This window comes from Cinclus cinclus, chromosome 1 (assembly GCF_963662255.1).
Source record: "Cinclus cinclus chromosome 1, bCinCin1.1, whole genome shotgun sequence".
NCBI lineage: Eukaryota > Metazoa > Chordata > Aves > Passeriformes > Cinclidae > Cinclus > Cinclus cinclus.
In genome coordinates this window covers 99563447-99830163 of record NC_085046.1, presented here as the reverse complement: position 1 = coordinate 99830163, position 266717 = coordinate 99563447, and the positions used below count along the sequence as shown (strand labels likewise).

The window sequence follows — 266717 nt, the reverse complement described above, 5'->3', positions numbered from 1 at the left end:
TCAGCTGTCTCCATTTCATCATCCTGGAGTTCCTTTGGTTTCTGCTTGTCTGCTGCCTGTAACCGGGAGGGAAGACCAGAAAATTGCAGCAGGTATTCACAAATTTTATTGTAAGGCTTCTGCAAGGAGAGGAGTTGAGTGATGCTCTCAAAGTATTCTGAGGCAGCAGGCTCTAACACTCCTTTGTAGGCAGCTGACTTTTAGAAATTTTTCAACAAAAATTGAATTCTACACTGCTCTGAGCTGCTTGATCGTTTTCCAAAGAATAAAAATTTTTCATCAATTATGCAGGAAATGTGATCCTTGTATGGGGTTACTCTGGCTTGGATTGCATACCTCTATAAACTGGAGAAAATGCAATAGAGGTCCCTTTTTTCAAGCCCTTTGTAAGTGGCAGAGAATTGGCAGAATCAGAGCTGTCCATCCTGTGTGCTGTGGGTGAGCCTCCACAGATGTGGTGCTCATTTGTGGCTGGTGACCTCGGCACCATGACTTCTCTCCTCTTGACATATTGCTTGCACAAGAGGTGGGCTCATTGCAGGGCTGGTAAATGCTACATATGTGTTGTAGCTCCTTGGTGTGGGCCTGCAGAGGAGATGGATGAGAGGGCCAATGGCCACCACTTCATGGTGCAGGCACACACTTGGGTACTCCTGCCTCCAAAGTGGCTGGAGCCTCATGCTGGCCACCAGAGAGACAGACAGAGTTGAAGTTAAAAATTATCATGAGCAACTGGGTAAAGGATCAAAAGTGAAAAAAATATTAAATTTGAAGCTGGGGTGTGCAAAGGGTTGCACTCAAACCAGAGAGATCAAGTGCCAGAGCGCACAATGGAATCAGCTGATTGCAGAGCACATCCACAGGAGAGAGGTTTCATCTCCCCTTTTAATTTTCCAGCTCAGGTATGGTCTCACTGCCCTTCTGAGCAGTGGCACCGATTTAAATGGCTTCAAAAATCTCAATCTGCTATGGATTAAAACTGAATAGAAGTCAAGAGCATGGCATTGCTAAGAAGAAATTAAAATATTTTCTGTCAAAAGGAGGGCATTCCTTATCTATTTCACTATGTGAACTTCCAAACAGTAAAGACAATATGAAAGTAAGGAGGAGCAAATAAAATAAAAGGTATCAGCATAGCAGTTTTTTAGAATACACAACTGAGGGTGGCTGGAGTGTTTTGGATTTTGCTTTGGGCTGAAGAGGAGCACAAGGGCCTTGCTGGAGTTGCGCTTTTATGCTTCTGTCGTAAATCCTTCAAGACAACCACACAGGGCATTGAGAGGAGTAAAAAGATTAAGTGTGGTTAATATTTTGATATACAGTAATGAACTTTAGCAAGACATCAAACTGAGAAGTACTACCAGCCCTCACAAGCTCAGTAAATAGACACAACTGATGTTTTACAGCTCACAAAGCAGAAACATTAGTCCAGATACCTTCTATACTTAGGCAATAGTCAGCCATATCCATTACTTGTCAGAACAATTAGCACACTCTTAAATATGGTATTTTATACTACAAAAAACCAAAAGCTGAGATGGCATTTGTGAGTTTCTGGTTCCCTTTCCTATGCATAATGCAGCAGAACTGTTTTCTTTGGTCATCAAGTATTTCTCAATGGTTTTAAAATACTTTGATCAATGGAAATTTAGTTAAGTAATTAAAATGTATAAATTTTAGATGGAACTTGGAATATTGATCTTTTTGCTGCTGGGTTTTAATACCATAATTCTAAACAAACAAGTGGTGCTTAATTTTTGGGTTTTGTTTTTGGTTTTTTTTTTTATTTCAAATAATTTCTCATTTTCACTGCTGAAAAAATAAGTGATCTCCTTTTGCATCATGTCTCTTTATTTTTCTTTTTAATGAAGAAGTGGGGAAAAAAACAAAGCAGAAAGAAAATGGCAAAAATGGGGAAAAGCTTTCACTAAATATTTTCCCATATGTGCATTTGTACTTGGGTTTGTAACAGTAATACCCTGGAGAATCAGATAACAACATTTCCAGAAGAGTGTTCAGGTTAAAATCATTGGTTTCATATCAAGGGAAAGCTTCAGGTTTTTTTCTTGTTAAATATATGGCAAATGTTTGGGAACCAGAGTGTCGTCAGCATTTAAAGTTCCAAAAACCCACACAAAACCCCAAAAACCTATGTCTCTTTGTTGACAAAATGGAAACCAATTATGTTTGCCTTATTGCATATCTTTTAAAGTAAGAGAGCAGTGGGGTATTAGCCCTGTAAATAAAAAATTTAAAAAAAAATTAAAAAAAAATTAAATAAAAAAGAAGAAAGAAAAAGGGCTTTCCTTTAAAAATGCCTGAGCCTTGAGGCTTTTTCTTATATTGTGCGTACTTTAGGTAATTTTCTAAATAATGATGACTGCCATCATCCTTTTATTCCTTTAGTTGCATTCCTTAATCAATCCTTTTCTGAACTGTCAAGAGAGGTTTTCGTAGAGTGATTCAAAATGCCATGTTCCTGAAGAATACTCACTAGCTCAGAAGGATTTTTTGTTAAGAAATTAGAACATCCTCTGGTAGAATTGGGCCTACAGCTGTTTTTCAGGATTAGCTATATTTTTTTCAGAGGACATATTATCTATATTCAGCACAGGCTGAATGCGCAACAAATCTGATTTATGAACTTCTGTTTCAGATTATTAGGAAAGCTCTGACAGAAGAAAAACAAGTGTCCACAAAGACATCTGCAGCAGATCTTGTGACAGAAACTGATCATTTTGTGGAAAATTTAATTATTTCTGTTCTGAAAGAGAAGTTTCCCTCCCACAGGTGAGTGCCTATAGAAACCATCAACGACTTTTTTTTTTTGTCCTTTATGTGCTGCATATCTGACTGATATTTAAAGGGAATTTTAAGTCTGTGTATCTTTCTTATATATTAACATAATGCTGTTGGCCACTTTCATAGGACTCCTATTTTTTAAAAAGTACCATTTCCTTATACTTAATACTTTATATCTTCTATGTTTCTTGATATATGTATTTAATAGCAATGTTTCCCCTGTAGGGACATCATGGATGAAGGTTTCATGTGGATCTCCATGATGTTCAGAATACTGGTCTGTTGCCTACTGTATAAGTATTATGCTAAGGCTGTCTATAAAAATATAGCAGAAATATATTCTAGCAAAGGTCCCACCCTGCATACCTTTCCTGTTGCCATCACATATATGAGTTTGCCAGATCAGGAGAGGTACAAGTGTATTTAATGGCATTAACCTTGTGTTCTGTAGTGAGAAGATCAGTGAGAAGCAGGGTTGTTTGTCATCATCATCATTATTTGATGCCTACTCATAAACAGGCTGTGAATTACTTCATGGGATGCAAACCCAAGGTTTTAAAAGTAGATCAGGTTGTTGATTCCTCTTGAATTATTGTGGACAACTTAAAAATAGCAACTCAGCTCATGCATAGATTTGAGAGAGGGTTTGTATTAGTTGCCAGGTTTGGTTTGATGCCGAGACTGCCATTGATTTCTACATTTGACTTCAGTAGATTAAATTCATTTTCCTGCAGAGTCAGTGCAAGGCCTGTGTATCCCTTAAATAGTGTCTGACTCCCTTCTAACTGTGGTCACCTCTGATGGGGATGAGCCTTGCATTCTAGCACTGTGCAGAAATGAACAAAGGAAAATCTGAAGGGCCAGCTACTAGTCTGATTGTCAGTGATGCTGCTGGGCAAAAAAGCAACACCATAAGAAGGAGCAGAAAGCATATTTTATACTAAATATGGCTTTCTAAATACATGTTGTATGTGATAGCATATTGAAGCAGAACTGTACAGCACAGTGTGTGGTTCTTGGCTGCAATTCTCAAAGGAGTGCCAGGCTTTACAAGCCTATTATTTATGTAATATTCCTTCTACTATTGCTGGCTGTGCTCTTCTCTCATCTCCTCTCTTATGTTAGTTTTTTTTCTCTTGAGCAGTCTGGCAGAGAATATAAAACCTACACATTTCCCATAAAATGCAAATCACCAGACACACTCAAATTACTCAGAATGGGAACAAAAGTTGTAAGGTCGACATAGGAATGAAAAATCCCAGATTTTATGAACTCCATACAGTTAACTTCTGACTTTATAAGTAAATGAAGGAACTGCCATTTCTTCAAGACAATTTTATTTTGTTGATAGTGGTTGCTGGGTTTGCATAGAATTTGTTCATATAATGAATGCATTTAAATTAAACAATAGATTAAAACTAATTTTAACTAGATTAGATTAAAACATGTGCAATGAGGAGTCTCCAGTAGCAGACAGGGGTTAAATTAAAGTACAGTGAAAATATTAGAAGATAATTTATATTGTATTCAGTCTTTCTGCTATCCTGGTTGTTGAAAGCAGCACTGAAGATTTCTGTTATTTCTTTTTCTTCTAAATCATCTTGATTCTTATGTCCTCTGAATCAAAAATGGACTTTAGATGTTAGAAAAATTAAAAGGGATCTTATTAGAATCTGCCATTTGCACTGAGGTGCTTATGAGTCTTTAGATACTAGAAATGTACTCAGAAGTAAACAACTAGAAATGTACTCAGAAGTAAAGAGAAATACTAAGAAAATCTCTTCAAAAAGTAATTCTGTCCCATGTTTCTTTTTTCTTCTCTCTTCTTTGTTAAGTGATGTTTATCAGCTTCATTCACACTTCACTCAAGTTTTAATCTTTGCTCACTTTTTAGTACTCTGATTTGCCTCTAGTGAGTCTTTTCACAAGGATATTCTGTCAGATAGAGCCATGAGTTTTGGGTAGGCACAGACAGACTACCAGGGACTACTGGTTGCAAAAGGCTATCCCAACATTTTACCCTTGCTATTATTACACAAGCTGTCATCTTTTGTGTTCCTTGTGGCCTTTATTCTGTAGACATTAAAATTAGGACACAGGAGTTTAAGAGGCTGACATCCAACTCAAGTTTCCCATCATTCTGTCCTCAGATCCCCATATGGGACAGGTGAGGAGCAGCCCCAGACTGAGTTTCCTGCACTCAGCTGGATATCATTCCTGCTGCAGATTATGGTATGCTACAGCTTCCCTGCTGTTCCTGCAATGAATTTCAGAGTGGCATCATGGCATGAACAGATGCAGTCTAAGGCTTGGCTAAAATTACTAGACTCATTTTCAGTGGGAGTAAACTGTAATCCAGATTTGAACAGAGGTCAGTGGAGCTGGCGGGCTGGTATATTAAATTAACTATTTTATTGAGGTGGTGACCCCTCCCACTTCTCAAGCTGTTCCTAGAATTTACTCCAGTGCTTCACACTGAGTGTTTTGCTTAGTTTGCAGGTTTTTACAGGACACAGAGCAAGACATGTGAGGTGACCTTGCAGAACTTTCACATTTCCCAGTATTGTATAACATCAAGGGCAGGGGGGGGTTGTTACCCATTAGCCGGATTTCATCAAATGTGCACCTAGTTAGTTCTGCATTCATTTTGGAAAAATTGCTTTTGAGTATGAAGATTTTATCAGTGACACTGCTGTGCCCCAGCTCCAGGTTAGCATTTCTGAGCTCAGGGACTGCAGCATCACACCCCTGCTGTGAGGGAAAGGAAAGGGACTGGCCCACCATGCTTGAGGGCAAATCATCTAACACAGAAATACTCCTGTCTTTAATGAGGTTCACATTTCACCTGTCTTTGACTGGCAAGACAGCAGCTATAGTTCAAGCTCCAGCTGGGGGAGCTGGCAGAGGTTTGAAGCAGTGGTATAATTTATGTGGAATATGGATAATCTGAGGAAACGTGTAAGGTACTCCACCTACAAGAAGATGAATCTCCTCTGCATCCAGCAGCACAGACAAGGCATGGCTGAGTTTGGATGCTGATTACAGGATTTACAAAAGTGGAGTGATACAGCACCCACAAGATAAAATAATGGAATATTTAGAGCAAGGAGCCTGCGAGGTGTTATGTTAAACTGAGAATTTCAAACACTTGTTCAAGTCTTTCTCATTTCTCAGTTGTGCACTAGCACTTTGTCCTTCAGCTGTTTCCTTTAAAGGAGATGAAAATAGTAACAAACACTTCCTAATTCCATCTTGGTACCAGCTGAGGGTCTATAATGCCATCAAAATAGTCTGTCTCTATTTAGGTTGAGGTAGAGTAGCATTTGGAAAATTCAAGAAGTCTCTTCCTGTGCTGTCTGCAGAACATTTTAAACTCAAGCTTCAAGTGTTACCTGGAATAATGACGTACAGGTTGAAGACAAAATAAAATAGCTGCTACTCTAGTCCTAGAGAAGGGCTCTTTTTCAAAAAAAGAGCCTTTTATCTTTATTTTATCCTTCTTTTTTTCTCTTTGTGTCTTTGAGAGAAGCTTTTTTTCTTCAAGCATTTTCAGAAACTGAATACCACTGCCAGCTGTTCAAATGTGAAACCACCAGCAAGATTCAGTACTAACAGTTGGGTTCCACTCCTGCTGTACATATAGAATTTCATGAAAATCTGTGAGACTAGCACCTGCACATCTCTTACAGAAAGAGACCTTGGGCAGTTCATGGGAAAGCAGGGATAATTAAAGTTGACAGGAAATGTGCCAGAACTGGATGTTCGTTTCCCAGGGGAGAAGAAGAAGAAAACTACTAAAAGAAACTGGGACAGAACAACAGAAGAGAAGATGACCTCAGATTTCATTTTGTGCCTTGTGCATCCAAACAACAAACAAACAAAAAATAATTTGTTGATTTTTTTTCTGGGTCATGGGAAAAAGAAAGTCCAGCTTTGTAAACCTTTTAATTTCCTGAGTCAGATTACTGTAAAAAGTACAAATAGGAGCAAGATTGTGGATTTTCTAAGAGTGTTATTTCCTTCTGACTGAATTTGACTGCAGAAGAGAAGCAGGTGCAGTTTGCATGAAATTATATTCTGCATAAAATAATCTCCTCCTTGAGTTCCAGGGATGCCAGTTCAGATCCATTTCTACATTCATGTTCATGGCTTCCTTAATGGTATACTGAAGAAGTGTACATAAATAGAGTTCTTTTTTTTTGCCATGTAAAATATTATACTGTAGATGCAAGAACTCTCCCTCAAACTCGATGAAAGTTACCAATTCCTAAATTTAAAAATCAGTATATGTGTTGACATTTGTACGAGAATGTTTTATGGAGGGAGGGAGGGAGGGAGAAGTTCTCTCTTAAAAACCAGAAGATGGGGTTGTACTTTCCAAGTCGCATATAATGTTCTGGGATACTTGTTTTACCCTTGCACCAAATGCAGGTTTATTGCAGAAGAATCCACTGCTGCAGGTTCAAAATGTGTCCTCACTGACAGTCCGACCTGGATTATTGACCCTGTTGATGGAACGTGCAACTTTGTGCACAGGTAAATGGCCAACAGGCTGAGAAACACACCAAAACCCTAAACTTAGCTTCTCACAAGGCCTCCCTTCCTCCTGAAGGTGGTGGGTTTGTTCCTTTGACTCACACGTGGAAGTCATCCCTTTATATATCTTGGTACCTGGCGTGGGAGGCTGTGTTTGTGTGGTTCTCTGAGGGCGAGCTGGAGATTCTGCCAGCTGCCTCGTGGCTCTCAGCCTTTGGCACAGCCCTTGGCTCAGCCCCTGGCACAGCTTTGGCACAGCCCCTGGCTCAGCTTTGGCTCAACCCTTGGCACAGCCCCTGGCTCAGCTTTGGCTCAGCCCCTGGCACAGCCCTTGGCACAGCCCCTGGCACAGCCCCTGGCACAGCCCTTGGCTCAACCCCTGGCTCAGCCCCTGGCTCAGCTTTGGCTCAGCCCCTGGCACAGCCCCTGGCACAGCCCTTGGCTCAACCCCTGGCTCAGCCCCTGGCACAGCCCCTGGCTCAGCCCCTGGCACAGCCCCTGGCACAGCCCCTGGCTCAGCTTTGGCTCAACCCCTGGCACAGCTTTGGCTCAGCCCCTGGCCCAGCCTCTGGCTCAGCCCTTGGCACAGCTTTGGCTCAACCCCTGGCACAGCCCTTGGCACAGCCCCTGGCTCAGCTTTGGCTCAACCCCTGGCACAGCCCTTGGCACAGCCCCTGGCTCAGCTTTGGCTCAACCCCTGGCACAGCCCTTGGCACAGCCCCTGGCACAGCCCTTGGCTCAGCCCCTGGCACAGCCCCTGGCTCAGCTTTGGCTCAACCCCTGGCTCAGCCCCTGGCACAGCCCTTGGCTCCCTGACAGCCAGCACACGTTAGTGGGCAGGGATGCAGCGGGGCTGGAGGAACAAGGCTGTGCTGTGAGGATGCTTGGCCCAGCACTTCGTGTGGGTTCCATGCATTCCTTCTAGGAGGGCTGAACACTCCCCTTCAGACACAGGCGCTTCCTTCTTCCTGGGAAGTGCAACTGCTGCCTGTGTGTAGAGCAGCACTGAGAACTGAGCTGTACAGAGATACCGGTGTTAAATTTCTAAGGTAGCTCCACAAAATGAGATCTAGGGGACATTGCTGAAAAAAGGAAGACTTTTAATTCACCATTCGAATGTTAGGAGTTGTAAACTAAAGGCTATTCATATTTCTACTTAGAAATCCTGCCTTATAGTTAACAGCTTAATATAACTTTCATAAAGCAAAAAAAAAAACATTTTCCTTTACTTTTGGTGCAACTACACATAATTCCAAGGGAGGTGGGGGGTGTCATGTGGTGATATTTCATGCCATTAAGTGAAATTTCCTCTTTCTAGCAATATTTTCCAGACTTTCAAAGAACTTTTTGAAGTGTGTTTTTAAGAAATTAATTTATTTCATTCTTTAAAATGTAATAATTTTATAGCAGTCAAAAGGACCAAATTAAATATATGATCATCACTTTGAAAAAGGAGAGCATAGAGGAACTGGTTTCTTTTTATTTTGGTGTCAGCAGAAAGCTATCTCCATGTTTATTTGATATCTCATATGCATAGCTTGAACAAAATGAGCTCTTAAAAGCAATGACTTGTTAAAACAGTAGTTTTATACTGGATAATTCAATTACACTAAAGCAAAAACAGCCCCAAAATATACTGCAGGTTCAGTGTAAAATCTTTGATGTCTTCATGAATTTATTTCTTGCCTTCTCCAATATTAATTTACATCTTAAAAGGAATTGACAAAATTAAAGAGGGTGACAAAGGAGAAATAGTATAATGTCAAGTGCATTTTAACAAGTAAACTCACAGAGCCCCATGTGAAGTTTTGTTGCCTAAAGGGATTCGATAAGGAGTAAATTGAGAGATTTTTCATCAGTACTACTTCATTTCTTCTTTTTCACAGATTTCCAACAGTGGCAGTGAGCATTGGATTTGCTGTTAACAAAGAGGTATGAAGTATGTTCTTTAAGATGGGCACCTGAGAATTGGCCAGAAGTCTCAAAACCATGTGGGAACTTTAAATAATTTTTTTAAAAAAATTAAAAAAGATCAGTCACTACTCAGGTTTCCCTATTCTTTTTTAATGTATCTGATCATACTCCACTCATCTAAAATCATAGGCCTGCAAAACTTAATTATGCAAACTGGGGATTAAAAGAGAATTCTATGAATTATCATAAGTAATACGGGATTTATTGGGAGAAAAATGAAGTACTGGTGTAAGCAAGGTTCAGACAAAACCATAAGTTCAATTTAGTGCTGCCTCTTCATAATTTAAACACATATCCCAGTGTTCCTGTGTTATTCTTATTGCCTCTTTTCCTGCTAGCAGCATCTTTGAAAACTAACTCCTGCTGTGAGTCAATGTAGAACTGATTTTATGAAGAGTGAAAAATTACAGACCTAGTTTACTCAATCTGCATTTTTATTTTTCTTAGCATAGTAAAATAGTTGCATTTGCTACATGAGAGCTTGATGATGGTGTGGATGAGAAGGTACCTGGCCTTCCAATGTGCCATTTTGAGTTTCCTAGCTATACTTATTTGTACTAGTGCCTTTTCTCCAGATGTTGCTGGTTTACAATTTGATATATATCTATGAAATAACTAGTTACTCAAATTGCCAATGAATGTTCCTCTTTCAGCCTAATTCCACAATCTTAAATATATGTATAGCTTTAAGCAAAGCCAGCAAGAATTCTGTGCAGTAACAACCAAGTTTTCAGATGTTCTAATACCTCTTACTGCTTTAAAAAAAATAATGTTGTATACTTGTCTGGTTGGACTTTTCAAACATGGAAACTGCAGAGAAACACTTCCATGCTTTTCTGAAATTTATTCATTGCCAAAGGTCCTTTTGAATGCTACATTTTATTACCAGACAGCTTCCTCTAACATTTATGTTTTTTAGAACACCATCATGATTTTGATGCTGCATATTTTGGGTTATGTAAATTAAACAAAGCTGAAACAAAAGTAAAGAATGATGTTAAATCTCCCTCAGTTAAACAAATAGGACAAGCAGAAAAAAGAGTAAACTGTAAAGGAGCCAAAGTACACACAGGGGAACTGGCCTGATTATAAGCCTTGAAGAAATTCCTGCAGATGTCTTTAGGGAAAGGGTCTATTAATAGTGTGCTCCTCAAAAAAAAACCACCTTGGTTTAGATGGGACCTCAGGGTAGGGAGTCAGGACAATCTATTCCCTTAGAATTGTCTCTGATGAACACCAAGTACAGCAGGAAAATATTTGAAGTCGAGAACATCTGACATGTTTTCTTGACCTTGTGGCCAACTTCTGACACCTCAGGCAAGCCACTTATTTTTTGTGTACCCCTAAATTATATAATGCTAATATTACTGATTTGGGGGTAATTTTCAAAGCTGCCCCTTGAGGTTTGTAAAGTGCCTTAAAGTCTTTCAGTGGAGCCTATTAGAGTAATAGAAATTTTAAATATCAAGAGTCTAATTCTGACCCTCTTTTCATTGTTAAACAGAATCTCCCACAAAAATTCCAGTGTTACACATTCTTAAGCTTTCCTTGAGGGTATTTCTGTCCAAACTCCTTCTCTTGGAGTCCTGTGACTTCAAGAGATCCTCACAAAAGGATTTTGGAGAGAAAGATTTGAACAAGTGACTAGAGTGTACTGCTTTGATTGAAAAGGCAGGCAAATTCAATGCACCACGGAAGTTGAGGTGCCTACAAAAGCGTCCACTGTTAATAATGAGTGTGCCATGACTCCTGAGTTTGGATGCCTGACTGATCCCAGGGCCACAAATCTTTATGGTCCAGCTGAGATCAGTGGGGTAGCTTCAAGGAGTAACTGCTCACCAGTGAAAGCAAAGCATTCAGAGTCTTGCCTCAGAGGTCTTGTGTATTTTCAGTAAAAACATTTCAATTACACTTGTAAACAACTTAGTGTTTAATCTATTCTAATGTGAACAGAAGCAAACTGTGAGTAAGAATTTAGAGGATCAGGAACACATTGCATTAATTTCTCTTTATAAACTGAATTTTATATGACCTATTTCTCAATATCACAGTAACAGTAAAATTATTCCAGTTTTTTAGCATCAGTGTAATCTTTATTATGTGTACCAATTAAAATATTGCTGATCTTTTTGCCATTAGTAGTTGTTTATATTTATGATGAGTAATTTGAGTTGCATTCATTTCTTTCCTTTTCAAAATCTTAAAGCTTGAATTTGGTGTAATTTACCACTGCACTGAAGAACGATTATACACTGGTAGAAGAGGTCAAGGGGCATTTTGTAATGACAAAAGGCTTCAGGTATCAAAAGAGACAGGTTGGTCTAGATTTTGTTAGAACTGTAAAAGGAATATATTAATTTTGTTTCAGAGTTGTTGCAAATCATCATTAGGATAATGAACATCATTATCCTGATGGGAAGTATTTCACCTGCATGATAATTTTGTTGCTTTGTGTTTGTTTTTTTCTGAAAAATCACTTTCCTCCTTTTCTTTTTAAAATCTAAATATGAACTATTTAAATAATATAAATTATTTTGCTTCACAGCCATTGTTTAAAATAAGGAAGAGTGAGTAGATTCACCACTTTCATTCCAGCTGAGCACTGGCATAACTTTTTATAAGCAAGATGCAATGGGAATGGTGAATCAAATTCAGAATACTATTGTGGCTGCTATTCACTTCTTTTCCAATGGACTTGTATGTCACAGAGTGTCTGATGTCTGTAGGCAAATGTGCTAACAGTGAATTAAAGGGTGCATGCTTCATTAGGGGCTCTTTAGCAGCTTGCTCTGGCGTGTGAGGTATGTGTCAATGTACAAATAGCCAGCAACACTTTGCTAAGGCTTGAATGGAATTCTTTTATTGGTAAACCAAGTCATAGATCTGTCTGTTTACCTGATGATTATAGAAAACAATAATTCAGTTTTATTTAGAGAAGTTTCCTTTTAGTTAATCAGAATGCAGAGGAGAGCACAGCAGTCAGTTTTAAGTGGAAGCAGATAAATGCCAGAAATGTGCACCACTGTGCACATGAGGTGGCAAAAATTTCACCCCAAAGAGAGATTTAATGAGCTCAAAACACAGTAAATTGAAGTAATTTGACATACAGATCTCTTTAGTGCCTGAAACAGACCCTACATCAAAATTTCACCTGAAATTTGGGAAGTTTGGCTCTTCATCTCTTCAGCTGAGGTCTGCATATTTGGAGAGACAGATTATAAAGTCATTGTAAATCTTAAATCCTTAAGATTTTAATCACTGATTGTACATCACATTTTTTATCAGTGCTCAAGTATCTCATATTCCAAAAAAGCCCATCCTGGCAGAGACTACTAGGAAGACCTAGGGGTGCTCCCAGTTGGACTGCATGAACCACTGTGGAAATGGCCTCACATGCTTTTGCAGTCAGAGAGTTCTGGTTTCCAGCTGAGCAAAGAATAATTTTGGAACATGTCACTTCTGTCTTCCTTTCTCTAGACATCCAGTCTATGTGGGTGTCTAGAACATAGCAAGGGAAGCAGACCTTCTGCCCTTCCAAATGCTTTGAAATTTTCTTTTGTTTTGAGATATATCATTTTGTGGTGGGAAATTTTCACCAGTGAAGCTGGATCTGCTTTAATCTCACTTCTACTGATGTTATAAGTGTTTTAAATCACTTTTGCTCTGTAAGGGCTGTGGCTTCAGTGAAATAAACCTACCCTGGAAGAGAGACTTGTGTTTCCCTCTACCTGCCACTGGAACTGAAGTGGTCATGATATGTTTGAGATCTCAGCTGTCATGTCACTTGCTGCCATTTGTTTTTCAGGAAATGTGATTGTTGTATGATGTTGAACTACACTTATACATTAATTGCTCAGACTTAATAATCTGAAATCACAGCCCAGGCAAACACTGTTCTTTGTCAAAACCCAATTTTGTAGGTTTGGTATGGGAGTGAGCCCACACAGTTATGGTACACTTAAATGAAGGATCCATCTTCCATGTTATCTTGAGTGATACTTTCTTCTCATGTTTAGATTCATGTCAGGCCTTACATGTGCTAATACTGTAAATGTATTTTCTTTTTTTAATCTTGTGTGGTCAACAGAACTGATCTTTTCCTCATAAATTTATCCATATCACTGTTAAGTCTTTTCTACCAAGCCTGCCTTTTTTTCCCCCTCTATCAGAATGAGGAATAGTCAGTAAATTTTATCTCATGTCTTGGATTCCTGAAATCTCATAGTGTCTTGTGATCAGTCAGCTCTTTTTTCAAAACAGAGATCTCCCTCTTAGTTGCCTTAGTCTGTTCATCCAATTTCCAGCTGTAGCCTTGAAGAAAATTGAAGAGATCTGTCTATACATTAGAAATATTTTAACAACTCAAAAGAATAACTGTCTCAGTCACAACCTAGCTATCACTGGCGTAGTGTGAATGCTTGGTGCATTTCAGCAATGAAATGGGTATTAAATGTCCTCTGATTATAAATTGGTTCTGTTATGCAAAATAGCATGAGGCAGATTGCTTTCACCATCCAGAATTTTTACTAGTGGCTAAATAACAAATACCCTACACCATGCCTGGATTGGTGTTTTTCTGTTTCAATGGAAGCAATTTAAAAAGCAGCAGTTGTATCTATGTTCCTACAGTTAATATTTGTGACACCCAGTAACTTTTAATCTGTTTACATACCTGTTATTCACCAATCATTTTACCACACTGCTTGAATCCATAAGGTTCATCTGCAGTACTAAATTATTTGGTAGCCTGTTTAATTAAATGGTGTTTCACTCCAGTCTAATTTGCTTTAGAAAACCTTCTTGCTGCTTTGTGCAGAAAATTTTCAGCTTATGCAGGTTGCTGTGAGAACCAGGTAGAAGTTGCCTACCTGAATGAATGTCTCACCTTTAGCAGAGGGTAGGAGGTGACACCTGGCACTGGGCACAGCCCAGTCAGTGAGTTCTCAACCACTAAACCTTTGAGTTTTGTCATCCCTTTAATGCCTCTGAGTTCAGCTGGCACTGCAGGAGCAGGGATACTTGGCATTTGATCAACCACCTCCACGTACATTGGCATACGCTTGTTGTAGCCTGGCAGTATTCAGATCTCACATGAGGACTGCTTCAACACCTTTCAAGTCACTGTGAGTCTCTCCTTTGACTGTACACAAGGCTGGTATCTCCATCTGCTCTAGGACAGCATTGCCTTTGCTGATCGCAAGACAAATAGAACAGTCACAGATTATTATGATTAAAAATACTGCTTTAATTTGTCATAAGAAGGGTTTTTTTTTTCCAGTCACAAGGTGTCTTCAGTCTTTGAAATGCCAGAATGAGCTATTACTAGGTGACTAGTGATTTAGGGAGAAACATTTCTTTCCTGTTACTGGGTTCCCAAATGTTTATAATTGGTTAACAAATTACATTAAAGTTCCCTATTCATCCTGTTTTCAAAATATGAATGCATTAACATCATTAGCAGTTACTAGATTACTGGATTCTTTTTAGTTGACTAGTATTGGTGAATTTGCCAAAAGGTGACTTGTCAATGAAATAAAACAATATATGGAAGGAGAAGGAATGTCAGAATGCGTTCTTGGTTTTAATCCTCCTGTTTTGTTGTTTTAGTTTTTTTTTAAGTGTGTTTAGAACAGACCATTTGATAGGAGAAACCTAGTCTTGCTTGAATTTCTATGCAAACTTGTCACTTTATTAAAAAGTTTGGGGTAGAAAAGGGGACATGAAAATTATTTTTGTGTGAAAAAGGCCGTTAGTGTTTTATTTAAAACTAAATTTTTTGAACCTACCTGGAAGCTGTTGAATTAATGGAAACATCTCTCTACCATTGCAGATATCTCGAAGGCCTTAATTTTAACAGAAATTGGTCCAAAACGTGACCCTGCAACTTTGAAATTGTTCCTTGGTAACATTGAGAGATTGCTCAAGGCCCAAGCACACGGGTAAGATGTTTTACAGCATATGTCTCACATTCGTGACCAAAAAGTCATTTTAAAAAGTAATTAAAAAAAAAAAAAGACTGAAACAAGATTGAAGTCAAAAGCACTTTCTTTGCGTTGCTGTGGGGTGCAGGGTCCGTGTCATTGGGAGCTCGACGCTGGCCCTGTGCCACTTGGCATCTGGCGCTGCAGACGCCTATTACCAGTTTGGGCTGCACTGCTGGGACCTGGCAGCGGCCACTGTCATCATCAGAGAGGCAGGTGGCACTGTGATAGACACTTCAGGTGAGCAAAATGCCCTTGCTTTTCCACTGACTTTGGGGGGACTGAGTGAGTGGCTGCCTTGGGGCAGCTTGTGTCACCTCAAGTGCTGCCCCTGTGGCTCCACCTCATTTCTAGCAATATCCTGTAGAAAGGTGTGTACCCTCCACTAGGCTCAGGCTGGTTATTCAGAACACACTGATATAATTCCAGTATGGGGTTTCATCACATCAAAGGTCTTTTGAGTCAAACTGTATTTCCCTGACTTTGAGTAATTCCCTTAAAGCCTCATATTTACAGTAAGGAACCAGCCCAGGAGATTGGCAGGTACACTCAAATGTTTCCAATTACATTCCGAAGGAGACATCCTCCCAAGAAAGGAGGGCTGTGAGGTACCAATTTGATATATGGCTAGAAACTACTCAGAGGGAGTAAAGGGCAGCACAGTCTCCAGATTTTTACTTTATTAATTTAGATGGTACACATCTCAGAGTAATGGTTTACTGGTGAGCAGTACCCGGATACTGTGGAAAGATCTGGTGGATTAAGAAGGATATGCAGAATGAACTAATTTTTGTCCCATTACTAGAAGAGGGGAATATTGCATTTATTGTTGGCCTACTGAACAAATCTAGTCATTCACTGTTCCTCTTGCATACTTCGGCTCTGTATCTAGAATTTTATAAAATAATTTTTTGCTGGAGATTTCCATGTACGAGTTGTTGAATTATGTTGTCCTTCTCACCTCAAAAGGAGCGTATGAAGTTGTTTCTGTGTTTCTGACCCTATCTAATTACAGCATGGCTTATATTTAAGACACTTCTTGTTAATCCTCTTGTCCTCAGGGGGACCTCTGGATCTTATGTCCTGCCGAGTGATCGCTGCAGGCACAAGAGAGATGGCCATGTTCATAGCTCAGGAAATACAAACTATTCACTACCGACGGGACGACGAGAATTAAATACTCATTGTGTGGAGTTTGCCCTCCTGAACCATGTAACGTTTGCAAGATAAGTGTCTTGAAAGGGTACGTGATTTCAGCAGGATGATTTCTGTGGAGATTTTCTGTGTCAAATATTTTTTATAAATTTGTTACCACGTGGGAAGGCATAGGGAGATTTTTAGACCTCTAAGAATCGTGTTTCCTTTTTAATATGTATCTCTTCCAGCAGTATCTTTTTTATAAGATAGAATATTTTACTTGTAGCAAATTAGTCACAAAATTAGGTTGTAATTTCATATCTGTGGGGCTGATATTTAGTCTTTTGTAACACGCAGCTAAAAAAATGGAACTTTATTTTTACAGATGCAGATCTCAGGTAAATGAGCTTCAGGACTGTAGTAAAGGAGGAGTAGTTGAGATGTGTGCCTATAATAATACCCTTGTTCCACGATCCTTAAGAATGCAATAAAAATGGCATTGCTGTTTCCTAACAACATCATAGCTCTGTATCCATATATGTACATGTCTGTGTGTCTGTGTGTCTGTGTGTGTGTATATATACACCCATATGTGTCCGTGCATCTATACACACACATCCCCAGGGGTGTATGTGTATATATATGGATATCCTGGATGTTTACAGCAACTTAGAGAATGCATAGAGAGAAGAAAACTAATATTGGAAGCTGTTTTAGGGTAATGTATTTTTTTAGGTTATATAGGTGATTCCAGTCAGGGCTATCCAAATGGCGAATAGCAGAGCTGATCATGGAAAGTGTTTAATTGTTTTACAGACTGCCCAGCTGGTTTTGTTTCCCTTCATCCCTCTGCATGGGCATAAATCACACTGTCCTGTAGGCCTCTGTTAAGATACTCAAACCTGCAAACAATTACTACCATAGAGTACTTATAGTTAAAACCAGGAATATTGAATTCAAGCTGAGTTATTCACAGTATTAACCATGACACAGCAGTAGGAGGCCAGGAGAATAGAACAGTATCAAAGAGCTGTATATTTTCGAGAAACTTCGAGCAGAGCAGCAGGATTTGGTCCCTTATAGGCAAGTTATTAAAACTATGCACTTAAGATATGCTTGCAAAAAGCTGTAAATCACATGCCCTTCTTGCACAACGTTGTAATCACACTTTTTGATCAGAAAAGCCTGTAAAATCAGTTACATAGATTTCCTAAATATACAGTTGTTCTCTATCCCTGCATCTAGCTCATAATTTCTATTTAGATTGTGTTTTAAATCATGAGCACAGGGAAAACACAAGTGTATTGAGAAAAGCAGTTGATATGAAATCACTTCTATTTTTTCATTAAAAATTTAATTAAAAGAGTGCAAGTTGAATAAAGGAATGAGCCAAAAGAGTTGGTTAAAAATTTAACTTCTTTTGTACACTGCATGTGTAGACTTTTTAAACATGTTCAGATATCTGCTTAGAAGATACAAACTAAACAAGATTTTTAAAAATAACCTTGTGTGTGTTTCTTGCAATGAAAAATGTTTTTCACTGAATATAACATGAAGTTCTGTGTGATTTCTTGATTTTTTTTCACAAGAAATACAAGATTTTGACTGTGTGAGGAATATCTAAACCCAACTAAGCATTTAAAAGCAGAAGGTTCTTAGCAGAAAATCAACGCTTTCTGTCACAGTGGCCAACATTTTGTCACTGCTCCCTGTTACCCCCTCCATCTCTTTGAAGCCCTGTTTGGAAAAGGAGATTGTAAGCCCTCTGGGGCAGGGACAACAGTAGTTTGACTCTGGGTTTTTTCACAGCGCTAATAGGATGAGATTCTTGTCCACAACTAGGCACTGAGTTGCTATAATAATACAAATAATAAATGCTAATAGGCTCACTTGTCTCTGGTTCACTCCCCCTACTTCCCAAGCACAGAGGAGATCGAGTGACAGATGTGGGGCTTGGTGGCACTGCTCTGATTCCAGAGTGCTTAGCCCTGGCAGCCGTGGGAGCAGCTGGGGCTTTACTGGGCTTGGGCCGTGCCTGTAAGCCCTGGAAGGAAGCTTATGCTGGCAGGGAATCAAGTGTGCTGGAAGCTCAGCCCCACTTCATCCACTCCCCCCTCTCACCCCGTCTCCCCCACTGCATGTGTGAGGAGCTGCTCCATGGCTCTGCGAGGTTTCCCAGCAGCTCAGCTCACTTGTACAAAGAAAGTCTCTGACCTAGTTAGAGCTGGTGTGCCCTGGCATTCCCGGAGCTCGGCAAAGCAGGGAAATCAGTGCGTCCACTTCAATGGCTCACGCCAGTGATTTGCGAAGCTGGGAGCCAAGCAAGACAGGAAGGGAGAAGCACAGAAACCAAATCCCACCTTCTCATTTGTGCCCAGGATGCAGTTTGGGGTTTTATTTGGACTGTAGTCCAAGTATGTTAAACTGGCCGTGTGCGTGGGGAGCAAGAATCCTGTCTCCCCCACCTCCTCTGCTGCCTTTGTGCCAGGACAAACATTTCTGAACCCTTCCAGGGGACCAGATGAGTGAAGTGATCTGCCTGCAAAGTACCCCAGTGAACAACAAAAGCATTATTTTGGAGGCACACTGTTTTCCCGAGCCAATTCAGTCCCTGGCCACCATGAGCGGCTGACTTTAGGCACCAAAGGGCCAAGCAGGACAGCTCCCTTCACAGATGGTGTCACAGTATCCCAGTCCAGACTTGGCATCAAAATGCAGCCTTAAAGCTATTTGACTGCAACAAACTGTACTGGAGTTTGTTCTCTCTTCCTTATTTCTTGGTAGCCAAGTGAAATTTCACTCAGCGTGTGCCTAGCAGCTCATCCTGTGACTGCAAGCATTCATAGTGCAGCATATTAGCCAAAAATTTAAATCCCCCAAAATGCTCAAACATGTGGAGTCTTTTTCCTGCCAGCTGTTGTAAAATGCTTCAACTGTTTTCTGCTGCATCGATTATGGAGTACATACTGTATCCAAGTTGGGTGAAGATTTTCTCCTGAACACCAGCCCAACAAAGATGCCTGTGCTCTGAAAAGTAAGTTCTTCCTCTGTAAGCAAAGAGCCATTCCAGTTCACATCTGCATCCCTCACCAGCTCACTGGCAGAGAATAACCTCCAGTCTGCTGGTCTGGTCTCAAGGATGCTTTCTGGTAGAATAAAGAGTGGACATAGCTGTAAACTCCAGGGAAATTTTCAGTGGCTGATTCCTGTGCAGTGTGTCTTGTTGAGCTTGTCAGATTTTGCAGAACAAGTCCTGGCATGTTTCAGGTGTGCTGAAGGACTATTTTCCCCTTGATTATGCTAGTTAATCTCCCAGTTTTGAAGAAAATATGCATGTATTGGAGCACCTACCCAGGCACCCACATGCAGTATTCTCTATGTTTCATCTAGATTTTAGTTCCTGTTGGCCACGGCTTCAATTAAAGGAATGAAAGTATCACTAACCAGTAGCCATTCTGGTGTCAGAATTAGTTATGCTGTTCCCTCAGCAGGGTTGGATCTGTTCAATGTCTGCACAAAGATGTGCAAGGGGATCTCTGAATAATGAAATAAGGCTTAAGCCACTATATCAAATTAACACAGACCACACCTTTTTTTCTGGTACCTTCCCAGAGCTGCCAAGACTGTTTAAATTATTTTTTCCTTTATGCTAGTAGGGAAGTTGTGTATAAAAATGTGTTCTGCTTCAGGACTGTACTGCCAAGCCTGAAAACTTGAGAAATCAAAATTATTTTTCCTCCAGTGGTTTCCATTTTACAGCACGTCAAAGTCCTTCATAAAACATCTCCCCAACATTACAGAGTGCAACAAATCATTCACCAGCAGTAGAAGGAAGGATTTCTTTTTTCTTTTAATCCATCCACCAGGCATGAAAGTAGCACTATAGGATGCTGCATTTAATATGCATGCTGTGTTCACATAGCAGAAGAACTAATGCTATTCCAAAAAATATTGGCACTAACTCTGGATTTCTGTTGGTTTTGCTCCTGAAGTTTTAATCTTAAAAAGCATTACAATGGTGGGTTTGTATTTCTGTCCTTTTCATCCCATTATATGTGTACAGTGAATTTGAGAGTAAAATGGACATGTGACCTTTCTTGTCACAGAACAGGAAGGTGTATGTTTCACAACATGAAGAAGCTGAATTCTGTATCTCAGCTGACTGAGCTACTATTATTACTATGTTACTATTTCAATGACCAGAAAAAAAATAATGTACAATTTCCCTTGTGAACAGCTGTGAAGTCTGTGCATATTAACAAAGGTACCACAGTGCAGCCTGGTAACAAGGCAGCCAGAGAGACCCGCTTCATAAAGGCGGTGTGGGAATTGGTCAATGATCAGAAGTCACTTTCACTGCAGTCACTTTTATGCCATCACTGAAATTCATTATATCATACTGAATACTTCAGTATATACCTTATAAACAGCATTTATACTTTATCATCCTCTGCATCCTTTTGTGCACACTGCTACTTCATGCTCCCTAGTACACTATGCTTTTTCAGTTAGCTACTGACTTTTAGTTTTACTAAAAGTTAGTATTTCTTTTAGTGGATGCTCAGAGGTTTTATAATATAACCATTAAAACTATTGTTTTCCAATTCACTGAAACAAATGGATTCAAAATTGAGGTCTGAGTCTTCCTGGCAACACTTACAAGGATGAATTGGATAAATCAGTGGAATTATAGCTGTTTTCAGGAGAAGTATATAACCAACATTTTCTTATGCAGGAATATTTGTCTATCTGGTCATGGGGAGGGAAAACCTCCTTTCATTCAGCAATGCCTGGTTTGCAACATGGAACATTAATCAGCTCCAAACAGGAGTGTTTTCTTTCCCCAAGCACTAACTATGAAAATCAGTGCTAAAGGATATGTGACAATACAATTTGGAAAAAAATACTGTTCATATACTTCATAGAGACTTATATTTCAATATTTATTTAATGCTGGAACAATAGTATTTTATTTGTATATGCATATGTGTATATATAGAGAGATGATAGATAAAAATTGAGTCTGGAATAAATTTTATATACAAATTATTAATACAAAGGCTCACAAAAATTGTCCTAAAACTTCTCAGTGTTTGTGTCTTCAGCCACCTGTCACAATCAAATCCAGTGTTGATCTGTGGAAGGAAAAGTATTATTCAGCAATGTTTTCTAAGATAATTTTTTTTCATGAACATTCTCAACACAGAAGGATTATGTTAGGTATTAAAGAGGTCAGTAGGGAAGGGATAAACCTTATCACATTAAGCTGGAAACGTCTTAAAGTGTGAAAGGTCTGTGTCCTTTAGCAGTGCTTTTCTTTTAGCCAGAAATATGTGATGTGGTATTGAATTTAAAGCTATTTGAGAAAGCAAAACTCTATATGCAAATGCAGTGTTGCTGTATGAGTGATGCAGCAAGACTTGGAAATACTGTGACATTGGTGGTCACTTATAGAACCCTGAATTGGATATATTCATGGTGGAAATACTGGTTTCTTCTATTATTGAATGAATTCAAGCATTATTAACCAGGCTGCCAGACAACACAGAACTAAAATCAGAATGCCATCACTTTTGTTTGTGCATTGCAATAAACACCTCTTTGTTCTCCTGAGAAACACATGTATTCTCTCTTGCCAGGAGTTGTTTAATGCGGGTCATATTGAGCAGGACAACCAGATGATGCCAGTGAGCCCACTTCGAAGAAAATAGGGCCCAAAACCTCTACTGGCACAAGGGGGCCACAATCCCAGTGATGTTGTGAAGCTCAGGGCACAGCATGACTGTAACTCCTCAAAATAATCAATTGTCTTTGTGGTGGAACATCCACCAAGTCTTCGTGATACAAACACGCACATCCATCAGGGGACACGTAGCCAGGATTTCTGGAGACACCAAGTGATTCTAAAGTTTTGCTTCAGGTGGTCAGCATGGCTCAGGGCCACGCTTAACATTTGAGGCAACAAATATTTTAAGAACTCTTTTAATGTAAAATACAGTCATTATAAACACATATAGAATTTTAGAAATGTAATGTTGGTTTGTCCCTGACTTGCACCTGTTGTTTACTATTTGTAAAATGGACAAGACATGCAAAGTTACCAGAATATTAGTATTCTGCATTCACTTTTCCAACACAGAAATAAATATACAAGGACTCACCAGTTTTTAATATACCATTTCCAGATTTTAAGGGAAAGCCACTTACAGTTCACTGGAGATTTTTTTCAGGTGCACTATTCAATCTATACATAAAAGAGCAGTGGGAGGAAGAATTAGTCTTACAAGATGCAACTTGACTTCAAGAGAGATTAAGGCTACTTAATTTTACACCAGCATATCCCCTGCTGATTTGCTAAGTTTGTATTCAATCTGAACCTAAGTGCACATGTGGGAATGGACAACAAAACATAGAAGTCATTTTAATTCATGTAGACCTTCTAACAATTCATACAAAATTATTTTACCTAAGACATCCTTCTGCAATTATTATATTGGAAACTAAGAATAATTACATTTAAATGTTTGATACAGGCAAGGGAAAGATAGATTTTACAACTAATAACCTAAATCAAGAAATCAAAGACCTTATTAACTCATCATATAAGCATGTGCAATTTCAAAGAATGCTCTCCACCCACTGATATCAGCTGAATTTAGGCTCATCTCCATCATACAGAGATTTTTTCATGAAAGCATAATTTAAAAATGCAAAAATATCCATATTGCATTCTTGTTTATCTTTTGCAACGTTATGCTTTGTCCTTTGGAGACCAGCATTTTGTCTTGTACTTATACAAGTTAAAGAGTTCCTTGTTGTTTTTTAATGAATGCTACAAATCAGTGATCACAGAAATCATTAGACCAGAGTGCATGTTAGAAACATTCTCAAGTGAAGCTTTTATTTTTAGAAAGAAACATGCATTAGCAATATTACTGTAGTAGTAAAGAAAGAAAGAAAATCTGTGTTGTTATATGTGCAAATAACTTTCACACTGGACACCCCTCTCAGTCTAAACAAGTTCCGTGGGCACAAGAGTTTAAATGAAGCTATTTCTGCTCTGAGTCTGCCAGTTCCTGAAGGGACTGAGAAGGAGCAAATCCACTCAGGAGGCAGTGTAGTCAAACTTCACACCCAAAAAGGATGTTCAGATGATATAAACACAAAATGACTCATGCTAGCCATAGAAGAGTAAAATTTCATTAAAACCCGCAAACTGTGCACAGTTCCTCACTTCCCACTGACACAAGCACAAAACCCAGAGTTTCATTATGGTTATGCCTCCTCTGAATTCCACTTCCCCTTTATTCCTGTAGATCAGGCAGTTTATCCTAATAGCCACCCTCACAAACTCACTGTCAGGACTTCTGAGTACACTCCCAGGAGTTTAGCTGCCCACATCCAAGGCAAGGTGATTTGATCTGTTTTGAAGAAAAGTCTGGGAAAAGCTACAATGAGGCTTCTTCAAAGCTGAAGCTCTCCCTCTTGAATCAGACACGTACAGGTCCATGGAACCTGATCAGTGCACCTACAAGTGCAGAGGGAACTGACTGATGGCAGTCTGATGCCACTTTCGGTTGTCTTTGAAATGTTCTGGGGACGTTCTTAGGCATTGTGAAAAGGCAAATGTCACTCATCTCTTCAAGGAGGACAAGAAGACGGGTCCTGGGAACAGCAAGCCAGCCAACTTCACCTCAGTCCCTGGGAAGATGATAAATACTGCTGGAAACCATTTCAGGACATGTTAAGGACAAGGAGGTGGCTGGGAATAGTCAGCATGGATTTATGAAAGGAAAATCATGCTTGACTGGTCCTGTGATGTGATGTGATCTGTGCTTGGGATTACCCCAACCCACATGTGGGACCTTGCAGAGTAATAATTCACTGCCAAGCAGAATGTCACAGAACAGTATAGGTAAGACTGAAAGGACTGAATTTTGAAAAAGGATGTAATTTCTTTCTGAATCTCACGAAAACATTGAAACATCTTCAACATAAGTGCTGTAATTACATTTTATCTATCCACATAGGCTATGGGAATGGCCAGTATTACTGATCTGTGGCTAACATATTGTTCCTTTTTTTTGCCCCTTCCTTACACGCTGAAATCTCTCCACAGTGCACTCATCCAGTCCAAGCCAGTTTTCTTTCTCAAAACCTTATTCAAACTCACCATTCTGATAAAGGCTCTTAAATATACTTCCACACCAGATCCTCTCACCTGCTTATGACAGACAACTACTCCCCACCATTAAAACAAGAAGGCAACTGAAATACTGGGAAAGCACATTCCTCTTGTTCAAAGCACATTATATTGTTTATCTAATTAAACTATCATTTCAAATAAGGATATCTTTTTATATATTTATGAAGCTGCTGTTGTAGCATTTTCAGACACCATCTGATCTGCAGCCCTGCCAGAGAGGCACCGTGACAATCCCCAGCCTGATACCACAAGGCAATGAGGAGCCTACTGCCATAAAATATATAAGATCCTGTGTTCCAGTGCTTCCACTCAGTGACATCATACCTTGAAAATAGGAACTTTAAAAACAAAACAAAAATACAAACCCTCAAACAGAAATAAAATGCTTGATGCCATACCTGAAAACCTGCATATCTAGCAAAGCTGACATGGCTTCTATTGAAAAGGCCAGACATTTTCTCTAGCAGCAGAGAGTTATCATTGCTACCGTTTCCTTCAAACAAGAGTTTCTCACTTATTATCTCTCCTCTGACCAGTATCATTCCATCTGACAAATTATAGGCCTTTATTATCTTCCTGTTGGCTTGAAAAAAATGAAATAGTTTGTTTTAAACAGTTTCAGTTCTGCACATCCATCAAGAACAAGAGCTCACTCTCAACACAGGGCCACCTGCTGACAGCCAAGTATATTCACACATTAAATTTGAAGTATCTCTGTTTCTGGGGAAACAACAGTTCTTAGCAATTTTTTTTTCTCTTTATCTGTATCAAAGGGCTTTGAGGACAGAAGTTTAAAAGCAGGTAATTAAAACCAAACATAAGTATGCAGAGACCCTCTTGGATTTTTAAACATTTGTAAATCTCCGCAGATTTGAAAGGGATGTTTATTTCTGCTTGGAGCTGTATGAAGAAATGAGTGAGGTGCATACACAAGACAGTTCCATGTTTATTTCCTTCTCAGAAAGGGGAAAGCAGGAAAGCAGTCTGCCAAAACCTGATGCAATTATTGATCCTGCAGCATTTGATCCCTTTCTGTTCCTGTCATCCTGAAATGTCTCTGGTAGCTGCATCAGGCTCTCTTGCCTTCCCTCACCACCTTGCATTTCAGGGACTGTGGAGCTGTAACTTGCCCTAAACTGAGTCTTCCCCAGCCACAAAAAATACCCTTTCCCGGAGACTGATTCAGCCAGCCTGGCTTGCCAACAGAGGGCAGCTCTAGGTTGGGCTATGTTTCTGTTCCCAGCCACCCGGATGCACACAGCCACACTGAAGCTCCCCACCCATCCCAGCCAGCCGGCCAGAGAGAGAGACAGACAGACCCTGCACCTCTGGCATTGCTGATGTGCTGCAATACGGAAGCACAAGAGGAGCACTTTAAAGCCTTCCCCTGCATCTCTTCTCGAGCACTGAGAGAGCAATCACTTTTCGATGATGCATCTCTTTGGTTAGGGTTTGTCAAGCAGCACACGGTCACTGCACAGTTAATGCTTCTGCTCTTTTAAGAGAATGTGTGTCAGGAGGGAAAAACTAAACAGCATCTGAGACAGAGAAGGTTCACTAAAAGGGACCGTGGGTCTACACATACCCATTGTCAGAAGCAAAATGCACATTTGGCACTGATAGGGAAAGCAAGCATCACAGAAAGGCATGTGCCAATGCAGAAAAGCCAGTTAGATATGCATACAGTTAATGTGTGGCAACAGGGTATACTCAGTTATATTTGTGGAAATAACACGAAAATACAACCAGTCTCTACAAGGTTGTCCCAGGGACAGCAATGAGCTTTAGAACAAAATGTCAGATTGGCCTGATAAAGCGTTTCATGAAAGAGAAGCAAGTAGGCAGCATCTGGCAGATCTTAGCAGAAAGGGACAAAGTCTTCACAAGACACCTGCAGCCAGGAGCCTTTAGAATTCCCTCTGAGCAGATCCAAGATCCCATGTCTGTAATCAGCCTAAACACAGCTTGCTGCAAGGACCTCTTCCAAGGGATGCAGCTCAAAAGGTAGACAGAGCACATATTTCATCTGTACCCCTCACCTCTACACTTCCCCTAAAAATTGAACTTGACTGGCATAAAACTTAGAATTGAAACAGGCTGAACTTTTACCTTGGATATGTTTATAGCAGCGTATTGTGCATATAAAACCATAGCCTGATCTCTCCCCCACTAGTTCCCAAGAGTGACTACATCAGCATTACTTTCTTCTTTCTTTATAAACAAACAAGAAAAAAAAAAAGAAAAACAAAAAAAAAGTTCAAGAATGATGATTAGGCCAGAGTTTATCGGAGAAAACTGTTGAGACAGAGGCCTTGGCTGAGTGCCCACTAAAATCAATAGGAGTATTTTCATTTACTTAATAGGCTTTGACTGAGCTCTGAGTGAAGGGGGGTGGGAAGGTGGTGAAATCGGTGCTGATTACCCCCTAACAAAGATGTGTTTGGTATAATCTGCTGCCATCTGTCTTTGTTTTGCTAACCCACTCAGCTGGGCCTAAACAGAAAACCCATCAGCTGAATAGAGAATTAATTATTGAAAGAATGATCCCTTTGCATTTCTCACCTTCTGAAAGATCTATTGCCACAGACCATGTGGGAGATTTCCCTGCATGATTACACCAAACCACCATGGCACTGAGCCTACAGCTGTCACATACATGTGTTTGTCAGGCAAATTATAAAAATAAATAGATCTCTTCAATCTCAAAGAGTTGCTGAAACATTCCTGTTGTATCTGTTAGGAGGAATGGTTCAACTGTGACCACAAGATAAGGCTGGCAGCCCTGTTGCCTCCTCAACATGTTCCAAAGCCTCAACAGTTTAATTTCTCAGGAATCATCCAGACTCACTATCAGTGCTCTAACTTCACCATAAGTGAAAGGGTGTAGTAACTTTATGCTCCAAAGTGTTGTGACCTACACTAATGAGGTTGGTTGGACAGATCATCCCATGGCCAGAATCAAACCCAACAGAGCCACATCTCTGTGGGCTGGGGCCAGTGGGGAAGGCACAACCAGACCTGAGGGTGTGAGGTGACAAGGACTTTGGAGCTGAGGTGGCCCGGGGCAGGAAGCTGCAGTGGTAGGAATAAGGGGTGAAGAGTGAGACATGCAGATCCAGGAGCTATTGGGCTCACAGCTCAAACCCATTCTCCTCCTGCAGCCTGACCCACCTAAAGGCAGTGCAAAGACCTGCTAGAGTTAGGGATGACTGGATATTTTACAGGGATGGGTACAGAGGCAGGCCAGCTCCTGTCAGAGAGCATTTAGCTCCTAACTCAGGCTTAGATTCCAAATCAGGTCTGACAGGCACTTGACTTCAGGTTTGCTGCTTAGCAAGATCGTTTTTGTCTAGAAAGCAAAGTACCTGAGCAGAATGTAAAGTGGTAGCAATATTTTTCTCAGTCTGTTTCAATCTGTGATCCTTAAAAACTTTCTAGTGGAGCTGCTTTGGAAATTTCACACATACATAGATTACCACGTAGCATTTATGAATCTAGTTCCTGTTCTTGCATGCCTTGAAAATGACTGTTCAAGCTCACAGGTGAGCCCATAATAGGCAGAAACACATGGGTTCAAATGCAGCAGGACCCTCAGGAAAGTCACCCATTAACCTGATTATTATTGCCTTAGTCTTTGCTTTGGACAAGACCAAAGTACAATAGTTGTTATTGTTAAACTTTGAAAGAATGCCATGTAAGGCATAAAGATGCTCCTTGTCCAATAAGATTTTTTAAATCTGTTTTTTTGAGTGCAGCTACCAAGGAAACATGAGCTCACAGTTCAATCTGAAGCCCAGTAGTTCTGGAGTGTTGCCTGGAGTCTGAATCTCTTCAAGCCCTGGTATAAAAACCATTACATTGCTGTCCAGCTACAGGACAATTCCACAGCTATAGCTTCTCATTTTGGGATGAAAAGCCTCAAAAAAGAAAATTTCAATGCTTGTAAAATAAAAATTCATATGTCTTCTTGAATATTTTTTATTCCTGTGGGGAGTATCACTGAGCAATAATAAATTGTAAAGACATTAGAAATGAATTAACAAAAAAGTGACTTAGTTTTATTTAGAACTTATACATCTTTGGAGTTCCAACTTTTGAAATATGAAATAAAATATTTCAGATTATCATTGGCACGATCAGAATAAACAAATATTAAGTTTCCAGTTCATTATCTTCAATAATCTCCTGGGCAATATTTCTGTTTTCATTATTGCTGTCATACAGCATGATGTTCTCCATAAGTCAGCTTTCAGCTAAATGCTGCCCACAAATATGTGCAATTCATTCAGTGTTGCAAAGGGGGTAAAGGAGGGCAAAGCCTGACCTTGGGATTTTAATACCCCATCTGGCTATAACACATCCAAGTTTAAATTTGCTCGTCAAAGTATTTCACACCACTGAGACACTCTTGACAGGGTAATTTTTCCTAATCGCGCAGTATGTGCCCACCCATCAACACTCTCTTGATCTTATTGTTAAAATTATTGAAAACCAAAATAGAACCAAATAAAACAAAATATCCACCCATGAAATCTCAGAATAAAGAGCATTTTTTTCTGGTCCATACAATTCACTGCAGTGAAAAGTTACTTTTTAGTTCAAACAGAACTTTCACCATTGGAATCTTTGCTGGCCACAGAACCATTTCCATCAGATTTCAGAGGATTTTAACTGGCATCAAAAAATGTTCCCATCTTCTTCTTCTACACAGCTGTGCAGAGCAGCAAGATCACCTTTAGGAGGGGCCTCATCCCATCCCGTACAGTTAAAAAAACTCCGTGGCTCCTGAAAAGCTGTTAGAACTTTACATTACAAAACATGCTTTCACTAGCAAAGATTCTGAAAAAGATGGAAAACAACAAAAAGCAACCTCATTCCATAATATTTTCTCAAAATAATCTGCTGTATATTAACTTCTTGTGGTGGATGCTTGTCTGATTTGTTCTTTAAAACTTTAAAAGATGGTGCAGTATTGGTTAGCACAAATATTAAGAATGAGCAAGTAAATATTTAATATAAAATACAAATAAAAATAAAATAATATTTATTTTAATAATATTTATTTATTTAATAATATTTATTTAATAAATAATAAAATATTATTTATTATAAATAATAAAAAAACACAATTAGAGGCAGTGGAGATAGAAATCTGCTGAACAGTAAAAGCATTTTAGAAACAAGTATTTTTACTTTGATGACACAGTGAAGAACAGAAGGCTGGTTCTCTATGGAAGGGAGAACAACCAAATTTGCCTAGGGGTGATCACAAGAATGCTTCTAACAGGAATCAGGATCAGACTTAACTGAAAGCAGGAAAGGGCAGAAAGCTGAATAGAAGGTCAGCTTTTACAAATCTAAGCCAACCTTTCTAATCTTGCTACCTTTGTTGTTCACACTGCTGTAAATGCATCTGTTCACTTCTCTCACTCCCCTCCTGGGCCAAGGAAGGTGAGGTAGAGAGGCACTTACTCTGTATTAATCTAATTCATGTTATTTGTCAGAGCCTTGAAAAACAGAAGGGATACCCAAACTGATCCTTAGTATCTGGACTTGTCCTTTGTGTTATTTGACCACTGGCCCAAGAAAAGTCAGTGTCTAATTGACTTCATATCTTCAGTCAGCAATTGAACCCAGCACCTAACACACACCTCAGAGGTAAGATATTTCTTAATGGACAACCTAATTCTCCTTTCTTACTGGTTAAGTCCCTGTAGGCACAAAAAATAATGTTATTCCATTCCTCTTCAGAGAGTTTTCCAAAATTATTGAAGTCCATGATTGACATCCTCACCCACTCTTCCCAATTCCCAAACTACATAGCCCATATACAATGTTTTTCTGCATGTCAGATCATTCCCATGTTCCTCTGAGTTTGTTCCAGTCTGGCATTTTTTTTTTCTCAAAGGCCAATAAGGAAAACATGGCCTGATACTGCATGCTCATCAATGTGAAGTTGCACACAAAACTATTTCAAGTGCCTCTTCCTCCCTGTTAAACGTGCCAGATGCAAACATTTTCCTACAGCAATATGACCCTTGTGAGGAGTGACTTGAACTTGTTTGACTTGAATAGCAGTGGAAAAGTAACACCTGTGAAGGCAGTCACTGCACTCAGCAAGAGAGTAATTTGGCAAGAGGGATTAACACCCTTATTTAACACCACCTCTAGTATCCACTCCCTTCAGTACTTTGTCCCCTGCATGATTAATATTTTCAGTGATGACTGAAGCAAATGTTGCTAAGTTTTCTGGCCTCCTCACCTCAGCCTAGGGTTTGTTTTCTCTTCCTGTAAAAGAGTGGAACAATTCTGCCTCTTACAGCTATTGTCTTTATACTGGGTGTTGTCTTGTCACATCAGTTTCTAATGACATCTCATTTGATTGCCCTGGCCTGCTAGTCTTGGCACCTGCTACTGGTTTGTACTCTTCCTCAGTAGGTTCTGTGCAAATCCCATTTGTATCCTGTCTTGCTACTGTTTAAAGAGGCTTCCCCGCTCCTAGGTCAGTGATTTTACTGCTGCTTGCTCAGAAAAAAAAACACAAAAAAAAAACCAAAAAAGAGAATGGAGTATTTGTGCAGCTTGTAAAAATACAGATAATACCCTTCTCTACTTTTCAGATGAGGACAGTCTTTAAAAGGACATGTTTTTCCTGTTACTCTTGTATATCTTTGTTTGCATTAGTTAGGCATCTGTGTTTGTATTAGTTACAACAACTGCCATGCAAATTGAAGCACCAATGCTGCTGAAGGAGTATTTTGTCCTTGCAAAACACACAGACCCTGCCTCAGAGCTGTGGCAGGCCTTGCATGTCCCCTGGGGGGCTGCTGAGCAGTGGCTGCACTGGTTGGACATCTCTGCAGAGAACTCTGGGGAGAGAGCCACATGACTGGAGAAAAACTACACTTCTGCAAGACAAAAATTTCCACCTCCTCCAGACATTTCTATCTCAGACTGTTCAGAAAAATCTCAAAGTTACTGCAATTTCCATATGATTTCTAAGGAGTGCTCTCCCTTCCCTTCCACAGACAGAGGAAGAGACATCTGACAAAACTCCTTCTTCTGCCTTATTTTCTCCCTCCTCAGCAGGAAAAGCTGCAGTATACACAAGGGGGTTTTTTTGGCAATAGATAAACCCTTATCAAGAGCTCCTTAAAAATGCATCACTTTTCAGACTCAACATCAACTGTGCCCCACAATCAACCACAAGGTACAAATCCAGGTGGAAACTTGCTGTTCAGAGTCCAGTGCTCAGTAACTATTTACTGCCCCTTACCTCCTGCTCTCTGTGACATTGTTGTCAGGGACCAACTGCAGATGAGTAACAAAACTAAATGCCATAGGTAAGAGGGGGGAAAGGGGTTAACATATAAGGAGGATCCCTACACATCTGCAAGACCTAAGTAGCTTGAAGAGGAAGTGATAGAAGTCTGAAACTTCCCAGGGGCAGGTTTCTTGGTGTAGAGTGTGCTCTGAGGAAAGGAGCTATTTATTTTATTAGGCTGGAGAGAAGATACCATTCAAGAAAGCAATTCAACCAAAAAAGGTTGAATTCTTAATAGCTGGAAAAGGTCCCAAATGCTGAGGACCGAAGAAGACATCTAGCAGGTGTCAGACTGCCTGCTAAAACCTAGACAGTAGGAGGCATCTTGAGCGGTCCTTTCTGCCCTAAAGAAGAAAAGCAACTCATGTAACCAAGTAACTCACTATTCCTGACCCTGGGGGTAACCCTGAGTGCTGGTGACATTGATCTGGAGTCATTCCCTCGGTGGAATCAGCAGCGGCAAAGTTTCCTGATGCCGATCCTGGCTCTAGGTCAAGCTGTTGCCTGAGGCATGTTCTGATGCTCCTGGCTCTATTTTTCCTGTACAATAGTTGCTGGACAGCTGTAAGCAACAGAACCTGGTTCCAGAGCCCAAAAGAACGGCGAGGATTTGCGTCCATGTGAACAGGAAACACTGCCTTTGTTCTTGTGTAGTAAACAGAAGCCACTGCTGCCCTGCCCCTAGGAGTAACAGTAAATAAATACCTCCACTACTGTACACATTAATCCGAGCTGTAAGCTTATTCACAGGCCCTAAAATCAGGCGCTGAGACACTTAATCTGTTGATTTGCTCTAATGCCGGGCGGCCGCAAATGAGATTGGCTTCCTCGGTTCCTATATTAGCTGTAACCAGCTAACGCGGAGAGTGCATGTCCCGCACACGCCGAACAAAGCCTTTCCCCGCTCCTTTCCCAGGCAAACCATAAGGCACTTCCCTTCCTAAAGAAATATCCCTTCCCCAAAGCGCGCTGCCTGGCACCTACTGCCGCATCCCTGGCTCTGCCGACCAGCGCTCAGGCCCGGCGGGGCTGGACCGGCCGCGCTCCCTGACCCCGGGCACGGCCCCCGGGACAGGCGGGCAGGGAGGGGAGGGGAGGGGAGAGAAGCCAAGCCCCGCCCGCTGCACTTAAACACCATGACCGGCACTGCCCCGCGGCCGGGCGGGACATGGAGGTGGCACGGGATCGCGTGGGATCGCTGCTGCGGTGAGTGCGGACACACTCCCGCCCCTTCCTTCTCCATCCCCTTCTCCATGGCGGCCGGCGATGGTTCCCCGAGGCTGGGCAGCCCCGGGTGGGCTCCAGCGCTGCCGAGCAGAGGGCGCGGGGCGGGCGGGGCTGCGGGGGACTGACCCCGATGGCAATGCGTGGGAGAGGCGGGTCGGGATTCTGTGACCGGAGCTCTGCTGAGGGAAGCACAGGTAGGAGCCCCGCACCTGAGCTGCCTTTGAGGTGCGGTGACCTCTCGGCACCCGAGGCTGTGCCGGCTGCGGTGCTGAGCGCTGGCACGGCTGGGAGCGGAGCCCCGGGAGCCGCTGGGACTCGGGGACAATATGACCACAAGCCCGGTCGTGGGGTTACAGCTCTGTAGGCTGCTCGGAAATCAGCTCCCAGCTCCGCCTGTGGTGGCTTTACAGTTCATATTCGAGCAGGAGGACCACGCTGCCATCTGGTTGAAGCCTAAGTCTTCTGACTGATTTCCGACCTTTTCCTGCTCTGTTTTGTCGGGGTTTTTTTGTTGCGTCTTGTTTTGCCTCATTGTTACTGCCGCTGTCCTTTGCCAGCGAACCCTAACCTAAAAATCAATCCGTGCCGTATCCTGGAGCGTGTTGTGCAACGTTGATTTTCTGAGTGAGACTCCAGATCATTGCACCACATTCTTAGACAAACATATGGGGCATGTTGCAAACAAAGATAAAGAGTGAAATACGTGTACAGGGCTCAAGGCAAGCTTTTAACCCCCATGTCCTCCTAAGAACTTAATTCATCTCTCCCACCAGATTTGACACTAGAGTGAATGCTGGTGGCAGCATTTGTGAAGCCCTCTCTAACAGATTGTAGTTTTCCAAAGCAAACTGGATAAGATGCTAGAGTCTGAAGGTATTTGATCTTTCAATTATAAAATATTTTTGTATTTTCCACAGATGTGGGACTTCTTCCTTTAGAGAAGAGCTAGGACTTGATCCTTTTGGCTTTAAAGAATAATAGAACAATAGCGAGTTTGTATTTAACATGTCCCTCAACTTTCTGATGAAACCAACTGCACCTTCCTTTCCACCACTCATTTTGTGATTTAGCTTGATCAGTTTTTAATAGGAAATTATTTTTGGTAACTCCAAATTCCTCTAGTGGAGGAATTCCCTGTATCGGGAATTGGTTTGTCTATGTTTTGAGGATAGCTACAACAAGAATGGAGCTTTCTAAGAGCTGCGACTGCAGGCTGACCTGATTGAGCCTATGATCTAGGAAGGAGAGTGGTACACAAAGTTAATTCAGCAATAGGCCCAGGGATTGAAGGGCTCACTCTGTTTATCTGGCTGCTTTTCATCATCCTGCCTTTTGTCTCCTCATTAGCTGAAACCTCAGCCTGCCCTCACTTCTTCATAAGCAGGCTTAGTTTAAAGATGTTATTGACAGGTTTTATCAAAATGCAGATGATGAAATGTCACCACTGCTAAAGAACTACTTAAGATCTTTCCTGTTCACTGACTGTTTGGTGGTGATAATGTAAGCCCTGGTTTATTAATCTTTGGATAAACATCAGATAGAACCAGACAACAACGTGAGGTGATTGATCCTGACTCCTTGAGGAATTCTGCTCAGAGCTTCAAAGTGTGGCTTGTAGAGTTGGCTGAGGTGAACCCTGTTAGGTCAGGTCCTGCCCATGAGCTGTGTCCCTAACATTTCTCATTCTTTGTCAGCATGTATGTTTTGGCTGTTACTGTTATGCGAAGCTTGTCTTTTGTGAATGACAGCTTGGCTTAACTAATGAGAAAGAAAACTTTTCAATGGGGCTGATATTGACTGTCCTCACAAAAAAAAAAAAGACAGTACTCACATATATATCACTCATGTAACTATTCCACTTGCAATCTTTCAAATTTGTGAGAGGCAATGAGGTGTAATCAGCTGTGAAAGCTCTTGAAACCGCAGTGCTGCACTTTTTGACATCAGGGTGCCCTGTGAAGGGTGTCACCAGCCCTGAGGTAGATGAGCAAGCTTCCTTCCTGAGGGAGAGACTCTGATTCGGAATGTGAGCTGCCCACAATCAGTGGGGTGATTGGGGGCCCATTAACTTAGTCAGCAGAGAGATTGACAAACCTGTCCTAGCAGGCTTCCCTTCTGTGGAGCTTCCCTGCCTTTGTCAATGCTGTCTGCTTTTCCTCCTCCCCAGCCCTCACCCTCTTCCAGGAAGAATAGCCATTATTAGCTCTTTTGTATGAAACAGAGCTTGTTTCCTGGAAACCAAACTGGCTGCTTATCTCCACCAGCTCTGTCACAGGAAGAACAGAGGTTTTCATCAGCCATGTGTGTATAAAGCCAAATGTTGAAAGCCAGGGACCTACTGGAAAGCCAGGACTAGCAACAAAGTTAGAGCATGAGCTAGAACAAAGCTGCTGAACGTTCTCCTCCTTGAAAATAATGTCAAGGAGTTTTTGAGGAATGTAAACTTTTTCTTTAGAGCAAAGGTGATAGCCCAGAAGAGTAGTTCAGAATGAGAGCAGGAAATAATTTATTCACTGAAATCTGTCTAGGCACAAAAATTACATTTTGTACATTCCAAAAATATGCTTCTGGACTAGATAAGAGGTGTGGAAAAGATATTTATTCTCCACGGTTGGCGTGGGTTTACATAAAAGGTGTGACTGGGACATCATAAATTGAGTAACTTTATATCATCTCATTGTTGTTCTAGGAAGTCCTGTATTCACTCTGGCTGCAGATAAAGGCTGCCAGCTCACTCTACCCTCAGTGAAACTGTCTGAGAATAGATTTTCCTACATAAAGTTGACCTTTTACACCTGTGTGGGACAACAAAATGGGGATGCGTTGCTTCTCCACCCTTGAGAAATTCAGTATGAAGGAGCCAAAGGTATATATAGAGGGTAAAGTCCAGGAGTGTGGGAAAGAAAATATTGCCTCCCTTTAAAAGACTTAGGAATCAATCCATCCCAGGTGTTGGGCAGAGTGCCATTTTTGGCAAGCTAATTATTGGCTTAGCCATTATCATTTGGCAGAAAAAGGTGTCACTAGGTGTAGATGAGAGTAGGTCTGCACATTAGTGTGGGAGTAGGCTGTTACTGGTGTTACGTGCTTGGTTTACCAAAGCTAAATATGCAATTGCCCAGAAAAATCTAAAATCTCTTTCTAAAAGTGATTGAATTCTTCCAGCCTCGTTGGCAGCCTGCTCCAACACTGTGCATCTACATACTTGAATTTTAACTTTGACTGCATTTAACTCCTTCTGATACAAGCCCCTTATTTTGTGTTTTTCAAAACCAGATCACATTTCATAGACTGCAGATATAACTTACATACAAATACTTTGACTCTTCTGAAGTCAAGTGTAACTGTATTGCAAAGCTCTGCTCACATTCTGCTGCCAGGTGTTTTGAATATGGGAAATGTGCTCAGTCTTCCTAAAACAAACTCATGTCTTAACACACAAGATTGCTTTCAACTAATTTTGTATCTCACTGAGTGTTTATCTTGGAAATAAAGATAATTATCTAAGTAACTGAATGCAGTAACAGCTGCTGCCTTTTAAGTGCAGTTTTACAACCCATTGGCTTCACTGTGATTGTGACCTTGATGTCAACCAAGGTAGAGGTGTCCCACGTCTGCTTGAAATTGTATTAGTTTTAAGTCTTTCTAAATGTCATGGGCAAAAGAGAGTTAAGAGGTAACATATCTGTAGGGATGTGTAGTATTTAGTTTTGAAATTAAGCTCCAAGAGTCTAAATGTGATCTGTGAATTACTTGTATAATGTGATTATTTCAACAGTCTTCTTCCTTCTGGCAGTACTTGGCATGGCTGTTTTTGTAACAATGTTGATTTTTTTTTTATTTGTCTTAGATCTTTCATATCCATGGGAGCATCTGTAGGAGCAGTAACAAAACAGACCCTGTTCCCTCCTCTCATGCCTGCAGGACGCCCTTTCCGTGTGTCCAATGCCTCCCGAAGCAGCCGGAAAGGAATTGTTGCAAGCAGCCTGCAAGAGCTCCTCAGCAAGGTAGAGCCAACAGTCCTACTCTGAGTGAAACTTGCAGGGAAATGCAGTATCCCAGAAAGACAACCCACAGATTCTTGCTCTTCTGAAAAACCATTACTGGGGAAGTTCAGGAGAATATTTTGGATAAGCAAGTCTCAATATGAAAAGATGGGCTCTCTTTAGAATGCTAAAATCTCCTGTGGTTTGTGGTTTTTTTTGTTTGTTTGTTTGTTTTGTTTTTTTCAGACTTTAGATGCCTTTGTTATAACTGCTGGAATAGTTACTCTGGTTTTGGAGGAAGATGGCACAGTTGTGGACACAGAAGAGTTCTTCAAGTCTCTGGATGATAATACCCACTTCATGGTTCTAGAAAATGGGCAGAAATGGACACCAGTAAGTGTTGACTGCTTCCTTCTCATTTGAGTAGAAGTGGATAGAGGAATGTTTGTGGCTGTCAAAATTGCTGGAGAGAGGGGAGAAGAGGAAGAAAAGTTCCTCTGAAGAGGCAAGGTGTAAACTCCTTGTTGAGCCTTCCTGGATGAAAAATCAAGTTCGTATTTCTTATTGTCCCTCGTTTGGACATAGGTCTGTTGGCAAAATCCATCAGGAATTGAAATAAAGCATTACAGATGAACAGACTTGCAGGGAAAATACCCTGCTTTTGGAGAATCTCAGAAATATTTGTTCTTGAGCCTTTTTTTAACACAAAGATAATTAGGACTTTGACTCCATGAAGTTAAAAAAATACAGTGTCTTTAAAGATTAGACTGTAAAAATGCTCAAATAAAGTAATGTAAGGCAAGTTCTGACTTCTGAAGGCAATAATAGTTAATGGTAGTTAGAAAAATGCCTAGAAAATGGCCAGAAGTTAGCATTGGAACCTAATGTCAGTCTGCATGCTTCAAGATATTTAAGAACTATTAAAACTGGCTTGCTTTAGCCTTCTAATCATATAAATTCAACATTCAATTTTTTATGAGGAAATAGTCATTCATACATTAATAACATAGAGTGAAACTTGTGACTGTTTTTCCATGAGATGGTTATTGCTAAAATCCTGCCATCAGAATTTTTTCTACCAGGTGCAGAGCTGTGTAGCTGTGGGCAGGAACACCATTTCTGTGCCTTCACACACACAGCTTGATCCATGTGGCCCTGTTTTCTCAGTCTCCTGTTGCAGTGTGGGCAGCCTGTACATTTCCCCCCCAAAATATCTCACTGGTTTATCAGGCTCTGCATCTGGGGTATGAGCTCCAAGGGCAGAAAAGGAGTTGCTGCCAGGGTGTGACTCCACCTTGCTCCTTTCTCCTGTCTGGCATTGCAGCAGCACCAGTGTGGATGCAGCCCCTCTTCAGAATGTGCTGAGTGACAACAGAGGGATTGTCACAGCTTCACCCATCACCTGGAGTGTAGCACCAGCTCTGTCCTGCTCTATCCAAATATTCTGGCTGCTAATGGGGAGGGGTGCTTGGAGATGCTTCCAAGCACACCAACTGTTTGTACATGTCCAAAGCTGTTGTTGATAGGGGACCCTGTTGCTGGAGCTTGGAGGTTATCAAAGTAAAACAGCCATAAAGTTGCTGGCTAATGATATACTGCTGTGTTTAACTTTGTCTGACTTATCACGGTGCTGTCTGAGGGCTGGGGTGTCAAGTACAAAAAGGCCCGGTCTTACACAACTTTAATTGCTTCATTTAGCATGCAGAAAACAGCCTGGCAGCTGCCTGGTCATTAACCTTGAGTGGAACATGCTGAGCACAGGATTCCGTGTATCCACTAGATGTCTCTGTGAATATGGCTTCTCTTTACTGTTTTTTCTTTTTGTTTTTCCTTTCTTGAAGCACTCACCCTGCAGCAGACAAGGGCTGCTTTCAATAAAGGAGGGTGCATTTAAGGTGGAAGATGACTTTCTGTGCTCCCTCTCCTTTGCTTTTCCTCTTAAAATCTCATTATTAAGCCCTTGGCCTAATCAGCAGTGCCTGTCTCCCTGTGTTTCTTTTTAGTAGGAAGAAGGAGATGTTGTGAGCCAGGTTTTGAAATGAGTCCCTGACTTTTCACAGATGTCATCTTTCTAGCTGTCTCCAGGAGTGCTCATCAGTATTGTGCTCCTGACTAAGCAGAAGGACCTGATGTCCTCCTGGATATTCGGTGGCCTAACCTTTCTGCATCAGAGAGCAGCCAAAATGTACTAGGATAACTAAATGGCAGGAATACTGTCCAGTATTTCAGTGGCTTCAGTGTCCTCTGAAGAAGCTCTGCTATGGAAAATAAATATGCAGGAGGTGCTCTGTCACTCTAGAATTTTAGTGTCTGTTTAGAAAACTTAAGAAGTCTGTTCAGGACTTGCAAAACAATACATAAACTGCAGACCTCATTTTCTGTGTCCTAATGCTTTTAATTCTAGTTTAGAATTGACCAAGAACCAGCCCTAAGACTGGAATAAGCAAACCTGCTTCTGAAGAGCTGCATTGTTAATAATTGTCTTGCTGTAGTTTCCTGTGTCATGGTACAAACTGTCTCTCTCTCTTTTTAAATCAGACAAAAAATGGAGTTGTTGCTGTGAGAAAAAAAAAGAAAATGGGAGTAGCTAACATCACATTTGATCTGTACAAACTGAACCCCAAGGATTTTATTGGCTGCTTAAACATCAAGGCAACCTTCTATGAGATCTACTCTATCTCGTATGACATCAAATGCATGGGAGCAAAAAGTGTATTGCGGTGAGTGTTTCCACTGCTGGTCAGGTGTATGTGCTAATGTAAAAATCTGTGTTTGCTACTGGTTCTGTGAAGCAGGCATGTTTATAAATTTAGTATTTTTGTTATTTCTTACCTACTGGCCAATATGCTGAGTCTTTCTTCATAAGGTGGAAAAGGTACCAGTCATAAGGACTGGTAAAAAACTTCCTATAGCTTTGTATGATGAAATCTTAAGTTTCTGCCAAGTCAAAACTTCTGTCAGCTTGTGTTAACTGAAAGGATGTAAGTACAGTCTCTTTGTTCTGCTGAGAGAATTTCCTCACACTTCCTTGACTTGTTTGTCTGAAGAATGCAGGAGGCTAGGGAAAGAAGCTCTTTGAAGAGGAGAGTTCAAGGGGATGAAGTTAGAGGAATTTGAGACCTAATGTCAGGGGTCTAAAAGCTTACTCAGGCATTGCAGTTTTTGTTTGCCAGATTTACCACTAGAGCTACATGGAGGCAAAGGAAAAGGGAACAGAGATGACACTCTCCTCTCTTAATGTGGATCTGTCATCTCTAGCAAGAATCTGTGATATCACTGTTCCTAAGCCAGCTGGTGTGGTCTCTAGGCTAGCTAAGGGAAGGTGTCAAGGACCACTGTCTCCTGCAGGACTGGTCTGCTGTGGGCTGTGAGTTTGGTAGAACTGACTGTTTGGAAACTGTCTTAAAATAATACCTGTCCAGTCCACTGTTTTTAGCAATGAGTTGAGAGTTGGTGCCATGCCGTGATCCACTGTGCTCTGCCCTGGTTTAAGAAGACTCCTGAGTTCAGGGGTGCTGTACTTTGACAGCTGTTTAAGCTGCAACCCCAAGTTTCTCTACCTGACTTTTAGAATTCTGGTTGAGACACAATGGTGTGCTGCATTTTATTACTTGAGGATCAGATCTGACAGTGAAGTTTTGTCTTGTCCCGAATGACGATGTGGCCTTTAGATGAAGTCTTTAAGCAGTCTTTTCTCTCCTGATGCAGGTATGTTGATTAGCATTGCAATGCTGATCTTGTTCCCTGTCCTTCAGTCTCACTGACCTCTCCCACTCTGCTTGGGTGGTCCCATCCTTAATCTTCCAGGCTACAGCTGGTGTGGCTGTAGACAGGACTCTTCTCCCATCAGGATGAAGTGATTATGTAGCTACAGGCTACACCCACCTGTAATACTGACTCCATTAGGTTTACTTAAAGGCAGAGGTTTGCCCTTGGACAGCTGCACTCCTCCAGTTCTTATGTTTGTCTAACTCTCTCGAGCCAAAACAAACTCTGGTCTCTGACTGCCTGCTATGGAACTGAGTATCAGCGCTGGAACTTGTGCTGCTGAGGAGAGCTTCCAGTGACAATTCTACCTCCCTGCCAAGACAGGGCAGCTGGTGAGAAAGGAGCAGTGCTGGCGAACAGCTGAAGTAGCTGTGGAGTTCTTCTGGAAGTTCTGTTATGTTGCAGAGTTGAGTTGTAAGGGAAGTGTCACTGTCAGGGTGGGATGACAGTCTGCTAGCAAAGAACAGGGTGACAGAAGAGATAACCTTGGGTACCCTTGAACACAACACTGACATGGCCTGTCTCAGCGTGCTGTTGAAATCGGAGACAGATGTCAGGATCCTGGTGTAGTCTCTCTGCTAACGAGTTCCAGATTGCTAACTCTGATGCCCTCTCCCCCAGCCCACATGCAGAGTGTGGAGGGAAGGGACTGAAAAATGCTGCAGCTGTTCCTGATGGGAGGGGCTGGAAGCCTGCCAGGTCTGATTAGTGCATTTCCCCTTGTGGTGTTTCCCTGTAGTGTCCCACTGAAGGATCAAATGTCCAGTTCAACAAATAACTTGCTCTGTGGCTAAAGTGGCAACTGCTCTTGTGTGCAAGTGACACACTGCAGCTGCTCCAAAGCCCAGCACCAGGTGCAGCTTTCTTTGCAACTACAAAGCTCCTTGGCCTGTTCTGTGTGAAGGAAGAACATGCTGAAATGGCACGTGTGGGAAGCATGAATAAGGGTACACTGTTCTTTAAAGGCTTCACAGGCTCTAAGCACTGGGTATTCTACTGTGTTGAGGCATTGGACTTCCACTGCAAACCTTTCATGACAGTGGGGTTAAACACGAATTTGTAGGAAGAAGGCTTTTCCTTCTCTGCTTAAGCTCAAAGGACAGGTGAATAGAAGCAGAGGGTACACAGCTGCATGTTTTCTTAGGCAGGAATTCAGAAAATCTACCCACTTTTTTTTTGCAGAAGAGACTCATCTGGTTTCTGTATCTTCAGAAACTGATCCCATTCCAGCTTTTTTGTACTGCTTCCCAATGCTTCATAAGGGCCCTCCTAAATTCTGGATTACGAGACTCAAATGTAGCTCTCAGTACTTATGTCCCTGTTGCTTCTTGCAGATTGGAAGATGTTATAACTAAGTTGAATAAATGAGTATTCAAATATGACTCTCTTCCCCTGTGAAGATCCACAGTTTATATTGTCAACATCTGATGCTTATCTAATGTTGTCTATGGATCTGTACTGGTTCTTACACAGCACTATATATTTGAATGCTGATTTTATCAAATTTCTAGAAAATAAAACAGCTGTGAACTGAGAATTCTTAAAGCTTGCAGCTTGGCCAGCAGTAATTTTCCTGCTTCACCTGTTTTGCTGTTGAGTACCCACTGTACTGTGATTGTTCAGCTTCAGATCTAATCAGATTTCATCTGTGGCTTGAAGATACATACAGGGTTGTGTTAGTGAATGACAAAGGTGAGACATGAGGTGAGTTTATGCTGCAGGAATGCTGCTCCCAGGCAAAGTTGTTTTCTGTGGTACTGTGATGGTTCGAGTGGTGGCTTTGCAGAAGGCCTGTAAGGGTCTAGCAGGATGTCAGTCTGCTTTGATAAATGTGATTTCTGGTCCTGCCAACATGCCAGTAGTTTTCTGTCAATAAAGTATTTTTTCTAAAGAAGATACAAAAGTGAAAAGGAATGAGAGGGTTTTTAAAATATATTTAACTCATCATAATGTTATGGGTGGGAAGAGGCACTGTAACTTTGCTGGTGATTTTTTTCTTAAACAAATTGCTTTTCTTCCAGGAAAGTGCTGCAGCTAATGTCCCATGCAGCACAGATAACTGGGCAGTTTCTTCTCTACACTGGAACGTATATGTTGCAGTTGATGGGAGAATATGATGAAGATGACATGTGCACAAGATCCAGGCGGGAATATTGACCACAGCTGCAATTCTGATGTCGCATCCTTTTGCTTAAAGACATTCTCTTGCCCAGTTCTGATTGTAATAAAGTTACAGTAGGGGGATGTGCACTAATGTGAACTAACATTTTTCCTGTTTGGGAGTGCTTTTAGGCCTTAGTCGTGAAGTGTTGGATGTTCACAGGCTCTTAACACCACAAAGAGATGGGTGCCTGATGCCTGAGAATCTGGCAAAAGGAGAGAGGGAAGGTTTTTACCCCAGCAATTCAAAATGGAGAATAAGGATACTTGGAAATTTGCATGCTTTCCAACCAGTGGAACACTTTTTTTCACCAAACAAGACATTGTTTTGTTCTTTTGGGTTTTTTGGTGTTTGTTTCTCATGGCTACCTACTTGCATTCTGAGCAGACTGGGCTGTAAGATGAGAGCAAGAGGACTGTGGCGTTTGTTCATGTGTTTCAGTCCTTAACAGTGCTGGCATTAGTGTGAAACTGGCTTTGAGATGAAGTGTACCTATTTACTCCTGCTGATAAAAAACTACATAGTATAACTTCAGTCCTACTTCAGTGACTGACTCTTCTCATGAAGTCTAACTGGAGATTGTGCAACTAATAAGTAGAAGGTTAAGATTTAGCCTTACTTCCCTTAAAGCAAATTAAACTTTCATTATAGTTATTTATTTTTTTTTTTCAAATCTTCAGGACATTCAGGTTATTACAGCTCACACAGTTGAAGAGCCTGATGAATTTTTTTAATGAATCTGCTGTCCGGTGCTGCCTGAGCATTCAACCTGCCATGATTTCGTGAATATGACTTATAAGCAGCGTGCTGAAGATTTTTCTGGGGTTAAACCACCACTTCTGTAGCTTTTACTGTTACAAGATGACACTAGGTGTCAAGTTAGGCTTGAGGTACATGTAAGAGATACTGGGTATTCTGTTGCCCTGGATTTCAGGGGAGAGCAGCAGGACACTATCTAGTCTTGCATAATACACATGAAAGCTCTAAAGTTAATAATTGTAGTCTCCCAAGACATGCTGTATTAAAGGACAAAGTAATGTTTCCTGCAGTTTACTGAACTGTTGCTATGCCTAGCTTTCAGCCATGTGAAAAATTCCTCGACAGTGTGAAAAATTGGACAACAGGTAGCCTTAGGCATCTTGTGTCAAAATGCAAACTCACATTTGAAGGTGAAGGAAAAAAAGTCCAATTTTGGTTGTTCACAGGTGTAACTTTTGAGGAGGTTTTTGTTTGCTTGCACATGAAGAATTTTAGGAAGGCTGAAAGCTGCCAAGGGAACATCAGATGCAGAAAATGTTTCTTCTTCTAATAGGAGAAGTTCTGGTGCAGAGTGAACAAGGGGGGCAGGGGACGAAATCAATGGGAGCAATAGGGAAAAGACCACTATGGACCCCACAGTGCTTGCTGTGCCACTGAGACAGGAATCCATTAACTGTGTGCACCAACTGCACTGACCTGACCTGCTGCAAGAGAAGCAGAAAGGTGGGAAAGATGAAGTATTGTGGTTGGTGGTGTCTATTCTGTCCTCTTAGCTGGGTCTGTTCACTGATACATGGGGAAATTGCTCTTGCTTTTAGCTGCAAATCTCACCTTCATGTGCTTATTTTTGCCTTCCCATTATGAGTGTGGCTATGCCAGCTGGAGCTGCATCTCTCAAATCACTGTTGAGAGGAAAGGCAGCCTAAAACCAAGTGCTAAAGGGACTGATGGACACAAGTTTGGGTCGGTCTCTGCCCATCTCTTAAGTAATGGTATTACAAATAAATAGACAGCTAAGATAAACCTTGTTGTCTTCTCCTAATTCCTGTTTCCCATCTGCTTCTGAGTGTTTGCTGGAGGAGGTGGAGGGCATACTGCTCCGGATAAGGGGAGGACTTGTTCTTTCCTAACTTCTCACAGGGGAGAATGCCTGGGGCATGCAGCACTGTCAGGTGTCCTTCAGAAGAAAACAATAAACTGTTCTGGGAGTAATGAGAAAGCTTCCATTTTGATATAATCTCCGTATGTTTTATCTGTATTTTTCTTGACACCCCCTGCATAAATGGCTGCTACCATGTTAATCGTTGGCCAAAGTGTTTCTTTCCTTGTCAAGGAATTGCATAACTGACTTTACAAGGACGTGGTAATTTTTTCAGCCTCTAAGGACCACTTATTCTATTGAAAGGAGCACACCTCTTGAAAACAAATTCCCTAAAATCCTTCTATGAATATTTATGTTTCCTATGGTGGGAGCACCAGGATTAAAAAAAAGGTAAAACAACTAGAGTAGCTCATTATTGCCTTGAGTTACTTCTTCAACATCTGCAGTACAAAAGCTTTAGCATGTCTGAACTGTGCAGATCTCAAATTCCAGCCTTCTCTAGCCAGAGGCAATTGTTAGAGGACTAACACTCCATAGTTTACGGTGGCATTATCTGGAAATCTAGGAGTGATCTGAAAAACTAACCTGCTATGAATGTGCAATGTTTTTAAGCAGCTGCTCCTTCAACAGCTTAACACTTCGAACTTGAGCTGCTGAAGTTCCCGTGTGCAGCAGTCTCCATCTTGGAGCAATTCCCTCTGTTCAGCTGTTTGCATTTTGAATTAAAGTAGCTCAGCTTTGGTGTTTTCTTGAAGTTGTGTCTAAAACTGTTTAATTGCTTCTGAACCTGGATCTTTCACAGGCTTAGTATTTGGAGGTCATATTTGCTAGTGTATTTTCTTTCTGGTAATAAAGTTTTGGCTTTGAGTCAAACTGGAGGAGTTTGTCATTCTCTGGGTTGGAACCAGTTTTGTGGGGTTTTTTGGTTGTTTTTTTCTTTTTTTACTCACTGCTTAGGAAGTATATATATCATATGCAGCAAAGAAAAACTTTTGCATTATCTACCTTTCTACTTTTTAGAAAATGATACACAAGTGCTGTACAATATCTAGCAAGACAGAAGAAAACTAAAATCACAGGCTCTTAACTGCAGGAATGTGGAGAAGCAGCTAGATATTTTTTTTTTTCATTTTTAGCTTTAGTTTTATTTCCTATAAACTCAGTTAACCTGCACTTGTTGCTGTTGCAGACAAGGCTGGGAACAAAGACATGCAGAAGGTGTGAAACATGCTTGCTGCCTCCCTGTTTGCACAGACCCTTTTTCCCTGTTGCTTTGCATCACTTGCTAACAATGCACCAAGTCCTACTCTCTGGTTACCAAAAAAGGAATTTTCACTGAAGTAAGAGACCTTGTTGACTCAGGCACTGCTCATGTTCTGCAGACAGAGAAAAGTTGCTTTCTTCACTGCCAGAATGAAGACTCTAGTAGCTTTTGTGTGTGTGCAGTTTATCATTACTTCATTTCCTTCCTTTCATAAAACCATGAAAGTTTTCTTGCACCTTCCGATTCTTTCAGGAGAAGTGGGATTGCAAGCTCTTCTGTCCAGGGAGAGAAGAAAATGCAGGGTCTAAATCTCTTAGATCACTTGCAATATGCTGTAGGAAACATGAATCCCTTCCCTACAGAGGAGGGGAAGATAAAAGAAGGAACATTGGACTTTGAGCTGGAATTTTTTTCAGTGAAGTGTGCAGAGAGGTAGGTATACACAGTTTTGGAAATGTTGGTAATTCTGAGTTTAAACTGTGAAGATAACCTCATATGATAATATTTTACTGGCAGAAATATAATTCTAAATTATTTCAGGGTGCTTCCTCCTTGAAATAACACTTGAACTAAAGACACAAGCTAATTAATTAAAAGTTAGAAAAAATAAAACCAAAGTACAAAGCGTATTTTTGACCTGATGCCCCAAGGTTTATTAGAGGACTTAATGTGATTAACATCCCACTTCAGTTATGTATCAGCAAGTATCCTTGTGGGGCATGGGGTTTATCACTGCTTTCTCTACCTTACACTGTCATATATGTAGCTAAGATATTTTTAAGTGTAAGGATTGTTATTTTGCTAAGGGAAAATATAGTATTTTCCCACTTCACAATTTTTAATCTCAGTAGTTGAACTTGCTGTGAAAATTGAGATGGGTGAAAATTGTGTTCAGTGATAGCAATATTTTCTGCAGTGTGGTGCCAATTTTAAGGAGCATTGTTCATTAATAAATAAAATCAAGTAGTGGCTTTGGATGTTGTCTCTATTCATTTCCAGAATAACATGCAACCACCATGAAGCCACCCCAAGACACTGAAATAATTATGAATTTTAATGAATCTATGGTCTGGCACAAACTGTTTCCAAATGCTGGACTGTGGCAGTAAAGTAACTGTATATTATTTTGTGGCTCTGAACTCTTAACTCCCTACTGCTGACTCACTTTCTGGCCTCAGAGAAACTGTGCAAACTGTTTCATACAAACATTCTTACAAACTTTCACACAAAAGTTTTGTTTTCCTCCATCTTTTACAGAAGTTGCTAAAGACTACAAAATACTGAGTATAGGAGTTAAGAGGGGTCCAGGGATCTCTGGTGTTCACTAAACACTGTTAGGGTCAAGGACCTCTTTATTTTGCCTCACTAAACCTCTCTGCAGTCATTTACCTAAAGATAGAACAGTAGACATTTGACTGCAGGGAAAATGTTAATTTCGTTTAGTGAAATATCATATTTGTCTAGGTCAGGATTAACTTAAATATTAGCATGCTAGTGTGATTTCACTACTGCTCTTCTATCTAATAAGTACATCTTGTATTTAGTTTAAGGGACAGTTTTGAAGAGCTTGACTGATGGAGCAGTTCCCCTCTTGTGAGGGAATCATGGTCTGGTTTCTTGCAGTGGGCAAGCACAAAATAGAGCTGTACTTGGTTTAGTGGTGAGGCTTTGGCAGTGGGAATTAGAGGGATGCTGTGGGGGTGGCCTCTGTGTGGTGTAGAGCTCCTTCCATCTGGCTCTGAAATGAACCCACTATTGCCCAAAGCTGAGACCTTCAGACAAGCTGGTGGTGTCTCTGTGGAAACATATTTAAGAAAGGGTAAAAAATGCTGTGCAGCAGCTGTGAGAAAGAACAGAGGAAAAAAAACCAGAAAAAAAGTGTGGGAGATATAACCTGCAGACATCAAGGTCAGAAAAGAAGTGGGAGGAAGCACTACATGTGCCAGACAGAGCTTTCTTTGCAGCCTGTGGAGGAACGTGCTGGAGAAAACATCCACCCATGGACCCCTCTCCCACAGCAGGTGGACATGCCTTGGAGGAAGCTGCAGCCATGGGGAGCCCAGGATTGAACAATTTTTCTGGCCAGTGAGGGACCCACACTGGAGCAGTGCCTTCCACACGCTGTGGAAGGAAGGGAGCCACGCTGGAGCAGACTGTGGGGGATTGTGTCCTGTGGGAAGGGCCCATGGTGGAGCAGGGGAAAGGGGGAGAAGGAAGGAACAGCACTAAAGAATGGATGTGCAGCCATCACGGCCCCCATTCCTCTACACTGCCTGGGGACAGGGAGAGAGGAGGTAGAAGAGCTGGGAATGAAGGAGTGAAGTTCAGCTTCAGAAGAAAGCAGAGTTTGGGGAAGGTGTTTTTGTTTTGTCTTTGTTTCTCACCATCTTACAATATTTTTTGCTGAAGTTAATTTGATCTTCCCTGAGTTCTGTCTGTTTTGCTGGTGTCACTAATTGGTGAGTGATGCCCCTGTCTTTATCTTGACCCACAGACTATTTCATCTTATTTTCTCCCCATGTCTGTTGAGGGGATGAAGTGAGAGATCAGCTGGTGGGTGCCTGGCAGGCAGCAAAATTTAACATACCACAAGCACAAGAAGCACTGGAAGTAAAAATGATCAAAAACCCCAAGGTGTCTGTGCTAATGGTAAAGTAATGCTAATGCCAGTAAAACCAGAAACAAATCTTTTGGAGTGATTTCTGAATGGCTTTCCACAGCAATGTTTGGAGGGACAAAATCCAGCCATATGCCAGACAAAGTTAATATTTTCACTTCGCTAGGGCATGGTTTTTCCAAGGTCACCCATCAGTGTGAATGTTTTGTAGTAGGCCCCACTCCTAATGTGTTCTTGATTAGGAATATTTATTAATAAATAGCAATTATCACTGGAAAAAGAACTTTGAAATAGTAGTGTAAGTAGTTTCATAAAACAAAACAACTAATGAAATGTAATACTAGCAACAAAGCATGCCTTAATAGGCTCCAGAATCAGGATAATGCATTTTATGCAGTTGCAACATAAAAATACCGACCAACAGTTTTCCAAAAAGTCTGCTTTGATAATTAGCTTACATGATGTATAGATTAGGTGTAGGGGGTTAAGTAATGTAACTATTAGACCAGGTTGTTTGTGACTGTCATGCATTTTAAAAAAAAGGAAAACCTTAGATCCTCAGACAGCAACTCTATTTAGGAAAGCAGTAGCTTAATGATGTGTGTACTCAGTCTATTATAGACCCAGAGAAGTCTCAGACATCTAAGACGTCCTTTAAAGTCCTAAAGGTAATTTCTTATGACACATTTTTAATTACATCATTAAGTCCATAATCTCTAATGTTAAAAACACTTCTAATTACAAAGTGTCTTCCCTTGCATAGGTCCGTAGCTTGGTTTGCTGCTTCTCTTTCTAAGGAGTGTTTTTAAATACTTTTCTCCCATCTCAAAAATCAGGAATGAATGTACAAGAAAACTGTAAATAACCTAATTTAAGTAGAAGGACTGTTGATTTATTACTGAGCTAGACAAACTGAAATCAGTAAACTCCCTTTTATTCCTGAGAAGCTAAATTGCAAATGCCATCATTTTCAGTGATTCCTGTACAAAATGTGCTTAATGTAGGTGCTCTCCCAGCAACAGCTCTCTTGCTTTCTTGCTACTTAGGGAAGTTGCCTAGAAAAGCTGCCTTGAACAGTTGCAGAATATTGTTCTAATTTCCACCCAAGTGATCATGCTTTCCAAATAAAAGTCACTATCTTTCAGAATAACTGACATGTTTTCAGAGATGATTGATTATTCAAAAATAAATCCATTTTACCAGAAATCATAAAGTATTAGATAGCTGCTGTAAATATTCCAGTATCCCAGAAAAGCCATTTTGTCTTTGGATGGGAAGTTCAAGCTCTTTTCCCTCATTATTATAAGCACTTTCTGCATACTGCATTAGGATCAATATTTCCTCCTGATAAAAAATAAGTACTGTCTCTAATAGTTCCACCTTTGTGACCACTGAATTTGTTAGCAGTCCTCTCAATTCCTCCTAGTCTTAGCTGGCCCTGAACATGGTACCGTGTTCAGTTTTCACAAGAGCTGTGATCAGTGAAAACAAAGCAGGTTTTGTCACTTGCAGAATCAGCTATGACTAAAGGCTGCAGCAATGTAACAGAAAAAAGTTACTTCTCTTCCTCTAACATCTCTCTCTACAAAGCTTGGAGTCTGCAAGGCGGGGGGTGTCTAATTGGGGTGTGGGGAGGTTGGTTGGTTATGACATTTTGGGTTTTGGTTTTGGTTTTCTTTCACTGGAAAAATTCCAGCTGTTACTTTCCGTTCTTTTTCTCTGTGCCTGATGTCACAGGCTTCAAGCACTCAGTTCCTTCGGGTGTTTTTCTATACCTTGTCCTGATGACCCCTTTACATGTGACACCTGCTATGTTGTTTCCCTTGTGGCCTTCCATCACCTATTCCAGATCTCCTCTGGCCACATTCAAACTAAAAATACTTCATGACTGAGGGGAGAAGGGGATGGGGTCGGCATGAGGGGCTGGGCAGGTGTTTAAGCAAATATAAATTAAGAAAAAAAAGACATTTATATCTGTCTTGCTCTAGCTGCTCATGTTAAGTCTTTTCACACAGAAATTATCAGCCTCCTTGTTTCTGTAGCACTTTTAGCCTAACTGTCTTCCATACTAACCAAGTTGTTGTCCTAAGACACTTGTGATTACTTTGAGCTGTGCCCTATTCCTGACAGATCATACAAGACACACATAACATAAAGCCCCTGCTCATTAACAGAGTCAGGATACCACAATGAAATAAATTAACACAGCAAAGATGTATCTCTCTGCAAATCTTCCATGCACAGGCAACAGCTGTGTCTCCACACCCTTCCAACACAGCACTGGCATTCAGTTTGCAGCCAGTGTATATTGTAGCCCCATATCCTCCCCCATTCTGGTTCTCTGTTCAACAAACCAACCGTGAAGCACATTATTCACCGGGCCAGCAGTGGGCTGAGTCCTGGCCCTGGGCCAGACTGACCTCTTACATTCTTAGCATTCATACATTCATAAGCCTTTAGATCATGAATATGGTAATGCTGCTCATGGGCTGCAGTCCAAGGCAAGGGGTGAACACCCTCAGTACCACCGCTGCAGAGTGCTTTTCTGAGAAAAACCATGTCCAGTTCTCCCTGTGTCAATGCCAGCTTGCTCTCCTGATTCCCAGTAGGTAACTCATGGACTACCCTGCTCAGAGGGAGATGGTTCAGCTGCTTTTGTGCATTCAGTTTTAGAACATGTTCCTTCAGTGGCTGCACCCACCGAGCCCTGGCAGTGCTGAGGACTGTGCTGTTAAAAATAAGCCAGGCTTTGTCCAGTCATAGCTTGTGCTGTGCTGTTTGTCCTGGGGCTTGCGGACTTGTGAGGAATGGTGCTCTTCTCCTCCCAGATGAAATCTGAGAGAATCACTTGTGGAGCAGGCTAGGAGTGCTATGCTGCTCTGGGTTGGACATATGTGACAGATGAGTGGGATCTGTGCTGGTGGCAGCCAGGAACCACTCACCACCTGAGAAAACAGGCAAGGAGGAAAACTGTGACTCACCTGAGAAACCCAAGACCTGACTGGAGCAATTTATAGTCGGTTTTAGCTGTAAACCTGCTCTTATAGAAGGGTTTCCCACAATCAGATGAATCACTTTTACCTGGAGAGCTACACATTTCATCTCAAATACATGCTTGGTAAGTGTTAAATAACTGACAGTCTAAGCAGGATGCCAGCCTTCCATCTTAGAGGTCTATAGCTTTTTCTTTTTTTTTTTTCTTTCAGAGAATAAAACCACAAAAGGTTAGGTTTGTGTAATAAAACCTAAACCTATCTTTCCCCCTTCCCCTCCCACAGGCTGCAGTACAGCTCTATGCTGTAAGGTGTTATACTCAAGTGTGTTAAGGAGGCTGAGCTGAATGGGATAAGATGCTTTAGCAACAAAAGACAAGAAAGCTCTAGATTAAATCCATAGGTTGTGCTTGGACCTGATCTGCTCAATTCTAAATGATCTGGAGGAAAAAATGTACTGAACTGGTAAATCTCTGTGATTGTACAAAATTCTTCAGGACAGTTAATCAGGCAGACTGAGTTTCAGAAGTATTTCATTATACTAATTTAATAAACAATACCTGATGAAATTTAATATCCATAACTGCATTACACAGGAAAAACCACTCCTGTGTTTCCACTGATGAGAATTAATTTAGCTGTCACCACTGTCAAAAGAGGTCTTGGAGGTGCTGAGAACAGTTCAATGAAGGAAAAAGATCAGCAGCAACCAATAGGGCAGACACCAGGCATGTTAGAAAATAAAAACTGGAGCAGGAAGGATGCTATAACACTGCATAAAATGATGGCCATGATTTAAATACTGTTACTCCCATTTCACAGACACTGCAGTAGAGCTAGCAAGGGAGGCTGATAAGCAAGGACTATCATAGGAGTTCAGGGTCATACTCAAACATGGGGAGATTAATTAGTGGAATACTTTCAGCTCATAAAATTTTGGACAGATAGGCAAAATGAAGAACAAAAACACTAAAACCTTCACCTTGCACACAGCTACAATGATCATTAGAAACTGTCACTGTAGTGATACTGTAGTCCTGTTTCTCAAAACAGAAGAGTTATGGGGCACCAATTTCAGGTGTCAGCTTTACACAAGAAAGAGCTACTTCTGCACAGAATGGAATTCAGTTGTCCATGGAAGGCAATGCCATGGGAGACTTTGGAGACTGAAAGTGTAACTGTGTTAAAAAGCAATTATATAACTTCAAGGATACTTGAAATGAACTATTAAATATGGGGTCCAGATTCTTCCTGTGGTTCAACAAAGGCTTAAGCACTGACTGCCAGACGTAGAAGGGCATTTTTGGGGAAGCATTACCATATTCTCTCCCTACCATCCATCACTGACTGCTGTCAGAGATGGAATTCTAGATTAGACAGATCTTCCATCTATTCAAGACGAACTGCCATCAGTGCACTCTTCTGGTCAAAACATGCTTTTTTTTCTTGATAATCTTTAGCACGACTTCTGTTTAAGAGACCTTTTTGTCCTTGTTCTGATGTCTCCCACACTCAAAACACCAGGACTTCATTGATAAGCTCTGCAATGTATTGGCATCTATTCAGAGCTGACTAAACTCCAAAAGCAAGCTGTCAATATCTCATATTCATTTTCATCTTGCAGCAGTACCACTCACTCACCACATGATACAGATAATGGGTGGTATACATTCCAGCTAAACTGTGTTTTCATCTGTCCTCCAAACAGATTGTTTTCCCAAAATCTTTAATGTGTAGAAAGGGTGGTGACTTGAACATAGATAGATGCCTGCTTTAACTTTGTATTCCCATAGTTTTGGTTGTAGTTGTAAGGAAACACTAGCCTGGCTCCTTTCCTGACTCTGTTGAACACAGAGTGCAGCCCATTCTCATGCTCTGTTTGTTTGTGTAGCTAAGTGACCAATTAGAATGGAGGTTAAAAACACAGCCACACCAAATACACATTTCTGCCTGACAAAACAGGCAGGTACATGCTTCCCTCTGCTCCAGGTGCTACAGCTATTGCATAAAAATCACTATGACCAGCTGTGCAAAAAGTCCTGGATGAGTAATGGTTAGCATTGAGGCTAAGCATGGGGAGAAACAAAGGGCTGAAAGAAAATACTTACTTCCAAAGGACAGAAAATACCTTACAAATCAAAAGACATCAAGTGCTGGAAAGTGCAAAAGCGCCTGTACTCAAACACAGGAATATTCAGGGTTGGGATTAAAGTTTTCCATCCATTTTGTCAAAGGGTGATAAAAGTGTGTGAAAATGCAGCTAGAAACTCCTTTGGAAGAGATGGTAGAATTCCTTCAATGTCACTTCACAGTCTCTTAGACTTTGCATCTTAACATATTTTGCCCTGACTTGACTTAGTGACTTTTGCTTTAACATTACAAAGTTCAGGCTACATCTTGTGGGCTAAAACAAGCATCAGTCAGCAGTATCTCCACTGGCAGCTACAGATAGCAGCCAGATGAGAGGCATTAAAACAACCCCCTGAGTATTGGGTGTGAGCATAGGTGGCAATTCGTGAAACCACAGCAACAAGTTTAATGGATGGGAGAGGTGACAGAGCAAGAAACTGTTTGAGAACCTTATGAAATGTAATGGCTTTTCTGGGCAGAATACAAGCTCCAAAATACCTGAGCTAAATATGTGGCCTGGTGTTTGTCTTAACAGGCCACACTCTTCTGTGTGTGTGTGTGTCTTGCCACCTCACTTCCCCTTTTAAATGTTTTTGTTGGGTTCTTGAGCTGTTTCTAGACTCATCTGCAGCTGCAGTGCCTCTGTAACTCATGTGCCCCTTGTAGATTTTGCCACAAGAGGCTGATGGAAAAAGAGGTAGTGGTGGAGATACGTGGGTACATGTTTGAACAGAGCATGACTTCCCATGCTTGGGAAGCCAGGCCAAAAAAAACCCCAACAAAACAACAAAAACAAACAAACAAACAAAAACAACAAAAAAAAACCAAACCCAAAACTAAATTATTTTAAGATTTTTTTTCTTTTCTTAACTTGCATGAAATTCTTCAGACTAAAGAGGAAAGACAGGAACTAGACTGACCTTTGGACCTTCCTCCTAAAGGTCATCATGGACTTAGTTTCATTTACTAGCCTGCTACAAGCTGTCAGATTAAATCCACCATGTGGATTATATTTATTGCTTTGGTATTTAATATAAGTGCTAACAAGCTTTTTAACACTGGATAGACACTTGCTGATATTCTTAAATATCAAAACGCACAAATTTATCATGCTGAAAAAAGTAGCTAACTTCTAAAATGTTTTCTTACAGCATTAATTTCTCTCCAGCCCTTAAAAACTTCAGTAAATAGAAATAGTCTTAGCAGCAAACCTGATATAAACACAAATGTGTTTCCTGAAAAGCAGGAAGCAGCTTAACAATCATATCATATGACTAGCTAAATACAGAAGAACTTTGCTTTAGTGCCCTGGAAAAGAAACAGCTAATTTCCATGTGACTTTGTGGGATATGACTGTTGCTTGAGCTGCTATTACAGGAAAAACCCTTTTACTCTGCAGCATGGGCACTTTACACATTTTGTCCCACCTTGAGAAATCCATAATTTTGTAGGAATCCATTTCTCTTCAGCATAAGAAAAGAGAACATGAGAAAACCTGAAGACAGAACACTGAATGCTCTACAATCCCCCATGGATGGCCCCATCCTGTGAATGTGTGCAGCTGTTTCAAAGCAGCTGGATCTCGCATAAGATCAGTGTGAATATTTAATTTGCTGCTACTGTCTGATACCTTGTCAGCTCTGACCAAACAAACTGTTTTGGGATTTTACCAGCTAGAAATGCCTAATCCAGATATGGCCTGGCAGCCAGATCTTCCTTAATCCATATCCTCTCTCTCATAAATGGTCATGCCATTCCCTAAAATGCAAGTTTGGACCTCTTCTAGTAGTTAGTCTTTTTCTTTCACACTTGGGAGCAAGAGATACCTTGAGTAGGTAAACTGATTGTTCAAAAGGCTGCCTGGAGCATGAATCTGCAAACTTGAGCTAGTGGTTTGTAGCTATTGCAACATTTTATTCTTTTTTCAGGTTAAATATATGAATTAATTCTTTTTAACAGCAGAAATAAAGTTAAGATTGCAAAAGGAAATAAATAAAGAACAACAATGAAGGGAGTAAATCTGCAAAGGAAATCTTAAGAAAGTTCTTCTATTTTGTGCATGGTGGAAAAAAAGAGACATATTCTAAGTATTAAATTAACCTATGGAGTGAATAGGAAATAAAAAAAAGACTATGAGTTATGAAAGTTAGAGGTCAGTATATGTTATAGGTATGTGAGAAAGAGATATCTGAGAGAGCCAAATATAACAAGTGAGAATCCATTGTACAGAATTTACAGTGTGTTTCTATATTAATCTAAATATAGAATGAATCTCATGGCCTCAGTAAGATGAAGCACCCAGGGAGAAATTTAGGAGCCTTAAATTTCCAAGAGGCGTTTAGTGGGGTTTTGAAATACAGCCATAAGTAATCCATGACAGGTAAGTACATAGGAGTATTTTGAAACACGTAAGTACCCTTAAAATCCCAGACCAAGTCTGTGGAGACTCAAGAAGAATATGCAGGCTGCTATGGACACAGGTTATAATGGCACCTTCACTTCCTAAATAGTTCAGCTGAGCTATTAAGTAAACACAAGCACAGATGAAAAGGATTTGAAGGTACATCCACATTCAGTGACCAACAAAAGTGTCTCCTTTCATATTACCAGCAGTAAAACATGGAGAAGCTGCAAGTTGATTCAGTTCTGACTGAAAATTAGAAGTTATTTACATAACTATAAAATTTCTACATGCAAATTCATTGGGTAAGCTGTTGCTCACCTTCATCAGGCACTACAGCCTTATACATAACCTCATACATTCCTATGTGTGGGAAACTGGCTGAAATTTTGGCCTCTAAATCTTGTTTCACTGACTGCTGCTCACTAACAGTAGACAAACCTTTCAAAGACTACAGACATTGGCAGTGCAACCTATACAGCTCTTCAGAAAGCACATGGACTAAAGGCTGTCCTAAAAGACACTCTCATTGCTTCTAGCTTCCCCTACTGCCTACCTATGCCCACTTGTTGTTCCTTACTTTTATTCTTAAAATATAATTTGATTCAGATGGTCATATGGGTTTGACTTACTGCTGGGTTATGTGATTCAAGGCTTATCTCCACAAACGGAAAGGAGGACAAAGGAACAGAGGCAGGAGAAATCAAATAGCACAGCTGGAGGAAAGGAGCCTCTGACCTGGCACCTCTCAGTGAGGGTTCATCTTGGGGTCTTGGTGTGACACCCATCAGCACCAGTCAGTGGGAGAGGCTCCATGGATCACTGTGTAGAGAGGAGTTGGGAATCTCTGGGGAATGGAGGGGAGGAACATTGGGATTGTACAAGATAACTTTTGGGATGTTTAGAGGAGGAATCAAAGGTGGGAGTAAGAGGGGATAAAGATAGTTTGATATAGAAAAATAAAAGGATATGGGGCTAAAGTGACCTGATTGGGTGTTGGTGAGAATGCTTGTCTGGCTACATCTTGCACCTGACCATCTCAGTTTGTCTTGTCTTAGTCAACTGTATTTGAATTATTTTTGTGTGTGTGGGTGTGTGAGTGACATGTATATACTATGCGTATTATATGTGTATTGTGGCCTGAGTGCCACCAATTAGAGATAGGGGCCACAAGTCACAGGGGCCTGTGTGTCCTAGGTGCAGCAACTGGAGAGACAAGAGCACACACTGTATGAACATCCATGTGTGGTCACTAGCAAACAGCAAGCCAGGGCAGGTGGAAATCAAGTTTTGGAGCAGCCATGAGTCCAGGAAGGAAAGTGAAGAGGCCAGAGGATCTCTGAGCTGGCTGCTGGAGAGACAAGGCTCTCTCAGCCACGTGCTGAGGAGGCTGTGGTGGGGTCAGCTACTGGTAAGGCCACAACTCTGGACTAGCTACCAGAGGAACTTGTTTGTATCTCTGTGTGAGGCAAATGTGGATCCAGAGGTCAGCTACTGAACAGGCTGTGTCCTAAAGCCAGCAGTGGACAAGGGAGCCATAGCTCATAGCTGTAGATCTGACTACCAGCAACTAGAATGCAACTGAAGGCCTCTGGGATAACATTTGCACTTGCCAGCAACTGGAAAGAGCTGGAATTTAGGTGTTAACAACAGAATAAGATTAGTGTTTCAGACCAGCTATACAGGGATCCATATTGTATAGATGTATGCAAATACATATTTATTTTCCATTAATGGGCTTCTGTCCTGATCCACCAGAGAAGGGAACAGGATGAGGCCATTAATGATGTTTGTTTTTGTGTGAGTGCTGTGTTTTCTGCCTGGGTTAGTCAGTGTGGCCAGCCACGCCTATATCTGTGCCTGTGAGCCTACTGGGAACACACACCCAGCCTTACCACCACCTGGATCTGGGAACCTACTGAATTTTGAAAACTGGCATACCAGCAACAGGCGAGAGAATGGCAAGTATGAACAGCAAATGGAAGGATTTGCAAAGCGTGGGGAAAGCCAGGCCTGCAAGGCATAGTCAAAGGACATATAGATTCAGGCAATGTCCAAGACAACCCCACTAATCAGGCTGCTGAATAAGGACTTGTTCATGGACCTGTTCCAAAAATGCAGATCACACACAGAAGGACACTTATTTTGAGTCCTTCGGCAGAGAAAAAGGCACATAGTATCCAGTCCTCTTCTAATTGCTGCTTGCAAGGCAAACATGCTGATCCTGATCCTCCAGCTGCTTCCCTGAGGTCAGAAAGAGATTTGACTCAGCCTAGCATCATGCATGTGGGCTGCTCGGAGGTCATTTGCAAGATGCTGCAAGCCCTGCTGAAAAACATTTATGAAAAGGCAAGGCTGGAGCTGAGAGCACAGAGTCGACCTGGCATCGGTCATGTCACAGCAATGTAAGGGCAGACAGGCAGCAGGTGGCTTTCCAATACACATATTTTGGGTTACTTGGAGGTTATATATTGATTGGTGGGGGCTACCTTGACTGTAGAGAGCACACAAGATTGTTCACCAGAAGAGTTCACCCAGCCAGGCCACTTTTCAACAAGTGGATAAGGAGGTTCTGTAACTCTGGCCTCAGGGCTGCTCTTGCACAACAGCAGAGACTGGGTTGGGCAGCGCAGATGTGCACGGACAGATGAGTATCTCCCACCAGGACTACAGGCTGGAATGGGCTACACAGAGAATGGCATCCCATGGTAGAGTCATGCTGGCATGACAGCAGGCTTCCACTTGGGAAACTGTGCAGCAGTTATCCAGAGGGGTCATAAAGCAGATTCAGCAGCTGTGGGAAGTGACTTCCTCACTGGAGGGGAAAGGAAATCTCCTTTATCATTACAAATCAAGCCATTTCAAACCATGCATATCCCGGGGCATGCTCTGTATTGTGGTGACATGAGATCTCAGGAAAGTTGCTCCACAGACTGCTTGACAGCCAGTTACAATTTTCAGACAGAAGCTTGTTTTATTGGCAAAAGAAAACCCAAACAAACAAACAAGAACCAAACCAAACAAAAACATCAACCTACCAAAAAAACCCCAAACAAACAAACAAATAAACAAACCAAAAAACCCCACCACACACACACACACACACACACACACACACACACACAACTACTCCAAAAGAAACCAAAATAAACAAGCCCATCAGGAAGGAAGGAGTTGTGTGAAGAAGACGGCAAGGCACAGACAAGCGCTGCCCATTCTTTTGGATGCTGCCCCTTCGCAGGATCACAGAACCACAGGATCAGTTCTATAGGAAAAGATCTCTGAGATCATCGAATCTAACCCATGACTGAACAATACCGTCCTTCACCTAGACCGTGGCACTAAGTGCCACCTCCAGTCTTCCCTTAAACACCTCCAGGGACTCCACTGCTTCACTGGACGGCCTGTTCCAATGTCTCATCACCCTTTCCTTGAAAAAATTCTACCGAAGAAGAATTCTGCAGCAAACGCTGCCAGGTGCGCGCCCGTCGGGGCAGGGGGACACGGAACAGGAGACGGAGAAGGCGGCGATGTCCACACGGCGAGGGCTTCCGGGGGAATGAAGACGGCAGAGCCGAGTTTGCTGAACCGGTTTTGGAGCGATCAGCAGAGCACGGACGGGATCTGGCGCTGGGGCAGGAGGAGCCCCCAGGGACCCCCGCTGCCGCCGGGGACAATGCGAGGGCCGGTGTCGCAGAGCGGGCGGTGTCGCCCCCCGGGCCGAGGGCGGTGCCGGGCGAGCGGCGGGGGGAGCGGGAGCCCATAAAGCACCGCCCGGTGGGACGGCGCGGAGCACAGCCGGGCTGGGCGGCGGGACAGCGGGCGGACGGCGGGGAGAGCGGGGCGCAGCCATGAGGGAGATCGTGCACATCCAGGCGGGACAGTGTGGGAACCAGATCGGGACCAAGGTGAGCCTGAAGCGGAGCCGCCGATTTGCGGAGCCTCAGAGCGCCCGGGGGACGCTCCCGGTGGTTTCCCGGGGCTGTCGGAGGCCCCCCGGCAATGCTGCACGCCTGGGGCCGGGCTGTGCCGGCCGCCCCCGCTCCCCGAGGAGCCGCTGCCGGGCGCGCCCGGGGCACCGCGCATCGCTCCGCTCCCCGTGACCATAAAAGGCCGTGGGAAGTACCGAAACCAAAGGGGACAGGTTTATAAAAATTGTTTTAAAAGCTGTTTTTTTTGTTTTTTGTTTGTTTGTTTGTTTGAGCCGGCCAGGCTGCGGTTGAGAAGCGGGGGAGGGCGGCAGAGGCCGGGCAGCCCCTCCGGGAGCGGAGCCGCCGCAGCCCCGTCCGCTGGGTTTGAATCCCGGTGCCCGCCCGGCTCCCGCTCCTGCTCCCGCTGCCGCACGGGCAGGGAGGGGCGGCGGGCACGCCAGGAATCCGGCAGCTGCCGCGGGATCGCCGCCGCCCCCGGCCCGGGCGCTGGGCAGGGCCCCCGGTGCTCCGCAGGGAAGCTCCCAACCAGCCCACGTCTCGCTTTTCCTTCCTTAGTTTTGGGAAGTGATAAGCGATGAGCATGGCATTGACCCAGCCGGAGGCTATGTCGGTGACTCAGCGCTGCAGCTGGAAAGGATCAATGTCTACTATAATGAATCATCTTGTAAGTGTGGGACGGGGAGGGGTGCGGGACAGGGGACTCTGTGGGAAGGGGCACAGGAATCAGATAGAAGACGGGCTCATAAAGCCATATTGCACATCTGGGCGTGCATGCCACATCTGCTCCTCACGTGCCACCAGCTCCCCAGCTGTGCCCAGCTCAACAGAAAATATTATCTACTTTCTTACAAAGTATTAAGATGGCTGGGTACTATCTCCCCACGCACAGAGAAATGGCACAAGGAGCTGTCCTTAGGGTCTAGAGGTGGAGGTTTGTTTATTATTTAACATCACCATAGGCATGTGCTCTTCAAATGTGTGATTGCTTCACCAAATGCATTTCTTCAATTACTCCAAATTAAACTGTTGGTTATATGTAGTCTCTCTTTAATTTTCATGAATGGGAGGGTTGGGCCACAGGTAATAGAGAACTGTTTGATTAATAAGATGCCAAAAGGCATCCAAGTCCTCAGAGTCCTCTGCTGTTGAAAGGTGTGAACAGCGTAAAATAGGGATCTGGAGTCCTTTGGTCTGGGGTCCTGAACCTGTAAGTGTGAATATTTCATCTTTTGTCCAGCTGGGGTTAATTAATTTTATTTACCTGAGTTTCCTTGAACAAATTCAACTTGACACGGATTGTTTATTTTGTGCTTTGTGGTAGGTGTGATGACTGCTACTGTTTGCCATGTACACTAAATAGTTCTTTCAGTGGAGGAGAATCCTTCAAGCATAAAAGCTGGTGGAGATCTGTTAGGATAACTGGAACATATTCACAGAAAAGAGTACTGCTTTCTTAAAAAGAACAAGTAAACAATTTTTTTTCTAATCAGAAACTCCTAATATCTCTTGCTAATAAAGAGCTTACAAAATGTAAAATCTGTAGAGCCTAAATTATGTCAGGTCTGTCTTCCAAGCTAAATTGATTTATTCCTATGGAGGTGGGTTTTTCACCACCATGACTTTCTGTATAGGAAATACTTATATATGTATGAACTATATATTAGACTAACAATATGAGACATAATATATTTGTGTATTGAAAGCTGTAACTGTGTTAGCTTGTTTCTGAACATTAAGGGCGTGCTTACTTTTTATTGTAGCCCACAAATTTGTGCCAAGAGCGGTCTTACTGGACTTGGAGCCGGGAACCATGGATAGTGTGCGGTCTGGTCTTTTTGGTCAGCTCTTTCGGCCTGATAATTTTATCTTTGGTATGTGGATGTTTCATTTTAAAAAACCAGAGCTCTTCTACTGCTGTTTGATTACCAAGTGAATGGTCAAAAAAAGCATTCAATCTCCCTGTTCAGAAGTGACCCTACTGAGAAATCTTAATAGCTATCAATGTAATTGCAATTATCTGTAAGCCAGTGAAAACGTCCTGTTAGCTGAGAAAGGCATTCTGTTGATTATTCTTTTGGTTAGCAAACTGCTGGAAGTTTCCTATGGTATTCAGATAAAGTACATTTGCTTTCCACATACATGAACTCCAGAGAAATCCTGAGGCCAGTTCTTCACAACAAAATGCACAGAAATTATGCAGAAAATGGAGGGGGGAGGGAAAGCCTCAACCACAAACCAACCAGACTAGTCTTCACTTAAATGCACATTAAATGCTTGAGTACAGGATTGTTTTTAGGCTGTGTAATTAAAATTTTTCAGTAGATCCTTGCAGTATAGTAACAGTGGAAGAAGATCATCTGTTACATGGGAAATGCATATGCAGCCAGTTTCTGGGTTAGTTTCTAGCATAATGAGGAACAGCCTGAAAGAATGGAGACATTCTGGTTTTTGCAGTGTTCTTACAAGAGGGTTGTTTTTGCTTTTACTGCTTTACTCGGGACTTCTACAGTACTTTGCATCTAAGCTTAAAAAAAATGCACATTACCTTTCAGAGCATCTTTACAAAGTACAGGAACATTATCAGTCCCTTTGCACTAAAGGAGAAAAAGCATGTGGAAGTTAAGTGAGCCACTTGCTGGAACAGGAAGTCTGAATGAAAGCTACCATGAGAACTTTCTTGTCATTTTGGTTTCCAAGTCTGCACTAGCCGCAAACACATTTCTTCCTGACAGGACAAGCTTAGGTTGGAACTTAGTTGGTATGTTGTATTAACATAAGGAAGGAACAATGCCAGGGACAGACAGAGGAGAGATAAACATAAATTGGATGGTATAAAGCAAACTTTCTGGGTTGTTGGGTTGGAGAGGGGAGTGGAAAAGCCATACAGAGTTCCTTTAAGGCTTTGACTTAAAATTTCTATGCTCTCCATGTTGTTCTCCTGAAAACTCCATGGCGGTGGTGTTATGGGTCTCTTCCTAAGGAGCTGTAAGTTACAACATGTAACTTAAGGGGTAAGCTTAGGGAGAAAAGCCATAGACATAGGCACCTTTATGAAGTCTGTTTCTGTATTCAGGTTGTTCCTTTCATTCCCTTTCACCTGCACAAACCAGACTACCCCTGTGAAAGTGAATTCACCTGACCTATGGAAATACCCGAACTGGAGCTTTACAGTTTGGCACAGCACCAGTAAAACCAGAGCAAAATCAATTCAGAATGTCTCCAACAATAGTCCAGTTTGCTGCACTCCCTTCCTGCCAAGATAACAATGAACCAACAGCATGTGATTGACTTGTATCTGACAGAGGCCCCTGCCAGCATCAGGCACTGTCCTCCCAACCTGCTGAATAATGTAGAATGGCTGAGCGCTGAAGTAATGATCTTCTGTGTCAAAAGCCAACAAAGCATTTTGTTTTCTCTTTTAAAAGTCTGGCCTGGGCCCACAAAGGATTTTGTGGCAGAAGCTGGCAGTCCCACACTTGCTGTACCCCAGGCTGTATGGGCTCATTCTGATGGGGATGTTTTCCACCTCTGCTTGAATAAACCTGCCCACATCTCCACAGCAAGTAACCATGGACCACCAATCAGGATTTCATGCAGGTGTATTGAATAGATGGTCACACACTCCAGATACAGGAACTTTATATCAGACCAACAAGAGATTTGAGATGGACACAAAATAATCCTTATACCTTAACACCTGTGTTGACAAGGTAGTGATTTAAAAGGTGAAGAACTGTAGGTGGAATGATCTTGCTGTATGAGAGCAGCAGCCTGCTGGCCTTCTGACAGAACATAATTGCCCACCAAGAGCTGCTGTGAACTCCTCCTGTGAAGCAGTTTTCACTTGCACATTTTTGCATTTCTCATTAATTTCTTGTGTACATCCTTGCTAGATTTTCTGCAGAGATATTTTTATTCCATTGATCAAAATTCCATTAATTAAAATTCCATTTTAACTTGTACAAACTGATGGGGGCAACCACAAAATAGCTGTCTGGAAGTCAAAGGCAAGTTATGCAGCAGGGCTGTTCGCACCAGGCTTCCAAATGTTAATGTGCAAGCTACTGAGCTCTTTTACCAGGTTTATCTTATATTTTGAGCGTGAAAAAGAGGTGTGAAAGAAGATTGTAGGAAACAAGTGCCATTTTAGAGATTCAGAAATAAATTGACTATTAGACAAGTGGCTTCTCTGCATGTGCAACTCAACCTGAACAGTGTGATGACCCTACAGCGTGGTGAAAGGAGGAGTGATAAAAGCATCTGGAGGTGCCAGGAGTTCAGATGAGTTCTGGGATTGCTTCATGTAGGCTTCTTTAGACCCTGGCAGATGACAGATACAGGATGGTGGAGATGGGCTTTCAGGACTGGCAGAAGATTTGCCAGATCCTGAGTTTTATGGGCATAGGCCCATTGTCCACCTAGACAGTTTAGTCCTGGTGAAATTTGATTATTTCTATGTGTTTGCCTTAGATTTTCAGAGGTCAGGTGGGTAGGCATGTTTACATGTTCTGTGTTGTGGTAGTCTTACCATGCTGTAGAGCCACTGGTTCTGGAAGTATAAGATAACTGGGTGTAGAAGTAGGAAATCACCAATAAAAACACTGGAGACCCTAAGTACATGGCTAACTAGTGGATGGAGTGTAGCGTTGCTACAGGAGTAGCTGATAGTTGTCCTAAAATCAGAATTTACCTCCATGAAGAGATAAATGCCTTCTGCATTTTGGAGTGATGTCTGCTTGTTCCTATGCATCCTGATGTGCTGCCCTATCTGTAGTAGGGGATCCACTCACAAAGACTGCAGGTGCTTACAGACATGTTTCATTCTGGAAGGATATTACTTTGTGCTTTGCCCAGCTGGACAGGAAGTGCTGAGCTCCCTAGGCTCAAAGAAAGAAAACTACAGCAGCATACAGAACAATGCATTAACTAACCAAATACACCATGAGGAAACCAAACATTTATGCAGTGGAAAAAAAGTGCATAGGATTTCAGAAGTATGCCAGCCAGCAGATTCCCTGGTTCATATGCTTGGCACCAACATGGTGCTGTGGGAATTGAAATGAGACATGGTAATAGGAAGGGAGGGAAAGCTCTTGGGGAACAGCACAGGATTTGCCAGCTCTATACTTAATTCTGAAACTATTGCTCTGTCTGAATACCACTGCCAGGAGTACCCTAAGTGAGTTCAGTGGCAAAATGTATGTGTATAGTTGTCACTGTGAGGAACAGGAGTACTAAAAAACTGATTCCCTAATTTAATCCTCGTCATTATCTAACCAATAACAAAATAGTGACAATAGCAAATGATCCACACTGATTATCTTAATAAACTGAGTGGCACATAAAACAAGAAGGCAAGTCTTGGGAAGAAAGTAATTGACGCATCACTTTTCTGAAATATCAGTAATCCAGTTTTGCAAGTAATTTTGCATATCCTAAAGAATAGTGAGTTTGTAAGGAAATCTGTAAAACCTAAAAGGCACTTGACTTCCAAGTTTTGAAATAATGTCCCTGAAGCTTCTGTTGATCATTATTTTCATTCAGGCTAGGCAACCATGAATTTAAAAAGCTATAGTTCCTGATATAATGAATGAAATATGATTTTGAAGCCCAGCTATATTCTTGAATGACAATGTTTTCTCTTTGACTCATAAGAACAGTCCAAGAACCTCTCGTTTTCACTGAGATATATGTATCTATGATTTACTTTTGCATGCATCATGCTCCTTAAAGACAGAAAGCATTTAAATATGAAACAGTCGTGTTTACAGATTCATCAGGATTGGGAATGTCAAAGTTTTCAAAACAAGGAGTTAAGGCCATCTTTGCATGTATGGAAAGTAAAATGACAAAAAAGGAGAAAAAAAAATAACAAACACCCAAAGGCATTAATGAAAACTGCCAGACTATATAAAAAGTTTATGTTGATACTTCTAGTGATATTTGTTGGCAAAATTGAAGAGCACAGTTATCTACCTGACAGATTTATAGCAGCTTTTCTTACAGATGTGAGTCCATTTAGCATGCAAATATCCAACTTTGCCAATAATTTTGTATATTTTCTTTCCCTTTTGTATTGTATTGTAGGACAAACTGGTGCAGGGAACAACTGGGCTAAAGGACACTACACAGAAGGGGCAGAGCTGGTTGACTCTGTGCTTGATGTAGTAAGAAAAGAGAGTGAACACTGCGATTGCCTGCAAGGATTTCAGCTCACTCACTCCCTGGGAGGAGGGACAGGGTCTGGCATGGGAACCCTACTCATCAGCAAGATCCGAGAGGAATATCCGGACAGGATAATGAATACCTTTAGTGTCATGCCTTCTCCCAAGGTTTCTGACACAGTGGTGGAGCCGTATAACGCTACGCTTTCGGTCCACCAGCTGGTTGAAAACACGGATGAAACCTACTGCATCGACAATGAAGCTCTGTATGACATCTGCTTCCGCACCCTGAAGCTCACCACTCCCACTTACGGGGATTTAAACCACTTGGTCTCTGCCACCATGAGCGGGGTAACCACATCCCTGCGTTTTCCAGGCCAGCTCAATGCTGACCTCCGGAAGCTGGCAGTAAATATGGTCCCCTTCCCGCGCCTTCACTTCTTCATGCCGGGCTTTGCTCCTTTGACGGCGAGAGGCAGCCAACAATACCGAGCACTGACAGTCCCAGAGCTCACCCAGCAGATGTTTGATGCCAAAAACATGATGGCAGCCTGTGACCCCAGGCACGGCAGGTATTTGACGGTGGCCACGGTCTTCCGTGGCCCCATGTCCATGAAGGAGGTCGATGAGCAGATGCTGGCCATCCAGAACAAGAACAGCAGCTACTTCGTGGAGTGGATCCCCAACAATGTCAAGGTGGCAGTGTGTGACATACCTCCCCGTGGCCTTAAGATGGCCTCCACCTTCATTGGCAACAGCACTGCCATCCAGGAGCTCTTCAAAAGGATCTCGGAGCAGTTTTCTGCCATGTTCAGGAGAAAGGCCTTCCTCCACTGGTTCACAGGAGAGGGAATGGATGAAATGGAATTTACAGAAGCAGAAAGCAACATGAATGACCTGGTTTCAGAGTATCAGCAATACCAAGAAGCAACAGCAAATGATGGAGAGGAAGCATTTGAAGATGATGAGGAAGAGATGAATGAATAAAAAAAAAACAGGTGTGAGATTTTTTCCAGGCCAAATTCTCAAATCTGGATTTCTGATAATTAGGCTTGTTAACCCATACTTACATTTAAAAAATAATAAAAAAGGGAGCATGAGTTTCAGATGTCGAAGTGCTCTTTAGAGTCTGTCTGGATCACTGAAGACATTCAGCATTTCTGGAAATCAGGCCATTTCTAGTCATGAGACGAATGTGAGGCATTCAGTTAAGACTTTGGCCTGAGAGTCTGAATGTGGAGATTGCTAGTTTGGGATCTTTTCTTTAGGGTCATCATCCCTAAAGCTGTAGAAGAGAAGATGTAAAATAGGCATGAAAATCTACAAATTAGAGCTGCACTATTTTCATCCAATTGTGAGTAAGAAAATCTTAGAGCTTGGAGCATTCTGTACCAAATGTACAATACTGAACTGCCAGAAACAAAATTTATTCATAATAAAAGAAAAAGCTTTTAGTTATTCTGTACAGTAACTGTCAACAGTGATACTTGATTCCAGTCTTCTAAAAAGAAAATAAAAATTAATAGTACCCTCTCAAGCAGAAGTGTTCTGGGCAGTCAATGCTACATAAATACCCAGTGAGCTGCAGGCTAGAGGATGGATTTGTGTGATGTGACTTCATCACTTGCTGCTGCTGAATTACCACAGATGGTATATATGAAATCCCTCCATTTGTGAGGTATTTATCATGAATCCCTGGGGTTTAAAGTGCCACCCCAGTATCTTACTGGTCTTCCTAGCTATCACCAGCTGCTGATGCTAATACTCTATTTCACCCAGCCCATGTTGCTGAAATCCAGATATTCCACAGATCATGGTGGTACAGGGGATATAGGCTATGTGCAAACAGATCTCATGACCCGGGTTAGAAAGTTCACCACACCTACAGATGCTGTGCACGTCTTGCTACCAAGATAGGTTAAAACAACTGGACAGATAAAGGTTAAAGTACAAGAGCATTTATCCACGGTACTCAAAACAGTTGGCAAAATGAAAGATGAACAACAGGTTTATCTGCCCCCATTAAATCCGAGCCAGAAAAGTCTCTGCCTGAGCCAGCTGACAAAGTGACTGCTGGGCATTTGCTCTCCGTGCATGCTTTATGTTTCTGCTCATATCAATTAAACAGCCCTTCTCCATTGGAGAGCCTCTACCAGGGAACACTCTGTCTACTTGGAGTCTCTTATTTAGGCCAGTTCCTAGGCAACAAAGCAAGCAAACAAAGGAGAAAACCTCTGGAAATCCAAACTTTAAATGTTTCAAGAACACTTCTTGCTTTTTCTTCTTGCTTTCAGAAGCACTTTCCAAGCAAAAAATGTTGCTCAGTAATTAAAAAGGCACTTTACAAACATAGTGAAATTTCCAAAGGTCTGCTGCTCCTGACGAGATTGTACTTTGCTAGTTTGGTATTCAGGGAATGAGACAGTACTTTAGGAAGTATATAAACGACGCAACTGTTAAACACATAACCTGAAGCTGTCTGCCCAATTCTATTCCACACAGAAATGGAACTACACTAGCTTTAATCAAGTACAATTTTTTTTGCAGAATGTGACTTCAGAGGTTGAGACAGTTGCTGGAACATGCCAACCAGACTGGCTTTGGCACAGAGGCAGAGCTTGGGAGGGCCTGGCTGATTGTCTGTAGAAGGATCATAGAGGAGTCAGCAAATTCACAGGGGCCACGTTCTTTGCTATGTATAGTGATGCCTAAGGATTTATGAATATCCATAGAGCACCTTCAAACATGCATTTTATAAATGTGAGATGTGGGTATGTCTTAACTACATCATGAGATAAAGTTATAACACAATATACATTGAAGAGAAATTACTATGCAGGGCAATACAAAGCAAAATCCATTGTGAGTAAAGCCATTAAACTTCAAAGTGAAGTTGATTCTTTGTAAATGGTTGACTATTTGCTTTGAAAGGGAGGAGGATGCCTTACAGACTCAGAGCCTGCCATCACACAGCTGTGGCACAGGTTTTCCAATCAAGGCACTAGCATAGTTTCTGCTGAATGAAATAGAACTCACCGTCTTATTGTGTGCAAAACTGCATTTTGTTGTAAAACAGATTTCAGGTCCAAGTCAAATTCTGGTATTACTGTTAAAAAAAAAAAAAAGTCAGTACTTTAAAAATACCAGAAATCTTGGCATTGCTAAATAATGGAGTTATTAACTTGGGGAACCAGCCTGTTCCTTGCTGCATTTCATACACTTGACTCAAAATGCAGAATGCAGACTGAGGCTCTGGAATTCAGAGCTTACAATAGTACTGCTTTGACTCACCCATTCTGGCACGTGTGTTTACTTGCAACTGTTTGATGTGAATTTCTAGAATGTGTGGAGGTGGAAGAGGAAAACTAATGTTCTCCTTAGAAAAAAAGAGACACCTCTTCCATCTGATCCTAGGGAGAAAAAAACCCTGCCACCATAATGACCCCAGGATCATCAGAGGACCAGCCTGTACATAAGCAGTAACAGAGCCAAACAAAGCACACCAACTTCCAGGAAGCACAAACACTTCCTGTTTCTCTTCAGTCAACCACCACTAATCATCTTCCTTTCCTGAGATACAACTGAAAATTGTTTTAGTAGCAAGTTTAGTGAGCAATTCCTTCAGTTGCACTTCCTTTCAAATAACTCCCTGCCTTTTTCTTGGAAACCTCTCTCACTTTGCAATAATATTCTCCACGGAGTTCTACCTGGCTTTGTTACTCTTCTTTTCAAATTCCTCAACTGTGTGTTTTTCATTTCTCATCTAGTTATTCAGCCTAGTCACTGGCACGTTTTATTTCCATCCCTGGCCCACCATATTTTTCTTTTGTACCTGCTTTGCACCTGGCCACAGAGCAGGATCTAGCAGCAGGCTGCCAGGAGAAGCCAGACCCCAGGAGTCCCAGAAGTGCAGCTCCCACTGCTCAGACACAAACACATCTGTCAACGCTAGGCTGTGAAGAAAATAATGGCAGCCTGTACCACTGACACCACTTGGAAACTGGGAGCAGGCAAGACGTTTCCTGGGGAAGAGGGTGTGGCATCAGGACAGAAATTGTAATCTTAGCTCCATAGGTCAGCTCCTTTACAAAGCCACTCTGGTCAAAGCCAGCAAGGAAAGGGGCAGGCCCTCAGCTCACAGTCAGGAGAGTCCTTGCACATGCTGCCTTCACCAAACCACCTCAGGCTCTTGCTTTCTCTGCATCCCACGTTTACTGTTTACTGCTCGGATTACACTCTCCCTTCCTTCTCTTGCACTTGTATCCTTTAGGAAAATGTGGTCACCACTTGGGAACAGGGTCAGGTTGGGAAAGAGGGTCTAGACCTGCTTCTTCTCCCGGCCTTGGGAGGAGCAGGGAGCTCAGCAGTTCACTTGGTGCTGTACGAGCCCCTGGCTGAAGCAGCACTGCTTGCAACAAAAATTAATCTGGCATTATTGGCAGCCACAGAGCAGACTGAACTTGATTTTCTTGATTTACGTTCAACCACCTGACATCCTAAATTTGGGAGTTGAAGGAGGCTAGAAATCCTCTTCAAAGAAGCAGGTTGGGTAAACAGTAGTTTTTTTGTTGTTTTTTCTTATCTTTGATGCCAAAATCCCAACGCTGTCAAATTCTGCTGTTTTTGGCACAAAATATTAAGACCTGCTAATGCAAGGCTAAGCAAGCAAGTTAATGTTCTAAAACAGAGGTAAAGGAGAGGTAAACCCATTTTCATACACTTATTTATTGCATGCTGCAACTGAACAAAAGTGGAATTTATTAGTAGACACAAACAAGGACTAAGAGAAATCATCTGGAGATGATTCTTTCAAAGTCGGGTAGTTCCACTGTGAAGAGTCAGATTAAGTGTTTTGATGTTTGGGTGGTTGATTGCTGAGTTTTCTGCTGGTTTTATTCAGCAAGGAATGAAGAGATGCAGAACTCTGATCTTTACTGTATAAGCACAGCTAGTCCTCAGCGCTGGCTACAAACTGAATATCCCAGACAAGAAGTGTTCAGCTAAACTGGAGGATAACAAACAAGACATTAATGCAGAATACACGTTAAGATACAACACTAGAGCATAAGCACAGAAATCAGTCACTGCCTTGAGTTTTATAGAAGAATTTTGCTACAAATCATTCTAAACTTTGACTCCAGTAATTAAGGAAATGAAGTTTAGTGTTTTTCAAGCTTCTTTCCTATTTATCATTCATTCTTCAACAAACACAGTAGAGATAAATAGAAGTGTTTAACAACTAAAAATTCCCAGTAAATATGCCCACAGTAGCAATATTTTCTGTTTTCCCTCATTCTTCTTCACCTGTAAAGCCAGGTAACATCACAGATAGAAGTTTGATCATGAAGAAAAAGAAAATCCAAAAGAATCATTTCCATAAATAATTTAAATACATTTGGAACCAAGGATCTAAACTTTCAGATGAACTTTTTCCTTTGTCAGCCTACTGGTTTCCAGTATGTTGCAACATACAGATGGAATCACTCACTAGTTATCCTTTTAACCTACACTCTGACTCATTACCCTTAAAGGATATTTGGTCCAGCAGAGAAGATGGGTTTATTTTCCTTTCCCCCTTAACCACCACTCCACCCTCCAAACATGCTTCCTGCCTTCTGACAAACAGATAAACTGTCTTCTGCTGGGATGGGGAGACATGCCATTAATTTTTGAACAGCTGAATTCTTCAACTAATGAATTCTTAGCATGCAACAGACAACAAGAAGCAGATTATTTGGCTAAGCAGGGGAAAAACCCCATATCTTAAGATTAAGCAAACGAGTATGAAACTGACAATCTGATTTATCACCTTTGGTTTTGGTTGCTGCTTGTATTTGTAAGCACAACCCTGTTACCCTATTTTAACAGAGTTTTGCATTGTTTTGAATTCTATACCCAGAAACCAGGAAAAAAAAAAGACAAAAAAAAGACAAGCTTTGTTCAGAAAAGTACTGTTTTTATTGACTCAAACTGTATTTACACAACACATTCATATGTTCAATATTTTACAGAACACTGTAAAAAACTGACTGGTAAAACTGCAGGAGCCAAACAGTTTCAGACTTAATTTTAGACACTGAACCATGAGTACATTTTAATATATTTAAGCAAGTGTCCAGTTTCACTGTCAACTTACAGGGCAGCTCTCTGTAGTCAAACTCTAAAATCAAAATGAGTTGAAGGGGAAAGGGTCAGATGAAAGAGCTGATAGCTTTGCAAAGCTAGTAGTTTGTACAACCAGACTTTCACATTTGATGATGTTTTTTATGATTTTCTTTTTGGAAACAGGTCACATACAGGTATAGTTTAGATAAATAATCAAAAAACCTTTGATTTTTATAAGCTTGCAGACATTTTAAAGAAAAAAAAAATAAAAAAAGACCAGTGCCACAAAGTCTGTGCATGAATCTGTACTGTTCCAATGCTTGAGAGGCTCAGTTCTGGCATTCCACTGCAGCTCAAATTCCTTGTATGCTGGCAAACAAAAGACGATCACCTTTTACCAGTGAACTGATGATCTCACACATGTACATCAGAAGCCGAACATCCTTATCTCATCCCAAGAGGTCACTCTTCCACCCATCCCTAATACAGTTTGGTTGAATAAATATTTTTTGTTTTGAAGTACAAACTAGGTGAGTTTGTTTCTCTTTCAGAGTGCAAGTCACTGTGGGTACACACTTCAGTTAAAATGGCATCCCTCCTCTGATCTGCCTAGCGACCTGTTCATCTGTTGTCTCCTCTTTTTCTTTTTCACGCTCTTTGTTCCAGTCTTTAAGGCCTTCTGGTAATGAAGTATCCTCATCCAAACTTCCTGTACCTTCCACAAATTCTTCATAAGTAGACTTTTCTGCAAATGGTCTTGGGCCAAGCAAGTCTAGCATGTCACTTTTATCAAGCACTTCCTTCTCCAGTAGCCTCAGGGCAACCTGGAATAGCACAACAAGTTATGCCATGTCATACATATCAAGTATCTTAAAATAGCTGTCCTATTGAGAAAACATTAATTAATTGCTCAGGCAGTTAATTTGGCATTGATTAATCTTGATAGAAAAAACAGGTTTTTCAGAGTTCATCAGATACAAGATTTTCCTCTCCCTTGAGCATTTAGGAAGCACAAATACAATTTTATTTTGAAACCTGCTTTTAAGATTAAGCAAAGTGCCTTCACTGTGGGTCACTGCTTCTTTTATTGTTGCTTCAGAACAGCAGCTTTTCTCTTCTGCCAAAAGGCTCCTGATGCAAGACATTAAGTGACAGATGAAAACACATGGTCCCTTCCAGTCAGTGGGGATGGTCCAGTCAGGCTGCTGCTGTGTAACAAGCTCAAGAGCACCATAAAATACCAATGTGTGAACACTGCACCAGGGTAGTTTGCAGCCTTAGGTCAGTGAGCTCATTGTTCAGCACAAACCACACTCAGTGATCCCTTTTGGGATGCTGACCTGCTACAACAGGATTTATGGAGCCCATACAAACTTGTCTCCTTGTCAGTAAGCCTATTGGATGCCTATCCTAGAAAATCATTCCTTTGCTGTATCAGATTTTGTGGAATGAAGAAAGAATACGCACAAGCTGAATCTCAGCTGCAGAGAGGCAGATCATAAGCAGCCAAGGGACAGCAAAGGAAGAAGACAAAGGTACTTTTCTTACTGCTCAAAAGGAATTCAAAGAAAAGAAGTCATGTGAACATCCCTGTTTATGAGAGCTTCTTTTAGCCCAAACAATTGGTATTCTGGTATTTAATCTTCAGGTTTTTAAGTTTGCCTATCACATCCACTAAACCCTATGCTAGTAGGCACTCTTCCCTCCAGCTTTCCAAATTAATATAGACCACATAAGCAGGGAGGGATGTTAAATTATGCTCACGAGATGCTCAGACATGTTCCAATACAAAAGGAGGTTTCTGTTAAGTCTTCTGACACATTCTGAAGATTGCATCAAATGGGTTTTGAGCAAACTTCCTCATATATTTACATAGTCACTATTTTAAATCTTATTCAGTTCAATTCAGATTTTGGCTAACCAGCTGGAACTAAGTGGCTAAAAATCCTGTAATGCTCACCTTCTCCACTTCTGCTTTTTTCTCAGTCAGCAGATTTAATGTCCTTTCATAGGCAATATTAATTAGCGACCGCACTTCTTCATCTATCAACCTTGCAGTTGCCTCGCTGTAAGGTTTCTCTAAGACCATGTCTCCTTGACGAGGGAGATCAAAGGAAATCTGCCCCACTTTTTCATTCATACCAAACTGAACAATCTGCAGGAAAAAAAACCAAAAACAAAACAAATAAACAAAGGAGACAGCAAGACTTCAGGGTAGGTTGATGTAAAATATGGCCAACATAAAGGAAAGGAAGAAGTAATTTTGCTATAACCTAATCTTTTCCTGTAACATCAACCCTTCCCTGAAAACTCAAGTCTACTGAAGTTAATACACGCATGTTGACTTGCACTTGTTTCTTTTTACTGAATAAAGTGAAGGACACAACACCATTTTAAAGTAGTATTAGTGGTATGCATTGTGCTTTGCTGTTTAAATTCTAAAATATTACACAAAAACACTTCAGGCTTCCTTAAGCAGTAAAACCCTCCTCTTTTACCAGAAATAGAAGTGTTTTGCCAATTCAAAATATTTCTAAAGTTTAGCATATTCTACTCACCCATACAGATGACTTAAGTACTAAAGTAGAGGGTCTTGAAGGTTTTTTCTAACAAGTCCAAAAATCATACTATATTCCTCATCTCAAGACACTCTACAAATGTGAAAACAATTCTTATTTTGCTTGACTCAGTCTGAATACTGACTTGTCCGGTTGCCAAATGTAGATGTTTCAACCTCATTTTTCTCCAGCAGAGGCAGAAGCAAGTTCAAACTGCTATTTATTTCTTCACTCCATGGCTACTATCAACTTTATGGTTACTAAAGCAGCACTTCTCAGTCTAGCAAGATCCACATAGGTATAACAACAAATATCCAGAATTCAAAGAGATCTCACCATTAGAACCAAGCATCTTAACCTGCTTTCTTAAGAAAAGTTTGATACTTTTTTTGGTTAACATGCAGTAAAGTCCATAAGTAGACTTATTTTTTTAAACTTAAAATTGAACAAGAGATCTGGAGATCTCATAGAATTAACAGGAGATCATTTCATATTTACTTCCAGAACTGAGGCAACAAGAAGCATGCCTGAGAATAGGTGGGGTTTGGGGATAAGCAAGCAGGGCAAGATAAGTGTACTCCAAAATATCTCTTGCTCTTTGTGTCTTATGACACCTTTTGTCCTGATGCAGGAAATGTAATAACACATGTGTGTGGCCCACAGCTACACTTAGGTGAGTCACTGCATTGATAAGATTTTAAATGACTTATCTACATTAGTTAATATGACAAACACAAATCGATGTCTTAATTCCCATAGCCTTAACTGACATCAAATAGTGCTTTCATGTAAGGTTGTCTGGATTTCAAGCGTGAATCCAAATTGAATCTTCACACTGGGCAATTGCAAATGTAGGATGATATGATCAAATCTTAGCATTAAATTACATTTTTAAATAAGTACAACAATTTCCACATGTAATTGAATCCAGTTGGATCCAACTGCAACATGTATGTTCCTGTGGGCAGATGTAGGGCAGTAATTGAACCCTAATGCACGGATTGTCGTTGTGAGACTGAAGTAAAATATTTTTATCGGCATCTCTAAACAACACCATGATGTTTACTCATGCAGTGTTTCTGAAACAAGTCTTTTGAAGCAAACACGTGATGAAATTGCATCATATAAAAATATTAGTTAGGTCAGAGATAAAGAAAACCATAAAGGAAAAAAAAAGTCTCACTGAAGCCCATACCTGAGCATATGCACTCTGGGTCACCTTCTTCAAGTCATCTTGGGCACCAGTTGTAATTCTTCCAAAGAAGATTTGTTCAGATACACGTCCTCCCAGAGTCATGCACATTCTGTCCAGTAGCTGCTCTTTGGTATAAAGATACTGTTCTTTGGGCAAATACTGAGCATAACCCAGTCCTTTACCACGTGGAATAATAGATACCTACAAACAAAATTAACAGTGCTACACAGTGCTAAACAGTGTGAAAAGCCATAAAGCATTCTTCAGTTTGACTTACTTTTTAATACTACAACCTACACCATACTCATGCTTGAGGTTTAATTCAGTTTATTTCAGTTTACAGTTTTGCCCCCATTGTGTTTTATCCTTACAAGTCCTGGCTAGCTCTAAACTGGGTAACAACTACTAGAATATCTGGAAAAGTAAGCCACTGTCATATCTTCTCTAAAAACAGCGCCATTTTAATTAAAATCCTCAATTCTTTGTCCTGGTTTACAATACAAGATACATATTCTATTACCATCTGAGAAGGGTGATCATCCTTATCTCTGTGGGAAGTATCTTCTGTTAATGGGCCATTGAGTCCTACTGTATAACTGATAAGATTACACCATCCCATTGGGAGATGCTCCAGCCAGGAGGACAAGCCAAGCCTTTGCTACCTAGATAAAAACTGAGGTTTAGTACGCCAAAAGCAGCCTTTTTTCCACTGGATTCAAGAGGAAGAACTAGACTTTTTTTCCACATCATCACTGGACCTTTCGGAGGAAAACTGCACCTTCTACAATACCACTGCTTCAACTGAACTACATCTGTAATCCAGGAGGACTGTAGCCACCATTAAATTGGACTGCAACAACACCCCGACTGGCAGGGTATCAGGTTGTATTCTGACTCAGTCAGTGGTTTTATTTTTTTATTATTGCATGTATTTTGTTTTTTTCCTTTTTCTCCTCCCTATTAAAAATTGTATTACTGACTTGAAATCTCACTGGTTTTGCTTTTCAAACCAGTACATGCTTGAGTGTTAGGTATTGGGCATTATGTACTCTGTAACAGACATAGCATTTTTCCATCTTTAGTATTCTGAGCAGTTTAAGGAATTTCCACACTTACTAATGACCTTTCTTCCAGGAGTAAATTGTACAAGATTGTTTTTGAGCTTGAGATGTGATTAAAAACACAGCTATGCAAAAATATGAATGCTAAAGCAAGTTTGGGAGATTGAGATGCTTTCCGCCTCTATGTTCAACATGTCACGCTGTGAACCCAAAAGCAAGCAAACTGAAACTAAAATTTAGCCTTATATATTCCTGAAGTATACCTGTGTAACCTGGTAAGAGTAACTTAAACCAATTATCAGTACTGAAAGCCTCAGAGAAAAAGCAGCCATCAAGGCAGGCAGACTCATGGGAAGAACAGGTCTCTCACTTTCAAAGGAAATTTAGACTATGTAACAGGTAAGTCAGAAAACAGTTAAGCAAGTTACAAGAAATGAACCAAAATGTACTCTAAAATTGACACAGACTGCTTTTTAAAAGATTATACATTTTAGTATCCTTTTAACATTAAGAAGGAAAAAAAGAAAAATATGTTGTCCATGCTACTATTAAAATTACAAGCTCAAATTAGCCTTCTTACCTTTAACAGTGGATCAGCATGCTCCAAAAACCATCCTGCAACTGCATGCCCTGCCTCATGATATGCTACAGTCTTCTTCTCCTCTGGCTGGAGTACTTGAGTTTTCTTTTCCAAACCTTTGTAAAATAAATTTGATTAATAGTTTCAGACACAACTTTCTCCTCTGAAATCCTTTACCTCATTTGGAAAGATGGTGAGCATTACTTAGAGGCCATGCATATGATCTATTGAAAAAGTTTACACACCCCTCTCAAACCTGAAAGATTTACAAATCTGCATCTCACAGGTTTCACTGTAACTTTGTCCTTCCTTAGACTTCCTAGTTTCAAATTAAGTTCTTCAGAATATTTAAATATTTAAATAAAACATCTGCACCTTAAAAATATTTTCTATACTATCTCAGGCTAGCAGCAGTTAAAAGCATCCCTAAAACCAAACAGCTTTTCCTCTTGCTGTTTTGAAGAAATTAGAGAAGTGTCGTGATGAAATTTTTCTTTGTACCCCCCTTCCCCTATTACAGAAGTCAGCAGTATAGACAGGATACTTCTTTCCTAAATCTCAGGTGTGTTCAGGAGAGGGGAAAAAAAAAAAAAAAATCAACCTTGAAGAGCAGGAAAAGATTCAAAAGCATGGCTTCCTATACACATAAAAAAGAAAGTTGCCTATTACAACTTTTGAGAAACAATTGATGCAATTCACCTACCTCCAATAACTCTTTCAATTGCTTGCTCAAAATGCTTTTGGTTTATAGCATCTGAGAGATGCCTTGCAGCAATTAAAGCAGCTTCATTACAAACATTAGCAATATCAGCACCTGAAAGCAGAGAAGGTAACAATTACTGATCCTTTTAAACACTTTTCTCTGAATTTAGCATAAAGATAAGGTTATCTAGAACTAGTTTGCTATGAAGTCTCACTGAGCTTGAAAATTAAAGGTAACGTGCTCTGAAATAGCTTAATTATTAAAGATATATTTAAATACATATGCTATATTTATAGGCTTTAGGATTTTTCTCATAGGTAGACAGCCAGCAAATAAAGTTTATTACCAGTGAAGTACTTGTTTGATACATCCCATTTTCCTTTTCTGTCTGCAACAGATTATACTTAATCTAGTATATACTTAGCTGCATGCATTTCCTATATGTGAATTCTGTATAGCTCAGATATTGGCATATCTTTAGAAGATATTCTTTCACATTACTGATTTCAAGCCATTCACTTTTTGTTAAAACTATTTGTAGTAGTGCTATTGAGGTAACTTAGTTTAAAACATCATCACTGTAGCTACCAGCAACATTGACAGTCAAATCTCAGGAAACGAGTTTTATATAGACCAAAAACCAGTGAAGAATTCACAAGTGTTGAATTAGGAAATGATGTGAGAACTTTCATTACTGGCTTATAATCGAATTAATTTTAAATCCATATTGACCAGTAGTTGAATTCTACACTGTTTTTTGGTTTTTACATCCAGAAACAAATTCCCCTACAGAATATGCACATAAATTCCACAAAACCCAGTTCTTCTCCAGAAGTGTTCAAGAAGGCAACAAAGGAAAGAACAAACAAAGGAAGAACACACAGGTGATAACAATCAGAAACCTTTGAACTGCTTGCACTGAAGACAGAAGAAACTCTCTTTTCATGTCACCCTGACTGAAGCTGGCAAAACTGTAGACCCTCAGAAATCTCCTACTTGCTTGATCAACCAGACAAAGAGAATTTCAGGCTGTGCCAGCAAATACAATGAAATCACATGCCATCCAGTTGATCAGGTGCAAGAAAACCAGAATTAGTAGGGAAATCAAGTATCTACATCTTAAATAGTAAATGGAGAATAACAGTAGCATTAGGAGTCACTTACCAGAAAACCCAGGTGTTAGCGATGCAAGCTTTCTTGCTAGGTTATCTTTATTTAAGACAGTGTCTAATTTCAGAGGTCTAAGGTGAACTTTGAAAATGGACGCTCTTCCTTTTATATCTGGGGGTCCTTTAAAATAGAAGACATATGGTTTTATTTTTCACATCCATATATATTCAAATTCACTGTGTGAAAGGAAGCTACAAGTATAAATAGTCACAGTGACTTCAGCAGTGTTCTACAAACAGAGGGTGATACAGGCACCCAGGTAAAACTTACCAATGTAAATCTGTCTGTCAAAGCGTCCTGGTCTCATAAGAGCAGGGTCTAAAATATCTGGCCTGTTAGTACCTGCCAAAATTACTACATTTGTAGTTGTATTAAATCCTGTTAAAGATAAGAAAAGCTGTAAATATAATTTCTGTGAAAAAAACCCAAAACAGAAATAAATAGACTGTCCACTTTACAGGGTCATCTGAGAACTGACAGTTTAAACAAATTATCTTAAAGCTGAAAATATTTCTATTTATTGCTGCATTGCCCAGCTTCTCATAACAAACAAGAATGTGGCCTTGGGCTCTGCTTTGTGAAATACTTTATCAAATCCTGCTTTATCTTCAAAATACAATAATAGATTAACTGCTCAGGAAATCACAGAACCAGCATGGTTAGCTGTATTTTTTTACAGACAGACTGGTCTTATTGTGAAGAATTTTTTTTCTGCCTATCCAACTATGACAAAGAGTTAGGAAACAGAATGAGGGTTCTTTTTCTCTGAATGAATTTTAGCAAAACATCAGGGTGCAGTGCAGCAAAATGAGTCACCATGCTTTATTTTAGGCAACAGGGAAAAAATCTGAATTTAAACTAGAACCCAAATCTTGGTTAGCAGGTCTGAGCAAGCATAGTAGTTCTTTCCAAGATCCTTGTTGTTATAACATAGTATTAGATATTTAATACTCACCATCCATTTCTACTAAAAGCTGATTGAGTGTGTTCTCTTGCTCACTTTGTCCTCCAAAGTTGCCCCTTCCTCTCTTCCTCCCTACTGCATCTATTTCATCAATGAAGAGAATGCAGGGGGCATTTTTTCGAGCCAGAGCAAATAAGTCTCTAACCTAAACAAAAGAACAGAGAATGTATCAGACTTGTTTGTAACTCTTTTGAGTTGGTGGGGGGGAAGGCACATCAGTAAAAGTATCCCTATAACTGGGTATGGTGCTGAACAAGCATTCCAAAACCTTTAGCCAGCCCTCAAGGCAATGATAAATTACTTAATTCCCCTCCAAATATTTGCTTGGAAATTAAATTAACTTCTAGAAGTCTGGAAAAAACATGCAGGACATGAGTAGATGGTTGAATTTTTTTTTAGACTTTCATATTTTAAACAAGATATTACATAAATACTGTAATAGTTGCAGCACAATCTGACTTGAATTTTAGCTGCAACATTGTAATGTTCCTCTTCTTGCAAACCTATCATAACAACCTCATTAAAACCAGTTCAGTGAGTTAACAGATTTACAACTGAGGAATCAAACTGGAGCAAACAGGAAATGAAAAGTTAATGGAAGAATGTTGACCTGAGTAAGAATCAGGTGCAGCTTGGAGCTTTACTACTTTATACATTAGTGATGCAATTATAGAAGGCTTTTCTGATGACAAAAAATGTACAGCAGACATGAGATGCAAATTTTGGATAGTAGGCTGTACTACAGAAAGTCGCCCAGATTTTTTTGAAAGAAGTACAGTGAAGGACAAAAATAAACAAGTGGAATAAGCAGAAATCCAGAGTCATACAACTATTTTTAGTGTATTTGCATTATGGAAGATAAAGGTTTCCATATGCATATACACTTAAAAGTCACCAAAGAAACCAAGGCTATGTAAGCAGTCTTAGTTCAAGCACATTCAAATTTACAAATGATCAATTTAGCTTCACAAACAACTGCCTTATTTAATAAATTAATAGGAACTGAAAGTAAAACACTCTCTCATGCTGTCTTCTACAGGCATCAGAAATTATCAACTGTGCTGAAACCTCAGTTCCCAGCCAAAGTTGTGTCAACAGATTTCACTGGACAGTAAAAGTACTTTCATAGAACACTACAGAAAAGTTAAGTCACTTTGCATTGGGGCACTTCAGGTATGTATTAACAACAGAAATCTGAGTATCACTATTATTTTAAGATACCTAATACTTTGCCAAATTTTAATTACCATAAAATACCACCAGTAACTTGTTTATACCACTTCACATGTTTTTAATGAGCTTTCTTAAGACTGTTAATGCAGAAAAGTCCAAAAATATTAGACATATATTTGGTTATTTAAAACACCTGATCTCCAGAAATCAGTCACTGGACTCATATTTCAAATCAGCAGCTATCTGTGTGTCCTAGACAGCTCTTTACAGGTAAGAGTTTGAAACGACAAAGAGAATAAAGTTCTTCAAACAAACAAGATTTAGGAGCAGAAGGAAGCACTCCCATAGCAGTAGCCAAATGAGCTACAGGTTTCTGATCCAGCTAGTAAATTTACTTCAGATCAGAACTTAGAGTGCTGTTCTGTGTTTGCAAGCACCTGAAAAGAGGCACATCCTTAATGGCCTGAAACCACATAGTGAACTACCTTAGTAACTTTTATTAAAGGTACACTGGTGATTTTTGTGTTTAGACTTGCATTTGGCATCACTTGTAAGGAATCTGCACAGAAGAAAGAACTTCAGCTGTAATCAAGCCTTTTGTCCCCCAAACCTGACAACATCCTTTCAACAGCCAATACTGAAAGAAAAGAGCAAGGCTAGAGACTTACTCGTGCTGGACCCACACCAACAAACATCTCCAAGAACTCTGAGCCATTGACGGTGATAAATGGCACATTGGCTTCTCCAGCTGTGGCTTTAGCCAAAAGTGTTTTCCCAGTACCTGGAGGACCTGTCAGAATTGCCCCCTGTAAGAGAAACAGGTATATTGTCCTCATGAAGAAAACATAACATTAAGCCCACGAAATAACAGGTTACGATATTGAGTCCGCTGGCTTTTCTTTCACCACAGTCAAAATCATGCAAGGAAATAATTGAAGATTGATCCCACCTTTAAATGAGCAAAAGGAAAAACAAGTTCAATACAAGACTTCCATGCTGACTTAAGAGTTACAGGAACAGTGTATCATTGACTGATATATTAAAAAAGAAAAATGAAGGTATGTCATCAGGTGGACTCCCCTGCCAGCACAGCCAAAAGGCAATTCTGTCATAACTATTTGAAGACTGATGCTATACCTATGTGTGCATCATTTCTGGTCCATGTGAACAGAATGTGTTCCACAAGGCAAGTCTTCTGGCACCATAGTTACACTGCTGGCATTTAATGCTTACTATTTTTTTCCTGATTGGAAGAAGACAGAAGCTGGAAAGCATTGCATATGTAAACAATCCTTGTACAGTTTAGAATACTGAGGACTACTAGAAGAATAAAGTCTAAGTCATCATTCTTTTACCTTTGGAATTTTTGCTCCCAGATCCTCATATTGTTTGGGATTTTTCAGGAAGTTAACAAACTCCATTATCTCTAATTTTGCCTCCTCACAGCCAGCTACATCTTTGAATTTAACATCTATTTCATCTTTAAGGACTTTGGCTGTAGTTTCACCAACACTGAAAAGTCCACCCATTCCACGCCCTGCCCGACCTAAGCCTGCAGGACCTCTTCTTAATGTGTACAGCAATGAACCAATAATCAGAATTGTAGGCAGCAAACTGAGAAGAAATGATCTGTGGAGAAAACCAGAAGAGAAACATATCACAAAAATCCATTACTGCAAATAACATGTATAAGATGTTGGTTCCATCATAAGCAAGTTCAGGACAAATACTCTATTACTTGCAATGTTTGTATTTCCACAGGTTTTTCACACTGGGAAAACACCAAAGTAAATCACAAACAAATTGTTATACTGACAGTTGCTTGTTTTTAAGCCAAACACATCAAGTAACATTGCTGAGTTTTACAGAGGAAAAACAGCATTACCTAATAACAGAAGAAGCTTGCTTTTGCAAAGATAAATTTACAGGACTAGTTATGTAAATGGTTATATTCTCAAAGTAAGTTGTATTAGGTAGCATATAGACAGTGTATCCTATTATTTCCAGGAGAAATTTCCCTTCAAAACACACTCTTCTTCCCTTAGGTCTTCCAGCTTTTTGCATTTTTTTCTTCTTTCAATATTTCCATTATCATTTTCAAGGATACAGATTAGCAGGGGGAAAGGGGTGGTTTCTTGGGGTGTTTTTTTTTTTGTTTTTGTTTTTTTTTTTTTTTTTTTGTTTTTGTTTTTTTGTTTTGTGGCTTTGGTCTTTAAAAATTATTATTAATTGTCCATTGTCCTCCAGCTTTCTAGCACAGCTCTGTAAAAGCCAAAAACCCTAACACAGTCCTCTTTATCATAGTATCTGAGCACAGTACAGATTCTTCTGTGAAAAGGAACAGCTTCAAACAGCTCATAAGATGTTCTATCCCCACTTGGCAAAAATAAAATGCAGAAAATAAGCACAATCATAAATGAGCACAGGATTTCCATGTTTTACAAATAACCCACATTCCTGGGATAAAGAGGAAAAGGACTTTTCCCTCTACTGTGGTATTCAGCAGATTCTGATCAAACAGCAGTACTTTGATTATTTATCACTGCTGCTCTCTCCTGTTTACTGTGGCTTTCCTGGGGCAGGGCAATATATAAATATCTACATGAAGAACAACCACTGAGAAGGAAAGGACCAGAACTGTGGTCAAGAAGAGGGATTCAGGAAATAAAGGTCTGTATAAGGCTGAAGAAGGCATAGGAACTAACCTACTTTTCCCAGTCTGTTGTTAGAAGCCTCAGGTCAACATATAGCCTTTTTGCACAAGTGCTGCACTGCCGTGACTATCACTTTTCCCCAGGTTTGTTTAAATAAGGGCACAACAGGTTTATTTATGATGATCCTTAAGAGCATGCTCCATTATAAAGAGAGAAATGAGGCAGGCAGTGTGTAGAACAGGAAAATAAAAACCTCTGTCCGGAGTTGCAGGACTGCCCAGAGTTGAGGCCACCATTTTTCCTGTAGCCACCAAGACCAACAAGCAGCAGCAACTTGGTAAAACACACTGCAGAAAAACCAAGACATTGCCCTCCATCCCCCCAAATCAAAACAAATACCCCCAAGTACCAAGAATGTAAACACAAGAGAGATGGTAAATGAGGCATTTGCATTAGTCATGTGAGCTACTACACCAAAAGTCCAACTTCCTGATGATACAAAACCTATTTCACAGACATCACTGGCAGCAATTTTTAAACCACTCACGTAAAACCAAAAAGAAACTAGTCCTTGGGATACAAGGTTACATTTCTCTTCTAAGCCACTTGGAAAAATACATCAGAAAAGCACTTTTACTGTCTTCTAAATAAGGTCAATAAAATTCAGCTACATAAGGTTAATACAAAGAACACAAATCTAGTATCAGAGCCATTCTTCCCTAATGGGAAGCAACAATGCTATAAATCTAATATCAGTATTCGTTTCTCTTAACAATTAAGAGCGTGATGCATCTTCCACTTTCTGCTAACAAACAGGTTAGTGTCATCTACTTAATCACCCATTTCTTGCTTTTTTCCAAGGCCCCAAAATTTGACTTATTCTTAGTTGTTAGTTTTTTGGCCAAAAATCTATGCTCAGAATATCTCAGCCAATATACTGTGGTTCTATGATATAATGTGTCTGTTCAAAAATCTACAGAGTATCTGTGGAGCCCTGCTGCCATGCCTGGCTAACTCATGGTCTAGTAAAAATCACTGGATGGAACGGTTTAAATGAAGGAAGGAGTTATAGCAAAACATTTATATAATAAGAAGCTCTATTTAGAGTAAGAGGATATGGATTTCTTCATAGACAAAGTGCTGAACAGCCTCTCCTACACTTAACACTCAAAAATAAACCCAAGCTGAATGTTGTCCTGATAATACTGCCACCTAGTGAAGCATAAGCTATGTGTATTACAAACCTACTTTTCTACTATAAACACAACCTTTTTTTTTACCAGAGGCTTTTAAAAGCAACTTCTTACCCATCACTCTCTGTTGAGTAGACTACAGGCAATCTGTTCTCCACTTCTATTCCCAGATCTTGCTGCACAGTCTCAAGATTCCGTTCAAAAGTGTCCACACTACCGATATTAAACCAGACGTACTGCCAGGAAAAAACAAAAAGCAGAGATCACAAAGTGCCCTCTCTTATTTCACCTTCACTACAAGACAACTGCTTCTAGTCTGGTAATTCCTTGTGTATGGGTTAGATTTGGACCAAGTTTAAGTTGCCTTGTCGAATGTGCAATTGGTGTAAGAGGCACACAACAAATCTCAAGCACCCCAACCTGAATACCTCTGCTGCTGCAGAGATGATAAATTACCAACAGTTTTAGGGCACTTTAAACAGATGGAAATCCTGGCATTTTCTCCAGAAAAAAAAAAAAACAACTGAAGGGAGTAATAAACAGATCTTTTCAAGGGAGCTATATAGTCAGAATAATACAGAGCACTGAACCTGGAAACACAGCAGTCATACAACTTACTGTTTCGTTTCAAGGTGTTAGCCCTTCTGATTAACAAAGGTTTTTTGCAGTTTATACTAGCTTTAAAGTCAGCTGTCTTCACAAAAAGAAACAAAACAAAGCAAGCAAACAAACAAAAACAAAACAAAACAAAAAAAAACAGCATGAAATTTATCACAGACCAGGAAGAAAAATCCAGACATTACTTTCAAAATGTGTTGAGATCTGGTCTTTCAAGAAAATCTCCCCTTTTGCACCATGACCTGCCTGATTTGTCCCTCCTTATCCTAACATTGAAAAAGAAAAAACAGAGCAGTTAACTGATTGGGAAACAAAAGCAACTGGTTGTATGTGGGCTAAAGAGTAGGTGTATAAATAAGTCACAATGAAACCCACTGATTAGGTAATTGGTGCAAATTTCACTTTACCCAGGAGGGATTTGCAGACCTTGTTTCAGAAAGACAGTTAAGAAAAGCTCCACCATCTAAGAAGAGGTAACCTGATGAAGCTTTTCTATAGCTTCTTTGAATTTTCCATGAAAAAATATGTATTCATTAATAGGTCCCTGCCACGGGTTAGCATTCTTTGGAAAACTTTCGTCTGCATCAATCCGCTCCTCACTGTGCTACTAGAAGAGCAAATCCATGAAATAAATACGCTGGAAACAAACACTTCTCTTTGTTTTCTCAAGTAACTGGCAAAAAGCAGTCTGGAACAGAAAAGACTCCTAAGTATGTGGACTTAAGTTTAGGATTTTCTTGACCAGAAGGAAAACAGCAGTTAAAAATACAGAACCTTCAGCAATTTCTTGCTCTTCCTGTTTGAGTATCGGTATTAAAGAGCATGGTGCTAGAAAGGAACTACTTGTCACAGTTTAAAGGTATCTATGGCAAAACAACTGATACAATAAAGTGAAAAACACACGATGTAGGATAATGTAACAAGAAAATATGGTTTAGATGAAGAAATTATTAACGATCCAGACCAAGTTTCTGCCTCAAACTTTACATAAAAAGACTGTTTTGCTGCTTCTAATATGTCATGTACATGTATTAAAAGTGTTTACCCATTCATGAGGAGACTTTCCAGGAACAAAGATGACTCTGACAAAGCGCTTGTTCACCACTTCAAGTCTGTCCACCTGTAGGAGGAGAAAAGAACAAAACCTGAGTGAAAAGTATAGTCACTGCACTTTCACCACAGCTTCAGATAATGAATGTGAATCTGTTTTCCAGTTAGGAGATTACAATTAATCATGTACACCAGAACAGTTTCACAGTCTACAGTTTGCCATTAGGAATCATGTATGTGATGAGGAAAAAAGGAATACTGGCACATCAGTATTTAGATTGAAAGACTGACATCGTACTCTTTTTTCAAGGAAAAACTCAATGCATGCCTCAGCAAAAATCAGTTACAGTAAAATAGTTAAACAATAGTTAATTGTCTCAGTGGTCAAACACCAAAACCAGTAAGTTATATGATTCCAAACTCTTACAGAAGCTTCCAAAACAAACCAAACTGAGCAAAATGAGGGAAATTTGAACTCTGTTCTTACAAATATTTTCCCCCAATAGAAAGGGTTTCCTGTGCTACAATATTAAATATAACACCAGTTAGATTAAGAAGTATTTAGCTGAGGTAAGAGATGTTATATAAATCTAGGAACTATAGATTTAGCAGATATATACCATTAAGATCGTTTTTACAAGTCTCCTCCAATGGTTAGTTCCTTGGATTTAACAGGGCCTTTTTAGAAGTCAACTAAAGATTTTTCCACGTTGTCTTTCTCTTTCTAAAAAAGAACTGGTTTAAACATCTCTTAAAGCATTTAAAACTAGCAATCTAGTTTTAGAAGCTGGGCCTGAACTGCACACAGGTTAGTAAGGTTGTTCCCTAAACTCACTATGTGTGGCCATTTCTGGTAGAATTAAAGGAAAGCACGAGCTAAGAAGTCACTCTAGAACTAACCTGATTTCACACAGCACTACCTGAATGCCTTTGCTTTGAACAGCACATGACTCCATAGTGCAGTCTTCTCCCCACCACTATGGCAACCAACAGGACTCGATAGCTAGACATTTAGTCTGTCTGAATATCCACACTACATCTTACAAAGACACAAAAAACTTGGTTTTGTGCAACAACCTACTTTTACAATGCTTTTCTGCAAGGAGGCTTCAGGCTTTGTTCATTATAACAGCTAAACGAATCTTTTTACAGAGTTAAATGTCTTACTGCTTCAGAAATTTCATCAGTATGGGCTTTTTTCACAAGATGTACAGAATGACCAGTTTAGAACAGGACTGATTGTAAGACAGTCTAGGCAGAAGGGGAGAAGCATACAGAGCAGCTCTGCAGAGATCATTTAAAAAAGAAAGGTAAGAGACACCTTGTTCAGCAGCTTACCACAGTAATGGAAGGTTAATTTTGTGTTAACATAACATCCTTCTTGGTCTGAAACCTAGAGGACAACACAAACCAATGCTTTCCTAATCTGTAGGCGAAGCTACAAGCAGGGAGGGAACACAGCAGACAACTAGAGGCTCCTGAAGTGGAAAAAGCCTGTGCAAGACACCATCTCCTGAACTTCAGGGCATCACCAACCTATTACTCCAAGTATGGAAAGCTGCCAAGCTCTACAGAGAGATAGGATACTGACAACAAAACTGATTGCTCCAATAGTGGCTCCATGTAAGAAAAAACGAGAGGAAAAAACAGAGAGGAAGTTACTTTACAATACAGGCTGACGAAGGAATGCCAATGTATTGCCCTTGAAAGGATTCTTCCATTCCCCACCCATCCCTTTCTGTTCTCACTGCAGCTTCTTGGGTTCCCCAAGGAACTGATTTCAGGCATGAAACAAGCAGAAAAATTTTCTTTCAGAGGGATGGACTCATGCAAGTGATACGGTTTGGAGTAAACTTCTTCCAAAGGCAGCTGGCATGTCTCTTTAAGCCATTATGTCAGCTTACCTGTACTGTAAAGCCATACCCAGAGAGAGCGTGGCTACACTGCCCCTTCGTACCAGCACCACAGAAATTTTGTCCTTAGCTGCTATTCCCTCTCCTCTCATGAAATTCCATAAATCTCCACACATCCATCCAGAATATCAGATCTAGGAACTGATTAAAATGAAAGCTAATTCCTTTCTCCCTTGAAAATTATACTGAGCTAATTCTCACTCTACAGACACACAAACACAAGCCTAAGTGGGGAGACAGAAACTAGCATCTTCAGCACTCTGATGTTTCACACTGAACCCCCTCTCCACTCACCAATCCTTTAGAAAGGTAGTTGTTGACAAAGTCTTTCCAGGTGATTTCTCTTCCAGGGACCCTGAAGAAGAAGTAGTATACCACCATTGTCCAGAAAAAAGAACTTCCCACTACATACATCCGAAACTCCCTGACATCCCATGGAATGTCACCCTAGGAAATGGAGAAGGCAAAAAAAAAAAAAAAAGAGTCTGTAATACAGTAAGCACATAGGAAACAAGTTCTGTATTTCTTTGTAGCTTCTATTCCCTGCCCTCAAGGTTGCCACAGAGAATGTCAAAGGTCTATTTTGTTGTACACACACTTCAGCAATTTCACACAGAACTGAGGAATTACAGCAACAGAAAATCTTTAAGTATTTTACGAATAGCAGTTGAAGAGTTTTGATCTATAAACTACTGTTTTTAGAAAAAAAAAAAAATATCACATGACCTTCCTGCCTCCATTCTAAAACAATTATCCCTAGTCTCCAGGAATGCAAACAAGACCAACAAAAAATAAAGGAAAAAACCAAACAAAAACAAGGATGAAAAATGTAACGTGCACCAAAAACATTCTTTATATCCCTGTACTGTCAGGTGCCATCATCTTTGTGTGAGAGCTAATTGCAATAAACTTCAAAGGGAAACTCACACAAGTATTCCATTGAGGTCAGAACATGTAAGAGCAAACAAACTACATTTAATGAGCATTGTGTGGTCAGAAAGTTCTCCAAATTGACACTGAAACAAAATACAAAGCCTTTAAAGGTCTGAGGCTCCACTCTAAGAATACTGACTACTAGCAACCACATTCACACAGCTTAAACTTTATTAACATTCCTGAACAAGAGGTAGATGCCTCTGGAGCTATGCACAAAACAGTTATTCAAGAAAGGCACCGAGTGGGGAGCCACCTAGAGCCAGTTGCCATGAAATGCCTGGCACAGGAGGCTTGAGCAAGATTTGGGCAACCAGAATATGGCCTTAAAAAGCAAAACAAACCCATGCAAGATTATTTCATTATTTCATGGAGACAAAATAGTGACATAAAGAAAGATATTTTAAAGTGAAAACCTTCTGCAATCTGGTCCACCAGTTAGTGTCTTCTTTCTTGCCACCTTTTTTTCCACCACTGCCACCTCCTCCACTACTAGTCCCACTGGGTTGTCTGGAAGTAGCTTGCTTTGTTTCTAACAAAAGGAAACAACAAAAAAATTTTACATCTTATGCCAATCTTACATTACCTGAATTTTCCACAGAAAACCAGATATATAGTCAAGTAAGTGGTAGAGAGACAGTTATGACCAGATGAAAGGTCTCATAACTAAGGGACAGCGCTCCAACAGAAGCATAAAAAGAAATACTATTCCAGAAGACGAACATTATTTTGCTTTCATATTTTGTATAATAAAAACAAATCAATTTATACTTATAAACTAATCTGGTACAGAAATATTTTCCTTTAAAAATAAAGAAAAAACCTAAATTCACAATTGGGATGCTAAAACCTAATTTAATGAATACACTTTCCACAAAGAACTCGAGTCAAGCAGCTTTTTGTACCTTTTGTTTCTCCAGGTGTACTTTTAGATCCATTAGATTTCTTCCCACTGGGAAAATACTTTTCAAATCCTATTAAGAAAGAGGAAAGAAGCTCACAATTTTACAGTTCTTTCATCACTCTTCAGCCATCACAAACTGAATGTATACACCAGCAAAGAAGCTAGCAACATACAGACTGCAAAACCAGCTTTGTTCTTGTCTTTTTGTTGAAAAGCTCTACCCAGTCTCCCTAAATAAATCTACTGTGTTGACAAGAGAATACCACATGTATTTAATAACCTGAAGTAAAGCTATCTTTTAACCAGAGATAGAGAATCTTAGGTCAACAGAAAGCTCCACCTCATAGTGTTAAGTTGACCAAACCACGCTATTCTTTAATAGCTCCTAAAAAATCCCACAAATCAAATGTTCCATCTCAAGACTGAAGGCTGGTTAGTACAAGAACTGACTTCCCCACAGACAATAAACCTAAATGGCACATGAGTGCAGTCCTCAGCAAGGTATGTAAGTAGTCTGCTTCGTTTCACAAATCAAAGTTACAGTCACCTTTGGGAGGTTGAGAGAAAAGCCTTCTGCAAGCAGCGATTACACTCGCCAAAACAGTGTTTCTATCAGCAGTAACTCCAGGGGTAACTTGGTCACAGAGCTGAAAGGTGAAAAAGAAATATAAAGAACATGCCACAAAACTCTTCAAGCTCTCTAGCAGAGCCCTGCAGCTAATCAGAGACTGCTTTACAACTGGAACTTTACAACAGACTTTGTAGTAACTGCTGTGTACCAGAAAGTAAGACAACAATGGAAAAAGAAAAGTTTATCAAATTAGTAACTTCTACAGCAAGGAGATTTTGATTCTTGTTGTTAAGAACAGAGTTTCATCTTACACAAAAACATTCTTTATTAAAAGAGAAAAATCAAGCAGAAAACATTATAAGCTATGAACATTAAATACACATTGATTTCTATGGGAAACATTTCATCATACCAGCTGAATGACATTGAAGTGCAACATTAACTGTGACTGTACAAGCATGATCCAACATAGCAGTGAATCATGTTTTGTCTGCAACCTTTTTTCAAAAATTAAGAAGTTGTAGCTTCTGAATGTGAGAGATCTCCTTGAATCCAAAAGAAAGGGATGTGGCAGACAATGCTTACATCCAGCTAAGAAACTAAAACAGATGAGGAATCTCAGCTCAAAAAGAAGATCTAAAGCCCTGTGTGGGTAAATATTCCCTCATAAAACCCCAAGAAACCTAAGCCTATTGCTCCTTGTTCTAAGGCTGTTTACTGTTATTCATTGTTTAAGTGCAATGAGGGAGATTTAAATATTTAAACTCACTAATTCTTAGCAAAATTTTGCTACTGTAGATAAATAAAAAAGTGTAAACTGCAATTTTATTCAAGAGAAATCACCTTACTTCTTCAAGACAGACATATTTTAGATAAAATCCCCTTCATAAGATTTTCCAGCACTTGTGAAAAACAAATTATTATCCATGCCAAGATTTCCCCACAGACTGACTTTCCTTCTGCCTCCACTCCCGCCACATAAAGGCACTCAGTCTCCTGTTCTTTTTGATTGGAAGCTATTTACCTTAACAGCCACAGAAACAGTAAAATGCAAAAACCAAACTTTGCAAGACAGCAAACATCCATGTGGGACGAACACCTCTAGGACTATTTCAGTGAAGGGAAGCTCAGTGTTATAGCCAAGGTACAGTGGCTACAAATAAAACCTGTTTTTGCATATTAAAGAAACTTTTGCTTACTTGCTTGCACACTAGAACTACCCTAGGCATGCTGCTATTCATCAACTGAATGCTGTAACGCTCCTGAAATCTTCTGTCTGGAGCTTCCCCCTCCACCCCTTATTAAATGATGTAATACATTAGACTTATTTCGAGCATCCCTGTAGTTCAACCTGCTGGAGCCAAGAATACCAAAACATTCTCATTCCTTGCTCTTGCTTGTAGACTGAACTAAGAATTCTTAGGCTGCTGATCAGGCCATTAGTTTTGTGCCACTGCACGTCTCTGAATAAAATCTGATACTGAAGCATGTGCAGTGCAGATAGTATAGAGATAAGCTAATGTACAGAACAGCTACAAAGTCCAATCCACTATGACCTCCAAAATGAGCATCCATCAGTGCTCCTAGAAGTTTTAGAACAAGTGGGATGCAGCCATGTGGGCAATAAAATAAAAAGAGCTTGCTACAGATCATGTATAGTTCAAATACAGACAGGCAGTGAATATTGCAGCAACTGACAAAACTCAAAGAAACAATGGGGTTTTCTCCTACGCCAGTGGTCTCCTACAACACAGAAACATTAGGGACTTAGTTCTTCTGCAAACTCAGATTACTTTTTATTTGCAAAGAGACTGGAATATTCTGACAGCTTTACTCCAACTAAGACAAAACTACTCATGTTTAAAAGAAAAGTTTAGAGTAAGCCAAATCTAATGGCCTGGCTTGGCTAGACCAGCATGGGTTTACTACAGAACTAAGTTACAATTTAAGCGAAGGAGAGAGAAGGGTAAGCACACAGAGCTTTGGAGCAGACCTGAATAATGGGATTATTGTTCTTGTTGCATTGTCTTTACAGATTCTAAATTCCATGTACACATGCAGTCACCTGTCAAGTTGATATGCAGAGAGCTGAGTGTTTTGAAGTTGCTTTGTGAGAAAAAGGAACAACTGACTTCATGGCATGTTCAGTGTCACCTGACTGCCTCCAGACGAGAATACACAGCCGAGAGGAGACCTCATTATTGTCTTTAAGTATCTGAGGGGAGGGGGCCAGAAAGATGGATCCAGGTTCTTATCAGTGGTGCTGAGCAATAGGACAAGAGGCAATGGGCAGAAACTGATCCACAGAAAGCTCCATCTGAACAGGAGGAAGAACATCTTTACTGTGTGGGTGACTAAGCACTGGAACAGTCTGCACAGAGATGTTGTACAGTCTCCCTCACTAGAGATATTCAAGAACTCTCTAAAACATTGGCACAAAACCTGCCTGATACAGGGCCTGTCCCTGGGTTGTCTGGCAATGGGAATGCCACAGTAAGCTTAGCTGATATAAGCACACTCACTGCCTAAACAGAGAGAAAGCAAACAGAGCACATTTTGACTGGATGCTGTTTTGAGCTGTCCACCAGGAAACTCTTGCCAAGTGTCTCCAAATCAGAGGCAAAAAAATCTCACTGCATGTAAAACAACAACAAAACCAAACAAAAAAACAAAACAAAAAAATATGTTGTTTTTTTTTTCTTTCAAGCAAATCTTGTGACACCATCCTAAAAAACAAGACTTTTAAAAATATAAGTTCTAGACAAGCAAAATACACAAAGGTCAGTTTTCGAGTTAAAATAACCCATAAAATGTTACTAGTTCAGAGTGCCACATAAACCCAAGACCACAAGTAGGACTACTTAAAAATTTTATAAAACACTGCAAGCACAATCAATTTTTAAAAAAACTGAGGCTATATAAAGTAGAAACAGAAAATCCACTTGCTTAGTTATGCAAATAGGATAGAGAAACTGGTAATTCTAGAAAACCAGAAGTTTACAGTTTTATCCATTATCAAGTTCCAAATCAAAGTAAAATGAAACTGAAAGTCTTAATTATCTAACAGCCACCAAAATATTACACAACATAATGGGAGGAGGGGACAACACACAGCAAAAGTTCCTCATTTTTCTGCCTACACACAAAGCCAGATGTTAGAATTAATACAAAGCCCCTTTCCTAATATTGATTCCAAATAGGAACTCTTTAATTATTGAAAGAGACAAGAATTAGCTTCCTAAGAGATCAGCAGCACTGACAATGTTTTATTTATTGTTGAAATTATGTTCAGCTCTGATAAAACAAAACCAAATTCATCATTAAAAACAAGCCACATATTCACGCTGAACACAACGAAACTACTAACATCCTCTGTGTGTATTCGTCTCACAGTTATCACTGTCCTAGAGATCACCTTCATACCTATAAAGGTGTGGCTTTTCACCACTCTATACTACAGGAAAACAAAGCAACCCTCTCAATGAAAGAGAGGAATTAAGAATCGTCCTTTTCCCAAGCAGCTGCATAGGCCTGTCACTCCTCCACTGTGCTAGAGCTGTCAACAAGAGTAATACACATCTTGTAACAGCTGAGTAAAGGCCATTTTGCTAAGAATGAACAGACACCATGGTTTATCAGTTCGTACCACAACTGTAGATGCAGATTCATGGCATCACTGCCCTGTGCAATCCCGGGATGCAAACAACCAGACTCCTCTTTTCCAGAACAATGACACTCAAAACAAAGTGCTCAGTCATTAATCTTTAAATTAAAATTTCAGTCCCTCAAACAGCCACAAACCCACCTAACACAAATCATTGCCCCAAGAAAGCAATGGAAGAACTTAGGAATTAGGTGGGACACAGCACCTGGGAAACCAGTGGGAACCTGGGAACACTCTATACAAAGAGAAGCTGAGAAAGTTGGGGCTGCTCAGCCTGAAGGAGAGAAAGTTGCATAGAGAGCTCACAGCAACCTCACAGCATCTGAAGGCTGTCTACAGAGAAGCCAGAGAAGGACTCTGTCAGGAATTGTAGTGATAGCACAAGAAGTAACGGGTACAAATTAAAAGAGCAGAAATGAAGTTAGTTATTAGGAAGACATTCTTTACTGTGAAGGTGGTGAGACACTGAAACAGATTGCTCAGAGAAGCTGTAGATGTAGTGTTCAAAGTCAGGCTGGATGGGCCTCTGAGCAACACGGTGTAGTGGGAGGTATCCCTGATAACGGCAGAGGAGTTAGGAAGAGGAAGCCCTTCAAGTCCTTTCAACCTCCTAACAGTCTAAATTTCTGTGAATAGTGGCGGGATGCAGCACCAGCAGCAGCTCTGGGGTGCCACCTCGTCTTCCTTCTTCAAGACGGCTCAGCTGCAGCCGAAGGAGCCCGCAGGTTCTCCCGGACGGAGCCGGCTGCCACTTCCAGCCCGGGAGGCGCGGCACTCCAGCCCGCCCGCTCACCACACACCGGCCCTCGTTCCCCGCCGCCCGGAAGGGCCGGTACCGAGCAGGCCGAGGCTGCGTCCTCCGAACGGGGCGAGGACGAGCCGGGGAAGGCCGCGAGCAGCAGAGAGACGCCCTCGGCCCCGAGCAGCGGGACGCCTTTCCCCGCCCCGGGGCCGCCCGTAGCCGCCTGGCCCTCCCTCGACGCCTGGTCCCCGTGTCCGCTCCTCACCTGCGCCAGGCAGGGCCTTGTCCCCCCAAGCAGGCCTCGCCCGCAGAACAGCTGCTGCAGCGGGGCCCCGGGCAGCCCCCGGCGGCAGCCACCGCCCCGCGCCAGCAGCAGGTACCGGTGCGCCATGGCCGCCCGGACCCGCCGTCACCACCGGCCCGCGCCGCCTGACGTCACCGCGCCGCCGCGTGCATTTCCCCTGCGTCCGAAGGGCACCCTCCGGCCCCGCCCCCTGGCGGAGACCACGCCTTCAGGGGGGTCAAGCGCCGCCCTCTGACCACGCCTACCGCCGTCACCACCGGAGCCCCGCCCTCCCTGGGGCGCACGGGTTTCTCAAAATCCCGGGATCTGTAGGGTTGGAAAAGGTCTGCGGGATCATCGAGTGCAACCTCTGACCCAACACCACCACGTCAACTAGACCATGGCACCAAGTGCGATGTCCGGGCTCTCCTTAAACACCTCCAGGGACAGCGACAACACCGCCTCACTGAGCAGCCCATTCCGATATTTAATCATGCTTTCTGTGAATAATTTCTTCCTAATGTCCAGCCTGAACCTCCCCTGGCGCAGTTTGAGGTTATGTCCTCTTGCCCTGCTTGCCTGGGACAAGATCCCGACCCGCACCTGCCCCCAGCCTCCTTCCAGGCAGCTGTAGAGAGAGATAAGGTCATCCCTGAGCCGCCTCTTCTCCAGGCTAAACACCCTCAGCTCCCTCAGCTGCTCCTCACAGGATGTGTGCTCCAGACCCTTCACCAGCATCACTGCCTTTCTCTGGACGCGCTCCAGCACCTGAATGTCCTTCTGAATTGAGGGGTCCAGAACTGAACTCAGTATTTGAAGTGTTGCCTCATCAGTGCTGAATACAGGGGGGAAATCCCTGCCCTGGTCCTGCTGGCCACACTGTTTCTGATGCAGGCCAGAGTGCCCCTGATCTTGGCCACCGGGACCCCTGCTGGCTCATGTTCAGCTCTTGTTGACCATCATCTCCAGGTCCTTTTCCGCTGGGCCACTTTCGAACCACTCTGCCTGTAGTGCTGCATGGGGTTATTGTGGCCAAAGTGCGGGACGCAGCATTTGTTCTTGTTAAACCTCATGCCGTTGGTCCCAGCCCATCTTTCCAGCTTGCCCAGATCCCTTTGCTGAGTGAAGGGTGCGGGTGAGTCAGCAGGGCACGGCCCAGCCCAGCCCAGCTTGGCTAGCATCACTGAGAAGGGTGGGTCTCCTTACTGCCAGGGCTGGTTTAGCTTGAGGTAATGTTCTACAAAGCCTGGAGGCAGGAAATAAGCAAACCCTCTCCTGTTTTCGCCCCATTATGTAAGGCATTTCATATCAATGTGTTTGCTGTAGAATGGATCCATGCAAAGTCCTCTAGGTGAACTCAGGCATTTTGCATTATCACTGTTATGGAAACATCCCAGTCTGACCATTCACAAGACTATCTGTCAGTCACATGCCCAAGGCCAGAGACTTTCACTGCTGGGGCCAGAGACCCTTTCCAGCAGGCAGCTCCAGTGTGCCCACAGGTGCCCCACTTGATTCCCCTCACACAGCCAGGCCAGGTATCCTTACTGGATCCACCCCAGGTTCCTCATGGCAGAGTCTCAAATGTCTCATTCCATAAAACAATTTATTCATGGTGCAGTAACACAGAAACAGCCCCAGCACATTCCTCTGAGAAGGGACCCCAACAAAGGAACCCTTAGGCTTCTACACTCCCACAGTCTAAGCCACATGCAAATCTCACTCTTACTCATGAGTCTTTGCTCCTGCTGTGTCTCCCAGTGTCCTTTCAGCTGGATGGCACAACCAAAGGGTTGGCAGTTCATGGCCTTTTTTTTCAGGCTCCCCCAGAGAGCTCCACTGACATCTCAATCTGCAGCTTGCAAACCGAGCTACTGCCCTACATGTATTCCTCAACAATCACTTCATCCCTGGGCAAAGCCCTTCATATTGTGTCCTTGGCTGCATGTCACCCCCACAGCTGTTAAAATTCCTGGTTTGATTAAACCAAAACGCTGGTAGCTCACAGAATTCCAGAATCACAAAATGGGAAAGGAAGGATCCACAGTGGGTCATTGGGTCCAACCTCCCTGCTCAACCAGGGTCATCCAAGAGCATATGGCACAGAGTTGCATCCAGCTGCTTCTTGAGTATCTCCAGTAAGGGAGACTCCATGGCCTCTATGGGCAATCTGTTCCAGTGCTTGGGCACCCACACAGTAAACAAGTTCTTCCTTGTATTCAGCTGGAGAGAGTTTCTTGTGCATCGGTTTCTACTGTGGCCTCTTGTCTATTGCTTGGCACCACCGAGAAGAGCCTGAATCTGTCCTCCTGGCAACCTCCCTCTAAATATATATACACATTGATGGTGTCCTCTCTCAGCCATCTTCTCTGGAGGCTGAACAGGCCTAGGTCCCTCAGCCCTTCCTCCCTCATGAGAGGAGATGCTCCACCTCCTTCATTATATTTGTAGCTCTCCACCAGACCTGCTCCTGGAGTTCCAGGTCTCCTTTGTATTGAGGAGTTGGTGGTGAGGGCTTGTTTGTGAGGACCAGGGGGAGCTGTCAATCAATTGCAATGTGGAACTGCTTTCTCAGGATGTGCCTTTCCAGCGCCATCTGTATCAGGGGAGATTTAGGCTGGGTATCAGGAAAAGGTTCTTTATCTAGAGGGTGTTTGGGCACTGGAACAGGCTCCCAGCAAAATGGTCTGCAAAACACAGCACCAAGCCTGACAGAGTTCGAGAAGCGTTTGGATAACGCTCCCGGGCACACGGTGCGACTCCTGAGGCTGTCCTGTACAGGGCTACGAACAGGACTTGGATGATCCCTGCCAGTCGCTTCCAACCCGCGACACAGCGCGACACCGGGCCCAACCTGCGCGCGCTCCTGCGCATGTGCGCCGCGTCGCATCTCCCACGGGCGCGGGAGGGGCGGGGCGGTGACGCAGGCGCGTGACGAGCGTGACGCGCGCGCCGGCCCGAGCCCGCCCCCCCGCGCCCCTCCTGGCGGCCGCTCGCGCTCGCCGGGCCGGCGCGAGGCTGTCAGTCAGCCGGGCGCCGCCGCGCGCCCTGCTTCCCGCCCTGCTTCCCGCCCTGCTTCCCGCCGTTCGCGCCGGGCTCTGAGGGATACACCGCGAGCGGCCATGAAGATCTGGAGCTCGGAGCACGTCTTCGGGTGAGGGAGCCGGGCGGGGAGGGCCAGAGGGCGCGACGAGACCCCGGCGCTTCGCCGGGCCCCGCCGGGGTGGCGGCGGAAATAGGAATGCTGCGGGCGGTGCCGGTCCTGCATCGCCTCGAGCTGCTTCCTGCACGGCCGGACACCGCGCCTGGGCTTGTCCTAGCTCGGGAATAGCATTCCAACAGGATGGAGTGGTAGAGCTGGACCAGCAGTGTGATGGCTTGATAAAGGGCTGGGTGGTCAGGAAAAATAACTTTCAGGTTATAAACAAAAACAAATCCCAGGCTGCTGATGTAGCCGACGATATATTCCAAGAGGTGTGGGCAGAGTGACTGTATCCCTTAGCTTAGCCTCAGGTGCTGCCGCTGAGGTGCCCAGCAGCCAGCTCTGCGTAAATGTTCTTCCCAGCAGCCAGCTCTGTGTAAATGTTCTTTCCATCAGTGCTTTTCTCCATGGAATGTGGTTCTGGCCATCTGATTCCACCTTCGCGTTACGAGGAAACAGCAGGGAAGAGTATCAGGAGGTGTGTAACACAAGCTGTCCCGGGGAGCTGGCGTAGCTCCGGGAATGCCACGTCCGATGATTCCTCTGCTACAGGTGTTCCTAAAGTCTTGAGGCCCGAAGAGAGCCGGGGATGATTGTTCTTAAAATATTTTCAAAAGATCTCAGATGTGTTGCTCTAGATCTCTTTAGTTACCTCAGCACAACTGAGTTCCTTGCGCTGGTGCAGGTACTCGGTGCTCCACTTCAGCATTGGTCTGGTGTAAGGGAACTGTGGTTTATCGCAGGAAATGTCAGGCGGAGGCTGCTTGAGCATGACACAACTCCCGAGGGAATGCAAAAGCTGTTTTTTATTTGACATTTTCTCATCAAGTTCTATATTAGAGCACCCCCATCTTATGGCGTAATGTGTGTGGGTGTAGGTAGTTCATTTGAGTTGTTAATAAAATGTTGTTGTGCCTTATCAGATGTCTGACTCAATCCCTTTGGGACATTTAACAGAATTTTGTCATTTTTAGTTTCCTGTTGATATAGGTGTAGAGTCACCAAAGATGGAACAAGGAACAATCCTCCAGCTCTTCTTCTGCTGAAGGAATTGAGGGCTCTTATTTATCCTGTCTTTCTGACACTTTTCTTATTAGAAAAATAACTTATTTTCCCAACTTTCTGTTTGTTCTTGTAGTGCTGTACTGTCAGTGCCTTTCTGTACCAGTCTTTTTTAAGACTGAAATAAAATCCATTTAAGGCCCTAAGTACAACTCTTTAAGTACAAGTTGGCACCCCTAAGCCTTCTTAACTTAGATACGAATTGTTGAATTTTTAAACACACCTTTAAAGCCTTTAAGGCTGTCATGTCATGACAGTCAGTTATTCTGAATACAGAAATAATTAGGGACAGAATTTCTCAGTTGGCTCAAATCCATGGTTTCTGTAGCCTCCTGTGTTTCAGAAGGAAATATCTGAAGTACCTCAAGAGCTGTGTGGACAGTCTGGCCTTGAGTTGCAGGACTACTCCAATCCCAGGAATTTGAGGTTATCAAAATTTGTTTCATAAAAGCAGTTCTGAGAAGAGTATACATAAGTGAAATTCATGCTAAGAAACTGCTGGGAGCAGTAGTGTAGGTGCAGACATCAGGCTGTGAGTTGATGGGGGTTTCTAAAAATCTGTTTCTTTATTTTGAACTTCCCAATCATCCTTTTTTAGAATTTAATTTCAGAATTAAATTTCACTTTGCCTTTTTTTTTTTTTGCTATAGGAAGGAGCAGAAGCTAGTGATGTCCTCTTTAGTTTATTTGGTATGCTTAGAATTACAGAAAAATTTATGGTGGAGTGGACCCCTGGAGGTCATGTGGTGTAGCCCTCTTCTCAAAGCAGGGCAAGCTTAAGTGTTAGGTCAGGTTGTTTTCCTGGTGGAGTTCTGGAATGAGCTGAGATTTCCACCATCTGCAAGTGCGGGCACTACTTGGAACGTCACTTGTAGCAGTGAGTGACTGTTGCCCCTTGCCTTCATTTTTCTTACTCTTACATTAACAATTCCTTGCTTCAGTCTGGAGAGAAGAATTTAATTTTTCTTCTAGTTTTTGTTTCAGTACTCTCTTACTGCCTTTCCAGGCATAACTGTATTCCAAAGGGACATCTGGGAGCTAGGAAGCTTTACATCCTGTACCATATTGCACAACCTATATCCTGATTTAGTATCATCTGAATACTTGCGATTCAATACAAAATACTTAAAAATGCTCTCGCCTCTTCCTTCTACAGGCATCCCTGGGATACTGTGATCAAAGCTGCTATGAGAAAGTACCCCAACCCCATGAATCCATGTGTGGTGGGAGTAGATGTCCTTGACAGGAGCCTGGACAACCAGGGGAGGCTGCACAGTCACCGTCTTCTCAGCACAGAGTGGGGATTACCCAGTATTGTCAAAGCGGTACATTTTTGCAGCCTTTGTTCTTTATTAAGAGTGTGATCTCTTTTGTGTCATCTGAACTGGAGCTGACTTTGAAGTAGAATGCTGAAATTTGTGTATGTCTGTCAATGCCTTCCAGGCTGGTCTATGCCATTCTCTATGGCTGAAACAATCTAGACAATGAAGTCTTCCTGCTGATCACAATCCTCTGGTATCCATGAGTTTCTTTGTATTTGTTTGGGGTCACTGAGAACTTGGCATTTATGCGTTTTAAGATTCAGTTTGTTTTTGTTTGTTGGATTTTGGTACTTATTTTTTTCCCCTTCAGATATTAGGAACAAGTAGAACTCTGACTTACATAGAGGAACATTCTGTGGTAGATCCAGTGGAAAAGAAGATGGAGCTTTGCTCAACTAATGTGAGTGGTGGCTTACTGATAATTAGTTCTGGAAGTTGGATGTTTTGCTCTTAACATTTAGGTTAGAAATATATCTGTGTCTTTCATTAGAGGCAACAATTTACATGTCTTAATCAGTGTCTTAGATGACTCTTTTCTTCTTATCAAGTACTTCATCATCAAACATTGAATGAGTTCTGTCATTGCCAACAGAAGTTTTAACGTGAAATGCCTTTTTCATAGAATGTAAATGAAATATTGTGCTGTATTTTGGTATTCTGATAACTTGTAACACTCAGATTTAACGTGGGGTTGTCTGTAGGAGAGCCTTGTCTCTGTACAAGAGGCTTTGTCCTTCCTGAGTGTTTATTTTCTGTCTAGTTCAGGTAGTGCTATGGGGGTCTGGAAGAGCCTCTCTTAGTGGCTGGCCATAAAGCTGTTGGTGCTCTGTCGTGTGAATGGGAACTTTGATATAATTAAATCAAAGATGGGAGAAGATGCATTGCCCTTTATAGGTCTTTTTATTGACTGTGTTCTGGGTTTTACATTCTGTGTACAGTATATTGACATTAAATTGAGTGCTCTGCTGTTGAGTAGTGCTGCTGATAACAGAAAAATGAAAGGTGGGAAGTGAGGATTTCAGCTCTGTTTTTGTTCCTAAGATTACGCTCACAAACTTGGTGTCTGTTGACGAGAGACTGGTTTACACACCTCATCCAGAAAACCCAGAAAAGTAAGTAGGGATATTTATGTGTCTTTGTGTCTGGGAGACAATTTGTTAGTCCAGTTCAGTTTAGGTGTTAACCTTCCTTTATTCCCTTACAGGACTGTGCTAACTCAAGAAGCAGTTATTACTGTTAAAGGCATTAGCTTGAGCAGTTATCTGGAAAGCTTGATGGCAAACACAATATCTTCTAATGCCAGAAAGGTATGATTTTGTTCTGTTTTCTCCCTCTCTCCCACCCACCCCATCAGTCTTTCTTTTGAAACAGTAATTGTCAATGGTGTGTGTTGAATGTTGTGTTTAATTTCCCTAGATTTTGTGCACAGTGTTTCAATAGATTTTTTATAGAACCTCAGCAACCTATTTCTAGGAGTTAGTGCTAGTAAAGACTCTAACTTCACTTTCAGCCTTTATAATGGGGATTTATCAGTTAATGCCACCTTACTTTCTATGCTGCTTTTGTCAGTTATTCAAGTTCATATCCATTATTGATCTGTCTCCTTGCCTTTAGCTGAAAGTAATGTAGTGTAAGCAGAAGCATATTCTCTGAGGAGGTGAGACTGTGCTGGCTCACCTGGGTAACACTTCACTGACTGCTCTGTCCTGTGCTTGTTTTTTCTATTTGGCCTGCAGCCATGAAGCTGCTCTTCAGCACAGGCAGAGCTATGGGCATGCTTGTTCTTGGGCACTTTGTCCTATAGTTCTTTAGGGAAGAAATGGAATTGCTAGAGAAGCATAAGTCTTGCTGCCTAACAGCAGGATGAGTGCTGTTAGAAGTTTTAGATTCTGTTCTGCATTGCTGGAGGGGTTCAGCCCAGTGGGAATCTGACCCACATAACTCCTGCTGTGCCAGAGGTCCTGTGCTTCAGCCACCCCTTCATCCTTGTGAGGGATGCTCCTTGACCAAGCCAGTGTAAGCCAGCTTGGTGGGATCAACTAGATCAGAGAGGAGAAAGCCTCCTTTCCAGCCTTCTGTGTGCTTCTCTTAAGGTGAGAGGAAAACATGTTAAAATTAGGGGATGGGGAAGGAGTGGTGGGTCATTTCCAGACACTGAAGAGTACCTTTACCCAGCTGGGTGCTCTCTGTTTGTTTGAAATAGAAGGTATTTCAGTTAAATTTCAGTTCTGTTCTGATCCGGTTTTCATTTAAAAGTCTGTGTGAAGTGTATATTCTTGAAAGAGAGGAACAAACCCTGACTCACAACCAAATTTAAGGCTGACCCAGAGGTGGCAAAGCACTATTTAGTTGACTGGTGTGCCAGATCAAGTTAGGTGCACTTAAAAATGCTGGCACAATTCCTGTTGAGGCATTGGTTACATTTGCATGTCTCTTTTGAAATCAGAGAAATTGTAAATACTTACTGGAACCTGTTGAGGTGTTGCCTGTGAGAGAGCTCAATTTCTTTTAAAGGTTGTTCCATTCTGCCATTTTCAGGGAACACACTGGCTTACAAGCTTCTTGCAAATCAGAAACATCTTCTTGTCCTGTGTATTTCACTGAAAAGTCTCCACAGGTTTTGGACTTGGCAGGAATTTGTAATTGCTATTACCAACTGTTTCTTTGCTAACCAGTGCCTACTGTGCTACTACTAGCTCTTCTTGCATTCTGTGCTGTGCCTCTGTGCTCTAAACACCCCTCTTAAACTTTATGAAGTTACTGAAAAATGTTTTGTTGCTCTGAAGAAATAGGAATTACTGAGACTTTGCTCAGAGGCAGCAGTGGCATGTGATGCTTTATTATTTTTAATGACGATGGAAAAATAATTTTCTGTTTGTTGTAAATCTTTTTGTGTTACTCTAGGGGTGGGATGCTATTGAGTGGATAATTCAAAATTCTGAAAGCGCTCTAAGCTAGCAGTTCTCCACACCTGCAGTTTGTATTAACTAGTGGTAATGCCAGCATTCTTCTTCTTGGTACAGCATTTCAGCTTTCTAGCAAATACGTGCATGGATTGTTGTCGCGTGGATTTCATAAATTACCCTGCATGTACTGTTTTACACATTGCATACAGGAATGGCAGACCTGTTCATTGCACTGCAGTTGCAGAGGGTGAGCATAGTCCAGGCTGGATCCATGCTTGTGCCACTGGGCAGCCAACGTGCTGCAGCCATGTCTTGTGCCACACAGTCTTGCTTATGGCTTGAAGACTGCAAACAACTAGGGATGTGAAGGAGTGTTTCCACCGAGTGTTTGATCTGGTCCTAGTTTCTGTGATTTCAGTATGTAAAGCTGGTACCGAAAGAAATTAATAAATTGGCTAGTGAGTGGAATTGGCTTTATAAAAATGGAACAGAACTGTGTTACTAGGTATAAAATTGATTTCTTGAAACAGGTTGCCTAACGGGGTAATGTTTTGCGTAGCTGAATTGTATTTGCTTTTCTTCTGCCTGAGGAATAGTGTTGCCCTTCTGAGGAAATCTGTGCAAAGCTTGAAGCTGTCAGGATGCCAGGCTGTTCCTGCTTTTCTTTGTCTTGTAGTTATATTAATTTTGGTAGTGACATATCCCTGCAGTTATATAACCGTGAACAAATCTGAGTTCATGCTTGAGAGAACTGAGTGTATTTACCTCTGTGAGACTTCCATGCAGATTGTTGTCCTTCCACTAGTCAGTGTAGCCTGTCCCTGTCATTCCTGTATGGGCTTCTGCTTCAACCAGTAAGATTTCTTAAAAAGAAAGAAATTCATTTTGCTGCTTCTCCTAGATAAGAAAGTTGGGCTTTTTACACTGCTTACTTTGAGATCTGTGTATGCCATGAGTGTTTGCTTTTACTTCTCATTCGCTAAGCTTTTATGGCTGTTTTTCTGGAAAACATCAACTACAAAGGCTCAGCACTTATCAGCCACTTAAGCTCTACCAACAAATCTTCATATGCAGTGCTTGTTCTGCCAGCCACGTCATGCTGCTGACACCTGCAATAATGAATAACACAACGTGCATGCCTGGGGATGAGTGTGCTTGCTTTATGACTGACTGCAGAACTTGTTGTACAGTATGAGAATTTATAGACAGTCCTCTGTCAGATTTTTTCTGATAACTGGGTAGTTTCATGGCACACTGAGGCTTTGGATCTGGTTGAGATTTCTAACTTAATTTCCTCTGCCGAATGTTTCCTTGCCAAAATAATGAGTTTATTCTTAGCTGCAAAATATGACATATATTGTATGCAGGTCTAAGGAGATATATGCAGATCTATATACTCTCAAAAACTGGAGGAAATATCTTGGTGCTCCAGTTGAATGTCATGGATTTTTTTTCTCAATTTATCTCATTAACAGAGATATCAAGTAAAACACAATGATGTGATTGTTTTGAGTCAGGGCCTGAAAAGAATCTTAGTGTTTTTCTACTGAGTGTTTTCTATGGCAAGGGTGTTTGACCTTTTGACAAGTCTTCTTTGGGCAATATAACAAGTATAACATCCAAGCTGTTGCTGTCTCAGTTCTGTGTGCCTGTGTCACCTCAGAGAGGATATTTAAACTTGACTTTTAAATGTCCAAATGCCTGCTTACTGAAAGATGATTCCCCCTCCCTGCCCCCCACTTTTTCCTTACTGGGCATTCACCTCAGTTAATTCACGGCTGGTTACAACTTGTTGCTGTGCAGTAGCTTGCCCATGTCTGGGTGCTTTTATTTGTGCTTTACTGGTGTTCCCAGGTCTTGCACAGCCTGTGGAGATGGTGGAAGTTACTCCCTGCTGAAGAACAGTCACTCTGGTGCTCAAATGGAAGGAGCCCAGAAGTTAAATCATCCCTTCTAAAGTCTATTATCAGCAGCGTGTAGTTAAGTGGACAATTTCAATCATGCTTTCTTGAATATTATTAGTATACTTTAAAGGCTTCTCTTGAACTAATTAACTTAAACCTAGTTCTTGAGATAATTTGGGGTGGAGCTGAATCTTCCTTTCTGAGCCTTGACCAAGAGGCATCTTTATTGTGATACCTGGATGACTTTTCTCAGTTTAAGGACTGCCTGCCAGTGCAAAAGTAGCATTTAGTGTTGATTCTTTGAGTCCCTGGAATAAGGAAAACCCAAAGAGAAACCAAGTCAGCCCTTCACTGACCTTAGTGGGAGAATTGAGACAACTGTGCTCCTATTCACAGTAAAACTTCATCGCTTTTCATAGGTTACACCTTGCACTCTGGATCTGGGGTTTTCATTTTATTCCAGACTAATGTTTCTAGCCTGGCAAAAAAGTCCTTGAAGAGCGTATGAGCTTTCTTCTGACATTCTTTTTCCCTTAGATTTTCAAAGCTCCTTATGCAGATTCTTGTTCATGCTTAGTAGTCTATAAAGGACAACAGCAGATTCTGGACACTGTGATGTTTCTGTGCACTTTATCACCTTTAATAAATACAAAAGTAGCACATCACAGTTGGGAACAAAACTCTATGCAGAAGAGGCCATGCTTGTCCTTTCTGTCAATGTCTGCAGAAGGCTTGAACAGTGACAATGGCTCTCCTGAACATTTATGGCTTTTTGGGCTCAATCCTTTATCTCCAGAATTCTAAACTTGGCCAGAGCCATGTGGCTCCCACTTAGTGCTCTCCACTGTTTGTGTTTCTTATTCTTAGTAGAGTAATAAAGGTGAATGTCACTTGATTTCTCTCTAAATGAGAAAAGGCCAGGTGTTCTCCTGGTCTGATCCCATCTGCTTGCTTTGACAAAAGCTGCTATTCTGAGCTTGCAGAGTTCTAAAATCTTGACTTTGTTTTAGTTAAACTCTTTATTTTCTTGACTTCATTGTGCCGCTGGCTGCATCTTGTGGTCGTTGAGGTGCAGCTGCTGTAGAGTCTTCCTCGGATGATTTTTGGCAGGCTTGTTGCCCTGGGTTCACCAGTTCTTACTGAAGCACTGGCTGTCAGTGCTGAGCTTGAGACGTTCCCATACCTTGACATAAAATGTGCAACTCCAGTCTCTCAATTAGTCTGATTTATCTGCTGGAAAGTTGCTGTATATAAATGTAGAATTCAGTGTGAGTCCACTTCTGAACTCATAATAGATATCAGATCACTTAGCTGCTACTTCAAAGGGCACTTGGAAGATTTTCTTTGTCCTGGATCTTCTCAGAAACTCTCTATATAACTTGGCTAATGAAACTGAGAACAGTATACCTGGATTTTGCCATAAATCTGCTGATATTCTTTGGGTGGTGGGAGCAGCAAACAGCAAAAACAGCAATTCTCTTAGGTAAGGAAACTTGACTACTGAATTAGGCCTTTTGTCTCGGTGTGCTACTGGGGGCTCACACCAGCATTGCATTTGCTTCTGGCTTAGGGGTGAAGCAAATGCCTTTGCAGTGCAATTTCCATAAGAAGATGCTAAGAAGTTATCAATATAATCTGGTATCAAACTATGCAGGGCAGACATGACATTGATTTTAAAACAAGTTTCATGTCTGACAGAGGAAGACCTATAGAAACACGAGCAGTGGTGGTGTGTCTGTTCTGATCCTAAATTCCGATATTTTCCTGGCAGGGTCGGGATGCCCTGGAGTGGGTGATCAGCAAACTAAACACAGAACTGGAAGAGCTGAAGTCCACACGTGAGGGGATCAAACCAGCCATGGCAGCAGCGTCAACAGAAAAATAAAGCCAAATATTTGGGTTCACCAAATAAAACCAAGTAACTGATAGAAAAGTCATATTCTGCAGACTGCTCTGTAGAGCTCCCTCCCCAGGCTGATCTGCAGAGATTTTGTCCATTTATAAGAACACCAGATCAGCAGAAAAGTAACCTCATCCATCATCTCCACAGCAGCTCTTGTTGCTCCTGAAGATTAAACTGACCTCCTGCAGATGCTCTTTTCATTTGAACAATTTATGCTTAACACTGGAAACCAAACATTTAGCACATTTAAAACAGCCTAAATGTGCCTTTTGAAACAAAGGTAGAGGGCATGTTATATTTGCACCATCTCAAACTGAAAAGCTTGAAAAAGAAGCATTGTGTGGGATTAGGAGTTTTTTATGTGAACCTTTGTTCTGTGAAGGACTGATAGGTCCTAGAGCACTGAATTTTGTCTGGTTTGTAATCTGATAATGTCTTATGGCTAGTTAAAGGGAACTACATGAGTCAGAACATGATACTGTAGAATTTGATATTTATCTAGAGGATCATCTTGAAAGGCTTCATCTTGTGTGGAACTAACTCTTCTTAGGTTGTTTAAATGTGCTGTCTGAACAGGACACAGATACTTTACCTCTTAGATGTTTGTATCCAAACAAAGATAAAGTTTCTATTGATGTTAATAACCTAAAATAGTTTTTCTGGTGGGGAGAAGGGTATAATTTATTTTATTATTTATTAATTTGTCCTAGTTCCTCCCCTCCCTATGAGGACAGCAGTAGTGATTACTGCAAGGTGCTGGAAAATACTTATTTATCTCTAAGAAGGGTATTTGTAGGCTACTGGAATGAAGAGACCATGCTGTTCCACTGGTCCTTGCTCTTCACATCATGTCTTAACTGAGGGAGAAATTGATGCAATAACCAGAAGAGTTGGAATGAGAAATGAGCAGAAAATTTTAAATCCAAATGATAAGATTTCGTAAGGAGAAACTTTTCATTCCCTGAATGGAGAAAACAAGAGTACAAGAACCACAAATGGACTCTCCTTTCTAAATGCTTTCTGTTAACTACTGACTACCCGTGTAACCAAACCTTTTCAACACTTTTCCACATGGGTTTTAAAATACTTTGAAATGCTTCTCATTATCTGGAAAAATATCTCAAATAACTGCAGAAACTTTCCTATTATATATGCATAAATATATATTGGTAGTGACTCTAGCCTTGTCTGATGTTTACAGAATTGTCATATTTGATCCAGATGGAGTATTATGTTTCTCAGACAGAGCCCTCTGTAAGGGCATTTTAACTTATTTTTTGGTGTGCACACAAAGTGAAATAAATGTTGCAAGGATGTTTACTTGTTCAAGTGGCAAGCATGTGCTCAGGAAGCCGTTTAAAGAGCATGAGTTACTTCTAAAGAAATAGAAGAGTATAATTTTGGTCACTGTTTTGATCTGATAATTTTGAAGTGTTTGTAACTTAAGGGAATTTTCAGCATTCATATTCTGTTTAGTTTGAAAGTAAACTTTAATTTGGGTGTAACTAAGTTACATGATCCTAATGAATAAAATACTTTAAAAATACGTCTATTCAAGGCAGTTAAATGAATAGCAAATATTTACAATGCTCTTTTTATGTGGACCTGAATTACTTTCTTGACACTTTGTTTCCTTCTTGCAGGAGCTAATTGCTGTCTGCTTCTGTTGCAGCATCTCCTTGGTGTTTCATTCCTCCCTGGTTTTGGGCTGCTTTCACTCCACCATTTCCTGCCACTTAGGAACTATGTGGCTAAATACCTGGTTTTCCAGTCTGTCTGCTGCTCCACTTCCCAGGCATCAGCACCTTTCCTACCTGTGCTCAGTCCTTTCCTGCTTTTCTCTAGGCTAAAGGAGAGCAGGGAAGCTTTGGGTAGGAAAAAGACCAATTTCTTCTGGAGGCCATTCTGTCGCTCAGCTCCCTCTTGTCTTAGGGGTAGGTGCCAGTTGTGCATCCATGGGATTATTGATCCTCCTGTGGCTGCTCATTTTGCCAGTGTGTACAAAGGACCTTGCAGTGGGTCACACTGGAACGAGGTAGGCTCCAGTGTTTAGGAGATGAAGTGGTTCTAAATTTCCCATAAGCTTTCCTGGGCACTTTTTGCCCCGTTCCCTGCCCTTATTGTTGGCATATGGGGCTTCCATCCTTCTTTTCCCTTGGCCATGTGACTGGTGAGATTGATGGGATCCAGTGGGATCTCCAGCTATCTGTGCTGTGTGTAACACTGTTTCTGAAGCATCCCAATTTGCACTGAGTTGGCTCTTGAGGCAAAAAAAACCCTCTTGCCTTTGGAATTGTTTATTTTCGTTGCTCCCTAGAGAAATTCCTCCATCTTTTTTTACTGGAAATGGCTAAAAAGTATTTCTGAAGTTGGTTTTATGTCACATGCATTGACTGACGTGTCTCAAAGACAGAAAGTTGCACGTGAGGGGTAGTGTTGGGCTGCTTGTGGGAGCAGCAGAGCGCAGCTTTTTGGATTGGAGCAGGAGGAAAAGGATATGTAGGAGGAAAAAAATGTGTAAGGCAGAAATGGTGTAAAGTCAGCCCTGATTTACTTGGAGGCATCTTGAAGTGCTGGGAGCCAAGCAGAAGAAAGCTCTGCTTGTAACCATGTTGATTAAATAGGTAGCAAGTGCCATCTTGAATAAGAATTCTTCACTTTGAGAGTTGAAAGTGGAACTGAAGTAGGGTTTTGGAGCTGTGAGAGGGAGGTTGTTTGCAGCAGCTGTTCAAGCTGCAGTTCGGCGTTCCTCAGCTGCTGGGTTGCAATTCAATGGAAACGGAGCAGGGGGCGTGATGTAGGGAGGTGGTTGGATTTTAAGAATTTGGTGCCAGCACATAAGGTCTCCACACTGGATAGAAGTGTGGCTGCTCTCCCCATCCCTTACAGCTGTGCCACACATGCCTGCTGTGGAAGGAAGAAGCTGGGAAGAGCTGTTTCCTGGCTGCAGGGGAAGCAGCAAGGGAAGACACCAGCAGTGGTTCCCAGAACATGGCAAACTGGCCATGTTGGTTCTTGGCACTGAAGGATTTTAAGATGCTGAAGATCCCAGACTCAAAGTAGATTGGCTTCTGGTTGATGTCTAGTTTTTGTGCTGCTGCAGGCTCATGTTAGCAACAAAAGGTATTAACTTAAAACAGTGTAGTCAAATGGTCTGGTGTGTAATTAGTTTGGTTTCTTTAGACTATCCTTTCTAAATTTGGTCTTGTGCCAGTGTGAGTCTTCCATGCTCCCACATGCTTTTTATTTCTTTTCGTCCATCAGGTCAGCAGGCATAATGCAGGATTATATTTGTTGGGACAACAGGCAATCCTAGTGAAAACTTCCGTATTCTTGAAAGTTTTGCCTGAAGCTGCAGTAGGTGGTGTCAGGAACTGCTGCAGAGTACAAACTGGGCACTGATGTACTGACAGGACATTACAGTAATAACCTAGCACCAAGTAAATGACCAGCCATGTTCCTTGAGGAGACACTTTTCATTCAGATCCTGAGGTGAAGCAGTGGTGGGTAGGCAACACCATTCCTAATGTTACACCTTCCTAGACTGAGAACTGTGAAGGCCAGGGCTGTAAAGTGTCTATGTACCCTATGGTGCTATCCAAAATAAAAAATAATAAATAAATAAATAAATAAATGCCCTGTGCAGTTCAAAAAAAAACACTTCTGGATGTGACTGTGATAATATCTAATGTGCTGTTGGTTTTCTGAGAAAGCTGCAGAAAAATAATTTCCATTAGTCTGTAGGCAGCAGGATCCCGTACCAGTCTCCCTGGAGCTTGCTGTAAGCCACACACTGTTCAAAAGCTCTGCAGGAGTCCTCTGGAGCTGGACTAGTTACTCCATTTGGGACTGGCAGCTGCTTCATTTTGCATTAGAACTGGAAAGACTTATCTAAAATCACTAGCCTTGACTTGTAAGTAAGACCTTATTTATCTAATAAGCTATCTTCTTACCCCTCCCAACACTACTTGTCACCTGTCAGAATCATGCAGGTTATGGGCTAAGCCTTTTAATCACAGCTCCAGGGAGCAGGTCATGCTTTCACTATGGATTTGTTCACTGAGAAGGCATTTCTGTGAAACAGAAGTCCTGTCCTTTAAATTTTTCCACAGCTGAGATGACTGAGGTATGATTCTCACTTTACTGGAAGGCACCTGCAAGTGAAGTGATCAGTAAGGTCTCCTAATGTGGGGTCCTGCTGGTACAATACCTTCTCTTTTACTTTGCTATAATTTTGTTTCTGACCTTGCTAAGATCTGCAGCAGCTAAGGTTCAGGGCTCTGCCTGGCCAAACAACTGTGGAGCATCTCCTTGCCAGCTGTGCTCTGTAAGAAGTGGTGCCCATGGTCTTCACAGTTCCCTCAAGAAAGCAAGAGCAATGCAGTAATTTTGAAGAGCTTTTTATTAGTAATACATAAACAAGAAATTGCATTTCAGTACCACATAACATGGAAACAAGCAGAAGACAATTCTGTTGCCTTTCGCTGTTAGAGCTGATGCCCCTGGTGTCCCTGAAGATGCACAGATGGTACATGCACAGTGACAGCACAGAAGCAGGGGAAGCTTGAAGGGGAAGGGTTTGTGCTTTAGGTCTGTTCATGTCCAAAAAGTGCACCTCTGCACTTCCTGTTTGGATTTTTGTTTTCCTTTATTAAAGAAGGGGGTTAGGGAGATGGAACCAGCTTTAACAGAAATACAGCTCAAAACCCCTTCTTGTTATCTTCATTTTGCTTTTGATTCACAGGTAGTGTAACCACCAGCCCTTCGATACGAACATGCCCACCCTAAATGTCTCAGCTGGAGCTGAGCCTTGGGCTCTGTCTCTCCTGAAAGCTGGGCCATAAGAGCGCTGCCTCTCAATGGAGCTGTGCCAGCTGAACTGGTGCTTATTTCCACCAAACTTTGGAAGCCCACCTCCTGCAGAACTTACATCAACTCATGCCCATGTCCTTTAATTCTAGATTTAGTAGATTTCTGAACTCACATTTCTGAAGTCCAGTTAAAAAATCCCACACCACACTGTCTGGCCCAGGACCCATCCTGCAAAAGCCAAAAGTGTTGCTGGCTCCCATTTCTAAGCACTGGTGTCACTGGTTAGAGAAGTGCAGAGGACCTGAAGGTTACTGGAAACATCTTCAGCTGCATCGGAGGGACCAAGAATATTTTTTTTCATACTGAATGCTCTTATGGGTTGTTTTTTTTTAAAAAAAAAAAAAATCAAATGTATCAATAACCTAACAGGTCCTTTTCAGCTGTGAGTTTTGCAGTAGCAGCCTGGCACGTTGGAAGACAATCTGCTTACAAATGTATTTTTAATTAGCTATAGTAAGGCCTGTTCTGAAGGGTCTGTTGCAAAGCACTTCCTCTAGAAATGTTCTACAGAACCTATCTCACTGACCTTTGCAGACAGCAGCAGCTCCCATTACCTCAGGACACAGAGTCTGGGCTACCTCACATCTGACACTCAGTTCAGCCAGGCACTGCCACTGAAAAACAGCCTGACCAGGGAAGAAGCTGCAATGTTACTGAACTGATTTACTTCAAATAAACAAATTAAGCTACTACTGTATACCTGTTTAGCTCCATCTCCTGATTATGCCCCATGACATTTGTTGAGTGCAGACTCACCATAGAAAAATTCATTCTCAAGTCTTTGCTAGTCAAAGTATTGTAAAGTTTCACCTCTCTGGAATTTTTTTCACCTGGAAGTAGGACTAATTGTTTTCAAGTACTGAAAGCAGATGGAAACTTGCACTGCAGGATCCTTTCAGCTCTAAGCACTCAGCTCTTCAGCAGCAGCTCCCAAAATTATTTAAACAGTGTGTAACCACTTTGAAGTGTCTTTTTGCAACTGGGGACCCTGGGACATGGAGCAGCTCACAGCTTGTACCAGGGCAGCTGAACAACACGGGCAGCTCTGGGATTTTTCAATGTCAAGGTGAGGGAACAGGGAAGGTCCCAGGCTGCCTCTGCTCTGGGCTGCTGGAACTCACAGGTGCTGCTCAGCACGGGGGTTCTGTGGCTTTGTGTATCACATCAGGCTGAGCTAATTCCCCTGTGTCATGGTTCTCCTACAAGGAAGTTCTGGGGAGTAGTAATTTCAGGTACCCAAAAAACCAGAAACACAGTAGTAAAGATCAGACAAACAATGAAAGAGGTTTCTATAACTGGAATTGGTATTCATAAACATTCTCAGACTGGCCTTAAGATACACATATACAAAAGAAGAAATAAACCAGAGGAGCTCCAAGTTATCAACATGGCAACAGTATAAAATTTTCTGGTAACATGAACATAATCCATGTGCTGTAGCACCAGAGTGTAGAGTTGCAGCACCTTTCTCTCATGCCCATGTGCTGTCACTGTTACACAGATGAGACTGAGCTGTAAGACAGACATTCCTAAGAGCTGTGCAGAGCTGCTGGATGAAGTAAAGCAGGAAGGTAGCAATCAGGAGTTCAAAGTTGGAGGTTCTAATTAAGTTTTAACCTACAGAGCATGCAGCCAGTAACGAACCAGGGAAGCTGATGCTGAACTTGACTGGGGGAAAAGGGATGCTCAGGAGAGAAGAGAGAACAATGTAAGAGTTGTGATAATAATGTTCTCTCCACTTCTGGTTTAAAAACTAAACCAAATCCAACAAAAACCTCTCTGAAAGACTGTCAGCATTTCTCTCCCAATGATGAGGGAAGGATGGAGATTTCCCAAAGCCTGTATTACATGCAGGACAAACATGCTGCCTCAGGTACAGTCGGCCAGTGTTGGAAGAAGCAGCACACTGGTAACAACAGAGGGAGTTGGCCACAGATGATGACGAGGAGCTAATCACATCACTGGGGTTACACAAGCAGTTTTTATTGCTATTCTAAGGGTACTTCGACATGTTTTTATCCCTTCGTGCAGCCCAGCCAGTGCTCAACTGTTATGCAATCATTTTCATTAACAATTCTTTGCCAAAAGAAACATCTCAGTGATCTTACAAAACTATAAAAGCATGAAAAAGAGAGAGACAGAACCTTAAAATCAGCTTCCCCATGAATAATTAACACAGACAAAGGTTATAATGGAAAGGCATTTTATTTTTACCAGGTAAAACCCCTCCCTGTATAAAGGAAGTAATGGAGAAAGAGAAAGAAAACCCCAACAACCCCTCAGAACACTACTGTCACCATAAACACTTAAAAGGTCAGGTCTGAGAGCAGCAGCAAGAGCCTGCTCACATCTTCCATCACTGCCATGAGGCAGAGCTGGTTTTGTATTCCCCACAACCAGGTTCACATACAAAACAAGACTGATGCTGCCAGAGGCATTTTTAGCTCCTTGGGTCTCCTATGATATATTTTAACAGACCTTGGGCATACTAATAAAGCTAAAAAAAACCAGAAGAAAATAATTTTAAAATTCATGGAACGGAGTTCACTGTGCTAGTGCCATGTTCTTTTCAGCAGTAATTCACTCTAAGATGTGCAAACTGTATTAGGGGGCTGAAAGCATTAACTCTAATAAAACAGCCAACACACGTATAAATAAGACTCATTTCCTTTTTAAAACATAATGGGAAAGTCAATTCCCATTGCATGATTGATGGAAACTTCCTAAATATTAATAAATATATTACAGATATTTACAAGCTTCTGATTTCCCCCTCCAATGCTGACATGAGGTTCAGCCTGTAACTAGGACATGCTGGGCAGCACCACAGGGTGCTGGTCCAATGGCTGCAGTGGATTTGGGATGCTGGTGCAGGCACGGAGGAGATGGAAAGCTAAAAATAGCCCACTCTGCAGAGCCAGGCAACCAGCGAGCTGAGCTCCTTCAGGCTTTCTGTGATGAACCAACCCACTGCTTCTCCTCTTGCAGAATGAAATGCCAGGATAATGCGGAGCCACTGTGCCAGGGAAGAAGGGATAGAACAAAGGGGAGAGGCAGCCCTCCACACTGTCTTCTGAAGCCTGCCACAGCACGTAAGCAGCTTGGAGGGTTTTTTCCAGGGAAAAAGGGAGGTTATCCAGGCCCTGGCCCATAGCGGCTCTGTGTGAGCAGCAGGGAGCCATCTGTACAACCACTGCATTGTTTTTCAGTGTTTGTGCCCTGCCCAGCACAGTAGAGCCTGCCCTGAGCTACGGACTTGTGGGAATTCTGGGAAGGCACAGGCTGGATCACAAGGCTCTGCCACCACCCCTGAGCCACCCCCAGATACTGCCAGAGTGGAGAAGGGCACAGGCATGAAAGACTGGTTTCCCTTCGCCTAAGAGTTACTTAGTCCCTCATCCTGCCTGCCCTACAACATGCCAAGTTCCCCTCCAAATGGAAAATAAATGTGCTGGAAGCTCTGCACTTTGGTGGCTTGAGGACACCAGGGACACAGGCTGTGAGCAGAGGACTGTGTGACTGCAACATGGCTGGGGCATCTCCATGAAAAAATGGTGACAACGACGACAACAACAACAACAACAACAGGGCAGATGCAAAGGGAGATTTCCTGCATTTGTTTCCATCTGGTTTCCCTGGTGCACTGTGTAGCAAACACATGGCCTGGTTTTGGCACAGAAACAAGAAAAAGTGCTGATGTGACTGAGATCAGGCGACCCTTCCAGCAACAGCAGAACCTTTCCCAGCAGCCAGCCTGTGCTGCTCCCCTGCAATCCTACATCCCTGTCTCATGCCAGTACTCCAGGTGTCTTAACATGCAAGACACTTTTCCAGAGGTACCAAGAGGAGGGCTGTGACCCCTGACCTTAAATGGGAGAGCAAGGAGGGAGAGTTAGCACTGAGCCCTGCTTTTCCTGTTTGCATTGGTTCAGAAAAAACAAAAAATAGGAACTATTTCAATAAACCCTATGTATGCGAAAATTCCCATCTTCCAAGGGGGCTTTTAAGAAAAAATAAGGATGGCTGACTCCCTGGGAGGGTTTACAGAGACTTTTGCATGTGCTTTTCAAATTGGTCTAGAAGAGATGATATGGATGGCTGCTCCAAAGGCTGCCAAATGGGAGCCAAGCAGCCCTGGTGCCTCCCAGCCTGGGCACTCTGCCTTGCCAGAGGGGCAGTCTGTCTCTTGGGCTTTTTGGACAGAGGAAGCTGTTTTGATCAATACACCTTTAAAATTATGTTATGGAAGTCCAGTCCCAGCTACTCTGGAGCAGTTCTGAGGTATCTCTCATTAATTCGAAGTATAGAAATGTTAATAAATAGATCTGAAACTTTTCTGCTATGTCATTCTATAATACACTACTATATAGATATTAAATATGCCTCAGGGTATTAAAAATTTATGAAAAAAGTTACAGTAGTTGATTTTCAAGTATTAATAACTTGGCTATGTTAGCTTGTTTTTAAATACCAAGAAGTTCTGGCCCCAAATTATTGACTAACTCTGGCTATGAATGAATTGAAAAAAACAAGTATTTTCAATATTAAAAAAGTGCAAAAAAGCATGAGATGTCAGTTAACATTGTAAAATTGTTGGAACTTTTAAACAATTAGTCTAGCAGCACTCCCTTGTGAATGAATTAAAAAGGGGGAAAGAATGAAAAAAAGATTAAAGAAAAAAAAGAGAGATCGCTCCCAATCTGAGAGATCACTGTCCCAAATTTCAGCAGAACATGAATTTTTACAGCCAAGTTATAAACCCCAGAAAAAATGGGGTTACTAGTGGATATGCCGTCAGACAGAACTATAGCAGTATCTGTGTGCTCCGTTATAATACAAATTTACACCTTACTCACTGCTTTCACTGAGTAACCATGAGAACAATTTTACAGGTATTCAGTTAAAATTAAAAGCCTCCCTTATTTCCCATCCTCCCCATAAACTGTACAACTTTGTCTACTACTAAAATTCACTGCTCCTAGTAGTCATTATCATACATTCAAGATAGAAAGTAAACTACTAAAACCTGCTCAGGAGTCACTCGGAAGGACACTAAGGCTTAAGAAGTACAGCAGCTCAGGGGTATGACCGACCACACGGGTGGAGAGCTTTGTCACCTGCTTTGCCCCAGGACACTGACACTGTAGAGCCCCTTTGTAAGACGCTGCACCCTTATCTCAGAGCAACCACAATGGTTCAGAGGAAGATGGATTTGACCAGAGCTGCTCAGGCTGGGTGCCTGGTGGGTGACACGGCCTTTGGCTGCCTCAAAAAGGGTGTGAGCATTCCAAGGGTGGGAATGCAGCAGGACCTACTGCTTGCTACCGAGCTAACACTGACACTGTGCTAGATCTGGTTCTCCATCAGACACCCGCTCTCAGCTCATCTCCTGAAAAATGATTCAAAGCATGGTTAAAAAAAATTGAAAGCAAGTAAAGGCTTTCTCATTTCGACGCACACTTACAAAAGAGGCAACAATTTCAAACTATTGATTTTCTCCCAGCACGAGCGGCTGACCTGTCGTGTATCACCCTGCACAGATCCAAGCACAGCTCTCTGTGTCTCCTGGAACTGCTGCAGTAGGAAATCCTGTGATCGAATGCAAACCCAAGGCAGTCAAGTGGAACGAAGCAACGGGGTGACAATCCGGTGCCAGTGGCCTCGCGCATGGATGATGACCTCAAGGAGACGGAAGCAAAGCAGAAGGCACACGGCTCAGATCTCATTGATCGTCCTCTCCGAGGGGCAGTACTCCGAGGTTCCTGGAGATGACATGTAGAACGACTGCGTTTTCCTTTTTAACCTGGCTCGCTTGTTGGCCAGAGACAGGCTGCGTCGGCTTGAGTTGATGATTTCTGAGATGAACTTCTTGCAGTCCACGCAAACCTCCATTGTGCTCCAGTCCTCCATTAATTCTTTGGGAAACTCTTCGTGTGACTTATCCACAGACTTGGACCTTGAGGTCAACCTGAAAGGCAAAAGAGCAGGATCAGTGACATTATTTGTCAGCTTGGCTGTAGGCTCCAGGAAAAATCACATCAGAAAGGTCTGAATTTAATTTTTCCCTTCCTCCTTTCCCAAATTACACCAAGCACTGGACAGGACAGCTTCTGCCTGGATTGGCAAGATTGCAGGTTCACTGACTGAGGGCATGTGTAACTTTTACATCCTGGCAAAAACAACCTTACTAGTAACTAAAAATAGCTTATGTCTTTGTCTAATCTACACAGTACCACAGCAGTGGTGATCTATGCAGAGGGTTTATACAGCAGATTCCCTCAAAAAGGAGCATTTCTTTTATATTTAACTTCTTGCATTAGCTTTGACATCCATCTGTGTGTAAGAGATAAAAAACAACTAATAATTTCATAGTATTAAAGTGAAAAAAATATGAAAATTGGAGTGAGAAAAATCAGGTGAAAAGAAGATAAATCTCTGCAGTAGACATAACTGAATTCTCATTCAGTGGATGATTTCACCATGCAAGATTTATCTCCAGAGTTCATTCACACCAGAAAAAGACATTTTAAGGATATTTTCTCAGAGGTCCTACAGAAATACAGTTGTCCTAGACTCTCATTATTTTTCAGCTGTAATGCAAAAACCGTTTAAGACACTTTTAGGTTGCTATTTCTGTAAATCAAAGCTATGACTAGAAGAGACCCGGCTCTTCAGGCTGCAGAAAAGTTACTAGAGGCATTAGAAACATGGCCAGCTACAAAACAGGTGAGCAGCATCTTCATGATTGATAACCCAGCATGAAACATTTGGGGAACATTTGAACAACACAAGTGAGACCGAGCTGTCTCTCACCTGCTCCGCAGGGAATGGTGGTGACTGGTAGAGGGTTTCTCTGGCCTCATGAAGCTTTCTCCCCTTTGTAAGGTTGAAGGTCCCAGGGAGAAGATGGGAAGGGTGGAGTATGGCTTCGATGGCAGCCGCATCTGTTGGGAACAGCACAAGGCACATGCAGCACCAGTACAAAGATCACAGCTTTTTAGAAAGGCCCAAAACATAAATTTCTTTACTTACTTTTTTGCAACACTGTGAGCATACAGGCCTGTGTAAAAAAGCAAGAGCATGAATCAATCCATTGGGAAAATATATGTTTAAATCAAGAATAAGGAATTTTAGGAGTCAGAAACCCACCTCCCTCCATCCTCCCCTTAAAAAACATTTTTATTTTTAAAGCTTCTTCAACACAGTAACTTCAATCACAACATGAAGCCAGAAGCAAGGAGAAATGCTGAACAAGAGCTACACCTAAATTTAAAAATAGGGGAAAAAACAGAAAAATAAGATGGTTTTCCTCTAAAGAAACCTTTTCTGGTAAGTGAGACCAAAACTCAGCGATTACATAGATCTTCTGACTTACTGTCTCACTGTTAACTTAAAATTGATCATTTTGCCTTCAAATATTCCTTCTTGCATTTCCCCTGCGCCAATACTCAAAAACTAGCCAAAAAAGTAAATTGTCTTGAAATGTTTTCCCCAAACACAGAGATTACAGAACTGTTGAGTGGGGAGTCTGAGTAAATTTCATCTTGATTTCTCATAAGCATAAAAAAAGAAATGCTTCTCTCACTCTTAGTCAAGAGTTTCAGTCCAAGGAAACAATTCAGTCACTTACAAATTAAATGTTTCTGCATAGTTTTTTGTAACACAGACTGTTACAGAAATAAACCCAACCAACAGTATGCAGCAGAAATTTGAGGGTTTCTAATGTATAAATCAATCATTTTCCCCTAGGAAATTGTACTCATTTATTAACAGACATAAAATATTTACCTCTTGCAGAACTGGCAAGTATAAGACCAGGTAAAGAAAGAAAATCTTCTTGTTCGACAGCAAAAGCAGAGCTAGAGGAAGAAGAACAGAGGAATCCACAGTGTTAAGCAAAGTCCCACACAGTGATGACTTCATTGACCAGTTGCTGTTGGCAAGGTCACAGTGGCAGTGCTACATCCAGTTCTGGGGTCTGTACTTCTAAGATGATATTGAGAACGAGGTCCAGAACTGTATCTTCGTATATTTAGAATTAGGCCTTAAATTGTTTTGCCTAAATTAAGTACTTGCCCATTAACTAGATAACTTTGGCCAGAAATAAAAGCAAACAATTTTTAATAGTGGAGTAAATTAATTACTCCACCTCAATCTACTTTGAGATTTGATGAAAGCTCATTACTAAGCTTTATATATCAAGACAATAGGCAACAGCTGAATCTAATGAATGACATTATATGATACTTGTTCCTCTGCCTCCAATGTATTAAACCTTTAAAATAAATCTGCATACTAGAAACAGGTAGATAAAATACAGTTAAAATACAGAGTGAAGTCAAAATAGACTTCCTGAAGGCGTCCAAGAAGCACAAATCAAAAGTGGGAGAAAAGGATGCTGCTTCTTCTGGGAAGTATCAATCTCCAATCTGCAGTTTAAAGAAAAATGCATTAATTAAGGGGTCTCTAATATTAAACCTCCTTATGGGGTCACATGTTGCATCACTTCTCTGAAGGCTTTAATTCCCTCTGTGCTTGATAGTAAGGATTCATATATGAAGAACTTGTAGTTTTCTATTGCTATCTGTAATTCTATTTTCTGGAACAGAAAAGGTAAGCAAACCTGCAGAAGGCATGGGGACAGAAATCACCTCAGTCAATGAAGTTCCAACCAGACACATACAGATGTACTCTGATAATTGCAAACACTACTGCATTTTTACAGACAATCTGAACAAACAAGGTGTTTCCATGAAAGGTTTTGGTGTTGAGGAAGTTGACCCATGTGTCACACTTTTAGGGGGATGTTTGGTGGATAACTCTTCTTTCTCTCCAATAGCGGGTAAGAAACAAATGTGTAAATGGGAGGCTTGTACAACTGGCCTCCCTCAGTACCCTTCAGAGCCTCCCCAGACTCAGCCCTACCTTTCCTTTCTTGAGAGCAGTGTAGACATCTTTATATTGCTGGTACTTCTCCAGCTCTGCCTTCACAAGCACCTGACGGATGTGCATGACCTCCTCCACTGTCAGAGCCAGACATTCCACGGGGTAACAGAACTCCTCCTGGAAGCCAAAAACCCCATATTATTTCAAAGACAAATGGCTTCTTCCAGAGTTCAACCTCAACAACCAGCCACCTGGTTAGCAACTCCAGAAACAGGGAGTTTCTCCCATCAAACTGGAATAGCACTGGCTCATTCATGGGCATCACATGAGTGCCAAACCATTGGAAGCTGCATAAGTGTGATGTAAATGGTCTTATGTTCAGCCTTAACAACAATGACAGTCTTCTTCATCTTTCCTCCTCAAATCACTTGACCCTTCTCTCCACTTGTCTTTTATTACGAACATTTGTTTCAAGCCAATCAACATTCAGATTTATAATTTGAAAGGGAAAAAGTAATACGGTAGATGGCATTATTTTATGTATACTGTTTGAGGTATACATCAAATAATTTCTCTGTGACTCCGTGATGCCCAGAGTGGCCAAGGAAAGTTGTTAGTAGCCCATTCTAGCAAAATTTTTTATTCAGTGGTACCACATCTTGGTGCTCACATGATCAGAATCACACCAAGACTACAAAAAGTTATATCAGTTCAGACAGAAAAGTTCTCCTTTCTGCTCCAGAAAGTAGCACCAGCAATTCAAGATTTATGGAATAACGTTCCAGTATCAAGCAGGTGAACTGGTTCACCAGTGTTGCAATAGAGACTTAAATAGAGAATTAACAGCACAACTTTCCACTTACAAAATTTTGCATCTCTTCTGTGCTGCAGCTTTTAGGAGAATATTGAGTGCAGAACTCCTGAATTCGGTACCAGGGAATAAAAAGCACCAACCCAATTTGTAATCCAGCCCACTAGTTGATTATACATTTCCAAAAGAAAGACAGAAACCTCTGTGGGAACTCCCATTGCTTAATGCTTAGTGAACCTTTTCAGTCAGCCCAGAGGGGCTACTGTGCAGTAATGACAATGACAGGCAATGCTCTCTGAATAAATGAAGGAAATTTCTCCTGCATACACAAAGACGTGGCTGACAGTTTGGAGATCTCGTTTACAAATTGAAGTGATGAATCGGATTAGTACGGAAATGCTCCATTTCCATGCACTCAGAGGTCTGTTCTGTCTTTCCATCAGATTAAAAAGAAAATCTTTCTATGTTGCAGACCTGGCAAACATTAGCATTTAGGAACCACCACATTTTTAAAAACTGTTGTCTTACCTATCTAGAAAGGGAACACAAAGAAACTTCACTCTGTTTAGGGTACCCCACAAAAGACTAGAATCAAGTTAACTTTGTTAGATTTTCCAGCTAAACCTTTGGGGTATGTATGGAACACTAGTTTTCTGGAAAAAAACAGACTACATCAAAAGCAGCTGCAATTTGCTCTGAGGTGTAAAACTGCAGAGCCAAAACAAAGTATCTTCTGTTCCTTATGAGCAAATTTACAGCTAACCAGCAGCTCTCAGCATTTCATTCTGGGTTCTTCCCATAGCAACTGCCTTGCTATGGGGAAGACAGGGCAGAGGAAGTGGGTGGGAAAGCGGGATGCACACAATGCCAGCAAAACCCCCCGAGTCTGTCTGCATCGTGGGAGACTGAGGGAAACTATCCGAGGTGAATGGGGCTGACTGAATGCTTGCAATCAACCAGAGCTTTAAGTCCTTTAGAAATACATTTCTTACTTGAAGCTCTTCCTTCCCCCTCATGAACGCCCATTCCTTTAATTTACAGAACGATGACGTCGGGGAATATTGCTCCTTTGAAGAAATTCTGCGGATCTGCTATAGGTGTAGAGCACGTACTAGGGGAATAGTGTGGGCCTGTTGTCATACCGATCAAAAATGAATACCATTAAAATAGAAATAGCCAGCAGGCAGCAGGGGAAACATAGAAAATATTCACATGTTTAAATGCTAATGTTTTAATTCCAGTGGTTACACAAGGACAACAAAATGTTAATGCAACATTAAATGAAAGATAAATAATCCGATTTCAGAAAACTGTTTGGGTTTCTTTTTCCCTTTTCAGAATATAAGTAAGTACACAAGAAAATGTTTTGTTTCTACACTACCTCTGAGGCATTGAAATAAATTAAATTTTGCTAAGCACTGGCTAAACTTCATCGAACAATGATGCTTTGGAGTTATTGCTCAAACTTCCAACAGTAGCTGCACCCAAATTCAGCAGCTCCAAGTGAGAGTACTCTCTTCAATACCCACATATGACAAAACACAGTAAAGACAAAATGTGGTTTGAATGGTCTTGATTTTCCAGAATTATACTCCATACTATTTTAATATTAAACACAAGCCAGTATGCTTATTTTTAAAGGGGAAAAAAGTATTATTTGAAAATACTATTTTGAACTTGAAGTTTCCGTGATCCTCTTGGGGACTGGCTTAACACTGACTAGGCAATCATATGACAAACACTATATCTTAAGGGGTGTCAGCATAATTTTTTTTAATGCAGGAAAAGCAGGTAGTAAGAATTGCATATCCACAATGTGCTTTGTAGGTCAGTGTACACACACCTAATAGGTTCTTATGACTAACACATTTTTACTGCAATGTATTCCTTCTTCTCATTAAAGGATGTCACTAGACATTCAAATGAGTTGCATTAGTAAATTGTAAAATGAATGAGCGCTGGAGTGGCCTCTAAATTCTGCAATTCACAATTAGTCAGTCACTCTAAACTCTTGCTCCTTTTGCAGACTTAAAGTTTCTAAAAGGTCAGCTGGATATCTCATCTATAAACTCTCCTACAAGAGGTTTCATCCTTCCACTTACTGGTTGGGACAACAAAAAGAAGGAAAAATTAAATAAGTAATGGTCACTTAACATAGGGATAAACTAATTACTTTTTCTTTTCAGTGGATTTGCCTTCCCTGACAGATGGATATGAACTATACTGCAAGTTCTAATACAGGAGTGTGCTGAGGACCAAAACAATATATAGGTTTTCAAGTAACGCAGATTGCAAATGCTCTCCCATTCTATGTAGTGTACCTTGGGAGAAACATAAAACCTTATTCTTTTCAACACAGTCCGAAGATCACAATAGTTTTGCTGGATTTTTGCTGCAGGATCTTCATGTGCTGCAATATTTAAGGTCTGTCCCATTGATAATCTGTGATGTTGCATTTTTAGTTTGCTGTCCTTTCAGAACTGATTTCTTTTCCCCGTGAGGTGATTGAAGACACACAAATATCCTACACACATTGAAATCAAAGTCAATCAGGTGCAATGTCCCAGCCTAAGCTGTAATTCTTGCCACAGCTGAGGAAGTGCTCCCCTAGGAGGGAACATGCTGGTGAAGGTGATTTCCAAAGCCAGCAAAAAGAGGCAAACCTTTGCGGGTTTCCACCTGCTGGCAAAAGCTCTCTCACAGAGATAGTACATAGCCCCTGCCACCCCACACATGGCTGCTTCAATGGGATGAGAGCTGAGCAGAGAAGCTGTTTGCATAGTTGAAAAAAGTGGTCTGAAAGTCATCCTTGGAAATAAACTGGTTATCCTAGGAACCTGAACAATAGATAGGAAGCAGAGAAGCGAATGCTGTGTATAAATGAAACCATTAGCTTTGGTCCCCTGGGTAATGAAAAAAAAAATTACAATAAAAATAATAATTAAAAAAGCAAACAGACTGCAAAGGAACCCACATGTAAATCTCAGGACACTGAATTGATCTCACTGATTAAGCACCAAATCAGTTCACTATAGCAACCATCAGGGCTGACACCCCCCCGCCCCCCAAAATCACAGAGCCACCCTGCTTTTCCATGTAACACTGGCAGGGTGACCTGTCAAAAGGACTGTGTTTGGCACTTTTACAAATTTGTTTCCCCTCCCCACCTACTTGGGACTAACTACTACTGTCTGATGAGATGCCAGTTCACAAAACCATCGTTAGTATGCAAGACAGAGCAGTTTCTTGCTAATCCTGCTAAGAGACTGTAGCAAACCCCTGCCTGGTTACACTGGCATTGACAGCTATTTGCTGACATGGTCTCTTTCACCTTGGAGAGAAACCAGGGTCACAGGAGCTGGTGATAAAAAATGAAACTACATCAATCCTGGAGCAAGTGATAAAGAAGTGTGAGGTCAAATAAAAAATAAATAGTACTCTGCACTTATTGAGAAGCATTCACTCTGGGAATGGCAAATTCACAGGTGCAACATCTGGTGCAGCCACTGGAAGAGGCTGGCATCCCTGCGGGAAGGAGAGAATTGCAGAAAGCCAAAGTGTGGAACTGGGCCAGTGCCAGCATACCAGAACACATCTCCCAAAATGAAAAACAAGAGTGTTGAGGGAGGTGTCTGTTACACCCTAGAGGGCACTATTGCCAAGTTAAAGAATTAGCTCTCAAGTCATCAAATAAAATAGGTTCTTATTAACAGAACATCATTTCACTCTACCCGCTTCCTTCCTTTTCACCCTCAAAGTCAAAACCAGGCTAGGTGACAGTTCTCTAGGGATTAAAAAAAAAAAAAAAAGAAGAAGAAAAAGACCAAAACAAACAAAAAAATCCCCCTAAGCACAAAAGAAACTAGTAAAATCCTTCCCATCTGTTCCCAACTTAGCCTGACTTATCAAATGGCTTTTTCTTCCTTTTCCTTTAGTATTTTTCAGGGGGAATGGAATAATTGAATTCGTTTTTCTGCAATGGTTTTATTTTTAATATATCTTTCTAGGCATATGTCAATGAACAGACTGACAGAGGGAGAGTATGTATGTGGTCAAGAAGATCCTGGTAAGAACTTGGTTGACCTGTTTAAATAACAGCCACATATAAGATTTTAAATTGCATGATCCTCTGAAATACACGAGATTAATATTACAATGTAGCACACTCAGATACACCAAAAGTGTGATGGAGCAAATGCCTCAGTATAACACAGGATGCTTTCTCCCATCCTCCCTTTGAGCTATTTGTGAATGACACTGGGCTTACCAGAAAATAAAGTCTGTGTTTCCACATACTGTGAATGCAGCAGGAGGTGACAGAGCACTTCATGTGACAGTGACTTTAAACACATGGTTGAAGACGCCCTTCAGCATGGCTGCAATACATCCTGCTCCAAATTCACTTTGGCAGGAGATATCCACATGGGCCATGCATTTACCAACATATTACTACCTGACCTGCACCTGGAATAAGAAACTACATTCTACTTGGAAGGATGCAATAAAATACAGCAGACTTCTGAAAAGGTAAAGCCCATTGTGGGAATATTTGGAGGTATTTTTGCTATAACTGATCAGCTTCATCATCTAATAGGTTTGGATCCTGGCTGTCATCTCTTGGGCCAACCAAAATGCTCTTCAAAGCCCTTTAGTACCACTGCTCTACAAGACAGGGCAAATGAATATTCCCTTCCTTTCAAAACTCGGACCTGTTTATCTATTTCTCTGTTCACCAGCAACTAATGGGGCACACTTTGAAACCCAGCTGGTAGGAAAAGAGACAAGGATCATACCCTGCATGAAATTAGTACAAAGTACTAACCAGTATGTCAGCATAAATAAACCAGGATCTCATACCCTTTGCTGCTTGTACTCTGCTGGAAAACAGTTCTCAATTAAAGCTAATTGATCAAATGCACTGTGCTTTCTTTTCAAGCAGTAATACAGGTTTTTGCCTTAGTAATTCAACAAAGCAACACAGACAAACCTTGATTTGGATTACTGAAAGAGCTTTCATATGTATAAACATTACCAAGCAAGCTTTTAAGGTGGGAAGAAAAGAAATAATTCCAGTCATCCAGTCATTAACTGCAATACTTCCAACAACTAAAAAAATCCCCCCAAATACCAAAATAGATCCACTGCTTTGGAATTGTCTCTATTCAAGTGGAGTATCAGTAAGGTGAAGTTCATCTGTTTTGGTAACATTCTGAAACAAAAATCAAGACACGTAGTTTACCCAGAGTCCTAATCATAGTGCAAATGTTTTCTGAGGCACCTGTACCTGGGATTTTGGATAAATATGTTAGAGAGACAAAGTTCAAATCTTGATTTCAAAACACCTTTAGTAGCCAAGAGCTGTTTCTGAATGGAGGAGTTTTCTTTGGGTCATGTTCTAATCACACTGAAGCCAAGTTTTAATTTTCATTATACTCTTAGCATTCCTCTTTTTCTCTCTCCTACCACCCACTCCACTTACAAGTGACCTGGAGCTCTGTTTTGAAGGGGGTAGGAACTGTCTCACATTGGTTGGTGTTTCCTTTTCAATGGAGTGTCTCCTCTGAGGCGGCTGTCGTCTCTCGGGCTGCGGCGTAGATGATATGGGCAAGAACTTTGGAGGCACTAAGGATTCAATCAGTACAAAAATGTTAGTTCTTCTACAGGAGACTGTTGGATAGCATTGCTCAGTACTTAATCCAGCCACTGATTTGCTAGAATTCCTACTACTGGTAGCTGAAATTACATATCCATACTGAGGTGTTTGAGGATATAATTCTACTTATTTCATCATCATGCACAGAAAACACATGCATAGATTACACAGCTCATTATAAAACCTTCCCTATGAAACTGGAACACTTTGAAAAAAAATGAAAAATACTGTTAGACAGTAAAACCTGCAATAACTGTGCCTGAAAAAAAAAAAAAACAAAACCAGATCTTGCCCTCTTCCCAGTAAATATTTATGAGAAATACTGGTGATTGCTAAGTGTCTTTCAAACACTGCCACAGTGACAGAGATGGAGGAAACATCTGAATTGGTCTTAGGTTAGAATATGCTTTTGTAGCAACAAATTATTTTATGAGATGAGCATAGCTAAACTATCTCCTCCATTCACTTGTGGCTTCCCCTACAGTCTCACATTGACTTCAAGGATGAAATCTTCTGTTTCACAAAGATATCCACCCAGAGTGGAGGCTAGTGCCTTCCAGTTGTGACCCATGCAGCAGGGCTGAGCTTTAGTTCCATTAACAACACTCAGCTTCAGCTTTCCATGTAAGTTTGAGACAAAGTTCATAGCACAGAAGTCAACAGAGGTAAGCAAAAGCAGCCACTGAGCTCTCTCATAACTCACTCTTTCTGCTGCTGGTGCCTTCTTGAGAGGGGTCTTCCACTTGTGAGGGGGAGATGCTGCTGCTACTTCCTGATTTGTGCACTGATTCCTCCTGTGTGGCAAGAGGGAAAGAAAGAGAATTCCTCAGGGACTGGTTTTAGTTCTCCTACTGCTTTTCAGCACAGAGAAACGACAAGCTATCAAAGATATTTTTGACCATTCAGTCACTCAAAGTCCTAGAAGTCCTGAGAAAAACATTGACTCTGCACAGAACCGAATTTTCAGTGCTCAGATTTTTTAGAAAGTGAAATAAATGGTATATTACTTGAATTCAGTGTATTTAACTACTGTATGAAAGAACAAGATCAGGAGAGAGGTGCATGAATCCACTGTAAACTGATAATTTTCCTTGTTGTATTCAAAGACTTCTAGGGATTTGCAGCTACAGCAGACAGGTTAACTCAGCTTTATATCTCACACTAACAAGGAATTATCACTTAGACTTCTCTGGTCTCCAAAGGAATGAGAGCCACTCACACAAGTGACTCAGGTGAAGAGAAATTAAACTGAATTTGACTGCACTGTTCCCTAATTCCCAATCCCAGTGTGTTTTTTCCTTTCTTCTGTATTTAAAATAAATCTCATTCACTCTATCAGCATGCTTCTCAACAGCCAAGAACAACTCCTGCAAGATGAAGGAAAGTGAAATGGGCTTTGACTAAACACCTCTCAGCTATCTAAAGCTTTATGCCACCCAAATTATTACATCCTTTGCTGTCACCTAAAGCCTGTCTTCAGCCACGCAATACCAGCAAAGAAACAGATCATCACAGAAGCCTCCCAAATGAAGAGTGCTGAAGGACTTAGCTTGAACGCTCTTTACTTCTAATGTGAATGCTTTCAACCATAACATAATTTAGGCTATCAAGATTTACAGATCAAACAACTGACCTGCCCTAAAATCCAGCAAGTAGCTGAGCTTCTCTCTCACAGATTTCTTTAGCTGAAAATCTCCAGTGGCTGAAGGATTGCCTTCTTTGGTAACAGCAAGTTGGAAAGAAAAGCTGGCAGGATCACCTCAATGAGCACCACGCATCACAGGGCACAGGCCTCTACAAATTCCCATCAGGTGATCTGTCCTTTAGGTTTAGCCCAAGGGTAGGTGTTGTATGTGAGGAGACTGTTCCCACCTGTTTGCCACAACACAGTACTCTGCAAGGGGTCTCAGACCAGCTCACATCCCCAAACAGTGTATTCACTTTAACATTTTAATTGTTACCCCACAAAACACTTGTGATGGGAAGCTTGTTAAGGAAGCTTGAGCAGCACATCGAGCTACATCAGCTGTTTTACTTGCAGAAACCAGTACAGTTCAGCTACAGAGCTGGCTCAGACAGCTCTGCATATTGCTGCATGGTTGCCTTAAAAGACCAGTGAAGAACTTGCATGACAATTGGATGCACTGTTCTTTACAAGGTGTGCAACAGTATTCACAAGTCTAGAGTAAAGCATTTAGATTTTGAGAAGGAGAATAGTCCTGTACAGCGGGAACTATTCAACCTTTTACTTTGTAGACTTCAGATTGTTCTGAGAGGAAGGCAAGTTTACCACTGCCAGAGAAGCTAAGCTAAGCTCCTCTTCTACCATTCTAAAGAATGAACTATTGGAGCCAGTGTCTAAGGATAAACAAAATAGTATGTATAAACCAACACAGGGAAAATGGAAGCCAGAAGGAAGTTAAATTTGACATAAAATCCTACTTAGACAACAGGTATTCTGGGTTTGCAATTTCAAATTATTTCTGTGCACAAACACATGAATTGACAATGCTATTGCTGTCCTATAATTTCTCAGACATAGAGGGCTTTTTTTTGAGAATGAAATCTTGTGTAGGAGGTCCTGATGAACTACTGCATGAATTCCTCCATATCTATACAGCAGCTCTGGACTATTATTGTAGATCATCTGACATTTTACATTTGAGGTTGGATCAACCCAACATCCAGGACTCTGCACTTCTCCAGAGTGCCAAACAATTAGAAATTTAGTTACTGAGAAAGCTGCAGCTTTAAAGGCCTTACCTTAAATCATCTGAATATATTACAGACATGATTTTTGGCCAGATAGCTGTAGCTTCATTAGGAAGAGACAATTTTTTAATCTGTATCAAAAATTACTATTAGACTGCAACTTCTCTTAGCCACACAAAGCAAAATGGCACTTCCTGTTCCATGCCCCTTGACATCTGTGATTTTAGTGGTGATGCAGAAAAAGTAAGAAGAGAAAGAACAATTTATACATTAGAGAAAGAACAATTTATACATTATTCATCTTTGACAGAAAATAGGCATAGGGCTGTATCACACCTTGCCTTTCACCTCTGCCTGGCTACACTGAGTCTTGGGACATAGCCTGCATTGCAACACCAATGAAAGAACAAAGGGAATGCATGGGGGAGAAAATGCATCTGCATCGCAGCTCATTTGGAGGTCCACAACTCAGCAGTGCAGGTATTTCCAGCCTGTAATTTAGGGCACAACATAGTCATAATTTAATTCCCAGTGAGTAACTCCAAATAGGTTAAGCCCAATTCAAACTGCAGACAAAGAGGTGGCCAAGTCATTTACAAGCAATTGGAACAACACACACATTCTTCTGTATGTTACATACAGAGTAAAAGTCAGGAAAGAAATAAAACATTTGGACAGAGCAATCTTCACTCTCTTCAAATGTTCTATGTCCTTCAGCATCTTGAAAAACTTCACCCCAACTCCCTTCAGTTTATTTTCACTACTTTAGCACTCTTCCTGAGCTCCAACCAGTATTCTGCTGAGCATCTTTATAATCTCAGTTGCTTCACCAGCTATTTCTATTGACTCAAACTAGTACAGCATCTGTTCTCTGTGGCAGCTCGATGTGGCTGACTTATTTTCAATTTACCTTTTGCTGTATGTTCCAGAGCTTGTTCCATACCACTTTGCTTGCCTACACAGTATTCCCTAATCAACAGTCACGTTCCGACATTTTTCCCATTCCTTGTCCCTACAAGAATCATTTCACATTTCCTTCTACATAATTTTCTTTTACTATCTTCTGCTCATTTTCCTGTGTGAAATAGCATGATGCTTCAGGATACAGAGAGGTACAAGGCTGTAAGATCCAACTCTCACTGACAGATCTTAGTATTCCTGCATCCTACCCAGCTTCATTCATATTAACAAACCACATATAGCTTCTATTGTAATTTTAAAGACTGATGAGTGATCCCAGAATGCAAATCTCTTCTGCTTTCAGAACAGATGCATCAAATTATGCACCCACACAAGTCACCCACAGGATAACCCCAAAGAGGGCCAACCTTTCACAGATCACAAATTATCCAAAGAGATAAATTTCTCCCCACATATATTTCTTCCCAGCCTCCTATCTTTCAGCATAGATGCCTTTGTAACCACCCTGTCAGGAAACCCCTCCTTTCCCATTTACAAGAGAGAAAAAAGAGTCAGGGAAGACTGCTTTCCCCAGGCTAAAATTATCCTCTGTGAATAAAGTCTGCCTGCATGTGCTTTCCAGACAGCTTAACTTTCAGAAAGGTCCAAACTCAATTAACAACACTACTGGTCCAGAAGACAAAGCTCATTCTTGAGGATGTAATGTTGGTACTTCCTGACAATCATATATAATGCAGCTTTGAAGCTAAAAAGCTTTTTAAGGTTTTCTCCTTCAATGCTTTTTAAAATCTTTAAGTCTTTATTTAGAGTGGATGAATTCAAAATTCATTTCTCCAAGTGGTATTTGCTTGTCCCTATCTGTGAAACATTTTTGGGGTGTTCATTCCCAATCTTATATAGCAAACTAATGCACTGACATCTGCACCAAACTGCAACCCCTCTGGCACAGCTGCTGCTCTTTATTTAACAGCTGTTATGGTGAGGCTAACCCCACATCTGAGTCCTTTAGTGACAGCTACTGCATGAGTGCCAGAAGGGTGCCATGTACTTTCCTAAATTCCCAAAAGCATAATTGCTACAAACACTGTGGACAGATACTGGCCATTTAAGAGGGTAGGTAAATACAGGTTTAAGGCCAAAATTACCATTTAATCTTTCAAAAGAGTATCCCCTTTTTGGGGTCCGATCTAGTATTTTTGAAGTTCTGTAGGCTGACAAAGCAGCCATGGAAAATTCGGATTATAATTTGCAGAGTCGCTTTTTATCTGATCAGTTCAGCAAACTAAGAAGTAAGACTCAGTTCTGACAAGTCCAGGAGCAAGTTGTGTCCTGATTTTTTTACCTCTGAATCTGAGCTGTCAAGTTCAGCCAACGTGGGAGCCTTAAGGAGTCTCTTGCGTTGCACTGTCACTTGTGTGGCCCCATTCTGCTTTCCTTGTGCTGCTGGGCCACCGTTCACTACAGAGGCATCCATTAATTTTCTTCCAGCCTCTGGTGTCGGTACATCTACCAAAAGAAAAAGAACAATTGGTGTTTGCACCTGAAATATATTTTGCCTTCTCAAATCTTACTGTGAAGGCAACACACACAAAAGGAAAAAAAATCATTGTGATAGTTATCTGTGCAAATTTTTTACTTCTAGTGATTCACTGCTCAGACAATTACAGGCAATGGCTTGTAGCACAGAAGCAGTATGAAAGAATGAAAGCAGTGCAAAAAGCAGCATTGCATAATGCTAAAACCCAACCTCAGTCCAACACCAATCAGCTTTAAAAAAATTGGTTGTGTTAAACCCAAAAATACTCTTCCTTCAACGTACAGTCTATAATTAACTATGTAACAAGGACCAGAAGAATGCACAACCATATCTAGGCAAGTGGGATTGCAGTGAATCTGAAGACAGTGCCACATAGAAATTAGGAGGTTTAGCATGGAGTAAACCCAGTTTTTCCTGTGAGGACAGAATTGCACTTTATTCTGCAGGATACAGAGACGGAATGAAAAGTAGGTAAATAACGAGTGTTCATCAAACACATGCACAACTCTAAGGCTTGCATGGCCATCTGTATTAAAAACATGTATGTGAGATCAGACCTTCATGGAATGGCAGAAACATGAGGCTCCAGCTCTATTTTCATCTACATGACTTTTACAAGGATGTAACTCTACTGAGTAAATCACTCAGGATTTCTGCCAGTGTGCAATGAAGATGCATCTTGGATAATGTAAGCTTTGGGTCTGCTGTGCTTAGCATAGGTTAGCTTTAGACATCAAGGTAATGACCTAGCCTTTGATATTTTAGGAGAGCTTACAGTTTGGTCTGATAAATCAGTTTTATCCCCGTAAAAGTACAAAGTAAGGTATTCCAAGCTGAAGAAAATTATGTTGGAGGGACAAGGAAGAGAAGCTTTTAATCTCCCATTTGCATGTATGTCTAACTAGCTGGTCTTTCTACAAATGTGTTTTTCTACTCATGTAATTATAGGACTCCTTCCCTAGCCTTGTAATAACAAGGTACCTCCAGGAATTATAAGGCTAGGATAATGATGAGTAATTATTCTCATTTTTATATATGGTGAAAAGAGGCACAGAAGGTCAAGTGACTTGTACCTTAGGTTACTGGGAGGACTATGACAGGGAAATGATATCACCCAGATATTGACAGTGCCAACAATGCAAGTACTCACACATTTGGAGTTACTTACACAGTTGCCCTGGTATAAACAGACACAGTCACTCCTGCTACTACACCATTTGCATGGATAAAGCCATCCTTGCACCAGCTAAATCAAAGCTACAGACTACACAAAGCACAGCTGCAGTAGTAGGTCTGTTTAACAACATTCTCACCACAGTACCTATTGAAATAAACTAAGAATAGGAATAAGTTATATAATATATATTATATAATAATAATTATATAATATATATTTTAAAGAATTATCCAGGTTATTGTTAAATGCTGGAAACTGATCTAAAAAGGATCAGCACCCCTGCCCCCTCTAAAAAGGAGAGGGGGTGCATTATAGTTGCTCTATAAATAGTATCTTCAACTGGGAGTATAAGAAAAGGCAATTATTAGGGCTATTAAAGTCATTGTGACATTCCAGGCCTATGAATCTGTGTCCTACAGTGTTATTACTGCCTTCAGGTCCTTCCTACAAAGAGCTGCAATCAAAGACTTAGACTCTCTAACCCTTAGTTCCTATCTTCAAAGGCTTTGCTAATGGTGTCCTGACTACCACAATGGCTTATAGGTCATGGGTTTCTTTCCTCCTAAATTTCTGAGTACAGCATGGGCGTCCCCCACATCAAATGCATTCCTGCTTTAACAGCAGCTCAACTCAGTTCCAGAAAGGGACAGCAAGAAAACCAAACTCAAACTGCCTCCCCTTCCTGCTGCCAATGACACTTCTTGAGACCTCATAACCCGCTGGCATGTAGTTGATTGAAGAAGTTCTGGGTTTCCCAAATGAGCAAGAAAAGCCTTTGATTTGTCTTTGGATGGCACAGGGCAGCACCTGAACAGACTGTCCAAGGAAGACTGTCCCAGCACCACCCACACAACAGCCAAGGGGGTTCCCTTTCTCCCCTAACCCTCTTGGGTGGGGAATCCCCTGCCTGAGGTAGAGAGGGTGAGGAATGGCCTGTTAGCACTGCTGGACTCACTGGGAGAATAAATGGTGGGAAGGCAAACAGCACTGCCCTCCTGCCAAAAAGTAAAACACACAATAGGCCTGGGGAAAAGAAAAGGGGGGACACCACCAGGCATCCCCTATGGCAGGTGATGGAACGTGTTTGCACATAAAAAAATGTTTTCCAGTGTTTTTTGTTTGTTTGCCTGATTGTTTTTCTTTTTTCCCCTAGGAATTTAGGCCCAATTTCTTTTGGCCTCAGAAATGGAAATCTCTGGTCCATTTTGAAAGTAATTTATGTAGCCAGTCATGATCTAGGAAGCCTAAACCAGCTGATATTTAAAGTCAGGCATATATGAGTTGTTCATATATATTGCTGATATATATTGCTATATTGATTCAAATCTTCTTGAAATACCGAAGAAATTTTAGATGAATCAAGAAGACAATGCAACATAGTACTTGTTTTCAATGTTTCCTCAGTAGGAAATGTCATTTATCACCATTCTTTTCTCTAGAGGAAAAAAACAAGGAATTTTTACAACTTGCAAGCACTAAAGAATAATAATAAAAAAATAATAAAATTAGAAAACCATCTATATACACCATCTATAAAATCCATTTGTTCAATCAAGTTCGATTTATCATTCTTGCACTTACAGTACTGGATTCATGTGAATAAATGGATTATCATAATTTAAGGAAAAGATCATGACATCTGAGTTTTAACAAACAGATTTCAAGAAAAAAAGCCTTGTTCCAAAATTAAAACCAGAATCTGTTAGCAGACATAGACCAGAAAAGTATTTGTTTGTTTAAGCTGTTTTAGCAATCTTTTTGGACAACAGAAACATTAGCAGGTGACAAATAACTGTACATTGTCATAAACAAGATCAAATTCTTTAGGATAAACAAGTCAGAAGCAACAAATATACTAAATCTTATAAATACGAACATTATGGAAGAAATCAATGGACAATTCTTTGAAACAAAACCTAGGTATTTTTAAAAAAATTGATTATTTGTTTGCAATCTCTAGTGTTCATAAAACACTTAAATGTTTTGAAGATGATTCCAATGATATTAAAAAAAGGCTTGTGTGAGTAATAGCCTGAGGCTAAGAATTTATTAGAGAGTCAGACATGCTGGGGGAGTGTCATTTCTCTGTGTTTTCAGGCAGTAAGTACAGTGAACAGTACCTGAAAATTGGATGAATGTGTTTGGTTTCTTTTGAGATTTTCTCTAAGCTGTCATTACAACAGGCAAATGAAAGAAGGCAAGGTCTTGATTTGATTACTTGATCATTGTGTTGGGCTTCTCTGACCAGCTTTAGGAAGGGGGAGACAAAAAGAACCCACTGTAAGATAATATGAAACGTGCCTTTATTTGCATGTAAGATTATGTCTCTTGTGAAACAAGGAATTAAGCAGACCACAAATTACATGCAAACCTCAGCAGTCATGTAACCAACCATATGCTGTCTGCTTCCTAACCAGCTCTCCTCGGCCAAGAGTAATGACAGAAACCTGAATTTTCTTCTATACAGGAAATGTATTCCTTGGGAATATAATGTTTTACACTGAGTTTAAAAGAAGGCTAAGGTGGATTTGCAGAATTATTATACATTTGATTTTTGCTATTATGTTGATAATATGTTGGGAAGTATCATGTAACAAAAGTAACAGAGATGTGCTCCTTTCAGTGGACTTCAGATATTGAATTAAAACCTGAGAACTAATAAATCACTCTTTTGCTGTGTTTGCATCTCATGTATCCTGTGTTATGTAAACTAAAGAGTTTACAAAGACCTGGTGGAGTTCCTGCTTCCCATTGGTCTGAAACAGACATAATCTAAACGCAATAATCCCCATGATACTCAGGATTAAATGCTTCAGTTTCCTTTTTTCTCCCTGCACACCTTCCAGTTTCCTTCTTCCCCCAAAAGGTACAAACTGTTTCTGAAACAACAGCTTCAAAGCAGCAATGCACACAGCTTTGAGGTAAGAAGTTGAGTGTTAAGAGTGGGAATGACTGATCTTTTGAGCTGCATTCAGCACTGCATGGAAATGAAGTTGCTTTTCAGCTGTTTTTCTATTAGAGGAAGTGGGTAATGACTGCCCGGGTCCCCAGTTGTTATCTGTGTACCAGATAATATGTAAAATGTATGATAAAACGTCTCAGGTAACTCACTACAGATGGCTACCACTTGCTCCTTCTATTCTACATGAAGGAAAAAGCAATGTAAAAGGAGACCCCAGGAGCCCCTCCTCTCTTCTTCGGGAGAACAGCAGGCAGATAGGTGGAGCTGGGCACTGTGACACACCAACTACACTGGCTTGGTGCCAGCAAAAGTCTTCTCAGGATTCTGCATCCTCCCCATCGCAGGCAGCATGAATAACATAAACCTGCACCCGTCCTTTAGCACTTAGCAGGAAACACTTCTGATCTTCAGCTGGTTTGTGGGGGTTTTGTGACAGCAATTCCATCAAGCAGAGAGCAATGAAAGCAGTGAAAAAACAAGTGTGGGCAAACAGTGATGAAAGCACAGTACAGCCTCTCTGCCTCTAAAATAATGAAAAAAGTAAAAGCACGCAAAGCAACAGCATCCAAAATTACTGCTTATCTGCTTACTATCAATATCCCAACCCATCTAATTCACTTGTACTGCTTATCTGGTGTCTCACATCTACCTAACTGGAATGTTTTAATCATCCCCCGAATTTACTTCTAAGGACACTTTATCAGATTACTCAGTCACGCCATATGATGCTACTTGCTGAGAACCACATGACTTGAAAAAACAAAACCAATCACATTTGGGAGATGGATAAAGAAAGCAGGAAGAGTTCTTCAGTGGTCAGTCAAAAACAGCAAATCCAAGTACAGTACAGATTTTTAAAGCTACTTCTTCAAAATAAAAATATTATGGCTATGAATTAATGGATTACAAAATATGGTTTGGATTTAAACAAATGAGGATGTCTCAGAATTCTTAGAAAGGAAAGGCAAAAGAAGAAGAAGACAGGCACATGTAGAAAGACAGATCTGAACACTTCCCTTTAGCTGGTCACTGGCATATTCAGTTTTATCTTCTTAAAACTGGAACTTTTGGCACATCTGAAAGTAGCAATACTTTTTGAAAACTTAAGTTTGCCTGTTTACGCTGCTATCTGAGGCCCTCGGGACCCTGCAGCTTTCAGTGGAGTAAAATATGATGCCATGTACATATGTAATCTGAATCCCAGCAGACAGCTGTAATAGCTGTACCATACACCACGAGTGTAAGGTTTCACAAAAAGGCTTGAGCTGCATTAACAGCTTGTCACTGCCTCTGACAGCAGAGCCTGTTCCTTCCTCCCTTCCACCCATGCTCATCAGCTGCCCTCCTCAGCCAGCTCTCTGATCATCTGATTAGACAGTAGGCAGGTTTCAATCACTAAAAGAGCAGAACAACCTGGCCAAAAAATATTAAAAGTATTTGTTGTTGGGTTACAGGAGTTTAAACGGTCCTCTTGTGAATAAATGAGCAGGACTGACACAGAGAAGGGGGAGAATCACCTGCTTAGGAAGGGGCCTGGGGAGGAGAGGGAGCAGAGAGGGTCCCTCCTCCCCTCTCAACTGTGGCAAGCTGTTTCCTTGGCTCAGTCAGAACAGGGAGCCACATTCACAGATATGTCACTTGGTGAACTGTGCTCCCATATTACATAAATGCTGCATTTTTTAGGTTATAGTAATAAAAAAAAAAAACTTCTATATTGTCTTTCTAGTTCATAATATGCCAGCATTTCAGTCAGATGATGCCTTTCCATGGGGAAATATAACCAGATGAGGCTAAGGGATACATGAAAAAATTGAGGATGTGAACTCTGCTAAAGTCCTAGATGACATGTTACTACATGGAACTCAAAGGAAAGAGGGGAGGTGGTATAAAGAGCATGGATTTATTTGGAGACTTTTTTTGGGAGTCACCCAGGGGAAATTAAGTAAGAGCTAGCTATTTCCTCTGCCAATGAACCTTTGAGGCTGATGTTGAATATTTCCAACATCAATGATGGAAATTTTGGGCCTGATCATCCTGGAAAGTTAGTGTATAATGAGGAAGGAATTAATTATTTTCTGGCTACTAGGCTATGTGACATTGCTGTATCCAAAGGGCAGCAGGTTCCATACAGCTGCTGCATGTCCTATGAGCATGGCTCACCAGAGGCAACCTGAAAATTGATATTGGATAGTTGAAGGGTCACCATTTTGTATCCTCCATACCAGCTATTACCAGCAAACCTTATTCTGCTAAAAAGTGAAGAAGGAAGGTTTAGCCTTTTTGTTAGTGAATGTCTTTGATTTCATAGCTCACAAAGCTTTCACCATAAAGACACTGTAGTACTGTCAGTTTCTTTCTAGATCAATATACATAGGTGTATTTCATTTAATCTAGAAAGGTAGATGAGTTTAAAGCTAGTTTTAGAACCCTGGTGAGAAATGAAGTACTGAGAAAGATGGTCTAGTCAAAAAGTGAGTGCAAAGACACAAAAGCCAGATTTATAAATAAATAAATCAGACTTGAAGGTGATGCTGTATTCTGCAATACTTTTAAGAGTCTGGAATAGCTCTGGACCACCATATTTTGTTTATTTATTCAAGCAGAATTGCAGCACTCTGGTGAATACACTCTGTATTTCAGGTGAAATGCAGATGTTTCCAGTATCTAGGCATCCTTTTGAGGCAGGGGAAATGTATGTATTAATAACTAATTTATCTAATATTTTTATTTTCACTGACCATATATTGGAAGAATCACTTCAAGTTTCTTTCTTAGATGGGAATTCAACAAACAGATGGAACAAATTTTACAATAAGCACAACAACCACATCAGGTGGTGCAGCACATTTTACCTGACAAGTCAAAACTGTAAGACATGCTAAGTGGCCGCATTGCTGTAAAAAAAGAAACAAACACAACAAAAAAAGAAAATGATTCAGCTCTTAGAAAAGCAGAGGGATAACGAAAACAAAAGATTAACTCCACCTGAGACATTTTGGACTCTCTTGCTTAAATCCAGAATGTGTCAGACATACTACTGCTTTACTGTAGTAAAGCTACAGTAGCATAAACAGGACTTGCAAACAGAGCAATTATATTACTAGTAAATTAAGATTTTTGGAATTCAATAAATCAAATATCAAAACGAGACAAATACCTAAAAATGTAATACTTTAAAATAAAATCACCATGAAAGAGAAACAGGAAAAAGGGAAAGAGAGAGAGAGAAAGAAAGAGTTAGAGAGAGAGGGGGGGGGGGGGAAAGAAAGAGCTGGAAAAAAAATTGAAAGCACAAAGCCACATTTCACACAAGTTTCAGTGACCTGAAATAAAGATATTTCTAATTTTTTTAATCATAATCTCCAATGATTATAATTAAACTAATAAAGAGAGACACCCAAGCTAAGCTTGAGAAGTAGTTTCCTTGAAGAGGATGGAAAAAAAGGCCAAACAAAATCTCATTTGTACTGATTCCTGGTCTTTTTAAAAACCTTAGGTGCACTTAGCCTTTAAAATGCATCAGTAATATTATTCTCTTCTTCCTGGGCCTCTGATGATTTTATTACTAGATAAGAAATTTTTCATTTCTGGAAAGACCTATCTATATTTCTAATTAAACAGTGTATTCAGGGAGCAGACCCTCAAAATATTCTTCAGCTGAAAAGAAGATTTCAGTACACTAATCCAGATAAGGAGGCCAAGCCCAATGACAAGAATGTGCAAAAATGCATCAAAATTGAAATCAGCTTGTGTCTTACTTGACAGGTGATCAACCTGCAAGCTGGTAGAAAGGGTCTGTCAGACACACATACCACTGCCCTAAAAGATATTTATAAAAAGGTTGTACTGGGACAAGTTTTGCTCATGAAAATAATTTAAAGTGGTGCATGCAGTAGGTGGCTGACTCAGAGCTAAATTTGGGAGTCAGGGAATTTTTTCTGTATTCATTAACTAGAAATTATCCATAGATAATAGCTACAGAAACACTATCAAAATTTCTGTCCAAACTTTGCACAAAGGCACATAATTCTTAAAGCAGAAGGTGTTAAAGGGTGTTTATCACCTGATGCTGAAACATTGATAAAACCTGCACGAGACAGTTTTCTCCAAGCCCCATTAGCTCCACTTGCTTGAGTCACAAATCCACACTTTTAATTAAAAGGATATATGTCTCAAGGCTACCTGTGTCTTATGGCTTATGCTGATGATTTTATGAGGTCATTTGAAAGGTCATTCCAACTCCTCTACTCCAACCTCTCCCTTTATGGGCACAGTTCAACCCCATTTCCAAAGACGGTTTAGACTGAGACTGACCAGGGTAGAGAAGATCTTGGCTTTACCATGTGTTGTGTAGAGAGAGGGACAAAGCCTTGGCTGCTGGGAATACATGCCATGGGTACAGCCTTATCACAGAGGAGGAGCTGCAAGAGCACAGCCCCTACTCACCCCAACAGCCAGGTGCAGTTATGCTCCTGACTGCATGGACCGAGCAAAAAGGAGTAGCTCTGGGACATGCTTATGCTTATGTCCTTATGCTCCTGAATACTGTAATGTGCTATTTTCTTTCTCCTATTTAGTAGCAACAAATAGTTCTGTCCAGACAGTGCAAGTGTCCCACATGGTGTTTCTACTTAGATTTAAAATCCTTAAACCTCAATACCTCACATGTTACACTAAATTACATTCAGTCGTCATTTAAACTGTATGGTAGATCTATTTGTGCCATACTGAATGCCATTAACATTACTCTGTTCCCAAACTTCCTTTTTGAAAGGAACTTTAGGTGTAACAATCATTCCAATTGTGAGAAAGAATGAAACCTCATACGTCAACATAAGGAAAATTATTTAAAAGGCCTTTGGTCTTTTTAGTTCTTCATCCCAGCAACTAATATATACTTGGAAAAAAGCTTGCATGTATCCACTTTTACACTTCCATTAAAGTGGCACTTAATCCAGTCAATTCACTGGACTTAAAAGGAATTATCCCAGTTCTAAACAACAAAAATTTAGTGCTTTAACAAAAAGGGAAGGATTAGTGAAAGACAGGTATCCCTCACTGGAGGCAATGCCTTGAAATCAGTCCAGAAGTCCTAAGCAGTGGTGGTTCAAAATTTAACATCAGCTTTAGAAACTGTTCACTAATTGGGTTTGGTGCCATTTATATCAGTTAGAAACTGTAAAGATTTATTAGATCAGGCTTGCTGCCCCTGAGACAACATGGTAGTTCCCAGACAGAGAACATTTAAAACACTGAAACTGAATGTTTGAAAGAAAAGTAAGGAGTCGTTTCACATTTCTACAAGCTTCCTACATTTGGAAAAAAGTCTAGGCTTGTGAGAAATGTTAATTGATACAGCAAACACAAATTGAATCCAAACCAGAAATTGGAAGGCCCAAAAAAAACAATATTTGAAGCATTGTTCTTTTACAGACGCACCCAAGCAATCCCCAAACTCCATCAAGCACTTCAAAACAATGCAACAAAGCAAGACTGATGAAATTGTTTTTCTCCAGAGACAATGGGTTGTCACAATCCACATGAATCTGGACCAATGCCTTTGGACACACGTGCAAGTACAAATACCTTTCACAAAGCAGTGACAGGGAGTACATATGTGGATTTTTGACAGTTTTCAGCCATAAGATTCTACATCTGCTCTTTAAAAATTCAGCTACTTCCAGTTTTTCTGATGCAGATAAATACAGCACTCTTAAAGCAATCTAGGTCACTATGCAGGACTGTATTTGTCAGGCTTTTGCCATCAGAACCACTGAACTAATGCCAGCTGGTGACTGCTGCATTGCATAGCATTTGCATCATTTCATAGTGGTTTGCTGAAAATACACTGCAGAAATGAAATACTTTACAGTGCAAGCCTGGATTATTTTCCCATAAAAAGACCTACAAACACATTTTCCATAACTTGGAAAAGGAAGAAAAGATTTTGATTTAAAATAAATGCAACAGATTCAATAAACAAAATAAAAGCCAATTTTCAATTAAAATAAAGAAGTTGATGATGCTAACAACAGGAAACAAAGAAAATAAATTAATTAAAAAGCAACATGTAAAGAATACTTGCAGATAGTCAAGGTATACTGCACTAAAGACAAGCAATACCTGTTCCATTCTCAGCACACCTAACATAAGCTGTCATGTGCAACAAGAAATACAATAACATTGCATTTAGCTAATACACTAAAAACTTGAATGGAATCAAGCTGAACCCTTCCGTTTCATATTTTAAAATACAGCTAAGCACAAAGATTGCACAGCCCTAGAAAAGCCTGTAGGTTATTTATTTTTCTGAACGAGTAATTTTATCTTTGGTGACATCTGCACAGATGTGGCTGAAATTGCTGCTTCTTATGTGGGAAGTTTTCTGGGGATGCTGCAGGTAAAAACCGGCCATGTGCTTACCCAGCCTGCTACGCCTTATCTCATCAGGAGAGACCGGACGTAACTTCCTCTCTGCCTTGATCTCCTCCAGGATCCTTTCATGGAGGCTGCGGGGCCGTGGTGGGGTTGGTTTCAGTTTCCTTGCAGATGCCTTGGGATACAGAGACAATCATATCTACATTAAAAAGTGCGTCCTTGAAAGTAGATTTCGCACTTTTTTCGAGAAAAATGTGGAATGCTGTGATATGATTTTACATATGCTCAATTTCAAACCTCATCATAAATTGAAAGAGGGTTTTACGCAGCATGGTTTCCTAGAGATAAAGGGCTGCTGGCAATAACAGCTGTTAATTGGTATGTGCTTCATATTACACACTGTTCTTTTAAGGGATCCTGTTCTATGTACAGAAGATAATATTTTTTAAAGCCCTGGCAGAAATTATTATTTCTACATATTGGCTGGAACCAAACATGCTTTAAAAAGCCACTATTTTTTTAGGAACAAAGCCCACTGCATTACATACAGGATTTAATGGAGGTCGTGATCGAATGAAATCCAGGATTATTTCATGGGCACTCTTTTTTAATCGTGGTGGGATGTCACCGTTGACCTGGAAAGGAGAAAGTGAAATATATATTGCTGTGTTTCACATTTGTGTTCATGCAGATGAGATCAACTGAAAATTCACAACAATCCTGACAGAGCTGCAGTGTCCTGACACCTGCACCAGACATAAAACCCCACCAGTCCTGAGTGGAGCAACAATCCATATGCAGAGCACAGGCAAGCAAAAAAGGTACTTGAAAGCTTTGCAGCTTTGCTGATGGCTGCAAAATAACTCCAACTGCAGCAGCTTTAAGCAGCAATATTTAGAATTTGGAAGTAATGAAATCAAATGCCAAGGCTGCAGTTGTGTCTATGGGAGAAGTATGTCTCCTTGCTGTAAATCACATATTTCTCTAGAAGAGGGGTTGGGTGAGGGTTGTTTGGCTTTTTTGTTTGATTTTCTCCAAAGATACAGATATTTAGATGTAAGACCATATACGAGACATCACAGGGAAGTCATCAATTCACTATAAGTAGAGGATTTAAAGAAGGCAAAGGAAGCTTTCAGATCATGAGAATGTATAAATCGTAAGCTGGGAGTAAGTGTATAGATTTGCTTAAAAATAAACCACCTGTCAGGTTCAGTCTTCACAGAGCACAGTGCCCAGGTATGCTGTCAGGGATGAGATCATCCTATGTCATATATATCCTTCTGCTACCTCCTCTTACTACACAGTAGCTGGCTATCAGCCCTGCTGTCCAATATGACAGAAATTTCCATGACACTGCATTGCTTAGACCAAGGATTGCACATTTAATATTTTTTTAGGGGTCAGTTGACTCTCTCTCTCTCTTTTTTTTTTTTTTTTTTTTTTTTGGTGGGACTCTATTCATACAAACTCTGTAGCCAGAAAATCTATGTAAAAGCACAAGTCTGGTTTGCCAAATAACATTCCCTTTTGCTAACCAGAAGGACTGCTGCCATCACAAAAAAGGGTTTAAATGTCCATAAAGTTGCTTGAATATGATTCCTAACTGAACTTTACCAATGCTATGCAGCTTCCATACAAGCTCTGCTCACCTCAGGCATGCCCTGTGTCCAGGCTGAGGCTGAGTGCAGCCTCTTGGAGAAGATTCATCCCTTTCCCTCTAAGAAATTAGATGCAGAGTCCCTCTGGGGGAGCATTTAATTGCTTTCCTGAGGACTCTTTCTGGAGATATCCTACCCCAGACACAGTCCAAACTGCATTTGTTCCACTCTCCTAAGAGTGAATTTCATGTTGCTTGGCAAAGAATACCAAGATGCTAAACTCTGCAACATGCATCATCTTCTTAAAAATAGTGCAGAAAAATTAAAATGGAAAAGGTTTATACTAAACCATGATTTGACGTTTCCTGATGAGGAGAATACTATTTTAAGGTGTGTGCTTGATTTCTTCTATTCAAAGACTGAGCAGTTTTTTGAGGCCAGCATGCCCTGGAAGATTGTTAATGAAATGAGAAGCCTCTCTTCCCTGAACTACTGTTCATCAGATGTCAAAGTTGATAGCTGAAGCTGAGAATTATTACCATCAGAACTGCCGTTTTGTAAACTGATAATCTCTGTTTGAGCCTTGGGGAACAACCCTCTGCATGACAACAGTCAATAAATAATACATGGCTCTGAGCCTTTCACCTCAGGGCACTCTAGGCCCTGACTTAATGCCACCAGAGTATAATTAGTATCAGTATTACCATCTGATTGGAAAAAGAGAAATGTAGGATTTGCTTAAGTGATTTTCCACAGGATACATGGGGAGCTGGTGGCCAAGCAAGTGGATTTTTTGCAGCCAACAAGACAAGAACAGGAGCACTGCGGGCAGAACCCACCTTCTCATACTTGGTGCCCAAACAAGAGACTGACAGGAAAGATACTGAAGGCAAACTTTTATCCTCTCTCTCTGTTCAGACTAGATTTATTTATTTATTCAAACTATTTCTGTAGTGAGCAACTTCAAATGCTTCCTTTACTTCCACTTAATTAAAATTCATGGCTCCCGATTAAAGTCTCAATCAGAGACATTGCACAGATGCAGCCATGATACACAGACTGCAGGGGAAAAAAACACTAAGGAACAAGTTTAACCTTTTTTTTTTTTTCCCCTCTTCACATACCAGGCTGGTGCCAATTACAAACCAGTATTTGAATAAATACCTCAAAACACTGTAAAACTACCCTAAGTCTTCATGTGTGTAAAACTGCTTTTGTACAGTAGCATGCATTAAAACTGGCAGTGTGAAGAAAGCTTAACCAATTACTATAAAAATCAAACATAAATTTAGAGATCTAAACAGCTAATGCACAGACAAATTAGCATGTCATCATCTACCAACAACCTCCTACCATCACATTTTAATATATAAATAAGGATTTGCAATTTATAAAATAATGGCAAATGGTACTTAGTTATCTTTGGCTGAAGCCCAAAGCTTTAAAAATGGTGATCCCAAACAAGAAGTACATTGCTGGTAACTTTCACAAAAAATAACATCACCTATCATTGACACTCAATTATCTTAGCCATTTATTTGTCCCACTATAAAAGGTGTCAGCAGTAAGCAGAAGAGTGCTATCTTTAAATAGTCAATGGGAAACTATTGCTTTGTACTGCCTAGAAATCTTCATTTAAAAGACACTGGGCATGGACACTGAAACATACAGAGGGGATGCACTACATCATTTCCAGAACAGCTCATGATAAAGTTCAGTGGTGAATTAAATTAATGTAAGTAAATATCTATTTACCATCTTGCATTATGCAGACAGTAAAGTGCTTTAGTTAACACAGTTGTTACACAGTATTTTGGCACCTCACAGCAAGCTCAAGCAGCAATGTCCAAGAAGGAAGTGCTCTGGTATTTCCCATCATGGGGCACTGTACTCACACTGCTGCTCCTGCACACCTATTGCAGAAACAAGTTTATGGCAGAACATGGTAACCACAGTACTCACATACAGCCCCTCCTCTGAATACCCCTAAAGCATGATTAGGAATTGTAAAGCTCCCTGCTCTACCTAGGATGACTCCTACACATCTGTAGAAACACACAATGAAGGTAATATGAAAAGCACATTTACTCTGCTGAAAGCAACTCACCACCACCAAGTCAGACTTGTGCATAAGGGAACAACAAGCTCTACAATGTCTAGCTGGATAAAGTGGTGAAAGCCCTTTGCCAGCAAAGCTCACATTCTCATAGTCCTGCTTGAAGCATAAGAAATCATGCTTATGAAAAAACTGTCCATGCACAGTTGTTACTGCAATTAATAAGATGCTAAATACTGCAAAGAAGTACATTGAGAAAAAACAACCCCAAAACCAAGAAACCTCATACCACAGGATTCTAACCTTAGACACTGAAATTACTGGATATTTTTTGATAATAATGGCTTCCACCTGTATGTTTAAATTCCTCTTCTGCAACCTGGCCAAGCCAATATCACTGCACAACAGGTACTTGCGAAGAGCTCAAATACAGTAAGAGTACTTTTATCAACAAAGAGTGTAACTGTTCTTTAACATAGTGCTGAGTTTGGATAGGGCATAAAAGTACCTGACAGGGAGGTATTGAGTAGGTAACACGAGAGATATCAGTTACTGTTCAATATGCATTGCTCAATAAGTACAGTGAATGGTACATATATTGGAGGGGGATGGAGATGAGCAGAAAGCAAAGCTAATTGTGAAGCACTCTGAAATTAAAAACTGCAGCTCAACACATACAAATAATAAAGAAAAATTAAGCCTGCAAGAGAAATTCAACTTAAATTTCTCCATTTCCAGGTGTTGACTGCCAATGATCAGAGCTTTTAGCTTTTGTGGGAGTGGGTGCTCCACAGAGGAAAAGGAAAGCTATTAAATCTCTCAAAGGCAGATACATAAAGTTTATAAAATTCCAGAATGAAAGCTATCTTGCTCCCACAACAATTGCAGCAACAAGGACTCTTTCCTCAGGATAGGAAGATGACAAATCGGGAATTATTTTCACATGTACTGAAATAGAAATGCCAACGTCACTGAAACAAATGAAACCAGTTATTTACCAAAAGCCCAGAATTTGACATTTTACATATTCCAAACATTTTGAATATTTGCACTATAACAATGGGTGAGAACAGGAAGTTCCAGTTACTGCTGTCTGTTAGCACAGTCTGAAACACTAAAATATGGCCTAACAGGAACATCTGTTTCTTCCTTAATTTCTACTCAGAACACTGAGTAGTCAGTGACAGATCAAGCTACCCTTTTAAACATAGCATCACATTAATAAAAAAGAACAGTAAAGATTTCATGTTGTATTTAATTTACTTTAAAAAATTACTTATTACTTTGAAAATTTACTTTACCTCTTGGTATCATTAGTAGGATATGTGTCCCCACAAGCTACCTAATCTAAAACTACTACCCATAAATTTAAAGCAAAAATTACTTCTAATACAAATTTTGTTAAAGATACATTTTGAATTATAGAAAAACATAATGCATCTTTCCTAGACTGCCTTAAAATTCAAATCTGGAATCCTTGTCCTTTTTTCCTCTCCTCAAGAACCACAAGGGTTTCCACTGATGGGAATCCATACAATCAGCTCCAGCCTGTGACAGCCAGTTAGAAGATGCTGTATCTATGCAATCTGACTAAACTTGTAATTCTGTGTAAATCCTTCAGGTTCCACACATTCCATATCAAGCTGCACTCTTATTATTGAACATGCTTTGCACCATCATCAAGCAGAATCCAAGTTTCTGAGTTCAAGGTTTCCAGTAAGAAAGAAGTGATTTTTCTAACACAGTGTCATTAGCAGTTGTCAACCTAAGCCAGCAATTGCATCACAGAGAGCCCTACAAGTACTGTACTTGCAGCTGATTGCAATCATATTTATTCCCAGAATTCACTTTGGACAATCTATCTAGAAGACAAGATAGCAGGCCAAAAATAGATGCTTCCAGGGATTTTGTACAGAGCCAGGGTCTGGGTAAACACAGCAGTAGCTGTGCCCCCAGGATGTACCACATAATGAAGGAAATCTCTTCTGAAGAGGCAGGAGCTTGCTTAGCAGCAGATGAATTAAAAGCTAGTCTGACAAAAGAAAAATTAGATGAGCCAGGGGTTCCCATTCAAATAAAACTACTATTCTGATTGTCTACAGTAACTGAGGTCCTGAGGGGACTGGTCCTCTTTTGCAAAGGCCAGAAGGAACAGTTAGCACAGTTCTCTGAATTGTTAGGGGAAAGATAACATCATTACCTGAGTATGTATTTTACCCTATTGATTTAATATTTAAGCAACATCTGCAGCAGAAAATAAATACAATCAGACAGTCTAAATCCAGACCTTGATAAGGAAAGTATTTTCAACTCAAACATAAAAAAGAATTTACACTACACACTTTCTGCCTCTCTCATCTGTCTCCCTCACCCCACACCCTCTCCTCTGATTTTTTTTTTTTGGTGGAATCACAGCTCTCTCACTATATGAAAATTTGTCAGGAAAGTAAATACATCGGAATACTGAATATTCTAAGACAATGCTTGCATTGTAACTAATGACCAAGGTGAAGGTAAGTGTAAGGTATAAATATTGATATTGACCAAACACGTGCCTCTGTCAAAGGGATTTAAAATGTCCTACTAGGGGTAAGACACCCTTTCAATCAGTTGCTAGATGATCAGGAAGAGCATCTTACTGTTGAAAAAAATATGACCCAAAAGGACAGAAAGAACAGGGAGACACCAGTAAATATCAAGTGGGTTCTGATAAAAAGAGTGTTTCTAGTTAATTTTACAAGCATCTCTATGAGGATCTAGGGGAAGGAGACCCATTAATATTCTCAAGCTTGCTGTGACATATTGTCTTAACTTGAAATCAACAAGAGAATATGCTGAAAATAACTGAGCTTAACTTCTACAAATGGACGATTTAATTTTTTTTTACATAGACTATTCCTTGACAATTCACAACAGATCATGTTAACGTAAGTTTTCAAACACTGCAATACAGGCAGTTTTCAATCACTGCAGGATTTCCTTTGCCATCACAGTATCATTCATGGTAGTGCTTTGCATTCTGGATCTCCAAAAACTATGTTGCAGCTCAAGACAAATGTACTCTCCAATAACAAAAGTCTAAAACAATCTTTCAGTGGAAAGCATGACAGGACTTTTGAGATGACTCTTAAAGTTATCACAAACCCAACACAAATGATTTGTTCAAGTTTATGATAGGTAGGCATGTCTTTCAGAATTTAAATGCCTGCCACATACAAAACAAAGTAAACTACATGTGTTGGTTTCATGTTCTCTCCCTCAATGTACCGCACAAATTTATGATGCCATATAAACCCCATGAACATTAGTATCTGTATGAAATAATAATTTCAAAATTCTCAGAAGAAAAATAAAGACAAAAAGAAGATTAAAAAAAAGGCAAATAACATTTCAGATTTGATAAACTTCAGTTATCCTCTTGACTTACCATGACCTTCCTTAAGGTATAGCGTTTGGATCTAATATCATCCATCAGCATCTCATAGGGTGTGAGCTGATATTCTATGGGGAGTGGGTTGTACTGACGCTCTTGAACTTTCTTAAGTTTAACACCATTCCGTAAATCTCTCATCACCTGCACCCAAAAACGGGCCTGAAGAATAAAAGACACAGAAATTTTGCTTCATACCTTACCCTTGAATACCACCTCACATTAAACCAAAGTTTTCTTCCAGGACACCACCAAATTTTTACAGCTGTACTATTTTATTTTTAGCACATCAACCAAATCCCATTTTATTTTATGTAAGCTTATTCATAACACTCATGAACATAACAAAACTTTGTTGCAACTCAGCAGGACTGCTGGGTCTCACCTCAAGTATGGAAAGGGGATCTGAAATTCTCATCCCTTACATCTAAATTCCTGCTTCAAGTATACTGCAAGCACATAATCAAAGTTTTCAGACTTATAGCTAATACTATGTAAATGAAAACAGTGTTTGAATCTGAAACTTTGCTACCCAGGACTCTCCTGTAAAATTTCCCCAAAAGTTGTTCTTCAAATAGAAATTCTGAAAGGGACTCCAACCCCTAAGGTCTTGCAATAGAAAAACTCAAATTCTTTTGCTCTGCCTGTAAGAGCACCACACACTAACACCTTCCTCTCATTTTCTGTGAAGCAGAATGGCTGGAGAGAAGAAAGAACAGGTGGTAGATAGAAGACTGGGAAATTAAAATCAAGTACTTTTAAAGAACCCCATAATATTTCTCTATGAACTGGCAAGAATATAGAACTTTTTCTCTAGAAAAGAAATTAAGTTACTTCCTGCTTAACAGTTGCCCTGCAGCCTTTTTTTTGAATCACTGGAAAAATTCAGCTGGTCGCTCTGTTTACTGCCTGACTGCCCCTCTGAAGGGCAGTCAGCATGGTACCTGTCTAAATGCCCAGACTTTAAACTGCAAAGGCTTCTCCATGAAAACAGCCTAAGGAAAAATATATTGCTTGGATACTTGCATTCTTTCATCTGTCTGCAAAGGAAAGTTGAGACTTCATTTAGTTCTAACTTGTATATTAAAAAACAACAACAACAACAACAAACCAGAAACTGATTTGAAAACAGTATCACAGAATAGTTTGGGTAGAAAATACCTTAAAACTCATCTAGTTCCAGCCTCCCTGCACTGGGCAGGAACACCTTTCACTAGACTAGGTTGCTGAAACTTGTTCCTGTGCCTCACCACTCTCATTGTAAAGAATTTTTCCTAGTAGCTAATCTAAATCTCTTTCAGTTTAAAGCCATTCTATCTTGTCCTCTCACTAAATTTCCTTATAAAAACTCCCCCTCCAGCTCTCTCAGAGGCTTCCTTTAGGAAGGCTGCTCCAAGGTCCCCCCAGAGCCTTCTCTTCTCTGGGCTGAACAATCCCAGCTCCATCAGGCTGTTTCCATAGGAGAGGTGCTTCAGCCCTCTGAGCATCTTTCTGGCCTCCTCTGGACTTGTCCAACAGGTCCACATCCTTCTTATGTTGGGAGCTACACAGATGGACACTGTTTCAGGTGGGGTCTCATGAGAGCAGAGGTAATAATGCCTTAGTTAAGCTATATAAAGAAAAATAAACTAATAGTAGTGATGCTGAATCACTATTCCATTGTCTTACCCAGTCAGCATTTTTCAGTTCATCAAGATCCGTGCTGGATTCATCACTTGCCTCTTTGTCCATTTCCTGAATCTTCTTTAGGTTCTGCCAATGAAAAGGAAATGAGTCAACAAATGAACAGTTGCATTAATTCTCAAGTAAAACTGAAGCTTAATTTCTAATCTCTTGTATCATGATGTTCAGGTATTCTACTGAATGTTTTATGACTTGAATAGCAGTACTGTAAAAGTAACTTGAAACACTGTTTGAATATATTTCTCTTCCTTGGAAAGTTAACTTTAAATGCTGGGAATAAATGTTAAGTTTTGAGTATGAAAGTACTTTGGATAATAACACACTGGATGAAAAACTACACATTAAAGGGTTTATATCGCTAAATTTTTATATATACAGAAAAAAACTTTCACCACCTATCAGCTAAGCTAATATATAGCTACATATAAGCTACAACACAGAAAATATTACCACCTTGATAAGGATCCATTCATACCAAAATTAATGCTTGTTGAATTCAAGGCAGCTCATTTTTGTAGGAGAAATAAACTATGAGAAACATTGAATAGTGACAGAATTGCATATATATATATATTGCAATTAATTAGTCTGTATAACTTGGGTATAGATTCTGAAATATCCGTAATAAAATCATGTGAGGAAGAGAAACAGATCTTTCAAAGATGAAAACTGCTACTTATGAACAAGACCAGATCATACAAATATGGAATAGATTGTGTGCAAAGGGGCAAAAAAAAAACCCTTTCATACCAACAAGAATATGAAAAATAAAAGTTACAGTAGAACAAAGAACACCAAGGGCTGTGGGCTTTACATGAATTTTCTTATACACATCAACACCAGTATATTCAAAAGGTTCAGAAGGCTTTTTTTGTTTTGTTTTGTTTATTTCTATATTGAAATGTTCTGGAATCAGCAGTAAAAGCAATTTCTCAGTAATCAACTTCACTTTTACAGAGAGTTTTCAAGGAAATTTTAACAATGTTTAATTTGACCTGTTTTCTAAGTACTCACAAATATATCTGAAATGGATATTTAGGTTCTCTGCTAACAACTTTTTTTTATTTTATGAGATTAAAACAACAGGTCAGAGATCTGAACAGTCATATCTACCAAAAGTATTTCTATCTTTTAAGCACTTAAGCTCTTCCTTTAAGGGAACTGAACAATCAGTCTCAATTCTGCTTTGGAGCTTTCCAGAAAAAATAAAAATAAGCATACTTTTAAATTTTTTTCCTTTTTCCGCCCTGGAAGTAGGTCCTAAACTGCCAGCACTTCAGTGTAAGAAATGGAACCACTGGAAGAGTGCTTAACTTGCACATTCAAACGTACAAGTATCTACCAAACCTGGCTGCAGAGATAGGACATGTGAATCACCTACAACAGAGGTTTTGGAAAGAAACCAGATGGGTTCTTTATTGTCTTATATATGTGAGTAACACAATTGCTTTAGTATCAAAGAAGAAATACTACCATTGCCTTACCAAAACAAAATACATAATTAACAAGAAGACTCAAAAAAACCATAAATTACCCACACCAACAAAAGCAGATATATCATGGGACAATGTGGAAACATTTTGGCATGACTTGCAGCATCACAACAGGACACCCAACTGGGAAAGAATGTCTTTATGGAAACTTCTGTTGGTCCTGGCACTGCAGCCAGTCTGACACTTACAGGCCACTGCCCTTTCCACAGGAAAAACAGAAAAATGGAAAGAACAGCTAACATAAAGGCCTTGCTTATGTGTATTCTGCTATTCAGGGCTGCTTCTTTTCTGTATCATACAGTTGGAGTAATCATTTCAAATACAGTACCTATGAACTGTAAATTACTTTCCTTCTTGCAAACTGCTAACATCTACTGGTAAACTGCAAAATATAACAGCTGATACTTTTTCCTTTATCTCTTTGTAATTAAAAATATAACTTCAATAAACGGGCGCACAATTGTCAGATCTAATCCTCTTTCCCATAATGGAAGGCACACTTTAATTTTTTTAAAAATTAATGTGTTCCAGCTGCTTAACCTATACTTCAGCTATTCAACAAGACTGGTGACAATCACCTATTTCAACAACCATGTTCCCTACCATACAGTTTACAGGGCTGGTTTATGCCCAAAGGCTGATGCTTGTGACTGACATAAATATTTCATGAAGTTAGAAGAGATTACAACCTGTTTTTCTGAAGAGCTGAAAATAAGAAGGGGAAAAAAAACCCACCCTGAGCAGCTGAAATATCTTCCAAATAAGGCAACCATCCAATTAGTTTCTCTGGAACATAGCCAGAGGGGCAGTTCCTACCCAAGAAAGCACAGGTGTAAGTGATGGTGGCAACCATGCACCAGAGAGCTGCAGGAACAAAACCTGCCAGGCAAGAGATGAAGTGTCTCCAAGTGCAGTTTTATGATCCAAATAAGCTGGTACAAGCACAGGCTCCTGCCAAAGCTGGGCTTCTTTTACCCACCCCTGTGCTGAGTGCTTGGCTGTGGTCCTGATACCACAGACACGCACTTTGTAGGGACAGTTCATTCCCTTCCCTGGCACCTGCCTCTGGCACTTAAATGCAGCTCACCATGCAGTTGGTGGACTAGAGTAGAAGATAAAGGAATTCCCATCATTATAGAACTAACAAAGCTTTGGAAGAAACCAGCAAGAGCTCTGTGCTTGCAGGAAGTGTTTAGGAAGGCTTCTATAACTCTTCCACACCTGTCAGGTGCTGCTTGGGAAGGAATAAATTCACTGTGACAAATGATTAGGTTTAAACTTGTAGACTAAATGGAACATCAGGGTTTCCCTCCAGCATCCCCAGCCAGCATCAGTGGGTTTCTGCTTCTGTTTCAACTGTAAATTATAGAAACCAACACATTTAAAATACAACAGACCCTTTGTCACAATTCAACTGTGTTCCAAAACCTGCAAATAACCTCAGCTGCTGCTGGTGTAGCCACTTGCACTTACCCTTGGGACAATGGCTTAAGAAAAGCTATTACAGTATAATAAATACATGACCTAAATGGATTTCCATTTCAGAAAGCAGAAAAATCTTAAAAAGGTTTTTCTAAATGATCCCAGAACCACAGACCCAATTCACCTATTACAGCCTGGGCATTTGTTCAGGCAATAAGGGCTGGATGTGTGGGAAATTACTCTTCCAAGAGCTTTAGCACATTTTTTAAACCTTCGCAGCATTTGGTAATTTTTTTAGAAGACTGCATTTTTGTGACAAAAGACAATAATAAAAATATCAAATGTCTCCAAACCTCTTGCTGTACTATTAAAAGCAGGCACTTGATTTGCTGCTGCTGCTGTGTGCCCCACATTTGAGATGTGCTCTCCTGTGCTCAGTGACAGATGGGAGTTTATGTAAGACTCTTGTCAGCACAGTGTCCAAGACTCTCTTCCATAAAATGCTTTCTAAAATACAATGCTTTAATGTGGTATTCTAGGGAATCCAGACCTGGACTTGGACTTTCACCAATTGCAAAGCATAGTCTACTGCAGTTCCTACTTTATACTTTAATTAGGAGTCACTTGTTCATTGATTAAATTGACTCTTACTCTGCTATCTGTGAAACTAGTAAAACATTCTTGAGCATCTAGGCTCGATTTTAAAATACACAACATGCACATATAGGAAAAACTTATATGCACCTTCAGCTATTCAACATCAATCAGTTCAAGTTCCAAGGGCTTAGGCAGCAGCATTACTCTAGGTCTTTGGAAAGACCCAAAACCCATTTAATTCAAACTGGGAACAAGATCAGTTAAATCAGTTCCTGAAAACCTCAAGCTGATAGCAAAGTTCTTCATGTAGAGAGGTATGGGCTGATGAGCTTCGCTCAGCTCTGAAGAGGGCAATAGACACCATGCTGCTCAACGTGACTGTGTAAGAGGCAAAAAAACTCAAACCAAGGGCATGTAACACAGATTAAGTGACAGTGTCTGAATCACTTAAGAAAATAAAACCAAACTCTCCCCTGCCCAATGCAAACCAGCAGCATTTTCCCTTATTAAAGGTCTTAAATTGAGAGATCAATCTGATCATAATGGAGCTGCTAGCCACACAATAACACAGCTGCAAAAATGGAGTCACTGGAGACTTGGAAGTGTAGGCTAAAGAGAAGTTATGAACTGAAAAGTTTGTGAATTAATTAATTTCTCCAGCTGTGCCATATGAAAACCCAAGCAGCAGAGTATTTGACAACTTTTACAGTCACAAGGCTTTTGAGAGTAACTGGACTAATGACCCTATTTCCAAAATAAGTTAGCCATTAACACTGTTTAGGTACCTATTAACTACCTCCATTATCATATTTTGTACAAATAATACAGCAGTACAGCCACTTGACTTTTTTCATTAGCTCTTTTCCAACCGAATCTTTGTATGGCATGAAACGATGAAAAAAATAAAGGAATAATTTCATTTCTATGCATATACTTAATTAGTATTTGTACGTTTATATTTCATGCAGATCGGATTTAAATATATCCAGGCAGACTGAAAGAATTATGTTTTTACATCAGAAAGGAAAAAAATGAAAGGCAACATGTTTTAAAAGATTGACAGATTGGGAACTTTCTCTGTGTTCTACCAAAAGCCTAATTACAAGACCCGCTGCGGATAATGAAATTATGGATGAGTTTTTGATGAGCATGGATTTTCACTGCAATTAGAGATGCAGGCAATTATAAAAAATATACAAAGTCTTAATTAGTTTTGGAAGGAATATTAATTTGTATCCTCTAGGGTGTATACCAATCTCTAAAACTCTTTGGGATGTAAGTCAAACCTACTGCAACAGATCTGCCTACTGGACTCTTATCTCACATTCTGTGCTGGCGAGCATCACATGGTCTTTTTTAGCACCACCTGTGCCAGTTGAGGAGTTTATCACCTACAGGTGTACATCCCACGTGCCAGTACCACCTTTGTTGGTACCACCCACAGAGTCACAAAGTGTTTGAGAGTGGAAGAGATCTCTGGAAGTCAGCTGGTCCAATCCCCCTGCTAAAGCAGGGCCACCCAGAGCCAGTTGTCCAGCATCATGTCCAGGCAGCTTTTGAGTATCTCTAAGGACAGAGAATCCACAGCCTCCCCAGAAAACCTTTGTCAGTCTCAGTCACCCTCACAATAAAAACAGTATTTCTGGCTGCTCAAAGGAACCTTCTGCATTTTAGTTTGTGTCCACTGCCTACAGTCCTGTCACTGGGCACCACTGAAAAGAACTTGATGCTGTCCTCTTCACACTCTCCCCTCAGGTATTTGGAGACAATGATGAGATCCCCCTGAGCAGTCTCATTTCCAGACTGAACAGCACTGAGTCTCTGCTTTTCCTCACAGGAGAGCTGTGTGAGTCCATCATCTGCCTGGCCCTTCCCTGGACTCTCTCCAATACATCTATGTCTCTCCTGCACTGGGGAGCCCAGAACTGGACCCAGTACTCCAGCTGTGGCCTCACCAGTGCTGAGCAGAGGCAAAGGACCTCAACCCTGCTGGGCAACACTCCTCCTATGCAGCCTGGGACACCATAAAGCTTCTTTGCAGCAAGGGCACATTGGTAGCTCGCTCAGCCATGAAGTGCACGTGGAACATTAACTCCAGGAGAAGGTGAGACTGGGCAGTAACAGGGAGGCAGAGGAGGACTAGGGCAGATATCCCTTCAAAAAAGCAGGTACACAATGTGGATACAGCCCTGGTGAATCCCCTGTCCAATCCAGAGCACCAATTTTGCACTCCTTTGCTTGCATAGTTTCTCCCTGTCTCTCTCAGTCACACTCGATGCCATTTCTGAGTAATGTGTGTAACCTTTTCATATACTTCACAGCAGGAACATCTGCTTTATCTCATGCCCATCACTTATTTCTGCCTACAGTTCTGTCTGTGGCCAGGTGCCACCAAAGGTTATGTCAATGGGTTTTGGACGATCCTGAAAAAGATTAATCTTTTCTTTTACAAGGGTAATTGTCAAATGTGTGCATTTCCTTCGCCTTGTGGACCATTTCAGCCTCAAAAACAATTTAAAAAGAGAGAGAGAGAGAGAATCCCTTTCTGTGGGATTTTCTTACTGCAATTTTGAAAGCTCACTTCTTGACATGAAAAACAAGCTGTACTCTATCTTTGTTATCAGCTGTAAAAGCTTAAACAGCAGGTCACAAGAATTAGGAGCTCCTGGCCCATCGGAAGACCACTCCTGGATAGCAGCAGCTGGTACCCAGGGTGGGTCTGCAGCAAGGGCTTCTTTCACAGAGCCTGGGCAGCATGCAGGTGCTGCCAGGAAGCTGAAAAAAAACCCCAGTTAACTTGCTAAAAAAAATCTTCACCTTGCAAAAAGAAAATTTTAAGTTGTATACTTTCTTAAACTATTACACCAGCGCTATGACATCTTTCTCAACTCTGTCCATCCTGTGCATCCATTATGTGACACATTTCATACTTTTCAAGAATGGAAGTACCATCTCCCTGTCTGCAAGTCAACTTTACTGTTGACCTTTAATACACAGGGAATCAGACTGGAAATAATCATATGGCATCAATTATGTGACAAAGTGCCTTAGACATTCTATTTGACATCCATTGAAATGATCTGAACAGCTCACTCATCGCTTCATCATCTCTGATTAATACACTCACCCAAATTCATGCCAGTACAACCCTTTGTGAATCTTTGTGAATGTTATATTGACAGATGATGACTGGGGAACACGTGACTCCTCAGTATATACTAGTATTAAAACATATTACAACCTATAAACCTATGCCTCCTACTTAGCAATCTATCCCTCTTGAAATCCTGGACTTTCAAAGTCCTGCTAAATTTTTATAGGGCTAAATTGAAAACAGCATCACGGCAATATTTTTTCCCTGACTCTTTCACAGAATATTTCCCATCTAAACCTATTCTAGGCTGCAGAATAATATAGGTCAGATTTAGTTCACTCCAAGCATGTGAATTTTTTCAGATAAAAATTCTTCCTCTTCCACTACAGTGAAGCTGCCTATTTAAGCATTTACTGACCAAAAAATATGAACCTCATATATGTGGGAAGCAGATACCCAGATGCCATGCAGTGGCCCTAGAAGGAAGCCACGTAATTGCAAAGTAAATTTTATCCACAGGAAAGTTATTTCAAATAATTTTAGAGGTTTCCTTCTCCTTTTTGGTGTTTTAATTTTATTTTGATCTCATATCCACAATTGCATCCAGGTCTGAGGGAATCTAAAGGAAGATCTCCAAATTAGGCTGCTATTCCTGGCATCTTTAGTGTCAAACCCACAATATTACAGTGTAATTTTAAAAAAAAAAAACTGGAACTAATGTATGTAACTTGGTTCTTTTCCCCTAGTTCTCTGCCAATGCCATCACTACAAATCCATAACAACATTTCCTTACTGAAGTATTCAGTGTTTATCTCCTTTATACTAATTACTTATATGACAAGAACGAAAAGAAAAAAGTAATTTACTAGAATTCTGTAATAATAACTGTTGTCCTCATGACTTAAGATTCTGCTATGTATTTGACAGAAGAGCATGTAAACAGTAGCACAGTTTTTACTGGCACAAACCTAACGTGATCATATGATCCCTGCTTGCCTCAAGTATACACTATAAAGGTCATTTAAAAATGGTGCCACAAGATTTACAGCATTCCACCTCATATTTTCTTCATATCTATTTTTTATTTTGTACACTTTATTCTTTTCAAAACCAAATACCTTCCGAATCTATAGTTAGACAAAAGCTATGACCAAGAACCAAGCATATCATAAATCAAAGTATTCAGGTTCCAGAAGATGCTTCCAAGATAATTTTCCTGGTAACTTTTACATGCCGACTGGGCTGAGGGACTGACCCAGAGCAAAATGAAATCAAAAGGTCAAAATTCTGGCCCTGGTTAGATGCAGCAATAAAAGTCTTACTGATTCAGCAGGGCCAAAATTCCATCCACAAGGATGGAATTTCCTTTGACCTAAATGTGCTTTGAATCACTGCCTAATAGTCTGTGAGAGGCAAATGGTTTCTTTCATTTGGGATTAACTCACAGTATTCTCTACGGTGTGATCAGATGTTGTTGGGTTTTTATATCCAATGACAAGGTGATTAAATAATTTACAAATTCAAAATGCCTTTCCACTTTTTAAAATAATTTTTAAATATTGTTGTTAAGACCTGATTTTAAATGGTTACAGCCCACAATATTTTATTTTGACATTGACAACAAAGATGCCCTATTAGTGCTCAGTGTGGCCAAGGTGTTTGAGAACTATTGGAAATATAATTCCTCTCTGAGCAGAAAGAAGAACTCTGGAGGGTGTTATCTTTGAGCTTTAACATGAACTTTGCAAAAGCTGTTGAGTGAGGTGCTTCCAGCATGGGTCCCTCAGTTAATATATCCAGTAGCCAAGATATGAAATTAATGATGTCAGGGTTTGGGAGACAGCTTTAGCATGGAGATCTTGTGTCCTGACTGCTCCATGTATCAGGGAGATTGGATGCAGATGTCCCATAACACAACCACTTAGAAAACAAGTGACTCTTTATGAGAGTATTTTTATGTCTAATGCTGACATTGTCAAAATTATCGTTGTATGACACTGCTTCAGTTTAAAAACTGATTTCAGTTTGAATAGAACTGGAGAAGTGGAGATGAAATGTGACCCTCTGCAGCAGAAAAACACTTCAGAAGGATTCTCCCTCTCAGGTGATGCATGTCACTCAGGCAGGAAAGAGCAGAACCCCCTTATGTCTCTGACTGGTTTGCATCTTTCACCATCAGCATGATGAAAGCTCTCTTGTGCTGCTCTGAGGCTCATCTGACCCTTTAATGAGCTGATTCAGCTCATTAACCTGACAAGGAGTAACTCCTTTATTTTTTGTTTTGCTTGCTATTTGCTGCATTTGTTCCCTAGAACCAGAAGAAGGAAAACAGAGGGAGTATGTGTGTGGGTGGAACAGCTCTGCCTTTTCAGACGCAACATTTTTAGGTCAGCCTGTAAAATCTTATCTTGCTTTTCAAAGGTACTGTAGATCTTGACTTACAAAAGAAAAGAAAATCCTTCAGGGATTTATTAAGAAAAAAAAAAATTATGAAAGCACTGCTACTTGACAAGTTTGGTTTGGTGAAGAAACCAGCTTAGAGAAATGAGTTTCCCTTCCTGCCCTTCCCCTCACCCACCACTCTTCCAATGTTACTAGCACCCAGACTGTTCTAATACAATTGTTCACAGGGCTGCTCTGCAGGCCAGATCACTGAAACTATCTGCAGTAAATATCATCCTTAAAATCACTCTTCAGCCAGACCCGTCAATTGCAATGGTTCACAGGATGGCCTTTCAGCCAACAATAACAGCCAGACAGGCAGTGAACGTGAGCATTGTGACCTGAAGGGGAAAATTTTTCTATTTTTAAAGCTGTCTCTGCTGTGAAACCAATGTGGCAGACGACAAGCCAATCATACAGCAAAAGGTAAGAGAAGCTGATGACTGGGGACAAAATAGGAGCAAGAAGAACCTCAGATAATTCTCAGCAAAGAATTCCCTCATGGGAAGGAGCTGAGGAAGAACAGGCAAAGCTCTGACACTTCATAACATCCCCAAAACACCAGAGAAGAGTTTAGACTCAAATACATTACATGCAGGAAGGGGTACGTGTATTTAATGTGCTACCCTCCAAGAAAATCCTCTCTTTTGCTCCCAAATGGACTAGTCAAAATTAATAACAAATCCTGAGGGATGTAAATGGTTTCAGGCCAAAATAAAAAAAAAAAAAAAACAAAACCAAAAAAACAACAAAACACCTCATCTGAAGAAGTGTACTCCCTGAAAACTACAGATCATCTCAAGCATCTGACATTCTCTACTGGCTGGGCACAGAAGGGATTTTGTAATCCAAATTTGTGTGGTGATGAGCTCCAAAGCAGAAAACCTTCTAAGACTGCTTACCTCTTTTGCACTTTTAATTTTGGCCAGGAAAGTGTAGAGCTCCATTGTTTCGGCAAACAGAGCCCGACACACTGCTTGATAGTGGTTGGGTGCCTCTGATCGGGTTGGCAGGTGGGCAGCACACAGCTAGGGAGAAGAGTAAATAAATAACAGGATTAAAACCATGTCCCATTGCTTCCATTAATGCTACAGAACATGAGATAACATGAATATGAATGCAACCCAATACCAAGGGCACAAGCATCCATGAGGCATTTCAGTTTAGGCAGGAATTGGGATGTATTTTCTAAACCTTCTGTTCCTATGCGTTTTGTGAAAAGAATACTATAGGAATGGTAAGGGGACTGGTAGACCATGTTCTGGAAAACCAAGACACTGCCTTTTCATAAAAAAAAAATAAAGAGGAGAGAACATAATTCAACATAATTGTCATAGTTGTGAAAACAAGCCATCTTGCAGTAGCAGATTTTGGGAAAACATACTTAATTCAAACCAGCTTTAACAGTAAGTGTTAAGTATTCCTATAACGTGAAGAGAACTGTTATCTCTACCAGTTTATGAAAGGATGAAAGGTGAAGCAAGGAAAAAAGTACATTGTAGTCATCAAGCTGAAACTCTGATCAGATTTATTTCAAGCAGCACAAATATTTTAAAAGTCAGCGAGAGCAATGAAAGCACAGGCTTATTGCTTTACCTCAGACATTCATGAACATTTCCAAACACAGGCACAGCTAATGCAAAGGAGCCCTACAGGTGCTTCCTTACACACTAAACTTGTGAAACTGTGAAAGCCCACTCAAATCACTAATACTTATTCACAGTTACTGATGAACAGTCAGTCCAGCACTGCTTTTAGAGTAAAACATGTAGCTCCTGTTTACATCAAGAGAAGTTTCACTGAAACCAGCCTTTATATTTCAAACTGAGAACCAGAATGGTTTGAATGACCTCCATGAACCTCATGACTTTCATGAACATATCATGTTCATGGAAATACTGGCTGAAAACACACAGAATAAAATAACATCTGTAATTTGTTTCCTAAACACTATTAAATTAAAAACATTTAGAAGCTGAAACTTAAGTAAAGTATCCCTATCATGTACCATACTGGTGTATATGTAAAAATAAAACCAAGTCTTAATCAAGGCCTTAAAACTTGACCTGTTTCTGTGGTTCAATAGTAAATACTTTATATATATATATATATATATATATATATATATATATATATATATATAGCTACATTCAGATCTCCAGAACTAAAGCTTGAGACAACAGGCTCTTTAGCAGAAGAGCCCTTAATTAGCCTAGTGGCATACTTGTCTAAATATCTCCTGTTATTACAGTGAGCACCGTGGTAACAAGGGGCACAATGCACGTAAAGCTCAGGCTGCTTTTCCGTATTGCTTTCCATTTGATGTAAATCCATACTGCCACTAAAAGGTGTGGTCCTGTGGCCTCCAGCTGTATGAATCCAAGGATACCCTTTTGCTGGTACGGGAATTCGTGTCCTAACTCAGAGAGGACTACTCACCCAGACAAAAATTAACAATGTGAAGGAAATGGAGCAGGAGACAATTACTCCTCATGGCATGGACACACTCACAGAAGTGAAGGCAAAAAGGAGCAAGGAGAACGCACTGCCAGGGTGAGAAAAGGAAGGAAGGGCTGAACAATTGTGTTTGGGTACAGTCAGGTTCAGTCTGCCTCAATCTCATTGACAAGTTGCTCTCTGAGAGCATAGGCCCCTTGCTATCTTTTATTTCTTCCCATCAGAATAACAATACAGAGCTCAGTGGTCGGATTTGGTCAACTCCTTGGACAAACTTTTACAAGCAAAATTTGGACTCCTGCAATATCATGTTCTGATCATGGACCCTATGTATTTATCTCATTTTAGTTGTAAAAAATAATATAGATACAGAAAGTTTATATATACGTGTGTGTATATTTTTATTCCATCCTATATATTTTCTTCCATGTAGGAAATACAAGGCAGCCATGTTCATGGAATTGCCCTTGATCCCTACACTTCAAATTTTATGTTGTTTTACAGTGGGTGGCCAATATTTTCTTAGACTCTGGATAATAATAGACTTTCTGGATAATCACAAGGACATAGTTGACATATCTCCCTTTTTCTCCCCATCCCCCCACTCCTCCCACTTTTTTTCCTCTTTTTTTTCTCTTTTTCTTTTTTTTTCTCCCCTTTTTTAGCAAATTGGGTCATCTCCTTTGCAGATAAAGGGGGAAAAACCAAAACAGATGCATGCCTAATGTGTGCAATAATGATAATGTATACCAAAAAGATAAAATCTACTGAGTATTTCCCTTAATGAAAATATTAGAACATTAGACCAGTTCTGAGTATGGCTATGCCCTTTTTTTCTCAATAATGAATCATGTCCTTATTTGCCTTACTGTGTTTTCATTTTCTGGTTATTAATTATGGTACAGATAAAAGGGTTTCATTCTAAAATATACTACTTACAAGAATAAAAATAACAGCAACAGCAACTTTGAAAAAGGTCATAAATGGTATAAGTCCTCATAGCTGAGAATAAAATTTTATTATACAGACTGCATACAGGTTTTTAAGAATCCTTTTTTTTTTTCTTTATTCAGAGGCATGGGAATTAGAAACAATATGCATCAAATATTGAGAAAGTTAATGAAATGCAATGGGGACAAGCTCAAGCAAGGAATGGTTGTAATCTTGATTCTGTTACTGAACCCAAAGTAAAGGAAAAAAAAAATATAAAAAAAGCCTCCTGCTGAACTTAAGTTACAAAAGCAATCACATAAAACCCGATCATTTGCTTTGCAAACATTAGGCTGCTGGTGTTAAAAGAGGGCCAGCAGCTCCTACTAACTTTCATGTTCTGAGAAATCAGTCTTTGAATGATCTTATATTATGTGAAGAGGCATTACATAATAAAACTCCTTGTGGTAATATTAAGTCAAACGACTCAACATGAATTTTTTTGGATCAGGGAAGGTAAGCGTGAAGAAAAAGCAAAATGTAAATAGGACAGGCTGATTTTTTTTCTCCTTCATTGTACTGTATTGTACTTGCATGTTGGTTCAGAATGCCTGACAAGCTGCAACTCCTGCATGAAAAAATGCCACAAAATCTAGGCAGGCAAGGCAAATCAAGTATGAAATGTCATTTCTAGCCTGAGTTCAGGATATTTATCCACTTTAAAAAAATTAAAATCTCTATGGTAGTAGTGCTTGTAAAGCTATGTTACTGTAACACACAACAAAAATCCAAGTCAGTATGTTTTAATAACTGAGATATGAAAGGCCAGCCATCTAATAAACTCCTCCTCTTACCATGTCATAGTGGTAGTGGTGCAAGAAGGATTAAGATCACATATGCAGTCTTTTCCAGTCATTTTGAGGTTGTATGCTTATTCTGACACTTGCCTTTTCATCTCTCATGATACAACTTAAAACTACCCTAAGGGGAATGAACTCGAACAGTGCCCAGAGCTTAATACAAGGGCTGTTTGTTCTGCTTCCAAGAAGTCTCAAAAAGTATGGCTCAAAACAGATTATGTGGTCTTTGCAAACTGGTGAAATGATAAAAATATTATCAACTACTGAAACATTAACTAGCTCAGTCTGTAAATATTTCCATTTGCAATCATTGTGAAGAGCTGGGATTTCTGAATTTTTTTTCTAACTGAGCCTATCCAAAACCCCAGCTTGACCCAAAGCATTCAATCTTTGCTTGATCACTAAGAAGATTAGAGGCTGTTTCCATCCACATTCAGGGTTCACAGGAAAGAAAAAGGCATTATGTAAATATCATAGTCTTGCCAGCTCCTCCAACTTCATCCTCAGTTGACTAGGAAACAGGGTGCACCAAGCCAAAGCAGTGCTAACAGGAATCACAATTTAACCATCTGAAGAGATCAAACAGCATTTCTTGCATTTGTTTGAATATATTTCAGCAAGGCCTCCATAAAGTTACAAAAAATACAAGTGACTCGCCCACTCAAATCCAGCTAAATTTTGCAAAACCATTTTGGCTAGATATACACTGAAAGCTTCACCAAAACACCTGGACTGCTGGAATTAAGATTTCAGAAGACAACAAGTGTTTCCACTTGTAATTATCTTGGGCAGAGGGCCTGTATGAATGCACTACAAAGAAGAAAAGGATTTTTTTTTTTTCCCATGGGCCACAAAGACAGGCCATTGATATTATGCAAAACATATTACCAGCCTGAAAATGCCAGACTTGTTAAGTGTTTTGAAAGCCTTGGAGTATTAACAAAGACTTAAAAGATGTACTTTTCCTTAAGCAACAAGAAGAAATTATGTTAAACAACAGATCATCGAACATGCAAGTGTCCTAGGTATTTGCCTCTTCCTTTGCAGTATGGTCACAAAATAAAACTCAGCTTGAGATGTCTTTTCAAGTTAAGGCTATTTTCTGGAAGATTTTATCTCCACGAAGATAAGCTAGAGTTTATGGTTAGGCTGTTGTTTTTGTATATATCCTTCTTCATATGAATATGAACTTCAAGGAGCCACATGCCTTACCAGAGAAATCTTACCAAGACAGTACATTTGTAAATGTACTTATATATTTATACTTAAATATGTATACTTCACAGCATACTTGTAAAACTCAACTGAGTGTTTTGCTTTGCTTTATTATCCAGAATAACATTGAGGGATGGGCTGTTCACGGGAATAAGTGTTTTGTACAAGTTTGTAAGATGTTTCTGCCTGCTAGGACCACCCCTGTGCCTAGTACCCACAACTTAGACACAGTACAAGTTCTGCAGGGGCTTTCACAACACCAGGAGCCATTTCACCTGCTTCCCAACACTTCAGAGCTGCTCTCTCCAACATTCCAGGCAGAGATTTGCCCCTGGCTCTGCTACTTGTAATTGCAGCGGGCCAAGGACTGCCTGATCCCTCTGCTAAGGATTCTAGAGGAATACTACTGAGGAAAGACTGCAGTAAGACAAAAGGAATAGGAGCAGAGTTAGCTATTAATCCACTAAATAAATTAGCAGAAAATACAGAAAATATTAACAGAAAGTTACTCTTCACCTGCAAAAATTTGTTAACTTTTCAATTGATATTTTAAATTATCTTTTGCTAGTGCCATGGAACGTCCAATCGCTTGACATGAGCTCCTAGTTAATTTTGCAAGCCTCAAGGAAAAGATAGGTTTTGTGGAAATCGGAGCAAATTGCTAGTACCAAGCACATCTACCTCGGTATTTAAGTGTCCTCCAGCACTCTGGGAAGGCCTTCCCTTGTGCTGGCATTTGTTGGTTTGATCATCACTTTGGGGTGGACAAAGGAATTACTACACAGTTCTCTACTTTCTCAATTTCCAAATTTAAGTGACCCTCCCCATAAAATGATTTAATAAATACAGTCTTTCTTTACTGATGTGCCTTTCTAGTATGAACCTGCAAATGCAGCAGCAAAGCTATGGCATTTAGCAATAACAGGTATAATTTGAAGAAATAGCAGCATTGGCTGGTTCTCTCTTCCAGGACTGTGAAAAGCACACAACAAGGTAGCTGATGAAATTAAAGCCAAAACTGAAAATGGAAATTGGATGACGCAAGGATTGAAAACACTGTTTTGCATAGGGTCTTGATCCTTAAAGAAATGTCCACTTGTCTGTATCAGATAATTGTCATCATCATCATCACTAACTACCCTCTGCTTTGCAAAGTCTAAGGATTAAAGGCTTTGAGCAAATTATTTATATATATGCTGAAATGTCAAACAGGAATGGACTAACAAATGTTTACAAATGCCCTCCTGAATCAAAACTTAAGTCAGCCTGGAAGTAAAACTGGAAGACGCTCGTCACGTGGGTAGACTGTGCTGGGAAATGCTGTTGTGAGGTTTAGTATGCTGTCAATGTTTCACAAAAACAAAGCAAAACACACAGATTCAAAATATTGAGGATTAAACTGGTGCACAGTTAAGAACTCCCTTCCACTATTTTCTCCTGAACAGAATATCTGCCCTGACACTGTTTCCTTCAGGAACCAATTGCATTGAGGTACTGAGCACCATGACTCATTTTCTTTCTTAAAATCTTACCACTACACAACTATTTGAAGAGTCTTAACTGCTTTTCCATGCTTAGACTGAATTTAAGCAGTGATGAGAATCTTGATAAAATTTCAGCAGATGGCAACTCCAAGACTAACACCTCGCTGAATTGTCTCACCTATAAACTTGAACCTTACCCAACAACAGACAATTAAAGGTGAAGATAATTTGTAATCTGTTACATTTACATGATACCATCTTTAGGTAAATGAGTCTTAAAAATATTTAACGTAATTACAAACACTTTTGAAAGTACTTAAAACTTACACTGGTGGTAGGAAAAGGAAACTCCACCATATGTTACTGACTATGTCACAATTTTTAAGCCAAATTCTATATTTTTCATACTCAGTGAACCCCATTCTTTATTAGCTTTCTAAGAATGAAGACCTTGACTACCAAAACAGACTTTAATATGAAAGCCAACCTATTTTTTTTGAGACAATTATTATTTCCACTGACATTTTGATATTAAGTTTTCAATGACTGACTAATTTTATGTGATAGTGCAGACTTCTTGATATAGCTGCATTTGTATAAATTCTCATTTCTACTTGAAAGCTATGAGGGTATTTTTACCCCTCAAATACATCTATTTCTGGATTATGCATTAGGTGCATTGTTACACTGTCTTTACATAGTGGACTAACAACACCCTGCTTCTCAAAGAGACTTGTTTCAAAAGAGCCAATTAAGTCAAAATCAATTCTGCATTCTCTCTTAGTTTCAGAGAAACTGTGCTCTGTTGTTTCTTAGCAGAATAATGGAGGAATTAACAATATAAATATGCAGTAATCTGAATTTGCTAGCTCTCATTCTTTGACTATTCAGTGGAACATCAATGGGATTATTCATGGGCAGGGGAGAAAACCTACCATTTATATTTTTTCCTTTTTTTTTTTTAACATAAAATGTCAATTCCTGCAAAATTTAGCAAAACCACTAGGTTGCCTGTCAACAACAACTGTTTTGAAAGCTCTCTCCCTCACAAGTATACAACAGCTCATGGGGCAGCTCTCATCTGTACCACTCACACATCTGCATTTCATGCTGGAGCAGCAGAGTGAAGGATGAGACGAAGGCATCTGAGTAAGAAAACCAGCTTCAAAAGCAGAGTAGAGGCGTAGATGGGAAAACATGATAAAACTGGATAATTAAAGGAGAAGGGGAGTGGCAGTGCATATTCACAGGGCTACCTGTAGTTATTTAACTAAGAGCCCATTAAGCTGTGGAACCACCCTTTGCATTATTAAATAACTTAGACCTGAACAACTGCTAGCAAAGAGCTGCACCCCTGCCATGCCATTTTGTATGTTTGTCTGCCATGTTGTTCAGGCCCTCTTTAGGGCTGCAGGGTGCCTTCTACTACTACTGAATTACTGCTTGTGTTGAGGAGAAGAGAGGAGAGTTGGGTTTGTACCAGGATGCTTGGTATATGCAGCAAAGAATGAGGGCAGGATGGAAGCCCTTCTTTCTTCCCCTCTCCCCAAGACCCCACACAAGCACATAAAGCAGTGATTACATCCAGGCTGTTGATTGAAAAAAAACAGAGTATGTTGGGAAAAACAGTAGAAAATATTGAAGTTTTCAAGCAGTGTAAACGAGAAAACAATTTTATCAAAAGGTACCATAAAATGTTGGGGAATGACCCTCAAATCAGAAACCAAATCACACTGACACATGTAGAAAAGGAAGGGGAGACTACTGCAGCAGAGTGGCTGTATCTCCCATTTTGAATAATACTCACCAATCTCATCATTAAACAGCACAGATGGTTGTGTACATTCTAACTGAGAGACAATATATTAATGTAAGGCAGTTTATTCATGAGCCACTTAAAATCCAATTAAAATATATCTACTAAAATAAAAACACTTTCCTTGGCAGCAATTTACAGTTCACATGCAAAGCTTTAAAGTGTATGTGTGTGGGGGAAGTTTGTTTGTTTTGATGTAAAGTGCTGAAACTTCTCTCAGTAGGCATAATAATAACAATAATAATTTGCTTTCATGTTTTTTGTCCTGAAGCATGACTTTTTTATTCCTATCCAAAAAACAGATTTCCAGCCGCATAACCAAATGGGCAGCATTACTAAGCAAAACAAGCTTTTAAACTTCACTCCCAATGAAAAGATCAAGTAACTTCTAACAAGTCTCATTTTGCTTTCATTGGACCTAAGCATATGGAAAGCAGTTCTACTCCTTCATGTATGCCTACTCCTTATTTGTAGTACCTTTGTCAGGGAAATCAGGTTTTGGAATCCCGATTGCATGAAAAAGGCCTGCAGAAAAATTCTTTCTCTTCTTCTCCCAGGCAAGTATGCTTAACACTTTTCTCTTAAAATTTATAGTCACTGACTCTACACTGCAATTCTCTTAGCAAGCAAGTTATATGAATGTTAAATATGCCACTCTAACATAGGTATGAACAAAATTATTTAACCCACAATTTATTGATTAAATTGATTAAGTAATTTTGATTCAAATATATATCCTTGCTTAACCAAACAGAATAGATATGGAATAAATCAGAACTTTTAAAGTGTTATTTTCTCTTCAGTTCCCTCTGTTTGCAGTGGTGGTGCCCTTTCTTGTCCTTTTCCTTACACACACTTCATTCCTGGAAATTGTCTCCAGTATGGTAATTACTAGAAATTGAATTACCTGGAGCCAATGGCTTTGACGTACTCCCAGAACACAGGTGGGATTAACCACCTGTAGGGATTGCAGATGGTGCTTATGCTGTCCTGAATGCTCAGAGGCTCGAGGGAAAGGCAACTCTGCTGCCTCACTTTGCCTCCACACATTTGTGTTCATTGGCAGCAACAGTAAGGAGTAAAAGCATCACTCTGTCAAGTATTCAAGGCCAGTTCATGTATCTCAAACTGTGCTGAGTCTGCACTGTGGGGACTGCAGTTGTGCTGTTGGGGCTGTGTCACAGCCTTGCAGTCCATGCCTGCACATATTCTTTCTCCCTTGTGATATTAAGAATTATGGATTTTATTTTTGTCAGTGCAAAGCCCAGTGGGCTGGTCAGGAATTTTCTTTGATATGGAAAATAAAAAATTCTGTTTCAAAGCCATCACTGACCAAATCACATATGATGCTACAGAATATTTTTCCCTGCTCTGTTGGTCCATTTGCACTTCTATCTGCTCAAAAGATCTTGGTCTCCATATGAACATTTAGGATGGACAGTTGTAATGAATTATTAAGTGTCTTGCAGTAATTGATATTTTCTTGAAATCCTAGGTCCTGAACTCACAGAAATATATATGAAATATAACCTTTATTATTTCTAATTAAGAAACAATCTGGTACATTTTAAAGGCTGACTGCTTGCTAAAATCTTAAAATATATTCATTTTCTCACATCATGACTTCTTGGAGGGGAGAGCAATGAGTCTTTGCTTCCAAAATAGATGAACAACACAGACCTCAACACAAGATGGGAACCCAAAGATGGAGAGCAAGAGAGATCGTCTCTTGCTAATAAACTGAATACAAGAACATTTCTTCTTCCTCCTTAGAGCTTGGCTGTTCTTTCTACAGTTGTCTCATTTATTTCAAAATATGTCACTTTTAGAAGCAGGCCAACCCATTCACCTGGGCTTATCTCTGACTGCAAAGCAAGCACAGTTTGTTGTATTTTCAAATAAATGTCCTTGTACTTTCAAATGCTGAGGATTCTTTTGGAAATTAATTTACTTGTGCACTCAGAAGAAGATGCATTGGAAAACATATACATAGTTAAAAGTATTTGAGGATTCTTTCCAACCTTTATTACTTTGCTTTTAATCAACATAAAATAATTTTGCACTTTAGGTTATTTCAATCATATCAGATAAGTCTTACCATTCTTATCTGAGAAGGCACCTTGTAGAAACAAGTAAGTTCCTCACTAAAGGGATGAGTCCTCAACAGAGAATGGTTCAGGGAAAAAAAAAAAAAACAATACAAAAACCCCACACACCAGAACCCAGCTACCAGCCATTTCTTCATCAAAATATCATCTGAAGGGAAAAAGAGATAATGGAGGTAGGCAAACCATTTTTCTAGTTCTCCAGTTAAGCGCTGCATGACTGCTGTGTTTTCAAACACAGGCCTTAAAATAATTAAACTATTTTGTGCCAAGTAGTCTAAGGACCTGCACCATAGGTAATTATTTACCTGTTCTCAGTTACACATCATGAAAGATATATCTCTGCAAGTCAGGCAGGAACTCCCAGCTCAGTTCTTCAATTTCAAAGCTACCTTTAAAACCCCTGGCACCTGCAGAGGCATCTACTACATGTCCATTGAAAGAGATGCTTTTACATGATAAGTCTATCAGTGCCTTCTAAAGCAGAGCTATAAAGGGAATTATACCTCTGGAAGGTAATACTGTATGACCTCAGTCCACAGAGAGTAAGGTCATCAATGGGGTGATCATGGTAGAGCACTCTCCTGCATGTACTCAAAGACCAATTGTTACTCTTGGACAACTTTTCTCTACACTAACATTTTTCATGATAAAACCACTTTTGAAGGCTGAAAGTCAGAGCAGTTATATTTTTAAAAACCAAGACATTAGAGCAAAGTACAGTCACTAGAAATGCAAGTATATACATCTATTTCAAATATTGCTACCTTCAGAAAGATGAAAGGCAGTTTAACATCAACTTTATATTGAACTTTATAGCAATGGATAAAGGGACATACCTCAGACACTGGCAAAGTGCTTCAACTGAGGTTTCTCAACTTCTCTGAGCTGAATTTAGGATGTACCATCACATCTACCAAGAGCCTGGTATAAAACTCATGAGTCTTAAAGCTTACAGATTGTTCTGTCAGCAAAGATAACTTAAGACATCACTCTCTTCTCAAAAAGCCCAAAACTGCTTCTAAAGGACTTTTTGCCAGTATCCTTAAGTACACATCAGTGTCCCACAAGAAAGAAGGCTTCGAGAGGAACCTGGGAGAGGCAGGAAAGGCAAGGGGGGGTCAGTTCCCTCAAACTCTGCATGACACCAGCAAGGAGCTGCCAAGAAACCACTCTGCTTGCAGCACCTTCACTGAAAGACCTAGATAGCTGCCAAATTACCCTCAAAGAGAGGTTATCTCAGTCTGCCAGAGTGGCAAAGAAAATTAATAATCCTTTTATTGTGGTAGGCATGTATAAGAGGTTTGTGGGGGGTGTCTAGTTATCTTGCTGATTATCTCCCCTCAGCTGCTTGCTGCCCTGCACCCAGGCACAAGAAATACCTGCCTGGAGATTACAAACCTCCTGAGTTTCACCTTCACAGCAGCAAGTGTCCTGAACACAACAGAAACACCCATCCTGTTCTACCTGCTCGCCTGACCATAGAGCCAGGCTGAGAGCAGACGGGTGCCATCCATCCCCTGGCCACCAGGACAGCACTTGGAAGAAGCAGGTATGTTCCCTCTCTCCATCTCCAAGGCAGGAAAGCAAGGCCAACTCGTAGTGTTCCAAGGTAAAGTGTTTTTTTTTGTTTTTAAAGGTTTCTGGTACAGGCAGACTTCAGCACTTCTGCTGAAGGTGATGCCATGAGGCCAAGTGTCTCTGGCAACCAGACTTCACTGGAAAGTCCCCGGCAAAGTGCCTTGGCTCTGAACACAGTAGGCACCATAACCAGGGCAATAAATTGCAATAAACACCCTCCTTTGCTCATCAGCACACTCAAAAGGGAAAAGGACTGACATCACCCTTTTAAAAAGAGCACAGTGGTTACTTTCAAAGTAAAGCTGACCACATGTTGACCTCCAGTTACACTGCCCAGAATGAAAAATAAGGACAACTGTTTAAGACACCAAATGACTTCACTTTAATTAATGAAACCTGTCTATCAACATAATTCACTTAAACACTTGTCACGTTCAAAGCTGCTTTAAAATTACTTTGAAGGGATTTACGTGAACTGTCCCCAGCCTTCTTCATCAAGCTAAGGTACAAGAATCCCTTCACTTTCTATATGAGCTTATAAGAAATTAAACACAAGGACAAACACAAGGTTACTGGGTATTTTTATTTCCAAATGTTTGTTATCCAGACAACATATTCCCTTTTTTTTACCTTTGAGCCATTAAAAATAGTTCTAGGTGTGACATGCTGCTTCTGTCCAGACATGAAAAGACTTAATAAATCTTGCTAATACTGGCCTGAACTTCCATTTTTGCACTTGTTTTTTTAATAGCACATGCTACCACAGAAGATTTTTTTTAAGAACAAACCTATTTCTTCACTTAACACTGCCATGTTTTTAAACATCACCTCACAATCTTTCCTCTTCAAAAGGTGAATTGAGGAAAGTGATATCTTACATCTACCTCTGTAAGTATATGTAGCTGTATAAAATACATATATGGGGGCTTGTTACATACAGTATGATATGACAGACTGGTAGATGTGAATTGATTAGGGGAGACCAGCTCAGATTTGGCCTCATGGGAATTTGCTGGTTTAAAGCAAGTGTTGGTCTTAATGCTCACATCAAGAAATCCTGGCATGCCAAAAACTAAAAACAAATACAATTGCTCATTAGGACCTTGTTGTCCCAACTCCAAGCCTGGTTTGTCCTAAGAAAAGGCAAAAACCCCCATACCTAGCCAACCTGCTCTAAAAAACCCCCAACTATACAACTCTCTTTTGGCTTAAATCACCCAAAGTATCATGTTCTTCCCTGCCAATGTGAGTGCAATAACTACAAAACAAATGCCTGTTTTTTCTAGTGCTTGAAATCAAGTTTCTAGTCACTTCCTCTGAGATAAATAGATAAATAACAACAAAATAAAGGGGTTTTTTTCTCTCTTCAATGCAGAGGCAAAAAACCACCTGTTTTCCATTCACCCAAGCTTCCAAAAAGAATCTTCCTAGTGCCTTCTTTGCAGGCTTTACACAAAGCAAACTGAGAGCAGTGTATGAAGCTCTGCCTACCCTTAGCACAATCCCTGAGCTCTCAGTCCTTGTCAATCCCTCAGCTAAATATTCCTCCTGAGAGGGTTTAGTTTGGGTCTCCAAACAACAGCTACTCGCAGCTGCTATTAAGTGCTGCCAGTTTGCTTTGCCTCCTCACATAAAATCCCTGAATTCCCATGCCTGCTCTCTTTCTATAGCACCCAGGCTGCCCTACACCTTCCCTTCAGTAAATGCTCTGCCAAGCTTAGTAGATTCAAGGAATTTATCTCTTGGGACCATTTGATTCAACTGCACAGATTAGTGTGAATTATCAGAAAGGCTGCTAGGTTAAAATATTCAAATAATTCTCTACAATTCCACATATACCCAACTCACATATGCAGAAGCTTTAGAATGTATGGCCCGAAGTTTGCAGTGAGGCAAACATGAGAAGTGCCCTGAAGCCATCACCCAGAAAAATATTGCTCTTCCCATTGTGTTATTTCATTAGAAATATTTACATATCGATCACTTAAAACACTCACAGGGCCATGCATCCTGCATGACAACAATATTTTGAAAACTACCTCTCAGGAGTGCTTCAGTTACAATACTATATAGGGATGTTGGAAGTCAATGTTTTAAACAAAAACCTACTGTAAAAAAAACTTTTACTGAGAAGTACAAAACATGCCCTGTCTTCAGACCAATCTTTGGGATAAATATGATATCCTGCTTTTTAGATATGGATCTTCAGGGGTCAGCACAGTCTAGCAGACACTGTTTATTTCTTTGTCTCAAATGGCCTTATCTCACTTAAATATTTTTCTAAAATACAGCATGCAACAGTACACTAAGGAAAGGGGAGCAGAAAAATAGCATAATGGGAGCACAGTAGTCAAGAGCATACTAAAAAAAATCACACAGAAGAGAGAGATTATTATTTTGGACAATTAATGGCACTTTAAAATCAATTCTATGAACTTTCTTCCAAATGTTTAATTTCTTTTGATACTGTTACTGGCACTGAAATAAATGCACCAAAAGAAATTCTGCCTCAAGCCGAAGGCTCCCTCTTGAATAATTCAAAAGCAAGAAGATCACAGTGGCTTAATTAAAGGGCCCTCCTTCAGTTTCTTTATTTTTCCCATGTTGCTGTTACAGGACAATATGCCTCTGTAAGGAGTTAAGTGATTTTGTAGCACCTATGCTGCTTCCATCTTCTTTGGTAATGAAATATATCATTGTAAGTGACCCTGGACTAGCAATATTGACAACTGAAAGGCACATCACTTTTTACATAATTGCTACCAGCAAGATAAACTTTTAGCACACTCATATTCAGTGATTTATTTCCTGGCAAGAACTAGAAAAGGCACAGTCACTTTTCCTCTTAACCTCTCTCCTGAACAGGTTGATGGGTTGTGAGGCTCCAATGCCTCAAAGAAGTTAGGGACCCCACAACTTAGAGAGGACAAGCACTTGTAGACTCTGCCACTGGACCTTTTCTTTCAGCCTGGAAGGCATATCATATTTTACCCCAGCTAAATCAGTCGGACTAATTAAGAAGTCCTCCCGCACCCCACAAATCCTGCTTCTCTCATGCCTGCAGAGCACTAGATCTACAAGAATGCCTATTTCAAATGAGCTGCATATGCACAACATAAAAACTGCAGAAATAAGTTCACCTGCTGTTTCGAACATGGTCAGTGAGTGCAGTGACTGGGAATCTGCAGCCCATAATACTACATGAGGAAACTGCCCATCAATTTTGCACGTCACCATTGCTTCACCTGTCTACTAAAACATGAATCCCACACATAATGTAAGTCATACAGGGGGTCCTGGGAAGCTCCATTGGAAATCCCTTATGGGTTATCCCCTGTGGGATGCTGGCATTACATGGAATGTAAATCAAACACTTGTGCCTTACAGGCACGCTGTGAGCCTGTGTAACAATGTAAGGAGCTAAAGCAGCCTGCAGAGATAAAAAGCGACCAGCAACACCACAAACATCCAAGTCTGCCAAGTCTACACGGGTAGAAACGATTCTGACAAGATGAACCTTCACCGATCCTAACATCAGACAAGCTGCTGTCCTGGCTAATTTTTCTGAGCAGATCTACTGCCTTTAACAGGATGACAGTGAATCTGAAAAACCCATCACGGCCTTCTGTGCACTTATCAGTTTTAAAACCTGGAGAAAAGGGGAGGTTAAGAGTTGGAGAGGGAGACTCAGGCAGATTCCTCCAGCTTTGGCCAGGTGAGGCAGCACTGCTTTGCCCAGTGCTGCAGTTAATCAGTAGGGCAGAGAAGATATGGGTCCTTTCTGTAATAGTGGCTCTGCTCTTTTCCTACTTTGTTATGGGTCACTACAGCTTTACTGTGTTAATTGACCATTACCCTGATTTCCAGTCATTACGCAGAATTTAAATTTAATCTGATCAAACAGAACATACCTTGTGAAAGTAAACACTCATTGATCTACTTTAGTCTCCAGGGTATATTTTAGGCAGTGCAGATTCTTTGATACTTCAGATGCATTATTTCTTACAGAATGCTTTGCACGTTTTGGAGCTTGTATTTTCTATGGGATAACTGGAGCTCTGGCATGACAAATTCTGCCTTTTATGCATTATGGGCCACCATTACCACCAAAGAATCCTTCCACCCGCACAAAAATATGGAACTTTATTTTTACCCTTGTATAAATTATTTATAATAATTACAGCATAAAAGAGACGGGGGAAAAAAGTCCCTGCCCTACTGTGCCTCTTTTAGATGCATAAGGGCCACACACAAAGGTGTATTCCAACCTCCCCATACATAAAAATAATCTGCACACCCCATCTGTGTTTCCTGTTTTTGTTGGACAACTCCTTGGATTCCTCAGACTATTTTAGACCTTAGACAGGTTATACCAGTATAATTATGTGAATTATGGGTACAGGGGTTTTTAACCAGTGTAGATGTACTACTGTGAGCCATAAATCATTGCAGGAAAGGTCATCTGGTTTTATCTCCCAGCCCAGGGTAAGACACTCCAATCTATCTAAGCCCATACTAATGGAAGGAATGTTTCAATGAACAATTACAGTCAGGAAGACAAAAAGTTCTTTTTAAATTGAGAGACCAAGGCCTCGAGGGACAACTTCTTTGCAAGTATGTCAGGTATAAGCCCTCCATATCAAAGCCCTATTATTATTATTATTGTTAAACACTTTTATTTTAATACCAACAACACGGTCATATTGTTCACACGTTACAAACACTCAAACATGCAGAGAGACACTGCTGCTTTATTTTGCACAGTCTATCCTCAGCTCAGCTCAGCTCCACGGCCCGGCACAGTACAGGAGCTTCCAACACTGGCTCCTGCCACAGCTCAGCCAGGAACACTGCTTACTCTGCACCCGCACCTGCACAATTGTTTGTGCCACAAAACAGATGAAGGAACTGATTAAAGAACAAAGGCAAACAAGTATCTTTTGGGATGCTTTGACGAGAAATAGGTGACAAAGATCCCAGCAAAGGTGACAGCACAGACATGAGAAACACACAGTTTTGAATGAATAACCATGATGCACAAAGCTTGCTTGGACAAGAGAAAAAAGCAGCAGGTTTACAACATTTCTAAGACAACTCCAAGTTCATTCAAAGCATGGTGAAAAAATAAGAAAAGGCCTGTGGATGGGTCCTATTCAGCCAAGATCCATACATTCCTTTGCCAGTCCAATCTCAGTGATTGTTTTGAAAGAGGGCATCCACCTCAGGGTGTCCTGCCATTGCAGTATGATACGGGGCTGTGCTTACAAAGTCACTTCGGGAGATCTTGAGATTTCATGCTAGATGACAGTCCCCAAAGAGTTAAACTGCAAAAAAGGAACAGCCAAAGGAGAACCTGCCTTCCTCAGAGCTTAAGAGGTACAAAAACAAGATGGCTGCACTTTCAGAGACCCAAACAGAAGGGACAGGAGGCTTCCCAATATTACAAAAGGGGTCTCAGACCTCTGTGTGACTGAAGATCTACAAGTAGATTATGATAATTTTTTGTTCAAGCCAGCAAGAACTGGGAGAACAAAAGTGAAGAGAACTGAGGACTTCCAACCCACTGTAATTTCAATGTTCTCTCCATGCACATGAGGCAAAAATCATGCTTTTCTAAAATGAAATTTTAGATTTTTTTTTTATAAAATATCCACCAAGATAAAAACTAGCATGTAAACATGTGAGTACAGAATTCAAGAGAGGGGAAAGGATCAATTATTATCTTTTTAGAGCATGAGAATTTTCACAAACGTCCAATGATGCTGCATTGCTTTTTAATTTAAAATGAATTGGCAACATCTGGGACTTTATTTACCATCTCAGTAAGCTTCCAAATCTTCACCAGCTTCACAGAGATACAGCATACACTGCAAGTTGCTTGTTTTGAAATGAAGCATAACTACTGTTCTGCAGGCTCATACAAAAATGCTTAAGCCAGCCCAGCCTTAAACTGAATTGCACTCACAGAAAACTGCACCTTACTAAGCTTGGACTTGACAAAATTATGGGCCTCTGAATTCCAGTAATATGAACTCTTTAACTGTCTGTCATAAACAAATACCCTGACTTGTTTTTAACTGCATTTTCTGGTTCCTCTCTGACAGGATCCCATATTATACTTACATGGGGTCACAGCATCTATATGATAATAGTCCTCAGACTCAGAAGGGAGTCTCCAAAACACTTAGATCTAAATGCAGATCTTTTTATCCCGGCTATAATTGCATTGAGACAGGACATACTTTTCTTTTCCCCTATAATCCTACACATTCCATAGATGGTAGATTTGTACTACTATCAGAGTACTCAAAATAAAACAGCGGCAGATCAATATCACCACTGAGAATTTCAGTTCCTTCCAGCTGAAAGGAGTCAGTCATATCCTTGAACTACCAAGACATATGAGTCACCTAGACATACAAGTTTTTTATCTCATAACCATGCCAATGATTAAAATAACTGAAATGGGAGAGGAGGGGTGTTTGAGGTTGAGAGAAACAATTTATTCTTCTGCTTTGCAAAGCACAAACATCATTTTTTATCAATAAAAATATTGCAGACTGCATCCTTGTTTACATTTCTTTTAGCGAGATAACACAATACTGACCGTGCTGCTCTGAAAGAAAATTTAATGCAAATTAAGTCAGCATGGAGATTTTCTGTGTATGAGTTTTATCTGTATGGGACCTGGGTCACTCATATACCTTTGTGAGGCAGTGCTTGCATGACAGTTAATTTTTGGTCAGAATTAACAAACACTATTACTGAATTTCTTAAAAGCAATTAGTGAGGTAAGACCTGGGACCTGAAGCCATTGAGCACCCACCACAATCCACCTGTATTTGTGTCCTAGACAAGAAGGTGTGGCTTAGCTACAGATAAGGTTCCTGTTAAAAGCTGAGTTAACTTTTGGGATGAAAGGTGAACATAAATAAAAGAAAGATACTGGTTCAGGAAGGGCGCTGCCTCCTTTATGTACCTTCTGCAAGACCTGCAGAGAAAGGTATCAAGGCAGTGACAAAGGTTAGTGTCATGACTTGCAGACACAGCTGACAACACCTCCACAACACCTCTGCTCTGCAGGAGGGCTGAGGTAAAGTCTAGTACTAGCAGTAGTGAGTTGGCTACAGTGATGTTCAAATCTGGAAGAAATGACAGGCCTAGGATGGCAGTTCAGCCCAGCAAATACCAGCACAGAATAAAGCCTGCTATCAAAGCCTTATGAGGTTACCTTTACATCTACAATTAGAAAGGGGTGTTTACCTAGAATGAAGTATAATACTGTAACTGGGTTTAGGGTTGGGGCTCAAGCCAGCAGATATCGATAAATCACAGCTTAGAAAGTGCCTCTGGGTTAACATGAAAAATGTTGTTTGTTTAAACCATCTGACTGCAGAGATCTGCAGGATAAGGAGTGTGATAATGTTAAAATTAGGAGTGGAATTAGGGTTTGAGCTTACTCTGGAAGAGGTTGATAAACTGCATCATCTTGCCTCAGTATCAGGGAGGGCCCCATGCTCTGATAAAGGTGCCACATGACAGGACTTCCCACACCCTTAGCAAGCCCAACACTGCCCAACATGCCAGTGTCTATACTCCATGTTGACCAAGGCTTCCCAGGGTGTACGTGTGCTGTCAGCCTGGTGAGTTCCCCATCCCTTGGGCTTACTGTGTCCTGTGTACATGTAGAGCTACCCTGGCACTCCTGACATGTACAGATTTCCTGTACCATACAGCAAACAAGGAAAGCATCTGTCTGAAAATGTTCAGTCTTTACTGTCTCTGTTTCTCCCTTCATTTGCAGCAAGGCTGACAAATCAGAAATATATCAAAGACTAGAAGCTTCTAGCAACCAATGTCTCCTCTCTTCACAGATGCATTTTTAAAAACAGTGGATCAAGTCTGGGCAGCAGGTTGGTCCTGCCAAGGAAATCAGAAGCTAAATCAGCCAAATATACCAAGAAGTAGGACAAAAGCTTGTCTGTGTCTTCCCCACTGGCTTTGCAAATGATGATCTTGGCAGTACTATTTAGCACTTACCCTATTCCCAGTCCTTGGGAATCAGTGTTTGCTGCATTACTCAGCATTTTCCAGGCTAGAGGGAGGGTAGAGGACTGACCTTGCTTACTTTACATTACAGAGAAACGTGACAAATATCTTAACTACCTCTGTGTTTTAATCACAAAATATGCTCTATCAAGTTAGTGATTAATGGTGAAAAACTCAGTCTTAGTAGCAGACAGGTCTTGGACCAGACAATGAGAGTTTTTGGAAAAGGAGGAACCACATAATCACTTTTCAAGGACAAAATAATTTCCAGACTGAAAACTACATAGTCAAAAACCTTAAAAATCAATATTAGTAACACACAGGCCATCTCTACCATTTTCCAAGCTTGTGATGTAAAGAATGCAGGGGAGGCAAGAACAAACAGTTTTCAGTGAGCAAACCTGCTTCAGCATTCACTACAAACTGTAGTTTGTACTGAGGAACTGGAGAGGAAAAAGCTTCACAGTGAATCTTGCCAAGAGGGACTTAAAATAATTGAGCCTCATAGTCACAAGACCACACACTGCTGTTGTGAAACAGTCACTGGGTAAATAAGGTGTAGACTCTAATATTTTACCACTCTTGTAGGGGTGGAGGTGGGGGGAAATAAGAGAAAGCCACATGCAAAAGATGGTCTTACCCTTAGAAAGGTATTAAGTCAGGAAAAAAGGATCTTGCAAATCTGCACTCATGTCAAAAATATGGAAGAATGACGCTGTCCTTCCAGTACTGTCAAAGCAGTAACAACACTGAGTAGGTAATAAAGGTAAGTTGCAGAGTTAAGCCTGCAGCACATAATTTAGGCAAAAACAACAACAGAAATAGAAGAGAATTCCAAGGGATGAAGGAGTAAAAGTTAGGATGATGTACAAATTGGCAGCTGACCTTCAGTTTAATAAGATAAAGTCACAGAAGCAGTACATGAACAGAATGATATAAAATTATTAACAAAATACAATCAAGAAATAAAAATGTAAGACGCTGATTTTAAAACATACAAACAGGCAGGTACCTCAGACTACCAGAGATATTAACAAAGCCAAATGAAAGGAATGCAATTCCATGGCCTTAAGAGTTGAAACCTGTTGAATTTTCTTATTGCTTTTGTATTTCAGGGATGTCTACACCAGTGTACCTAAAGGAGTTCAGCACAGTTTGTCCAATTTATCTTTTATTGTTTGCAGAAATTAAGTAAAGAACTTGCAAAATAATCACTCCCACAAAGCCACTGTCTTCAGCTCTGCATATACAAAGATCTTCTCTGCCTCTGCACTAAGTGAAACTTTCACTTAACTATCTTAGTTCAACTGTCACCAATTCACAGCATTTTGCCAAACCAGGGGAAAACGAGGAATGTCTTCCATCAATCTTCTACATTTCCTGTACACTGTCTGGAGCAGCTTGCATGAGGGCTTAGCAGGGTGCTGCTGGCCCTCTCTGGAGCAGGTGACTGAGGCAAAGGGAGGAGAGAGCAAAGCACCTGCACGCAGCAACTCGGCAAGGCTGGCATTGGCAGGGGCTGGAAGGGCAGGGCAGAACACTTTAGCCAGACAGGCCCTCCCCATTACAAGGGAGCAAAGACCATTTCATTCATTTTTCCCTCTGGCCTCTGCTTCTCTGAGGGAGGGAGGAAAAACAAAGGCATTAAGCACTTAGCATTACTTCTGATACAAGGAGGATGCAAAAGCATCTCAAAGTTACTTCCTCTCTAGTCTCCTGAGTTTCTCTCTACTGTTAACCCAGCAGAACTGAAGGATTTTAGTAGGGTCTTCTTTCTGAGTGTTAATGTGTTCTGATGGGCTATTTGGGATATTGTTCTAGTCTCAGCTTCCACCATGACACTTAATTTCTGCAGTGCACTAAGCTCCTGGTCCTTAGATCTGACTTGCATTTGTAAAGAAGCACTATAAACAGCTCAATCCCCAGTACAAGTTAGCATAATGTTTTCCAACCTGTATTAATATCGGATTATTTATGGTTAAACCAATTACACATTTTTTTTTTCAACCATGCTTATTAATACATTTGTCTGTAATAAGAGCTCACTGGGCTCTAAAACATCCATAGAAGACTGCCCTGTAAAAAAAAAAGAGGGTAACACTTTAAAATTATTATTTATCATTATAGTAGCCCAGATAATATTAAAGAACTTGTCACAATTAAAGTTCATAAGCTATATTTCCAAATTTCACAACTCGGGTCAAGAACTGCAACCACAATGATCACCAGTGAAATACTGTGCCCTGACTCACTCCACAGAAATAAGGGACTCTTATAAAAGCACACCTGTGCTTCAGGAGGGGAGGGTGGCAAGCGAAGGAACTGATAAGAAATAATTACACTAGTAACCTGCTAATGAAAAGGTGAATTAATTGAAACACACCATGAAGTATCCAAGAGTACACAAAGTAATTCAACAGATGTTTACACTGTTTTATCCAGTGCAGGGATTAAATCAGATTGTGGTATTAACGGCACATCCAATGCTAAAGTTGACAATGGATTTTCTGTTGCCTATTGTCAAAATTGAAATAATACTGCATGTCATTTTCACAAGCAAACCATATAAAAGGACCAGGGAAATCAGGAAATGACACAGCCAGTATGACATGGAACAATAACACAGAAACAGAGTTGATTTTCTCATTGACAGAACTAGCATATAAACTGCCCCCTACTGTACCTTCATGACATCTTTATAGGAGTGAATGGCCTCAACTTCCTCTTTGTCATCATCATCATCCTCCACTCCTTCATCCAGAGCATCATATCCTTCATCCCTACTCCCATCTGTTTCTGTGGCATTAGTCATGTAGTCAATAAGCTGCTCCAGTGGAGGACTTAATTCCCTCTCTTCATTCTCCTTCAAACCATAGTCCAGGGCTTTATATATAATAATCCCTAGAGATTCAATAACCTGTAACAACAAAAAAAGAAATATATATTAATGCCATTTACATGAATGAATAGGAAAAGTGAGGAACAACATTTTCTGGTGTTTGTATAACAAACACAGGAACTGAGAGGGCAGTAAATATCAAAATCTAAGAGAAAAATGATCTGCTAATATCTGCAGGAGCACTTGAGCAAGCACTTGAGTAATACAGCATAGAACGAGCAAGAGCAGATCATAGCACATACCTACAGCTTTCTTATTTCAATATTTGAAATAAAAATTCTTAATTTAAAAACAAAGCAGGATCTTTTAAGGTTATTTTCCCTTTTTTCTTCTGACATGGCAAACCTTAAAGTAACATTACTCTGTAAGACTATATTGCACACACGCCATCTTTTTTGTGGGGCAGGTAGGAAGAAATTGAAAGAAAGAATAAACTAACATGAGATACCTTTCTCCTCCCACAGCTTAATGACACTTGGAAACAGCCCTTCAGTTTGTGTCTCTTCATTGACCTGAGAGGTGTCTGGACACAGCTGTGGATGTCCCAGTGTTACTCACTGAGCACAGGGACAGCAGCCCACAAGAATTCCTTTGCCTGCTGCACAGCTGGTGGAAGCACACATATGGCACTGAAACTACCAACAGCTATATTCTATAGTGATGAGGTAGTACCTCAATTTTTCACTGAACTGGGGCTTCTTATTTGTGCCCTGTCAAGAGTAAAGCAAACCAATTACCTCTTATTCAGTGAGAGCTACCATAAGATTTTCATGAACATCCCAGAATGCTAAACGAACATTTTCTCTCTTGGCATTAATTATTTTCCTTATGAGCAATACTGAAGCTTCTGGAATTTTAAAGATGTAAATAGATGGCATTTCAAACTGAGGAGTTTGAAAATGGGTATTAATGAAGAGGGAAGGAAAAATGGGACTGCAATAGTAAACCACAAGAAGGTAATGTCACTGCTTGGAAGATCCTTGTCTCACAACGGAAGTAGGACTGGTGTTACTGCGTGTAATCTCGGCTCTTCCTTGTGTGTTGGGACAGACAGCATGTCACACAAATTAGCAGACTCCAGTGTAGGAGTAGTTGGCACAGCAGCAACTTCAGTGACAGGAGCATTTCTAAATATACCAAACCTTGTCATCAAATGCAATTTTCTCTAATCTGCCTTTCGGTACGATCTTGGTCGACGCACCTTTTACTGCAGAGTTTTGAAATTCTCTTTGGGTATATAGGACAACACAAAGGGATTTTAAAACATTATTTTACTCTAGCTGCTTACTTATTTCAGCACAACAAAGTATTTTTGGTGTGAGAGGCTGGAGGTTAGCAAAGACTTAAAACAGTCCCCCTTTAGTTTATCTAGACAGATGATTTAATGATTACTGTACACTTGTGTACTTCATTCCTCTGTTGGGACTACTTTGCAGTGCAAATTCACTTTGCAAGACAGCGGCTAATCAACAAAAAACAAATTTAAAACCCAGTACATAAAACGCATTATTTTATAATTTATTTCCAATAATTTTGGCAACTTGGTTCAATATAAAAATTTTGCACATACTATTCCTTTGAAATATGTTTATACATATTTATTTTAAAATGCAGTTAGGGAAAGTGATTAGGCAAATTAGTGAAGAAGAAAAGCCTGTATGTGTTTTTCGGTTCAAAGAACAGCTTCTGACTTGGGAAGTGCTATTGAGACAGGGAAGTATGTCAGGGAAGTATTGCTGCTTTCTTGCTCAGTATTCGTACCGTTCCCCTGACTTCTGCCATGACCCACTTTGGAGACTGCAGACCTTAAAAACAGCTCTAAAATATTAAACTTATATTTGTAGTATATCTTGCTCAAAAAAAAAGGTGAAAATGTGGAAGTCACACAAAGAAAAATATATTAATTCCAGTGGTAGATGTGTGTTTCCTGTAACTCAGGTTCTGAGTACAATCCCAACATACACCCCTTCAGCAACTGAAAGGGAACAAAGTTGGAAGGAAACTGAAATTGAAATGAAGTATAACTGAATAATCATTTTACTTTTAGCACTTGGGAATAAAAACAAAGTTTATTGTGTATCTAACTTAAATAAAAAGTACATTTGAAAGGGCTTAGCATACAGGAAGACTGAAATGTCCAGATCAGATGCAAAGAAAATTATGACCTGTGCCATGCAGTATTGGCTGCTGCACAGCTTTTGGATTTTGCTACCAAAACTTAAAAAAAAAAATAGAAGGGGTAGATAAAGAAAGTGCACTCTCTCTGCCTTCTTCTGTTTGGGAAGAAGATTAAGGCATTCAAAAGCACCACGGCTAAAACTGGATGACAGCTGCTGCTTTCTTTGAAGTATCAGCAGTGGGGCTTTTGCAGCTCAGTAATATGGTTTGTGCACTTTTATATACTATGAACAGATTTCATAATACATACAAAGCTGACACAAGACGAAAGCCTCTAACAGCACCAAGTCAGAGCTGTAGTTCAGTCTCTCAGCTCCTTATTTAGGAGATGTGAACAAAACCATATTTACTCATTGTCTGTCTCTATCACAGATTATTCTTCTTGCTGAAAGACAAAGCAGCAAACAACTCAACTAAGTAACTTTGCTTTGACTCACATTGAAACTGAGAATGTTCAGTGCTTTCAGTAGTATCAGTTTACCAAGGATCCTGTAGACCACACAACTGTCATACAAATATCAAACAAAAGTCACAGAATTGTCAATGCTACTTCCCATGGTAAAACTACTAATGCAACTTCACAGAAATAAAACTTTTAGGTATATATAACTAGAAGCAAAATAAATAAGTCAACTGATTACTGCTTCAATGCATGAGTGCTTTTGCTTTGCCTGTTATACAAATAAAATACAAACAAAAAAAAAGGAAAAGCTTTTCACAGGTGAATAGATAAATAAGAGGGGATTTTGAGTTGGATAATCAGGGACTTTCACTTTTAAAATTCTTTTTATGGCATCAGTTATTTACAAATAAATCACACATTCTAAACTACTGTTGGCCAATTTAGCACAAAATGAAAACTTCTGGCACCTAACAAGTGACAAGTACTGATACAGCTTTCAATTACATGTGAAAACAGAGATATATTAAGAAAAAAAGGGTAAGAATGGACCTGGCAAAGCTTTTTTAAACCACAAAATTGCACACTGACACCCCAAAACAACTGCATAACACTGGAATTAGTGTCATCATTAATAATAAGTAATGCTGCTCAACTCAGGTAACAAAAACAAAGACCTGCACCTTGAATTTTAGAGCACATTTGTTCCTGAATGATTTAAATTTCAGCAAAGAACACAACCTCTGGAAATCAATCATTGCATAAATAAACTTAAAAAATAAACAAGGAAATTTGCATTATTAAGCTTTACACCTTCTCATCAAGTTATTTTGAAAGTCATGGCTTCAGACCAAAAAAACCCCAAGAGACAAACATTTCCCACAGACTGAACTTGTACTCTGCTGTGCTGAAATCATTAGTGAAAGGGCAATTTTGTCCCACTGTGAGCATTCCTGCAGTTTCTACAGCAGACTGGACTCATATTATACAGTGTTTTTATAATACATTGTGATAAAGTTGCTGAAACACTTTGACTTTAAAAACAATGTAAAAACAATATCCACACACTCCTTTTGCACACATGGCAAAAACAAAACCCAAATTATTCAGATTCTTTTCATACACAAACACTGCCCAGGACCTTCCATTCCTATACCTTCCTCCAACACATGACGTGCCCCTTGGACAGGGGTTCATTAGTATTTTAGGTTTTCCATATAACCCAAATTATGCTCTTCCAATGAACTCTGCCGATTTAACATTCTTGAATTCTTCAAGTATACAGCCTTTGTACAGGAACCAAAGAGGTTCAATACTTGCCAAAGTACAATTATTGCAAGTACTTCACTTTGAGAAAAAGCCTTTTTTCCCCCTCAACATACACATCTCCCAGATTCTTGCTGAAGCATAGATGAGAACAGGCAGAATCCACATCTCACAGCACACACAATGGGGCACTGTCTGAGCTTTCATCCCCTTCCTAGGCCTGCCTCAATTTTTGAACAAACAAAGCCTAAAGACAGGCTTGTACTTACTGCAGCAAAGGACTGTTTTTCTGCTCAGATGCCTGTCCCTCCCTGAAGTTCTCCCTTAGTCCAAAAGCCACTCAGATTTTGCATCCCTAAACTTGGATTAAAGATGCTCCAGCTCCTAAGGTGAGTTAACTAACTTTGAACTTTCCCACAGGGACCTTGGAAATGGCCACCAGATACAACAATATTTGCATTACTACTGCACTTTTATTAATTTCAATAATTTTTTATTTAAAATGTGCAATACAATAATTAAGTCCAACACACTTAGTGAAGGAGAACCATTCTGCCTCATGGTAAGAGTGCTGAGAGTTCAGGGCTGGCACTCCTCAGGGCAGAGCTCCTCTCCACCACCAACTCTGCCATCACCCATGGTATTAGGCAGCACTCAGTCAATCTGTAAAGCCTAACCTGTCCTAATGCTGACTTTAAATTAGGCTGCCAGGAACGCCACATGATGCTTCTGACACTATAATGTGCCGTATAAACATAGACACAGACATCCTTAAGTCATACAAGTTAGGTATCTTAAATTTTCTGTGACATATTAGAAGACAAACACACAAAAGATGTCATGCTCAGTTTCTATAATACGGTCCGAAGGACTGGCGTGTTAAAATGTTATATAAAACCAACTTTTTCCTCTGTACCTAGAGGGTCATAGCTTTTGCTCTGGGGTCTCATTTCCATTTGTAACAAGGTAACTCGTTTCTTCAATTCAATTCTGGAACTGAAGAAGACCAGGCTTTCAGGAAAGGCGAACAGACAAAGGGGTTAGGATAAACCCATGTACATTCTTTTGGTCATTTAGGAGCACCTGATGGAAGAGCCTGTCTAAATAGGATGCTCTGAGCGATGTGCTGCTATCACTGCACACCAGTGGAAATGGGGAAGCATTACCCAGGTTTTAATGGGGGGGGAGAATGCTAAATTTGAATATGACCTTCACCAAATTAGAGCAATGAACTGTCAAATGAGAACAGTGAAAAAACTTCTAAGTCCTTCCAGGAAAGCAGCAAGGATTTGGACTACTTCCAATGAATCAAATGAATCATTCATTACCAAAGAATATAGACATAAGATACAGAATTATTTAACTCCTGGGTGATGTTTGTTTGCTACTGAAATAACGAGGTACTGCTTTCTGCAACATAATAAGCCTTGCTTTTTAAGTCAAAGCAGTAATGAAAGCAAAGAAAAAGAAAACTGGAGTATGTCAGGTCTAATAGAAAATAAATATGAGACAAAATTAAATAAATCCTTCTAATGATATTCCATCTGGTTTAGATACATTCAGAGTTAGGAATATTTCTCTACCATATTCAGAGATCTTTTTCAAAATGGTTTTATATCCTGAGTCTTTGAATGCACTAAGTGGGCCAACAGACCTACTTACTGAATTCTTTCTACTATTCAGGTGTATATTAAAGACATTCAGTGCAAGAACTTTTGATCAAAGACACACAACAAGCCTAAAATACATAAAGGGCATGCTAGCATTTTTTTGTTTTGGTTTATTTCCCTCATAGTGAATATGTGAAAGCTGAAACAGTTAAATGTTTTTGGACACAGTTGCCTCTAGGAGTGTAGCACTAATGTAACTACAAGTTTATTAAGGATCAAGTATGATACAGCACTTCAGCTTATTCAAAGGTTCTGATAATTACAAATATGGTTTTTAGTTTTAAAAAATGTACTATGGATACTATCTCAGGAGAACGATAATTTATTAGCATAAGTGAAAGCAGATTTTTTTCCATTCTATCAGTGTCAATTTACATTTTATCTGCAGTGCATTTTAAACACTGAAACAAAACTGTCAATTTTCTTCTAGCTTTTGTTCAGACAGTACAACCCCCAAGATCATGACAAATCATTACTCTGTTACTACAGACTTTATTCACCCTGAAGGAATTTCACCATAGTGACAGTTCATACCCAGAGAAAAAATAAAATTAAGTTCTCTGCTTTAACTGTGGAGACTCCAGCAATGGCTGAAGCTTCAGTAAAGGAATTAAATGCAATAATTAAGTAAGATGCTGAAAGTAATTTGAAAGTTCTAAAATACACCTCTATTCATATCAGGCTTCAAATACAGGTCATGTTATCCTGATGCCATTTAAATAAGGAGAATATGTTTTTTAGCCTAAATTAAAGACAGAAAATCCAATTATGTCACAAACTTCTAGTCTAGTTCTGTAGCCTTTTTGTTTAATTTTATTTGATAAAACATAGTTAAACATATACATATAATTTTCATAGAAATAGAAAGCAAGAAAAAGAAGGGGCAAAGACTTCAGCTGACTTCCAAAAACATAAGCAGGTCACAGAAATGCCAGTGGGTTCAAACTGCGTAAGAGACAGAATTTGCCATTTGTCACATCAGCCCTTTGAATACAGCTTTATCTAGATTACATGAGAGTATCAGATTAACTGCAGCAAAAGATTTTGCAGTGAGGGAGAGAAGTAAGCAGCTCAAGGAAAACTGGTACAGAGGAGAGCGAGACTAGTTCAGTAGCTCTGATACTGAGAATTCATGTGTGACTGGTTTAAATTTGGCTGACATGGCACACCTGCCTATGGTCTGTCAGACAAGATATAGAAGATAGATAATAAAGTGCTTACCAGAGCTTTGATTCAGTTCAATTTATGGTAGTCATGAAGCAATACAAAATCAATGCCACTTTTATTCAAAACATCTACACAGTTCAACTGCTCTACTCAAAGAGTCAGATTGCATGACTTTTTCAGCCTTCCCCATGGCTTTTATGTCAACCATTACAGCTGCTTGCTATAGGCTTGGCCCCATTTAATTAATCCAAAAATTAAAGTGAGTAAACACCTGCTGCAATATAAACCATTTGCTCTTTGCTGAGTCAAGAACTTTCTCACACCTATTTTTGCCAAAATTAATGAATACAAAAGCCAAGCAAACAAAATACCAGGGCAATAAAAGCTATTCTTTTAAACACAAATTCTTGATTAGTTAAAAGTTTTGCACTTCCATGTACATCTTACAAGCTTTCCAGCAGTAGCTCACAACAGACTTTATAAAAGTTACTCTGGCTTCACCATATTTGTCAGGCCTATGCCTGCATTTCAAGCATTTCACAGCTAATGAACTTCACACAGACAGATGAAGCACCTGAACAAGTTTACACAGGAGTGGGGAACATGACAACTCTTCTGGTTTGACTTTAACTTTCCTCAAATCCATCTTCCTCCATTCCTGAAAAAACGTCTTTCTGCCTCCTAACAGACTTTTCTTGTCAGTCAAATTGTCCTAATTCCAAGATTCCATGCATAAAATCAAATACGTCAAGAAATAAGCCCAAATGTAACCACTCAACAGGTCCTTTTCAAAGAGATGTGCCACAAAAGAAGGCTGGTATGTGCTGCTCCTTTCTAGTGACTGGAGTATTACAAAGCACAAAGCAATACTAATTTAACACTGCTTGTTTTGGAGGTACTGCATATTCACAGCAAGTCACATAACCACCCATAAGAAGTTTATTCTTTCCACCCATGCTGAAGGAGAAACTTCAAAGATGCCTATGGCATGCTGCATTTATCACGTAGCCACCTAAGACAAACTATGCACAGCTACCTCCAGTGTCTTGTGGAAGGTCACTCAGCCACACCTAGGCTTCTTTCCTAAAGAAACCGATGGGAACTCACACATACAGCCTATGACCAGAAAGGAAAAAAATGTGAGACTCTGACTGAGAGCTTTTTCGCTTGTCATATGTGTAAGGAAACATTCTCCTGACATAAGGATATGCCTTGATTATGAAGCATGTGAATTTTCCCATAGACTATCATGATAATCCAAGCAATTACTAATGGGCCAGACACATTAATTATCTAGGTCATGTATGATCTCTGAGTTTGTCATGCAAAATATTACTGCAGGCTGACAAAGCCTCTGCAAAGCTCCTGATTTCATGAATATTTCTCCATGCCCTCTTTCCCATAAAAAGCAACACCAGACACAGGCATTTGGATCTCTCAAATACTCACCCAAAACTGAATGCCTAAGTGAGCATAAAATATCTGAGGGGAGTTAATGAAAAATTACCTTCAAGTTCTCATAATGACCTTACTGGAAAGACTGATATTTGCTAAAATATTTCAAAGAAACAGCACAAGTAGGCACTGTTGAAAAATTATCTACCTATAAAAAGATATTAGTTTGACATTATTTTTTTCAGGTCTGAAATTCAGATACAATCATAGTACGGAAGGCTGAATTGCCCTACACCAAAGAGCAACAGAGCTTGTGGCTGAAACACAGCAGAAAGCTCAGCACCTGCTCTTAAGGCCACAAAACCCCAGAGAACCCATTTATGAAATGTCACTCACAGATTTCTATTTCCTTCTGAACAATGAAATCACCACAAAAGAAATACATATTAAGACACACCTCTATCACAGATAAAAGCTATCAATACATAAAGCATACAGTTTATAACCTCAGGCATTAAGTACCTTAGCACAAGATATTCCAGCACCTGCCAGCTGTCAAAGTGCTGAACTGTGACAGTTTATTATCCTTAATGGAATAGCCATATGCCTGGATTATAAATTGCTGAGCATTGTTTTACTGCTCTCTGCCAATAATGACAATATCTATGCATTCCAGTTGTGATAACATAGATTTGTTTTCAGTCACGAGTCAAAAGTGTTACACTATTTAAAAAAAAACTCATATGGATTTTATGCTTAGGTTAAAAAAAAAAAAAGCAAACCACAACAACAACAAAACCAACCTCCAAAAACTAAAGCAAAAACAAAGCATTCCTGACTCTGCCTGTCTGCAGAAACCTCCATCACACAGCCAAATTTTCTACGATGCTCAGCACCTGACCTTCGAAGAGAATACAGATATTATCCAGATAAGTTATTTAGCTGCTTAGGTGGCAGCCAAACTACTAGATAACCAACAATTGGTAGAAAGGGATTAATTCCAACATTTCCATCTATGTAAGACACACAGACACTTGGGAACAAAAAGACAAACACAAAAAAAGCTATATGCTTATCAACTAAATAGATTTACTGTCTCAAAAAAAACTATAATAAAATTATCTGCTCCGTTCAGTGCATTTTACACTGCCTGGGAAAATTGAGAGGCTCATAAATTTAGGCCTAAAAGAGGCAACCCTGAGTTTCTCCTGCACTGAGACCTTGTTAATGGATGTGGTGAAGTCCCTGAACAAGCCTCTGTCCTGTGCTCAGCCCACGGAAAAGAGAAGTAGGTAAGGAGGTAAAGAGGTAAAGATGTGTATCCGAGGTAACAGAGTAGCAAGGGCAAGGGAGAACACCAGGACAGAGTGACCTGTCACATCCATAGGAGCTCTAATGCAGTCCTACACAATTCACCTCTAGATCAAGGATTCATAACAAGCTCCCCAAAGCTTTCTCACCAGCTTGTAAAGAACAGAGCTGAGCTCAGGTGGAAACAGATTATCGATCCCTTTGGACTTCCTAAATTTTGAAAATTAAAATAATGCTGCAATATTACCCTGTCTTTCTAACCACATTACTACCCTTTAAATGACAAAAAGAAATCCCTACCCAGAAAAAGTAAGTCAAGGAATTATTTTCATATTGTGACAAGTTTCCTGATTTTTTAAAAATATCATACTTCTGGGGTAAAATATAAACTGAAATTAAGGGTTTATAATGTCTAGGTAAGTGTTGTCACTGCACCTCAAAGTCAGAATACAATTGCCCCCACAATCTTCTTGACACAACACAGCCAAAGACTCCAAATCCTAAATTTAGTCCCATCTTTACACCCTCAACCTCTCCAGCAAAATAAGCTGCACTGTCTTTCCTACACACATCACAAAGCACAGGCATTACCACTCCTGGAGTACTGGAGCTAGTTTCAAGTGTAGAAAGTGTATGGGACGGAAGGTCTGTCCTGTGGGGTTTTCATCATCACTCTTCCCTGTGAAACCTCACACTGGTAATTTCCCCTCTCCTATAACAATTTTACCACCTGCCATATGAGGATATTGACCCATTTTCAAAGCTTTGGATAAGAAGAGCTGTGCAAGTCTAAATCCTATTTCTGCATGACATGCACACAGACTTAAACACAGCTGGAAGTGTTTCTAATCATCTAGTTTTCCATTACTTTTGTTCCCAACAAGCCAGAGCAAGGAAAAATAAAGAAAAGTACATGCCTGAGGCTAATGCTTAGGCTTATCAGCTGGGTGCAATGCAACATATAAAGCTGCTTTTCTTTGAGAATATAAAGCAAGATGTAAGAGTGATTTATTTAAATGTAAGTAGCACAGGTAGCCAGAGAAAACAGTTACTAAGGATAGAATAATAGATTGTCCTAAACTTCACAGGAAATAAATTCTGACAGCATCATCCCATTGTCTCGTTACACCAATGTAATTATACATACCAGGCTACACTCCAGAGAATTAATATCTTGAAGCTTAAGAAATGGGGGGAAAAACAAGGTTTTACCATGGTTTTAAATTTTGCTCCTTAATTTAATTAAGTATCCCTGATTATTTTTAATATCCTTTAAGATTTTAACATTTTACAAACTCTACCATATCCACACAACCTTTTGGGAATACCTTTTCTAATACACACAGCATGATAGTTCATATTACAGCTCAAACAGAAATTGTCTGGAAATTCCTATATCAATCAAAATGAAAAAATGCTTGTTTCTTCAGACAGTTCTCTAACGGGGGAAGAATTTTCCTAGAGGGAATAAAAAAATTTATTTAAAAGAAAACCAAACAAAAATATCCCCAACAACAATAAGAAAAACCCAAAACACAGCAAGAAACCCAACCACGAAATAACAATGTAACAGAAGGTCCATTAAAGATAAAACATTAAATTCTGCTGGACTTCCATAGGAACCCCAGTTTTGGAATAGTAAAACCATTCCTGCCTAGCCAAGAAACAATTTACTTAAAAGTAATGTCCATAGATTGGAGAGATATCAATTTGATTTTTTAAAAAAGCATATTTTTCTCTTGTTCTCTTCTTTTGTAGCCTACCAATATCTTAAGAAATTAAGAATAAAAGGAAAATATAATTGCATTACAAACACATGCCTAGATTTCTCTGACTAAATGAGCACAGTCATCAATACTCTCGAAGCAGTTAAAGATCTTCAATTAAATCAGCTTGAAAGAGCATCTAGTCAGCTCCCTCCAGGGACTCAAACATTCAGTACTTCAAGTGCCACTGAACAATTTATATCTGTGAATTCTGAAGCAGAGAGACACGGCAGAATCCGGTTTTATTTTCCTTTCCTTAACCCCTTTGCAGGGATTATTTGCACCAAACCAGCAGCCGCACATAAATGTTAGTTATGCAAAGGCAATGCCTCCCAAGGGAGAGGAGTCTCTGGGGAGGATCAGCACCACAAGAAGGCATCACACAAACTGCAAGGACACAATTTCAAAGAATGCTGCTTGTAAGGAATACCTACTACTTGTCAAACCAGAGGAGTGGGTGGGTGCCATCCTCCCTGCTCCTCCTGCCCCCTGCTAACATCACAGGGCTTGTGCTGCAGTGTGGTCTGCCAGCTCAGGAAATGGACCTGGCTGGGAAAAGTCACATTCCTCATATCAGCTTAGGGGAAAAAAAGCCCAACCAAAAAAACCCAACAAGTCCAAACCCCAAGTCTCTGATTGCACAGATGCATCCTGTGCTACGAGATATCAGGGCAAAAGAAAGCACAGCACAGCAGAAACCTTGGATCTATTCCTACCCGTGACAGAAATGTCTGCTTTGACTGGAAGAGCTAAAATTAGCCTTAACAAGGACTGACTGCATGATTGTTTGCCATACCTATTTAATATATTTTGACAAAATGCTTGATGTGATGTAATGCAATCCTTCCTTTAACAAATTTTCTATGTTTTTTCTGTGTTTGTAGTCTTCCCTAATCTCCATTTTTAACACATGAACAATGATTTTTATCAAATACTTGTTATGATTGGTATAGATAGGATGAGCACCTAGGAAAAAACAGGAGGGTTTACTTTGCATAGTAATTTTTGGTTTTTTAAAAAAGGAAATTAAAATAAAAAATATAAATGTTTGGTTCTTTTAAAAACATGATATTAAGATGAATCTAGTCACCCAAAAGCCAAACACAATAAAATAAAAATGTCTAACTCAAATCTTAATAATATTTTAAACTAAGATTATTAGTAAGAACTCTAATAATGTTAAAGAGATTTCAAAGTGGAGTAAAACACAACAAATACAATGTGTTCTTTATCAGGTTTCTAAGGATTTTTCCATTACACTCAAAGGTGTTTTTACGAGTAGTATGTGACATTTCAACAAAGCCCAGGTGCAAAGGAACAAGCAGACTAGAAAGACAACCTTGCCTGCTCACTGCCCTTACCTAATTAAGCTAATAAAAGTGTTCTACCAGAAAAATTAAACTTTTCTCTGTCCTAGAAATCTCTCTATTTTTAGAGTGGGAATGAATAATGTTTATAATAATTTTAAACACATCTCCCAGCTAAAACACCATGAACTGACCAAACAGTGGGACTGTGTGTCTGACCTAGAAATTTGTACTAAAAAAAATAAAATAAATTTCCCCCTCATGCACAATGTACACCTCATACTGTGGATTACTGCTCACTAGAAAGCATGGCCTCAGGGAGAAACTTCCTCCAGTGAGCAGAGAGACTTCAGTAGCTGCTGCTCTTATGGGAACACTACATGAAATCTTTGTTAGGTAGAATTGCCAGCAGCCATCACAGATACAGACAGCAACTGGAAGAATTTTTAACTGAAGGCAAGTCTTAATATTCTTAGAGCATATGTGATATTTGCCCACATCTCTCTAAGTCATTTGACTACTGCTAATTTTTCTGGACTGATTTACAGATGCATATCTCATATCTCATATCAAACATACCTCATCCTGCTATGAAATTTCCAGTTAATTCTCTATTGGAGTATTTTACTCTTTTCCAAAGAGTTTTGTTTTTTTTTAATAAAAAAAAGATGGTTGAATGTTACCATTAAGCTGTTCACAACAGATCACTTGTCACTGTTCTCTAAGGAACAGCAGCCATTAAACCCAGGAGAGGAAACTTGTGATGACTATCAGTCCTACTTGGTATGCTACCAATTTACCAATTTTGCAATATTTGTTACCGAGGGCCCATTTTTATGTGTCTTGCTCAGTCACATTTTTGGCCTACAGCATTAAAAAATACACTAGATCTGTTAAAAAAACCCAAAAAGCAAAACAGAAAACTTTCTCTTCTATAACTCAGTAAGAAGTAACTGCATACAAACCACCCTGTTTCTGCACTCATCATCCATCTTGTGATGAATGTGCTACCAAGCAGAATGATGTTTTCAGGCTTATTGTGGGTTGCTAAAGTGAGGAAGCACATGCTTGGATAAAGCACACACAGTTGCTAGAGGGTAATGCAGCACTTCATTTCTCAAGCAAAATGGGCTTTTTGTTAACCTTAATAAAACAGATTTTTGACCAACCTTCTCCCTTTGGGATCTCACATTAAAGTCTCACACTGACAGATCAGAATAATACTTTTGAAGTGAACCTCCCCACTATCCCTCCCTGAGCTTCTGGCTTGCAGCATGGGGTGCTGTGCAGAATGGGGCTCCTTTTGGATGAAGCTAAAATGGAAAATGAAACTCAGAAGTGCACCTAAGCCACTTGTTTTGCTGATGGCACACTCAGCCTAAGGCTCTCAGAAGAGAGCTCAGCTGAAATAAAGCAACTGGGATATGTATTCCATGGACACAGGGTCCTCGACACAAACTTCCTTGCTCTACAGAACTTGCAAAATGCTATTTGTCAATGCAAAAGACTGAGTTGAGACTGAAATGTCATAAATACCCTGAATGCAAGACTAAAAAACAACTGAAAAGTTGTAAAATAACCAGAAAACTATTAAGGCAGTTCAGAAAGAATAACACCAGCAGCCATTATCAGGGGCAAATTCTGTAACAAAAAAGCTGTGGTTTTAGTTGGGCAGCTTAGAGGCACTTAGATTTTTTCTTGCTGCTACAATATTGTGAAACTGCAAGTAACTACCATCAGTGTGTAGAATTACCAGGGGAAGGTAATAACCACCATAATGTAACAGATCTAAAATATAATTTGGAGCTTTGGATATTAAAAGGTGAAATACCTATACTGTAGTTCAAACTTATACCTGCTACCCAATTTTCTTTACCATATGTGAAAAAAATTCTATGTAGAGTAGGCCATGGATACATTAACATTATTTAAATAAAAGAAACTAAAAGCTAATGGGTAGTCTAACACTCATGACAAATGTGGGTTTTAAAAATAAATACCAGTATATATACACATTGCTCAGCACTCCATTTGTCTTCTTTCAGGACATTTATGTTTCTTATTGCACGTCCAATTTCAATGGGAATACAGATAATGAAATACGGATGCAAAAAACCTGTAGTTAAATGCTTAACATTTACAACATCCTGTGAATAACATACTACAATTATAATCTCCCTAGTCACACCATTCCTATATACATTCTTTTCACCTATGTAGTACCCAGCTTGCCAATCAGGGATGTCCCATCTGCTGAGCAGGGACTGATGCAGGAGAACAGACTAACTATGACTTGGCCATTTTTACAATCAGAAGGTGTTTACATCTTCTAGTACCTCAAAAAAGGGTTTCCAGACAGCCAGAGGGGTTCTGGATTCTCTGAACTCACCAAATCTGGTCCGTCATTCCACCCCAAGGATAAATTACTTAACACTTTTCAATTGGCAACTGAGAGAATTGCAGCTTCTCAAGAAAAGCCAAACAAAGACTGCAGTTAAATTCTCAAAGTTTTTCCTTTGTCCTCTGCAAAATGAAACCATGGCACTCAGCCTTATAAAGGTAGGAAAGGAGGCATATGGAAAGAGCTATTAAGATAGAGACATGCTTCATTAAAACACATTGGTTATGATATGTCACATATGATAGTGGGGCAAAAATATTCAAACAATTATAAGCACTTGCTTCACGACAACAAATACCAGATTAATTTGGACATGAGATAGTATTTTTCAATGTCATCTCACAGTGTCAGCTCACTCTGCTTTTCAAAAATTCTCTGCTTTATACCACAGATGTTACAATAGGTTAAAATCCCATAGAGACAAAATGCCCACATTTTTGCCCCTATGACCCTCACCTGAGATAACCTGCTTCCTTATAGGAAACGTGTCATCTCAAAAAACCTGCACATGCGGTAACCAGTAAGGGAGCTTTTGAGGGATCAGAATCAGGGGTGGGAAAGGGGAGGGGAACTGCAAGGAAACAGGATGATTAAAATGTTTAAGACTAACACCTCATACAACCACTCATTCCTATGTGAAACTTCACTGTTGAGCCTCTGTGGGAAAAGAAAGGAACAAAAAGCCAAGTGCAAACTGATAACCTGTGTGGAAATACACCTGAAAATACAGCCATTAATTGTGATACATGGTCCCTAAAACAGATGGCATTGGGAACACTAGTGGATGCAGTGCTTTAAGCCATCTTATCACACAGATCTTTACCAAGGAGACCTGTCTCAAAGGAGCATTTATTCCAAAGGGGAGATAACTTCTGAGCACATTGTTTGTCCAACATCACCTTCAACAGTTTGCCAGGCTGAATCTACATTACAAGAGACTATAAATGCCTCTAATGAGGACGAGTCACAAAGCAGCATTGATGTACAAATCTACATTACAAGTAGTTATTGTATTTATTTCACAATGCCCCGCCTGTGAGATGCAATCTCAGGTGGTCTACACCTGTTCTGCAGGGCTTTGGGCTGTCAAGGTCAGATATCTTGAGCTGGTTGTAACTTGAACTCTGGCAGAGTTCAGATAAATGCAGTTAAAGAGAAGAGAAAGCTTCAGTGTCTCCCAGGTATCCTAGTCCAACAAAGAGCTAAGGGAAACAGAAAGAAAGTTTGTGCTGGCTACACAGGCTTGTCTCTGTCTTTTTTCCTTCCCTCTCCTGTCCCCGAACCCACAGGCATTGTTTGATGTCTAATTTTAGTTTCAGACAGCAGATGTCTTTTTCGTAGCTACTTCCAGAAAAATGAAATAATAAAAGGAGGCTTCCCAAAAATTTAAAGGACAGAAAATAGTCTGTTGAATTTCTTGCTGTTACTGTTAATTATAGACACAAAACATTCAATTAGAACCAACCAAACAGAAAAAAACATGCAATCTATGCCTTTGGCACAGCGTGAACCAGGCAAGGTGCAATGAAGCAACCCTCTGTCGGGACATTTTAATTAATTTTATTTTAAAAAGAATACACAGATAAGGATTCAGCAAGGGTATTTCCAGTAACTGATATAAGATCATTTTTATGAAGGTTAAGTTTTCAGACAGCAGAATGCCTTGTCAAGAAAATCTTGTTATCCGAGCAGGAGAGATTTCCTGTTCTGATGGAATGGGTAACACTAATTTTGCCGTTTCCCTTCTGTCACATGCATAAGATCATAGGTTTTATTTTAGCAGAGCAAGAAGGAAGAAAGGATGGTTTGGGTGCTAACAAAAATTACCTCTGTCAAAGCATTACTATAAAGACACCCAGAAAATTTCCAGCTTCAACCCAAAGCCTAAACCAGTATGACGCTGCTGTCTTCCACATGGATGAATTTACCTTTAGCAGTCTCCCTGATATTTCTACCCACAAATGCTTTAAAAGTGTATAGCCTGTCTTTCATCCAGCCCTGTGCTTTTCAACCCATTCTTCACTCTGTTTAACTCCCTAATGGGAAGAATAAAGATGTATAGCGTTAAGCTCAGGAAACTTTTTGCTGGTAAAACTTCAGTTTGCACTGACTGGAGACCAGTTTAAAACATACCTGGGTGTCCATGGCTTTGGTTTCAGGATTGACTTTTCTTAGCTTTAATAAAATCTTCTACCGTTTAGTCACAGTAGACCTTTATAAGTATCCACAAGACCTGCTGCACATACTTAGTACAGCTCATCCCTAGATTTTATACCCCGCTTTTCCAATAAGCTTACATCAGAATGACAGAGACACTGAAGGCCCAGAACTGAAATGGAAGGAAATCAGTGAAGCTACATGCTCAGAACTTCAAAAGGTGTATAGTGTTAAGTACTCTGAAAATTGAGTTCTAGGTGTTTAAAATGGGACGCCCAAAATTAGATTATCTGTACAATAAAAAGAAAGCATATTATTTGTAAAACCTTTTTAAATTACAGTAATTAATATAATGGCAAAGCCCATGACAGAGCCAACCCTTCTTTGAAATTTGATTTGAAATCTGCAATTATAACATAGGATGACTGTGAAAATCCTGGGGAAAACCTGCAGGATGATACAAACACCAAAAGGAACCAAGCTCCTCTTGCAAAGCCGTCACTGTCAATTATGGGCATTCTCAGTTTGTGAACTCCTGAATGTACATCCTTAATAATCTTTTTCTTTCTTAAGCATATATGTGTGAAGAAATAGCAGCATGCTAAGATCTTCCTTCAAAATTATATTTAAAATATATGAGTGCATAGCCCACCTCACTGATGTTTTGACTGTGCCCACACAGTATGCACGTGTGAGAGTACATGCACACAGACATACACAAGCCTATACAACAACCTACAGCAGTAAACCACTTTCCTGTCTATCCCCTCCTATGGCTTTGAAGCTAAGCTGCTTATTTTAAAAGAGTTGAACCTATTCTATTTACTCTGAAAGCTTATTACACGAAGCGATTTTACACCATAACTGTTGGGGGAATAATTGCATTCAAAAACCAAACTCAGACAAAAAATAGGTTTATATTTTGCTGAAGACCATAAGATGTCCAACCTTCTGTCTAGTGCCTGGGTATTTCACGAAGTAGAGACCAAAGCTGTACTTCAGTAGTTTTATTTCTTTGGGAGAAGCTACTGTGGAGGACGGCTTCCACGGGGTACTAATGGCATTCGTCCCCTTCAGGTGGCCTCTTAGTCACTTAGCAGTGAGCTGCAGGCACCATGCTTCAGTCCTTCTCACCAAGACCATGAACTACAGCCAAAGGAGCAGTCAAGAGGAAGGGGCTGGGAGCCCCAACAGTACAAGGCATCGGACGTTAACCACCGCCATTTGTTAGCAGCTTGCTTTAAATTAAAACTAATTAATTTAAAGAAATGATGCAAGCTTTGCTTGACTACCAACTGCTAGTACCACCTATGAATTTCAAGCATTAGGTCAGTTGCACAGAGCTTGTGAAAATCAGCTTAAGCTTTTTTAATGCATCATTATAGCAAGTCTTCTTTACAGGCGTTTTAGTGTCATTACGCAAATTGTAAGTTCAACCATAGTTTGAACACAAAGAAGTTCTATTTATGAAATGTGACTTGCAAAGGTATTACATGAAATTAATTGAGAAAAAATAATAACCTGGAACACAGTAATTACATTTTAGAAATGAAACCCTTAGCCAATTCATAGGTCTCTAGAATTAGGGAGTCCATAGCCAATATATCTCATACACTGCTGTTCTTGGTGTTTCCTTTTGTGCTTGGGTTTTTAAAAGGAACAGTCATAAGGACTGTTAAAGTACAAACCTTTACAAATCTATTGCTCTTTCAAATTAATGTGATCATACAGGGAACAAAAGAGCATTTATTTCTAAACATTTCAGAGATGTAATTTTTCTTTTTAAAATCAGCTTTTAATAAGATCATGGATGAACATGAACTTTGACACCTCTCTGTAGATATATGAGGAGAAAGATATTTATTTCAGTCAATACAAGCATCACCAGCAAACTGAAATTATATTTGTGAAACCAGGATGACTTATTTGTTTTGCACATGCTTTTACTGCATACCTATTCAGGTCAAAGTATTCTAGGATTCCATTTCAACATCATTTCAAACACTTTTGCTGGCAATTGCTAGGAAAAAAAAGGCTGGGATTATTTGGTATATCCTTTTCCATTCAGAGCTGTTTTAAATATTTTAAATAATACAGAATTTTGAAAGATTAGAGTGCACAATAGTAGGTGAATGCAATTTTGGAGATACATATATATCTACATATATATATATATAAAATATCACTTGAACATTAATTTTACGAGTATACAGAACAGACAGTACCAAAGAGGATTTCTTGGAGGCTTTCAATGACACAGTTTGTTAGTAAACACACTGAGCAGCAGCACAGGAATTTTGCTCTGTGCCTGCAAGGGCAGAAAGGTCAAGAATACAAAGCTCCATTTTCACAAGCGGGAAGAAAGAAAGTTAAAGAAAGCATCACAAATGGATTTTCTCCCCCTCCTTGCTTTCAAAAAAATAAAGGATCAGAGAAAAGCTTGGTTAACTTTTAACCAACACCAAGGATTTTTTTTTGTTCATGTAAAGAAGAATTTTTGTTATTGTAAGTACCTCTACATTAAAAAACAGTAAATCCCAATAACATATTGAACATAATCAGTTTAAATAATTCAAAATGAAGGATAAACATAATACCAGAATAACTGCCAGTAAAATTACTTATAAAGATCTTCCATTTTTAAAAGCACACAGACCTTCCTGCAGAATACGTTCCTTTCAAACATTCTGCTTTCACAACAAGACATACTGTTTCCATGGGCAATAACTCAAACCTATTGATGTATCTCACATGCCTCCACTTCTCAGAGCCCATTTAAACAAAATCTTGACAAAGCAACCCAAGAAAGTCTACAGAAAAAAAATTACATGCCTGGTTACAACAGATGATCAGATAATATGGGACAGCCTATTATACTGCATGGTTCAAAAGCTTAAAACACCTCTTCATTCAGATTTCACTTTTAATCATTAAAATACCCTGTATCTGTATCATAATAAGGTTCTTATGTCTCTGTATGGCCACATTTCAAAGCAGTTTGTTCCTCAGACCAGGGTTTGACTGTGAATAGGCTGTTTCCTTTCTGCTCACCTTCACAAAGTTCTGAGGTGTTCCTTTCCAATGCTTCTCTCACATCCTCTGCCCTAATTACACCTTTAGTGTTATTTGACAATCCCTTAAAACACAATTTCTTGAAAAGTATGTTTTAAAAATCATAAATCCCCAAGAATTAAAAAGACAAGGAAAATAATCCCTGGATGAGACTGTCCCTAGTTCCTTTATTTTAGATGTTTAGGTACCACAGCACTTGCTGTTAGAGGACAGGCAGATAGGCATGGCCTTCTTCAAGGCTGGAAAAAGAGAAAATTTTGCTATGGGAGTAAAGCACAGGCTGCTGACACCTGCAAAGCAGTCATGGAGAAGAGAGAGCCAGGCTCTTCATTGCATTGCACAGTGTGGGAACAAAAGACCATGAAAATAAAGTGAAACAGGATAAGTTTGGATTAGATATAATGAAAACACCCCAAAAAACATCTGGAGGACAGTGAATCCCAGGAATTGACTATCCAGAAATGTTATAGAACCACTGTCCTGGGTTTTAAAAACCCAGCTAAACAAAAAGCCTTAGTGCTAACTTAGACTAACTTAGTCTGCACCGAAAGCTGAACAGAGGCCCCTTCCAACCTTATGGTTCTGTTAGGAAATTTTTAAGCAAACATTTCTCTTTAAATTTTCATGTTATAGTTACAAAGGAAGCAGCAGTTTGCCTAAAGCAATGATACTGATGGCACACAACCTCAACAGCAGCAAACACAGAAATGAGGATTTCCTTTTTCTAGAAATACAGTGATTCATCGTCACACATTTATGATTAATAAAAATAAAGCCAGTCACTTAAAACCCAAATCTTAGAGGTTTTATTTATATGACAGTGTTTATTAGGTTTTATCTTTTCTTAAGATAGAATCTTGCCATGGGCACAAGCTCATGCAGGTGCATGCAACATTATTATCTCTTTTATGGCACAGGTGCTATGGTTATGTGTTATTTTAATGAAAATATAAAAGTCATTACATATTTATGTATGGATATTTTGGAATAAAGCTGTTAATGGGATTGGTGTTTGGTCTGGCTAAAGAGAATAAAGAATTCTCCTGGAAAGCTGATTTAAAATTTACACATGACAATTCATAATTTATAAACTGATAATTCATACTGATAAACTGATAATTCAGTCTTAAAAGTACAGTTTCTATCAAGCAGTGTGAAAATAATTACCTATAAAAAGTCTCCCTCCTCTTTTTAAATTAAAAATATAAACAGCTAATCCCTGTATATTTTTCTACTAGTATTTTAAGTGTTCAGATGCTAGCAATGTACTATGCAAAATCTCCAAACACTGTGTTAAATTATAATTTGGTCTTTGGAAAGACCAAACATACGAAAGAACTGAAAGTGACTAAAAATCTGTAAGATCCAGAACCCACTCCTGACACAGTAACTCTTTTTGTCCAATCTGATTCAGCTGACTGCTGGGCATTACCAAACATAAATGCATCCATCTTGATCCCAAAGGGAGAAGACCAACTTGAAAACATTCAACTTCAATGGAAGATGGGGTGGTACCATATCATATCTGAAGGACAGCAACTAGAAATAAACTAGATATAATGAGAAACAAAGCTAGGAAGACTCTGATATATTCAGAATTCCTGAATTAGGTAGATACTTTAACAAAAATATTAGCATTGACTAATTTGACAAGGTTTGCCTCATCTGAACAATTAGAAGACTTTAACTGACTCACAGAAGTGCTGCTGTTTGACAGAGCTGACTCTCTGAAATACATAAATTAATACTGTAAAATCCAGGTCACCCCCTCTTCTCAGTAATTATGGAATGCATTAGATGTTTCTACCAGAACAGCCAGACTGTACTAGCATCACAAAAACATCATTTGTTAAAAGCAGAAATGATGCCAGTATATTCTGACTTTGCCAGATGAAGATTGAGTTTCTGGACATGACCCAGAAGTGGTTAATAAAAAATACCTTGATTTCTGCACCCCCAAGAATATGAGTTTTCATCACAAACATATTATTTTGCTGGTTTTTATGTCAATTTTTGTAGCATAAAACAGCAAACTCTTCTCTCTTTTTTCCACCTAAAATATTATGTCTACTTATGATAATATAGTATATTTTAGTTGCATCAGATGACTGTATGTTCTAGGTGTTCCTTGGGACTTCAACAAAACTTGCATTGAAAACTTTTTAGTGTAAATCTGAAGACAAACTCTTAAAATACACTGATAGTGGTTTAAGACAAATGATGAGAAAAATAGCACAGGTAGAAAACTACCTGGTCATATTTCTACTAAAACCTGTTCTGTCATGAGACATGTTTGCAATTGCACTTAAAATATTAGCTACCAGTTTTTATGATTTCATCAAAAGACTCATGCAATTTAGTCTGTTCCTTACAATTACAATTCCTGAGTTGTGCAACGAATTTCAGGGATTCTTGCTTGTTCATTTTTAAGCGGGGATTTTTTAGCCTTTAAATTTCAAAAAATAAAAACTAAAAACCAAACCCCAGGAATTCTTAAAGACTTGGGGCTTTAGGGAAGAAATCAAAGAATTCAAACTCAAGGATTTCCGAGGGGGAAAAAAAAAAAGAGTTTTCTAAAGCCTGACCCAATTTCAAATGCTTTGCTTTTATACTACTTGCTTTGCTTCATTTCAGATTTATTATTCCCCTAGTAATCATTATGTAACTTCTACTTTAACTACTGCAGATTTTCTAGGGAGGCTTAGGATACACAGGTTCTGTATACATTTTACACCAGTATTATAAGTGGTACGGAGGAAAATAAAAAGTAGTAGAAAGCCAAACTCACACTGTCTCACTATCAACATTCTCATTCCTCGAAACATTAAGCTGGTTTTAAAGAGCCATCAAATCCTACCCCAAATGAACAGATTTAGTAACCATTAACATTATAATACTTTCCCAGTAATTAACTAAGCAAGACCGAAACATTCGGTATTACGAAAACCAGGCTTGCTGCACCCTGTGCTCCAATCATCTAATCACATGCAGTAAATTCACAAACTTTCAAACTATTTACCTAATATAGCATGCAAAATAAAAGCAGAAATACAAAGAGAAATACGCTATTCTTCCAAAACCATTAATCATTCCAGGTTTTATATTAAACATCTCCTAAAGTTAATCTTAGCTAGTTTTTCACTTCATCATTCCCTCAGACAGAGACCCGGTAGCTCTTTATTGCATCCAAAGGATTTCAAGAACTAGAAAATATTCTCAACAGGATAGAATATTTACAGCTGAGGTGGTTGATCTAGTGGATTACATTTACCCAAAGGAATGAAAGGCACCACCTAGAAAGCAAAAGATAAGGATTCACATTCCTCATGTGAGTGTTTACTGTTCTTTTTTTTTCAACTATTAATCTTCTTCCTTGGTAGGAAGAGCAAGAACAAAGAGGAGCAGCACAGGAATAAACAAGCATGTTGACAGAAATAAACAAGCAAATCAACTATTTTTCTAAGAAGAAACCACCTAGTGAGTGAAAGGTGATGGCAAAAATTACATGGACTTTTTTTCTGCCTCTATGTAGAAGGGAGAATTACACAAGAATTTTAAAACTCCCTTCTCTCTAAATGTTTGTGATTCTATCCTTAATAGAGCTTCAGACAGTTATAATGACCAAAGTCTCCACATTGAGTATGCAAGATGTCATGAGACCTAAGAAATATAATGTTTCTGTTGTTCTGATGAGACAGCAATATTCTAAAAAATATTTCTGCCATTCCTCCTAAAAGGCAGACAAAATTTATTTATAGCAGGCTGTAATTCTCTTAAAAGTTTATTTATCTTGCAGAACTTCATGTAAGACCAGTAGTGTGGTGCACATTCTTTGTGCACATTCTGCTGCTAGCAGAAGAAAAAGAACTTCATGCTTGGTGTGACAATTTTTGATTTATAAGATATGCCATTAGTTTTGGGCATGCCTGTCAGCTCACACAGGCTGAAACAATGAGCCAGGTATTCCCTGTGGTTACAAGCACTAAGTTTTGTGTTTTCTGCTTGGAAACTGTGGCAGTCATACTCTTTCAGCAAGACAGACTCAGAACTCCAGCTCAAATACTGAAACACACTGCAAGACAGTCACTGAACCAAGAGTTAATGAGGTTCCAGACTGAGATACCAAGCATTTATACAACTAAGGTGGTCCTTGTATATTAGATATTACTATAAACACACACACACACACACACACACACACACACACATCTAGATTCTAATTTTCGAAAAATATGTATATTTCAGGCTTTTCTAAGTACCTCCTTTCTGGAAAAACTGCGTGCTCAAATCCAAAGCATTTCAATCTTTGCTTCACTGCCTTGAAGGTAGCCCAAATACATCAGTCAGCTCAAGATGGAAGAATCTCAACTATGACTCACTTATTGGGGAACTTCTGTCCACTCTCCATCAATTAGGAAATTATTCAGTTATACTGAAGAGAGGTACTCCTAGTAAAATAGCTACTGAAAAATATCTGTATGTCAATTCATACCCTATCCAATCTCCCTGGTTCACATCTTCAGTCAGTGTGCAATCTGTAGGTATTTCAGTCCAAAAAAAATTTTTATGTAATAAATGGATATATTAGGTTCCTGTTTTTAATGAAACTTCTATATTTGGAATGTAGCAGCACCTAGTCAGAGGAGCCAGAGAAAGATGGTAAGAGGATACTCACTTTGGAGGATTACTTAGATATAACCAGTTGACTAAGTAACAGATTCTTCATTTTCCATATTCATTTAATAAGATTCTTTTATTCACAGAGCAACCACAGCTCAGATAGACACTGCCATTTCCTTTACTGGGCTTTTCTGAAATACTGACTTAGTAATTTAGAAAAGGAAGACTTCTGATGTGTTCTGTTCCCTTACCGCTTTAACAACAGTATCATAAGCAAAGCTATCTGACAAATATTCCTAAGGGAAGAGCTCCATAGATACATGAAGTATGTGTTCATTCCTCTTTGGGAAGCAATGAAAATGGGCAAAGGACTACTTTGTATGTTCTGCAGAGTCCAAAGTCAATTCTGGTATTGAAGTACACCTAGTTTTGACTAATACATAAACAGTATGGAAATTACAAAACTGAGGTTTCTTGAAAACTGCTCCCAGTTTAGATGTTGCAAGAGGAGAAAGGACATAGTATTGACTTTGTTGTCCATCTTTGGAAAGGTAAGGCTTTTACCGTTCCTCTTTAAAGCAAGTGAAGCTCCCTCTTTGCATGTAATACCTTCTCTTTGAGAGAGAAGGGACACAAAATGTACTAGCTTGCTTTAAAACTGCGTTTACAGTACTGTGTGGTAGTAACACTGCTAACGAAAGCAAGTGGAGGGCACTTGGAGTATCAGAGGAGATTTAGCATTTATCGTAATTTTTTTGTTGACCTGAAAGTTTAAGACTGCTCATTTCTGACTCGTAAGAAGACTTACTTAAAATAAGCCATAATTTCTCTCCTCAGAAGTTACAGGGAAAATATTTCTTTCTAAATATAATTTGCTATGAAACAATTGAGATGTTTGGCTTTCTACAATGGAATTTCTCTCAAATCACAAAAAATAGTCTTTGACCTTCAAGAAAACAGGCACAATGATCCCAGTTGCAATCAAAATTTATACTTTGACTAGCTCACAATGGCCACATACATCACACATCAATTGAATGGTTGGTGGCTCTTCTACAGATATTGGCACTGTCACCATGATATCTTCACTGGCCTGGGAGGGGAAGCAGATGTAAAATACTGAAACAAACCTGGAATTAATTTCTCAGACACTGGGGCATGCTGATTCCTGCCAGAAGTTAAGGTATGGTAACCACTTGGACAAACACAGGACAACTCCTCAGTATTTACTTTGATACCCCACTATGGTACTCTCAAAAAAGATGAGGCAGTAGAGGTATGCATTTTCCAGATCATTCACAACATTACCTAAAAAACTTCTGTATTCTGTGTAAACCTGTACTCAACATGCATGTGTTGGCAACCACTGCTAGAGGGAGAGAAAAGAAGTGCATGAATACCCACCTTCAAAGTTCAGCATTTGAGTGTGTCTGTATTTTCTGTACTGGTTTTTCATGCTGTGATCAGGGAAAGGAAACACGCTTCCCTGTTCCTGAATGAGTAAAAGCACTCGTGTGAGGAAGCACTTAAGGGCAGCCACCTCTGCAGGAGGAGGCGAGTCAGGAGCAGAGGTTGACCACAACAGAGGCAGGGGCAGTGCCCTCACTGACCAGGGACGCAGGCACAGATACTCAAACAGGAAAAGCAGAGCAGGTCTGGTGAGAGATATCAGGGTCAGCCACAGTCCGTGATGCCCAGAGTCATCCAACAGTAACAAGGCAGCTCTGAGGCTTGGCCAAGCCCGTGGGGCAGGTCCAACGAGGGATGTGGCTGGGCACAGGACAAGCTGCAGCACAGTTCAAGAGACTAAATGCAGAGGCTCAGCTTAAATGTTCCTCTTGAGAAAGGAGGTGGAATGCCTACAACAAGGCTTCTTCACAGCTCTGACATGGCTGTTTCCACACTCTGGTGAACCAAGGCTACTGCAGCACAGCAGAACTGGCTTTGGCCATGGGAAACACATGCCTGTACCAGAGGTGTGTGCAGAGGATCCTGGCATGGGGCACTGTGCTTTGGTACCAGGAAATACTGAAACACCAGGCGAGAAGTGTGAATTATTCTATTAAACATATGTGGCAACTATCAGAAAAGAAAATATTACTGAAAAATCAGATGGCTGAAGTCAAGAAAAAGAACAATCCAGTGCTCAGACATGACCTAGGATATCTAAGACATAACTGAAATATATATGAACTTGGAAAGTTCATTTGTGAGAAAGCTGCATCAGATTCTTAATTCATCTTGAGTTTTTCTGACCTATGAGACAAAATAAGTCATGTTCTTCAGGAAAAAAAAAAAACATCATCCTGCAGAATAAAGATTTGGCAATTTGCTCACTACACTAGTTTCATAACTGTTCATGAGACTACTCACAAGCCCACATTGTTCATTTTTGTTCTGTTCGTTTTTTAATTAAATGAAGTCTATTGTATTTGGGAATATCCTGGAAAATGTTTGTAATCAAGTCATTGATGTGTTTGTGGGAGCGAACAATGGCCTTTTTAATCCAATATCGTTTATGAAACTAACACCAACTAGGTCCATCAACAGTAACAAATAAACAAGAACTTCCTGTAAAAGAAATTACACCAAGTACTGCAGAAAATACTGAACATGCATGTGATTTTCACATCCACAAGCCAGTCTTGGGTATCAGGTGGCCATGACTCCTGCACTGGCAGACTCATTTTGGGTGGCACAATGCAATGCTCCCCAGTGCACACAGAAGGGCTGTAGCAGAAGGATCCTCCTCCTATTTGTCCTCTGTAATAAGGACCTCTGGCTCTCTTTGGACAAACTAACCAACATGCCAACATGAAGGTTTGGCTCATTCCTCCTAGCCATCTGACCATCCTACACGCCCAGTGACACTCTGTGAGTCAGCTGGCAGTCTGTGAGGCCAGGGCAACAATTCCACCTCCTCCCTGAAACCTGCCTGTGCCGTCTCTGACACCTCATCTCCCTATGCGAGATCAGCGTGGGTGTTCCAAGCTATTAAAATATTTCAGGACTCCCATGTGTTAGATTCTCTCTCTCTCTTTCTCTCTCCTCTCTGTACCTGGAAAACAACCAAACTTTCTTTCCATCAAATACTTGATGAGGCTAATGCACAGTTAAAATAACACCGACTCAGAGCATTTAAGGAGCAATAAAAAGTATTGATTTATACATGGGGATTTAGTCTTTTTTACATAAATTATTATGACAACATGAGCAAACAAACCACCAAAGTGTTCCAAACAGCGTATGTTTAGGTTTAACAAAATGAGCAGATAAGAAAACATTACTAATATCTGGAAAACAGTTGCTTATCTTGAAGCATTCTTATTTAAAACTGAATTATCTGTATAGGCATATATATCAGCAAAAGGTCTATAGCATGTTACTTGTTGTTAGGCAGCTGCATTTCTATAAGAAACATTAAACAATCTCAGGTATATAAAATCTATATAAATAATCTCTGTCCAAGATCTATCTAAATTTGAGACATGCATGGAAGATAAAAAAGGATGTATACAACAAAAGTAGAAAGATCCAGGATATACAAAAAACTTAGTTTATGCAAAAACTATCCAGGCTCATATGTTTGGAAAACATTTCATCACTGGCTTCACTACAGGTAAACAGTGATACAATCTAAATCATAAAATGAAATATATCCAGCTGTCTAATAACAATGACAGCCCAACAGTCTTTTCAAGATCATTTAATAACATTTGAAAATGCCTACATTATGGTAACACATGTTGGGTATTTTAAAAGTTACAATCCATAGGACTTATTAAGTAACAACCAACTTTATGTAAGTAACATTAGGTTCAGTGAACTGAAGTCTCTTCTAAAACTTGTGATCAGTCACAAGGCTCTGTGACTCTTGAAATCATCACTTCACTTAAAGGGGAATTGTTTCATCCCACCCCAGACATTTACATATTCAAAATGAGCACATATCTGCTTACCATATCTACTCAACAAAAAACTACCAAGCCCCACTTCATTTTTCCCTTGTGCAACCCACAGTAATTCCTGATGTTCTCTTACATGCTTGCAAAGCAAGCAATACCATACTGCTCCTCACAGGAAACACAGATGTGTCGTCTCTGCTTTCTTTTGTGTGCTATTTCACCAAGACAAAAAATAAATATATAAAAAGACTCCTATGTGGTTTTGCTTAAAATAAAATAATAAAATATGAGCTTTGTATCCAGAAAATAATATTAATGCAAAGTTTCAATAAGATAACTGAATGTCTCTAGCTTCAAGAGTACTCCAAGATGGAGCTCATGCCTTTGTCTTTCATGTTGTGCTGGCACATCAATACTCTGCTCTGAGCACTAACCTCCATGCCCTCAGTATTTCTCAACAAGCAATTCAAAACTAGTGGAGGTAGATTAAAGACAAGACAGAAAGAATGTACTCATACCCACGAATTACATTTTCAAGTAACTACAGCTACATTAAGAAGTTATTTTTCTATGTTTGGGTGGGTGGCTGTCTGCATATTTATTCTTCACAAGGAATGTGGTGAAAGCGGAGCAGATTTCCTGAAGAGGTTGTGGGATGTCCAACCCTGGATGCAGCTAGGCAAGGTCCTTATCAACCACATTTAACTTGAAGTTAGTATTGCCTTCAGCATGTTGGTCATCCACTCCAGATGACCAGAGGCCACTTTAAAAGTCCCTTCTAAATATATCATTCTGTGATTCCTTAACATTGTAGCTTTGGCTGATTTCAAGCGCTGTCTCACAAATAAATACACAGGCATTAAAATGCAGAGGCCTTCATGCATGCAAGGACCCAGAGCCCTGCAGAGCCACTGGCAAACAGCACTGCTGCCAGAGTGATCAGTAATGTCACACAGTTAATGAAGCTGCAGAGCTCCTGGTGCCCATGCTGAAGAAGTCAGTGCTGGAAACCTTACCAACATTAACTCTAATGCAGTTAAGGCTCATGAAATAAACGGCAATCAGCAATGCCAACACGACCACAGCTAATAGAATCTGTCTTGGCACAACACATTAGCCATGTCAAAAGGATTTGAGTAGGGATGGGCACCCCCCACAGTTACTCACTCCGCAGTGGAGACAAAACATCTCAAACATAATATGAAGGGCTCAGATCCATGAATGTTAAAAAACAAATTTTCACATTCAGAGCAAGCTATAAAGCCCATAAAGATGTGTGTCCACAAGAAAAACACAAATTGTCTGTACAGGAACAGTTGTCATTGGATCTTCAATGTCTTCTCATAAATAACATTGTGATTAACAGGAATACCAAACTTCATTGAAAGAAACACTAGTGAATATTGCCAAAGGTACAAACTCAGTAAGATGTTACATCGTTCAATCTCATGATATAAGAATCAGATTGTTTAGCATCTTATGACCCAGAAGTATTCTCTGCAGGCTGGAAAAGGACAATGCCTGTTTTTCTTGATCCTAGAAATTCTGCAAGACATTCTTAAGTCTGCCGCTGTAATGGAAGAAGCTGTGGAAATCAGAGACTTTGTGACGTAGTTACAGCACTAAAATGGACTGTGTGGCAGCATGAGCTATTCCTCCACTTCAGTGTCAAGAGGACGCAGCGCCCACAAGAGTCCTGGAGGTCAGAGGCCAAGAACAAGTGACAGGCCCAAGGTGTTAAGGGAGATACAGCGCCTGTAGGAGTCAACTGTACATTCAGAATCCCGACTCTCTGCAACTGTAGGCGTTGTCAGAAGGCACGATGGCAGCACCTGTGAGGCTTAGGGCAAACAGAATTTAGCAGGATTTCTGGCTGAGGACAACTGCTGTATGCATTAATATCTGATTCTTTTGCTCAGACTTTTTTTTAGGTCAGGATACCCTCATGAGTTCTGCAGATGAAATCCAGCACCATGATGCTCAGGACTCCTGCCATCTGCAGCCCCTGGGGCCACAGCAAAACTGGGTCAAGACAGGGACAGCAATGAAATTAGCCTAGAACACAAACAGGACCAACATGGTTTAAATAGCCACTCATCACCTTTACAAGGAAGGATTCTGCAGATGTGGGGTTTGCTTCCTCTGTTTGTGTGATTTGAATCCACTGACAGCTCTACACTCGGTTACTGGAACTCTCTGGAGCAGCAGAGATACTCCACATGCAGGTGGACAACAAGAAGAAGGCTTTGAGGAGTGTGTTCTCCAGAGGCAGACTGCAGCAATTTAAAAGGAATTTTAAAGAAAGCAAAACCAAAAGGGACAGACTAGGATCCTTATTCATGGAGGAGCTAAAGAGACCTGGCACTAAGAGGTGACAAGCAAAGTAATTAGAAAATAATTATTTTAAGGGAGAAAGGGATCTAAAAGAGTAGAAGCGAGTCAAGATAATTTCAACAGAATGAATCATAAAAAAGTAATATATAGTTCCTGTTGTACTGGGTAACTGAGAGGGATGGGCATGCTCTTAAATGACGTTTGCAAGATCATAACTAGATCTTCGCTCCTGCAGTCATTTAGCAGGGGAAAACAACAGCAGCCAACACTTTCCTACCTTCTATTCAGAAAGGTTTTTGAAAACTTGTTTTCACAGACACTTTACAAAATCTGTAATAGGCCGTGTCAAACAAAAACCCCAGTGTCACACAAATTCAATCAGTGAACAACAACACAACAAACATACAAATGCAATTGTCTAATCCATAATGTTCAAGTTTCCATGCCAAGAAATGCAAGACACTGTATATGTGTATCTGCTGCAGTGCCCACTGTCTGCTAAAATCTAGATATTCACACAGACATAAGATTGAAGAACCAAGATCTCCATACATATACAAGCCATCTTTTTTAAAAAAAAAAGAAAAAGACAAGCTACTGATAGGAAAGCGCACAGAATCTTATTAGTCTGACACTTTGGGTTTCCATGTGACATTTCAAATGATAGAACAACACAAAAATGCTGGTTTACACTATAAATTCACAGTGAGGTTCAGGCTAGATTTAATGATTATATCTTTGTTCATGGTACAAGTGCAAGAAAAAAAATTATGCCAGCCCTCTGAAGCATATTGTGTGAAACTAAATTCTATTTTTAGGACCCCAAGCTTGCTCATGTCTAACAGAAGTTTTTGTTCAAGTTCTTTGTCCTACCACTCATTATTATAGTAATACCACACTGCAAAGCTAAATATTATTTGATCCACATTTAAATTATAACAGACCTCATTTGTTTCACTGCCTTTCCAAACATTGCAGTAAAGAAGTTTCCTTATTTTGTATTATTTCTTGATGCTTCTATCCTTTATTACTGGCATGTTTTCCCTTTATTCAAATCTAAATATGACTCCTACTTCAAATTCCACATGTTTGCTTTTTTCCTTTTATGAAACTGTTCATTTTTATCTTTTCCAAACATTCTATATGTTTTGAAATGCTTTTTCTGACTGAAATGTATACAAGAAATTTAGGGGTAAGCTTGTCTTCTGTGTAGGAACAAAGCTTAGTCTATCTATTTCCAGAAAGTGAACAATAGAAAGTAAAGTCTGATTTTGTACTAGGATGGCAACATCTACATGCATAAACCTCAAAGATAATAAATTTATTTTTAAAGAGAATGGGCTACTACTTCTACAGAATTTTAAAGTATTTAAGAAGTTGACACAGAAAATAAAGAATAGCCTAGCCTGAAAGAAAATTCCTAGTTATCTTGAAGAAATGTCTCTCAAGGCAATTAGTTTTCTTGGCACTAAAGTAATGGGCTTGTTATTTTGGGTAGTTTTTTAAATCTGAAGAAAGACCTTGGGGTTTGTGATTAAGGCTTAAACAATCTAGATTCTATGCTGGCTCCTCCATGTATTCCAAATGTCACACCAGGCAATCTGCCCGATGTCTTCAAACTTAAAATTTTTTTTCTCTAAAATGAGAACATTTATTTCCTCCCACCAAAATATTCATCTTGTCTGCTTTAGTGTCCATATAATTAAGTCACTGGGGCAACTCAGAGAACCACAAGTTCATCACACACTTGTTTACTCCTGGTCTGGGTTTTAAACTGTGAAGTCTGCTACTACATTTGCATGTGTAACTAGCATAACAAGACACATCTGAAGGATCTGAGAGCTGCAGGCAGGCAACACTCCTGAAAGCTGGGAGTCCAGGGATAAGAGATCTTAACTTTTAAACAAACATTTTCCTTCTGCAAGAGAACGAAGTATTTTAAATTGAAAAATAATTTTGCTATAATGCCTCTAAATAAGTGGCAAAACTCTCCCCATCACAATAGGATGGGTTTTTTTCCCTTTGTCTCATGTAACAACCCTTACCTATGTTTTGCAGATTAACTTTTTATTTCTCATCCAGCAATTAGTCCAAAACATGAAAAACAGATAGCATACCAACTCATCTTCCCAGTTCCAATGCTTTAAATGTTACAGGCATAACTGTGCAGCTGATTCTCCATAAGCACACAGTGTTACTGTTCAAATGCCCTTCATGCTGTGCACTGGAAGCACCAGACTCTGCATAAAGAAAGCCAGGATCAGGTTCAGCACTAGCTCTCTCTACCAGAATCTGAATGACAGCTGACAAAATTTTGAAGCTGGCAGAATTTTGAAGAAAAATTCAGTATAACAAAAAATTTGTTTATTAAATAAAATCACAGAAGTCCTTGAGTACATTCAGTTGGACGATTAAAGCTAAAACTATTATGATAAAGTAATGCTGGATGTCATCATTCTGGCCAACAAAGTTCATTAAGGACATTACTTCTGTCATTGTACAGACAAACAAAAAAAGAAAGAAGAAAAGGGAAAAGAACTAGTTTTCTACATGCCTTACTAGTTGTAGATTTAAAGCAAACTCCAACAGCAAGCAATACAAAAATTATAAAGAAGAACAGCTCTTTGGAAAATTACAAGGCAAAAAGGTGGCCAAGGACCAGAGACCACAATTACTTGACTATTTTCATGCACTTTCAACTGTATTTATTTTCTCCATTCGCAGTGGCACGAAACATTTCAGGAAGACTTAGGAATTACATGGAGCTTTCACTCTGAGAATATAAGTGAAATACTCAAATATTCAAGGACAAGCAACGTGCTCAGAAAAAGTGTAATCTGACATGCTAAAAAGTATATGCCAAAGTAAGTATTGATTCAGTCAGCAAATAGCAAAGGAGTTTGAAATATGTAGTCGAAGGATATATGCTTGTTTTTCTCATCTATGTTCCCTGAAACATTAGTAAGAGTTCCCTTCAAAGCAAACAATGCACGTCACATCTTCCTAAACAGACCAGATGGAGCAACTTGTTTACTATGCAGTGAGTGTTTGCTTCAGATATACAACAGTAGAAAGAAGATAGCCTGAATGTGTAGGTCACAGGTGAAGCAAAAAGCAACATATGGCAATCCCAAAACCACAGCGCAGCCAGAGAAGAGTCTTTCAAAAAACTCTGAAGAAATAATTCCCATCATTGCCAAGAAAAGAGTAGGTGGCAGGCAGTTTTCATTAGCCAAGACAACCCAATACAAAAAACACAGAACCTGAATTACCATCTTGGCAACAGAGGAGAGAGGGCTGCTTTTAGCAGACAGCAATTAAGGATTTGGCAAGCATCTGGAGGAAAGGAAAGGGTGCAAGTTGAAGATAACGCCAGTATCATAGGTCCAGATAACAGAGGAAGATAAAAGACACAATTAGAAATACACAGCAGAAAAATAATGAATTCAGATAGCAGTACATCATCCACTAGGACCAGCAGAAGAACAAGCAGAAGAGCAGAAGTCTGTGAAAGAACACATTTGGAGCAGAAAGTCATCTTAGCAACACTGACAATCAACAAATATTGTGTAGAGGCAGTAACACACACCTGCAAAAGCAGATGATTAACTTTTTGGTTAAGGAGAAAGAGAAATAAAGGAAGTTAATGAATGAACTATAAAGGATTTTGGAAGAAAGCGGGAGAGGGACGCTTGGAAGTAAAGGTAAAATGCAGGTGAGAAGCAGTGACAGAAGACTTGGACAAGGGTGTTCCAGACTTAGGGACTACCAAGTGGAAGAGAAAAACTTGTCAATTTAGCAGAGTATCCCTACTTTCTTAAATGAAGCAGGAGTTAATCTACTAAGTGAACAGCTTGCCTTGTCCTAGTTAATTATTTAACCTTCACTTCTTGCTGAGGGTGAAGTACTAAAAGCATTACAGGTGCTTCATAATTAGCACTGGTTAATAGAAGAAAGGGAAGTGATGAAATACACATTTAGAATTTGGACTAATTTCATCTGTGTGTTTCATTTATCCTCTGCAATTCCTTTCAGTAAATAAAAGCATTGGGCTTCACCTGCTACAGCACACAGCAACACTAAAGGCTAATCCAACAGTTCAGCTTGGAACATCATTCTTTCCTTCATGCTATTAAGAAGAAATCTTGGAGCTTCCTTTGTCTTCCCATGATTGACATTACAGACATGTAACTGGCAGACAAAATCAAACAGCTTAAGATGAAAATGTTCACACTGGTAGGTCATGGGGAGCACAGAAACTTACCAGTTGCTATAAAGTTCACTCTGGAACAAAAGCTCAAATAAATTGCACTGTGTCGAGTCAAACAAAAGAAAGTACAAAACTAACAAAACCCCCTTTTGCCTCAGTGAGCCCCAAGACCAACTCAGGATCCTCTCTGCCAAAGAAAGCACACAGTGCTGCACACTCTCAAGACTCAGCTGCAAACCTTGCTTTGTTTAATGCCTCAACTTCTCAGGTCAAGTGATTTAGATAAAAAGCTACATGTTAAATGTTCCTGTGCAGAAAATCATTTAGTCACAGAAGTGCAAGGAAGAAAATATAGTTATTTGGGTATGTATTAACTAAAACGTAGAAACTAATAAAAAAGCCCCCATGTTATTTTCAACAGATTGTTTTCTGCTGATCTTGCTGTGCATAAGCAAGAATAAGCCTTATGATATTTGAATGCTCAAAGACATTGTTACAGGGAATTTCTTTACCAACCACCATGACCTGCCCTATTACTGACCTACTGAAAATGCATTATCTTACTAAAATTCCAGTTAAGCTTTACTCTTAGTATTTTCCCTGAGTAGCCTTTAGAAACCCTGTGAGAGACACCACATTTCTTCTCCCTTCTCTTGCAATAAATGAAGCTTCTTCATGTTCACAAGCAGAGAACAGCAGTTCTTGCTTCCAGCAGAGAGACAAAATAACAGAAGGCACTAAGAGAGATTGAGGACCAAACAAAGATTAAGAGCACTGTCTATTTGTTCATTTAAAATTCCGTATGTTCATCTGCATTAAGTCAGCTAAAGCTGCATTTTAAAAAAAGCCTTTCAAAATGATTTTATTTTCCCAAGTATAAATTTCTAGGGGTCTGATACATGTGAAGTATAAAGTGACTAACAAGAATTTAAATGTTAAAACATTATCTACTTCATATAATAATTCTTTAGATGAACTAGATCAATATTCCTAAGTGCATTCAAAGAAAGAATGTTAGAATGACTCAATGTTAGTTAGTACTTGAAAGAAGAGCACAGGTGTATTAAGCAAAGTAGGCAGCAACACTTTGCATTCACCTTATTCATATAAAACTATTTTTCTCACCTTAAATCTCTTCGCATTTTGAAAACAAACTTACTGATCCTGTGTTTCAATCCTTATCTCATGTTCTTAATGGCTACATTTAAAACAACATTTGCTTTTAAATTGGGAAACTGGTGCCTGGTAACTGAATTGCTGAAGTGAAATCAAGTGTTTAGTTCACTTGAGTTCCTGCCTTCTTTGACTACTGACCAAATTCAAAACTGATTAACAAGCAATTAGGCAATGTTAAAATTAACCACAGCCAGTAATGCATGTTATTGTTGAAATAATGTTGCTTAGATTTTCAAGGAACTTTATCTTAGAGAGCCTCCAAACGCAGTCACACAGAAATGTAAAAAAACTAGACATCAATTAGAAACACACAGACACAAAAGGTCTGTTTGAACAACTTTCTCGCTTAAGATGGTTTAATAATCCAGTAAAACCATAACATTTTACAAAAACAAAAAAAATCCAACATTCTTCATGAAACACTGTGAATATCCACTTCAGTCAAAGGAAGTTACTTATATCCAACAATACCAAAAGTATAATATGGAAGAAAAAATGCAGCACAAAATTAATGCAATATTATATTAAGATACTTAACCAGCCCACTAAAGCTCTCCTTGTTCATCTGAAAAAAAACCAAAAATGCACTAAAGTCTCATGTCGCTTGGCTTTCCAAAAATCAAACACCAAACTGAACTTATTCAATACTCATAAATGCATCACGGCAAGTGTGGACTGAAGTGGTGCAGTGAAAGAAAAGCTGTAAACCACAGGAAAACTTCAGAGACTGAACTGCTTTGTATGCTTTCCATCTGTCATTTAATCTACATTTTATATCTTTTATTCTCATCACCTGTGTATCTGCACTTCTTATCTTGTGGATGTTGAACTTCTGAGTGAATAGAGACATTCAGGAATAGGGGTTGAGTTGGAGTTTGTCCCCTACAGATCCAAAAGCTAATGGAGTCAGGTTGAACTTATCACTGAAACTGAACTTCCTGAACTCCAGGGTGTATTTACCTCAGTTTCAGCACTGCCCTAGGCAAAATCCTTCAAGTAATAAGAAAGAACTCCCTCCATGCAACCACACTATTATCCACTTCTATTCATCCACAGAATGTGTACTCCTTATGTTATTGTGCTTTGACTGTTAACTTTTTGGAAATTAGCGAAGAGGTAGGAAAACAGAGGATCTCTAACAGAAAATTCATAAGTAGCAGAGTTCATAGAAAAAATATCATATAATCTCAGAAGGTACAAGAGATTTAGCAGGAAAAAAATGAGACAGAGCATTCTTATTTCATACTGATACTCTAAACTTGTCTTTTATTATACAGAACAACAAAGAATAACACAAAGGGCTGTTAAATTGTCGGCATGCAAACATCTAACAGTTAATTTTTTCTTGCAGCTTGAATAAGCAATCAAGTCAGTCCCTTGGACAGGCAAACACGTCCACTGGCACTGGTTTAGCAAAAAAAAAAAAGCACGTTGAAGCTAATTAATATGATAACTATCAATGAGTACATATGATTGCTGCCATAGGTATGCTAGCATGCTTCTGATTAGATGGGTATCTTCTCAAGCACAATTTAATAGAACTGATATAGAAACGGTTCTGCAAAAATTATCTTTTCTTCCAAAACTCTGAGTCCTCTTTCAAATTCATATAATCTATAGTTGCAGACTTTTCCATCTCATCCCGAAAAAAAGGGAATTCTGTAGCTAACAAGAGCAAAAAGAAAACAAACAAACAAAAACACTGAAAACAAACCTCCAAAACATCAAATAAACACCAACACAACTTAATGCTCTATGCTCTATTATTTGTGGGTTTTGCAGGCAAAATGTTCCCTGGAAGGGCCAAAGTTACTGTAAGACCTAGTTTTCCACCATCCATTATCTGAAATTGTCAGAATACTAAAGGCTGAAACTGCCTCTGGACTCTTCCCCAGTTGATTGAAAGGTGGTATCACTGGAATGGAGATTTCATCATAAATACTGTGTGACTCCAGGGTGTGTAGATTAATAAAGGCACATCACATACTGCAAAATTACAAAGCCTTTACAAGGAACAGCTGACTTCTCTTAGAGAACTCTGGACAGATGGCAGGATTTGACTATCACTAAATCAGCTTAGTCAAATGCATTATTAGTTCTTCCAATATTTGCTGTGTATTCCCAAAGAAATTGCTGAATGAAAAAGGCAATGTGTCAAGCTTATGGCAAGTAAACATCAGAAATCCATTTTTCTTCAAGATCAGTCTCCTCCTGATGTTCTAGAAACTTACACAAATGATAAAAAACAAACAAAAAAACCCCCAAAACCAACCAACCAACCAAACAAAGCTCCTCTTGAAAAAGCAGCTCATTACAGAACACTAAAGATCAAAACCTAAACTCTTCTTTTTTGTGCATTTGCTATTTAATTAAGTGTCTGTTAAGCTGCTTCCTTGTGACTATGGAGTATTTCAGGAAAATCAGGAGGTCAGACAGACTGCCACAGAACCCCCACATCAATGAACAAGCATAATGGGCTTTCAGGTATCTAAAATAACAGGTCCCTCACACGCTGGAGTGCAGCTTCTCTGAGAGATAATTCCATCAGCAAGGGATGAGTGCTTCACTTATCAGAACTGCCACATAATGCTCAAGCACAAATTAATGCTTGCAAGAAAAGATGCATGTTTCTGCTTTGGTTTCTAGAAAGCAATTCTGAGCTCTTGTTAATTTTCCTCTTAAATGCACAAGGAAGCTTTCATAGAATTACCAGATTTGTAACCAAGCATTCACAGATAAATTTATTTTTTCAGTACATAATGAAAACTTATTTTGATGGAAGTCACAAGCATTCATATTTTACTAAAAGAAATGATTCTCAAACATTTTTGCCTGTCCTCTGTGCAGTGACATTTCTTCTCCCTTGTCACCATAAGGTAAATGCCCAGGAAGGACGACAAAGTGATTATTATTGTGCATGACAAGGATTGTTTGCTGCAGCAATTGCTCTTTAATCAGAATGTTACTTTTGTTTACACTCAACAAGGATAAAAATATGAACCCTAGATATTCTCATATGCTAAATACTCACTTTACATTGCTTGAATTATGAGCAGGTAACACAATTTAATAAAGGTGTGGCATGGCTTTTAACACAAAATTATTACACCTCTTTTGAAATCCTAACATTTTGTGCTATTAAATACCTGTTCTCATTTTCATCTGCATGAGAGAGGTGGCTAATTTTATTTACATCAATACACTGAACTAACAGGTCTAGTCTCATTTGCATGACAGTAAACGCTGTATTCTTATAACATGTGTATTTATTCCCCTGAATTATTATCTAAAATACAGTCAATGCTTCAAGTTTCCAATGAAAAAGTTAAAAAAAATTGGCTCCATGGACAAGTACCGTGATTTTCAATGTATGTTAATATTTTTAATAATGATACAGAGAGCTCATGAATAGAATTTGCATAGACAGCGCAATCTCCCCACAAAATTTCTACAATTGATTCCTTCTGTGATTTGACTCGGACTGAATGGTGTCAAGTAATTTATTCACCATTGTTTGGGACAGGCTATTTAATTTCCTTCTGACTCTTAAACAATGTGAGAGGTTGGAGCATGTGTCTCTGTGCTAGCACACATCCTGGTTAACTGCGTTAATCACACACAACAGGCCTGTGCTCACTTAGGTGGGTCTTTTCAAACAGATGGCAATTAAACCCTCCTACATATGAATCACTTTGCATTCACAGAATACCTTCTATATGAGCATTAAATATTTACTAATGAGGCCAGCATATTTTATATCATTTCACCACCTTGGCTGAGATGATTAAGGAGTGCTATCATTATGTACATAACTGAGTTAGAGGCAGGTGCAGATTAAACAGGGTCACCTTACTCCTTATGGCTATGGCACCTGGACTCTGAACTTGACACACCACTCATACTGCTGGATTGAAATAAAAGATGCCAATTCTGGATAGTTTACAGGATGTTTTGCAAAACAAAGTTATGATTGTTATTCGTTAAGATTTTAGGAAGTTTCCCACATATCCTAGTATGTTCACTTAGGCCACATTCTCTTCCACAGGAATCAAAAAAAGTGAGATGTGCTGTCTCTGCTGAATTCCTGATTCTGAAAAACATAAATATCATCAACTTCAAGTCTAACGCTGCAAGCCCAAAGGAATTTTAGAGGAGAAAAAAGCTACTGACTCCTTCACAGCCTCCTTCAAAACGACAAAGAGAACAGTCAATATGCTAATGGTCACAGAGCTGCATATTAGAGACATTCTAAAATGAAGCCTCTGTCTCACAGGAAGCTCCAATCTTCTTTTCAACTATCAACAATTATACTTTCAGAAGATCAAAATTAGAAAACTGTTTTCCCATGGAAGATGAAAGATAGTATAACAAACTGACTTTTACTAGGCGTTTTCATTTGAAGCAAAAACACTTCTACTTTCCCAAAATGAAGTGTTTTATGTTTTGTTAATAACATCTTAACAGTGGTTTATTATCTCCATTTTTAGTATTAGGGCCTTTGATTATGTTCCTTTCAAAAAACACAAAGCAAAATTGTAAACATATTTACTATGCAAAGATTATGACACGCTAGATTATGATTTGTAAATAAGGCACTAGATTTGTGAACTGAGATTTTGCAAATCCTAAAACAAACGCAGGATGCATTTGTTTAAACCAAACCACAAAAAGCAATAAAGCATGCCCACTTCTAATTTCTGTACTCCCATCTGTTATGAATTACTCCTTATACTGTATCCTACAGAAAGAACATTTCTGGTTTTATTATTATTATTATTAATAATAATAATAATAATAATAATAATAATAATAATAGTTAAAAAATCTGGATAGCCTTACCATTTTACCATCTGTAGCTGAATTAGCTGGCCTTTCATTTTGTCTTTATAACCAGCCATCATCATGCACAGTTTATCTATGAATAAGCCACTTGGTAAAAGTACTTTGTCACCTTCACATATATTATTGATGAGAAAGCTGACAAGCTGCCAATTAAGATGCTCCACCACTTGTCCCATCTCCAGGCTCAGCCTGAGGTACGGATGGAACAGTTGAAGTGAAAACTCAGTTTTACATTTCAAAGAAAGTTCAAAGACAGTGAGAAAAGGCTACCCTGCAAAGGACACAGAGATTGTACTTACTGCTGGAAAAGTTTATTTGAGTAGACTGTATTACTTACTCTGTGTGATAATGAAAATTAGACTGTGAGTCCACATGTTGTTCAACTAGCTGTTCTACATAGCTTTGCATTCAGTCTTGGACTAAATCTATGAATCTGACATATAAAACAATTACAACACTAATCATAGTTTAGTATCAAAGATATAGATTCAAATAACGGTCACGATACAAATCAAGCAGATTTAAGTGGATTTGTGTTTCCATTGTTACCCCAGCAAGACATACAGCAATATTTCTTGGACTCCAAAACATTGCCAAGTGATAAATTAAAGGTTATATCAAAAGTATCTGAAATTAGGATGCTTTTAAATTAACAAACAACCCTGAGATCACTTGTATTCTCTGCTTCCATCCAAATTCTCAGGTTCTCAAAAATCACCAAGCTTTTCCATGAACATTAAGTATCTATCCCATGACCGTCCTTTCTAAAGTAAGTATAACAGAATAATTTATCCAACAGAAATTACCTACATTAAATATTCTTTAAAATACACACATGTTTTAAAGAGATTAATATCAAATGAAATTACACTGTCTGCATTGCAAATCTTCAATCTTGGTTTTGAAAAACCACACAGCCTTTCTTTCCTGTATTTTTGAACATGAGACTAACTATCCCATGTTAAAACACACTTATCAGCTGCCAGTGAAAGTCATAAAAACAATAAACAGTGTAACTTTGCAATGATAACTCCACACTGTAAGTATACATCTACACTACAAGTTAATGAAAAAGAGCTGAGCTAAATCAGCATGAATAGAGAAGACAAAATACTTTACTTACCTTCATTTCTGTGCAGTGTAAACGGCCTGATTTATCTGTAAGGGAAAAAAAAGTTTTCAGATAAAGCAAGAGACGATGGAAAAACAAAACTAAAAAAGCTGAGTCACTTCCCTTTTTTTTTTTGATTGATTGCCAAGTATTCCTTGACTTACTTAAATGTTTTTATCATATATGCACCATGGTATTAACAACAAGAAGGATCTACCCTTTTTACTTGGATCCTTTATACTACTGGTTTTTAAAAAGATGTGTCTTTAATGCCTGGCTTCATTATTTAAATCGTATGATTGATGTTTGGCCATGAAGACAACATGAAAACATGTTGGTTTAAATTAAGCAGTAGCAAATAGCTATTTCAAGAGAATAAGCAGCATTAATTCATGAACTAGGGAAAAGCCACAGTTTCATCTGATACTTCTGGGATTTCAAAGAGTTCAACAGAAATATGAAGTTCAAGCAAATTAAAGTTAAAACATTACTATACTATTTTTGTAAATCCCCCTTGTCAATTTTTGCATTTCCTCTGAGTTCAGAAACATCACTTTGGAACTTGTGCAATAAAGAAAAAATAAGTTTCTGAACTGTTTCATTAAACTGAAATCTCAATTTTCTGAAACATTAAAAATTTTATACCAAAGTGGCTTGACAGCTTAGCAAAAAAACACTGAAATTTCAAAGCACATTAGACAAGTATCATGTCACTTAAAGCAGCAAATTTTTTCATTTTGTATTAATAATCTTTATCAAAGTAAGGTGAAGGAATCCTGACCGGATGATTTCCTGCTGGAAAAAAAAAAATATTTAAGAATGTTAATTGTTCCACAGAAATCTGTCCATTTTAAAGGGGATCTACCCAAAACTTTAATTTCAAAACACACAGATATCAAATTTTACATTTTTGTCTTAGCTCTTCAGCTTCATTGCATCCCCACTGCTGGTTTAGAATTTGCAGCTTTGGACCCAATAGCATGGAGACTACAAAAAACATGACATAATTCTGAGACCTCGCATACTCAAAAACTAGAACAGGATGCATTTGCTTGACTGTGCATACTCTAAGAGCACATGCTCAGATGATGATTAGGAAGGACTTAGTGCAATAGTTTGGAAAAGCCTGTGATTTGTACCTATAACTGGAAGGACTATTTTATCAGACTGGCTGACAAGACCAAGGAACAATGGCACAATGTTTGCAGAGAGGAGTGATCACACTGACTTCATAAGATACATGTGAACAGCATGCAAAACACTCAGCTCTGGGAAGAGTCACCTGCACAGAAAAAAACTAATTTTTCATACTGAACTGGTCACCTTCCCTTTGAAACTAAAGGTTAAACACATCCTGAATGAATATGGAACACCCACCAAACAGAGGGAAAGTTGTTTACTTTCCTTTTGAACTGTTGCCAAAGCAAGCTAATGCTTAGCACTGGTGTCTGACTTCAACACCAAGAGCAGAAGAATGATTTAAAAAGGATTTTTGCATTGCATATTATCTTTTCAAAAGGTCAGGTACCTCTGGTTCGTTCACTTACAGATCCACATAATAGATTTTTTTGTGTTTAAAATGGTAACGTTCACATGATTGTTATAAACTATAAACACGAGAAATTTACTGAGGATGTTTTTTAACTGCTAGAATCATTAGCAGATTTATTAATATTAGGGGCTACTTTTGTGGAATCAAATGACAGGTGACCAAAACAATGTATCTTTATGATAAAAGATGATACAAGATTATATTAGAGAAATGTAGTCAAAATAGGGGAAGAAAAAAGCACATGCTCTCTTTAAAAAGACATTACTTTTTAAAAAAAATATATACTACTTCATTAAAAAGTACCAATTTTAAACTTAAAGCAATGCAGTGCATACAGTAGACCACCAATGTTTGCAATCATTGATAGTTTAAAATATCTGGACTTGCATTTCCTATGGTCTAAGGGACCAGGAGCCAAGCTGTCCTCTAGATCCTCTGAGTAGCACCAAGTACTCAGTGCTGCACCTCACAGCACTGCTGAGATCCTATGAACATCCTTCTAGCAGAAATCCCACACAAATAAATCAGCCCAGACCAAAACAATAAAGATAAAATTTGAATTTCTGAAAGTAACAGCAAGAAGCTTATTTTGCATCTCTTTTGATAAGCTTCCACGAAAGCTGTTCCTCAAGGAAAAGCACTCAAACTCTGGAGTGCTTTTGTAATTACTAAAGTCAACTATTTATTCCTATTTGCACCAGCATTTTAAAACCTAATAGTATTGTCATGAGTGCACATACTGGGGAAGGGGGAATGACAAGTCTTTCATGCACCCAGACAGTATCCTAGCTGGTGCAAGTGACTGACTTACAACATTTTAATATAAGCTGCATTATGGTAATTATTAACTAATCCATATGCCTCTGTACCCTGAGACCAGCTATACACTTAGCAGATTTCCCAAAGCTGTTTGCAGTCACTTGTGGACTCCCTCCATTGGGAATTTACTACATTTCTGAAGAGATCATTAACAATACTGTTGATGCACTTACATGCATCTATCAAGACTGAAATGAATTTGCTTTCACATGGCTCCTGCAAACCAATTTATTTATACTGGCTTTATCTATACAGGCTGAAAATAGAAATTTTTTCTCTCTTCAGCTGACATGACTGAAAAAGCAGCAACTCATAAATGTAGCCTAAGGGTCACACTCCCTTCATTAGCACTGGAGAAAAAAAAAAAAATCCCCTTAAGTCATAGAACAGTCTCCATCTGCAAGCAGGATGAAGTCTTGCTCTGATAAACAGGTGAAGCCTTAAAAAACTATTTCAGCTGCTGAATCTTAACATAAATGCAGACTTTTCCAGACTTGAGAACCATTCAACTAGATATTCATCTGTACAGCATTTTTACCACTCTTACTGCCAAAAAAAACAACTATTCAACAGCGATTTTCCATGACAGTTTTCAAACAGAAGTTAATGCATTCATTACTAGTAAACAGCATAACTTTAACTGTCAACTTCAGTTTATAAACAAACTACAGTTTGGAAAATTAGATAATTTTTCACTCTCAGTTTTTTGAAATGCAAAAAGTGAACAGTTTTTGAAAGCAAAGCGACTTACACTGGAGGTTTCCTGTATTTCTAAAAACAGTCTTCAGAGAGACACATTTGATAGAAAAAAAAAATTAAAAGAAACCCCAAACCTTCACATTCATTTTTGTTTTTCGAAATATCTTTTTGAAAAGTATTCTTCTGTCAAACCCTCAGCAAGAGGAGTCATGACAAATTTTCCTCACGCATGAGGAAGACTGCCTCATCCCTTAAGGCAGGAGCTCCCTGTGCTCCTACCAAAGGTAAGAAACACACATTTAAGACTGAGTTTTAAAAGCAACATAGAAAACTCAGTACGTCAGAATGGACTGACCCAGGCTATTTGTAGGACAGCACATGCAATGTGCCAACCCATCTGCACTCCTCTACCTGAAGAAAAGTCAAGCTACAGAGTTGACTTCAGTGATGTGACCCCACAATTACGCAGCCACCATTTCGGCTGTAATCAGCTGGTCTAAGAGCCCTGCAGCTCGGAGCATCTCCCTAGCTTTCCACTGGGGTTTCAGACTCCTCCGCTCACATCCACAGGCAGCTCCTTCAAGACAGCTTCTTCCGGAATTGAAATTATAAGCACTGATTTTTCTGGCAAAACTGTGGCTGATGCACATAGTGGCAACAACCCTGAAACTCATTTTGTGTTAAAGATTAGTATTGTAATTAAATGTCACAGCCCACTTCTGCAGGTTTGGAGTGAAATCAAGCTGCTGTTGCTACAATAACAGAACTCAAGTTGCCCTCCGGAATGACAAACATTGCCTGTATGTACTGGAGGACAGTGGAAGAGGAGGATGAAGAAGGAACATAAGGGCTAACCTAGGGAAAATGAAAAAGGAAGAACTCACTAACTCAGGTTCCTTGAGTTGAACAGTCTTTAGTCACAACCCCAAATTAACAATAAACTAAATTTGTATCCACTTTCTAGCTTCTCCATCTTCAAGAGGAAATAGTAGCTACAATAATGAGCTTTTCTTTGCCCTTAAGAGAATGAGGACTCAAGTGAAGAGAAAAAAACCAGTCCAGACTCATGTTTAAACATCCAGAAACTGGAGTTTGGTAACTTTGGAATTACCAAAATCTGGAGATTTGGTAGCTAATCTGAAACTGGCCAGATTAATTACCAAGAACGACAAGTTCATCAATACAAGAGTCAAGATGAGCACCAATAAAAGGAAAGGGAATGAAAGAAGAAACAAAAGGCAATCATGGCACAGAAGGAAAAGAGATAAATATGCAAATAACGGGATTTGTAATTAAATGCAGGGAGAGGAAAATGCTGATACAGGAGAAGTGAGCCAGGCTGAGGACAGACACTGAAAACTTGTATGACAAAAAGAAACAGGAAAAAAAGAGAAAAATATAAAGACAAATACAGGCAAAGGATATCTTGGGAGTAAGACACATCAGGATGCAGGGAAGAAGGTCAAAAAGAATAGGAACATGAGGAAGTGGAAGGAAACAACCGGATTAGGAGAGGAAATGAGAGATCCCCTCAGAGCAGGAAGCACAGAGACCCAGCTTCTTAAGAAAAATACTTAGTCTGTGAGGATCAACATATCCTTCCTTTAAACTGCAATTAGAAGTTAACAAGAAATGGGATGACATTTTAGAGCTTGTGGCTTTTTGGATATGACTCATGATTTCTGTATCAGACTACAGCTGACAACTTAGTAATTGTATGCCTCATTTTTCTGCTTAGGAAAGGAAAGAGAAAACTGTTAAAATTTTAAGAGAACACAAGGAAAATTCTTAGAGAGGTTTCTAGACCAATGGCAATCAGGACTTTCCTTCCCTGTGCCAATCTTTTCTCATGCGTTCTTTTTTCTCCATTCAACAGTTCATTGAAGTTACTCCTCATTTTGAACAGTCATAAGCACTTTCTGTCTATTGCACAAAGTAAGGTAATGACTAAGAGGTCTTCTGTATTAATAACCTGTTAAATTTTGTAATAAAAATATTTTAAATTGCAAATTAACAAATCCATAATACCTTAGTGCTACCTCCTAGGATATAATTACAAGGTCTCTCTGTCCTGTCTAATTTCTATTCTGCACAAGGCTGTGATCAACATACCATTTTTCTATGTTCCACTGCTCACACTCTTTAGCAAACCTGTAAGTCTTCCTAGGGATCACATCAATTTTTGTTACTCTAAGATAAATATTGTGGTAATTCTGCATCTCCAAGTGCTGCTGGACTCCATTCATAGCTGCCAATCTCTTCTGTAGATGCTTAAATACAGATACTGCACTCATCCCTCTCTGGCCTCTATAGGTATCAACACTTCCCAAAAAAAGTGTGAATTCGCAGAGTTCACATGACTTGATTTTTATTTTTTTTAAATTGCTGTTACTCTGATCATATTCTGATTTTTCCTGGAGCTACCCTATTTGCCTACTCATTCAACAAGAATGTGTGCTCCTGGCAGAACTGTGACTCCATTCAAGCCATCAGCAGTTTCCCCCATAATTTTTCATGGATCCAGAACTTCAAGCAGGTTACAGCTTTTTAAAACTGGTAACTCAGCACTACTAGATCTGTTAAGAACTGTCGCAAACTTTCTCAAGTAAATGAAAAAGGAGTTCTCTTAACTCTTCTCTACCTCAGCTATGTCTCTGCAGTCTTGTATTTGCAAAGTGACTCATCTCCTTTTGTTCCTCTTAAAGTGCACAGTAATAAAATACAGTAATGCAACAATCATAGTTGCATGTGTCATGCAAGCTGTTTTAAGGTTTTATCAGGAATAAAACAATATTGTCTCCTTATTGGATCTAATGCTGTAATATGACAAACATATTCAGAAACAGAGAGTGAACAGTCGTCAGTTTCCTTTCAAGAGAAATTATGAAAAAGCTTCTCCACTTTCATGAAGATATGTTCATTGCCAACTCAGATGCAGGATGTTACATACCTTTAATCTTCTTGTTACCTGCAACATTGCTACTGCACATTTGGCAAACACACTCAGGCTTGGGTAAGACTCATCCACAGCTCTGCTGCCATGTGGGTCATTTGCACTGCTTGTCACTTTGATCCTGTCCTGCTCAGAATCGTCCTGTTCAAGGCTCTCTCTCTATTTCTCTCTTCCCCTCTGTCACATCATACACTGCAACTGGCTTTATTTTAAAAGCTCCACTTGTGTTTCCCCAGTCCCATCCATCATCTCTCACTGGGCACTGTGGGTAAACTATCACCTCCAACCAGCCCTGAAGTTGGACTCCATTATCCATTGCTTATTTGCCCCCCCCCCCCCCCCCATCCCCCAAAAGCATCTTTGTTCTTTCTCCAGCAATGCCCCATAGGGATGTGATATTAACTCTCCACAACATCATGGCAGATGTCTAATTTTTCACTCTTCTCTTCAATTGCTGTTAACAACGACAACTAAAATTCCATTTTCCTTTCTCAAGCAACATTTTTACTGCATTAGCCAAGAAAATCTCTGTTAAAGTCCAAACATCTTATCTTTTACTTTAAGTCATCATTAATAGCAGGAGCCCACAACTCCTCAAAGTTCTTTCAATGTTTCCCTTAGGAATAAATGCAGTTTTCAGACAACACCAAATCAGAGTTCATTCATTCACAGCATACTTACCATCTTTAACATTTCTCCATATAAATATAGGCAACTAAAGTTATTTATCCCTGTTGGCAACTTCCTTCCATTTCTTTTGTGCAGGTGTTTGAAATATGCACCTTTTTTAAAAAACCAAATACATTATTTTGTTATGCTAAGATCTTTTCTTTGCTTATTTTGTCTTCCCCCACCAGAGCTGTCTACAATAGGATGCCCAGCATCTGCTGATATTCAAAGAGAGCCCACATAACCCCCAGTGCATGGGATGCATCCGCATAAGCCATGACTGGAAGCCTTCCAGTTCACGCTTATGTACTGGGAACCACACTGATGACAGAAGGCCTGGCATAAATAAGACCTAAGCTTTCTCTCTTCCACAGATCAGTAGAGCAAGAAGAGATAAAAGCATCATCTCACTGAGGCTCCTCTCTGCTGTCTAGTACTATTTTCTTTCTGTGTTGACATCCAACATTAAAATATCTATATAGTTATTTAAAATTTATTTATCTATCTTAAAACTCTTGCATAAAACAGTAAGGCTCAACACATCAAGATTTACTATTTTTAAATATAGATGTTTCTGAATACCCTTGAAATAGATTTGAATTCCGAACATAATTAAGTCTTCATCCTAAAGGTACTATTTACTTTAGCACTATTGATAGCAACACCTCTTTCAAAACTTAAACATCAAGAAAGGCTACTCCCACCCATGATCTTTAAAAAGGGTTAACAAAATTAGAAGAAAAATGGTAGTACATTCATTTTCTTCTACAAATCAGGCATATTTTTCCTCAGCAATCCACCAGGGACTGATAGAGAAGAATGTCATCATGCAGACAAGTTACATAAATTAACATTTATTCATCCTGTTTCTCTCTTCTTGCCTTCCAAAACCTGGGCATACAAGGATGTAAGAGGGATGTGGAAGTCATTAAAACTGCCAAGACAGCATAAACTATTATTCTTCAGCATGTCTCACCCTGAGCCCTCCAAGCCCCATGAAAGCCACCACGCAGTCAACTTTTCTGTGATCTTTTTGATTCAAAGCCAGAATACTCCATGCATTATTCCCTCCTGCTGAACACTTGGCAGATTTCCAGGAGAAAAGTCTGCAGAGTACTCGCTTCTGGTAAGACTAGCAGTAATTTCCCTGTGTGCTTTCTCTCCTAGGGTTGGAGGACAAGGCAAAAGAAGGGCCACTGACACCACCCGTAGTTCAGGGTCTCAGGAGGGAGACAGAAGGCCAAGGAGTGCCACATTCATGCCAGTTCTCAACGGCCAACAGCTGGAAGTGAGCCCGACTCAGTGTTCAAAATACCCTTCTTTGCCACTTCCCAAGATCCTTGTGGCTGTTCTCTTCAGAAGCTCAGTGCAATGCCCAAAATTGGTTGCTGCCTTTGCTAAGCCAGGGGTCTGGTACCAACAAAACATGCAGGTAAAACTCTCATTTACCAAGCCTACTCACCCCCAAAGCTGTTCTGTTTCCCACCTCTGGGAAAAAGGCAGTACAACCTCTGTGCTGAAAAGCAAGAGCTCCTTATCCAGCTTGCAGCAACGACACAGCCCCAGCAGAACAGCCTCCAGCACCCTGCAGTATCCTGGTGCCCCTGGATCCTGGGCACGATGCTGACTGCCACCTCTTGTGCAGGTTTTCTGCTCCTGTATCTATCATTTCACTATCACTTCAAGTTTAGAAAAGCACGTGTAAATGTGGTTCTGCAAGAAGAGAGCTTGGAGGAGTCAAACCTCGTGTTTACCCCAAACGTTTTAGCTGGTTCAGAAGTTTTTTTTATTGCATCCGGCACTTTACTGGATACCACCTTTAGCTCTTTTCATATAAATTGCAAGTAACAAAGACTGCTAAAGCACCCATTAGTTAAAATAAATTCTACACTTTATCTCCAATTTCACCACGGGTATTTTGAATCAACCCACACTTCTGTGGTATTTACATGTCAGACAATGATCCATAGTAAGACAACCACAGTGAGTTTTACGCTTATTTTGCATATTCATGCAAAATTTTCTTTGTTTCTTTCTTTGGTGCTGAAAAATAAAAAGGTTTGCACTGGTCTGTAAAAATATTCCTTCGTGTGCATCTCTAGAGCAAGCTCTGCGGTTAGACTGCGTTTGCTCCTGACTTCGTGCAAGCCCCACTGACAGGCGTGACTGATCACATCGTTTGCCACAATCCTGGACAAAGCCCGAATGTTCACTGCCCAAAGACACCATTCTTCAGGGAGTCCTTTATTTGCCCACACAGGACTCTGTTGTTTACTAAAACAGAAACTAACAGCCAATATTTGTTCCTGTGAACTATCCAAACCTATGCACCAACCTACACCTATACATTTTTTATGCGTTGCTAGAAAGAATCAGCTTTACAACTCAAAGCGTTAACCCACAGAACCCCTATTGCTCTGACAAACCTCCTGACACAGGCATTTAAATCTATATTGTCTGAAATACAAAGGCAGGAAAACAATTAGCAGGAATACTTCCTGATCCTCTTCTTGTCAGGGATTCAGGTGATATCAATGGTGACATGAAAATTAACAACTGGGAGGCATTTTCATCCTCCATCTTCTTACTTCTTTTTAACTAAAACCTTGTATTTTTTTAAGATAATGAAATATTAATAAATCACACAGATAAAACTGGAAAGATCTGAAAATCAGTCTCTGGTTTTGTATAAGGACTGGGATTCAACTCCAAGGGCGTTTTTCTGCCCCACTATCAGCGAAACTCATCTCTTTCTGATGTCAAGGACATTGTTCTTCAATTTCTATGTATTGTTACTTGGCATTTCAAGTATTGAGCATGAACTGGAAAACTGCTTCACAAGAAACTTCTTTGGAAAAGTACCATCAGTTTCTACATAATCAGTACTTCTTTCCAAGAGAACTTTAATTTGTATCTTGAAAGTATAATTACTGTGACCATACAGCTTCAGGGCCTGTTGCGTTGTTCTGCTCCCCAGGCCACAGAGCCAGGGCACTCACTGGTTCTTCCTAATCTTCCACAGGTGCAAAGAGAATACAGGAGCCTACAAACAAATATCCATTCCAGAGACTCCAGCTGTAACTGGCTGAGGAAGCTCATTAATCATCACCTAGAGAGAATGCAGTGAGCAATAAGGAAAAGAACAGGAACAACTCCAAAGATACCAAAGAGAAGCAAGCCTTTTGTCAACTCAATACTCAGTATAGTGAATTCCCAACATTCAATGTATCACATATATAACAACTTCCAGTGAAAACCTGCTCCAGGTTTCACAAATCAAAGAATCAAAGAACACACAAAATCCCTCATGAAAGCTTGAAGGCTGAGCAGCCTCTGTTTCCAAAGTCTATTCAAAGTTAGGTAGATGAGGAAGGCCAGGGGGAAGAAGAGGACCCAGGAGGAATCCTGCCTCTTTTCAAATCCAGGCATCTACCAGCCTGCAGCTGATGGAAAAGCAGGTTCACCGAGGATGTTTTAGGAATGGACAGCTGGCAGAAAAATCCCCACCTCCCCTTTTCTATTATAGGCACTGGAGGGGGTGCTCTCCCTGGCCTAGCTCCTGCCTCCTGCTTTCCTGGGAGATCTTAACAGACTGGTTATCTTTGTTTTGATACATATACACACTCTCTTAAGATTCTCAAGATAAAAGCACACACATGTGGTGTTATAAAAAATAATACAAACCCTAATAAGGTGAAAAAAAAAAGAAAAATAGACAGGGCCAGCTGAATATTTAAAAAAAAATCTCATCCAGCCTAAAATTTAGATGTGGTATCAACATACGCAGTTAGCAGATGTTGACTGAAACATTTTCCCAGTAAAGCTGCAGCATAAAAAGAACATGCTGGATATCAGTGAAGGGCTTGAACTTTATATCAAGTATATTCAACACCCTCCTACAGCCAGTAATGATACACTGTATGAGGAAATAGGATAAGTCCACCAATAGCAAGAAAAAAAGCCACAAAACGAAGGAATATATAGCAAACGAATGCATTTCCCACAACAGGAAAGAGAAAAGGTCTTGATGTCATCTCAAAAGACTGTAAGCAAAAGCAGCGCACGACATGCAACACAGAACTCTTCAATGTGCTTGTGACATGCAGATGCCTTGGTCAGGAGAGCATTTTCCTGGAATTTCTGGGGTGTTGGTCTGGCATTTAATTAACATTACAAAGACCTGGTTTTTTAAACAATTTAGAAAAAAAAAAACAGATCACATTTAAATGGAAGTCGTTACTAGACTCATTAAAATTGCAGAACTCAATTATGTCCTTTCTTCCACTAAATATATTTTGATATTTGCATGTACCACTAGCTCCAAACTGGATTACTGCAAGTCTCTGCCAAAACACTTTTCAGACAGGCACTGTATCAAGAGGCTTCATTAAATTGTAACACCAGGCATAATATTCGTGCTCTAAATGCTGAGGGCTCCATTAACCCCATTTTGTGAATTTACCACTGCCTTCTGATTCACACAACTTTAAAATTATGAAACCTCAGTCTTCCCGGAAAATTCTGTGACGTTGAATGTGGACTACGCTGGTACTGGGGAATACCATCATGTATCGACCACATCCCTCTGCTGCCCATCTTTTATTTCTTTTCAGAAATCGAGCTTTATTTGCAACAACAACAACAACAAAATACTGCTTTCCACATTTAAAATCGGAAGCTTTGAAAGGCAGAGAAACAGACATTTTCCTTTCCAATGCAAAATACGTTTTCCTGGGTATTTTAACGAAACAGATGGTAGGTGCTAAGCCCCTGTACATGGCTTTCTCACTTACTTAGTGTCAGCACACATCTAAATGGATCTATTTCTAATAGGTGCCTTTTGATGCCAAACTGCTCCAGAAGCCCCTGCGGGATGCACCGCCCGGCCAGAGGAACCCAAAGAGCAGGGAGCCCGCAAGAGCGGCACTCCCGGTGTGCGGATGACACGGGATCGATTACGCACCAGGAGAGACGACGCAATTATAAAACACTGAACCCGCATTCGCCTGCCCGTGCCCGCACGAAGGCGATCGCATCCCAGGCGAGGGGCTCTACCTTTCCACGCACGACACCGAGATGCCGCAGGGACACGCACACGGACGCCCCCACACATAGCCCCCGGCACAACCGAGGAGCCGAGCGCTCGCCCCACCGCGACCCTCGGGCGGGCAGGACCCTCACGTCCCGGACAAAGGCTGATGGAGGCGGGCGGCCGCCCGTGCCCGACCCCCGGCCTTACCTGCGGCGGGCGGGGACGGCCGGTCGGGCTCGTCCCGCTCCAGGGTGACGCCGCCGTCCCTCCAAACGCGGAGCTGCGCGGCCGCCGCCCCCAGCCTGGCGGTGGGGGTCTCTCCGCGGCGGGCGCGGGCGCGCAGCGAGGAGCAGCACTGGTAACACACGGCCCACGCCTGCTCCTCGTTGATGGGCTGGTTGTAGAGCCGGAGGATCTCCTCCAGAGACAGCGCCTCCGGCTGCCCGCCGGACCCGCCGCCGCCGCCGTCCTCCTCCTCCTCGGCGGCCGGGCGGGAGGCGCCGGGCTGGGGCTCCATGCCCTGCGTCCGCCGCGGTGCTCCTCGCTCAGTGACCGGCCCCGCCGCCGCGGCAGCGGCTGCTGATGCTGCTGCGTGCGCTGATGCTGCTGCTCGTGCTGCTGCTGCTGCTGCCGCCCGGTCCCGCCGTGCTCATCCTCTCCGCCCCGCTAGTGCCACCAGGCCGCCGGACGGACAGCCCGGCCCGCGCGGCAGGCAGCAGGAGCCAGGAAACAGGCAGGAGTCAGGAGGAAGGCAGGCACAGGATCGGCGCCCGGTCCGCCCGCCGCCGCCGCAGGGGGAGAGACAGCTCATAGCAACGCAATGGCGTCCTCGTCCTCGCCCGCCCCCGCCGCGCGGCGCCGCCCGCCGCCGCAGCGCCCCCTGCCGGCACGGCCGCCGCGGGGAGGATTCACTCGGGGCCGCCGCGGCAACCGCCGCCTGCAGCGCCCGCCGGGCCGCTCGGCTCCCCCCTCTGCCCCGGCACCGACACACGTGCTGCACTCATCCCACCGCCCTGAGCCGCTGTTTCTGCACCGAGGGCTGGCAACCACCACCTCCAGAAACAAACAGCTGCCGGCGGGAAGCGGGGTGACGCTCCCCGCACACCCCCAAGGGTTAAACGCGGGACACCAACCCGCGCCATCAAGGATACAGCGAAACGTGCTAGCAGGATCCCGCTTTCACAGCAGCGAGGGCGAGTGCCTTGGAATTCCAGGGTCTGCCCTCCCGAAGCAAACACGGCCTCCGGGAAAGCCCCATCCTCGGCAGCAGCAAGGCTGGAAGCGTCCAGGGTACATAGAGAGAGGGTAGCAGAGTTAAACCAGCCCAGTGTGGAAAGGAAACAACAGGGGAATCGTCTTCCAAGCAGCTGGAAACTGACGTCCCTGCCCCTGAACACACCTGGGCACCAGAAGAACACAGCCCTTCATGCCAGCTTCGCCCCAGGCAAATGCGCATTTTCATGAAGAAAAACATCAGGCTAAATAAGCTGGAGCTCACACCGAACACACGGCGTTTCTCTCTTTAGAGTTCTACCTCTCAGACGTGAAAAGAAACTAAAAATGTCCCGTTCGCACCTGATCCACTGGGAGCCGGGAGGGTGTGAGGGCGAGCGCCGGGAGTGCCCCCTGCCGTACAGGAGCGGTACTGCACCTGGGCATGGCCCCGACACCAGCCCCCATCAGCCACGCTCTTCCCATTCCAGCTCCTCTCTTCCCATTCACCTCCAGCTGTACCGAACGCTGCTGCTCTTCCCCTCTTTCCTCTTGTGTAACACACAGCGGTGCACATAAGATACAACTGCTACTTAAATAACGCTGTTCAATTTGGCGATATTCACCATGCAATATACAATCCAGCCTTTCAGGCTCCATTTAGATACAAGGAAACAGGGGGGAGAAATTGCACTTGTGGAGCTTTTATCAGCATCCTGTATGCTGTGTAAGAGGAAAACGACTGCATTTTGATCTTTCAGGTGTTAAAATGAAAGATGACACAAAACCAGACTTGTAAAGTCAGCAGGAAGGCCAGTAAGCACACAACGTACTCTTAGAGTCCTAAATTTAAAAATCCTCACTGCTGCCGTAGGAAGTGTTTAACACTTGAAGAAAAAAGACAAAAATGGTGTCACACGGCCACACTGCTGATTAAATGTACATGCAAAATGCAAACTCCTGCTGTATGTGTTGCAGGATTCTCTAGGATCAGGTAATTTTTTTGCTCCAGAACCAGCAGAAAGAGTTGCCTCTTTCTTACAAGTAGAACCAAAGGAGGCAGTGATGGGCTATCGCTGACACATAATGGCTTCTACAGAAGAAACCAAACAGTTTCAGATGTTCCAGCCTCAAGAAGAGATGCCTGGAGTCCACATGGGGAAAAACATGAGATGTATGGTAGGGAAAAGTTCAGTAAGCCCAATACCTTGCCATTTTGCAGAGCATAATGACTTAAAAGATACTCAACAAAACCATCACCCAGAGGTTTAAGACAGACAAAACCACAGATGGATAATTAAGTATAGATCTGAGTGTCAGAATTAGACAAAGTCATGAATGGTTGTCAAGCAAAATGGTTTGTCTACAACTTCTCCCTCGGAAACTTCTTAAGGTAACAAGAAAAAAAATGCATCAGGTTTAACTACTTTATCTAACCCATCACAGCTATTCATATCTTCAGGTATCCAAGTCCTAATATATTTTTAAATGAATCCATAAATTATTAAATTCACAGATCTTCAGGTATCCAAGTCTTAATGTATATTTAAAAATAAATCCATATATTTTTATATCCACAGATCATCAAGATTATCTGACCGAACTGTTCTCAGAAGCTGAATGTAGAAATCACTGCTAGATCTACGAGAGGTAGAAATAAATTTTTTTGTCTGAAGGACACATGCTTAAACACCAGTATTAGTGGATCTCAGTCACTTACAAAGTGCACTCTGCACACTACAGGCAAAGAAGAGGCAGAACATTCTCTTAACCTGCAGAGGTAAAGCCAACCTACTTCTAAATAAATTCTTACACCAATTCAGAACTGCAAAAAACAAGCCAGTTATATTTTGCACACATTTTAGTAACTTGACCCACATTCCTATAAATATAAAAAGCAACTTTTATTACAAAGTATACATTCTCTTTATAAATACAATAATTACTGTGTATACAATCCCCTTTAATACAATACACACATTGTGGTGTTCAAAATCAGTGTCATTCATATAAAATACTATCTTAGTTTTTAATGGAATATTTTTTCACCCACATACATTATTTTGCAGTGCTAAAAAGGTATGAATAATTTGGGTTTTTTTCAAAGGACAGAACGGTATTTACAAGCAAACATGATCCAAACAGCACAGGCAGATTCAGGGTACACAAACACTCGTACACGAACTGCAAGTCGCACTTGGTCTCCCCTACAACAGATTATTTCTTCACAAAAAGCAGACCTATATGACAAAAAGAAACACAGGAGTAACAGACAATCCTAAGACACTGTTAAAATTTTTGATTACACAGTGCACTTTTTTTAAAGTTTGACTAGCATTTAAGTAACAATGAATATCATGAGTCCATTAATACAAATAATAAAACTGCTCTATAGTGCAAGGCCTGTTGCCTTGGAGAAGAATGACACAACTGCTGATCATTTTTAACAAGTGCAGCAAAATTAAATTAACCCCATGTTCTTCAGTTCAATACACAAGAGGTCTATCACCACTGCATCACCAATGTAACCTAAAAGCTCTGTACCCCATGATCCATTACACATACCACAGCACTCTTCCTCCAGTTTTAACCTAAGGAAATTAATTTTCTTTAAAACTCATTATTTAAAAATTAGTTGAAATTAGCAATTAAGGATTACTATTTAGTTTTAAGATATGTCTATATCTTTACACTTAGACTTACCGAAGACATGTGGCAAATGCTCTCCTGGCATTTCTGTGCACAAAATGGATGGGAAACCCTTTGAAGGTGTGACCATCAGGTACCGCTCTCCTTACGGAATCCTGAAACTCTTCATTTCCTGCAGAAACACCTGTTGTGCGTTCAAGCTCATAGGCTGCTAATGCTGGTGACAACAGATAGGAGAGCTGGTCATCCCAAACAGTAGCAAGGCCAAGATCCTGGGAGGCAAGTCACAGAACGATGATAACTGTGCAGAAGGAACATCAGGATATGCCTAAACTTGCCTACAGTATAGATTAAAATAAATCCAAGTATCTTTATATTGGTAGTTAATGGCAGTGAACTCATGAAGCAGTGAGATTTGTGTATTGACTCACACACCAACTGGGAGAAGCAAACACCACCGCCAGAAGTGACACCACAAGTATCAAACATTGATCAAGGAATGAAGTTAAACTATTAGACTTAAACAGTAGGCCAGCAGAGTTTGAAACCAGATGTTTCAGCTACAGTATCTCTGCATGAAATGTAAGAAGATATGCATAAATACACAGCAAAAATATGGAAAACACCAATTAAGATTCACCTGACATTTTTTTCAAATGTCTTAAGGAAAACCCTTTCTGAAAAAATGATGCACAACAGCTCCCCAAAATACAAAGGCACCTTCTTCTACTACCCATCTTCCCACCATGTTCATGTACTTTTCTCCTACCATCCCAAATGCAAAGAAGTAGAAAAATCTACCACGTACGTATTCAACACTGCGTAAGACTCATACTCTGAGAATTACTTTGCCACCCTAAAGGCTGAGCATCGTGAGGAGAGATAAAAACAGAATCATTCAAAAAACCTCATTAAAAACTGACATAAGCTAAATGGGACTTAAAATATCATTGCCTTCATGTCCAGCACAGGAGGTATAATTTCTGGCACATTATACCTTGTAAAAATCCTGATAAAGGACAAAATCAACTTCTAAAAATATCTCTTATTTTGTAAAGCAGTCAGATTAAGATCAGAAAAGCTGAAAGCCTGCTTTATCTAGGAACCAGAAACATTTGTGCTAGACTGGCAAAGCCCACTAACAACTAGATTTCATCTCCCTGGTGCATTTAGAGACCCCTCACATGGGTGGTCCGCAAGTGCCAGTAAGCTGAAGATCACAGACACAGAATGAGGGGAAAAGGCAGGGTGGGGGGGGGGGGAAGAGCCCACTTATGAGGCTACAGATCACCACTGCAAATAATAGTAAGTATGATGACTAAACTGGCTCATTACAGTCTTCCCAAACATTTTTTTCAGTTAATTCACTTTTCCCATATCACATTTCTGCAAAAGCTAAGCTGATGGAATACACATTGCAAAGATACAAATATGTGAACTAACAAATGGCTATCCAAAACAAGTATACAATTAATACATGAACCTCTATTACCATGACAGATCACTGCCAATCTTTCTCACCTTTCTGTGTTCAGAGACCAGTATCCTCAGCTGCACTTCTATCTCATTGCTTGTTACAGCAGCATCTATTGTAGAAGCACACAGAGGAGGAAAAGGGGGAACTGAAGATGTTGCTCCAGGAGGACATACAGATTTTATTGCCTCTCCACTCATGGGTTTCCATTTAGATTCATCATGCAGGTCAAACACACACACCTCCACGGCATCAGAGGGCTGACAATTTCCAAAGAACTTTTGATGGTTGAAGATACAACCTATTGTGCGATATGGATACAGTGGCTTGGGTTGTTCAACTAGAGGAGGGTCATCAGGGTTGATAGGTCTGTGGATGTACCTAGTTAAAAAGATTCAATTTCTTATTAATACAACTTATTTCAAGGCAAGGTAAAAATATTTAGATGGGAGAGATATAGCCATTTTTCCTTTAAAAATACAAGCCAATTTTGTCATCAATTTTCTCCCCCAAAATGGCATTCATTTGTTTACAGAAATGTAATTGTACACTCTTTGGAAGCATAATATACAATCAAATAATACATAGCTTTTAGTCTTTAAATCTAGAAAAATAAGCTGCTTAATCAAGCAGTTAAATTTTGCAACTATAAGAACATGTTCACACAGTTTCCCTGTTCTTCATCACATTTGGAGAAATGCACCTGCAAATGCTAATTACAGGACACGCAGACAGCAGCAAAACAGAACTGCTTGTTTTGAACACTGGAAAGAACATGTTCCTGAAGCTTAGTATGCCAAACTAACATGTGCCCTTCTCAAATGACTCAAGTCAAGAGAAGATCTCAGAGAACTTAGAGAGATTTCTGCGGGGTTGGTGGGGGGGGGAAGGAGGAAGAGGGTAAATAATGCAATACTGATTTTGCTGATGAAATCAAGCAAAAAATATGGGGTCCTAAACAATCGTGTCAGATTTAATCTCCTTTACAAATGATGGCAGCAATAGCATCGATGGCAATCAGTTGCCATAAGACAAAAAACAGCTACCATACACTATTAAAGATACTGATACCTTACAAACTGGTTAAATACTTCTCCTCATGCTGAATCAGTTATTTTCCAAGCAAAAGCAGTAGACAGAAAAAAAGAGTCAAAGACAAACATCACCTGGATTACATGAAAGGGTATAAAGATTTTTTAAAAACCCACAACAGCAAAAAATATCCTACATAAACATCAATATATTTTTTTTTTCATTTTCCTATATTCTTTTTACTCACCTATGTCCTGTTAAGCTCTCCCAAAAAGTAATTGTTCCATCAGACCCACAAGTGACTACCCAAGTATGGGGGACTCCTTTTGCTTTTGTTCCAACACACACAAATGCTTCCAATCCAAACCCAAGAAGAAGACTGCACAGAAGGTTAGCATGGTCTTCACAGTCACCCTAGACAATAAATACTGATGAGCTGTTTGGAGTATTAGGCATGGATAAAACCTTAAAGAAAGAATACAGTGCTATTTCTCACACCGCCATTTAACAAGTCTTGTTATTCTCCTATTTATCTAAAGCATGTATCAAAAGTCAAGGTTTTACTATTCAAACTACACAAGTTTTAGTTTTCTGTAATAGAACAAATGAGTTTAAAATGCATGTTCTAATGACAGACAGTTGATACTGTTTGTTCAAATACAGTGTATCATTAACACTGGGAAACATGATTAAAAAGATACCTCCAAGTAACAAAAAACTAGAATCTATTGACCTGCAACAACAAAACCAATATTCTAATTAAATGTAAAAATATATATAAGGCAGACAACTAAGGCAGGACTAGAAATTATGCAGTATTTTCACACAGTTAGGAATTCTTTCACTTAATAAAATGTAATTCTACTGGTATATCACTTTCTTGAATGTGCTGTCAAACTTCAGAAATTAGACAAAGATAAAACAAGGTCCCCTACAGATCTAACTTTAAAACATCTGGGAATCATATGCAGCTGTTTTTTCCTTCAGTCACAAAAACATCTATTTCAAACATATTACTACCACTGATAATTCACAGAAAACAATTTCCAAATGCAATGTCTAATATCCTTTGTCTCTTGAGTTCTTTACAGATGTGAGCTGTAAAGTAAGAACAAAAATTGCTCGAACAATGAAGGCTTCATAACACAAAGTACCACATTCAGAAGCGGAACAGTAAGGCTCTTTAGTCAAATAATTGTTCAGAATATTGAAAATGTAAAATTCAGAGATCTTGGATGTATCAAGACAACACAATCTTGCCCTATCACAGCACAAAAATGAAATATGCAGAAAAGTAGGCTTAAACAACTTTGTAGTGAACCTGTGTTATTTTAATACTATTATACCACTTCCCACAAGAAAAATAATGATCTAGCTGGTGTCTCAGGGGCTAAATTCAGTTATTTTCCATACAGCTTTCCACTTCTGACTTAAAGGAACACCTTTCTCTGTGCCTCCAAACACAGCAGTCCTCAAAGTCCCTACTGTCACCTACATCTGAAACCCAGGGGGCAGCACGTATGCATCACCTGATATTCAGAGACAACAGTACGTGGCCTTGGAGGCAGATATAAAATCTGGGATCCAGCTCCTGATGCCCTGAACACATCTTTTAAATGCAAACACATCAGTGACCTTATTTTTGAAGGCAGAAGTATCTTCATGGCAATGAAAACCCCTGACCACTCCAAAGAGGTATCAAAAGTGATCACTTTTACTTCTGCTCATAAAACAGAACAGCTATAAACCAGAATCAGTTACAATCTGTTTTGTTTATTATAGTCATATGATAAAAATGCCAGACCACCAAGAACTAGGCTGATACTTCCAGTGAAAATTCCTATCTTGCAAAAATGGCACATAAAAACCATCAGCATACTTCAGCCCCTCTACTGAAAAAAAAAACAAAACCAAAAATCAACCCCAAACCAAAACAAAACAAAACAAAAAAATAGGACACAAAAAGACAAACCCAAAACAACCAAATCAACAAAAGAGAGAAGAGTAAAGAGACTTTTTCTAGTCTTCCTGGATTAGTTCAGAATTCTACCTAGTGTCCTGCACAGTAGCAGGGATCCATTGGATGATAATACGTGTTCTTAGAAATGCAACAGAAGAGAAGTAGTTTCAGTGTCAAAGAGATGCACTGACAAATGGACCCTAACTACAGCAGTAAAGGAAGTCCACTCCAAAGCTTTCTTGTCTACTATTTAGCACCTGTTTCTCTTTAAAAACACCTCAAGCACGACCGTAACAGAACCTTTCCGAATGTGATTTTAATGCACGTATTCGCAGCCTGTTTTAAATTCCCGACTGCTGTTAGAAGAGGACACCTACCCCGCAGCAGCGCCACACAGGGGGCACTGTCACGCACCTTGTTCCTGCACAAGAAGGCGAGCAGGGTGCACCACTGCTCCTGTTTTCCGCCGCCCCCGCCGATGACCGCGGCTCTCTCGTGGCCCAGGACGCTGACGAAGCGCGCTGCCTGCCTGGGTGTGTCCAGCAGCCGCCCCGCCCGCAGAGGTCTCACGTAGGAACACACCGGCCGGTTCACCCCGTTTTCATCCTGAACACGGCAAATGTGGTTATTTAACAGCCGCGCAAGAGTCCCAAAACGTTAATCTTAACTTAAGACTTTTTTTTCCTCTGGGATGTATTCTCCCTGGAACAAGTACCACTTAGAAACAGAGAGACGCGAAAATACACCCAGAATTAGGACACAAGACCATTAAGAAACTCATTTAGAGACGTCACAGGTTTCATTCTTGCTCTGTCACTCACAGGGCATTCTGGACTAAATGTCTGAACACCAGGAACAGCACAGGCTGAAATTAATTTTCTCAAATTGGTGAGGAACTGTTCATACTCTCCTCACTTTCAATTTCCACTTCATCACCAAGTATAAAAACAAGTCAGAACAAAATCTCACATGCCAAATTCCACAACCACCCCAAAAAACCTTCCCCCAAAAGCATCAAACATTCAGCAACTGATTCTAGCATTTAAGAGGTGTCTATTTGCTTCTGAATTTGAATAGTCTAGCTCTTGTCAAAACAGCAAGCAACAAAAATTACTCAAAATGAAGAAACTACATCTATTAGGCAACTAGATCTAGTATCTAGATCTAAATTAAGCAGTAAAACTAATATGTTCTAAGTTCTTGCAAAAATGAAAAAATGAGATGACTTTAAAAAGGGTCTGTTTTATTACACCTGCAGGCAAATACTATGACTTTCATCTATTAAAACCATTTCAAGAAACATAGAGGTCTTCAGTTCCTCACTGAGCTAAATTGGTACTTTTACGCTCATATATTTTTAATATCAAAGCTTTTTAAATCTTTGCACCTTCAGGAAATTATGGTCTCATATTTTTACTGTAGTCACATATTGTCCCCGTTAAAGTTTTGTCATGCTTTTCCAGCAAGCTGGAAGAAAAAAAAAAGCAGCATTTTTTGAGACTGACTGGAATCCTGTTGAAAACTATTTCACAGCTCAAAAGCAATTTAAAAAACCCCACAGGCAGGATTTATTTTTTAATATTGTCTCATGTATATCTAATGCCTGTTTCTGCATTACTTATCCAAAACTTGATAATAACTAAATTATCAAACTAATGTAATAAACTAGTTTCTGTTCCCAGACAGTTTTACTAAGATTTGCTATGGCAAATGTGAGACTGAAGATAAGCTCTATATAGGTACTAATCTAGGGGTCTAGTTCCTCTCCTATTTAATTACAGACTTGTTTATCTATTTGGAAGGGAGTTTGTTATTCTCACAGCAGCCTTCATAGTGCTGTCTTTTAGATTTGTGATCAGAACAGTGCTGTGAACAAAACAGTGTTTTAGCTGCTGTTGGGCAGGGCTTCTACAATATCACACTGCCTGTTTCTCATTCTGACACCACACAGCTGTAGGTTCAGGCTGGTTAAAAAGCTGGAAGGGGACACAGCCAGGACAGCTGACCTCATCTGACCAAAGGGATATTCCTTGCCATATAGTATATGCTCAGCAATAAAAACAGTAGCGGTGGGGAACTGACTTTTCCTAAACTTGTCCCTGCTTGGGAGACTGTCAAGGCATCTGTCTGCTCTAGGAGGGGGTGAGTGACTGTCTTTGCATCACTGTTTTTCCATTTTCCTTTTCCCTTTTCCTTTCCCTTATATCAACCCACTAACTTTTCCTTGCTTTTCCCCTTTTTATTCTTGCTCCCATCCCACTGATGTGGAGTGAGAGAGTGATAGGGTGGGTGCTCAGCTGCTAGCTGGGATTTGGAAGTTCACATCAGTCCTGCACACTCGGGCACAGCCAGAAGGGAAGTTGTAGCCTCACTGAAGAGCAAGGCACAGATTGCTTCAGGACAGTGCTTTGAGATAAGAAGTTACTGTGGTAGGAAAATTGCCACTATGCAGGGTAAATTCATAGCATGAAAAAGGCAAGGATCATACCATTCCTTTTACTGAGGAGCAACTGATATAGCAATTTATCAGACTCTAGTAATTATGACTGTAGTTGTGTGACATAAACCAGAAAGATTGCATTGCAGACCACAAAGAGTTCAAATATTTTGAGGATGTGTTCCAATAGATCTAGAAGTCCATTTTTGTAACTGTTTTATCTGATAAAAAATTTATCTAAAATAGTTTGTACAGATCACATAAGTCTCTGCCATTTGTGAGTATTCATGGACAAGACTAAGCAGGCTTTTTCACCTGGTGCAACAGAGGTAGTCAGAGCAACCCTCCTGTCTGCGTCGTTCCATTAAGCTTCAGTAGACAAACAGAAGTTCAGTCCTTACAAATTTAATTTTTTTGCACAATACACCACATTAGCCCTGACCTGAACATAACCACATCATAAATCTATACATATTTCACATAAAGTTCAAAATAAAAAGACAACTTAAAGAAAGGATCAGTCTATTTGTAGAATTGAACTGACAAACCTGTGCAAAGATCTTTACCAGCCTTGTGTTGTGGGTAGGCCTGATCTGCAGGTATTCTCTCCACCACTGCTTAGCATACACAAGAAATAAACGCTCTTTTTCTGCTGTTTTCTGACGTTCCAAACTGAACTGCAGATAGGAAAAAACAAAACCAATCCTATACATACTAATTCCAAACAGGAGAAATGCCATAATCAGTCAGTACATTAACACCACATCCCGGCATATGTAAAATAAAGCTTAACATTTTAAGTGTGTCATGCAAATCCATAGTATTTTTACATGGAAATCCAATTAAGAAAAACTCCAAGTTGTATTTCTTGTTTGTAGGCTCATATATTAGGCTTGACTTAAGTACTGTTTATTTTAAGTAATGTATTTCTGCACAGGACTGCTCAGATTTTAATGTGCAGGAGAATATCTGCATGGACCTTCACGCATTTACTGGCTTTCCAAGCAGAATAGCTAACTCAAAATTACTGTTTCACATGGGAAAGAACAAGAAAACATAGACTACCTGAAGAAAATTAGATATATTGCATCTTTCTTTTTTTCTTCAGAGGTTTTGATATAAGTAATTTGAAAAACCTATGACAGTAATATTTTCAGTAATGTTTAGTATAGACAATGTAGTTTTAAAAAGGTAATTATATTTAAATTTAAAAGAAGTATTAAAACATTCAAAAATCCCACAGTCCTCAACATCTACAATTCCATATTGAGCTTCCCCCCACCAACAAAAAATAAGTTAGCCCTTCCAGAAAATACTTACTTGAGTACTAATTATTTCTGAAGAAAGTGTCTTATTAAGATGCGGATACATTTCCAGTCTGATGTTTAAAACACCAACAGAAACTTTTGATTCTGTACCTTTGAAAGAAAATACATTTTCATCAGTTCTCTCATATTCAATTTGCTTAGACTATTTCTGCCAGGCAGTGGCAAACTATTAAAATATGTATGTTAGCCTTATACAATCACAAAAACTAACTAAACTTCTTTAAACATAGGCAAAGTAAGAATCTTTATTTAAATTTAAACTCAAATGAGGCTGTAAGAAAGCATTGTATGACAAAAAAAAGGACACAATTATCCAAGGCCCTGTTTGCAGCCAGTACTGGGGTATATGAGATGAATTCTAGAATGGTACAGTAGAAATGTGTAGAATAGGCATCTAAAATCAAGTCAGAGAATCACACAGTGTAAATGTGCCTACTCCTACTGATTACACAAGTAGCTCAAATTTAAATAGTTGGAAATAAGTGAAGTTCATCTTCCCCCAGGACACAGCTCATTATGAAGGACCCTGGCTGTCATAAAAAGAGATTAATCAACTTGAAAAATCTCCCCAAAACAAACAGATGAACAACAATGCCCTCAACTTAATGTTATCGCCTAATGTTGAAAATTTTAAATTACATAAACAACAGATTACAGATAGGTCCATAAGCAACAGAAGCAATGGAAGCCTCACATAATAGTTTATCTGTTTATCTGAGATGGCAGCATCCTTTGATGTTCTTGATGATTTTTGTACAATGACAGGATTTTGAAAAGGAGAAAAAGCACTGGATTTATTGGATTGATACTTTATTACTTGGGAAAAAAGCTAATGAGAATTACATTTAATCTGCTCCATCACCCATCCAAGACTTAAACTCAACTTATTTGCTACACATTTCCAAGCCGTTATAGATAATTAAAATCAGAGCAGCCTGGGTTGGATGAGGTCTTAGAGATCACCGAGTTCCAATCCCCCCTGCCATGGGCAGAGACACCTGCTACAAAATCACATTGCTCAGAGTTGCATCCAACCTGCCTCGAACACTTCTCAGGATGTGGTATTCACAGCTTCTCTGGGCAACCTGTTCCAGTGCCTCACCACCCTCACAGGAAGGAATTTCTTCCTAATATCTAATCTAAATCCACTATCATTCAATTTGAATCCATCCCCCCTTGTCCTGCCATTACCCACTCTTGCAAAAAGTCTTGTAGGAAGTCATGAGAGACCTAGTCTTTTTCCACTAAATCATACCCTAAAAATTTGGGTTGTAACCCCTGAGAGGAGGACCGGGGACAAGTGATGCACAAAAATACATGCAAAAACGATTGTTAAACACCTAAACCAAGCCATTCAGAAAACACACTTCCAGCTACTGGGATAAATGGGAGCAGAGCAGAGATCCCTTACTCCAGCAATTGTTAGTTTGTTATGAAAGGCACACAAGCTAGATTTTACTCTCCTGTGCACTGCTCAGATATATTCCTTGAGATAAAGTACTGGATTTTTGTTTGGTTGGTTTCATTCTGACAATTTAACCAGATTTTGCAGATAATCAATAGTGGGAATACCCAGACACGAGGACCATTTTTACATGGGACTTGGAACACTCATTTTTAGCAGCTTGGTAACAGAAAAATCTGGCCATTAAGTCTTCTAGGCATTTTCTAAGGATACTTTACAGTTACTTCTGAATTAAATAGATCAAAAATACTGCTTTAAGCTTGTAAACAAGCTCAGTACCCAGTATTTTAAGTCATCATAACATGCGTATTTTTCATCCTTACCTACACCCAGGAGTTCCACAGCGACATTTGTTATGCCATTCTCTGCAGCCAAGACAGACCTCCACTCCAAGAAATAGGATGCTACCAGTGTGGTCTCACCAAATGTGTCTGTCTTGATCAGAACCATGTGCACTGGGTCACATATAGATAACATAGTGGTTGCATCCACCATCTTACTTGAGTCACCTGCCGTTATTAAACCGAAATAAGACAGTAAGAATATTAATCATCCCAAGTTCTCCTCAGAATTTTAAAACAGTATGCAACAAAATGCAATGTATGTACTAAGTATAAAGAAAGATCTTGAGCCCAGAAGTGTAAGCAATGGTCCCATCTCTAAAACCATACTCATTTCAGGACAGAGTTACAGAGAGATCACAGAGAAGATAATATGAGTTTTGTAGTTGAGTACTGCAATGCAACTAGTTCAGAAAAACAAAAAATTTAAAATGGAATTAACATTTAAGAACAGATAAAGTTGGTCAATTTCAAGTTATTTTACAGTGAGAAAGAAAGAAAAGAGCAAGAGCAGAGAAAGATCTACAAGTGGCATAACCCAATTATGTAATCAGCTTTCTCAGGCAAACATGAAAAAAACCAGGAAAGAAATCCACTAAACAATATCAAACATATTTCACAGTAAATCTCAGGTCAGAAAATATCCCAAAAGCATCAGCTTTAAACCCACAATATTCTTTACCTAGGCTATCCTTGTGTATTTCAAGTAGAAAACCATCTTGAAAATCTGGCTCACAGGCACAGGGTACAGGTTTGGAACGGAAGCGCTGGTTTCGAAAATGTAAACACAGAGTGAAGGTAGAACAAATCTGGCCAGGCAGAGGCTCTGGTTCCTGAAGATGGTCCAGAAAAGCTTTTCCACCCAAAACCTGAAGGTAAAGATACCTCCGTGTTGGGTCAATGCTAGCTGTAAAGTGTAGCAATAAAAATGAAGATACTACAAACAGATCTTAGAAAGCTTAATTTGTTAAATATCAGACAACTAACAGGGGACTAGCAAAAGAAGTTTATTTGAAACACGTGCTTAGGAGAAAGTGATTTTAAAATATATGGAAGTTATTTTAGTGCAAAGTAAATGAAATAATATCAGAGAATCATATTTAATGCAACACTGATTGCTACATGAGCTTACTCCCTGCGGACAAGCAGAGGAAACAACCACCTTTATGCCAGTTCATACTGGACTACTAATTCAGATGGCAAAAATCACAGCCTTCAAATTTGTTTCAAAACTATGATCCAAATATTTAAATAAACAAACATACTTTTTTTTAAAACTGGTGGTTCTCTGTCAACAAAATGTGTTGATCGTTTTGAAGCCAAAGTCCTCTCCGTTTCATTCACATCCTGGAATTAAAATTAAGATTTTTTAAGGATTCAAGGGATGTAACAGTGCTCTTATCACAGTCTTCTAAAAATTAAAGAATTCTCCATTTCATCTGAATGCCATTCCTTATGTATGCTCCCTTCTAAAACTGAACAAATATTTTCAGTGCAGTATTATCACCAAACCAATTGCAGCATATGCACTAATATCTGCTCCTATAATGTCTCAAATCAGCAACGTCCTTACAAAGCTCCAGAAGCAGCACAGTTTCACTTTGTCAAAACACCACATTGGTAAGAGGAACAAGCAGAAATACTCCCCCTCTTCAAAAGCTACATACAGTTACAAATTTAAGTTCCTTCATAACATCATCAATGATTCCCCGCTGTCTTAGGGCTTTTATCAGATCTTCCGTGGACAGCTGCTGATGCTCAGGCGCCAGCTCTTCTCGTATAGTCTCAGCAAGAACTTCTCGTATCCTCCCATGGACATCCATCTGAAAGAAAATTCATTATGTTACAAATACCACCTCTCTGTATGGCAGCAGGTACAGCTTACCAATTAAGTCTGTAATGCCAAGAGTGTTTTCCTAGGAACACAGAAACAACTACACTGAAATACTGATCGTTTCAGAACTAATCAAATGAGCCACTATCTTACAGAAGCAGCTCTCCCAGTAAAAAAAATTAAAAGCATACAAAACCCAGGTGTTTTCACTGCTCTTTTACAGCAACCTAACTTAAGCTTCCCTCCTTACAAAAAGGTCAATTACAAAATAGTCACTGCTCTAATTTCTTGTCTCCCTCAAAAATCAAGCTTAATACAATACTTCCTTATTTTTTAGGGTAAAAAATCTGGTTTTTTTTTACAGGTAAGGCACAAAAGTCGTAGATCACCCCTGCAAATTTTTCCTGTACTCAAAAGGAAGTCTGAGAATGCCTGCCCATCATCTGAGCTGTGAAAGCAGATGGACTTATAGAGTTGACTCTCCCACTGAAAGGATGTTAAGGACACAGCCATCGGATTAGAATCACAGAATGACCTTACTGGAAAACACCTTAAGGATCATCTCGTTCCAAAGCCCCGGCCATGGGCAGGGACACCTTCCACCAGACCCGGTCACTGAGAGCCCCACACAGCCTGGCCTTGAACACCTCCAGGGATGGGGCATCCACAGCTTCTCTGGGCAACCTGTTCCAGTCCCTCAGCACCCTGCTCTCTTTCAATTTGAATCCAGCTCCCCTCGTCCTGTCACTACACGCTCTGTTAAAAATTCTCCTTCTTTCTGAAGGCAGGCTCCCTTCAGGTACTGGGAAGGCTGCTATAAAGTCTCCACCGAGTCGCCTCTTCTCCGGGCGGCACAATCCCGGTTCTCCCAGTTGGAGCCTTTCCTGGAAGCAGAGGTGCAGCTCCCCTCTCTAATCATCCCGCCGGCCTCCTCTGGACCCGCTTCAAGAACCCCGCTCTCCTGGGTGGCAGGTAGGAATAGTCACCCCGCGCTAACAAGCGACATGGGAGTTTACCTGCCCCTCAGTTCAAGACCCTCGCTCAAAAAAGCAACAAGAAAACGACAAAGCGGCGCCTGGAAACCACCTGCAGCGACCCAAGCCGGGAAAACAAAGCGGGCGCTGCCGCCACCAGCGGCGGGGTGACACCGGCAAGGGGGCCGGCACAGCCCCCTGAGGGCCAGGGGAAGTGTCTCCGGCGCCGGGCCGCGGCGCCAGTCCCACCTTGAGCAGCTGCTGGTGGATGATCTGCTTCAGCTCCGAGGCTTTCTCCGGCGGCAGCGACATGGCGGAGCCGGCCAGGAGCGAGCCCCAACGGCCTCGCAGCGAGCGCGGGCAGCGCCGGCACCGCCCCCTGGCGGCAGCACGTGAGGGCGGCTTCCGCGCCCCGCTTCCTTCCTTCTTTCGTTCCCTCCCTTCCTTCCTTCCTTCGTTTCTTCACTGCCTGCTTCCCTTCTCCCTTCCTGGCCGGCATGTTCGTCCCATGCGACCGCGGCGGGGGCTCCGCTGCCCCCGACTTTAAAGGCTTCACTCTGCTCATGGTGAGTCACGCTCCTGCTTCCCCTTTCCCCCGCCCTCGGTCGGTTTGAGGGGTCAGCCCTGTGCCGAGGGCTCCGCTCCGCTCCTCTCCTCTGGGACGGGGCACGGGGGGCTCTGGTGTCTCTCCGTGCCCTGCCCGAGGGTCGTCCCTGGGTACTTGTCCGCGGGATAAGCGGAGAAGGCGCAGGGGGGGCGGTGTGTGTGGAATCTGCCGAGGAAAAGAGGGTTTGGAGGGCTCTGTCTGCAGCAGAGCTCAGCGCGGTCTGCTCCGTTTCTGTCAGCTTCTCCCTCCTCAGAACCCCGGCTTTGCCCCTGTCAAGACGATCCGTGCCCAGCTGCAACAGCTTCGTTTTATTTCAGAGTAATAGCTACGTGCTGTTGCTCTAAAAATTAATGCTCCCTATGTGCGTTTGCTGGATTTGCAGTACCCGTGGGTTGCCACTGCAACAGAAGCCTGGGATTGGTTTTTTGTGTTGTTGTTGGTTTTTTTTTGTTTGTTTTTTTTTTTATTTAAATGCGATACATAAATGTTTCCGATGGGGGGGGGGGGGTGTGTGGAATAATTCTGCTACATTTAAATCTCGGATCGGGATTGTTTTAGGAAGTGTTTTTTATCGCCTTCACAGAGGATGTGACATCAGTGTCGGTGTGGGACGAGCGCTCCAGCGCAGGCTGCCGAGGGGCAAACCCCGTCCCTTCTTCCCCCTCGCTGGGTTAGCTGCCGGGAGCCCCATCGCTTCCCGGCCCGGGATGATGACTGTGCAGGCTGCGCGGGAAGTCATTCCCGGTCAGCTGACAAGCAGCAGGAAACGAGCAGATCGCTGTCGAGCTGCTCGCCTGCACGGGCGAGGAGCTGGTTACTCAGGGTACCACCCTCTGTCAGCCCCAAATCCGCTGGCTCTCCGCAGTGGGCATCAGCAGCAGTTCTTGGATTTCATTATAAATTAGAGGAAAGCAACCGAACGCTTCGTGGTTGTCTTCCTGTAATAGTTTCTTTGGAAGGATACAGACTCTTGACTTTTTCTTTCCATGTCGTCGTATTAGTCGTATTAATGCTTCCATTGATGATAACCCACAGCAATTCCTATGAAATTAATTTAAGGGCACCCTTAACATTTTCATCCTTAAAAAAAATGAAAACCTACTCTTGTCTATGAGTCACTCTGAGATTTAGAGGCTTAATATGTAATACCAGAACTGCCTTTGGGCACCATGTGAGGTTTGCCAGTCTCAGATCAGTGGTTTTTACCTACTCTCAATCCAAAAATGTGGGGGAAGGAGGTAAGTTTTCAAACTGTTCTTTCAGTTTACAATGAGATGGAATTATTCACAGAAGTGGCCAGGATGTTTATTGTTGGACAGGGACCAAATCCTGTATTTACCAGTTCTTCTGGTAGGAAATAGTCACCTTTGCCAGAGGAGGAGCAGCCACTTGTAGCAATAATGTTTGACCAGATTTTAAGGAATTTAAGTTTTCACTACTTGAAGAGTGCCTTCTGCCATCCATAAAGCACGCTGTAATTTGGTTCACTCTGTTACTTCAGCCAGCAGTGTCTGTGGGAAATGTTGGTCAGCTGGCAATAGATCTGGTGATTTCCACACTTGACATGACTAAAGTTGGTTACTTCTACACCGATTGCCTGGTGCCAATGGTTGGAAATAACCCATATGCAACAGCAGAGGAAAACTCAACGGAGCTGAGTATAAATGCTGAAGGTGGGTATTGAATGCTGAAGGTATTTGCAGGGGGCATAAGAAGCACAGACATCACATTTACTTTTTTTGTTGTTACATTTTGCTGATGTGCTTAAATTAAGGTCAGTAATAACAGCTGCAGAAACCTACAGATAGGAACGTATTTACACTTCACAGAGGAAACTGTTCCTGTTGTTATTTTGGAAAACCAATTTGACATTTGGAACCAGTAAGAAATGTTGAATTTGAGCCATATTGCAGTCCAGCCAAAACTCTCAGTGGTGTTAATCCAAAGCAATATCAAGTGTGCACATACTTAAAATAAATTATTGGAATACAAGTTGAATTTCTGATTTAGAAGGATACTTATCCATTCTTCCTCCTTCCTAAATACCTTTGCCTTTTTCCCTGTGTAATGTTTCTCCCACTCCCCCTACAAATTCTTAGTTTCTTTCCTTACATTGATCATTGTATTTAATTTTATTTCTTTTACTCTCTTAAATCACTAGAAATCTCAGAATATATCTGTCAATCTTTGCAAAGATGCATATGTTGTCTGAATCATTACAGGAGACAAATCTTCATATATCTTTCATAATTCAATCCTTGAATTTAGTACAACTGAAACTAAGATGATGAAAATACAAAGCACAGAAATGTGTGCTTTTAACACAGTGGATGTTACCAGGCTTTCCCATATGAATTGATGGCTGAAAAGTTTAATATCCTGAAGTTTGTAAATGGGGTAATTCTAGATATATTTAAACCTAGATCTCTTTCTCAATTTCTGCTTAACAAGACTTAATGGTTTCTTCTTGTAGTGTACTCGTTACCATCAAAGAAACTTGTAGTTCTGCAGATCAGGTCTCCTTTTATAAAGGTATGTATGTTCATTTATTGTTCTTACTTCACTATTTGGTTTGAATAGTTCTGCTGGCAAATATTAAGTGGCCTGGCAAAATTATTGTTCTACTTCATGCTGTGACACCTTGTGCAGTTGTTGCAGTTTTACTTATTTCTGCATTCACTGACAGTTGAGGTTTTGCTTTTGTTTTTCCAAGCCCCACAATAGCTGCCTGTGTTGGTAGATTTTAGTGTAAATATCTCCTTAGTTATTAAGAGTCATGAAAATACAAAATGGTCTGGGGTTTGTCTGTTTATTTTTTTTCCCCTTTACATTTATAGTTTTTGTGTGTTCTTTGTAATAGCTTTGCTCTTTTTTGTATCATGCCATTTTAATTATTTCATAGTATTCTATATTCATTTTAACAGCATTCATTTGGTAAAAATGAGGAATTTAGTATTACTCATTAACTGGACAGTGGCTGTAACTTAAAATAAGCAGAATGCCATGACAAAAAAAAATTGTGTTGCAGTATTTTAGCAATTCATTGTGGAAAATATTGTGTGATCCTGCCATACCATCATGCTCTAAAGCTTTTTCCTTTGGTATCAATGACACACAAACCAGGTGGTAGTGTTGTTGTTGACATGGTCTTAATGATAATTCTTAAAATTCTACGTGTAGTTTTGCTTAAGTAAACAACCAGGGCAGTTCTCTGCTTCTTAATAATATATCTGGGGCTGAAGACCAAGTGGATATGAAGAATAATTTACATCACTGCTGAACATTACATATAACTCCTAGTACTGTTAAGGGCACATTAAATTTTTCACTTTTTTGTCTGTGTCTTTGCATAAAGAACAAGTACAGGCCATTCTGTGAAACCCTGCTTTCTTGGGTGAAGAGCAGCAAATGTGCCAGGGTTGTCCTTCTGTCCAGCAGCCACGCGTACCAGCGCGATGATGAGCAGCTTCTGGGGTATGTTCCTGTCCCTAAAAGACCTAACTGATGTTTCTGGGGTTTTTCTGACTGACATATTTCCCTCTACTTCCATGTCCTAAGTACTTTTGGCATGGTGTTTTTGCTTGCATGTGTGCATTGGTCATAAAATGCTTAGTATGGTATTAAAACGTGATGTAATACAGGATTAGTCACTGAATTTTCTGGATTACTACTGTCAGAAGTACTGATCAAATGAAAAGCTGTAAGCAAATTACATTTGGCCTCCATTGCCTGAGTTTTAACTTCTTGTGCTGCAGGCAGTGTCAGGGATTAACTGCTGACATACAGGTCACAGGTTAGATTTTTAATATTTGATTGCAGTAGTGATTAATTTCTGACCTCTTTGTCAACATTCTGCATTTGAAAGGTTTTCCTTGATACAGTAAGTTGTCTTTTATTTTTTTAATAGGAAGTTACCAGTTATTATTTGCAACTGCAAGGCTGCAATTGCAGTATTTTTTACTAGATGTTACCCATCCAAAAAATGGTCATTTCTTGCTGGATAAGGGCATCATCATTGGTGATTTAATGAGAAACAAAATTTTATTTCTGCAAGTAAAATCAGTATAAACAGTGTTTCTGCAATTGTTACCCTCAGGCTCTATAAATGTGGAGGGCTGCAGAGGAAGTTTAGATCTATGCACATCCCAGATAGAGTGGTAGATCCATACAGTTGCAGGATGGCCAGCTAAGATGGAATGAAATGAGAGGGACTGATGGTTATTTGATGAGGTCTAAGTCATAAGTTGTGACTTAAACCTTCCTAGCTCCCCCAGCACCACAGAACAACTCCCTTATAACAGATTTACTAAAGAGTGAGGGTAGTGCATTCAGAAAATACTTTTAACTTGACTGAAGTCTGAATGTGTTAGTAGTGTAGTTAGTAGTATATTATTACTAAAATACTGTATCATGGTGAAGTCCAAGTTTATCCTAACAGATTTTGAACTAATCACCACCTATCTGAAGAAAGAAAAAGCACATTTTATTTGTAAATTATTTTATCAACCATAAGCAGTTCCCCTGTTTATGTATTTGGCACTTGCCAGTTATTTGAGCCCCTAAAGGGGTACCCAAGTTCTATTTGTGGCAGAAAGTTGAGTAGTTTTGTACAGTTTTGAGGCCACAGGCTTACTTTCAAACTTTGACCTGAAGAGGGAGAGAATGTCAGAGCAGTTCTTCCCTGCAGGTACGAGGTCCTCAGTGCTTGCACCTTTTGTCTGCCACAATGATAACTGGGGTAGTGTCCTTCCTTGGCAGACTGAATGCATCCTTGACTTGTTTCTAGGACACCACTACGCTACCTGCTCACACCTGATCTGGAGAAAGCAGTTGGAGGCCACATGAAGGAGCTAAACTGGAAAGAAATGGAAAGAGTAGCGGCTTACCCTGGAATAAGTGATACAGAAAAAGTTCTGCACATACCTGGGGGTGGCATCACAAAACTGTTGTTTACTGAGAGGTGAGTTGCTTAAAGATAAGCACAGAAAAATATCAAAGGTCTTGGTTTTAGTACTTGGGTAAAATTATATTATAAACTACTGTGTTACAGGAAATGAGAAGTCCTTCTTTTTATAGAACTTTATAGGACTTTATATGAATAGAATTTCTTCCGAGTCAGACCCATAATTAAGAGGAAGACAAGTAGGGAGTCCTGGATCATAAAGTTAGAATAAGATAAAAATATAAGGGAATAGGCTAAAGAAGAATAATGAAGTCTTTACAGTTACGATCACAGTCAATCTCGTATCTGATACTATCCAAACCACAATTTGTAAACAGTAGAATTCTTGCACCTGTGCTACTTTAACTAAAACTGTGCTACTTTAACTAAAACTGTTTCCTGAGGCAAATGGTTCCAATGTCAGTTATACAAAAACACCCCCAAAACCCACAAACAAGTCTGAGCACTATGGATAAGTTAAGATTTCAGGGCCAGCAAAAAAATTAGATGTGGGGGTTTTGTTAAAAGGTGCATGCATCAGAAGTTGTGCTGAAAGCTGAATTTTTACTTTTTAGGAACTAATGCTCGTTTATAGCGCAGCAGTGTGGCTTTGCAAAATATGTGTTGTGTCAGGTGGAAAATTGACTTTTATTTTTTAATTGCTACTTTTGACACCTGGTCACACTGTTGCATTCAACAGCAGCAAAGTTACTAATGCCATGCTTACCTTCATATTGACTTCAGTATGGAAACAATATACAATTGCAAAAGAAAAGACCTGCCAGGATGTGAGGTAAAACATTTTAAAATAACCATCTTAATATTTAAATTAAAAAATGAGAATATTCTGAGTGAAGTAGTGATATGCAGCCTACAAAACTGCTTGTTTAAAATACGCAGAAAGATACAGAGTGATTGTATCAAAGGATGTGTGTAGGCACCTCACCAGCACAAAAATGCAAACTAAGTATGTAAAAGGCCTAAATACTCTTGCAAGATGTAAGATTCTTGCCTTGCAAAGTAAAGAACAAATTCAAGACTAAGAAAAAAAGAGCATGAAGTGTGAAAATGTGATCAAGGAAATCTGGAGAGGAAAAAAATATATATATTCATACATTTTTCATTTTTGGTTTTGGCTTTTCACAAGATATGTGCATATTGTTGCTGTTCTTAATACACAAATAAAATTGTTGTGGATCTAAAAACGAAATATAAATGCATGCTCATTTTTGTTGCAGCTGTTCAGAGGGAATCCAAATGGCAGTTCTTCTGAAATTTTGCTCAGAAGGAGACAACATCCCTGATGCATTTGTTCTTGTTAACTATCTTAATGAATGGCTCCAGCTAATTAGAAGTGAAGTAAGTACTGTTTGATCTAAAGTTCTTGCTTTCATATTTTATATCCATTATTTTCTTTGTTCTTCAGTCCAGATAGGTTAATTTTGGCTCTTGGTCATCAAGAATATGCCAAATAAAATATAGATTTGTATTAAAATCTCACTGGGAGTTTCCCCACCTGACAAAACAAATCTGAACACCAGTTCTTTTGTTTGACAGGTGTGGGCAAAAATTGTGTAAAGGTTTGATTGAGTTCTCTCTTCCAGTGCTCTTCTCTAAAGCAACCCACCGTGACACTGACACTTGTAGTGCTGCCCATTATTTTAATACCCGTGCCAGTCACATCATTACTGCTTAAAACTTAATTATTCTGGGTTTGTTGCAGAGCAACAATTCCACAGATCCTTCTTCACAGTGGAAGATACCGAGTTCTTGGCGCTTACTTTTTGGCAACGGTCTCCCACCTGCCCTCTTCTGATCAGCTCCGAACTCGCTGTGAGTCACGTGTGCGGTCACAGATGTCCCTTGAGGTGGTGATTACACAGTAATTGCCAAGGAGCAGCAGCTTGCTTTGGTGTCTACAAAAATGCTTTATTTAAGAAAAATTCCTTTTGTGTATGTGGGTAGCTAAGGAAATTAAGGTAATTTTCACAAACTCACCAAAGAAATATGTTTTGTACAGTTGTTTATTGAGTAACTTTGGTTGGAAGTTTTTTCTAATAAAATATTTTTAAGAAGCCTTTTTCCCTAGTTAAGTGTTACTACCATGGCCAAACTTAGGGTGCTCCTTTTTAATGCAGCTGAGAATTGAGAGTGATGTGTAGGCATGCATTTTCTTGGAAGATAAAACCCTCCACTTCCACCTCAACTGTGGATCTTAACTTTTTTTTTCAAGACTTCCCAGTGAGGTAAGTAAAGGTCAGAAGTAATCTGATTTTGCTTTCTTTTCCCAATGCTGTTGTGGTAGCTTCAACTGGGGAGACTGCAAGCAGTCCAACAGCTGTTCTGTCTTTAGTGTCAGCGTAGAGTCATAGAATGGTGTGGGTTGGAAAGGATGCTGAAGATCCTCCAGTTCCAACCCCATTGCTGTAGGCAGGGACACCCTCCACTAAACCAGGCTGCTTAGAGCCACAGCCAACCTGGTCTTAAACACTTCCAGGGATGAGGCATCTACAGTTTTCTGGGCAACTTCAGCCTGTGCCTCACCACTGTCACAGTATAAAATTTTTTTCCTAGTACCCAGCCTAAACCTACTCTCAGTTTAAAGCCATTTCCCTTTATCCTTTCACTATATGCCCTTGTAAAAAGTTCCTCTCCAGCTTTCTTGGAGGGTCCCTCTGGGAATTGGGTGGCCATAGTTAGGTTACCCCTGGGCCTACTCTTTTCCAGGCTTCCATTCCATTTCCAGAAGCTGCTAAGATGCTGAAAACTAAAGCTTTCTAGGTCAATGAGCCTTCTTGGACTGAACATGAATACAGTGCTCTGAAATACAAAGGAATCAGGGAACCTTGACTGGTATCTGTGTATTTTGCAGGTTTAGTCTAAGACAGCAGTTGTGTGATGGAAAGTTCATGTGTTCAGTGTGATGGTATGTGTTGCATTATAGTATTTAGCTATGTTCAGTTTTGACCTTTTGGAAGTGCTTGGTCACATCAGCTGATTTACAAACAACTTTAAATCATGGATGCAAGATGGTCAGTTCTAGAGTTGAAAAGTGAGAATTAACCAAAATATATTTTTGGGAGTTCACATAGGTATCCAGACTGGTAAGAGGGCGAGTCAAAATGCAGATGCAGTCAGGGAATGCAGACAAAAGGCTATGGGTAGCACAAGGCAAGTGTGATAAGCCTAAAGCTAGTGGGAAAAATAACTATTCAAATTAAGCCAAATGACTAGGAGGTGTATATAGAGCAGGAGAACAAATTAAATCTTGAGGGACTAAAGGACCAGACAGAAGCAATGAAAGGGATGTTATTTGCTTCACAGTGTTTTTCTTAAGTGAGCCATAGATGTTCACTACCTCCTAAAGAGGCACACCCAAGTGAAATGTCGAGAAGGGAAAAGGAATACGCCAGGAGTACTTTCTGACAATCTTCAGGGCTTTCCTGTTCCCTGTGAAGAAGGTAGGGGGCAGTCGGATCCTTGTGAGAGGAGCAAGGACGCAGCTTATCCAAGGCCAGCAATTCCAAAGGCGGAGCTGCCCTTGGCCCCGAGTCGCTCCTGCCTCCGGTGCCCAGGACAGGCAAGCGAAGGCTCTGCACGCACCAAAACCTTCCTGCAGGACAAGACAGTGCCCTTGAGCATGGAGGGAAAAAAAAACAGCACTCAGTAAATCACAGCTTCATTTGGAATAAAATGCCTTTCACATGTCTGATCATTTTAACCCCATTTCTTTAAAGGCTGCAATTACACACTCACTTGGTCCTTTCTCTTCCCTTCCTTCACCTTTTTAAATATTTTCCCAACAGTAGTCAAGAACTAAGGCCTGTGTAGAAATAACCAAATAGGTATACAGATCAGAAAGCAACCTCTCCTCACAAAACAGCGCTCAACAAAACCCAACAAAACCCCTCTCTCTTGCTCTCCTTTGCTGATTCAGCAAGTTGGCTGACATCAACTTTGTTCCAGTGTCTCAGTAAGTGAAAACCATTCAAAAACTAAGGGCAATCAGCATTTTTATTAGGCTATTCAGCTGTCTATGCCCACAAGATAAAGTAGCTGCATATGACAGCAGCAGGTAGAGTAGTAAGGCACATGCACATTTCCAGTAGTCGTGCACTGCATGCTTACTCACAACTCCAAGAGGGAGAAAATAATGAAAACCTAAACCATAGCTAAAGATAAAAAGCATGAACAGCTGAAAGCCTTATCCAAAGATGTCCCAAGTGGTATAAACAGGCCCTGTTCCTGTAATCAACAATAGCAGGGTTTGTTGCAGTGGTTTTGGCAGGGCTTGATCTCTTGCTATAACACTCCTAGTTTCACAGCTGCACCAACTTGAAAATGAAAACTGAATCAAGTAGCAATGCTGTTCTTCTCCAGCACAGCCTCAGGACAATGGTAATCATGTAAAGAAAAAAAACTGGACAAATCAAAACTGGCAATTTAGACTATTTCAGAATGGTGTCAAGTATGTCTTTAGTTCAAGAAATAGCACTAAGTACTCCCCTGCTTCAGCCTCCCCTTCAACAC

At 40.1% G+C, this 266717-nt stretch overlaps 9 protein-coding genes across 15 annotated transcripts in view; 5 read left to right on the top strand and 4 right to left on the bottom strand.

Annotated features, from left to right (window-relative positions):
• Positions 1-16470, top strand: part of IMPA2 (inositol monophosphatase 2) — a 19956-nt gene extending 3486 nt beyond the window's left edge. The window contains exons 2-8 of the mRNA XM_062500903.1: positions 2657-2790; positions 7234-7338; positions 9225-9270; positions 11519-11627; positions 15143-15251; positions 15382-15533; positions 16355-16470. Coding sequence (XP_062356887.1) covers positions 2657-2790; positions 7234-7338; positions 9225-9270; positions 11519-11627; positions 15143-15251; positions 15382-15533; positions 16355-16470 — 771 coding nt within the window. The remainder of the gene's footprint in view (positions 1-2656; positions 2791-7233; positions 7339-9224; positions 9271-11518; positions 11628-15142; positions 15252-15381; positions 15534-16354) is intronic.
• A 16658-nt stretch (positions 16471-33128) lies between these two features.
• Positions 33129-46454, top strand: CIDEA (cell death inducing DFFA like effector a). The gene is made up of 5 exons (XM_062487977.1): positions 33129-33166; positions 37038-37194; positions 37420-37566; positions 39712-39893; positions 42963-46454. Exons 1-5 carry the CDS (start codon positions 33129-33131, stop codon positions 43096-43098), a joined length of 660 nt encoding a protein of 219 aa, XP_062343961.1. The 3' UTR covers positions 43099-46454.
• Positions 46455-60182: 13728 nt separating this feature from the next.
• On the top strand, positions 60183-67570 carry TUBB6 (tubulin beta 6 class V). Of its 4 annotated transcripts, none has more exons than XM_062487963.1 (5): positions 60183-60276; positions 60856-60964; positions 62061-62171; positions 66388-66455; positions 67314-67570. In XM_062487963.1, exons 1-5 carry the CDS (start codon positions 60220-60222, stop codon positions 67449-67451), a joined length of 483 nt encoding a protein of 160 aa, XP_062343947.1. In that variant the 5' UTR covers positions 60183-60219; the 3' UTR covers positions 67452-67570. The 4 variants fall into 4 exon arrangements, with proteins under 4 accessions (XP_062343947.1, XP_062343938.1, XP_062343919.1 ...); XM_062487954.1 differs by having other exon boundaries at positions 66388-66472; positions 67079-67570; XM_062487935.1 differs by having other exon boundaries at positions 66388-67570.
• A 4684-nt stretch (positions 67571-72254) lies between these two features.
• AFG3L2 (AFG3 like matrix AAA peptidase subunit 2) lies at positions 72255-96647 on the bottom strand. Of its 2 annotated transcripts, XM_062487910.1 has the most exons (17): positions 96481-96646; positions 91786-91885; positions 91240-91308; positions 90751-90866; positions 89696-89848; positions 87484-87558; positions 85935-86056; positions 83329-83602; positions 82642-82779; positions 80792-80945; positions 80107-80214; positions 79831-79956; positions 78667-78777; positions 77964-78079; positions 76323-76523; positions 74530-74724; positions 72257-73393 (listed from the first exon to the last, which is right to left on the bottom strand). In XM_062487910.1, exons 1-17 carry the CDS (start codon positions 96604-96606, stop codon positions 73151-73153), a joined length of 2427 nt encoding a protein of 808 aa, XP_062343894.1. In that variant the 5' UTR covers positions 96607-96646; the 3' UTR covers positions 72257-73150. The 2 variants fall into 2 exon arrangements, with proteins under 2 accessions (XP_062343904.1, XP_062343894.1); XM_062487920.1 differs by lacking the exon at positions 80107-80214 and having other exon boundaries at positions 72255-73393; positions 96481-96647.
• Positions 96648-96891: 244 nt separating this feature from the next.
• LOC134055538 (uncharacterized) lies at positions 96892-99372 on the bottom strand. Its single transcript, XM_062511972.1, is given in 3 exon segments — positions 96892-97379; positions 97382-97446; positions 99212-99372. Coding segments are annotated over 3 exon segments (714 nt in total).
• A 191-nt stretch (positions 99373-99563) lies between these two features.
• Positions 99564-113656, top strand: PRELID3A (PRELI domain containing 3A). 3 transcript variants are annotated; one of them, XM_062487894.1, is made up of 6 exons: positions 99564-99652; positions 101919-102087; positions 102395-102484; positions 103126-103196; positions 103289-103391; positions 113542-113656. In XM_062487894.1, exons 1-6 carry the CDS (start codon positions 99621-99623, stop codon positions 113548-113550), a joined length of 474 nt encoding a protein of 157 aa, XP_062343878.1. In that variant the 5' UTR covers positions 99564-99620; the 3' UTR covers positions 113551-113656. The 3 variants fall into 3 exon arrangements, with proteins under 3 accessions (XP_062343878.1, XP_062343859.1, XP_062343868.1); XM_062487875.1 differs by lacking the exon at positions 113542-113656 and adding an exon at positions 108666-110327; XM_062487884.1 differs by lacking the exon at positions 113542-113656 and adding an exon at positions 104989-105042.
• Positions 113657-119384: 5728 nt separating this feature from the next.
• Positions 119385-240386, bottom strand: SPIRE1 (spire type actin nucleation factor 1). The gene is given in 18 exon segments (XM_062500890.1): positions 119385-119637; positions 120468-120613; positions 120702-120729; positions 121458-121528; positions 122595-122732; positions 128846-128988; positions 129723-129813; positions 133995-134158; positions 141181-141222; positions 144752-144881; positions 145255-145341; positions 151791-151955; positions 153462-153545; positions 163427-163552; positions 185705-185938; positions 222663-222690; positions 232826-232835; positions 240140-240386. Coding segments are annotated over 16 exon segments (1911 nt in total). The 5' UTR covers positions 222672-222690; positions 232826-232835; positions 240140-240386.
• Positions 240387-243239: 2853 nt separating this feature from the next.
• CEP76 (centrosomal protein 76) lies at positions 243240-256965 on the bottom strand. Its single transcript, XM_062500860.1, has 12 exons — positions 256888-256965; positions 255498-255653; positions 255096-255177; positions 254513-254737; positions 253813-253998; positions 252017-252114; positions 251245-251373; positions 248674-248865; positions 246547-246713; positions 245315-245648; positions 243848-244065; positions 243240-243384 (listed from the first exon to the last, which is right to left on the bottom strand). Exons 1-12 carry the CDS (start codon positions 256948-256950, stop codon positions 243246-243248), a joined length of 1989 nt encoding a protein of 662 aa, XP_062356844.1. The 5' UTR covers positions 256951-256965; the 3' UTR covers positions 243240-243245.
• A 159-nt stretch (positions 256966-257124) lies between these two features.
• On the top strand, positions 257125-264078 carry PSMG2 (proteasome assembly chaperone 2). The gene is made up of 7 exons (XM_062500874.1): positions 257125-257204; positions 258747-258918; positions 259719-259777; positions 260601-260719; positions 262032-262205; positions 263426-263546; positions 263911-264078. Exons 1-7 carry the CDS (start codon positions 257136-257138, stop codon positions 264001-264003), a joined length of 807 nt encoding a protein of 268 aa, XP_062356858.1. The 5' UTR covers positions 257125-257135; the 3' UTR covers positions 264004-264078.
• The last annotated feature ends 2639 nt before the right edge of the window (positions 264079-266717 follow it).

Coding starts and splice junctions, on each gene's coding strand:
- TUBB6 (XM_062487935.1), top strand. CDS start 60,220: ATGAGGGAGATCGTGCACATCCAGGCGGGACAGTGTGGGAACCAGATC. Junction 60,965..62,060: donor CTACTATAATGAATCATCTT/GTAAGTGTGGGA, acceptor TTTTTATTGTAG/CCCACAAATTTGTGCCAAGA. Junction 62,172..66,387: donor GCCTGATAATTTTATCTTTG/GTATGTGGATGT, acceptor ATTGTATTGTAG/GACAAACTGGTGCAGGGAAC.
- AFG3L2 (XM_062487910.1), bottom strand. CDS start 96,606: ATGGCGCACCGGTACCTGCTGCTGGCGCGGGGCGGTGGCTGCCGCCGG. Junction 89,849..90,750: donor GGTGGACCAGATTGCAGAAG/GTTTTCACTTTA, acceptor TCCATTTCCTAG/GGTGACATTCCATGGGATGT. Junction 74,725..76,322: donor CCCAGAGTGCATATGCTCAG/GTATGGGCTTCA, acceptor TTTTTCCTGCAG/ATTGTTCAGTTTGGTATGAA.
- PRELID3A (XM_062487875.1), top strand. CDS start 99,621: ATGAAGATCTGGAGCTCGGAGCACGTCTTCGG. Junction 103,197..103,288: donor CATCCAGAAAACCCAGAAAA/GTAAGTAGGGAT, acceptor ATTCCCTTACAG/GACTGTGCTAACTCAAGAAG. Junction 103,392..108,665: donor TATCTTCTAATGCCAGAAAG/GTATGATTTTGT, acceptor TTTTCCTGGCAG/GGTCGGGATGCCCTGGAGTG.
- CEP76 (XM_062500860.1), bottom strand. CDS start 256,950: ATGTCGCTGCCGCCGGAGAAAGCCTCGGAGCTGAAGCAGATCATCCAC. Junction 255,178..255,497: donor AGGAACTTAAATTTGTAACT/GTATGTAGCTTT, acceptor TTTTAATTCCAG/GATGTGAATGAAACGGAGAG. Junction 254,738..255,095: donor ACCACCAGTTTTAAAAAAAA/GTATGTTTGTTT, acceptor TACACTTTACAG/CTAGCATTGACCCAACACGG.
- PSMG2 (XM_062500874.1), top strand. CDS start 257,136: ATGTTCGTCCCATGCGACCGCGGCGGGGGCTCCGCTGCCCCCGACTTT. Junction 259,778..260,600: donor TCAGGTCTCCTTTTATAAAG/GTATGTATGTTC, acceptor CTTTGCATAAAG/AACAAGTACAGGCCATTCTG. Junction 260,720..262,031: donor GATGATGAGCAGCTTCTGGG/GTATGTTCCTGT, acceptor ACTTGTTTCTAG/GACACCACTACGCTACCTGC.
- CIDEA (XM_062487977.1), top strand. CDS start 33,129: ATGGAGGTGGCACGGGATCGCGTGGGATCGCTGCTGCG. Junction 37,195..37,419: donor TGCAAGAGCTCCTCAGCAAG/GTAGAGCCAACA, acceptor TGTTTTTTTCAG/ACTTTAGATGCCTTTGTTAT. Junction 39,894..42,962: donor GGAGCAAAAAGTGTATTGCG/GTGAGTGTTTCC, acceptor CTTTTCTTCCAG/GAAAGTGCTGCAGCTAATGT.